Genomic DNA, 262504 nt, shown 5'->3' with positions numbered 1-262504 from the left:
AAATAGCACCCTCTTTTGGCTGGTAGTGAGCACTGCTCCTTTTCCAGGGAGCCAGTTCCCCTTCTTTGCCCCTTGAAGCAGCAGCATCTCCATGCTGGAAGAGTCTCTTCTGGCAACACAGTGCTTTTTGCCATGATGCTTTAATGAGGCATCTAGGCTAAAAAGTAGGAGGCAGGTCAAATGATGCTGTTGGAGCCCCAGGCCCACCACTTCCTACTGCCCTTTGCTCTGAGCTGGGTCCTGTTGCTTTTCTTGTTACCATCTGTGTGGACATGCCCTATGACCTGTCTCCATTTCTATGGAATATGCTAAAAGCTGCCTGTTAATGGCACCCCACTCCAGTACTCTTGCCTGGAAAATCCCATGGACGGAGGAGCCTGGTGGGCTTCAGTCCATGGGGTCGTGAAGAGTCGGACATGACTGAGCGACTTCACTTTCACTTTTCACTTTCCTGCATTGGAGAAGGAAATGGCAACCCACTCCAGTGTTCTTGCCTGGAGAATCCCAGGGATGGGGGAGCCTGGTGGGCTGCCGTCTGTGGGGTCGCACAGAGTCGGACACGACTGAAGTGACTTAGCAGGCAGGCCTGTTAATAGAAAGTTGGCTTTTCCAGCCTCACCATGAAAAGGGACAGTGAAGAAACAGGGCCAAGGGGCAGTGGGAAACAGGACCAAGAGGCTTCTCACAGCTGCTGACTGGTGAGCAGGGAGCTGGCTGCTTCCTTAACTGCAGTTTCTTACTCTTCTTTTAAAGGTTTGGTAGCTTCGTTTTATTTATGTTTTACTTTTTACTTTGAAATAATTTCAAACATGCATGAAAGTTGCAAAAAAAGCCCCCTCGCTTACATATCCTTCATCCAGATTTACCAGCAAACTTTAGCCACAATCACTTTTTCATCATTCGTTTTCTCTAAACATATATTATTTTTTTCTGAAGCTTTTGAGAGTAAGTTTGGGACATTATGACCTTTTACGGTAAACCTAAATCCTGTAGGGTGAATTCCCAAGAATAAGTACATTCTCCTACATAATCACAGGACAATTATAATTATAAAATATTATAGCAATTATAAAACTTGAAAGTTTAGCAATTACATATTATTACCTAATCTACAGACCTTATTGAAATTTTACCAATTATTCTAATAATGTCCTTTACAGCAGGATTTTCTTTCTGATCTGGAAGCCAATCTAAGATTAAGCATTGTTCCTAGCAGGCTTGTCTCCTTGGTCTCTACTGTGTCTTTCATATCCTTGACATTTTTGAAGTGTACAGGCCAGTTATCTTGTTGAAGCTCCCTCAATTTAAGTTTGTCTGAGGTTTCCCCAAGATTGCAATCATCTGATGCATTTTGGGCATGAATACTATGTATGTGTCTCATAGAATTTTGTTTTTATATTTATTTTTATTTATTTATTTTGGCTGCAGCGGGTTTTACTTGCAGCAGGTGGGATCTTCAATCTTTGTTGCAGCATGCAGCATCTTTAGTTGTGGCTTGTGGGATCTGGTTCCCTGACCAGGGATGGAACCCCAGCTCCGTGCATTAGGAGTACGGAGTCTTAGCTACTGGACCACCAGGGAAGTTCCTCTTGGAATGTCTTAAATGAGCTTTTCCTTGTGTTCACAGGGCAGCTATGTGATTCTGAGACACAGGAAGTAGATTGATTTAAAAGCTCTTACTAACAGTTAACATTTATTGAGCACTTGCTGTTTGACACTCCTCTCAGCATTTGTTGATTTGGGGGTTTTTCTCCCCTTGAAACAATATTATATGTGATGCTTATGTTGAATCACAACAATATAAAACAATAATAGCAGTTACAGACCCTGTTAGGGTGTAGAGGGTATTAAGCTCTATTTTAGGCCCCGTATTATACATACTCTTTACATGTGTGTGTGTTGTTGATAAGGTCGTATCCGACTCTTTCATGACCCCATGGACTGTAGCCTGCCAAGGTCCTGTGTCCATGTGATTTCCCAGGCAAAAGTACTGGAGTGGATTGTCATTTCTTTTTCCAAGGGATCTTCCCAACCCAGGGATTGAACCCGGGTCTCCTGCATTGTCAGGCAGATTCTTTCCCACTGAGCCACCAGGGAAGCCCCATCTTTACGTATTCAGTTCAGTTCAGTTCAGTCGCTCAGTAGTGTCTGACTCTTTGTGACCCCATGAACCGCAGCACGCCAGGCCTCCCTGTCCACCAACTCCTGGAGTCCACCCAAACCATGTCCATTGTGTTGGTGATGCCATCCAACCATCTCATCCTCTGTCATCCCCTTCTCCTCCTGCCCTCAATCTTTCCCAGCATCAGGGTCTTTTCCAATGAGTCAGCTCTCCGCATCAGGTAGCCAAAGTATTGGAGTTTCAGCTTCAGCATCAGTCCTTTCAATGAACACCCAGGAGAGATCTCCTTTAAGATGGACTGGTTGGATCTCCTTGCAGTCCAAGGGACTCTCAAGAGTCTTCTCCAGCACCACAGTTCAAAAGTATCAGTTCTTCAGCACTTAGCTTTCTTTATAGTCCAACTCACATCCATACATGACTACTGGAAAAACCATAGCCTTGACTAGATGGACTTTTGTTGGCAAAGTAATGTCTCTGCTTTTTAATATGCTGTCTAGGTTGGTCATAACTTTTCTTCCAAGGAGCAAGTGTCTTTTAATTTCATAGCTGCAGTCACCATCTGCAGTGATTTTGGAGCCCAGAAAAATAAAGGCAGCCACTGTTTCCACTGTTTCCCCATCTATTTGCCATGAAGTGATGGGACTAGATACTAGGTTTTTAAAGCCTCCCTACAACCAAGTATTACTACTATCCTCAATTTGCTGTAAGGAATTAGAGTCCCAGAGAGGGTGATTCACTTGCCACAGATCTCACAGCTAGTAAGGGGCACAGCCAGGACTGTTTGACACCAGAGTCCGAGCACCTGGTCAGTCTCCTGTACCATGTCTTTCCTGGTACATAGCAGTGACATGGCCCCATCAGTACTCCATCTTAGAACACCAAGAGCAATCCACGTCCTCCTCCCCTGACTCCCTGTAAATATGGAGCTTTCCTCCATTTTCTGAGGCCTTCTGCTTACTCCACACAGAAGCCACATGAGAGCTTGGGAGACACCCCAGGCTGTGAGTAGGGGACCTGAGTAGGTGTGTGGTATTCTCTAGGGGCAGATACCCCTTTTGGGTCATCACGCATTAGGCAATTATTTATAAACCATTGAAAACCACATCAATCATAGAGACAGGGTGAGGAGGGTATTTATGAGCAGAAGGTGTCAATCTTTAACCAATTAGTGATTCATGAGTGTCACAAAGCAGAAATCCCATTTAAGACTGGAATTGTCCCCGCACAGGCAGAACCTGCTCCAGAGTCATCCCCAAACTGGATTTAGATGCAGGCCAGTCATTCATAGCACATGGCCTTAAGAAATCAGCCTTCTAAGTGTGCAAGGGGTACAAAGATATATAAGGCAGCTTCCGCCCTTGAGGGACTTAAAAATCGATACTTAATGGGATTCACCTTCGGTTTCAGTGAGTATTCTGTGCCTCTGAGCTATCATTCTATATCCTGTGGCCACAAAACTGTCATGATTTTGAATTACCAATGTAAATCTGGGACCCAAACCTTCTTGAGTCCCATTGGCCACCATTTTATCTGGACTATTGTGATTTCTCTGACCATAGAATCACGGAGGGTGGTCAGCAATTCTGGTTGGCCCGAAACTGAGAGGAGTGGGGTGGTATTCAGTGTAAAGACAGGGAAAGTCCCAAGCAAATCAGGATGAATTGGTCACGCTGATGTTGGGAACAGGCATGGCAGGAGGGGAATGAGTAGGTGGGAGAGGAATTATAGTAGCCGACACACTTATTTTGTTAAGAATTTAGAAACACTGAGAAGAAATATATGAATTAAATACTTTATTACCCCTGTTTCACAGAGGTTTAAACTGGGACCCAGAGAGAGTAACTTGTCAGAAATGCACATTTAGTAAATGGTAGTCAAGCCTTCCAGAGAGCAATCTGTGTTTTCAACCATTACTTTGCACTGCCTCAGAGGTCTCACGTGTAAACATGATGCAGATAAAGTCTCAAAAAATATATTTTAAAAGTTGTCCATTTCTGTGAAGCTCAAGAAAATACAGTGTCTCTGAATGCCTAAATTGCTACTTAAATCACGAATTCCTTTTGGGGAATAAAGAGCATGCAATTTTTTAAAAAGTAAAAAGAAACCATATTGCAAATTAATTCTCAGATTGGAAGCAGACTCTGCTGGAAACAGAAGTGAGCGGAAGTTGCGTTTCCATAGAGACCCAGTCACATCCAACTCGGCAGTGATCACATGACATGTAGCCACAGTGATGTGGAACTGCCATCACTAAAACGAGGCTCAGCAAATGCTTGGTTTGGCTCGATCATCTTCGTAGCCCTGTGAGGTTGATGCCATTATCAGTTCTTCATCATCGTTTCCTGTCTGTACATGAAGAAACTCAGGTTTACAGAGAGAGTTAATAGATGGTACAGTAGGCTTCATGAAACCAGAGCCCACCATCTTCACTAGAAATGTGTTCAAGTGATCAGACACCCAGATCTATTGTTTCCTCATCTGCACCACCATCTGTGGGTTCTTGCTAGCCCAGCAGTCATTAGTCACAATTCAGTACCTACATCCCTGGTGTCCCTGGGGTGTTACATCTCCCCTAATCTAGCCACGTGGCTCAGGCTAGATAGGAAAGGGTTTCTTAAACAAGACATAAAAGGCCACTAAATAGAAAGGATAATTTAACTAAATTAAAATTAATGTTTTTTTAATTCCAAAATACTAAATAAAGAGATGGACTTCCACGATGGCTCCAATGGTAAAAAAAAAAAAAAATAAAAATCCACCTGTAATGTGGGAGACCTGGGTTGGGAAAAATTGCTCAAGCCTGTTAATCTTGGACATGAAGATTAAGATTGCAGTGAGATGCCATCTTTTGCCCACCAGATTGAAAAAGCCTTATTGTGTCAAGTGCTGGAAAGATCCTAAAGATATTCTCTTATATTGTCTTCTAAAAGTTTACAGTTTTGCCTTTTATATTGAAGTCTTAATCTATCTTGAATTACTGTGGGAGAAGTGAGAATCATTAAATTCTGTTTTTTGCAATATGAATAATTAATTGTTTTAGCAAGTTTTACTTAATTGTCTTCCTTTCCCTGGTGATCTGAAATGACAGCTTTGTCATAAACCAAGTTACCCTCTGTACATAAGTATGTTTTTCTGTTTTTTGTTTCATTAGTGTTCTTATATATCCTTACCTGAATACATGGGCTTTCCAGGTGGCTCAAATGGTAAAGAATCCACCTGCCAATGCAGGAAACTCATGTTCAATTCCTGGGTCAGGAAGATCCCCTGGAGAAGGAAAAGGCAACTCACTCCAGTATTCTTGCCTGGGAAATCTCATGGACAGAGGAGCCTGGTGGGCTACAGTCTGTGGGGTTGCAAAGAATTGGGCACAACTAAGCAATAACAGCCTGAATACATACTGTCCTAATAACTGTACAATTTAAATAAGCTTGATAGCTACCTTTTCTTCTTCATTGGGAGTATTCTGGCTTTTCTTGGACCTTTGCTCTTTGAATAAATCTTGCAATCAGCTCATCTTTCTTGAAAAGCCCTGTTGAGATTTTGATTAGAATTACTTCTGATTTTGAAGTAAGTATTCCTAATTTTTCATTATTCAGGCTCATATTTGCTGGAGGTTTTTGGTAGATGCCATTTAACTAGTTAAGGAAGTTCTCCACTTAGTTTACTATGAGTTATTGCCATGGGGGACTGTTGGATTTTATGTTAAAATTTTGCAACTATTTACAAGATCTTATAATTTTCCTTTTTTGTGTTGATGTGGTTAACTACAAGAATGTTTTCCTAACTTGTTATGAAGTATCATCCTTTTACGTGTTGCTGGACTCAGCTTACTAGTATTTTACTTAGGATGTTTACTTCTGTGTGTTTGAGTTATTTATGAGTCATAATTGGTCTGATTGTTTTGGCATCAAATTTAGATTGGCATCATTAAGTGAGTTGGGAATATGTTTTCTCTTTCTATTTTCCAGAGAAACTGATGAAAGAGTAGAATGATCTATCTATCCGTTCAAAGTTTAGATATGCTTCCAAACTTTCTTAATATTTTTGGACTTAATGTTTTCTTTTGATTAAAGATTTCATCCATTTCCTTAGTAATAAATTATATATTTTCTGTAGTTTAGAACTGACATATTTTGTTGTTGAATTGAACTCTTTATCATTATATAGTGATCCTCTCCATTCTTAATAATTTGTTTTGTTAGTCTATATTCAGTTCAGTCGTTCATTTGTGTCCAACTCTTTGTGACCCTGTGGACTGCAGCACACCAGGTCTCCCTGTCCATTGCCAACTCCCAGAGCTTGCTCAAACTCATGTCTGTTGAGTTGGTGATGCAATCCAACCATCTCATCGTTTGTTGTCCCCTTCTCCTGCTTTCAATCTTTCCCAGCATCAGGGTCTTCACCAATGAGTCAGTTCTTTGCATCAGGTGACCAAAGTATTGGAGTTTCAGCTTCAGCATCAGTCCTTCTAATGAATATTCAGGACTGATTTCTTTTAGGATGAACTGGTTGGATCTCCTTGCAGTCCAAGGGACTCTCAAGAGTCTTCTCCAACACCACAGTTCAAAAGCATCAATTCTTCGGCACTCAGCTTTCTTTATAGTCCAACTCTCATATCCACATATGACTACTGGAAAAACCATAGCCTTAACTAAATGGACCTTTGTTGGCAGAGTAATGTCTCTGCTTTTTAATATGCTGTCTAGGTTGGTCATAGCTTTTCTTGCAAGGAGCAAGCGTCTTTTAATTTCATGGCTGCAGTCGCCATCTGCAGTGGTTTTGGAGTGTTAGTCTATGTTATCTAATACTAATTTAGCTACACTACCTTTCTTTTGGATGTTTATCAGGTGTATAACTTTCCGCACTTTTACTTTCAACTTTTCCAAATTCCTATGTTTTAGGAGTACCTCTGGAAACAATGCCTCTTAGACTTTTTTAACATTCAACTTGACAACTTCTGACTTTTAACTGATGTGTTAATTTATGTTTATTGTGATTATTAGTATATCTGGCTTTATTTTTACTATCTTTTTTTTGGGGGGAGTGTCACTTTTTAATATACTTCTTTTGGGTTGATTGACTTTTTGTTGTTGTTGACTTATGTCATTTTCTTCCTTCTATTAGTTCAAAAGATATATATGTATGTACATATGTACATATGTACATATATAGATATATGTCTTACTTTAGTGAATACCACTGACTTTTAAACATACATTTATTAATGAAGGCGAAAATTAATGTACTAATTCACTTTCTACACAGATGCAAAGGCATTAGGATACTTTAACTTCAATCACCTTTTTTCTGATTTATTGTTCCCAGCATTTTAGTTCTGACTTTGTGTTAAACGTACAAATTATATATGATTTTTTATCATTATTGTTTTCTACGGAGAGTTTTGTTTTGATTTGACCATATTTACCTGTGTCTTCTCTCATATTTCTCTTTTCAGTTCGGTTCTTAATTGAGTCCAGCTTCTTCTTTCTGAAATGTATCTTAGAAGTTCAGTTAGTCAGGTCTTCCAGTTGTAAAATCACTTTGCTTTAATCTGTATCTCACTCTCATTCTTAAAATGGTGAGTATCCAATTCTCAGGTCTTTGAAGATATTATTCTACTGTTCTTTAGCTTCCAGTGTTGCCATTGAGATATCTGCTATCTAATTCCTTTTTCTTGTGAGTAATCCTTTTTTTTTCTTTCTTTTTTAAAAATCTAGCTGCTTTTAAGATCTTTTGTTTTTTAGTGTTCGGCAGTTTCACTACTAAGTTTCTTGGTTTGGATTTCTTATTATTTATCCTGCATTATATATAGGCTTCCTACATCTGTGGAGTCACATGTTTTTTATGCTTTGGAAATTCTCAGCTATTACTGCTTCACACTTTGCCTCTCCTTCCTTCTCCCCTTCTTTGATGATTAAATGGAGTTTTAGATCTTCTCAGTCTATCCTGCACATTCCATATCTTTTTTCATATTTTTTATGTCATATCATTCTTAGTTGATATATCTGACTAATTTCTCCAGAGATGTCTTCCTGATCAGTATACTTGGTTAATCATGACCTGTGAGAATACTGGGAGCTCTCTTATAGAGAGCATCCTTATTTGTGCTTGGAGTGAGGAAATGCTGCTCCCCCAAGGCTGCTCTAAGCATTCGAGGGTCCTGAGAAATGTGGGCTCTCAGGTGCCGCTTCTTCAATTTCGAGCTCAAGTATTAGTCTCCCAGTATTGTTTATGGATCTGCTGTACATATTTGGTCTGGGGACAACCATGTGTTTCACTTTTATTTACTGCTCTCTGCCCCCTACTCTTTAGTGTTTTGAGAAAGGTGCCTCAGAATAACTGGTCTACCATATGCTGAGATACCATTTGAATTTTAAAAGCCTAAAGATGGCACTGCAAAATTTCACCATGTTTTTGGCATATTCCTTATTATTGAAACAATTTTGAACCCTGATTTTCTTTCCTTTGATTTAAAATTAATGACAAGATTGGATTTCTATTTATCTAAATTAAAAAAATATATATATATCTAGGATGGAGAATTGGGGAATTTCCATTAGAAAACTGCTTCCAGTATGAAATTGTCAGATTAAAGAAAGTTGGGCCACTGTTGTTTAACCTTCTACGAATCCACTGAGCTGTGATGTTATGCAGCCTTGATTGCTTCATCTTGCCCATAAACAGATGATAAAATGTTTTGTCCAAAGCCTAGCTAAAATGTTTTGTCCAAAGTCTGTAAACAATTCCCACCAGTCTTCAGATCTACTCATGCTAGTAAGTGTTGAAATATCCTTCCTTTGTGATTATATGAGCTCTTAGTAGTTACCTCTTTTGTTTTAGTTTCATAATCAAGCGCAGAACTTTGCTAGAAATCAGCACCAAGCCTCTCGATCTCTAGATTTCTGTATCACTCTTTCTATTTGAAGTAGGACCCCTTACTCTAATTAGAGTCTTCTGGCATGACTTACTGAAGATCACTGAATATGCTTCTGAGATCATATCTAAATATCCTTTTGGTTCCCTGGGCAATAATTTCATGACTGGGACTAATTTTTTAGGTTGTTGGGTGTTCTTCCCATGTCTTTTCTTCCTGTCCTGGGCTTGGTTTCCTTCTTTGTGATGTTCTAACCTGACCAAATGGAAGTATTCTGCTGTGATGAGGATTAAGTAAATAGGAACTGGTAGCTTCGCTTTCCCTTTGCCATCTGTTAGTATTACATGTGCTCAGTTCTTTTTTTAAATTCATCTTCTTGATCTAAATCTGCTTTTAAATGAAACTTTTCTTTGGCATTCCAGTCTCAACTATTTTGAGTATTAGTCTCTCTTGCTTTTTGTTAATCTTTTGGAAAATTTCTATCATTTTCTAACTTATACAGAGGTGCTTGGAAAATTTGGGCCAGAAGCTAGTTGTGTAGTGTTGGGGAGGAAGAAAATTTTCTCTACACTTCTAAGTTCTTCTTGCTGGTCTGATAATTAAATTGACATGAAATACATTAACAGAGTAAAATCAAACAAAGTTTAATAACATGTATATATGGGAGAGACTCAGGAGAACTGAATAACTTGCCAACATGGCCAAAACCCTCACCTTGAATATCATCTTTGGCTAAAGACAACAGAGAATATTTGGAGGTAGTGGTTTGGGACTTCAAAGGGGAGAAGGCAAGTCACATGAAGATGGGAAAGCAAGTGTTCAGTCAATAGGTATTTGTTGGGCCAGGCAGAGACAGTGGACACAGAGTGGAGTCTTAAGATATGTCTTATGATAACTCTATCCTGGGAACAGGCCTGTTACCTGAATTCTTTAGGGAGCTAAGGAGGAGGTAAAAAGAAAAATTTCCTGAGTCTTCTGTCTCTTAAAAGTAATCAACCTAAATTAATCCTCATGCCAAAGAGACATATTTTAGGGTGGCAAATTTTGCTCCCCTACAGCAGTCACACTGTTGTCTCAGAGGCTTCCCTTTCCTTCCCATCCAGGATCCTCTCTGACTTAGGGCTGTTCTCAACTGGCATTTTCAACAGATGAATCAATAGTTTAAGAACTGATAACCTCCTGATTACTGAGTCCTTCTTTCCAGGATCATATGTTACATTCTGACATATGTTGACTTGTCTCATGATATAATTTCCTCAACTCTTTCATTGATGTATAATAACTCATCCTGTAATTTATACCAGAGTCAAAATATATCCCCTACAACTTTGGTCCTGTGCATAAACAGATACTTGACCATTACTTAAGTTACAAATAAATGTATAAGTATTTTGAATTGTTTGTAAAGAAGTTTTTTGTTTTTTTTTTTTTTGCCTAAAAATTTCATAGGTTTCTAGTTATAAGCTCTTTTAAGGTGAGACTTTGCCATATCTTTCATAACCAGTTCCATTACTAGTTATGGCAGTAGGCATCTTAGTGGTTAGAACATGGACTGCATTCAGACATACACAACTTGGTTTGGATTCTGGCAGTATCACTTATTAGCAGAGTAATTGTGGGTAGATTCACCTCTTTGAGCCTCAATTTCCTCAAATGAGGCTAATTTTCCTTTAAAATGAGGCCAATAATAGTACCCACCTCATAGGATTGTTGGGATGGTTCATTGAGATAATATATGTAGCACCTGAGGACAAAGTGAGACACTCAGGAAGAGCTCAACACATGATCGCTAATTATTATTTGCCTACTCTGTGCCAGTCATCATGCTGGCCCCTGGGGAGATGGAGATGGAAAAGTAATTCACAATCAGTGGAGTCAGGAGTCACTGAAATGAGTAAATGCAGCTTCATTTACAATGTGCTGCAGGGATATGCAGAGAAGGCAATGGCACCCCACTCCAATACTCTTGCCTGGCAAATCCCATGGACGGAGGAGACTGGTAGGCTGCAATCCATAGGGTCGCTAAGAGTCGGACACGACTGAGCGACTTCACTTTCACTTTCATGCATTGGAGAAGGAAATGGCAACCCACTCCAGTGTTCTTGCCTGGAGAATCCCAGGGACGGGGGAGCCTGGTGGGCTGCCGTCTATGGGGCCGCACAGAGTCGGACACGACTGAAGCGACTTAGCAGCAGCAGCAGGGATATGGGTGATGAACTAGTTCTTTTTTGCATAGGTAATCTGGGAAAACTGCTTTGAGGTGGTGACATATGAATAGCATATTGTGCAGGGGACTCAATGGTTGGCTTGCAGATGCCATGTGGTAAACTTTTGGAGACTGGATTGTGCACATTGGCCATAGACCCAGGGATACTGTCTAGCTGGTATCCATATACATGTGGTATCATGTATTTCATTTTTATCCTATGTATATTTCCATATGATATAGCATGTAAGTCTCAACCATGTTGCATTTGTACTTGGCCCAAATTTGTACCTGTTGTTCCTCATAATTCCACCATGCTGCTGCTAAGTCTCTTCAGTCGTGTCCAACTCTGTGCGGCCCCATAGACGGCAACCCACCAGGCTCCGCTGTCCCTGGGATTCTCCAGGCAAGAACACTGGAGTGGGCTACTATTTCCTTCTCCAATGCATAAAAGTGAAAGTGAAGTCGTTCAGTCGTGCCCGACTCTTAGCGACCCCATGGACTGCAGCCTACCAGGCTCCTCCATCCATGGGATTTTCCAGGCAAGAGTACTGGAGTGGGGTGCCATTGCCTTCTCGGTAATTCCACCATAGCTTGTGTTTAATCCTTGATCGAACTGTTACTAATATTTCATCTTATTAAAAGACTCTTAAGTCCTTGGGGGCAGGAAGTGTTCACCCAGAGAGTACGCAGCATGTAGTAGGTCCTTGGTAATGTTTGATGAATGAATGAACTTCTTTGACTGCTGACCCCACTGCTGGCTATGGTATCTTGAGTGAGTCTGTTAACCCCTCAGAACTCTATCTGTAAAGTGGGTTGGCATATCTCCCAGGGTGATTGTAAGGACTAAGTGAGGTGATGCCCAGTGCCCGATCAGTAATAAGCGTGCATCAAACAGTGGTGACCATCAGTATCACTCCGTTCTGACTGGCATGCCACTGAGTCCAGGAGCTTTCCATAGACTGCATGGCAGGGTGAAGCCTGGGGCTGTTTGCTGCACCTGCTGGCAGAGGAGAGGTCTCTGAACTCTTTCCTAATGCTGGGATGAGACCTGTCAGGTAATAAGGAGTTTATACTGAACATGACTGAAGGCGCCTTTTGGAACCTGGATGGCCCCTTGGACTGCTCCCTGTCCTCCCACCCACCCTTGATTCCTCTGTGAGTGTTCAGGGGTGTTACTGACGCGGGGAGGGACCACACATGAGTCCCCTCCTCTCCTCCTGCCTCCTGAGTGTCACTGTGAAATGGAGCTATTTAAGGCTTCTCTCCTATCAGTCACCGGGTGGAGAGGAGTCACAGAGAAGGTGACTCCCATCTGGGGCTCAGTGTATCTAAATATAAAACTCTGGGGAAAAAAGCCTCTCTGAATATAGAAACTGCAGACCCTAGGAGGCCTCTGGGGCCACAAACTATGAATTATAAGAAAGATAACTTACCCATTTTTAGGTTTTGGAGAGGAAAAAAAAATAAATTTAAGCTATAAGTGTTTTTACGTGTTCAGACCCGCCAAGTGAAGCTTGTCGGTGGTTTTGTGGGAACTTCCAGGAAGTCATCCGTAAATTTTATTCCCTTATTTATTCATTCACCCCGTCAGCAGCTGTTTGGTGAGTGCTCCCTGAGCCTGAGATTTGCTAAAAAATGGTAAGTGAGGATTAAAGGTCAGTTTTAGTCCTTGCTGCCTCTCTGGACCTGTTCTGAGGGTGTTGAAGGACTGCTAGCTTGGAAAGACTTTGGCAGTGAGGAGAAATAAGGCCAGAAACATGGTCTTTGATGAGTAAATTGTCCCCAGAGCTCTGAGAACAGTTCCATGAAGCCGGTCAGATGTAACTCTTGACGTCTGAGTGATGAGATGTCCAACATGCTCCGGCCCCAGCCAGGGAGATTGCCCCATACTCTGGATGCATTCCAGCAGGCCTGACAGGCAGATTTTACAGGGCTTCCAGTGGCCTTGGAGATTCCTCTTTGCTACATTTCTGGTGCTTCTCATCTGTGTCCCATTCTTAGAACTCAAGACCTGCCCAACTCAGCCAGGTTTTGCCAGGTTGGCAGGCCTGAGGCTGTCTTTGTGGTGGATTTAAACGGCCGAGAAAGTCCTGCTAGGTACTGATCCCACCTAGGTCTGGAGCAAGAAGCAGGCAAGCCAGAGACTCAGTACAGTAGGAAGACACCTCTGCTGCTGCAGCCACCGCTGCCACTGCACGTGCGTGCACGCGCACGCGCGCGCGCACACACACACACACACACACACAGAAGCTCAGCACGTAGTAAGTGTTCGGTAAATATTTGTGAAATGAATGAATAAATACTTTGATGGAAGGAGCCCACAGTATAGTGTGGGTCCAAAGGGAATTTAAGGAAGGCTTCCTGGAGGAAGTAGCATTTAAATTGAGGTATGAAAAAGAGGTCCTGATGGGGGGAAAGACTGAGGGCAGAAGAAGAGGGCGTCAGAGGATAGATAGCTGGATGGCATCACAGATGCAATGGACAGGAACTTGGGCAAACTTTGGAAGTTGGTGAGGGACAGAGAGGCCTGGCATGCTACAGTCCATGGGGTCACAAAGAGTCAGGTACAACTTGGCAACTGAACAACAATATGGAAAAGAGGAAGGCGAAGCCAGGCCAAGTGGGAAAGGATGAGAGTTCTTGGCAAAGGCTGAGGTGGTAGAGTTCAGCCCCAGTGCCCCTGGGGTGCTAACACATGCTGCTGAGGGGGTAAACTGAGGCCAGATGTTCAAAAACCTAGGCTTGGTGGCAGATAAACTAGACAGAAACAGTATTTGAGTTTTAATGGGTGATGACTTTTATACACTCCTTCTTTTTTTTTTTTTTTTTTTTTTGCCTAGTGAGGTTTAATTGTCCTTGAAATGAAGAAATGGCCATAGTGGGGATTTAACCCATGGTGCTTGAAAAATTTATAAGATGGTGATTTTTGCACCCAAGAACTTTGGAGGTAGATGATCTAGGGTTGGGATTCCCAGTTCTGTGCTTTACAGGGCAAGTTCCTTGTCTCAGAAGAGCACAGTGCCCACCTAACAGCACCAAATGAGATGCCCCACATAGGGCAGGGGAACCTGTCTGCCCCTCCAAGCCCTTCCAAGGTAGAGATCTAGCCTGAGTCACTGGCGGGTGTGGTGCCCAACAATGCTAGGCACACAATAGGTGCTCAGATAGCATGTTCAAAGGCAGAGACATTATTTTGCCAACAAAGGTTCGTCTAGTCAAGGCTATGGTTTTTCCTGTGGTCATGTATGGATGTGAGAGTTGGACTGTGAAAAAGGCTGAGCGCCGAAGAATTGATGCTTTTGAACTGTGGTGCTGGAGAAGACTCTTGAGAGTCCCTTAGACTGCAGGGAGATCCAACCAGTCCATTCTGAAGGAGATCAGCCCTGGGATTTCTTTGGAAGGAATGATGCTAAAGCTGAAACTCCAGTACTTTGGCCACCTCATGCGAAGAGTTGACTCATTGGAAAAGACTGATGCTGGGAGGGATTGGGGGCAGTAGGAGAAGGGGACGACAGAGGATGAGAGGGCTGGATGGCATCACTGACTCGATGGACGTGATTCTGAGTGAACTCCGGGATTTGATGATGGACAGGGAGGCCTGGCGTGCTGCGATTCATGAGGTCGCAAAGAGTCGGACATGACTGAGCGACTGAACTGACTGAACTGAAAACGGCTCGGCGGTAAAGAATCAGCCTACAAGGCAGGAGACAGGGGAGATGTAGGTTCGATCCCTGGGTTGGGAAGATCCCCTGGAGAAGGAAATGGCAACCCACTCCAGTATTCTTGCTTGGGAAGTCCCATGAACAAAGAAGCCTGGTGCGCTACAGTCCATAGAGTCGCAAAGAGTTGGACAAAACTGAGCGACTTACGTACGCAAAATAAACAGTGCCGCAAAGGATTTTGTCGTCGTATTGTGGAAGTGTGTGTGGCCCTTTGGGTTCCAGACCTCCCCCAGGCCCCAGTCAAAGCTTTGGGGCCGAGGCGGGGGTGATTGGGTTCTGCCACCCCTTCCCCTTCCCCGGCACCTGGGGCTGCACAGGGAACACGGTAGGCGCTCTAGGATGTCTAAAGACAGGTTGGTGGGATCGGGTTGTGTCAAATACCAACTTTATCCTCCGGGCTTTACCCTACGACCTGGGAATGCCGAAGAGCTAGGAGTTCTCGCCCCTGAGCCTCCAAGACGGAACGCGGCAGCCTGGGAGCAGCTCGAGGGCGGAGCCAGCTTTTCTGTCGGGGGACGTAGGCCCGCGCACCGCGCCTTTAAGACGCCCAGCAGAGGCGGGCCTGGAGCTGAGAGCCAGTGTGCTCCCAGGCTCCGCGCAGCAGCCGGGTCCGAGCTGGGGGCCAGGACCAGGGACGGGCGTCTGGATAGCGCAGGGGTTCCAGACGGCTGAGGTCAGGTGAGGTGAGCGCCGGTCGGGGTGGGAGGCGAGGGGGTTGGTGGTGCGCATTTAGGAGGGAATATTCCCGGGCTCCCCCAGTGGCCCCATGACCTACCCTACACTTCCGAGTCCGGACTGCCTGACCTCTCTCCAGAGGGCACGATGCGAAGAAGGGTTGGGGACCTGTACCTCCCTTTTTCCTCCGTTTCCCCGCCCCAGCACCAGCCCCTGCGCTCTCCCTTCCAGCGCCTGGATAGGTTTGACATTCCTGAATCCCTGGTCCCTACTTCCCTGGGGCCGGGCTGCCTGCTGCCCTAAGCATCCAGACAAGATGAGGACTGGTCGGGGACCTGCACGCTTCTATTCGGCCTCCCCGCTGCTTGCACCAGCCCGTAGGCGCCCCTCCCCAAGGGCCTCAATGGTTTGGAGGCTCCTGCACCCGCGTTCCTTCCAGTTTCTGGGGAAGGGCTACAGCTCAGCTGCCCTGCCAGCTGCTGTCATCTGCCTCCATTCTGCCCCAGACATGTGCACCCCTCAAGACCTTTCCCAACCATAACTTACCTCCAGCAGCCTTTCAGCTCTTTCTCAACCCTGCCTCAGTTCCTTTGCATCCTCTCCTCCGCTCAACCTGCCAGTCAGGTTGCTGGTCCAACCACCCCGACTGCACCGCCCGGCAACCCCGGCATCCCCAGGACTTCCTGGCAGTTGGAAATGCGGATTGTGTAACGCTGGCTGCTCCTGCGGGTTGTGCACCCCTGAACCCGCAGGGGAGTAGAGGAGGCCAGGCTGAAGGAGGGAGGAAGAGGTTGTAGACTGAAAGGCTGTGCCAGCAGGCCACTGTATGAATCCTTTTCTGTGCCCGCGGGCTGAGTGGTAAAGAAAAGATCTCACCTCTCACCTGCTCAGAAATCCCTAATGGCAGACTCCACCTGGCTGGGGTTAAAAATAGCTTCTTATTAATAATAGGTGACATACAGTAAGCAAAAACAGGGTGTCAGGCCCTTTCCTAAGCACCTTTGAAAACCTTACCTGCCGAACTCCTGCCAATACCCCCATATGAGGTAGGTGCCTCCATTGTGCCCATTTCTCAGAGAAGAAATGAGAGGGATTCAGAGATGGGTCCCTCCCAGGACACACTGAGTCACCTCAAAGCCCCCATTCTGAACCACTGGGCTTACTTTATTGTAACTAATAAATTTTTATCAACATTTTTTAATATAGAAAGTTAAAAATTACAGAAGTTAATAACCTGTGTCCCTAGCATAAATTTGTTTTTCTAAAATTAGGTTTTTGGACCAGCAAGGGATCCTTGGTACCCTCTTTAAGAATATTGAGGCCCAGAGAGGAGAAAGGACTTGCATGAGGCCACACAGCCTGAAAGTGCCAGGACTGGGGTGCAAAACAGGTCCTGGGATGGTTAATTGGTACTTGCTAGGTTCTCTGATGGCTGCCTCAGCCCTTCAGTCTGGGATCTTGGAGACCCTGCCCACCTCCCCTTCTGCATCATGATGTCCTTCCTTTTCTGCTTCCTTTGCTCTAACCCAAGCTAGTGAACACACATTCTACCCTCTGCTGCCTTTCTTTAGGTTGTCACCTGCTCTGGGAATGCTCTTCATGGAATCTCTAATGTCTAAATTGTCAAAAGTTCAGAAATAAAACAAGTAAAACCAATAAATTACCAGAGTAGTAGTAATTAGTAAAAATTTATTGTGCACACTCCAAAAAGACAAAACCAGGAGCGTTTAAACCAAAACAGTGGAACGAGGCTCAAGGATAAACTGTTTTAAAGCAGCTTCAGTTCAGTTCAGTCGCTCAGTCGTGTCCGACTCTTTGCGACCCCATGAACTGCAGCACGCCAGGCCTCCCTGTCCATCACCAACTCCTGGAGTTTACCCAAACTCATGTCCATTGAGTCGGTGATGCCATCTAACCATCTTATCCCCTGTCGTCCCCTTTTCCTCCTGCCTTCAATCTTCCCCAACATCAGGGTCTTTTCAAATGAGTCAGCTCTTCGCATCAGGTGGTCAAAGTATTGGAGTTTCAGCTTCAACATCAGTCTTTCCAATGAACACCTAGGACTGATCTCCTTTAGGATGGGCTGGTTGAATCTCCTTGCCATCCAAGGGACCCTCAAGAGTTTTCTCCAGCACCACAGTTCAAAAGCATCAATTCTTTGGCGCTCAGCTTTCTTCATATATCCATACACGACTACCAGAAAAACCATAGCCTTGACTAGACAGACCTTTGTTGACAAAGTAATGTCTCTGCTTTTTAATATGGTGTCTAGATTGGTCATAGCTTTCCTTCCAAGGAGTAAGCATCTTTTAAATTTCATGGCTGCAATCACCATCTGCAGTAAAGCAGCTTATATAGTGAGAAAGAAGTGGTGGCTTATTCTTTACAGTAGATGGTTGTAATATTAGAATTTTCTTAAATAATAGGGAATTAGTCAGTAGTTACCTCATGTCAACCTTGGGAAACAGTTCAGGTTTTGCGTATGATTTCTAGGGACATGAGCGAGAACTGACATAAGGAGTCTTCTAAAATAAGTTAAATTAAGCTTTGTGTGGCTACACTAGTATCATCTGCTCAGGGAATCTTCAAGGCTGGTCTCCATTTGTTTTTGATTTAACAAAACATTACCTACCCCTTAGAGTCTTAACTTGCTGTCCCCTTGAAAACACTCCCCTGATTTCTCCCCTACTCCCACCTAAAATCTCTTTCTTTCTCCCTTGGGATGTGTAGCTGGGATCCTACCACCTTCTACTCCCATAATGGTGTTTGGAAAGTTCTGCAGCACACATCTGCCTTATCCTCTTGGGTGCAGTTGTTCTGTTAGGATTACTAGTGTTCCCCAAGACTCCTCTTCCCACCTGCCTGGTGAAGCCCCAGGACAGAGAGAGAGGCCCATGGGGGATGGGGTGGTTTCTGAAGTAAAGATAAGCTCAGAATTTCTGAAGCCTGCAGCCCCAAACTCCCTTCATTGAGCTGCAGCTGATCACAGGGAGAATGACTCAGTGAGGTACTGAATATTATAACTACATGTTTGTTCATAACGCTGAGGGGTCCCACCAGAAAAATCAGAGAGGCTCAGGTCCAAATCCCACTTCTACCACTGGGTAGCTTTGTGGCTGTGGACCAGTTACCTAACCTCTTTGAGCCTCAGCTTCTGGTAATAATACCTGCTTTAGAAGGCAGTGGTGAGATTTAGATAAAATAAAGCACAGGGCCCAGCACATGATAAGCACTCAGTAAATACCTATTAGTATGAAGAGTGACCACTACTTTGAATTATTGGAGAATTATTAACTCATTACTATATGGCTCATACTAATTTCGCTTAGCGATGGGTCAGGGGAGTTCAAGCCAAGAAGAGGTAAGCATTTTTTGTGCTTGGAAAGGCCTGCCTGTGAGAATGTCTTGAACTGCGACATATCATCCGTTGCCTTTACAATGCGATAAAATTGCCTATTTTTTAAGCTTTAAAAATATATGACCTTCTAGCTCTGTGAGAATCTGTGTTACCTAGAATGAATGCGTCAATGTGGTTTGTGCAGTTGTAAGTGATTATGAAACTTAATGATAGGAGGGAATAAAAAAAAAACCTTAGAGATGACCTTGGTTTGCAGTGTGCGTGGTTGGTTCAGGCCTATCTTGGGAGTAAGAGGTTCGATTCAAAGGTTAAACTGGGTTTGGAGGAAAAGAAAGCAAACGAATGCTTTATCCTAGTAGGCTAGTAAACTGCTGAGACTGTGGAAATCCACTTTCATGTGCCATATACTTTTCCAACTCCTGGTTATTCTGACGACTAGATCAGTCATTACAGCAGTGAGTGTTCAGAAGAGGCCAGGAATGTCACCTTCAAAGCTAGTGTTTGGAATTTGATGGGAAGCTAGTTCTGCAAATTAAAAAAAATTTTTATTTAAAAATTTCTCCTAAGATTCTTTACTGGAATATGTTAGGATCCCATTTGATAATTTAAGGACTGTCGAGTTTAGATGTTATAAGACATAAAGTCAGCACAATATTGTAGAGCCATTATCCCCCCCCCCAAAAAAAAAAGTTTTGTAAGTTTCACAGTTGTATGAAATTTAGCAGCTGTACAGCTTTTCTTTATTTCTATGACCCTGCAGGGATGTAAGCACTTTTCATACTGTCCTTTACAGTCAGACAGTAAAGCGTCTGCCTGCCGTACGGGAGACCTGGGTTCGATCCCTGGGTTGGGAAGATACCCTGGAGAAGGAAATGGCAACCCACTCCAGTACTCTTACCTGGAAAATTCCATGGACTGAGGAGCCTGGTAGGCTACAGTCCATGGGGTCCAAAGAGTCGGACACGACTGAGCGAGTTCACTTTCTTTCTAGCCACATATGGCTATTAAAGTTAAATTAATTCAAATTAAATAAAACGTACAATTCTGTTCTTCAGTCACACTAGCCGCATTTCAAGTGCTCATGTGCCATGTGGCCAGCAGCTACCATATTAGGCAGAGCAAACAGAACATTTCTTTGTTCACAGAAAGTCCTATGGAAGGGACTTCCCTGGTGGTCCAGTGATTAAGACTGCGCTTCCTACGTAGGGGGCCCTAGTTCGATCCCTGATCGGGAAATTAAGATCCCACATGCCTCATGGTGTAGCCAAAAAAAAAAAAAATAGTCCTATAGGAGAGCACTCTTTAGATCTATAAGGCTATGGGAAAGGAGTTAAATTCCCTTCTTTCTTGCAAGTCATCTGCAGGCCAAGTAATTGAGTATGCAGAGAATGTTTTATTGTTAAGAATGAAGGTGTTAACAAATTCCCTTAGCCTCATTTTGGCTGAATGGCTTGCTGGCTTTTAACAAAGCCAGATTCAAAGGATGGGGGAGAAGGGAGAATCAAACGAAATGTCTCTGAGCAGTGCTTCTGGCTGCCTTTTAGAACCTTCTCTGACCTCTGCCCCAGTCAGGCTGAATCTGAATCTCTGAAGGTGGGGCCTAGGAATTCCAGGAATCTGTTTTTGTTTCTTTTCGTAAAGCTCCCTGGGGGTATTGTGCAGCCAGGGTTGAAAGCCTGGCAAGGTATGTATATGGAATCTGGAAAGATGGTATGGATGATCCTATTTGCAGGGCAGCAGAGAAGACACTGACAGAAAGAATAGACTTGTGGTCAGGGAGAGGGTTAGATGACTTGAGAGAATAGTATTGAAACATACAGGGCTTCCATAATGGCTCAGACAGTCAAGAATCCACCTGCAATGCAAGAGACCTGGGTTTGATCCCTGGGTCAGGAAGATCACTGGGTCAGGAAGATCTCCTGGAGAAGGGAATGGCTACCCACTCCAGTGTTCTGGCCTGGAGAATTCCATGGACAGAGGAGCATATACATTCAGTTCAGTTCAGTTCAGTCACTCGGTTGTGTTCGACTCTTTGCGACCCCATGGCAGCACACCAGGCCTCCCTGTCCATCACCAACTCCCGGAGTTCACTCAAACTCACGTCCATCGAGTCGGTGATGCCATCCAGCCATCTCATCCTCTGTCGTCCCCTTCTCCTCCTGCCCCCAATCCCTCCCAGCATCAGAGTCTTTTCCAATGAGTCAACTCTTCTCATGAGGTGGCCAAAGTACTGGAGTTTCAGCTTTAGCAACATTACCATATGTACAATAGATAACCAGTGGGGATTTGCTGTATGATTCAGGGAATGCCTGTCCTCTGTGACAGCCTGGAGGGGTGGGATGGAGAGGGAAGTGGGAGGAAGGTTTACGAGGGAGGGGACATATGTATATCTGTGGCTGGTTCATGTTGATGTATGGAAGAAACCAACTCAATATTATAAAGTAATTATCCTCAAGTTAAAAATAAAATGCAGAAAAAAAAGAACAGCTTCAAGACTGTGCCCTTAAAAAAAAAAAAAAAAAACTCCTGAGCACTGAAAGAAAATGTTTCAAAGTAGATTTGGTGAATGACTAAAAATGTTCCTCACTGATTAACTGGGGTAATAAAGATTGGAGTTGAGTGGGTTCACTTCCTGTAGAAATGGGTCTCCACTGAGGGCAGCTTTACGCCTAGGGAGTATTTGGCACCATCTGGAGACATTTTTGCTTATCAAAACTTGGGGGCCTCTCTCCACTGGTTAGAGGCAGGGGATACTGCTAATTACTCTCACAATGCTTAGGAAGTGGATAGGAAAGCCCCTCACAACAAAGAATTAATCTGGCCCCAAATGTCATTTGTGCTATGATTGAGAAACCCTAATTGAGATATAGGGTCCCCTAGGGGCTTCCCAGATGTCGCTAGTGGTGAAGAATTTGCCTGCCAATGCGGGCACGTGCAAGAGATGCGGGTTGGAAGATCCCCTGGAGCTTTAAAATAGCTCCTCATTCCAGTATTCTTGCCTGGAAAATCTCATGGGCAGAGGAGCCTGGTGGGCTACAGTCCATGGGGTCACAAAGAGTTTATACGACTGAGCACACACCATCTAGAAGTAAGTTTTGCAAACCAAAGTCTTCCTTAACCATGAAGATAGTCCCCGCTTCAAGAAAGATCACGATATTCTCCTACACTAGACCTTCGGAAACCCTCTTGATCATATGTTCAGTCCCAGCAGCCATGTAGCATGTTGTTGCCCGTCGTCGGATGCGTTTCCAGCTGTTCCAAGGAAACTGCTGATTCAGGAAAACAGAACTGCCTGCAGAAGGTGTGAGCAGAGGTGCTTACAGGGCTGCACGTTGAGATCCTCTTCTTGTAAAATGTTCACCCAGAGTGACAGCAGCCTTGCTCAGGTGGTTTTCCAGAAGCTGTGGCTCTTGGCTGCTGGTGTTGGGTATCTGCCTTGTGATGCACCCGAAGAGGATTCAAGCCTGATATGTGATGAAGTTTGGGAACTGAGCTGTGGGCTAGACTCTGGGAATATAAAGATAGCGACAGAGAGCTGCTTACTGATGAAGCGTCTGAGCAGACCTGGCACAGCAGCAGTGCAGGGTGATGGAGGCGTATTCCTGAACACAAGTTCGTGTGGACGATACGCAGTGCGGACAGACACCCCGAAATGGCGGAGTCTGGAGCAGAGTACATGTATTGCGGGGCCAAGCAAAGGGTACAGGTTACTCCCCCAGTGGGTTGAGGGGAGACGTTTTTAAAAGGCAAATTAGGGCTGAGGGCTGCAGGGTTTGTGGCTTTCTTCTGCTTGGTTGGTGGTGAGGTCAAAGCTGTGCTCCAGGAATCTTACACTCAGCCTGAAGTTACCATCCTCAATCTGGGTGGGAGCCTTAGTTCCTACAGAAGAGATCGAAGATAGTGTTCTGTGTGTTCCTTGAGGAGGAACCAGGACCCTGCCCCAAGGCTGAACTTTTCTTTCTCAACTACTCCTCTGTTTCTACAGCCCCTCTCTTCCCTGATTAGCAACTGTTTGAATCTGCCGTGTGGAACTCAGGGAAAGTCAAGGTGGCTGAATGAAACCTATTTCCTACAGATAAGGAGGGAGCACAGAAAGGCTTTTGTGCCCAGGAGGGCCCCATAGGGTCCTGCTTGGTTTCAGTGGCACGGCTGTGTAGCTCTTCCCAGGAGAGCAGGCCAGTGCTTCCCAGCTGTGCAGCGAGTGCTCATCACCGTCCAGTCCCTGCTTTGAGCAGTCTCCATGCATCATTTGATTTTCTCCCCACACTGAGGCTCCAAGAGGTTCTGTGACTTGCCGAGGTCCCAAAGCTGGTAGTGACAGAGCAGAGATGTGAACGTAGGTTATGGAACTGCACAGCTGACCCTCAGAGAACCATTTACAGGTGGGGTGGTCCCAAGTGGCCCAGTGGTAAAGAATCCACCTGCCAAGTAGGAAATGCGAGTTCGATCCCTGGGTTGGGAAGATGCCCTGCAGGAGGAAATGGCAGCTCATGCCAGTATTCTTGCCTGAGAAATCCATGGACTGAGGAGCCCGGTGAGCTGCCGTCCATGGGGTCACAAAAGAGTCAGACACGACTGAGCAACTGAACAACAACACAATGTTTTCCTAGCCGAGACTTGAAGGATGTAACCTCAAGTCCCCCAAGCAGGGCTGTGCTGGGGGTAGGGGAGCCACTGTGCGGAAGCCCTGGGGGTGTGAAGGAGTATGCCATGTCAGGATTGTAGATCTTTCAGGAAAATAGGGGGCAGAATACAAGAGGATGACATGTGAAGGGTGGGCAGGCTCCAACTTGTCCATGGCCTTCCATGTCACGCTGTGGGCCACTGTGAGCCGCCAGTGGAGTGGGGCAGAAGAAGAGAAGAGCTGTGTGCCATTGGGCAGCTTACTTAAGCTCTCTGGGTCTCAGCTGCCCCTCTGGAGTCTCTAAAGCTACTCTGGTGAGGAATGCTCATTTTGTTAGTGACCATAATGAACAGAGTGAAGGAATGGCCCGCAGTGGCGCTGGTGGGGCAGCACTGTGATTCATGGCTTGCCTGTTTGTCATTTGGTGTTATACTAAGTGCCCACCGAGGGAAGGCGTGGTGATGCTAAAGTGCCATGGCACCTACAGAGATGTAGTCAGACTTGTCTTCACGGAGCTTGCAGCCTAGTGCAGGGTGCTGCCAGTGTTTTCATATTACAGCAGAAGACACAGATCACAAATACTTGTTGGCATGCAGAAGGAAGTCAAGGTTACTGACGGCTGGGGGACTGCGGGAAGGTTCACTGAAGGAGATAACGCCTAGTTCTGCCAGAATGATTTGTTAGAAGATGGGGGTAGATAGAGTGTATAGTTCAGATCAACAGAAAATGGGGAAGTGGAGAAAAATACAAAGCTAGTTCAGGTGCCCCCACCAGAAGGTCAGATTATCAGCCTATCTGGTAACGAATTCCCCGGAGTTTCCAGGTTTTAGGGGGAATGTGGCAGTTATAACAGGAATATATCCACTGATGGACTTGCCACTTAAGCACTTGGGTCCCACCCCATCATGCCTCCTCTCTTTTTAACCCTGGTGTCCAGCCAGGCTCCTGGAGCATCCATGTCTTGGTTATCTGTCCCTCCCAAGACATAAGGACATTTTACAAATATGAGACCTACCTTAGAAAGTGAAATTATAAGTCTTGACAGAGACAGAATTTCATGAAATCACAGCAAGGGATGTTGGGGGGCTGGTTGACTGACGTGTGGAGATTGTAATGGGTGGGAGTCTGGCAATGTGAGACCTGTTACCTGATGAAGAGAAGGGAGGGACTTGAAGCTCAAAGGATTGGGAGGCCTTTAGGAAAGCTGTAAGTAAAATATTTTTGCAAAAATGTCCCCTGAATGATAGCATTGTGACAACCAGATGTTAAGTGGAAGGATTTAGCATACTCTTAAGGCAATCCACATGAGATTCATTCTTTGTTCTAAGAATTAGCATAGGCGGCAGTTATTTTGTTCATATTTGCTTTTGATCTTAGAACTGACAGCTTTTGATTTTTACTTATTTGGATAGAGTTCCAAACAAAAGTGTGTTTTATTCTTAATTATGAAGTTTTTTTTCTGATGCTGATTTTCCCGAGTTACAGAGATCTCTGGGGAAGAGCTTCTGGTTAAAGAAGGTAGGGACCAGCTCACAAGGGGCTCTGAATGCTGGACCTCGTGCTGGAAGCCAGAAATCTTACCTTGATCAAAGTACTGGCTGTTTATAAGAGAGCTCCTTTTGGTTTCACACTAGCTAGAAAATACTGTAGACCAACTTCCCTTCTTTAGAAACGTCAGAACCCTCTGTAATCTCCTTGCTTTTCCTCTTTTTAAACAATAGTCTTTTCAGCTTGCTTTTTGATTGGAGGACAGTTGTTTTACAGTGTTGTGTTGGTTTCTGACATACAACAACTCAAATCAGTCATAACTTTAGAGCACAGCTTCCAGAGATGGGAGAGTGTTTTGGGGCTCTGAGGTTCTATTTCAGGCCTCTGCCACTGCATGCCCATACAGAGGGCTATTTTAATTTCTTTTAGTCATGTGAAAGATAGTCACTTCTGTGATGCTCTAGCACTTTACCTTTGAGAACTGACCTCAGCCAATGACAGTGCATACACTGGCACTCATTCGTAGAGAAGTGTTCGAATGAAAGCTTGTTCCAGGCTCCCCAAGAGTCTGAAGACTTGGGTCCTTAGAGGTAAAGGATCAAGTGGCCTTTGGCTTCTCTTTTACCCAGTGGGAGACTGGCTTGTATCCCTGTAGGGTTGCCTGGCTTAAAGCATGGTTTCAGGCAGGTGGTTATTTCAGACTGTCGCCACAGCTGCATCTTGACCCCAGAGGCTGATGCTTTGAAGGTGCTGGGCTAGCTCAGGGCACATGGCGCATGTTTCATTGCCGTCTCTTTGCCAGTACGATTTTTTAGAAGATATACCGCAGGGTATATAAGCTACCTGCCTTCCAGCTGAGCCCCTGATTGATCTGCCAGCCTCTCCTCTGGCTGTGCCCCTTCTCCCGAGGATTGAGTAGCAGGATTTTCCAGTTCTCTGATCCTCTGTCCACAGGCCCTGCCCGGCTCGGTCAAGTTTCCTTGGCCACAGTGCTGCCCTAGGTGGTAGAAGCAGGGGAGGGGGCCATGGGCTTGGATGGTTCTTAAAGCAAAAGCCCCCATGGGGAATCAGGTGCTAGTGATTTGGTATAAAGCAAGACAGAGTGAATCCTCTTATCAGTACCTTTCCCAGAACTATAAAGGAGATAGAATTTCTGTGACTGTTGAACATGTGAAATGTGACTAGTGCAGCTGAAGAACTGATTTTTACATTTTACTCACTTTTGATCAGTTTAAATTTAAACAGCTACCACGTGGCTAATTGCTACTGTATAGGATAGACCATTGCATTTGAGGAGTTTATATTTTTTATTTTATTTTTTAAAAGTTAATTATTCTTGGCTGTGCCGGGTCTTTGTTGCTGTGCGGGCTTTTCTCTAGTTGGAGTGAGCACTACTTTTTAGTTGGGGTGTGCAGGCTTATTGTGGTGGCTTCTCTTGTTGCACACAAGCTCTAGGGGAGCAGGCTTCAGTAGTTGCTGCACATGGAATTAGTAGCTGTGGCTCCCGGGTTCTGGAGCACACTCAGTAGTTTTGGTGCATGGGCTTAGTTGATCCATGGCCTGCAGGGATCTTCCCAGACCAGGGATCAAACCTGAGATTCCTGCAGGGATGTCCTGCATTGGCAGGGGGATTCTTTACCACAGAGCCACCACAGAAGCCCTATGTTGTATTTTTTAATTAAAGAGGGAAAACCTTTTACACACACATGGTAGCAACTCAAGAGGTATGGTTCATGTCAGTGAACAGCCTCACTCATCTCTGCCCCTAGCCTCTCAGCTCCCTTCCCAGCCCGACTCTATGGTTCTCAGCTGCTTCTGCATCCATTCAGAAACATTTTACACATACGTAAGCAATAACATGCATATTTTTCTCTCTTTCTCACAATGCAAGAGATGTTATCCTACCCATTCTCTTCTGTTCTTGCTTTTTAAAGTTAGCAATGTACCTTAGGGGTCATTACCCACAGAGACAAATAGAACAGACAGCTTCCCTGGTGCCTCAGGCAGTAAAGCGCCTGCCTGCAATGCAGGAGACCTGGGTTCAATCCCTGGGTTGGGAAGATCCCCTGGAAAAGGAAATGGCAACCCATTCCAGTATTCTTACCTGGAAAATCCCAAGGATGGAGGAGCCCAGTAGGCTATAGTCCATGGGGTCGCAAAGAGTTGGACACGACTGAGCGACTTCACTTTCACTTTTCACTTCCATGCATTGGAGAAGGAAATGGCAACCCACTCCAGTGTTCTTGCCTGGAGAATCCCAGGGACAGGGGAGCCTGGTGGGCTGCCATCTATGGGGTTGCACAGAGTCGGACACGACTGAAGCGACTTAGCAGCAGCATATATAATTATTTTTTGGAAGTGCTCAGCCTATTTATTTCACTTTATGCCCAACCTATAATACGTAATGGCTTATATTAATTTTATTTGCATTTAATGGCTGTACACTATAACTTGTTTATAAAGTTGTACCATCGCTTACTTAACATGTCCCTTATGAGTGGGCATGCAAGTTCCAGGTTTTTTTTGACATGATAAGTAATACTATAACAAATAACCCTGCACAAACTTATTCTCACATATGTTCAGGTATGAGCATAAATAAATTCCTGGAAATTAGAGACAATTTGATCAAAGGTGTGTGTATTTTACATTGCTGCAGGTTTTGCCAAAATGCCATCTGTAGATTTTGTTAATGGGAATGTAAAATTATGTTGCTGAGGGCAACCCCACAGCCCCAGCTACACTGTCTGTTGTTACACTTTTTGTTGTTCGCCAGTATGGTGAACAGAGATCACCATCACCTTGGAGGTTTAATTTGTGTTTCTCTTGTAAATGAAGTTAAGATTGAGCATCTTTTTAGCTAAGACTCATTTGTATTTCCTTCCTGTTCAATTATCTGTTCAAATCTTTTGCCCATTTTTTTATTGGATTTTGTTGTTTTTATTGATTTGTAGGAACCCTTTGTTAGTCTGTTGCCTGATATATATCAACAGATTTTAATCTTGTTCATGCTATCCCTTTCCGTGTGTCATTTAAAAAGATTTTTATGCAGTCAGCTTATTAATCGTTATGTTATGGCCTCTAGGTTTTATATCTTACTGAGGAAGATTTTTTCCAGAGTTCTCATGTTTTCTTCTAGAACTTTCGTACTTTTCCCCCCCTTATGTTTAACTCTTTGATCCCTCTGGAATAATTCAGGGGTTTTGTGGATTTAACCCATCTGCCCATCTCCTCATTTTTCTGCTGTGGTGTCTTGGCCAGCATCTCTGTACTGTCCAGCCCTGCTTAGGAGCTTTGTAGTCCCCTCTTGTTAGCCACTCTAGTAGAAATATTGTATTCATTTGCCCATTGGTTTGCCAGCTTCCTCTCTTTTCTTTCTGAGTAGAGCTTTTAGGTAACCCTAACCCCAGATAGTTTTCCGACAAAGGTCTGTCTAGTCAAAGCTATGGTTTTTCCAGTAGTCATGTATGGATATGAGAGTTGGACTGTTAAAGACAGCTGAGCGCCGAAGAAATGATGCTTTTTAACTGTGGTGTTGGAGAAGACTCTTGAGAGTCCCTTGGACTGCAAGGAGATCCAACCAGTCCATCCTAAAGGAAATCAGTCCTGAATATTCACTGGAAGGACTGATGCTGAAGCTGACACTTCAATAGTCTGGCCACCTGATGTGAAGAACTGACTCATTTGAAAAGAGCCTGATGCTGGGAAAGATTGAAGGCAGGAGAAGGGGACGACAGAGGATGAGATAGTTGAATGGCATCACCGACTCGATGGACATGAGTTTGAGCAAGCTCCGGGAGTTGGTGATGAACAGGGAAGCCTAGTGTGCTGCAGTCCATGGGGTTGCAAAGAGCTGGACATGACTGAGCAACTGAACTGAACTGAACCCCCAGACAGAGAAGGGAGTTTTAACCTTTATTTGAAGGTCTTAGTTAAGTTTGAAGCCTCCGGAAGCCCCTCTCACCCAAGCATGCCTGTTTCCCTTATTGCCTCTCTCATTTGTGCAGCATAGTAATCACCAGCTCAGTCCTATACTTCGTTTGCATCACAGAATACTTCTTCAGCTTGCATGCCTTCCTAGTCAGGCTTTTTATCTCACATGCCCTACGTGCCCTTTGTGCACGTTGCTTAACTGGGGAAAGTGACCCAAACCAGAGGCAACTTTAAAACTATAGGATGTTTGCACTTTGCCTTTGCAAAGGAGGAAAGGCTCCGCCTCAAGCGAGGCTGGCATTATTGCCGACTGTTAGCACTTAATTCGTATTCTCTGATATGATTTAATGCTTTGTCATTTTCTTGTGATTCCAGAGTCTCCTTTTCAGCTTCTGCCAGAGCCAGTAGCAGTTGGGAAAGAAGGCTGTGCTCTTTGAAGAGTGAGTATGGATTTTTCACATCATAGATTGCAAAAAAAAAAGGAAAGAAACAGCCCTTAATGTGATGGGAGCTACTCTGTAAGCTCCCTGGCAACCTTCTGTAGGCCAGCCTGTTAGCAGGTCGGGTGTTCGCTGGTTGAGTAGGTCTGGTGGGAGTGGACTGGAACCAAAAATTTTTTGTTTCTCTTTTTCTGGCTGAGCTGGGTCTTCATTGCTGTGCACAGGCTTAGTTGCCTCACAGCATGTGAAATCCTCCCAGACCAGGGATTGAATCTGTGTCCTCTGCATTGGCAGGCAGATTCTTATCCACTGTACCCACAAGGAAGTTCCACCCTGAATATTTTTAAAGCTCAAGATATGTATCCAAACCCCACCCCCAACTCCTTTCTCAGATACTGTGCAGGGAGCAGGGCTCTGAGTCTGAAGGAAGTCAGAAGACCTGGGCCTCTGGGCAGTGGGATGCTTTCCTGGGGAGTATAACACTTGAATCAGTCCTGAAGGCAGACAGGAGTTCATCAGGTGGGCGGGACAGGAGAGTGCTTGCCCCACACGAAGTGGGCAGCATGAGAAAGACGAGGCCTGAGGCTCTGTGGGTGCAAACAGAGGTGTGAGGCCAGGAAGTTGAGTTGGGATCATAAAGGTGATCAGCGTTTACACTAGACAAGAGGCCCCAGTCCCTGGTGTGGACTATGAAGATTCTTCTGGCAGCTGGTAACAACTGAATGGGATATGACAGAGCAGCCTTCACAGAAACGGGAGCAAGGAGAGATGACCCAGGCCTGGTCGGGTAGTTGAGGGACCTGGGATCTGACTCATGAACTCTCATATCTGGTGGGAATGTTTCCTCCCTTGAGACATTCCTAGTAAATGTTAAGCCAAAGGAATTGGTTGTAAGGGGCTTTTGGGGCTGTAACCCCCGTAAAACTGTGCTGTGCAACACACTAGCTGTTATTCATACATGACTCTCAAGGATTTAAGGACGTGATGGACGTGACTGAAGGACTGAATTTTGAATTTTATTTACTTAATTTAAATGTAAATAGCCACATATAAACTGCATTTTATCTAGACTCAGATGAGTTGGCTTCAGTGCTGACACCTCCTGGCCATCAAGTGACAGGAGTGATGAGCAAGGAGGAAGAGTGAAAGATACATCAGTCTGGGAGGCCAGACTGGTGGGGACACTGTTGGCAGAAATCAGCAAGTCAGGAGAAGGAGAGGAGATGCCCCTGAGACATTGTAGGACTTCTCCATCGTGGAGATAGTCAAGCAGGCTTTTGGAAAAGTCTGGAAGGAGGTCCTGGCCAGAAGTGTTGACTTTTGCATTTCCTGGTGGTAGTAGAGGGTGTAGAAATGTGAGTTCTTCAAGGAAGACAATGAAGAGTGTATCGTGGGACTATTCAGCACGGAGAGTAAGGAGAGCATCATGGGAATATCCAGGGGAGAGAGGGAGCAGAGAATTTTAGGAACCAGGCCAGGCGTGCTCATAGCCATGGCTTGTTTATACATCAGGGCTGTCAGGGCTGCAGAGTACAGAGGAAGAGTGGGCTTAGCCAGAGTGAAGGGGAGACGAGGCCAGGAGGAGAAAGGTGAGCATCTCATGGCAATAATCCTAGGGTCATGCCACGCTTTCCGTGATGGACCAGACAAGCTTAACTGCTTCCTTGGAATGTTCGGTGTGGTTTTCCTCCATAATGGAAGAGATAGATGTGACAAGGAGTGTGAACTGTTTGTGTCTCTAATTATTTTCTCTCTTCAATCCTGGGACTTCCACACAAGAGAGTCTTAGTGCCTTTGTGTTTTTTTTTTTTAGCTATTGATCATTACTGATAGTTTTGAGAAACTGGTTTATCTTTACAAGAGTCTAGTTTCAGAAATTAGTGTTGGGTAGATGCAATAATGTTTAACAGCTGGGATTTTATACTCAGATTTCAAGAGTATATTCTTTGGAAAGAATTTTCATATTGCAGAATTAAAAAAAATTATAAGCAGCACTGGTTAGTTTTTAAAAGACACCAGCAAGAATAAGGTGATAACTTGTTAACTTGTAAAGTTAGCATGTTACTTGCTCTCAAAATACTTCTGGAGAAGTACAAAGAATGTTGAAGGGGACAGTGAAGTCTGTGCCTTTTGTGTAACTCATGCTCAATAAATATCTGCTTAGTAAGTGCTGAGAGAAGGCAGAGAACCAGACACACCTACAGGACTGGATTGAAATGCAGCCCATGCCGCATACCAGTCAAGTGACCTTGGGGGCACTCGTTAACTTCTTTAGTCTTTATTCCTCCATCTTTAAGGTGGAAGAAGTGCTTCCTACTCCCAGCATTGTGGGGGATAAAATGAGAGGCTGTATATAAACCATCTACGCAGAACCTGGCATGCAAAAGTCACTCAGTACATGGAGGCTGTTGCTCTTCAGTCTTTGGCTACGGTGGTAGTGGCCATGGTCATTATTTTTGCTACTTTGTTGTTGTTCAGTCACTCAGTCATGTTCCAACTCTTTGCGACCCTATGGACTGCCGCACGCCAGGCTTCCGCGTCCATCACCAACTCCCGGAGCTTGCACAAACTCATGTCCAGTGAGTCAGTGATGCCCTCCAACCCTGTCATCCTGTTTCAGGGGACTTCTCTTCCTGCCTTCGATCTTTCCCAGCATCAGGGTCTTTTCCAGTGAGTCAGTGCTTCGCATCTGGTGGCTAAAGTATTTTTGCTATAGTTTTAAAAAAATATTCCTATTTTTGAAGAGACCAGGACGTTAGTGTGTCAAGTCTGATGGACTATGAGTAGATGTCTAGGAGAAGCCAAGATTCCGTGAAAGTGTTTTATATTCTGTTTGGAATTTTGCTTTATATCTTGATTTAACGTGTCAGTCCTCAGAAGGACGGGTTTTAAAGGTCAGAGAGTATGTTAAAAGACAACTGTGACGCATTACACCTAACCTCTCACCCCAGACTAAACTTGGGGACTTGAGTCCACATGTTGATTGGAGCCTGATTAATCTTTGTCCCTGCATTCAGAGATAAAGGCCCAAATGCACAGCTTAGATGATACCCGGGGAAGGCCACGTGGCAGGTCCGGGTCTCTGGGTGAGAGTCTCTGCCATAAAGGCGGGCTCTCCTTCTGACGTCCCTCATTTCAGACTGTGCTGCAGAGCTGCTAAAGTCACTGTCTTTAAGTGTTGGGAGCCTCACCTGATGCACCAGGTATGTAAAACGGGTGCGTTTTTCTTTTTCAATCTATTCAAACATTATCAAACACTCAAACATTACCAAGCACCAAGTATTAATATTTCCCAGATACTGTTTTAGGTCCCAGGGAAAATGTAACAGGCAGGAAGATTCTCCTGCTGGGCAAGCCAGATCCTAGTCTTCAGTTATCTGGCATAATTTCAGAAATGTTTTAAGCCACCAGAGTAGGAAAAGACAGAAAAGGTGTTTTGGATGAATGTTCTCATTACTATGGATAGAATGTTCTCATTATTAGAGGAGGAAACCAAGGTCTCACAGTCAAAGTGTGGAAGGGCCAGCCTGAGCGCCCCACCCCCAACCTGGGGCCTGTCCATCACGCACATCTACCCTGGCAGCCATTCATGTCACCACCAAGATGTTCACCAGATCCATGGATCACCTAGTTAGCATTTTCTTTAAATTAGTTCCTCCTTTTAAATTAATTTGCATCACTACCATAAATGGAAAATATCCATAACAATCAACACAAAGAAACAGTGCTATTAAATACCTAGGTACTGTTCCCTGCAGGAGGCTCAGGGGTTAGATAGCTATTTAATAACCACCCTCAGAGTTTCTCTTTGACCTAAGCAAGGCAGGAAAAGAACTGAAAAAAAAAAGATGACTTTCTCAGGTTGTATGGGAGTGTCACCTGGTGTCAGATAGCCCGAGTGTTCTGCTGCCTGAAGTCATCTTGAAGACGTCTGCTGTGTGGGCCCTGTGCTTAGGGGCGCCCCGTGTTCTACCCCTTAGTTGATGTTCAGTCATTGGTGATTCCAGGCTTATAAGGCTTCAGTTTTTCTGTGCCCAGCTTCCCCCTTGGGCACATAGAGCTTCCTGTGAACAAACCCCAGCAGGGTAGGCAGCTGCCTTTTTTTTGTTAATTTTTTTTCCTAGGCAGCTGCCTTTTTAAAGACAAGTCCTTTGTCAGAAGAAGGATGTCATAGAGGTAGGAATAATGGCCAGACCTGTATAGACACCTCAGAAAACATTAGTGGCTTCACTCAGGGCCTGGCTGTATTTGACCTCATCAGGGAAAGTGCGCAGGAGTCTCTGTAACAAGTCCAAGACTTGCTAAATTGATGCTGCTCTGCAAAATCTCCTTAGCAAAGACTTTATTCTATCATTGAATGCAGAATGGAGCCAGATCGAACCTTCCCCCAAACTGACTGTGACGTCCATAGCAGGCACTGATGAAGCCATGAGGTTTTGTTTTTTTTTTAATGAGGTTTCTTTTTGATGATCATGCCTTCAAGCTGGAGTTCCCATCTCCACTGTCAGAGTCGGTGACATACTATGGCTTTGGGCATAAAATGTTCTAATTCCTAGTCTAAAAGAACATCATGTAATTAACTTCCTGCGGCTCAGGAATCAGAATTCATGGTGACCCTCAGCACTCTTTATGTGATGAAGAAAAGTCCTCTTGAATCTGACAGCCCCCATCTTCATCAACTGTTTTGTGACCCACAGTCTTCAAACAGATCTGTAAAATTCCCTTCACTGTGCCATGAATTTGCTTACCCCTTGACAGTGAGGCCTTTTTAGCATCATAAATTGTACCCAGCATTAAGTAGGTGACTCCTCTTGGGAGTTTTGTAATTATTGAAAGAGAAAATAGTCAACATCATTGGGGATGGCTGTCCCTAAAACAAACAGGATTGAACCCACATTGTAACTTTGACTGTTATTAATTCATTTGTACGTTATTTGTATCCTGTGCTATTCTACTCACTGAGAACACCCATGTAGCATTATTCCTATCCTCAAGGAGCTCTGGTTCTAGGAAGAGAAAGAGGCCAGTGAGTGATATAAGTGGGCTGGAAAAAAGCTGTTTACAGTGGCTGAGAAACGGAGGGAAGAGTTAAGTCAGAAGCACAGACAGTGCTTGTGCCACTGAGAAGGCAGCAGCTTTCATTGCTGTAGACTCAGGGCTGTCCCCAGATAGAGTGTGTATGGAACTGAAAGGACCATCTACAGATGCCTCTGCCTCCCTCTCTGGACGAAGGAGCTTGTTTCACCAAGCCTCTCAAGAGACCAAACATCTAAATGGAGACATCACATCTTCGTGAAGAAATTTGGGGCGATGAATTATTTAACAGCAAAGATGTTATAAAATCTGAGGAAAGGCCATTTGAAAAAAAAAAAAGGTCAGAGGATGTGGAGTTAGGAGCAAAGAGAGTGGGTCCAAGTCAGTAATCTGTTACTCAGCCTCTCTGTGCTTTTGTTGCCTCAGCCTGTTCAGTTCAGTTCAGGTCAGTCACTCAGTCGTGTCCGGCTCTTTGCGACCCCATGAATTGCAGCACGCCAGGCCTCCCTATCCATCACCAACTCCCGGAGTTTACCCAAACTCATGTCCATTGAGTCGGTGATGCCATCCAGCCATCTCATCCTCTGTCGTCCCCTTCTCCTCCTGCCCCCAATCAGAGGGGCATCAGAGTCTTTTCCAATGAGTCAACTCTTCGCATGAGGTGGCCAAAGTATTGGAGTTTCAGCTTCAACATCAGTCCTTCCAATGAACACCCAGGACCAATTTCCCTTAGGATGGACTGGTTGGATCTCCTTGCAGTCCAAGGGACTCTCAAGAGTCTTCTCCAACATCAGAGTTCAAAAGCATCAATTCTTTGGCGTTTAGCTTTCTTCACAGTCCAACTCTCACATCCATGCATGACCACTGGAAAAACCATAGCCTTGACTAGATGGACTTTGGTTGGCAAAGTAATGTCTCTGCTTTTTAATATGCTGTCTAGGTTGGTCATAACTTTCCTTCCAAGGAGTAAGCGTCTTTTAATTTCATGGCTGCAGTCACCATCTGCAGTGATTTTTAATAGTGGATAAAGCTCTTACCATGCCTGTTTGATGAGGTTGGTGTACTGTGTCAAGGGTTAGCAAATTACAACCTGAAGCCTGTTTTTTACAGTAAAGTCTTACTGGGATATGGTCACACCCATTCATTTCATGATGTACAGCTGCTGTCTCACTGCAGAGGCAGCTTGAGTAGTTATGACAGAGACCTATGACCCACAATGCTGAACTATGTATCATCTGCCCTTTGCAGAGGAAGTGGGCTGACCCCCACTCAGTGGTCCTGAGGTCATACTGTGCCATCATGAAATCATTATACAGTTGAAGTACACATCAGTTGATAGAGGTGTATGGGGCAGAGCTCTCTGTTTCACAGGAAATATAAAGAAGACCATGATTTGCTAGATGTGTACTTTTTCTTGAAGAAGAGTCCTTTTTATGTTAGTGAGATGCACACTTAACACAAGTGATGGAGTCCTCAGATGACAAAGGGCCTCACCTGACCAACAGATCCTAGCAGGCGTTGTCTTCTCTACTGGGGAGGATGATGGAACTTGAAATACTTTTTAAATTCTATGGAAAATAAACCATGTTGTTCATGAGACAGAACTGGGTGGGGGCCTCTAATTGACAGGTGACTTCCAGAGCCCTTGGAAATGGGTCAGGCCCCAGTCTGGGTGCTGGGGATACAGTCCCTGCCCTCCTGGGGCTCCCATTCTAGCCTGCACATGTGTCCTCCAAGTCTTTGGGAGGACATCAGAAAGTGCACTGGAACCTCGGATGTTGACGTGTTCCCTCCTAAATTTTTATTGTGTTACTTATTTTTGAATAGCTCATATATGAATAGGGCTTCCCTGGTGGCTCAGACAATAAAAAATCTGCATGCAGTGCAGGAGACCCAGGTTCAATCCCTGGGTTTTAGGAAGATCCCCTGGAGAAAGTATTGGCACCCCACTCCAGTAATCTTGCCTGAAGAATCCCATGGGCAGAGGAGCTTGGCGGGCACAGTCCATGGGGTCACAAAGAGTCGGACGCAACCGAGCAACTAACACTTCATTTCATGCATGTACATGATAAATAACCAAAAGATTTTAAAAGGTAGACTGTGAAAAGCAAGTTTCGCTCTGTCCCTGACTCCCAGCTACCTGATTGCCCACCTCAGATGCAACTGCTCTTACTGGTTTCATGTCTACCTTCCAGTGATATTCTGTATATATATAGGCACTCATATGCACGTGTGTTATTTTTCTTTCTTTCTCTCTTCCTCTGTCTTTCAGGTCTTCTATCCTTCTCTAACTTTTAATTTTTAAAAATTGCAAGCCTAATAGGAAAGTTGAAGGTTACAGTTGGGTTCACCAGTACATTTCACCACCTTTACTTTATTTCTCCCTTCTCTACACACACACATATGCACAAACACATATATACAGACATATGCACAAACACATATATACATTTTTTCTTCCTCAACTTTTAAAAGTGAGTAGCAGATATTACTATATTTTATCCCTTAATATTTACTTCAGCAAATGCTATGAACAAGGATGTTTTCTTACATATAAACATAACCACAACTTCATCACTGCAGTCACTGATCTAATAATATTGTCTAATAACCAGTCCTTACTCAAATTTCCCCAATTGTTCTTAAAATTTCCTTTATAGCTTAAAAAAATATCATCTCAAGGATTCCTCATTACCTACACTTTTTTCTCTTCATTCTGGGTTGTTCACTTCTCACTTCCACTTTGCTTCTTCACCTTGTCTCCTGAGACAGAGTTTCAGTGCTGTCTCTCTTTTCAGCCCCTCTAGGTATAAGCCAGACCTAAAGAGCAGGATGGATCTTGACGTGGTTAACATGTTTGTGATCGCGGGCGGGACGCTGGCCCTTCCGATCCTGGCATTCGTAGCCTCTTTTCTCCTGTGGCCTTCAGCCCTGATAAGAATCTATTACTGGTAAGTTCATTTTACAGTTCAAAATTTTCAAGGGTATCATGATCATACCGCTTTCTTTGCTTTGTGGTTGTGGCTGTTCCACATTTATCATGAAATATTCTGGACGTGGGGGCTTCCCAGGTGGCGCTAGTGGTAAGGACCCTCCCTGCCAATGCAGGAGACATAAGAGACATGGGTTTGACTCCTGGGTTGGAAAGATCCCCTAGAGGAGAAAATGGCAACCTACTCCAGTATTCTTGCCTGGAAAATCCCATAGACAGAGGAGCCTGATGGGCTACAATCTATGGGGTTGCAGAGTTGGAGATGACCGAGTGACTGAGCACTCATTTCAGACTTACAGAAAAGTTGAAAGGTGTCCTTTTTGTCCTTGGGAATGTTGGGAATGTTCCTGAAGAATTGGTACTGGTAGCTTCTCACCAGGTAAATTCTTCCAGGTTTCCAATGGTGTCTTTGCTCAGGAGACCACTCTCTCTCCCAAAGTCACTGATTCTGTGTGCATTCGTAGGAAGGCATTTGGTTTTTCTTGGTCATTGGATTCTGATCCAGTGATGTTTTGACAGGTATGGTGATAATCACTGAAAAATGAGTTAGAAACACCAGAATCATGGACATGGCATGGATACGACAGAATGTTTTTTGATTTGTCTAAAAGTGTTCATTAGTAAAGTGACAGGAAAAAAAGTTTCCAAAACTTCTGTCATTCTTAAATCATTTTCATGCTTCTTTCCTTGTTTGCACACCACCTCTAGTTTTCTTTTGTGTTTTCTTTAGAGTAAATGACTTTAAAACAAAATCTTACATTAATTTCTGAGTGACATAAATATCACTACCTTTAGTGGAAAGCTTGCCATCCTTGCCACAAACAATAAATTAATATAAAAAGTAAAAATGAGCACAATGCTTTACACTCTGTTCATGAATTCTAGCCTAGATACCATTGCCTGCCAAGGATTGACTCCTTTCTCTTTGTTACAAAAGCTGAGAGGTGTGAGAGTTGCAGAGCTTTTCTTCTTTGATGAAAGCAGGTTTATGGTTGAAAAGAGAGAGGATTTCTCATGATGTACTTCAGTAACTTTTCATACCACAGTCCATTTACCAGAGAAAATCACCCCTCACACACCCATGAATTTATCCCATGAAGACGGAAGTACTGAAATCAACCTGGTTCCTCTCTGTGCCATAGGGAAGCGAACTGAGATTTAACCAGGACTTCTGGAACATAGGACTACCTTCTGAGCCCCCCAAGGAAGAATGCAGGGAAACTGTGCTTGTGCCCTTTATCCACCCTCCCTTCTGGCTCCCTTTTGTTTCATTAGAGTGTGGAATTTTCCGCCTGCCAGCCAGGCTCTGATCCTTGAAAAGAAGCTAATTGAACAGAAGGGAGCTTTCATCTTTCACTCTCTTTTGTGGGGAGGTGATGACCCCTTTAGTGGGTCACCCAACACCCACCTCTGTGTTGATGAAGCTAAGACTCTGGCTGCTTAGAGGCCATTGCCTTGCAGCACTCCAGCACAGCAGGAGTGCTGTGGGGCCAAGACGCCTATGGGACTCCTGATGTGGAGAGACCAGAGTGGTGTGCCCCCCTCAGTCCTGCAGAGGCACCGTGGACCTGCACACACAAATTCCATGTTTCTTAAGTCAAAGTGAAACAGAGGGTGCAGCTCCACGATGTGTCCCATAACCGTGGATGTGGCTGCAAACAGAGGTGTGACTGTTCCACCCAAAGGCTGTTTCTACCAACCACACGTGGAAACCAGCCTCTGTGCTGCACAGTCCCCACCCCCAAGTTCCTCGGGCCATCATGGAGAAAGCTTTAGGACTGTTAGAATAATTTTGATGCTTGATTTTTCAAGAGAAGATTAATGTCATTGCAAATAATTGACTTTTTTGAGTTAAAACTAATGTGGTTTGGACTTCACCATTTTAAAGCATACATTTAATTGGTTTTAACATATTCACAGTATTGTGAATTGCCACCATCTAATTGAGAATATTCTCATCTCCCCTCAAAAGAACCCCCATACCTGTTAACAGGTACTCCCTGTTTTCTCTCTTCATCCCCTGGCAACTAGTAATCTGTCTCTTTGGATTTTCCTGTTGGTGACATTTTTGTGTCTGGCTTCTTGCACTTTTCAAGGCTCACCTGTGCTGCAGCATGTATCTGTACTTCATTCATTGTGATGACTGAATAGTGGTCCATGGTATGGTTTATACCATATGTGATTGATCCAAATGGACATTTGTGTTGGTTCCACTTTTTGGCTATTATGAAGAATGCCTCATCACATAGAATTCACTTTTATTAACAAGTGAAGTTCAGTGAAGTGGAAGTCACTCAGTCGTGTCTGACTCTTTGTGACCCCATGGACTATACAGTCCATGGAACTCTCCAGGCCAGAATACTGGAGTGGGTAGCCTTTCCCTTCTCTAGGGGATCTTCCCAACCCAGGGATCAAACCTGGGTTTGATTCTGTTAACAAGTAATACCAGCGAAATTCAGAGAGGCCCCACAGAGAACACTCAGCCCTTTATTTCACCCCACAGACGCATGTGACTGTAAAGCCTGCCCCGTCCTGTCACTCCGCTCAGAGCTGTAGCTGGAGGATGAACACAATGCTCTTTATTTCATGAACTCGGCCACACAGGCCAAGAAGCAACCCCAGTTGGCTGTTGGATGAAAATCCTGGAAATCCTTGCGGATTATGCCGGGTAGTGTTGTGGCATGGGGGCTGTGATTATAGTATTAGAACCCGTAATACCACAGCAGAGAGCTGCCCAAAGTCCTGTGAGCAGCTCCCCCCACCCCACCGAGACGCACAGCCTGTTTCCTTCAAATCACCTCAGCGTGAGTGACGCTGACACAGTGGTTGTCATAGGATGAGCAGCTTTACGTCAGTCCCCATGTCCCTTAACCACAGCTACTCCTCCAAAGGCCTTCAGTCACTCAGCTGCCCGTGACGGCCGCCTGTAGGTTCCCCCTGCAGACTTGGCTTAGTTTAGTTAATTTTCAGGATCGCGACATGAACAGGAACAGCAGGCGGCACGGGTAACTGCTGTTGCCTCTGCTTAGTCACTCAGTCGTGTCCGAGTCTTTGTGACCCCCTGGACTGTAGCCTGCCAGGCTCCTCTGTGTGTGTGATTCTCCAGGCAAGAATACTGCAGTGGGTTGCCATGCCCTCCTCCAGGGGATCTTCCCCACCCATGGATCGAACACACATCTCCTGTGGCTCCTTCATTGCAGGTGGACTCTTTACCGCTGAGCCACCAGAGGAGCCCGCAGAGGTAGCTGGGCATCCCAAAGACGCTGAGCCTCCCTGCCGAGCGAGCACGCAGGTGTGAGGAGGGCCTCTCAGGTTCCCTGTGTCCCCGGACTTCCCTGTGGGTCTCCTGAGCTCCTCAGGGCTCAGCAGCACTGTCCCCAGTGGGCCACAGCCAGTCTTGGCAACAGCTCTCTCTGGGTCTAAGTGTCCCTGGAGCGTGGCCGGCACAGTCCCACAGTGGTGGGGACCGTGGTTGCTCCTGCAGGAGGCACCATGTGCTTGGCCGAGAGAGTCCACAGAGAGCCATGCTGAAGATGTCGTTGCCACTGTGGGTGACATCAGGGGCCACTCTGGTTTTCATTGTATAAGCTGTCAATACTGTTCGCAGGATGAAAACAACTGACATTTTAAAAGATTTTTGTTTTCCCAAAGAAACTCAGTTGTGCAATCAAGAAATCATATAAGTAAGAAAGAAGCAGATAAGAATTAGAAAAAAAGAAATAAACTGATGTTTCAGATGGTTTGATTGTGTACATAGAAAGTCTGAAATAATAATGATATCTGTCGATTATTTATTAGAATTAAAAAGTGAATTTGGCAAGATTGCTAAATACAAGATAAGTTAGTAGGGACTTCCCTGGCAGTCCAGTGGTTAAAACTCTGTGCTTCCACTGCAGAGGACATGGGTTTGTGGTCTGGGAACTAAAATTCCACATGCTACACAGTGGAATTAAAAATAAATAAATTTAAAAATGAATAAATAAATAAAGATAGTTCAGGAATGTTGGCTTGAGATAAAGAAAGTCCGAAACCTTGCATTAGTCAACATGGCAATGTATTAAAAAAAAAAATCAGTTTTATTCTTATTTCATAGCAACAAACAAATAGAACATTTAAAGTCTTTTACTGATACCATTTACCATAAGGAAAGAAATAGTGCTATCTTTTACAACATGAATGATCCTTACAAACATAATATCAAGTGGAAGTAGTCAAATACAAATAAGAACTTACTGTATGATAAAGTCCTATACATGTAAAACCCTCTTGTTTGAAGGGGAGCCAGTGGTCACCTTTAGGAGGTAAAGCATCTGTGATGCTGCTCGTAGTCTAGACCCTGATCTGGGTGGCAGGTGGTGGGCTCATTCACTCTGTGCAGATTCATTGGGCTGTACACTTATAATGTGTGTGCCTTTCTATATTCTTTATACTTCCGTGGAAAGTTACTCTAAAAAACAAAAGTGAAGGATGTAGAGCAATTGGGTCCCTCATATTTTGCTAGTGGGAATGTGAAATGATGCGGGCATTTTGGAATACAATCTGGGAATTCCTCAAAAGGTTAAAAAAGGTTAAAAAAAAAAAAAAAAAAGCTGCTATATGACCCAGAAATTCTACTCTTAGGTGAAATAAGAACACTCAAGAGAATAGAAAACATATATCCACAGGAAAACTGGTATATGTATGTTCATAGTGGCATTATCCCTAAGAGCTGAGAGGTGGAAACAACTCAAATGTCCATCAACAGATAAGTGGATAAACAAATGTGACCTATCCATACAATGGAATATTATTTAGCCTGAGAAAGGAATGAAATACTTTTGATTTCTCCATCAAATACAAATGAGAGTCTTGGTGGGTAGAATATTCGTGGTTGTATGTTCTTCCCTTTGATCACTTTAAATATATCACACGATTCCCTTCTGGCTTGTAGAGTTTCTGTTGAGAAATCAAAAACTTTCCAGAAAAGCAATAGTTAAGAGAATTCAGCGCCACCAAACCAGCTTTATTAAAAATGCTAAAGGAACTTCTCTAGGCAGGAAACATAAGAGAAGGAAAAGACCTACACAAAATAAACCCAGAACAATTAAGAAAATGGTAATAGGATCATATGCATTGATAATTACCTTATCGGTTCAGTTTAGTTCAGTCGTTCAGTCGTGTCTCACTCTTTGCGACTCCATGAACCACAGCATGCCAGGCCTCCCTGTCCATCACCAACTCCTGGAGCCTACCCAAACTCATGTCCTTTGAGTCGGTGATGCCATCCAACCATCTCATCCTCTGTCGTCCCCTTCTCCTCCTGCCCTCAATCTTTCCCGGCATCAGGGTCTTTTCAAATGAATCAGCTCTTTGCATCAGGTGGCCAAAGTATTGGAGTTTCAGCTTCAGCATCAGTCCTTCCAATGAACACACCCAGGACTGATCTCCTATAGGATGGACTGGTTGGATCTCCTTGCAGTCCAAGGGACTCTCAAGAGTATTCTCCAACACCACAGTTCAAAAGCATCAATTTTTTGGTGCTCAGCTTTCTTTATAGTCCAACTCTCACATCTATACATGACTACTGGGAAAACCATGGCCTTGACTAGATGGACCTTTTTTGGCAAAGTAATGTCTCTGCTTTTGAATATGCTGTCTAGGTTGGTCATAACTTTCCTTCCAAGGAGTAAGCTTATATGTAAACACATTAAATGTACCAAGTAAAAGATGTAGACTGGCTGGGCAGGTGAAAACCTGTGTACATATGCACTTCTACTTAACACATCACTCTACTTAACCCCCCCAAATTGTATGTATGTATTTTTTTTTTTTTGTATGTATGTATTTTATATAGTTAGGTTAACCATGTTTCCATTATGGCTTGCAACTGTAATTATCTTTTATTTTTTGTCTGGCTATTGACTGTGAAAACTGAGCATCTTTTACTATTGTGGATATATAACTGTTATTTGCTTAATCCTATTGTATCATGATGGGTCAACTGAAAATGATAGAATTCTGTATCACTTAACTACCATTTAATAGAAAATCCTGTAATCATTTTTTTAAATCCAAAAAAAAAAAAAAAAAGAGGAATGAAGTACTGATACATTCTATAATGAATGAACTTGAAAACATGTTAAGTAAAATATATCAGACACAAAAGGCCACATATTGAATAGACCCACTTATAGAAAATGTGTAGAATCCATAGAGACTTGAAGTGAACTAGTGGATGCCAGGAGGTGCAAGGGGAGGGAGATGGGAAGTGAGTGATAATGGGTATGGATTTCTTTCTCTTTTTTATCAGGTAAAATATACACAATACAAAATTTACCTTTTTAACTGCTTTTTAAGTGGGTAGTTGAGTTTCTTTTTGATGGAAATGTTCCAGGATTAATGGTGATGGTTGTATAACTTTATGAACACTAAAAACTCATCAGTTGTACTATTTAAAAGGGTGAATTTTAGGGTATATAAACTGCATTTCTATAAAAAGAAATGAATATTCAACATCCTTATTATTAGGGAACATGCAAATCAAAACCTCAGTGATATACTATACACACATTAGGATAGGTGTTAGTTTTTAAAAAAATGAAAAATAGCAAGTTTTGGTGAGTATGTAGAGAAGTTGGAACCCTTGCGCTTTGCTGGTAGAAATGTAAAGTGGTATAACTACCATGCAAAAGTTTAGGGGTTCCTCAGAAAGTTTAACACAGAATTACTCTGTGTGCGTGTGTGTGCACGTGTGTGCACTCAGTCATGTCCAATTGTTTGTGACCTCATGGACTGCAGCCCGCCAGGCTCCTCTGTCCTTGGGATTTCCCAGGCAAGAATACTGGACACAGTTGCCATTTCCTCCTCTAGGAGATGATCCCAACCCAGGGATCGAACCTGCATCTCCTGGCTTGCAGGCAGATTCTCCAACACCGCTGAGCCACTGGGGGAGCACCATCAGGATTACTATATGATCCAACTCTTCTACTTCTGGGTATATACATAAAAGTATTGAAAGCAAGGACTCAAACAGATCCTTATTTACCAGTGTACATAGCAGTGTTATTCATAATTGCCAACAGAATGGAAATAATTCAAATGTCCATCAACCCATGAATGATAAACAAAATGTGGTATATACATACAGTGGGATATTATTCAACCTTACAAAGGAAAAAAATTCTGATGTAGTGTAGAAAATGGATGAACTTTGAAAGCATTATGCTAAGTGGAATAATCCGATCACCAAAGAACAGATACTGTATGATTCCACTTATATGGCTGTCATATGTGTTACAAAATTTTCCACGTTTCTCCCTTGAATTTTGGCAAATGATATATTTGAAGGACAGAATCTTTTTTATATAATACTGAAACTGCCATTTATTGGCTACTTCCTGTGTGTTGGGCGTTGAACAAAACTGTAATGGCTCATCTCATTAAAAAAAAATTTTTATTTTTGGATTATCTCTTTTAGTCTTAACTATATCCTCAGTAGAATGCAATAGTTTTCCATATTGTAGATGAGGAAATTGAGTTTCATGATCATATAGCCAAAAAATGAATGCACTGAGATATAAATGAGTGAACAAATTCATGTTACCATGTCATGACTTAGAACTTTGAAATATGCATATTTTGTCATAAATAGAGCTGTTAAGCTAGCCAATTTTATTGTATCTTTAATGTTTTGAAGAGGGAATATATTCATTGAAACAGTACTAGAAAGAACACGATAAGTCTCCCTCTCACCATTGTTCCTTCTCCATCTACCTTCTTCTCAAAAGTATTTCATACCTCCGCTCCAGATACTCATATTAATAGCATCTTGTATATGATCCCATGCTTTTTGTATGCAAGTACAAGTAAATATAAATATTTATCTTCCTCTCCCTCTCCCCTTTTTTTTTATACAAAGGGTTTAAAGTTGATCCACTTAGGCTATTTGCTATTGCATGTCTTGGCTACCTCTTTGGTACAAAGTATACCACAAAGTCAATCTCTGATTGAATTAATTATCTTCCATCTTGGAGGGATTCTTCATGCAGAGTGTTCAATTTGTTTAGATGGTAATTTCATACTGAAATCATTTTCAGGCCAAACTCCAGCACTGAGTCTTATGTAACCAACAGAAGCTGAGCTTTCAACCAACTGCCATATGTTGTAAGGAGTAAAACCAGAGAACAGATGAGATAATTCTTAAGAAACAAGTTCTTACTCCCAAAGTCTGTAGGAAAAATATATTTGGAGTGGAAGGCAGAGGAGGGCATATGACTTATATTGAGCTTATGTACCATAGTGGAAATAATGTCTCTGCAAAATCAAGTGTGTATTACCATAAATTCTGCATCACAATTAAAATCCACACTATTTTGTGGTTTAATTTTTTGTCAATTAAAATCCAATTCTTGAGAACAATCAGCTTCTTTGAAACCACAGTATCACTAAGTATGAGAAAGATTCTGTTTGGCCAGCCCTGGTCTGTAAGTGATTCCCTGGACCCAGGAAAGGGACCAGGTTTCCAGAGCCCTGAAGACAAGGGATAACACCCCAAAATATGGCCTCATTTCCCCTCCACGTTCATTAGCCAGGCAACCATCAAAAGCAAAGGCCACATCTCCCAATTCCTGGCAAACAAATACTGTATCACCTTATAAACTGATTGCTTCTCTGAGGTGCCCTCATCTGTATTTGTGGAGAAACTTGAAGAGCAAGTCGAGGAACAGCTGTCCTTCTATGAGACTGAAAAGGTGCCCTGTAGGAATCTGGATGTTGCGATAGAGATAATTGTTCAGGCAGAGGAAGCAGATGCTGAGACTACTAGGAAGCTGGAGAAACAGGAGAAGAAATGCTTGAAGAAGAAAAAGAAAGGCTGGTTGCAGTTCCCTTCACATCTTTGGAAAACTACAGCAGTGCTCAGGAGGAGTGCCAGGAGACGAGTGCAAAACCGAAAAGAAGAAAGTGGAAGCCTCAGGAGGCCCATCGGGAGGATAGAATGGAAGAGTCATCTGTATCTTTCTCCAAACCCAAGAAAAAGAAATCCTCTTCCAAGGAGGAGCTGGTTAGTAGTGATCTTAAAGAGACAGCTGGCGGTGGAAGTCTTCCCAGAGGAAGAGATCTTTCCCAATAGAGGAACCAGTTAGTGACCGTGAAGAGTCAGGAAACAAGAGTGTCCCCAAGAAAAAGGGGGAGATTCTCCCCCAGGGAGGAACTGTAACCAGTGGACCTGAAGAGGTTGCTGCCAGCAAGAGCATCAGCTCCAAGGGATGAGAAAGTTCCTAAAAGCTGTCCCAGGAAGACTAGAATGGATGTTTCACTGACAGATCAGGCCCATGGAGATGTTTCACAACCCATCCCCTGTGTCCCAGTGAAAACAAATTTCCAAGAATAGATAAATAAATAAGGCTAAGACTCAAATGCAGAGATTTTGTTGGTTGAAACCAGCTTGCTCAGATAGAATCACAAACAGGCAAATGTGTTTCTCACAGAGAGGCAGTCACTGGAATCACTCAAGACGACAGCTGTGAGCTGTGTGGAGTCCTGAGACAACAAGGAATTCAGACATCGCCGGTCAGTCTCCGGTTGTCCTCTCTTCCCATGCAGGGATGTGTGTGTGTGGAGTAACCTCTCCACCAGCAATGGCAGCCTTGATGACAGAGTCTGATTCCTCATCTTCACAAATAAACAGCAAGTTGCAGGTGATAGGAGAGAACACACTTTATCTTTAAGTCTTTTGATGCATTTCCTGCCAGTTAAAGTGCCTCTGTGGTAAGGTCTTCCAGGTCAGCTGCACTGCGCCCTGCGGCACTCAGGCCCGCGAGTCCACGGCTGCTCGACCCAGATTTCAGGCGTCAGTGAACATGGCCCACCAGGAGCTGCCAGCCAGCTCTCCACAAGGGAAGCCACTCTTGTCTTGGCCTCTCCAGAGTCCTTCCCAGCCTTACCACCAGCCGTTTTGAATTCTCCTGAAACTCAACTGAGCAAGGCACATACCCGTGAGGTCCCACAGCCTTCTTTGCCCTGTGATTCAAACTACTAGAAATATGTATTAACAGAGGATTATTGTGTGTCATGCTTCTTTTTTTTTTTTTTTTTTTTTTAGTTCTACCAGTTTATTGCTACCAACCCATCACCCTCTACCCTCATGCACACATGCTCAGTCATGTAACCCCATGGACTGCAGCCCGCCAGGCTCCTCTGTCCATGGACTTTTCCAGGCAAGAATACTGGAGTGGGTTGCCATTTCCTTCTCCATGTGTCATGCTTCTTAAGAAAATGTCCCCTTTTCCCTTCCTGATAGCGTGCTTAGGAACATTTATACCAGAATATTCATGTAAGGTACTTTCTGGAATGGCCTGACTTAGTGGTCCTCGAGGGTGACTGTGTAGAGGACGAGGGCTGGGAGAATTGTTGCTCTTGCTTCGAAGTAAAGCTGTACAGAGTCCGCCTCCCGAAGCTGCTTCTCTGGCGCTCGCTGACTTTGATTTTGCCTGTATTTCCGTCCCCAGGTACTGGCGGAGGACGCTGGGCATGCAGGTCCGCTATGTGCGCCACGAGGACTATCAGTTCTGCTACTCCTTCCGCGGCAGGCCTGGCCACAAACCTTCCATCCTCATGCTCCATGGGTTCTCTGCCCACAAGGACATGTGGCTCAGCATGGTCAAGGTGGGGTGCCAGAGCCTTCCCTCCTCAGAGGGTGTCACTCAGCAAAAAAATAGAAGAGAGGGGGTTCTACTTAAATATGATGTCATCAGCAGTGGTAGAGAGCAGAGGGAACCCGGTATAATGGCTCAAAGCACCCTAAACTAGTGTAGTATATTATTCAGATCCTTTTATCAGACAGAACTTACTGAGCTGAATGTTATTTATAAAATCAGTACCTCACTAATGATTTCACCTTATGACTATTTCTTTGGAAAGTTTCTGATACTCTGCTTCATATTTGGACTGTCATGACTATCAAAGGCCAGGTTTTGAAAAGTCATTTCTGTATATTCCAAGATTCCCCTCTTCTTCCCTTCTCTGCTTCTCCTTCTCTCTCCCCGTCTCCTCCTCCTCTCTTCCTTCCATTTCTGCTTTCTCTTTTCCTTAGCCCTTTGGAGAAGCAGTCTTGATCTGACAGCTTTCTGGGATGGTTTCTCAAATCACTCACTTTCTCTCCTGGTTGATTTGGTTGTGTCAGTTTGCTTTAGTTGGTAAAAGTGAACAGCTGGTGAAGATGGGGGCTGGGAGAGGTCTGGCAGAGAAGGACCCCAGGCTCCCACCTCAAGCAGGACCTGACTAATCCCAAGCATGCTCTACATTAGGACGAAAAGGCTCACACATCCCCTAGTTTCTTATTTCCAAAGTTCAGTATCAGGACAGTCATCGTGCTTTAATGAACCTCTGACTTCCTCTTCATCTTTCATATAACTGGTTAGTTGTTTATTGATAGCTGATCTATCTCAAATTCCTGGTTAAATGTGGCATATATTTAAATGGAAGACGGTGTTTAGGATAAAAATACCTAGGGAATTAGATCGTAATGTAAAAAAAAAAAAAAGAGAGAGTTGAGACCAGAACTAGGGCGATCAGACATGGTTCTTAGGAGAAGTGTTGCTCCTGTGGGCTCTGGAACTGGCTGGGGCTCTGGGAGAACAGAATCACCCTGTATTAATAGTGGCAAGTTGGTGGCTGCGAGACTGGGATAAGCATAGAGGGGATGAGGGAAAGGAGAAGGAGGCAGGGCCTGCCAGCTGGTGTCAGGAAGGAGCAAAGGACGCAAGCTGCTCCCCGACCTCTGCTCTCCCCTTTCCAGTCATCCCGAGGCCTCTCCCATTGTGTATTAGACTGTGGGGGCTTCTGCTCTCTGTAAGGCTCCTGGCAGTGTTTATTCATGTCAGATGTTACTAGGGGAAGACACGGGGTGGTTTAGGTTCCTCCCTCCCCAGCGGGGAGGCTGTCCATGTCACTTGGTAAGTGGGGGGAGCCTCCCCAGAAACATGGGCAGACATGCTCCGCACACCACATTCTGACTCTCTGGTCATGTGTGTCCCCAGTTCCTCCCGAAGAACCTGCACCTGGTCTGCGTGGACATGCCAGGGCATGAGGGCACCACCCGCTCCTCACTGGATGACCTGTCCATAGATGGGCAAGTCAAGAGGATACACCAGGTAAGCAGGGAGGCTCCACCAAAAAACTGCCCAGGTGGGTCTTGGCCACCGTTGCATCCCCAAGTCTGAAGAACAGTCAACGTGGGTTCCGTTTTGACTCATAATTGCAAACAAAATGGCAGCAGCCCAGGGTATCCTCGGTCAGCTGTAGAGGGCCAGGGCTTATTGCTGACTTCTTTCAACCTATTATAACTGTTTCTGGAGAAATACAATCTCATTTTCTCAACTCTTCAAAAAGGGAGTTTAGAATTCCTCAAGACCGTTTATTTTTTTAGAGTGTATTTTTTTGGTTACCAGCTGCTTGGTGACGGTAACAGCATGTCTGCCTAGTTGTGGAGGATGGGGAGGGTGATCTTTTCATTTTGTTCTGATTTAGTATCTTTCTTCAGCCCTGTCTGACTGAGCTTTCAAAGTCATGGGGCTCATGAACCATTTCAAAATTTAATGGTTCATACTCTTCAGGTTGACATTAAATATTTTCTCCATTCAAGGATGTTTATTTAATGTCTGCCCCTCTCCTCTCTTTAAACTGTGTATTATTTGGAAGCAAGGAACCTTGTTTCTTTGACTTTCGCTGTATCCTGAGCAGCTGACCGTGGTTGCTTGTATGTAATAGATATCCAATAAATATTTTTTGGATGAATGGGTAGATGTAGGGGATAGTTGGTTGAATGGTTGGAAAGAGGGAAAGTTGGATGGATGGTTGGATGAATGGTCAAATGGTTGAATAGATGAATGGATAGATAGTTATATGAATGGATGTTTGGATGGTTGAATAGATGGATGGGTGGATAGCTGTATGAATGGATGGGTGAATGGTTGGTTAGACAGGTGGGTAGATAGTTACATTAATGGATGTTTAGATGGAGGAGAAGCGCTGTAAATTATAGCCAGTCAGCAAACTATGGCCTGTGGGCTTCATTTGATGTGCCACTGAGTTTTGTAAGCTGTTTATTGGAAGACAGCCACAGTCACCCGTTTACATGTTGCCTTTGGAAGACCACCACATTCACCCATTTACATGTTGTCTTTAGCTGCTTTTGTGCTACGGCAGGAGAGTTGAATAGTTGCAGCAGAGATAATGGGCACGCAGAGCAGAAAATATTTACTCTTGGGATCTTTATTTTTAAAATTTGCTGGCTCATGAATTTGAGGGATCTTTGTTGATTTTACACTTAACAAACGAATCCTCAATAACCCATGTCAGGTAAAGAAGAGTACATGCATGTAACAGGGCTCATCTGGATAATCTAGTTGATTTCAGATCCCCTTTCATCAATAGCCCTTTTCTGCTTGTCCCCATGGGAAGTACAAAAGTTTTCAACTCTGGAATCCCCATTGTCATTGTCCACAGTTGTATAACCAAGCCCCTTTCTCATTTCCCTTCCTAGTTTGTAGAATGCCTCAAGCTGAACAAAAAGCCCTTCCACCTGGTAGGCACCTCCATGGGCGGCCACGTGGCTGGGGTGTATGCTGCTTACCACCCGTCAGATGTCTGCAGCCTGTCCCTTGTGTGTCCTGCTGGTGAGTTGTAAGACTCACATCACCCTGTGAGTGACGTGGACGCAGCGGGAGCTGAATCTCTGAAGTCAATGGTGGTTTCTGCTGTGACTGTCTTTTTAGAATCATCTTTTTGAAAATATTGTAGAGATACTAAAAAAGTTTGCCTTAGTGGTACAATCAAGCAGTAGTTGCATACCCATAATTGTAACTATATTGAGCTTTAAAATACAGAGCCAGCTTTGTCGCACAAAGAATCGTAGGTGGTTATTTTAAAAGTGTATAAAACTTCACAGCATGTAAATACTTTGAAGTATAATGATAATATTAACATCTAACATTTATTGAATTTCTATGAGCTAAACTCTTTATATGGATTTAATCCTTGCCATAACCTTGTGAGGTGAAAGTACTGTTATGCGTCTTTCTTTTTTGGCTGAAAACTCAGAGATCTTTTGTCATTGCAAGCTTTTTTTTTAAATCAACAAACTTTGGTGTCTGATCTTAAATGTGTTCATGTCTACTTGAGCTATAACATGTCCTCAGAAATTATGATCTGAAGTTGGATTTTTTTTTTTAATTTTTAAAATATGGAACACTTCATGAATTTGCATGTCATTCTTGCACAAGAGCTTTGCTGATCTGAATCTGTATTGTTCCAGTTTTAGCATATATGCTACTGAGACGAACACTAAAATTGGATTTAAAATTTATGTACATATATATGTATATAAATCTTCATACTTGAATTTATAGTATGTTAGTAAGAAAAATGTTTCTCTCTTTTTCCTTCTCTTGCTTCCCTCTTCATCGCTGGTAATTTACTGGAGTATGGTTTACACATAGTAAATTGTCCAGATTTTCAGTACCTATCTCAGTGGCTTTTTACCTATGTAATTATTACCCAGATAAGGATAGTATGCCCATTTTATAGGTGCACATTGTGTTAGTGCTGGAGCCAGGATAGGAACTGGCCCTAAGCTATCTGACTCCAGAACCCATGCTGTGGTTTTTGGAGAAGTCCTTTCGTATTTACTACCTCTTTTATATGACTCATATCCATTACCTTCTTTACCCACTAGAACCCAACCATGAACTGAACTGGTGCACCTTCTACTGAAACATAACTAAATTATCTTTGAAACCTTTCAACTCATTCAGAAAGTTAAGTTTTCAGGTCTAAGGCAATGGCACCCCACTCCAGTACTCTTGCCTGGAAAATCCCATGGACAGAGGAGCCTGGTAGGCTGCAGTCCATGGGGTCGCCGAGAGTCGGACACGACTGAGCGACTTCACTTTAACCTCTCACTTTCATGCATTGGAGAAGGAAATGGCAACCCACTCCAGTGTTCTTGCCTGGAGAATCCCAGGGATGGGGGAGCCTGGTGAGCTGCTGTCTATGGGGTCGCACAGAGTCGGACACGACTGAAGCGACTTAGCAGCAGCAGCAGCAAGCTTGTTGAAATTGAAGGCAAGTTCCCAAAGGGTTTTCCTTTTCCCAAGCACTGTGTCTGAAGTCGTTTGATCTTATAATGATACAGTCTGAGAATTGGAAGGGACTTACCAGGTGGTCCAGTGGTTAAGACTCTGTGCTCCCAGAGCATTGGGCGTGGGTTCAATCCCTGGTTGGGAAACTAAGATCCCGTATGCTGCACGACTCAGGCAAGAAAAAATGAAGAATTGGAGCCCTCTGGAATGTTATTAGATTTTAAATCACTTATGGAAGGTCAGCTCTAACTGACTAACTGACTTTTTTGAGTGTATATTGATTTGCCCAGAGAAGAGTTTTATACCTGAGTTTCCATTAGAAAGTTAGAATTGAATTTGTTTGTATGTAAAAATGAAAAGATACACTTTTTTTTTACTTTGAAATAATTTTAAATTTATAGAAATGTTGCAAAGATAGTACCCTTCACCCAGTTCTCTCCTTTAACAGCTTACATAGCACAGCAAATTTGTCACAACCAGGAAACCAACATGGGTGTATTACTATTAACTAAAATCAGGCTTTATTTAGATTTCATTAGTTTTTCTACAATTGTCCTTTTCTGTTCCAGGATCCAATTCAGGATATACCACATGACATTTAGTTTAAGATTATTTTTAAAGCAAAAAGAAATAGATCATGTAATCTGCCCATGGCATCATGAGAGCTGCATGATACGCATGTTAGATTTAGAGGAGTTGCTGAATATAGGAGATTTATGAAATGTAGATTTCTGTAGCACAGCGTGGCTTCCACTGCCTCTCTTTCTAAGCTCTAGCTCTTCAGCTAAGTTAAACACCTAGAAACTTGTTCAGTGTTTGAAATGAAATTAATTTTACGCCCCTTCATAGACCAGCTTGTGTGAACTCTCGTGTCCTGTGTCAGGTGACAGAAAATAATGGTCAGTCTCAAGGCTCTTCCGGCTCAGGATTGCCTAATGGTCCCCTGGAGGAAGAGGGACTGTGTAGAGGGCGCTCCTGCCCTCCTGCCCCAACGTGTGGGACAGCTCCAAAGGGGACTCACTCTCACTGCATTTTATGTGCTGACCCCAAATAAGAGATTATTAAGTGGGTCCAGGCTGAAGGAAGGAGTACTCAATCAGTCCACTCTAGTCATGCATTTCACCAGGTCTCCTCTCAACCCTTACAGATGTGTGAGAGGGGCTCAGGCAAGCTGTCTTCTAGACTCTCAAACTCTTCTTAATTTCGGTCCTACGGGTGAATCCCCTGGCAACTTAAGTGCAGATTCTGATGTAAGAAACTTAGGGGAGGGGCTGAGGTGCTTATGGGCTCCCAGTTTGCGTAGCCAGCCCTTAAGATGTTCTGAAGAAAAAAAATTTTTTCCTATGTTTCTTAAATTGTGGTTTTGACTTTGAGCAAGGATGCCAGTACCAATTAAAAAGAAATCTACCAGTGGAAAGCACCTAAGATACATTAGGTCTGGGCTGATTTTGGAAGTTCTCTATATACAATGGGGTTTGGTAAGAAGGTAGATATATTGCCAAGCTTTTTTGGTTTGAATCCCCCAGGTCTGCAGTACTCAACTGATAATAAATTTGTTCAACGGCTCAAAGAACTGCAGGAGTCGGCCGCCGTAGAGAAGATTCCCTTGATCCCGACCACCCCGAAGGAGATGAGTGAGATGCTGCAGCTCTGCTCCTACGTGCGCTTCAAGGTGCCCCAGCAGGTACTGTGGCCTCCACAGCAGTGTGCCTGCCTCTGCCCAGTGCTCAGGTGGCCAGGGCCAGCATCCCCCCAACGTTCCCTCCTTGTCCTCAGCTTCCATTCATCCAGCAAGTGCCATATCTGCGATGTATCCAACACTGTGCTTGGGCACCCCGGGGAAGAAATGAGACAGAAGGCCAGGGGGAGAAGCAGTCAATTAACAAGACAGACAATTTCACACTGTAGAAAGTTTTCTAGAGGAAATGAAGGTAGTGCTGTGCTTGAAAACAGAGAGGCAGGAGAAACTTTGATAAGCCTCTGTAAGAAAACAGCCTGAGCAGGGATGCATAAAACAGTCAAGTTCAAGCTGCTGGAAGGAGAGGCCAGGGTGTCTGGAGCCCAGAGTGTGAGGGAAAGAATGGGTTGAGGTGAGGTTGGAATAGTACGCAAGGGTTGAATCAAAGATTCTCATTTAAAAAAAAAAAGTTTCAGGGCCCTTTTAACACCCTTAAGAATTATTGAGAACCCCAAAGAGCTTCTTTTTATGAAAGCTGTAACTATTGATGTGTACCATATTAGAAATTAAACCCCAGGAGAACTTAAAATATAAGAATACACAAGTACTCATTTCATTAGCTATCAGAATGGTGACATTATCCATCATTCTATAGACTCTGAAAATCAGCATGCTTTTGAGAGAATCAAAGTGAAAAAGGCAAGCGACATTTAGTGTTATTATGAAAATAGTGTGATGTCTTATAATCCCAAGAACCGCTTTGAGAACCACTAGGCTGGATCATGTAGAACTTTTAAGAGATTATGGGAAGGAGACTGGAGTTCTTCTAAATACAGTAGGAGAAGCACTCAAGAGTTGTAGGGGAACACAGACAGAAACGGAGAAGCCCGTTAGCGTGCTGTATTACTCCAGGATGAGGGTGTAGACGGCATAGTAGTAGTGGAGAATGAGATCCGAGAAGCTTTGGAAGGAAGGAGGTAGGACTTTCTGGCCAGTGGGAAGTGGAGGATGAGAGAATGTGAGTCACGGGTGACTTCTGATACTTTAGTTGGATAAAGGTAGTGTTTTCTTCCTCTTTTTAAAAATTTTTATTATTTTCCAGCCACGCCACGTGGCACGCGGGATTCTCGTTCCCCAGCTAGGGATCGAACTTGTGTTCTGTGCAGTGGAGACATGGAGTCTTAACCACTGGACTGCTAGGGAAGCCCCAAGGTAGTGTTTTCTGAGTAGGGGAAGGGGAGGGAGGGTGGGATGGGGCATCAGCCAAGAGCTCCATTTTGCATGTGTGAAGTTCAAGTTCCCTGAGACGCCATCCCGTGCAGGTGTCATGCAGACAGTTAGAAATACGAGTGGAGCTGAGGGAAGTCTGGCCTGCGCTGTGAAATGCGAGCCATCAGCCAAGGATGTTATTAAAAGTCATGGGTCTAAATGAGGTTGTGCAGGAGATGGTGTGGGGAACCGAGAGTCCATGAGTGAGACCTCACAACAGCACATTCTCTCACTCTGTCTCAGGAGCTGGATGCTGCCTGGGGTGGGGTGGGTCCTCCTGGGAGTTGAGAGAATGGGCTCTGTGCAGAGGTCGTGAACATGACTCATTAATGGATGTGGCCCATCTCTGAGGAAGCATCACAGAATCAGATTCTGTGGCATGTTCTGTCCATGAAGTTCTCTTTTCAGTCATGACTTTACACTGGTCCTCTCTCAGCACTGATCTCTTTCCAGAATAGAGTAACCAAGTAGGGTTTTAGAAAATTCCATGTTTTGAGTTGTCAGAGAAGTGAAGACACTGGGAAAAAAGTAATGCAGACCCCAAAGTCTTCCCCTTGTAGGCAGGGAGGACCCCCTAGGCACTCAGCCTACCGTGTCACGTGGTGTAATGACTGTGTTGGCTGGTTTGCGTCTTCCGTTCCTACCTCTGTAAGAGCAAGGACTGTGTCTTTGGTTGTTCTGTTCCCAGCCTGCAGCAAAGTGCTTGCATGAAATAGGTCCTAGGTATAGAGTGGATGGATCAGTGGACGGGAGGAAGCCTGAACAATGCAGGGATGGAGAATGGATGTGTGGGGAGATGCAGGGTACAGGGGTGCATGAACGGATGCGTGTGCATACATCACTGATTTAGGGGTGCAGAGAGATGGATGGCTGAGCGCATGGATGGATGGGAGGGTGTCTGGAAATGGCAGAGATGGAGGATGATGGGTTGGTGGATGCAGGACAGATGGATACATGGATAGATGTATGCATATGTGATTCAGAGGTGCTGCGTGGGTGGGTGATGGATAGGTGGATGTCTGCATGAAGCAGGGATGCAGGATGGATGGGTAGCTGCAGGCTAAGTGGACACACGGATGGACATACGCATGTCTGAGTCAAGAGATGCAGGATGGATGGGTAGGCAGGGGTGCGGAGCAGAGGTGGAGGGTGGATGGGTGAGTGCAAGATGGAGAGATGCATGGGTACAGGATGGATAGTAGAACAAAGGAAATACCTGATGCTGAGCACCGTGTGTTGGACAGTTTGCCATTGGTCTCACCTCTGGGCTTCCACTTCCAGAATAGTCAGATGCTCCAGTGGGTGGGTTTCATCCAGAGCAGTTATGACTGGGTCTTCCCACTTCAGTCAGTGCGCAGGACTCCTGAGAGTGTATTGAAGGGGTTCAGTCCATTCCTAGGGAAATGAGAGGAGTGACGGCTGCTAATGTGGCCCCGGGACCCTGCCTCAAGAACCCTGAGGTGGGGAAGAGGTGGGCCGTGTTCCCTGGCCCCAGCACCTCTCCGAGTCGGTCTCCCAGGTCCAGGAGCCCTGGCCGTCGGCATGTGCTGCAGCCCCACAGCCCGCCGTGTCACACAGTGAGCTCAGGACATTGAAAGCCTTCCCAGAACTTCCCCAGTGGTTGATTTCACTGCTTAAGAGGCCCATCATCCCCAATAGTTCATTTTTTTTTAATAGACCTTGTTTTATATTGGGTATCACTGAGTAATTACTTGATATTATTTTCATTCTGATTATGTCTCAGGATAAGCAGAGAATTCCTCATAGGTGAAGCAGCTTACATGCTACCGGGGTCCTTTGGCTTCACAGTTATTCCCAGAGTTCCTTCCTTATGAGAAAGAAAAAGCCCCTTATGAACCTAAGTCCCCATTACATTGCATGGCCATCAAGGGAATTTGGAGACCAGGCCTTACAAACCTTGACAACGCCCTAAACTGCTGGCCTTTGATTTCCCCTCTTTGTCCCAGACCCTTCTGAGGCCTGAGAATACAAATCCTCCCTCACCTTCTGACTTTGGGTTATTTATTCCTAGATCCTGCAGGGCCTTGTCGACGTCCGCATCCCTCACAACACCTTCTACCGAAAGCGTAAGTAGCCCTGTGTTGACCTCTGAGCCTGTGACACATCTTACGGGTGGCCTGCTCGTCTTCCTTACATTTCTGAGACCTTGAGAGTTTTCTGGGACCCCTCAAGAAAGACGCAGTGTCTTAGACTCAAAGACTATATACCCTGTATATATCCTATATATACATACACACTATATATTTCCTGTACTTGGTGGTGTCCACAGCACAGCCCACACTCACTTTATTTTCCTTCCCTACAAAGTGTTTTTGGAAATCGTCAGTGAGAAGTCGAGATACTCCCTCCATCAGAACATGGACAAGATTAAGGTCCCTACGCAGATCATCTGGGGGAAACAAGACCAGGTATGTGGCGTGTCCCTGGGTCTGCCTGTGCCAGTTACACCAGCCTCCAAGGACAAACTCGTGGTCCTTTATGAAGGGAGCCTGGCTGCTCTCTGATACCAGGGAGAGGTGGCGCACACCTGGTGCCAAGTGCCGGTGTTCACAGGGAGTTGAGGGCAGTAACTCTGACCTCTTAAAATGTAAGACAATTTGAAAGCATTTTCGTAAATTATCTTTCTCAAAGCCATGGTCACATGGTACAGAAACCTTAAAAGAGTACAGAAAGATGGATAAGAGTACACTCGGTCTCTTTGACATCCTAGATCCCAGTTCCCATTTCTTCAAGGCAGCACTTAAAGTTCGTGTGTGTTTCTTTTAAATTTTCTAAGGCAGCGGTTGGCACACGCTTTCTCTAAAAGGGCCAGATAGTAAATATTTGCAGCTCTGCGGGTGATAAGTTCCTGTTACATCTATTCAGCTCTTCTGTTGTGATGGTGACATGCAGAGCAAATGGCAGCAGAGCTCCCGGGAGCCCGCAGTCACAAAGCAGGAGGCGCTGTTGTTTGCCTGTTTCTAGTCGAAGCATCTATCAGTGTGCATAAAGAAGTGTTATGTATAAGATTTTCAAACGTGCAGTCTATACAGTTTCGCACCTTAATTGCTTCATATATATGAGAAATATGTACCTTGGAAATCATTTAATATCAGCTTGAAGAGATCTACACAGTCTAGTGCTTTAAATATTTTATTTTGAAATAACCTCAAATTTACAGGATAATTGTAGAGGTAGTACAGAGTACTCCTGTATCTACTTTATCTAGTTTCATCAGTTTTAACTGCTTGTTCAAAAATTCACGTGTTATAAAATTTACCTTGCTGCCCACCCCACTGCGGCCCCTGTGTAGAATGCTTCTGTCATCCTGTAAGTTCTCTCTTGCCCATTTGCAGTTCATCTCCATTCCTGCCCCAGCGCTGTTCAACCACTGACCTGCTTTCTGTTTCTGAAGTCTTGTCTAGGATTTAGTTATCTAAAATTTTCATAAAATGATATTTTACAGTGGTAGTCTTTTGCGTCTGGCTTCTTCCACTCAAGCGTGATGTTTCTGAGGTTCATCCATATCGTCGCCTATGCCAACAGTTTGTTCCTTTCTATTGCTGAGTGTCATTCCATGATATGTATGTGCCACATCTTACTTATTACCAACTTTTTAACATTTACCGCCTCATCTAGGCAGATCTAGAAATACGTGTTTTGGGGCCATTTGGAGTGAGCTGCTTGCGTCATATCCCTTTACCCCCAGTGCTTCAAGGGGTATTTACTGCAACCCAGAATATTATCTCACATGATCGCAGGACATTGTCACACCTGGGACACGTAACATTGATGACATAGCTTTTAACTAACGTACAGTCCATATTTCAAATGGATTCCTTGTTTCAGTGATGTCCTTCATAGAGTGCTCCTCCTCCTGCCCCTGTAGCCAGGATCACATACTGCTTATTGTGTCTTTTTAGTTTCCTTTTATATAAAATGATGCCCTCTTTCTGCCTTATCTTTTGTAACACTGAGATATTTGAAGAGTGTGGGCCAGTTTTTTTTTTTGGTGGGGGGCCAGTTATTTTACAAAATGTTCCTCAGTTTGAGTTGGTTGGCTGTTTCCTCATGATTAAATTCGGGATACATATCCCTGGCCAGAATATCTCATGGGTAGTAAGACTTCACATCCTCAGAAGGAGTATGTCTTTCCTTCAGTGGCGGGAATTTTTTAAACTATTATTTATTTTGGGGGCTGCACCGTATGGCATGAGGGATCTTAGTTCTTCAACCAGGGATTGAAATGGTGCCCTAGGCAGTGGAAGCCTCTTAACCTCTGGCCTGCCTGGGACATCGATGGGAATTTTGATTGATCGTGACATCTGATTTCTTCATTATAGACATTATTTCTCCACTTGCAACTAATAAGCAGTCTGCGGGGAGGCACTTTGAGACCATGTGGGTATCCTGGTCCTCATCAAACATTTCCCTCTAGATTTACCATCCGTGAATGGTTGTTGCCCAAAACAAAATTTTGTGTTCTTTTTGGGAGCTGCATAGTACTCCATTACCTGCTGCATTAGTGCCCTGTTGATGGTCACTTTCAGTTTTTTGCCGTTAAACCACACCTTGATGTGCACCGTTATACATGAGTGTTTGCAGTGTGAGAGCGTATCTGAGGGTCAGTTCTTGGATGTGGAATAGCTTGATCAAAGCTTTGTGCATTTTAAAATGCTGACAGGCTTTTTGACAGGCTTTGTCAGATGGCTCTGTTAGTTTGCTAGGCCTGCTGTAACCAAGTACCACAAATTGGGAGGCTTAAACAACAGAGTTACGCTGGCTGCCAGTTCTGGCATGCAGATACACTGGGGGCTTTCCTGGGGGCTCAGGTGGTATAGAATCTGCCTGTAATGCAGGAGAGCTGGGTTCAACCCCTGGTTCAACCCCTAGATCCCCTGGAGAAGGAAATGGCAACCTGCTCCAGTATTCTTGCCTGGAGAACTCCAGGGACAGAGGAGCCTGGTGGGCTACAGTCCGTGGGGTCGCAAAGAGTTGGACGCGACTGAGCGACTAACACTGTGACACCAGTTCTGGAGACCATGATCCAAGGCCCAGGCCGCAGCAGACTGGCTCCTTGTGGGAGCTGGGAAGCAGAGCCTGTTCCCTGGCTTTGCCTGAGCGCCTGGGGGTTTGCTGGTGAGCTTTGGTGTCCCGTGCCTTGTAGACGCCTCACCCTGGCCTCTGCCTCCATCTTCGCATGATGTCGTCCCGGTGCCTGTGCATCTCTGTGTTGAAACCTCTCATTTTTGTAAGACGCCAGTTATGATAGATTAGGGGTCCACATGCTAGATTAGGAGTTCAGCCTGCTCCAGAATGACGTCATCCTAACTAATTACGTCCACAATGACCCTGTTTCCCAGTAAAGTCACATTTTGTTAGAACTTGAACATATGAATTTGGGGAGGGGGCACAATCCATCCATAATAAACCTGCCAATGAAATACTGACTTATGCTTCGGAAACTCCCTTTTTGTTTGCAGCCGTTCTTTAGAAATCATATCTTCCTGAACGTTCTTGAAAAGTTTAAAACAAGAGGTGGTGGTGGGAAATGGAGCCTTTATAAGGCCTGCGGGCAGACAGAATTACAGCGTCTGTCAAAGGGTATCTGGTTGTCTCACGCTGTTGACCGTCGTGAGAAGGGAAATGGGAGCAAAGCTGTCCCTGTTGAGAGAGTGCCCCTGTGGACGCTGAGGTGAAAGCCACCACTGTGAGCCCTGGGCAGACTGCACATGCCCACCGCGTGTGTGGTGTGAGCACAGGCAGGAAGTCAGGCTGCACCTCAACTGCCCTTGACTGTGGGAGGCCCAGGAGAGGAGACCGGGGAGAAGCCAGGTCTGTGCCCCCGGCGCAGGGGGCAGGAGGGGCGGAGGCGCCGGTGTGCAGCCATCTCAACATCAGCCAGGCGCCCGAGAATGCCCAGCGCGGGAACCAGGGCATCAGGAGCAGGGAGGACTCATGTGCCCCCTTCACAGCAACCAAGGGACTGAAAGCAGCTCTGGACGCCTGAGCGGAGACGCAGGACCCAGGCGGGGCCAGCAGGCAGTCAGTCAGTCAGAAACCAGAGCTGGGACAGTGACGGCCTTGCTTTATCTCAGATCCCCAAGGTGACCTGGGCTCTCAGGGACCAGCAGGGAGAGGCGAGACCGCGTCATGCTCCCCGTCAGCTGTTCCTTCCTGTGTTTTCTCAGCCCGGGGTGCCCTGCGCTCTGCTCACCCTACTTCCTGGTGGGCAGAAAATCTTGGTATTACCAGTCTGGGTTGAGGAGAATAAACCTCAAAAGCAGACAGTGCTCGAATTTGTTGGGATTTTGCTTTCGGCATTAAGGCCAGAGCGGAGGGGCCGCCTTGTCTGGTCTGGGGGTTGGTGAGGTGAAGGTGAATGCGGTGAAGCGAAGGGGGCAAATATAAATCTGACCCTGAAGGAGGAGAAAGTCAGTTAACTGAGTTGGGGTAATAGCAAGGTGTAACCCAGGTGAAAATGAAAGGGAGTTTGAAAACCTGGGAAAGTGGTGGGCTTCACATGGGAAAAACACTGGCTGTTATTCACACACTTCAGGGTCTGAGGTCACACAGCTCGGGGATCCCCTGAGGCCCTTCAGGACCTAGTCCTCTGGCTTGTGATAATTCGTGTCCGCCTCTTGCATCTCTCCTGTGTGGCCTCCTCACAGCTTGGCCTCCCCTGGACCAGCTGCAGGGTGCATTCTCCTGGCCCAGCCTGATCACGTCCCTGTCCTTAATACAGCCCCAAGGCTCCCCACTGCCCTCAGACCGAGACCTGACTCCCAGCACGGCCAGATGTACTCCCCGCTCACACGGCTGTCCCTTGCACGCACCATCCTCCCACCCTTGTGCTGGTCCCTCTTCCACGATCGCCCTCCCTTGTGGCTTCTCAGCTCCCAGGATCCTCCCCCATCAGAGTCTTCACCACCTTGCGCTGCACTTGTCTGCTTTCTGGTCTGGCTTCCCCACCATACCAGGGCATCCTCAGGGCAGGGCCTGTGTTTCCAGCACAGTAACCCTGCAGCAGCATACCTCCTGCCACTGAGCTGCAGAGTAAAACGTGAGGCACGTGGTTACTTCCATCAGAGAGCTACAGGCCCCAACACTGGAGTGACTTGGTTCTAAAAATCACCCCTGCCAGGCCTGGACGGGAGTTCTGTCCACGGAGTGCGTTCGGGCACCTGAATCCTTTCCATGTAGTTTCCTCTCTTGTCCCGCAGGTGCTTGATGTGTCCGGGGCGGACATGTTGGCCAAGTCAATCGCCAACTCCCAGGTGGAGCTCCTGGAAAACTGTGGGCACTCAGTGGTGATGGAGAGGCCCAGGAAGACAGCCAAGCTCCTTGTCGACTTCTTAGCTTCTGTACACAGCACAGACAACAGCAAGAAGCTGGACTGAGGCCCCGGCCACAGCCTGAGCTCCACACCCAGCCTCCACTCCTGTCTCTAGAACCTGATGCGGCCACCACTTCTCAGGGACCCTGCCCTAAATGCAGAGGGAGCACCCCAGTCCCTGAGGAAGCCAGCCCCCGCTCCAGCCCTGGTCTCTATAGATCCACAGAGCCTCGGGCCATGAAGAAATCTCCAAGATGTTTTTTCACAAAATGCAGATTCACATGGAACAACAAAAGAAAACCCATCCATGAAATCTACCCAGAAGTCTTCACGTTCCTGCTGCAGAGCGGCCACATTGGACCACTGAGGACATTTCCTTTAAGATGTTCCTCACAGACTGAGTTTCCAGGTGTTTCTGTTGCTTCCAACATTCTCCCGTGCATAGTCAGTGGCTGTTTTAGGAGCATTAGCCCCCCTTCACCAAGCCCCTTGTTTATGTCTGATTTAAGTTTTGCGTCCCATGTGTGACTGCCACCTGTCAACTGCAGGACCATGGAGGAGCACAGCAGGCTGGAGGAAATACACACGCAGAAGACACGGTCTGCCTCATCCAGCTTGCAGAGCAGCAGGAACACAGGTGGCTGATTTGACCGGCACCCTGTGTCAGGTGATGGCCCCTGTGATCCTGGGTGGTGCAGTACAAAGAACCCTGGCAGGGTGGGTTTTCTGGGAATAATTTATTATTAAAAAAAACAAGACTAATAAAGCAATAATATTCTAGACATCTATCTAAATAATCAGACTCGGGTTCCACTCCAAAGCACCTCTTTTCTATCTTGCTGTGCTACTGAAAAACCTTTGGATGTTTGTTAATGAATTCTGTGAATTCTGTGAACAATAATGTAATTGAAAATAAATCTAAACTGCTGTAAAAGTGACCACAATGACATGAAATAAATGTAATAAGTCTAGATCAGCAACATGCAAGTGGTTTCTGTTGCTAAGCTCTTAATGAAGTGTAGTGTTGGCAGATTTTCTGTAAACTTTAAAATGTGTTTCTTGTTTGCTTTCTTAAAATTATTTATTTATCTATTTTCGAAGTGTTTTTACTTTTTGTTTAGCTGCTTCAGGTCTTAGTTTCAGCACACAGAATCTTTTTGCTTGTGGCATGTGAGCTCCTGGTTGCAGCATGTGGGGCTAGTTCCCTGACCAGGGACAGAACACAGGCCCCCTGCGTTGGAATCCAGGAGGCTTAAGCCACTGGACCACCAGGGGAATCCCCAAAACGAGTTTTTTAAAGTAAGGCTGTTCTACAGGCATTGGAAGACCTTATTTGCATGAGTTACTGGTTTCATTTCCAGAAATCATGCTTGCAGTTTTTTATTCTAATATTTATGTATTTGGCTATGCCAGGTCTCAGTTGTGGCATATCGAATCTTAGTTGCAGCATGCAAACTCTTAGTTGAGGCCTATGGCATCTAGCTCCCTGACCAGGGAGCCAACATGGGCCCCCTACGGTTGGAGCGCGGAGTCTTAGCCACTTGACCACCAGGGAAGTCCCATGTTTGCAGTTTTCATTCAGTTGAAATTATACATCCAAAACAAAAGGTGAGGGTCACCAAACTGTTCTTCTGACTCTTCTGTGGCATTTGGAAACCTAAACTCCTCAGAATATTCACTCTTTCAAATCTTTTTACAGAGTCTGAAACCCAGTAGTTCTGGAAATAGAGTGAGAACTTTCTGTGGTGAACATTGTGGTTTAAATTGAAATTCAGGGCTTGGTCTGATTATTTTAATATATCAAAGAAGAGCAGAATATAGATCTTAAAAATAAGAGATGTGAAAATGTGACATCAAACTTGCAGAATGCAGCTAAGCAGTGCTCACAAGGAAATTTATAGGCTGAAATACAAATACTAGAAAAGAAGAAAGGCTAAACATTAAATAACTTAAGCTTCTATCTTAAGAAGCTAGAAAAAAAGTAAATCAAACCCAGTGGGGAGAAAATAGAAGGAAACAGTACAGTGAGAGCAGAAATCAATGAAGCAGAAAAGAAAGTATATATTTGTCATGTTGCTTGTTCCAGTCTCTCATTCACCAAGAGCTCTGAGCTTAATGAGGTTCCCAGAGGAGTCAGTCACAACAATCACGACAGATATGACTGGGGACAGATGAAGAAGCCCCAGACTTGGCATAAGATTCCCAGATTATTAGCCCTGGGTGAGGACAGATGCTTTCCTCCTGGGATAAGGATCCCAGATTATTAGCCCTATTAGATGGGTTGAACTAAGCATCATGTCCAGAAGCCACTGCACTGCACCCTCAGTAAAGCCATCCAGAAAGGGGCACGTGCTGGCCATCCCCCTGGAAGGAGAGTGGGCAAGATCTTCAGGACAAGGCTCCCGCCTCCTCCTGTCACTGGAAAGCATCACTGGAACCCACTCCCCCTGCAGTAGAAGCGCGGAGTCCTGACTACTGGACTGCCAGTAGTCCCTGGAGAGTTCTTTTGTTTGCTTGTTTATTGAATTATTTTTGGCTGTGCTGGGTCTTCGTTGCTGTGAGCGGGCTTTCTCTAGTTGCGGTGCGTGGGCTTCTTGCGGTGGCTTCTCTTGTTGCAGAGCACAGGCTCTAAAGCACAGGCTCTAAAGCACAGGCTCGGTGGTTGTGGCACATCAGTTTCGGTGCCCCACAGCATGAGGAATCTTCCTGGACCAGGGATTGAACCCATGTCCCCTGCAGTGGCAGGCAGATTCTTAACCACTTGACCACTAGGGAAGTCCCATGAGAGCTGCTTTTGATAGACCTGCAAAGTGGATTTTCAAGCTTCTCTCTTGACCCTGTAATTGTGGTCCTGTGGTGCTAGGAAAACGAAAAGCAGGAAAGCATGTCTCCCTCTTGAGCCCCACTTCCTGCCTTTGTGATTAGAAAGAGCCTGCAGGTTCCTGTGGAGTGTCTTTATTGATGGGTCCGGTGGAGCGTCTTTAATGACAGTCTTAGAAAGAAGGAAGGGGTCACTTATCACAGCCCTGCCTGAAAGACTTCTGGAAGCTTCTGAAATAGCAGTGGAAAGCCCCAGGAATCACACGTGGGCTCTTGCCTCACTGCCTGGAGCTGGGTTGTTAATACTGCTGAGGATGGACCCTCCAGGCAGACGTTGAAGAGGCTGAGGGACCAGCAATGTTTAGAACTCAGTCCGCCATTAGTCTGGGCTCCTTGTTCTGGGAAGAAGCGACACCAGGAGTGACTGGTGCAAGACACTGGATGGGCTGCCTGCCAGTGTCAGTCTTATCTTCTCTTTGAGCCCCTGAGATCCTCCTCCTTCCCAGGGAAGCTTACTTGTTGCTTTGTCCAAAGCAAGTCCCTGGAAATTACTGGGAGATCGTAATGTGTGTCAGGCTAGGCTGAATCTTGTAAATTACACGACTGAATCAGGTGAGCGTGCCAGCTGCTACTCTGTGTTTTCCGTGCATCACCTTGTCAGACTCGCACGTAGCCCTATAAGAGACAAGGGGACACTGTGCCCATTTTACAGCCAAGGAGACCAAGGCTTGGAAGGGTAAAGTGCCTTGCCCAAGGTCACACAGATAACAAGTAAAGGGAAGCCTCTTGGTTTGTGACTGAAGGTGACTTGCAAAAGCAGTGCTTTCACCGGTTCAGACAGGAGTGCTACTGCTTGATTTCCAGGGGAGCCTGGAGCCCTGTTGGCTCACCTGGACCAGGCCATTGTGTGGCTGCTTCAGCTGCAGATCGCTGAGGTCACACCTTGGGGCCCCTGCTGAGGAAGGTGACCTGCCTGTTTATTCAGATAAGTTCGGGATCTGCCATTGCTGAGCCGCCTGTGAGGCTGGAAACCAGCTCACCTGGATTCCAGGATCCTGTTGCTAAAGGGCACATCAAGGTGCCTGCCCTCCTCATTCTAGCCTCTTCATAATTGGAACTTGTGTTATTCGGTTCCTGCAAGGCTCATTTACCTTGCTGGTACCCTCATCCCTCCTCCACACTCTGGAGATAATCGGGGTTGTTTGTCCAAAGCAGGTTTCTGGGGTGGGGGAGGGATGTTTCTGGTTGCCGCAGAGGTCAGTCCGCTGCTCTTGACTGGTGATCATCTGAGGAGCCGAGGGACTAGACCCCACACTGGTTGGAACTGGAAGGCTGGTTACTGGGGTTCCCGAAACATCACCTGTCCCCTCAGCACCACACAATCAGAAAATCACCCACCCTGTAGTCTCCACCCCAAATGTTGCCTTTAAAAACTTCCCTGGGAGCCGTGGGAGAGTTTGGGTTTTCTGAGCATGAGCACCCTCCTCCTTGCTTGGCCTTTCCGTAAACCCTTCTCTGTTCCACACTGGGACCTTTCAGTGGGTGTGGCTTCACTGTGCCTCAGGCACACCAACTAGGGTGGACGACAGTACTAAACCAAGACTTTTATTAAAAGCAGTAGTTTATTGGATCTTCAGAAATGTTTGCTAAAATACTCTTTGGCCAGGTTTGGGACCATTTTTAAAGGATCTCTTGGACTCTGTCTGTTTCCCAAGTTTTTCTGTCTCTCTCTCTTCCCCACCCCTTGTCCCATCTCTTTTTCATTGTTTATCTCTTATCTGTCTGCTCCATCACCCACACAAACACTCTCTTAACAGTTGGAAACCTGACTCTTCTGATTCTTCATCTTTCCAATCTTCCAAGGTCACTCCTTGAACCATACAGACTAGGACTTTCTCATCAGCCACTTTTCCCTCCCCGACTCTCATCCCTCCCAAATTGGATGATGTTCATATAGCCTCTCCATTCCCTGAAAGGAGGTTAAAAAAGAGCAGAGGGGGTGGTCACAGATGGGGCAGTGGGAAAGTCCTCAAATTACCTGCCCTGGTCTGGGCCAGAGGGCAGCCCTGCTGGGGCTGCGGTCCTGGTGTCTCCAGCTTCCTCGGGACCCAGCGTTGCTGCTGTCTGGGCTGGAAATCATCATCAGGTTGTGGGCCTGGGGTTGCCAGTGCCTGTGATAGGCTGAGGGTCTCGTGGGACCTTATGCCGGGGGGTGGGGGGAGGGAAGGATGTCCTTTGAGCAACAGGACAGCCCTGTCTGTTGGCTCCTGGAGGAATCTTCCTTTTCCTTGTTTCTGGATCTTTGGTCTCTAAGCCCTCAAGACAACGAACAGGAACCTCAGGGCACACCTAGATGTCTCCCGAGCTCCAGTAAGGACGAGAGGAGAAGAGATTCTTAGCGGCAGAAAGTGGCAGGAGGGACTTCTCTGGCAGTCCAGTGGTTAAGACTCCACTGCAGGGGGTGAGAGTTTGATCCCTGGTTGGGGGACTAAGACCCCACATGCCAAGTGATGCGGCCAAAAAAGAAAAAAAAAAAGTGGCACAAAGATGACAATCCCAGTGACCCAAGTCAAAACTGACTGGGATTAATTAACTAGCTAGAGGGCAACTCTGAGTGTCAGACTACAGTCCCCCACCACACCTCACAGAACCAGATGTGGCACTGAATACAGAAATTTTCAGATTGTACAGAGGTATTACTGCATGTACACCATACATTGTGCAGCACGCCGGGTGAGGTCCGGGGCTGCCTTCTGTGGTCTAATGCATTCGTATTTCTGCTGTATGCTCTGCATATCTGCAGCAAACGGGACAAAAGCTATAAAAAGCTTCATCTCAGTTCAGATTAAGCATTATGCCAAATGAAGAAAGATTTGGTTTCCAGATTTTTCTTGGATTCCAGGGTGGCAGTTAAGGGACAGTGAACCTGCCTTCCCTGTCCCTTCTCTCCTGCTTTGGGGAGTCGGGTGGGAGGTGACATCTTGAGGAAAATCTGTTCTTCCAAGTTGGAAAGAGGGGCATGCAGATGGCTATGGTCCAAGGCTCCCTCTGGTGACTCTAAGGGGCAAGTCCTGAATTTTATTTAACAGGTTTTAACAGTGTTATAAAAACGATGCCTCCTCAGTTTAAAATAAACAAACTGGATGCTAAAACATTGTGAGCATCTCCTCCACCTTCTACACAGCCCCACCCTTCTTCCATCAGTCCACTTGGAACCCTTCTAGACATCACACTTATGTATATATGTATCCATGTGTACACTAGATGCAGAGGCCAGTAGGAACCCAAGTTTGGCTGCTTGCTGCTCAAAAAGTCAATACTCAGAGATGAGTGTTGGTGAAAAAAAGTTGCTTTATTCAGGCGCTATTGCATGGCGCCTGGCACAAAGTAAGCCCTTGATTAATATTAGCTATGATGGACTATGTCTGAGACCATCTCCTAGTTGTGGGTTAGAGGAAAAAGGTTTTAAAGGGGAGTTTCAGGAGTGCACAAGCAAGGGGCTACATGCAGAACAGCACAGTCAGTTCCAGTAATTATCTCCAGACTGACTGTGCAGCGGTGTGGTCAGCATCATCTTGAAGGTTTTATGTGTAATCAATCAGTAACTCTACTCCAAGGTTGGGCTGTTTGCATCTCCTTAAGGCCAGCCCCTGGAATTCTCAAGTGAGCAAGATGAATTCTCTTCTAGTTACACATGGAAGGACTTCTGTACCCAAGAAGGGCTCACAGGGTCCTGCTTGGTTTCACTCTTCCTTTTTTTTTTTTTGGCTGCTTTTCAATCCTGAGGGGAACAGGGGCAGGACAAGAAAGGGAATAAAGTTTTGGATCGAGAGACTAATCATAAACTTGTCAAGGGAACTCATTTTAGGGGTACTTGGTAGGAGTTGAGAGCTGGGCACCGGATGGCAGTGGTGGAGCCAATACTGACAAGGCCCCAACCTCATGGGCTTTACATTAAAGTTTTGGCAGCCCCAGGCCCTCTCCTATAAATACCCCTGACATATCACGTAAGTGGTGGTAATACGGTGTAGTGTGGAAAGAACTGTCTAGAGTCAGATGTACTTATAACTGTGTGCTCTTGATCTTAGCCTGTTGTGCCTCAGTTTCCGTCTCTGTAAAATGGATCATAATAATAGTGTCCTTAGGATTGTGTGAGAGTTCAATGAGATAATGTAGTTTTTTGCATAGTGCCTGGCCACAAAGTAAGCACTTGATTAATATTAGCTATCATTATTGAATACACATGGTATGTTTCATGAGTACAGGGGCCATATCATCTTGTTCCCAGTACCTATCACATAATAGGGGCTCAGCAAGTACTTATTCAGTTCACGAATAGATGATGCTTGGTTTACATTTGGAAAGAGAACCATCTGGGCTTTTTATGTTAACCCAGACAGAATACCTACTATGCGCTGGGAGCCACAAGAGACACCGAGAAAGGGTCTTGCCCTTGGTGAGTGCTTTACATAGGAGATGCTCACCAGAAGAGATGCCAGATACAAATTTTTTTGAACGAATGAAGGCATGAGTGAGTGAATGACTGCGAAACAAGCTCCTGGGCAGAGTCCCTTACCCTGCGCAGACATCTGCACACACAGCTTTCTGCAGAGTGGGCACTAGAGGGCACTAAGCATGGCGAGTCTCAGATTCAGAGTTATTCCTGGGTCCTTAGGAGAACTCCGCGCGGTGGCGTCACATCCGCTCTCCATGTCACGCATCCGGGGGCGGGGCAGAGGAGCCAAACGTAAACACCCCGGAGTTTCCCCAGGCCGCAAGCTGCGCGGTAGCTCCACGTCTTGGTGGATTTTTGCAGTGAGTAAGAGTCCGGGAGGCGTCAGGCTAGTCCGACGGAGAGCGGGTAGGCGGAAGCCCACAGCGGGGAGACTGTTTTCCGGGAGTGGGCCCAGTTGGCCGCACTGGTGACGTATGGACGTGCGCGCCAGGGGAGCGTGCGTAAGGCGGAGGGACCGCGGGCAGCGAGGAGGGGCCTCGGGTATCTCCCGCTCCGGCCGCGGACGCCACGGGCTAAGGCGAGGCTGGGCCGCGGACCATCCCGGGCTTCTCTGCAACGCGGTCTCAGCCGCACCGGACGGCTGAGAGGACTGAGCGAGACCACGTGTGCAGAACTCATGCGCCTGGCCAGGCGGGCGCGAAATCAGTGGCGGAAGTTAGAAAAAGTTGAAAACGACTTCACCTGCCCAACAGTAGGGAATCGAGAGCTTTTTTTAAAAAAAAATCATTTCGTCTCAAAATTATATATTGAATTCCTGTCGTATGCGATGTATTGCTTTAGGTTTTTGGGAAACAACCGAGAACACAACAGAAAACCCCGTTTCTTTTGGAGCGTATATTCTAGTAGGGCTGGGGAGGGAAATTGAAATAAAGAACAAATGAACTTGACAGTTAATATTGGAAGGTGGTGAATGCCTTGAGGAAAAAGTAGAGCAGGGGCACGGGGCAGTGACATAAGAGAAAAATGCCACTGGAACAGATCGGGGGCTGAAATTGAACAAAGTCATGAAAGAGGCGAGGGAGTGAGCCACGTGGCTATCTGGAGGAAGATTATTTCTAGCATGTGGAAAAGCTAGGAGAGACGTCCAGAGACCGGAGGGGAAAAGCTGGAGCTGGGGAGGCCGGCGTGGTGGAAGGAGCTGAGCAGGGGAGAGTGGTAAGACACGAGGTCAAGGCGTTGGAAGTAGCGGGTATCGATCAGGTTGGACCTTACAGGGCTGTAAAGACTTTGGCTTTACTCTGAAAGGGGAACTTTTACAAGGCTTCGAGAAGAGGAATGATGTGGCCTGATTAGTTTTTAACAGGGTCACGCAGGCTGCTGTAGAGACGAGACTGGGGAGGGAAGCAGGGACACCTGTTACTAATAAGTCAGGTTATGAGTATCCCTGCAGCTACCAAAAAGGCTGACTTGAGAGATGGTGATGACAGCCACCGTGGAAGTGCTCACATTTTCCCGGTGAGGCTGGTGACTGAGCCAGGCTGCAGGGAGAGCTTCCCAGCCGTCGTCTCCTTTACTCTGAGGACAACCTGCAGAGGGCCGTGCTGTTAGTGACGCTGTGGCTCAGGCCTGTCCGAGGCCAGTCCAGAAGTGACTGCTCAATAAACACCTGCTCCTTAAGTGTTTTGTGGGTTGTTTTTTTTTTTTTTTTGTAAAATAAACATAACATAACATGTGCCATTTTAAAATGTACAGTTTGTTGGCATTAAGTACATTTATATTGTTGTACAGCTATCACCATTATCCATTTCCAGAATACTGTGTGCGCCTTTGTTATTGGCATCCTAAGCCCCATCCCCCATCTCACTCATCTGCCTCAGGCAGCCAACTCTTCTAAAGTACTCAGTAACACTTCAAAAACAGCTGTTGTGTGCTGGGCAATAAGTGGAATGACTGAGAGTCCTGTTCTCCTTGCCCTTTTAGTTAGGGGAGACTGTGGTGGTGGGGAAAGAAGCAGTAGGTACAGTCTGAAATCAGAGATACTCTTGAATATACAGGGCTCACACTACTACCAATTGATCCGTTGTGTATTTTAGTAAGTGTTGGTTAAATATTCTGTGCCAGACTCAGTTAATATTGATGATTGTTGAATGGATGGTTGGATGTAGCTGCTTGACCCTGACTTCTTTTCTCTTGCGGTCATCATCTGGGAGTGTTTGGAACTGGGCCCAGAGATGTGTTTGTAAATGCTGGTTTATAGTTATGTGACTTTGAAAAAGTCCCTTTCCGTGGTTGGGCCTCAGTTTCCTGGTCCCTTTAGTTGGGGGAGCAGATATTAAATAAATAGACAATATTGAAAGACTCCATAACAAGATAACTTAAAACAGGGTGTCAGAGGAGACCTCCTTGAAGACATGATATTCCTGGAAGAGGTGAACTTTAAGTTAAAATGTGAAGGCTGAGTAGGAGAGGTCCAGAGTGAGAGTGAGGTGGGAGTGGAGCCAAGGACAGGGATTCTATACAGGGGGACCAGTGTGTTCTGAGTTCTTGAAAGTCCCATATCTGTTAGAAATGGCTTGAGTGTCCATTCCAGACATTCCTCTGCAGACCTTTGCTGTTGAAGCTCAGTCGTTCAGGAGGCTGCCAAATAACCCTGTGCAGGCCTGGCCTCCAGACAGAGAACAGGCAGGTCCAGCGTTGGGGGAGTCCAGCAGAGGTGCCACCCCTCATTCTCCTCTTCATGTTCTTTGTTGACTGAGAGTAAAGAAGAAGAGGTCCCAGATTGTACTCCTGGATGCTTTTATTATTTGCATTAAGAGGCATCATGCCTGGGTGGTCTTGAGGGGACTCAGCAGCAGTTAGAATCTCTTTGTGCCTTTGGGCAGGTAGTAGCCATCTGTGCCAGCGCTCAATGTTCTCATCTCAAAAATGAGGTTACTAATAGCATTTACCTGCTGGGATCATTTTGAAGATGTGACCTAAAGTATGTGAAGTATTTAGCACAGAGCTGGGTACTCAGTAAGGGAAAATGTTTGCTGGGATTTAAATAAGAATACAGTGGTCTGGCATATGTAAAATATAGAAATTTCCTTTGTGTCTGTACAGGTAACACCAGCTTGACCAGAATTAGATGAGGTATTGTACTAGGAGTTCTTTTAAAAAAATCAGATAGCTCAAATTATCTTTAAAAAAAAAAGTGAAAAATAGCTTATATCTTTCTAATTTTTAGCCTTCTTGACTCAAGGTAGATGTGATCAGCACTGGAAAAAGATGCCAGCCCCAGCTACCACATATGAAAGAATTGTTTACAAAAATCCCTCTGAGTACCACTACATGAAAGTCCGCCTGTAAGTTCCGTCCCTTAAGTTTCTTATTTTTTTTTTTTAATTGATTTACTTAAGTTTTATTTTGATTACTTTTTTATGAATCTGAGTAGTATGAAATTTAACACAGTGCATTTAAAATTTTTTTCTTACAGAGAATTTCAAGATGGTGGTGTTGGACTGAATGCTGCGCAGTTCAAACAGCTGCTTATTTCAGCCCTGAAGGACCTGTTTGGTGAGGTATGGAGTCACTTGGTAGTTTGAACACCACTAAGATTTTGTAGGGGTTTCCCAGGTGACGCTAGTGGTAAAGAACCCGCCTGCCAATGCAGGAGACATAAGAGACGCGGGTTTGATCCCTAGGTTGGGAAGATCCCCTGGAGTAGGGTGTGGCAACCCACTCCAGTCTTCTTGCCTGGAGGATCTCATGGACAGAGGAGCCTGGCAGGCTGCAGTCCATAGGGTTGCACAAAATCGGACCTGACTGTAGCGATTTAGCCTGAAGATTTTGTAAGACATACTGGAAGGAAGGACATTTTTCCAAAAATGAGTTTAAAACCACATTTGAAACTGCAGAAGCAGAGTTTTAGAAGTGATGAGTTTTGAGTAGGTTTTTTCTAATATGGCTTTTGGTTGACAAGAAACTTGTGTAGTGCTACTCAAACTATGGTGCAGACTGGCAACCTGCAAACCGTTTGTTTTCTTTTTCTTTTTCTTGCCCACTGTGAGGATTAGTGGCTTGTACCAGAATGTCAGTCAGCACAGCATTTCCTTTACTGAGAGTCTTCAGTGAGAAAATCGGACCTGAGCTAAGCACTATGTCCACTGATACTGTCAATTTCCACTCTTGTGTGGCTCCTTATCACAGACTAGTGCTTGTGAGTAGTACTGTTTTAGCATTCACTTGAAAACAAGTAGAGTTTTGAAGAGAAAACAAAGACAGATGATTCTCAGGAAATTATTTCCTGGTACATATGTTTTATTAAATTAAAATCTGTCAAGCACTCATCAAAATGAAAACCTTTTACTTTGCAACAGCCTTGGTTCAGAGGCTGAAAAAACAAATTACAGACTGAGGGGAATATATTTGCAAACCACATAAGGACTGATATCTGGAATATATAAAGATCTCTTCAAACTCAATAGTAAAAGAAACACAAACAGTCTGATGAGAAAATTGGCAGAAGTGGGCATTTCCTGGAGGCCTAGTGGTTAGGATTGACACTTTGACTGCAGAGGCTAGGATTCGCTCTCTGGGGAACCATCCCACATGCCATGTGGCTTGGTGCAGCCAGAATACAAAAGCCAATCCCCAAAAGTGGCTTGCTATGTTGAGTGATTCCATTTATATAATGTTCCCCAAATACTGTAATTATCATACATAACTATATAGTCTGGAGACAGATGAGTGTTTGCATGTGAGGGCTGAGGACAAGTTGAAAGAGAGCCTTGTGATGGTATAGCTCTTTATCTTGATTATGGTAATGGTTCCCTTAAACAATCTATATGACAGTGTTGCACAGAACTACACATATGCACATGTAAACAAATGAGTGCATGTATCACTGGCAAAGTCAGAATAAGCTCTGATTTATTAACTTTGGTTTTCCGGTGTTGATGTTATACTGTAGTTATGCAAGATGCTGACGGTGCGGGAGGCTGAGTGAAGGGCACATGGAACCTTCCTTTACATTTCTTTGCAATGTAATATGACTTTAGTTTTTCAAAGTAAAAAGTGTGAGGGAAAAAAAAAATCCATGCACCTTCTATATGTCAAGTATGAAACCTTATTCCTGGGGATGTAGCTGTAAACAAACAGACATAGCTTCTGCCTCATGGGCTGTCGGGGTTGGTTATGTTAGTAGGAAACCATGTTGAACAATTAATGGCAAGAATGCTGAGTATTGTGAAAGGAGTGGTGGGTCCTGTATGTGAAAGAGTGTAGCAAGCTACTGTACTTAATCTTGGGCATCAGGGAAGGAACAATGTAAACAAAGACTTGAGAAAAGTAAAGAGGTCTTAGCAACATGGAAAGGTATAGGAAGAATAATCCAGGCAGAGGGAGCTGTAAAAAAGCGGGCCTCGTGCTCCAGCACCATTAAATAAAATGCAGATTTTTTGGAGGAGAAAAGCAATTAGAGTTCAAGAGTAAGGATGATACTCATCTGCTAACGGCATCATTCTCTACTTAGGTCGATGCTGCCTTACCTCTGGACGTTCTGACCTATGAAGAGAAGACCCTGTCAGCTATCCTGAGGATATGCAGCAGGTATGACTGATGGTGGAACCCTTCTAGTGTAACAGAGCAGAGACGGATGATAAAAAACAGCAGAAGTGCTCCCTTCCGAGAATGAGGAGAGTTTTGCCCTTGTGAACTCCAAGCAGCTTTTGAAAGGTTAAATGGGAGAGAATGTGAACACTTACCCACCAGGAACTTACAGTCCAGAGAGCCAGACTTGGGATTTACTTACCGTTGTAGTGTTTCCCAGTTGATAGTCATGGTTGCAGACTCAGAAGTGGGAATTTTACAAACATGCCTGATTGAGGTTCATTCTGTCCTCTGCCTTGACATGGTATGCTTTTATTTGTAAAGTTTTCTTATTTAAATCAGGTTTCTGGTAGAAACTACTTTCTGGACCATCACAGAAAAAAGTATGAGTGAGATGCTGCAGGAATGAATCTTTACTGATGCTTTCTTGATCTTTCCATAGTGGTCTTGTCAAATTGTGGAGCTCTCTGACCCTGTTAGGATCCTATAAAGGCAAGAACTGTGCTTTCAGAGTGATTCAGGTAAAAACACCTTCACATACTCCAGTTGAAGCTGAGTAGTAGACCAAATTGCTTATTAATACGTGTCCCATTTTTGCTTGCATAAACCTAGTGTGGTTAATGCCATCCAGCTGGGAGGGGGAAACCCAGGGTGTCAGTAGTTATGAAAACGTGAGACAGAATGCTTAGGTTTTAGGTGTATGGGAGAGGTTTGGGGATAAAACTTGGAACACCTGTGGAAAAGTCTTATTGCTTAATGCCTCGTGCCTAATGTATTGAAATGTTCTCTCTGAGCTTGTCATGCCCATTTATTTATCTCAGGCTAGCTCTCAAGATGCTCTTTAAAATGCTACTGCATCGATTTGGCTTATCCTATAAAACAGGGCATATTTCTACACTGTCCTGGATTTCCAGGCAATTTTCTCCTGATACTGCCTTAAAATTTTTTTTCCTCTCTTACAGGTTTCTCCATTTCTCCTTGCATTATCTGGCAATAGTAGGGAACTAGTATTGAATTGAGTAGTCTTCAATTTGAGAAAATATTCCTCACTCTCAAAAGTACTTTTTGGTGCCAGCATAATGTTTGGAGACCAAAGCAGCCCAAAAGCTCCTGTCGATGAGATTTGAGAGTGCTGAAGATGTTCCCAGTAATGTCCAGCCATCGCCTTTGGTGGGGTAGGCTTCACAGGAGAATCTGCCTGAGCCAAACAGTGCTGAACAGGCAGCCCTTAGGGCACATGCACCTCAGAGTTGGAGACCGGGCTGAACTCAGGAGGGCCTTCACACAGAGGGATGTGGCCACCTTCTCAGAATTAACAGGGGATGTCAATCCTTTGCACTTAGACGAAGATTTTGCAAAACACACCAGATTTGGAAAGACAATTGTCCATGGAGTTTTGATCAATGGACTTATTTCAGCTCTCCTCGGTACTAAAATGCCAGGGCCAGGCTGTGTGTTTCTTTCCCAGGAAATTAACTTTCCAGCCCCTTTATATGTTGGGGAAGTTGTTTTAGCTTCTGCAGAAGTGAAAAAGCTGAAGCGGTTCATTGCCATTATTGCAGTATCATGTTCTGTACTAGAAAGTAAAAAGACCGTTATGGAAGGCTGGGTTAAAGTTATGGTCCCAGAAGCTCCCAAATCCTGAAATACGTCTTTAGAGGTACAAGTTCAGGCATCATTGTTGTTATTGAAAGCCTCTGGGGAAAACAGGGATTGCTGTTCTTCAGCAAGTGCAGGCTCATAAACCTGTACTGGGGGAAGGGAGCAGGTAGAGAGATGTTCCAGTGTCCACTTAGGCTTCACTCCAGCTTAAGTATATTCATCATCTATCTAGGTTTTCAACACTGAAAAAAATTGGCAATTCCCTGGTGGTCCAGTGGTTAGGACTCTAGGCTTTCACTGCCAGGGGCATGGATCCAATCCCTAGTCAGGAAAGTAGGATGCCACAAGCCGTGTGGCACAGCATGCCCGTGCGCGCACAGACACACACACACACAAGTGAACAGAGGAGATCAGAGGTGATTCTAAGGTTGCATACTGTTAACCAGGCTCCCATAAGGTGCCATTAAAAAAGAAAAAAAAAAGTGTTAGGAAAGTTATCATTTAGCTTAATGTTCTATTTTTAGGATTTCAAACCTAATTAGATTTGTATTCAGATAACACAAACCTACCTATATCTGTGTAGAATAAGAATTTACTTAAGTCACTGCGTTTATAAGTAGCAAGCATTTAATTATTAAAGGCAATGATGGAAGATAGGTTATCTTTGAACACCTATCTTTTAACAGTAAATATTGTTAGATCTTGTTCTTCAGCAGTTTCTGAATCAGAGTTTATTATAATTTGTTACTGTTTACACCAACATGGTGATTAATTGACCCTTCAGTGTCACTTGCCCTTCAGATGGTTTTCCTGTCACTGGGGGAGGGCTTGTGTGCATCTTGGGACTCGGTTCTGTAAGCTCTCTCGGTTTCCTCTATAAAGCAGTGATAACGACTCCATACAGGAGTGCTGGAGATGACAGATGCAAATAGGTGAGCACAAGGCCCAGCCTCTGAACAGCAGCTGCTGCTGTTGTCATTCTCATCTATGAGCAAGGCTACAGGTTTCCTGAGTTTGGAGCTATCTGGCCAAAAATTAAAGAACAGATGAATCTTTCAGGATGTCAGCCAGTCTCCATTGGTTTTCTAAACCTGGAATTGATCTTGAGTGCAGAGTTTCTGTTTTAGCAATCCAGGTGATTTTTCTCTCTCCCTTGAAAATATTTTGGGGGTCCCCACCCATTATATAAATAATACATGCTTTTATTAAAATAATTATAAGATTAAAAAAATTGAAGGAACACTGTGGTGGCCAAGTTCTTAAGCGTTGAGGGGTGTTAGAGAGGAAACGTGCCTAATGTGTTGTTATTGGTCATCCTGTACACAGCCAGCACTTAGGATAAGACTCGATGGTAGAACATACAGGTAGTCCATCTGTGCTCTGTGGCTTTAGATGGTGGCTCAGACCACAGCTGGTTGCTTTGATCAGGAAGATAAGATCAAATTAATTGGTTGCATCCACCCACATTTCCTGGAAAAAAATTTTCCTGCTGCTGGATGGGTTAACTAGATTTTTGTTGTTTACATCAAGGGGATCCTTAAAACAGACTACTAGAAAGAATTGTTCTCATCACTAGAGGGCAGTGTTGTGTATAAATGAGTAGTTTACTATTGTACCATACTCCAGTTTGTGTTGGTAACGTGGAAAATACCAAAATCAGGGTGCAGAGCAAGGATGCTGTTACCGTGAGTCTCAGAAGGGGAAGCTTATACGGCTTCAGGTTCACCTGAAGAAGGTTGTATGTGTAGGTGAAACACTATACATGCAGATAATTGGATGTGACACTGGAAAACAAAACGGAGAACTTGAGTCACAAAATAAACACTTGATGCTGAGACCATCTGTTCCTGCAGAACTCATTCTCTGGGACTTAATGGGAATCTTGAAGGATGGGTTTGCAAGTGGAGTGTGGTGTGATCATTGATACTATAGGTTACCATTCTTTCAATGATAAGCCAGGTTTCTACAGTAATTCTAATCCTTTAAACAGTTTTATGAATTTACTGTTCCATTTTATGGGCTCTATGACTTGCCCAGGGTTGTCAGCTAGTATGCAGTGGAGCTGGGATTCACATGGGCCTGCCTGGCTCCAGAGCATTTCTTTTTTCCATTACCCTGTGGGTCTTAAAATGTTCCCATACTGGAACTCTATCAGTTTCTATAATAGTATCTTATGTTGCATTTGTATTTGGAACTACCATCATACGTAATTTTTTTTCTATTTAGAATATTCTAGATCTTATTTCCTGTTACAGTTTTAATGTTTTCCTCGCTGTTACTTGATGGCTTCTACCAATACCTATCACCTGCACTTTTTCTAAGTTGATGTTCAGTGAGTGTCTTCAGAGCAGAATTACTGAAAGAGTTATTCTAAAGATGAAAGTGCAAGTCAGGCGTGGTGGGGACTTGGGTATATGAGATCTGATGGATAGCTGATTAATAGTGTGTAACTTAAAGTAGCTTCTCAGTAGGAATGTTTCCTTTTTTTTTTAATTCTCCATGGATGTCATGGTCTTTGATCTTTATAAACTGAAAAAAGATGGAACAGAGAAGTAGGCAAGGATTTAGGGAGACTCTGTAAATGATGACTTGTTATTTTTACGCTGAGCCAGGATTCTCAGACCACTTACGCTTTATTGAAGCTGACTATAACACATACTAGCTGGCTGGCTTTTTCATTTTGAGCTCTCTACAAGTTGCCAGAAAGAGTGACTCTTCTAACGAAAGCACGAGTGACTCTCATATAGGAAATCCTCTTCCAAGTAATTGAGAGTGGCCTTGACTGTCCAGGGTCACAAAGAGAAGTGAGTACCCAAGTACCGACTGAAAGAGCAGGGCAGATTGTCCCAGTGCTTGCCATGTAGGGGCAAGACTGCAGTTTATAGGATGTTTGATCACCACAGAAATACACACCCATCGTAAGCAATTTCAGCCTAATGTACTGGAAAATTGCTTAACAGATTTTTGTATTTGGTTAGAAACATTTCCATATTGGTGAAATGCCACTCATTTCTTTTTCTGAGCAGTGAGTCTTAAGTAGCAACAGGGAGAAGGCCTCCCCACAGCCACCATTCATCTTGCGTATTCAGCTAGAAAAAAAGAACTGCTAAAGGCCCACTGGTACCTCTTAGGTAACCACAGGTTTTCATTTTGTGCTGAATTATTAGACATTTTTCTTTTTACATTCTTAGAGCATGATTAAGAGACCAATTTACTCCCAAAGAAAATTGCTACTAAATTACATCTATTAAGTTTTTATATTAAAACATACTCGACCAAAGGTTGACAGTCACTGAGCAGCTGTGCCACTCTGAATGCGTCATGTGCTGGCATAATTTATTAACTGACTCTATGCAAGTGCCGTGAAATTACTCTGGGGCTGCATTTGAGTATCTCCAGGGTCCCAGATGTTTCACTCCCTTTGTCCTTGGATTTTCTTCCTATGGATTACACACAGAGACCAGAATCCTCAACATCTTCAGAGAAATTTTGGTTTGCAGAAAAATCATAAGAAAACCCAAGATGAATGTGGACACTACATAAATAGAAAAGAATTAATAGAAGGCTCCACAAACAGTCGATTTCTAGGCCACAGTGAATTTCTTGGGTGGCTCTTAGGCCACAGTTCACATGACCTTATAAACTGTGAGCAAAATTCCTCTGCGATGTGATGAAAAATTCCAGTATGTAAGGGAAGTAAGAATGATCACAAGTGACTTGAATTTTCTTTTTTTTTTTTTTTTTAATCCAGATCATGAATATTTAAACAAAGAAAATAATTCTGAGTGGGGAGGCGATGCTGCTTAGGAACCACTGAGTTTTTCACTAGGTTCTATGAGGATTTGTAGAACAGTTGCCAGGTCCAGAAGCATCTTCACTAAAAATCATTATTTTCAGTCAGTCTGGCCAAATGTCAAGCTGTTAAACAACCTGTGGACTATCTAAACATTTGGCAGCATACAAGAATATAAATCTTTCTTTATTTTCCCTTGCAGCCCTGAGTAGTTATGTATATGGCAACAGAAGTACTGCATATCTCATTTGCTTTACCCAGTATGAGACTGGAAGCAAAGTAGATTTGATTCACATCAGCTCTGGACTAGGGAGTTTCTTCACATTCACCGTGAGCCACTTCAAAAGCCAAATGGCTTTTCAGACTATCATAGCCTAGTCTCCAGAGGATCCAGGGATCCAGTTAAGTCTAGGCTCTTTAGGGCACTGATTTGGGTAGATGAGATTATAAGGCTGCTATAGTATTTTATTCTCAGAGGCTTCAGGCAAGAAGAACAGGAAAGCCTAGATTGAGAGTTGTTAGTCCCTGGCTTCATTCCATCAAATACCTGATTTCTGACTTTCAGTTTCATTTCCTTAGTAAGGAAGAGGACAGGCTGTCATTTGATGACCTTTGCAACTCAGTTGTATAATATTGTTATGTTTTTTCCTACACGTACAAGTAAAATATTTTTAGAGACATTTTGAAAAGTGCAGAAAAACAAAATAGCATCATGATTCTGTTTACTGAAGACCCTCAGCTAATATTTTGGTGGGCTTCCTTCTGATGTTTTTCCTATGAACATTTTAAAATCTTGAAATCATAAAATGCATATATTGGGTTTTTTTCCTACTTACTGTTGTATCTAGGGCATTCCCCAACATCATTAAATATCCTTTGATCTAATTTTCAATCTTTGTAAAATATTTATGATTGTATCACGATTTGTCCAGTCTTCTGTTGTTAGATATATACCTTTGAGTGCTATGTATTTGCACTGATCTCTGAGTATTTCCTTAGGATAATCTCTTACAGGTAGGATTACTGGGTGAGGACATTTTGATGTGTGTGGTCAAATCCCAGCTGCCAGTGCCAGACCTCTTACATGGTTAAGTACTCAGTAAATAATTGTTGAGTGCATAAATGCCCCAATTTATATTCCCCCAGCAGTATGCAAGAGCCTTGTCTCCGGTCAGCCCACATGATACGAATAATGATTAAAGTCAAATTTTGGTTTCTGTGAATCTGTTAATGAAATAATGCATTTGCCTTAAACAGAAGTAAAAAGTGAACCCTCCCTAAGTGATACATAGTTTTAATAGGCTGCTGCTTTATTATCTCGGTGTTACAGATGGGGAGATGGGACTCAGAGGGGTTGGGTAACTAATTCAAGGTCACACAGCTGTTAATTCCAGCTCTCTCTCTTGTCCTGGGATGCTGCCTTGGGAGACAGCACTGTGGGTGGGTCAGAATCATGGCCTTGGGTTCAGGCAGATTCGGGCAGATTTGGGTCTGAGTTGATCGAAGTTCTCTGGCTCTGGGTTTTGAAGTTGGAGCCAGTACAGTGGGATGGAGCACCCCAGGTCTGAGGTTGAAAGTTTGAAGGCCTTGTGTGCTGAGCTTAGAATTGGGCCAGAGGGTAGAGACTGGGAGTTCTGGACCAATGCCCAGGTTTTAGGGGCTTCAGTTCAAAGAGCTTTGGGTCTGAGTGTACTGGAGTCTTAGGGCTTCAATTCTGAGGGCCCAGCTCTTAGGTTTTTGAGTCTGAAGAGCCAAGTTCGAGAGTTCCTCACAAAATCTGAACCTGATGGGCTTGTAGAAAGTTTGTGGGTCTGCAAGGCACAGCATGAGAGTCCCATCCTGAAGGTCCATTTCTCTGGGTCTTAGGGTTCTTTGGCCTAGGAGGCCTGATGGGAAAGGGTCAGTTGTAAGTCAGGGTGTACAGTTTTGAGGGCCTAATATGAGAAATCCATCAAGGAAATGTTTGGGATTGTTTGGGCCTGAGCGTTCCGGGAGCCTTGAGCCTTGAGCCCAAGACGCCGTCTCTTCGGCTCTGAGGACCTCTGGGGGTGATGGCTTAGGGTGAACTGTCCCGAGATCTGAGGCCGGTGCTGAGGGTACCGAGCTCGCAGTGCGGCTACGTGGAGCTTGGAGGCGCAGATCCAGGACAGCTGTGACTGCGACGGTTTGGCCCTAGGACCCCGCGGGAGGTGGCAGCGCGAAAAGGTTGCCTGTGCCGACAGCCAAGGCGGAGGGGGCGGGTCGGCGCTAGGACCCCGCGGGCTCGGCGGGCGGCGGCGGCGGCGCGTGGGGCGGCGCGTGTTGACAGCGGCGGCGGCAGCAGAGCCCGGCGGGCGGCAGGAGTCGGCGCCCCCGGTTCCTGCCCCTGGTCCCGAGGCGGTGGCGGACCGGAGTCCCGGGATGGCCTTCATGGAGAAGCCGCCGGCCGGCAAGGTGCTGCTGGACGACACGGTGCCGCTGACAGCGGCCATCGAGGCGAGCCAGAGCCTGCAGTCTCACACGGTGCGCGGCCCGCCGGTCGGGGCAGGCGGCGCGGGGCGGCCCCGGGCCTTGAGAGGGCGGCGGGCGGCCGGGCAGGGTCGCCCGGGAGGGGCCCGGGGCAGCGGTCGGCGGTCCGGGCCGAGAGGGCTCGGGCGTGGCGTCGCTTCTGGGCCAGGGTCCCCGGGGCCCAGGCGGCAGCCGAAGTCCTGAGGGGACGAGGGTGGTAACCGCAGCCCCTTGGGCCAAGCGAGTGGGAGGGACTCGGCGGTGCCCTGGGAAGGGACCCCGAGTCGGGGGAGGTGAGAGACCCCCGGGCCCACCTCGGGCCGACTGAGGAAAGGGACCACTCAGGACCCTCTCCATTTCTCCTCTTCGGGGCGGCTGAGTTTCCCTCCTTTCAGCTGGGCATCCGAGTGGTGGGGATGAGGATGTGCCGGGTCAAATGGAAGGATGACTTTATAGAGCCTACTTGTTGGGATGGCAGAGTGGCCGGTGTCTAAAGCTCCCTTTCCAGGTCAGCTGCTTGCCTGAGGCACGGGGAGATGGTGAGGGAGGCAGTTTGGGCTCCTGCTGAGGCAGGTGTTTGAAATTGCTCCTTCCCTCCTCTAACTTGTTCTTCAGCAGGCAGTGGTAGCATTCAATTTAGTTTAAAACCCACTGGAGTAGCATAAAGGAGTAATAGGTCCTCATAGTAAACACAGACAGAGTTCATTTCTGTTACATAGTGTCTTTTATGGGTCTTTAAAACCGTGGTTGTTTTCATGTGCCTGTACCTTTTTTTTCTTCTTGAAAAGCACACTGTGCATTATAATTTACCAGCAATAAACCAGTAAAAAACCCCCCAAAAACCCAGGAGCTGCTAGCCAGTGGGACTTTGTTTGGGAAATAATGAATGAGGAGAGAGAGATTCCTTAGATTGTAATGTTTTGTTGGGTCACCAAATCAGATTCCGGCTCAGAGGCTTGTTTGTTTACCATTGCAGGGTGTTTGGGGTTCATCATCTGGAGCCTAAAGCCCCACAATAGCCTTCTGTTTCTCTTCTTGCTCAAGCTGTTCTGGCGACTTCAAAGACATCTTTTATTCTGTTGTATTAAAGTGGAACTTTTTTGAACCTCAGTTTCCTCTTCCGACAGTCATGCTTTGTAGGGCTTGGATCGTTCAAAGTGTTCACTTCCAGTTTAGGAAAATGATCATGTATTTTTTAAAGTGCATTTTATTTCACCGTGCATGTCTTTAATTCTGTTCTACAGACTTGTGAGAACGCACTGTGTGGGACAGAATTTGTTAACCCCTCTGTAATTTGTGCTAAGGGAATAGGGGTTAGGAGTTGAAATTTAGTGCTGGGAATCAAGAATAAATTCTGCTTTTTTAATTAGATTATTTTTTTAACTTAGCTGTTGACCAGTACATCTTATAACCTTTCAGGGAGTGCGGTTGGGTCTTAGGCTTATTTTGTACTGAAAGTCCAGAGAGAGTTGGTTATAAATGCTCACAGACTACTTCTTCCAGAAAGCATTTCATGATGGATGGCCATTGCCCCACGCCCTGTGCTCACCTCCACCTTAACCTTGATCAGTTTATTCTGTATTTACTACTTTAGTTTTCCACTCTACTGGGCTGTGAGAGGAGCCCAGTTCATTTTTGGGCCCCATTTCCAGGCATCTGATAGGATTTCATGCGTCTGTTGAATGACTAAATGAATGAATTGTAACCGTCCTTCGTCTTTTTTTCTGTTTGTGTTAAAGTGTAGTGATAAAAAATTGGAACAGCATGACATCTGAGGCTCTACATTGAGGGATCAGTGCTTCAGGAAAGTGGTGAAAGATGTCATGGGATTCTGTTTTTGCAGAGGTTTTCTTTAAGAAATAAAATAATTTAGGGTAGAGAATGGGAGTTCCTATAATGATGACTGAACACCAAAGACAGTGACTCACAGGAGACACATAGAGGCAGATGTGGCGGAGTAAAAAAAAAATGCAGCATTGTCTTGTGTAATTTTTGACTGTTCAGTGTTCTTGTCATTTTAGCTGTAAAATATGAGACTGAAAATTATTGCATCAGCCCTGAACTTTATTGAGAAAATCCTATGCTGATGCAAACTTTTTGGACTAGTAGACTCTTAAGGGTAAGTCTCTTTAAAACAGGACTGTTGGAAATTGTTTTGAAAAGCAGTAGTTGTTAAAAGTGGTATACAGAAGAAAAAGGCATTGTTTTCTGTTGGGAAGTTGGAAGATGGTTTTCTGGCTTGTTAACTGAAGGGAGACGGTATCCCCAAAGTCAGAGGATCATCCTCCCTTTCAAATGCCAAATCTCTGTGAAGTTACTCCTTGACTGTATGTAGGACAGAAAGCTATGGAGAGGGTACATGGTAGACATCCTTTGGGTTGGACGAGGCAGGGCCCTAATATGGGTTTGGGGTGACATGTCATGTGATGACATTGGTTGGGCAAGGCACTTAAGCCTCCCCCCCCTCCTCCCCCCGCTTAAGCTTTTTGATGTTTAGTTTTGTCACCTGTAAATGGGGTAATAAAATGCCTGCCCTGCCTGCTTCCCAAGGTTGTTAAGAAGATCAGATGAAAAAGTCTTTACGAAGTATTTGTAAAGTACATTCCTTCCTCCTTCCACTTATTCATTGTATGGCCACATATATGCAAAGGGTTAAATACATTAACATGTTTTGATTGCAAGTAAGCTAATTTCTGTCCATGGTTGCCTTTTTTTTTTAATCAAGGTTTTATAGCAGAAAATGTTTTGTTCCATATGATGTAGAATTTATGGACTTGGGAAGGGAAAATTGTGTGGATTGGAAAATAGAGATGCCAGAAGGATGAAGGGAACACAAGGTCACCACCAGAAAGGCGTGTTGGGATGAAAAACCGGCAGAAGGTGCAGGTTGGTAGGTGGTTCTCTGCCTGAATGTGGTTTGAATGATTTTATTTTCACATTTATGCAGCACGATGAATTTAGCTTCAGGAAATAGAGCAGGCTTCTGCTGCAAGGAAATGAAACTTCCATAAAATCAGAAAGGACAGTATTTAGAGATGCTTTCAGCAAGGGGAGTAGGGGAGTGGAAAGGGAAGAATTTTCCAGACAAAAGAGATTCTGATAAAAGAAGCCACCCAGGTAAATTGTGGGAAACTTTGGGAGCATTATGAATGAGATATGTAAGTTCTCGACTACATGAAAGGGAAAACTTTGGAAGTCAATAGACTGAAGAAAAATGCTTACCCAGCTGAAATAGAAACCAGAGGAGAACCTCCAGTTTTGGAGAAGGTTGTTGTCAAATGTCTGTATCCAATTTTTGCTGGTCACTATGCTGTAGTTTGATGGGTCTTAATCTCCATTTCCTCCCTTTTTAACTGTTCTTCCTTGAGGTCCATCAGAATTAGGGTCCATTGACTCTGCATTTGGTGCATTTTGTTCTTGAGAAACAAAAGATGATTTAGTGGTATTTGAGGCATAACAGTATTTTACAAGTCGGTGGAAAAGATAATATTTCATGTTAAAATCTTTACTGAAAACGAATCTTACCTTGAACTTTGATTTTGGAAAGTGCATTCCTGCACAGCTTGTTTATTCAACAATACACGTTCCCTTAACAGAGATGTGCTGAGCGCCTAGCATGTGCCAGACACCTGCTGGAGGTGAACTTCACAGCTCCTGCTCACATGGAACTTTGTTCTGTCAGATTCTGAGGTCTTCTGTTTTCTAGGGTGTTTGCAAGTCGACCTGAATCTTTACCTGTCATAACAAAGAGTTTTGAAGTTCCTTTTGTGGCTTGGTTTATTGAGCTTCAACCTCTTCTCACCTTTTGTTTTTTAAATAGTCTTTTAAACTCTATTCCCATATCACCAGAATACCTTTTCAAATGTGATGCCAAAACAGGAGACATGGTTGCTTGAAGGCCTTGGCAGTTTAAATAGTCCAGTGCTCAATATCAGAATCCATCTGTCTGGGCTTCCTTTGGAGATGTTATTTGGAAACTTATTTTGATTACCAAGTTATATTGAATATTAAAAAAAATTTTTTCCAGGGTGTTTGCATAGACAAGTGGAAGCAGAATGATCATTACCTTGCAGCACTTGCACACATTATAATAAGATAATAATAGTGATTTTCTGGGAACTGAATCACTCATCTTCTACTTGGTTATATATTTTTCTGTGCTTGTCCTTGAAACCCCTGATGGATGCAGTCAGAAAACTGAGCTGGATGCTTAGAGATGTGTAATTAGTTAATTCATAGATTCAGTCTCTTCTTCACTCTCTTTCTACTAAAGAATCAATTGTTTTGTACCTTGATATAGGGGCTGAGGACTGATAATTCTCATACATCACCTCTTTTGAGGATTATCCCACTAGAAAGCTTTCTTGTTGTAGGAATACAGATAATAACCTGGCTGGAGTTACTGGGAGGAAACAAGGATTCTGGGGCTGAGGTTTATTTTAAGTGAAAAGATACTTACCTGCTTTGCTCCCCTGGGGGAATAATGAAAACAGCCGCCCACATGTACATAGCTTCCATGTATATTGTGATCTTGAGATTGTTCAAAATACAGGTTGTTGATTGAGCACCTCACTGGGTGCGTCTGGGGCAAGTTAAACAAACCCTCTATTCTCCACGGCAAGCAGGTGGTGTGAGCAGTTTCCAGGCAGCTTCCTATGAAATGAAGCTCCTTTCTGTTCCATCCTGAAAATGGGCAAGCTAGACACAGGCATTGTTTCAGAACTCGTAAGTGATTAAGTGTAGGGGGGGTATTGTGGCAGGAAGAGCAGGAGGCTTTTCCTATTGTTTTTCCCCTTGAACTGGCATTTGTCCTTGTCAGTGACTTCTTTCACGGATAACGTGCCCACGGTTTCGGGAAATTAAGACATAGCTCCTCTTCGGAGGTGATGAGGGGGGCCCTGTGTTTTCAGCTTGAAACTTTTAACGAAGAGCTAAGAAACAATTACTTGACCTTGGATAAGTACTTGGACCTGAGTCCCTGCAGGTTGGCCACTTAATCTCCGGCTGACTTTCTGACCACCAAATTTGAGGTAAATCTGGCCATTTCTGGCTCAGGATCACGACATCATGCATTTCCCTCAAAAGAGGACAGTTGAAAGCAAAAAAGAATTCCATTGTCATTATTGTCTTCAAATAATCCAGTAGTTATTTTTTTAGTGGCTAACAGGGTATTCATTAACATAATGTTAGCTTGGGAAACGCAGTGCAGAGTAACAGGCGTCTTCCCCGGAAGCTGTTTGCTGTGTCACAGCTTTATGTAATTCACTACCATACAGTTTACCCATTTAAGGTGTATGCTGCTGCTGCTGCTAAGTCACTTCAGTCGTGTCTGACTCTGTGCGACCCCATAGACGGCAGCCCACCAGGCTCCCCCGTCCCTGGGATTCTCCAGGCAAGAACACTGGGGTGGGTTGCCATTTCCTTCTCCAATGGCACTTTTTATTATCTTGAAAATAAGCCCCTGACCCCTTAGTCCTCACCCTGGAAAGTTTTATGACATTGCCAGATGCTAACCCCAGGATGTATTCTGAGTCTTTTATCTCTTTGGGTCCAGCTCCTTCCAGGTATCTGATTCATCAGAGGGACAGATTCTCTGTAAACACGTGTAAATGTGTAAACGTGTTTATATGACTTCTCAGCACCTCACTGACCTGAAACCTGCTCATGGGCTCTGGATCTTCAGGCTGGAATCACTGGAAGAATTTTGAAAACTGTAAACTTGGGGAGTTACGTATTTAAATTGGTGAGAGATGTGCATTTTTAAAAATGCACTGCACTGTCACATATATTACCACTTAAAGAAAATCCTCTAAAAATGACTTTTGACCAACACAGGGGTTTGGGCACTGGCCCTCCTTACACTGGGAAATCTGCATATGACCTTATAACCTGCCCTTTGTATTGGTGGACTCAACCAATCTCACGTGGTGTAGTACCGCAGTACATATTTATTGGGGAAAAAAAAATTCTCGTGTAAGTGGACCCACACAGTTCAAACCCATGCTGTTCAAGAGACAGCTGTGTTGAAAACAGTAGATGAATTATGTCCTGTGAGTGTGAAGAATTGCTCTGGGTCGCAGCCTGCCTGGTGCATGTAGGTGTGAGTGCCAGGTGACTTAGTGATCAGAGTACACAGGGGAAGGGCAAAGGGCTCTGGGCCAAAAAGCCCTGGCCTCAGACCCGCCTCTTACCACAGCACCTCTGTTTATGATATTCAAACAAGGCTGCCCACATTTCTTTGACATGGCTCATCAGAAAGAAGCCATTTCTCCTCCTTTTTCAGCTGAGGCTTTTTCAGGGGGCCGGGGAGAAGTGGGGCTGTGCTTAGACAGCTCACCTCTTCCCCTTCCCACTCCCTAAATGGAGAGGGCCACATGGGCCACTGTTCAGCCACTGTGGGTGTTTTTCTTTTTTTTTTTTACCTTGAAATCCAGCCTTTCCTGTCTATCTGTGTATTACTATTTTGATTCAAACTAGCACAGTCTCTGCCACAGACAGGAAGCATTCAGTAAGTATTGCTGAACCCATGAGTGTGTTGAATGAATGCATTTATTCAGGGCTCAGCTCAGGAAGCCCTGCCTGTAGACGGCTACCTACTGTCTTACCTACCAAACTACATGTCATTTCCTTCCTCTGTCATTCCCACTCGGTTTTATTTGTGTGAAAGTCGCAAGCATTTTACACACAGATTATTTCTTATTCCCTGTTCTCTGTTTATGGCCTCTCTCTCCAACACAGGGGAAACTGTAAATAGCTGGAGGAGTGGGGCAGTGCCTTAGTGATCTTGCTTAATCTCTCCAGCCTCGGTTTCTTCTTTTAAATTTATTTGGCTGCATTGGGTCTTAGTTGCAGCATGAGAGGTCTTAGTTGCAGCATGGTACAGGGATTCTCTAGTCGTGCTCGTGGGCTCAGTAGTAGGGCCTCAAGGGCTTAGTTACCCCTTGGCATGCGGGATCTTAGTTCCCCAGCCAGGGATTGAATCCATGTCCCCAGCATACAGGGTGGATTCTTAACCACTGGATCACCAGGGAAGTCCCAGCCTCAGTTTCTTCATCTGTGAGGTGGGGTTAGTACGAAGATGCTCGGGCTCTGACGATTAACTGAACTCAGACACATGGGTCATTCTGAACAGAACTCAGCACATGATGTCACTGTCTTGGTTGTAGTTTACCCTCTGTATTTGTTAGCGCCTAGTAACTTTTTAGGTACTTGTACTTTTTTAGGCACTGAATGGAAAAAGGAAAATTATTTCTTTAAAAGTTCGTCTCACTGTCATCTGTGACTGCTAGAAAATAGCAAAAAAGACCAGTGACATTTCAAAGACCCCCCCCAGCCCCACCCCCTTCCCCGACTCCTTGTTTTTCTCTTTTACCCTGGAGGGACACGTTCTGGCAGCCAGGCTCAGAGATAGAGCACAGGGTCTCCTTACCAGGCCAGCCTGGCAGCAGAGCTGGCTGTTGGTGTTCAGAGACGGCAGGGGAAGTGGAAGAGGCAAGTGGGCAGGCCACGGGCTCAGCCACCAGACCAGCAGAGGAGTTCCCGGAGGCCAGGCCCGCAGGGAGGTCCCTGGCCAATGCCCACTTCAGCTCCTCACATCCCAGCTTTTGTTCATCATCAAAGGAATCCCAACATCAGTTCACACACACTTGACCTCTGGTAGCAGGGTGAAAAAATAAAATAGAAAGCCCTCTGCTTTGTTCTTTTTCCTGCTACTTTCCCTGACAAGTGACCATGCTCATCGCCATTCGTAGGGGTGGAGGGGGAACAGGGAGCTGAAAATCTTCTGAATGCTTCCTCCTGAGAAACGCATGAACATTCTGTGGCCTGACCGCCTTCCTTTCCCCTAAGACGAGCACAGTCAGGCTGTGGGCTTGTGTCCCAGGCTTGGACGCAGCCTGCTCGATGAAGCGCACGGTTTCTGCCCTGTCGGAAAGCCTTGAAGATGTTGGGAACATTAGCAAGCACTTAGTTTTCTGTGTGCCAACCACTGTGTTGAGTATTCAGCTAAAAAGATGAATGAAATAGTGAGCTTACAACCCTGGTAGAGGTGGTAGACCCATAAACCAAAGGAGAAGTAGGTATTGAAAGTGCCAGTCTGCCTGGGAGCAGGGAGGGCAGGTGGGTGTGGCCCCACCCAGTTCTCCTGGGGGAACTAGGAAAGGCTTAACAGAGCCTTCCAGAGAGCTTGTTGTAAATCAGCATTCCACAGGCCTTTTTTTCCCCTTGCAGACTCTTTTCATAATAATACTGAACTGTATAAACCACCTCTGGAAGTGATGTTTAAATTTAAACAATATTCTATTCAGATTAGCATGCTTTCAAAAATTATAATATTTTATCTTTGGGATCTGAATTACACTGGCTTCTGAAATCTTACAGTAAGAACTGTGATAAGGTAATACACCTGCTGCTTCAGGCAGTTTTCAGAATAACCATTTTTAGAATGATTCCCATTTCTTGTCTTACTAACTCATATTTTGCCATTGGCTTTTCCTTAAATCTGCCTTTAGTCACAGTCCATTATGGGTGTAAATGAAACCCTATATGACTAAGAAGAAAATAATTTTAAAAGCTACATAATGGTCAAAACCATCTTAAACCAACTGGAACTATGAGCACTTGGAGACCCTTTGTTTTGAGTTAAAGGGAAAAAAATACTTCAATAAATATTGACAGATTTTTTTTTTAAATAGAAATAGAAGCCTTATAAGCTTCAACACATAAATTTTGAAACACTTTCCAGAACCCCTAGTTGTTTATCTTGTTCCAAACTATTACTAACCCACCAAAAGGATCTCAGTTAAAAAAAAAAGAATGAGAGAATGAGCAGCTGTGTTCTCTGAGGTCAGGATGCATTTTCAGGGTGCAGAAGGTCTTTAGTTCATTCATCAGATGCTGCTGAGTATACCCCTGTGTTCCTGGCACCATGCTAGGCACTTGGGATGCGGGTCTAAGCAAGGCAGACTCAGTCCCTGCCTTCATTGGTTCATTCATCGCACAAAGATTTATTGTAGAGGATTCTGGTGTAGATGAAAAGATGGAAAAGGAGACTAGAGCCAATTGTGGGGTCCTTCGGATGCCACACTAAAGGATCTGAATAGCAGGGAGGGGCTCAAAGCACACATGTGGCAGAAGGTGGTATTTTAGGAGCTTCATTTGTTAGCAGTGTGCAAGGCTCAGTAAGAAAGTGGAAGGAAGAGGAGAAGAGTCCAGAGTGATCATGAAGCGGTGAAGTCAGAAAAGCCACATCTCAAGTCGGTGGCAGGAAGGAAACAGGGACACTAGAAATGATTACAAAAAGAGTATAAGGTAAGCAGTGGTTAGCTGGTCTTCCCAGAAGGATGGTGAATCTGAATTTGGTTTTAGACAACACTTGTCATGAGAACAGTTAACATTGTTAAAGCACTTTTTATATGCCCTGTGCTAGTTTGGTAAGTTTTAATCCATGCAATTCATGGGGTCGCAAAGGGTCAGACACGACTGAGCGGCTGAACTGAACTGAACCCACGTAAATGTAACCACTGTGTAACATTTTCATTACTTGAAATACTTTCTTGGTCCTCTTTGCAGTCAGTACCTGGCAACTACTGATGTGCTTTCCGGCTACTGTTTCACATTTTCTGGAATGTCACAGATAAATGGAATTTTGTAGGATATAGTCTTTGGCATCTGGCTTTTTTCACTTAGTTCAGAGCTTTGCGCTTCCTCCATACTGTTGCATGCTTGTTGTTTTTAAGGGGAAGCAGGTTTATTAAGAAAGATACTCCACAGGTATAATGCGGCTCTTCTGTTGCCTGTTTTGTTGTTGTTGCGTGTTTTTCATTACTGAGTAATGTTCCACTGTTTGAAGGTTCCACAACTTGTTATCTGTTGACCAGTTGGTAGACTCTGGGGTTGTTTCCAGGTTGGGGCTAATCACGAATAGAGATGCTGTGAACATACAAGTCTTTGTGTAGATGTGTTTCCATTTCTCCTGGGTAAGTACCTAGGGATGGAATTGCTTAGTCACGTGCTAAGTGAATATTTAACTTTATAAAAAATTGCCAGACTTTTCTAGATTCTCATCTGATCCTCATAACCCCTCTGAATTGTGTCTGTTATCATCACCATTTTTTCAGTTGGAAAAAAGTCAAGTGCAGGAAAGTTGGAGGAAAGTAAAGTACGTAACTTGCTCCAGGCCATAAGGCTGCGGGGCAGCAGAATGAAGGTTTGTCTGATGCCTTTGGGCGATGTTGGGAGCCATTCCCAGCCTGATCTGTTGTTAGGGCCACACCTGTTTGGCGGCTCCCCTACCCCTAGGCCTAGCCAAGGACAAACCAGTGGGCCTTCCCCAATCTACAGAACCAGACACTAGCTTGAGTGACTATTTTCTCAGTTCCTCTATTCGAGCTGCTAGGAGTGGAAGTATAAAGAAACAGGTGAAATTAAATAGTATATTCTGCCTAACCCACTCTCTCTGAAATACTGTCATTGGTTATATGCAATCAATGTAAGGATTGTTAATGTATTTTACATTGTTTGTCATATGAAGCTTTTGAAATCTGGTATGTATTTCCCAGTTACAACATATCTCAGTTAGGACTAGCCTCATTTCAGGTGTTCAACAGCCACACATTTTTTGTGGCTACTGTACAGGACAGCACAAATATAGATATTAAAAATAATATCCAGAGGTACAGTTACTGAAATGGAAAAAAATTCATGTTATATTAAGGGAAAAAAAGCAAGTCGTAACACTGTATTTAGTATGCTTATATTTTTATAAATACATGTTTATATCTGCAAATATGTCATCTATAACCATATTGGCCAGTACTGTAGCCACTGGACTACTTAATTTTTTAAAAAATAATTTTTCTTTATTTTTGGCTGTGCTCCTTCTTCGTTGTTGCTTGGGGTTTTCTCTCATCGTGGTGAGCGGAAGCTGTTCTCAGATGCGATGCACGGGCTTCTCAGTGCGGTGGCTTCCCTTGCTGTGGGGCACAGGCTCTAGGTGCGTGGGCCACAGTAGTTGTGGCCCCGGGCTCTAGAGCACAGGCTCAGAAGTTGTGGTGCGCGGGCTTAGTTGCACGTGGGATCTCGGATCAGGGCTAACACGTGCCTCCTGCATCAGCAGGTGGATTCTTTACCACTGAGCCACCAGGGAAGCCCTGGACTACTTAAATTTAATAAAGTTAAATAAAAGTTAAAATTCTGTCCTTAAGTCAAACGTGGGGCATGTGTGCCGGTGGCCGCCACATTCAGCCTCACATCCTTGGGTCTTACTCTCTCCAGTCTGCCAACCCGACTGAGAAAGACTGAGTGAGACAGTGGGGTCTGCCAGCCCTGCCTCCAGCAGGGCGTGGTGACCTTTGAGATCCAGAGCCTCCACAGGCTTTAACAGTGAAACACAAGAAAGAGGTTCACTTATCCTGCAGCCGCTGTTAGCGTTTAATGGGAGCAGCGTGTGGAAACACGGCAGTCCAATCAAAGACCATGTTCTGCTTTGGTACGACTGCCATTCAGATTGCCGAGTATTCAGAGCATCCACTTCAGGCACGTTCACATAAAAGTGTTCCTTTCTGCTTAAGAACATGCCTAGTATTCATGGTGGGCCTTGTTTAAAATCGTTTTCTTATTTATACACACTTTCTATGCAGTGCCCAGATGACATCCATTCTGGAAGTGCATAGACAAGTTTGTGTACATGTAGCAGGAAGTGGGTTGCAAAGTGCGGGGTATTAGTGTCTGGGGGGTGTTGTGAGAGCTCCACAGCCGCGTTAACTCAGATCCCCCAGGCCCCAGGTACCCTCCTCGCTTGGCCCTCACTCTGTCCCAACCTCTTCCCAACTTGATGGACTGGTTCTGCTCGTTCAGCCAACCTCAGAATGAGAGGTAGATGGTATGAAAGCATTCTGCCCAAGGCCATAGAACCGGGGAACTCCTGTGCCCGTGGGTCAGACAGGCCTGGGGTAGAGGCCGTTCTCAGCACTTACTAGCTGAGTGCCCTTGTTTAGGGCATCTACCCTCTCTGAGCCCCGGGATTGTTGTAAAAGAGTGACATCTGTCTCCAGGCATTGCTGGGAGATGGACTAAGCTGAGGAACAGAAGGCGTAGAGTAAGCGCTCCATGAACAGCAGTTATTACCTTCAGCTCTGAAGACAGAAGTGGCAGCATGGTGTGCATAGTCACATACGTGGTTGGTTTGAATTGAAAGTAGTGTCTCAGGAGAACACAGTGACATTTTTAGGTCAGGTAGAATGAATTTCTGTGTAGTCAGCTCTCTGTTATCCTTAATGATGGTGACCAGTTCTACTGTAAATTATTGAAAGCAGTAGGGACTCCCCTAGCTTGACTTCTACTTTCAAGCTTTTTTTTTTTTTCCTCCCACCAAATGTTTTACCGCCCCTGATACAAGGAGAAGAGTTCATTTGTTTGACTTTCATCTTCTGTTTTTCCAGTCTTCCCAGCATAGTAAAAGTGCTGATGAATTGTAAATTGACCAAAAGTTCCCTTGCCAAAGGAAAAAAGATGCTAGTTTGCTTTTATCATTGATAACATACTATACTCTTAACCAAGCTTGGATAATTTTGATCCTTATCTTACTACTTGAGATTCTTTACAGTACCATATTTTAAATGATATATATGACAAACCAAGGAACTTAAAAAAATGGTTTTTCCTAATTTGAAATGTAATATATACTCATTGAGGATAAAGTGAAAAACAAAAAACAGAAAATAGCTATGAGAATTTTAATCACAGATAATTTCACCTCCGGAGACAACAGATGTTAACGTTTGGTGTAGTTCCCTCTTTCTATGTCATCCCAGAATTTTTTATCCTTTTTTTAATAATTAACATCAGAGCACATACCTTTTCCCAGGTAATGAAAATCATTTCAGTACATCCTTTTAAAGTCTTGCACGTTCTTCCACTATGTACATAAACCATAAATAACTTGCCCATCCTCTTATTGCTGATATCCAGGTTATCCTGGGCTGCCCTTGTGGCTCAGCTGGTAAAGAATCCGCCTGCAATGCCGGAGACCCGGGTTCAATCCCTGGGTTGGGAAGATCCCCTGGAGAAGGGAAAGGCTCCCCACTCCGGTATCCTGGCCTTGAGAATTCCATGGACTGTATGGTCCATGAAGTTGCAAAGAGTCAGACACGACTGAGTGACTTTCACTTTCAGGTTATCTTAGGGAGGAGGCTTTTTAATTAGCCTGCTTTAAAACTGGGTGTAGAAGCAGGGACGATTGAGGCTGGGGGAATGCTATTCCTTGTTAGCAGTCGGAGACTGATAAAAATTGTTTTCCGTGTTCCTAGGGAATGGCTGTTCCTTCTTCCCTCGGTGTTCTTGTTGCTGCTGCTGCCCCCTGTGCTTGCAGGTTAAAGCCGTGACAGATTCCCCCTTGAACGCCTTGCCTTTGCTATTTTTTCTTTTAACATTTATTTTGCGGAGCTTCCCAGGTGGCTCAGTGCTAAACAATCTGCCTACCAAGCAGGAGACTCAGGTTCGATCCCTGGGTTGGGAAGATCCCCTGGAGTAGGAAATGGCAACCCATTCCAATATTCTTGCCTGGAGAATCCCATGGGCAGAGGATCCCAGCCAGCTACAGTCCAGGGGGTCGCCAAGAGTTGGACACGATTGAGGAACTGAGCCTGCACGCACACCGGGTCTTAGTTGTGAGATGTAAACTCTTGGTTGTGTCATGTGGGATCTAGTTGCCTCACTCGGGATTGAACCGGTGCCCCCTGCATCAGGAGCCTCAGCCACTGAGCCACCCAGGCAAGTCCTTCGCTATTTTTTTAGCAGGAAAGAAAACGAAGTTACAAAGCTGGCCTTTGTGCTGGCTGCTTTTAAGTATGTGATGTCACTGAATATTTGCCACAGCCCTTTTGGAAAGGTATGATCTTGCAGATGAGGAAACAGAGGCTCAGAGGAGTTGGGTCACAAAACTGGTAAGTGGCAGAGAGCCGCTGTGCCTTCCCCTGAGGCCCTGTGGTCGTGGCTGATCACCACACAGTGACCAGCTAGAAGGACTTGGGGTGGCCTGGCTTCCAGGCAGTGGCAAACGAGGATAGAGCAAGAAGCAGCCCGAGGGAGATGAGTGCTTCTGCCTTGGTACTTAGGTTGGTAGCAGCTGAGAGTGTGAGGGGTGAGAAGTTGGCCATCTGAGACACCAGAACCCACATAAAATTCACGATCGCCAGCCAGATCAGAATTTGTGTGTTTGTGTTTTCTAGCCAATTAAATATGTTGTGTGTGATTCTGAGTTCATGTTCTCTGCATCTGTTTCTACCCTTTTAGGGCATTGGCCTAAGAGATGTGAGGGCTATTGAACAAGCAAAGGTCATATTTCATTTTTAATTACTATTTAATTGAGTCTCCAGATTTTCTAGGGTTTATTTTCTTTGCTCTGATGTAAGATGGAATTCATGAGTTTCCATCCTAGCAAATTATGTAATGGTTTTGGTATCATTTAGGGGTCTCTGTACTAGAGAGCAGCTACAGGAACTGCTGATTAAAACACCACATCCATCCTGTAGTCGTGTCTGAGGTCAAAAGCATTTTTGAATGCTGCTTTGCAGTATCTCTCCTGGCTGGAACATGGGCTGTCTTTGAAGTCGGTGTGGAGACCAGCTCCCCCGGCAGAGCAGCAGACCATCTGGAAGGGGAGAGCATGGGCTTCAAAAGGCCTAAGAGAATGATGCATGCGCAGTCGTTCTTTTAAGGATGCTGACTCTTAATTCCGGGATCAAAGCATGTTTGTGACGTGGTCCTTGTCCCTTCTGTGACCGCTGAGTGGAAACTGGAGACTTTGTTTTGCATAAAGTTAAAGCACAAGGTTCTATGATTCAGTCAGTTAGGTGTTTTTTTTTTTTTTTTTTTTCCAGTTAGGTTTTAAATGAAATTTATTTCATGTGGTTGAAAAGGAGATACACTTGACTTCACTCAGTTGCCAAAACTTAGGTGAACATAGCAGTGATTCTTCAGATGCCTTTTTTTTTTTTTGGCCTTTATTTATTTTACTATATTTGTTTCTTTAATTGGAGAATAATTGCTTTACAATATTGGGTTGGTTTCTGCCATATCAATATGAATCAGCCACAGGTATACATATGTCCCCCCCATTTTGAACCTCCCTCCCATCTCCCACCCCACCTCACCCCTCTAGGTTGTCTTGAGCACTGGGTTGAGCTCCCTGCCTTATACAGCAAATTCCTACTGGCTCTCTGTTTTACATATGGTAATCTGTGTGTTTCCACGCTGCTCTCTCCTACACTGAGTCCACAAGTCTGTTCACTGCGTCTGCATCTTCACTGCTGCCCTGCAGATGGGTTCATCAGTACTGTCTTTCTGGATTCCATACATATGCACTATTGACAACAGCTAGGACATGGAAGTATCCTACATGCCCATTGACGGATGAAAGGACAAAAAAGCTGTGGTACACAAATACCATGGAATATTAGTCATAAAGAAGAACTCACAGTCAGTCCTAATGAGGTGGGTGAACCTAGAGCCTGTTATACAGAGTGAAGTAAGTCAGAAAGAGAAAAACAAGTATTGTATATTAATGCATGTATATGGAATGTAGGAAGATGGTACTGATGAGCCGATCTGCAGGGCAGCAGTCAGGATGCAGACATAGACAACAGATGCCTTATTAAAACCGTAATGCTTTCATTTGTTTGGGGGCAGGTTTTGTACATTATTGGCTTGCACAGCAGTTAAAGCACAGGCACATTCTAGCTCTGAAATCTGCAAGTGAAACGATGATAATGACTAGTAGAGCAAGGAGTAATCATTTGTTCTCAGTGAAATGTTAAGGATTGTAAACAGCCCGGCAGGTGGCCTGCACGCTGAGCAGAAGTCCTGCAACCGTGAGAGTTTCTACTGGAAGCTTGCTGTCCTGCAGGGTCGTGCCACCCACTGCCCTGCTATCACTGTGTGATGGCACAGGTCTGTGTGTTGATTTCCGTGAAGTCTGGGGGCCTGGGAGATGGTGGGGATTTTCTGGAGAGCGTGTTTAGACTTTACCTGGATGCACACCTCATGTGCACATGAGGGTGGCGATACGCTACCTGTTCCCCGAAGGGGCACGTGATCAGTTAACAGACGCCCTTCACCGAGCACCGCTGGGCTCCTGCCCCTTGGCCTGACCTTGTGTTGAGTGCTGTTTGGAATACAGAGAAATATGTGATTTACAATATTGGGTTGGTTTCTGCCATATCAATATGAATCAATATGTGTGATTTTAGCCTTTGAAGAACTCAGTCCGGTTGGAGAGAGACCCCCTCCCCAAATGTAGACAGACGTGGAACAAAGATAACCCTGATATGGTTAAAATGCTGGACGTCCCAAGTTTTGGCTAGGCAGAACAGCAAAGGGAGAGAAATAAATAATGGATGTTCAGGCTGTGCGGCATCTGATTAGGTAGAGGAGGGATCAAATAAAAAGAAAGGGTTAGGACAGTTTGGGCAGGCGATAGAAGAGCATGGACGCCAGGCTGCGGAGTTTGGGTTTTATCCCGTGGCCAGTGGGAGCCCCTGCAGGCTCCTGCCCAGGGAAGTAGCACAGTGTTGGCTGTCCAGCAGGGTCACTTGTGCTCAGCATTCCCTGGGGGGTCTGGCAGTGAACTGGGAGTGCTGTGGTGCCTGGTCGCTGGAGACCCAGACCTGGCCTCCTACCCCAAATCTCCTGTTTTCTAGTCAAGGTATTGATCATTTCGGAGACTCTGCCCCTGGCTGTAAATGAAGCTTCCTGGTTCTTCCTTGCTCTCCTGAAGGGACACTGGTGAATCCCGTGAGTGGGGCCACCACCGCGGGACTGTGCGGGGAGTGCTAGAGAGCTCAGGTTAGGCACCTCCCATACCCAAGAAGCGGAGAAGGCAATGGCACCCCACTCTAGTACCCTTGCCTGGAAAATCCCATGGACGGAGGAGCCTGGTAGACTGCAGTCCATGGGGTCACTAGGAGTCAGACAAGACTGTGTAACTTTCAAGTAGACAACCTGACTGACTTCACTTTCACTTTTTACTTTCATGCATTAGAGAAGGAAATGGCAAGCCACTCCAGTGTTTTTGCCTGGAGAATCCAAAAGACAGGGGAGCCTGGTGGGCTGCCATCTCTGGGGTCTCACAGAGTTGGACACGACTGAAATGACTTAGCAGCAGCAGCATACCCAAGAAGAAAGGAGAGTCCCTGCGAAGAGGCGGGGAGGGCTGGGGATAGGGGGCAGAGGGCACTGTGGATTGTGGCAGGTGCTTGGTTCACTGGTTCCCTTCCTCTCAGGAGAGGGTTTTTATATTTGTAGCATGAAGCTGCTTCCTATCTACAAGGTTTAGAACAGTGATTCTCGCCTCTGGCAGCACATTGGAATCACTGGGGAACTTTTAAGACCTACTAATGCCTGTGCCTCTGTAATGAAAGGACATCTTTTTTTGGGTGTTAATTCTAGAAGGTCTTGTAGATCTTCATAGAACTGTTCAACTTCAGCTTCTTCAGAGTTACTGGTTGGGGCATAGACTTGGATTACTGTGATATTGAATGGTTTGCCTTGGGAATGAACAGAGATCATTCTGTCATTTTTGAGACTGCATCCAAGTACTGCATTTCGGACTCTTATGTTGACTATGATGGCTACTCCATTTCTTCTAAGGGATTCCTGCCTGCAGTAGTAGATATAATGGTCATCTGAGTTAAATTCACCCATTCCAGTCCATCTTAGTTCACTGATTCCTAGAACGTCAATATTCACTCTTGTCATCTCCTGTTTGACCACTTCCAATTTGCCTTGATTCATGGACCTAACATTCCATGTTCCTATGCAACATTGCTCTTTACAGCATCGAACCCTGCTTCCATCACCAGTCCCATTCACAGCTGGGTGTTGTTTTTGCTTTGGCTCCATCCCTTCATTCTTTCTGGAGTTATTTCTCTGCTGATCTCTAGTAACATATTGGGCACCTACCGACCTGGGGAGTTTATCTTTCAGTGTCCTATCATTTTGCCTTTTCATACTGTTCATGGAGTTCTCAAGGCAAGAATACTGAAGTGGTTTGCCATTCCCTTCTCCAGTAGACCACATTCTGCCAGACCTCTCCACCATGACCCGCCCATCTTGGGTGGCCCCACATGGCATGGCTTAGTTTCATTGAGTTAGACAGGGCTGTGGTCTGTGTGATCATATTGGCTAGTTGTCTGTGATTGTAGTTTCAGTTTGTCTGCCCTCTGATCCCCTCTCTCAGCACCTACCATCTTACTTGGGTTTCTCTTACCTTGGACGTAGGGGTCTCTCTTCAAGGCTGCTCCAGCAAAGCACAGCAGCTGCTCCTTATCTCGGGATGAGCAGGGTAGCTCCTCTTGGCTGCCGCCCCTGCCCTCGTCGCAGCCACCCTGCTCGAGCACCGTTGCAGCCACCCAAGTAGGAAGTTAAGAAACACCTGGAGTAACAGGCAAATTTGGCCATGGAGTATAGAATGAAGCAGGGCAAAGTCTAATAGAGTTCTGCCAAGAGAACGCACTGGTCATAGCAAACGCCCTCTTTCAACGACACAAGAGAAGACTCTACACATGGACATCACCAGATGGTCGACACCAAAATCAGATTGATTATATTCTTTGCAGCCAAAGATGGAGAGGCTCTATACAGTCAGCAAAAACAAGACCAGGAGCTGACTGTGGCTCGGATCATGAACTTCTTATTGCCAAATACAGACTGAAATTGAAGAAAGTGGAGAAAACCACTAGACCATTTGGGTATGACCTAAATCAAATCCCTTAAGACTATACAGTGGAAGTGACAAATAGATTTAAGAGACTACATCTGATAGACAGAGTGCCTGATGAACTATAGATGGAGGTTTGTGACATTGTACAGGAGACAGGAATCAAGACCATCCCCAAGAAAAAGAAATTCAAAAAAGCAAAATGGCTGTCTGGGGAGGCCTTACAAATAGCTGTGAAAAGAAGAGAAGTGAAAAGCAAAGAAGAAAAGGAAAGATATACCCATTTGAATGCAGAGTTCCAAAGAATAGCAAGGAGAGATAAGAAAGCCTTCCTCAGTGATCAATGCAAAGAAACAGAGGAAAACAACAGAATGGGAAAGACTAGAGAGCTCTTCAAGAAAATCAGAGATACCAAGGGAACATTTCATGCAAAGATGGGCTCAATAAAGGACAGAAATGGAATGGACCTAACAGAAGCAGAAGATATTAAGAAGAGGTGGCAAGAATACACAGAAGAACTGTACAAAAAAGATCTTCACGACCAAGATAATCATGATGGTGTGATCACTCATCTAGAGCCAGACATCCTGGAATGTGAAGTCAAGTGGGCCTTAGAAAGCATCACTACGAACAAAGCTAGTGGAGGTGATGGAATTCCAGTTGAACTGCTATTTCAAATCCTGAAAGATGATGCTGTGAAAGTGCTGCACTCAATATGCCAGCAAATGTGGAAAACTCAGCAGTGGCCACAGGACTGGAAAAGGTCAGTTTTCATTCCAATCCCAAAGAAAGGCAATGCCAAACAATGCTCAAACTACCGCACAATTGCACTCATCTCACACGCTAGTAAAGTAATGCTCAAAATTCTCCAAGCCAGGCTTCAGCAATATGTGAACCGTGAACTTCCTGATGTTTAAGCTGGTTTTAGAAAAGGCAGAGGAACCAGAGATCAAATTGCCAACATCTGCTGGATCATGGGAAAAGCAAGAGAGTTCCAGAAAAACATCTATTTCTGCTTTATTGACTATGCCAAAGCCTTTGACTGTGTGGATCACAATAAACTGTGGACAGTTCTTCAAGAGATGGGAATACCAGACCACCTGACCTGCCTCTTGAGAAACCTATATGCAGGTCAGGAAGCAACAGTTGGAACTGGACATGGAACAACAGACTGGTTCCAAATAGGAAAAGGAGTACGTCAAGGCTGTATATTGTCACTCTGCTTATTTAACTTCTATGCAGGGTACATCATGAGAAACGCTGGACTGGAAGAAACACAAGCTGGAATCAAGATTGCCGGGAGAAATAGCAATAATCTCAGATATGCAGATGACACCACCCTTATGGCAGAAAGTGAAGAGGAACTAAAAAGCCTCTTGATGAAAGTGAAAGAGGAGAGTGGAAAAGTTGGCTTAAAGCTCAACATTCAGAAAACTAAGATCATGGCATCCGGTCCCATCAGTTCATGGCAAGTAGATGGGGAAACAGTGGAAACAGTGTCAGACTTTATTTTGGGGGGCTCCAAAATCACTGCAAATGGTGACTGCAGCCATGAAATTAAAAGACGCTTACTCCTTGGAAAGTTAGAACCAACCTAGACAGCATATTAAAAAGCAGAGACATTACTTTGCCAACAAAGGTCCGTCTAGTCAAGGCTATGGTTTTTAGGTGGTCATGTATGGATATGAGAGTTGGACTATAAAGAAAGCTGAGCGCCGAAGAACTGATGCTTTTGAACTGTGGTGTTGGAGAAGACTCTTGAGTCCCTTGGACTGCAAGGAGATCCAACCAGTCCGTCCTAAAGGAGATCAGTCCTGGGTGTTCATTGGAAAGACTGATGTTGAAGCTGAAACTCCAATACTTTGGCTACCTGATGTGAACAGCTGACTCATTTGAAAAGACCCTGATGCTGGGAAAGATTGAGGGCAAGAAGAGAAGGGGACAACAGAGGATGAGATGGTTGGATGGTGTCACTGACTCGATAGACATGGGTTTGGGTGGACTCCGGGAGTTAGTGATGGACAGGGAGGCCTGGCGTGCTGCGGTTCATGGGGTTGCAAAGAATCAGACACAACTGAGCAGCTGAACTGACTGAAGTGAATGCCTGTGCTTTGGCCCAAACAAGTTAAATCAGAATCTCTGGGAGGTAGGGTCAAAGCATGGGTATCTTTTTTTTTTTTAAGTTCTCTGGGTGATTCTAGAATGTAGCAGGGTTGGGACCCTTTGCATAGATGTAGAGAAGTAGGAACACCGACAAGTGAAATACCTTCAAACAGCTGCCCGTTCTCTCTGTGCTCTGAGTCTCAGTGAATGTGATTGTTGTGCCTAAGGGGAAGAGAAGAATGCTGTCGATTCAGTGGATTTGAAATTTGGCTTTAAGTTTTGACTTTAGCTTCTTTTACACACTTCTTTCAAAGTGGTCTGTGTTTGTAGCCTCACTAAAGTAATTTGGGGCCAAAGTAAGTTTTCCTCCCTAGTTTTTCCTGAAATCTCATCACACCGATGCAACTTTGAATAGCAGCTACAGTGCAGTAAAATCTTGAGTATCTTTTTGGAAACTCAGGAAATACAAAATGTCAGTGAGAATGCTTATTGGGGAAATGCCTACACTGAGGGCATTGATCAACTCTTGTGGAAATGACAGCTTCTACCCCTGCCCCCTCAGAATGAGTCCATCTGAGTTCCCCAGACTGGTGAGGACCCCCATCATTCAGAACTGCAAAACAGCCAGGCTCAGGGCATCCCCAGGGCCCTGGGGGTTGTCAGCCATGCCTGGTAGGTTGGAAAGTCCAAGGAATCAATGATGTGGGTTCCAGCTCCCAATCAGCTGCTTCCTGGCTGTGCAACCTTGGACAGCTCACTTAATTTTGCCCATCCTGTTTTATCAGAGCTCCTGCCACAAGATCAGTGCTTATCTGTGGCAATTCTATCTTCTGTCCCCTGGCTTAAGTCAGAAGTCATGTGGTCCCAGTGCCTTTCCAGATTGAAAAACTTCAGCCCCCACCACACTGACTTGCTGCGATGCCCACATGCTAGGGCTCTCTGCAGGGCAGCTGCCCCACCCCCGGCCAAGATAAAGGGATGTGGTGTCCTGAAGAGGAGCAGGAAGGAGGCCCTTTGGGGAAGTGGCCGCAGATGGCAGCCCGGGCAGCCGGCATAGATCTGTGTGATGCAGAGCCGCCCCGCGGGGCCCTTAGCTCTCCCTTCTGTGCCAGTGCTCTGCCATCTCTTATAGAGCCTGCAGGTTCTGTTCCACATCAGAGAGGGCGGCAGAGATGGAGGTGATGCACTGAGAGATTCTGGGCTGCTGACTGCGGCTCTGGAGGTGGAAGCCTGCCTTCGAATGTTGGGTTTCTACTGGTCTCCAGGGCTCTCTTCTCTCGGTTTTCATCAGAGCTTCAGCCTGGTAGCAGTAGTAGAACAGCTGTGTTCTGTTTGCTCTACAAATCAGGGATTTGAGGTGAAGGTATTTCCTTTTAGTAAGGCTTGGTGGTGACATTCAGGCGCTCTGAAAAAAAAAATTTTTTTTTTTTAATATTTAGGGATGAACTTGCTCCTTTCAAGTGGAATGAACATATTTCTGAGCAAAATCACCCTACAATATCCCACTGTCTTTCTATATCTGTAACCACATGGCAGATGGGACCTGAGGGCAACACTGGGGCCTTAAGGTGTCTTCACGTGTCTTTACAGGGGAAGCACAGTGAGGTTTCTGAGGCCACCAGTGATTAAGTGAGCCCTCTGGTGGGTGTGCACGTATCACCCACGGTGTTGGTATGGAGCAGGCTGCAGGAGAGGACAGGTGATGACAGGTGATGACTCTTCCACCCGCTGCGTCCCCAGCCTCCATGGACTGGACTGATCTGTTTCACTTGATGACTCTGGACCTGGGGTTCTCTGTCAGCGCTGTCGACATGTAGGGCCAGGGTGTCTTTTGTTGTGAGGCTGTCCCGTGTGCCTTGTACATGTTTAGCAGCATCTCTGGCCTCTAGCTTTCAGGTTCCCATAGCATTTCTTCATCCTATGACAACCAGACATGTCTCCAGGCATTGCCAGATCTCTGGGGCAGATCCACCTTCTTTGGGAAAAAGCACTGATGTCAACATAAAGAGTGTCTTGGCAGAAACATTAATTAGGATGTCCTTTGGGGACATCCCAGTCTGACTATTTGTGACCCCATGGACTATACGGTCCATGGATTTCTCCAGGCCAGAATCCTGGAGTGAGTAGCCATTCCCCTCTCCAGGGGGTCTTCCCAATCCAGGGATCGAACCCAGGTCTCCTGCATTGCAGGCAGATTCTTTACCAGCTGAGCCACCAGGGAAGCCCAAGAATACTGGAGTGGGTAGCCTATCTCTTCTCTAGGGGATCCTCCTGATCCAGAAATCGAACTGGGGTCTCCTGCATTACAGGTGGATTTTTTTTTTTACCAACTGAGCTACCAGGGAGACCCCTCTGACCTCAGGATCCCAGCCCCATCTTGTAGTTATTGACTTTCCTTTTGCTAAATGCTTCCCTCAACATTATTGCATGCCATTTTATAGCCAAATTACAAAACAAAACTCCCCTAAACTGTGTATCTACAGAGGGAAGATTGGAGTCAAACTGTGGGAGTTATACCCCTAGCATGAACAAAAGTGCAGGAATTGGGACGTGATAACTGTTTAATTGATGTTTTTCATTTGCAGCAACATCTTTGTACAACACAGGTCTAAAGTTTAAACTCAAAGTATATCAAGCAGGACAGCAGTGTTTATTTCGCATCTACCAAGTGCTCAGCATTGAACTGCACTTTATTTATTTACTTTTGACTGTGCTGGGTCTTCGCTGCTGCAGGGCTTTGCTCTAGTTGTGGAGAGTGGGCTGCTCTGCGGTCGCGATGCACGGGCTTGTCATTGCAGAGCATTGCTCTTGTGGCAGAGCATGGGCTCTAGGGCGGGAACCAGTAGTCGTGGCACGTGGGCTCAGCAGTTGCGGCTCCTGGGCTCCAGCACGCAGGCTGAATACTTGTGGTGCATGGGCTTAGTTGCTCTGTAGCATGTGGAATCTTCCCCGATCAGGGATAGAATCTGTGTCTCCTGCATTGGCAGGCGAATTTTTTACCACTGAGCCACCAGGGAAGCCCTTGAACCAGAATTTTGAAAGTTAGTATTATTCCTCTGACAGATCATAGTGAAGCAATGGATGCTTGAAGTGATTTTTGAGAAATAACAGTTCCCCCTGATTTGAACATCAAAACTTGTTTGTGTGTAGTTGTTTGGAAGTACTCAATTATATGTACTGATTTTAGCTTTACTATAAGACTATAAAAGCCCAGACAATCTGCCAGTAAGAGAACCCTGAGAAAAAAGAAAATGTCAGAGCTAACAGACTGATCTCCAAATACAAGAAAGCCAGGTATTTTTAGCATTTTATCTTTATGTATTCAGAAATAATTGCATTGGCATATTGCTTAAGGGATTTGCCATACTACACAAGCCAGTTTTGAAATATTCATATTATAACCTGACATGAAACCGGCTAAGCAGGATGCCAGCCACGTAGTTGATTCACTCATAATTGAGTGGATATTGTTGAATGTACCATTCTTAACATAGTCCAGAGTAGGCAGAAATTTCTGCTTATGTGAACTTTATCAACCTTTGCAAACTAAACAGAGTGGAAATGAATGATAGTGTAATAAGATCTATTTTAAAATTCAGCTGCCAAGTTAACAATGCTTATTTGGCTTTATTTTCTCCATAACCTATTTAATTCAGAATTAATTCAGTAGAAAGGATTTGTTGAATTCTGTGTTGATTAAGCACTTGTTGAGTAGTTACTGTGAGTAATACCTGAATCATACCATCCCAAAATGTTAAAACAATTCTGAGCATTTGAGGAAAAAATCGTTTCTGTTTTTTTTCTGTGCTTCATCCCTGTGTGTGTAAGCAGAAGGCTGAGCAAGGTCTCTTGTTTCCTGCTTATTTGATTACCTGGGGAAGCTATGAAAACTTCTGATTCCTAATTTCTATCTTGTAGATTCTGATTTAGCAAGTCTTGGGAATGGTATTTTTAACTCGCTTGCTTCTCCTCGCTCCCCAGGATCGGGCAGCTTCCAATGATGAGGCAGCTTGGGAGGAGGGGGAGGTGTCACTGAATTTGGTTTCTTTGGAAAATGCTATCACTGCATACCTATTACTACCTTTTTACCTGTTTTCTTAACCATAGCCTTTTCTAACCGAAAAGCTTATATGCAAACTTTGAGCAGGAAAAATCATTGATCTTAGTCCTCTGACTCTATTAAACTAATTTTGAATGCTAAGATTAATTTTTAAATTTGAGATAATTGCAGATTCACATACAGTTGTAAGAAACATTGAAGAGATCCCATATCTCTGTTATCCAGTTTGTGTCATTGGTAGTGTCTTGCTAAACTTGATATGATATCACAACCAAAATATTAACATTGACCAGTCAAGATACAGCACCTTTCCATCGGCCCAGACATGCTCATGTCTTAGTCCATTCAGACTGCTCTAACAAAATACCATAAACTGAGTGGCCTATCCACAATGGATTTGTTTCTCACAGTTCAGGAGGCTGAAAGCCCAAGACTGAGGTGTGAGCATGGTTGCCTTCTGATGCTCCTCTTCCTGGTTCAGAGCTAGCACCTTCTCAAACGAGCCCATGTGGCGGAAGGAGGGAGGGACCCCTCTGGAGCCTCTCTTGTAAGGGTGCTGATCCCATTCTTGAGGGCTTTGCTCTCATGACCTAAGTAACTCCCAAAGGTCCTCCCACTTTCTAATACCATCATTTTGGGGAGTTAGTATTTCAGTATGTGAACCTTGTGGGGACTGAGACATTCAAACCATAGCACATCACCTTGCCCTTCTGTAGTCACACCTGATTCCCTTCCACACACACCCTGCTACCCCAGCCGTAACCGTTGACAACCAACAGACTGTTCTCCATATCTGTGATTCTGTCATTTCATAAATATTGTATAAATGGAGACATGTAGTTTATAATCTTTGGGGATTGTCTTTTTCACTCTGTATAATCCTCCAGAGGGGCTTCCCTGGTGGCTCCAATGGTAAAGAATTTGCCTGCAATGGGGGAGACCTGAGTTTGATCCCTGGGTTGGGAAGATCCCCTGGAGGAGGGCATGGTAACCTACTCCAGTATGCTTGCCTGTATAATCCCCTTGGACAGAAGAGTCTGGTGGGCTACAGTCCATTGGGTCGAAAAGAGTCTGACATGACTGAGTGACTAAGCACTGACACACAGGATCCTCCAGAGATTCATCTAGTTTGTTGCATGTATCAATAGTTTATTCATTTTCGTTGCTGAGTAGCATTCCCTGGTATGGAAGTAGCAAAGTTTAAACATACACCTGTTGAAAGACATTTGGCTTTTCTACTTTGGGGGTATTACCAATAAAATAGCTGTGAACATTCATGTAAAAGTTACTGTATAGACAGAAGTTTTTGTTTCTCTGGAATGAATGTCCAGGAGTGTAGTTTCTGGGTCATAATAATGGCTGCATGTTTTAATTAAAAAAAAAAAAAAGTTGCCAAACCATATTATAGAGTTTCAGTGCCATTTAAAATTCCCACCATTAATTTATGTGATCCAGTTTCCCTATTTGGCTATTTCCCTAGCCAACATTTGGTGTTATCATTATTTTTTTGTTTGAGCTATTCTGATGGAAATACAGTGATATCTCATTGTAGTCTTACTTTGCATTTGATTGATGACTGGTAATGTTGAATATCTTTTTCTGTGCTTATTTGCCTTCTGTATATCCTCTTGAAAGGAATGTGTATTCTGCTGTTGTCGAATGGCGTGTTCTATAAATGCTGATTATATTTGTTGGTTGATGATGATGACATGAAGTTCATATTTTATGACAGGACAAGAAAAAACTGAGATGTAAAATTTTTTTTGCCCATTTGGGCCTCCCAGAGCACTCTCCTGTAGTATGTATTCTGCTTCTGCATTAACTAGACCTGTTTAGGAAACAACATTCCTTCTTCTTCTTGTAAGAAGTCACCATAATCACGACTTGTTTTGTGTGACTTGTTTCTTACCTGCAGATCTGGGTTGTGTAAACAGTTGATATGTCATTTGGTGAATAACTGTCCACAAAACTTGTGGAACTGTGCCTTGACCTCTAATAGGCCCAACAGTCCTCAAGAGCTTTCTGAAAGAATGTCTCCTGGGTTATAGTCCCCAGGTCTTCAATAAAAATTTTCATGGTTTGCTTAGGTCAACTGTTGATTAATTTTTCATCAGCAGTGGTTTTGTTGACTTCTTCTCTACCCTTATGGGTTTCTGTTGTTCTATCAGTTGCTGCGCGAGGGGTGTTGAAATCTCCGACTCTAATGGTGTATTCGTCTATTTCTTCTTGCAGTCCTTGTCAGTTTTTGTTTCACGTGTTTTACAGCTCTGGTGTTTGAATGTGCATACACATTCAAGATTGCTGTGTCTTGGGGACTTCCCTAGTGGTCCAGTGGTTAAGACTCCATGCTTTTAATGCAGGGGGCACGGGTTCATCTCTGGCTGGGGAACTGGGATCCCACATGCCCCAAGACTGCTGTGTCCTGCTATGACATTACCCTTTTATCTTTATGCCCCTGTCTGTCTCTAGTAATCTTTTCTGAAGTTTACTCTATCTGATGCTTTCACATCATATTTTTGATCCCCTGATTTGGGTTTTATAATAGAGACATTTTTGTCCTTCTTTTTTAGGAATATATCATTCGGGTACAAAGAGGAATTTCCGTAGAAAATAGCTGGCAGGTAAGTTGTTTTTTTTTTTTTTTTTTTGGTCATAGGAAAAATATTTAAACAAAATTCTGGCCTGGAATCATCTAAAAATCTGCAAAAACTAAAACACACAAAAATATACATCATATTTCTTTTATAAACTTTAGATCTAAGACATCTCTTACAAAAGGCTTTTCTGTTCTCAGTTGTTTGGTTTAATTCATGTAAGATGTTACCACAGAGAGTAGGAATGTGTTCCCCAGTTGGACACAGAGTAAGCAGAGTAGGCAACTGACTTGTTTTGTTCCTCGTGTTGATTAATTCAGGCCTCCTCCCCTGAAGCCATGGTGTGGGTAGGGCAGGTTAGTAGTCAGTCCACCAGTTTGAAAGATGAGATAGTGCCCTAGTCATTGTGCAGTTCGGATGCTGCATTTCATGGACTCTTAAATCTAGTCATGGGCAGTTTCTAGTTCTAGGTCCCGCACTGACCACAGGTGATGTCTGTTCACAGCTCCAAGGCCTGCTTTCCTGATGGATTGCCTCAGAGAAAGAGAACTTACTATAGATCTAGAGGTCCTTTCCAACCCAGTTGACTTGCAGAGAGTGGCTGAATTCTATACAGGAGCCATTTCTTTCCTGTTGTAGTAATTATAATGACCTTTGTATTCTGTCTTCCAAAAATCTTACCTTGTCCTTCACAGCCCGGCTTGAACCTTACCTCTCATCTTAAGAAGTCTTTGACTTCAAAGGCCCGTACTTAGTCTTGTATTTGCCTGAAAATTCTAACTACTTTTAGCTGGAATAATTATAACATCACAGACTTGATGGACATGAGTTTGAACAAGCTCCTGGAGTTGGTGATGGACAGGGAAGCCTGGTGTGTTGCAGTCCATGGGGTCGCAAAGAGTCAGACATGACTGAGCGACTGAACTGAACTGAGCATTTATTGTTAGGCAGTGGCTCAAGCACATTAATTCACTTAGCCCATTAAAGCCAGTTCTGTGCCATCACATTAGCCTCATTTTGCATTCAAAAGGCAAGTAACTAGTCCAAGATCACACTGAAGTCTGTGACGGAACAAGGTTAGAATTCAAGTATTCTCTGTGCCACCTTTTGCTCCCTTGCACTTATTAGGTATGGCCCCATGTTTAACTTTTTGATATATATGTATGCCAAGCAGGCCCAAGGACAGTGTCCTACGAGAAAAATCAACCTTATATGTAGTCTTGTAAATCCAGTGCTTTAGAGGCCTGGGGAATACTTAATAAAAATGTAGATACTTAACCTCCTGAATTTGTTTCCCTTTGGGTGGGTAGGGTCCTCGATGATCTCCAAGAAATTCTTCTGCACACTAATATTTGAAAATCATCAGTAAACATTAGAAAAGCTATTTGAAAGCCAAATAGCTTCCTTCCCCTCTGACTGAAGAGCTAGTGTAATTTGAGGTGGCATAATCAGTGGCATCAACATAGCTAAGAGAAAACGTGTGGACAGTGGGTGTGGACTGTTAGCCAGGAGGGGAATTGGTGAAGGGTGGTGCCAGCAGGTGCATCCAGTCTCTAAACTGGTGTGGTCTCAAAGAGGGGCAGTTTTATTCAGGGCAAAGATGGAATAGCTTCAAAACTGTCTACATCCATTTACTTTGTTTTCATGTTCAGTTAAACTTTCTTTTTTTTTTTTGGTAAATTATTAACTCATCTTTCTAGTTAACTAGGTGCCTAGGTAATTGAAAAAAAAAAAAAAATTAAAGGGCTATTCACCCTCAAAACATCATCCTTCTCTCTTACCTGTTGGTATCTTGCGAGTTTGGCTGTCATTAACCAGTTTCCCACAGCCCAGCCAACTCAGGGACACTGCTTGGTCTGTTTTCTGGGGCTGCCAAGTGAAACAAGTTAGGCTCCAGGTATAAGCCCTGCTACCCTTAATGCAAGTGCCTTGACTCCCTTGATGCAAGTGCCTTGACTCTAGAATGCCAATAAGTATTAAATAAGGAAATGAAAATTGATGGTTTGTGCTGAATCAAAACACCACTGTTTTCTTTCTTACAGATTGTTAGGAGATACAGTGACTTTGATTTGCTGAACAACAGCTTGCAGGTAATTATTCCAAAACACCAATGACACACATTTATTGCTTGGGGTATCTTAGAAATGGGTTGGAAATGGCAACGTCAGGAACAAGAAGTTATTAGATTTCCCTAGCAAAGGAGATAAGCTCATACTTCAAACAGATGATGTGTGACTCTAAAAATAAACTTGGGGAATAAATGTCATTTATAATAGTCGGCTACCTTTGTGCCAGACTGCGTCCTTAACCGCAATCATGGGATGCTGTGTGTTACCACCTCTTCACAGGTTAGAAATGCCTAGATGGACAATAGAATTGTTCACTGAGAGCGGGGACTCGCAGACTCTCTTAAACTCGGCCACATAGTCAGCAGTACAGATCAGCACTCAGCAGTAACTAGAGACGCAGCCTTTTTTAGCATTAACTTTTTTCCCTTAAATATGTATTTCTAGATCTCTTTGGTTAAACGTTTGTAACTTGGTGGCCATAATGGAAAGAGGGGTGAGCTGGAAACACATCTGGCACTGCTAGTGTCCTAGAGAAGTGTGGCCCCGGGGCAGTGCTGGCGGCCCTACCACACCCTCACCTGGCAGACGGGTCTTCAAGCGCCAGGATTATTGAAGCCCACTGGGGCTTCCCTGGTGGCTAAGGCCATGATTCAAGAAAGATCTGCCTGTAATGCAGGAGACCCGGGTTCCATGCCTGGGTCGGGAAGTTCCCCTGGAGAAGGAAGTGGCAACTCACTCCAGTATTCTTGCCTGGAGAATTCCATCGACAGAGGAGCCTGGTGGGCTACAGTCCATGGGGTCGCAAAGAGTCAGACATGACTGAGGGACTAACAGTTCCACTGTCACTTTCATTGGGCCTTTATTGTATCTCAACTTTGAATGGTGGCATAAACCCTTGAACCGGCGTGCTAGCTCATGACTAGCTCACCCGGGAGGTGCACTGTCTCATCACTGATTCTGAGTGATCTCTGATCCTGTCCACAGAGGGCAGGAGGATGGAGGGCTGGGAGGGAGTGTCATGCTGCCTTTCCATCAAAAGGCCGTTTTTTACTGACCAGCCTTTGGAAAAAGAGCATTTGTAGAGTCCAGACTTTCACATTATTTACAACACTGCTGAATGCCATGGTCTCCATCCAGTAGAACTGGCCTGAGTGTCTGCAGACCTCTATGTCATTGATGTATGGTCTTCTTCACACATGTTGTCTGTCTCCATTTTAATTGTAGTGTGACCAGTTTAAATATTCAGATCAAATATCGGCAGAGATCAGATTCTCAGAGATGGCTTTAATTGGTTTCACTTGTGGATTTTAAGAGCATAGTCTTTCCACTCAGACAAAAACTGGGCATCTGATGACTATTGTAGGTAAGCCACTGACTGACATGCTGTTTATTCCAGCAGTGGATCTTCCCCACAAGGCTCTCCAGACATTTCCATGTGCTCAAAGTGGCATGAACATCTGGGAGCTAATGTTGGGCCTACTATGTGCTTTCATCTTTATGCACAAGTGAACACTTGCCTGGTTTTAAAAGAAACGGTTGTGATTTTGTACAGTGCTATTCAGCCAGGGCTGAGTAAGAATCCTGAGAGAGATCCTTCTGAAATGGAAACTGCCTGGGCCTAGACCTCACGAATATGGGGTGGGAAGGAAAGTCTTATCTCCTGTTTGTTCTTACTTTGGGCATATAAAGTTGAATCTCCATGACTATTCAGTTACAGCCTTATTTAATATAATAGAAATTTATTTTTACATCAGTGTAATTTTCCCTTATAAAATGGGCACTTTCAATGTGCATCTTATTTCAAATGCAAATATTCACATGTATTGATGTTGGCTTGTGTTGGGCAGGATATGGCCAGACAGCACTTCAGTGGGAGGTTTTCCTGGATCCAAGTAAACAGACAGAAGAAAGTACATACAACTTTTTGGCAGCAAAATAATTTCAAAACAACCTCCATAAAACAGACCCAAAAGACTCCAAAACCACAAAATAAAACTGTGACTATGAATTTCAGTTTCTGATTACCCTTCTGACAGATAAATGAGTTCCTGCTGAAGGAAGAGAAATATAATACACATATGCAGGGTTGTTTGAATCCAATAGAAAAAATATCTAAGTGAAATAAAGCACCGTGTAAAAGTATACATGCAATATAATAATTACATGAAATGTTTAGGAAAAATGGTTGGGAGGAAGTATGCCAGAATGTTAACAATGAGGACCTCCAGGTGGCAGGATTATGGGTTCTGTTGTTTTTTTTTTTTCCCCTGGTCCTTTGTACCATTCTGTACTTTCCAGGTTCAGTACAAATAAGCACGGGCAAGTTATATAAGTGGAAAAACAGAAGAAGAGCTGTATTTTCCCAATTTTTTATAGTGAATATATCTTGTGATAACAGTGAAGAGAAACCACTACCTTATTTTAAAGGCGCCATCAAATCAATGACCATACAGGGAGATAGAATGAGACACAGGAAAAGACAGCAGCAGGAGCTACAGTGATGAGAACTGTCAGGCTTGAGACGGGGACCCAGTCTCTGCCTGGGCTCTGGTACTTCCTCTCTGTCCTCACTGTCTCCATATGAAGCTAAGAGGCTGAACCAGATGACTTTTCAGGTCTCTTATAGCACAAATGTTTTGTGATTTGGTTTCACTGCCCATTTTTCACATGGGAGAGACTCTACTGAACACTGGAGGGAAATGGGGACAAATTAGGGTCTGATGAGCACTTAGCACTCCTTGGAATACTTGCTGGAATGGAGTCCAAGGCAATTTGCAGATCATTAACGGAAGTGAGACATTAGCTGATTCAGAGGTAGAAGATTTTTTCCTCCAGACAAAAAAGCTAGTTTTCTTGAAACTGATAGAGTTTGCCATGGAGTTTAGAAGTTTTGGCTAGGCTAGCAAGAGTTAGGTTATGGGCTCGAGACCCCACTTTGCCTGTCAATCCCACTTTGCTTTGTCACTCTGCAGGTGTTGCGAGTAGAGGAACTCTGGGGATGTCTCTGCTGGCTTTACTGTTCTCTTTCCTTTATACAGGGAACTCAAGAATGGAATCCAAAGGGCACTTTAAAAAGGGAACAGTTTTTTAAAAAATGTCATGATGAGGTGACTTTGCTTGAAGCCGTCCCTGTGGAGGTGTCTAGGAAGTCAGTGGCTGAGGGGCTTCATCATATATGTGCTAGTATTCTCTCACCCTCCTTTCTAACAAGTCACAGGAGTTCTAAACTTTATATTCTGTGATGGGTAAGCATTTGAGAAATTCTGGGAGAAGCTGAAAGAGAAAGTTAGCTTCTCTTGAATGCTAGCCTCCTGTCAAAGGCAAGACTTTAAAATCACACTCAGATTGCAAAGTTTCAACACTTGGAGAAAAATTTCTTGTGAGAACCCAAACCAGGGCAGAAAAACACCTGCCATGTGCCTAGCAGACTGACATGGCAGAGACACTCTACTCACAGCTGTTGGCGAAGAAGTCTTTGTTTTACCTGCTGATTTGGAAGAGCTGATGAGGTATCTGGGCAGAGCAGTACATTTCAGTTCAGTTCAGTTCAGTCGCTCAGTCATGTCTGATTCTTTGTGACCCCATGGACTGCAGCATGCCAGGCTTCCCTGTCCATCACCAACTCCTGGAGCTTGCTCAAACTCATGTCCATCGAGTCAGTGTGCCATCCAACTATCTCATCCTCTGTCGTCCCCTTCTCCTCCTGCCTTCAGTCTTTCCCAGCATCAGGGTCTTTTCCAATGAGTCAGTTCTTCACATCAGGTGGCCAGAGTATTGGAGCTTCAGCTTCAGCATCAATCCTTCCAATGAACACCCAGGACTGATCTCCTTTAGGATGGACTGGTTGGATCTCGCAGTTCAAGGGACTCTCAAGAGTCTTCTCCAATACCACAGTTCAAAAGCATCAATTCTTGGGCACTCAGCTTTCTTTATAGTCCAGCTCTCATGTCCATACATGACTACTGGAAAAACCATAGGTTTGACTAGATGGACCTTTGTTGGCAGAGTAATGTCTCTGCTTGTTAATATGCTGTCTAGTTTACCTAAAGAGAAATGATGCTTGACTTAAAAAATAATAATAATTTTTTTTTAAGCTTGTAGGCCACAAAGTTTGAAACAGATAGCTTGTCTAATTCATTCTGACATCCCCACTGTGAGTGAAAAAAATAGCCCTTTTGGGGTTTAAATCTGATCTTGTCAGATGTGACTTTCCATTCTGAGTAACCCGGGCTTCAGCTAGGTCTGCTCTCGAGTGAGTAATGCAGGCAGATGTGCTGATATTGGCTGATGGTACCCACTCTTTAGAGGTAGCTGATCTAAAGCAGGTAGATAAGTCCTTTTAGACATTTTTCGTGTATATGTAACTGTATGCCTGGGCTTACACATAAGTGCACACAGACACGCAAATGAGATTATATCTTGCAACTTATTAAAAGAGTTTTTAAAAGAAATAAATCAATTATATTTTCGGTAACACATTAGCATTGATTCCCTTATATTACGCAGTGCTCCTGAACAAAAATAATAATAAAACAATTGACTTGGATGTGTACCAGAGGAGTGATGTGCTTTCTTCATAACTTTGCTTTTCTATTTAGTTAATAAAGAAACTGCTATTCCATAAAGCGTAATTGTATGAGAGAGGAAAACAGCCTGAAATTGAGTGTCTTATCTGGCAGTGAATTTGGCCATGGTTGAAAATTCACTCTAAGTGTGTTCTGACATATTTTCATAAGTATGTTGTAGAAACAGGCAGTTCAGAATTATCAGCCAACCTTTTCATCTTGCCTAATTCAAGTTCAAGGCCTAATTGAAGTCCAAGATCTTCATTGTTTGAAAAAATGGAGTGAAGCAGGCTCAGTTAGGTTTGCTCACATGGATGATTTAGACGACATGCTTGTCTGAATTCAAGATGCCTTTCTGTTTTAGACCTTTCCCTCGATCCGTACACATGCCACTTGGACCACTCTCAGCACAAGGGTAGACTAGTACCGCTCTTTGAAAGCAGTTTTTTGCTCATTAAATTATGATACCAATCTGATACTTTGTTTTTTACGTTTAAAAAATAGACTTAAAGTTTTAAATGATCTGGAAAATGGTAGTAGATTGCACACCTGCATTTATTTTTCTTTTCTCCCCAAGCCACTCTAAAACAACAGTAAATTTGATCTTGTGTATGTACACACACACACACACCCCTTCAAGGACAAATAGGAGAGGAGAAAATTATAACAAAAACATTAAAAACTAAAAATCCAGTGGATGAGAGCTAACTAATTAAGCAGATATGGGAAGGCAGAATTACGAGATGGCAGTAAGGGTGGATAAACCCACTGGGTCCCAGTTTTCACCACAGAACCTCCAAAAGGTTGACAGCAACAAGTGCTACCTCCAACGTGGGGTGAGGTCAAGCTAAAATCAGGAGTTAAAAGTATGTTTAAACAGTTGGATTCCCAGAGCTCCCCATCTGAGCAACTTATGCCTGCTCTTCTCCAGTGGAGAAACTGGGTTTTTTTCCTCTGCAGAGGGTTGAGCATTCTTTGGACTGGAGAATGCAGGCACAGTTGGAAATATTTACATAATGAAGAGGAGACCTGTCCAAATAAAGACATTTTTTATTAACGTGCAAGGTTTCAAACAATTCTCCCTTTCTAGGAAGCTGACAGAGGGTATCTCCACCAAAAGTGAGGGGATTACCTAAGATAAAGGCAGGCATGGATATGGAAATGGGGTTTAGCAGGAGAAAGGACAGAGGCTTCTCTAGCATGGTGGTGAAGGGAGGTCCTGGGATGCCAGTCTTGCCGCAGGTCTAGGGACCACCTGTCCTGCGTGGAACAGGTTGCTGGGTTCTGGAAAGTGCTCTTCAAGAAGATGACTGATTCATCTTTATATCTCAGTGTGTTGAAGAAAGGCTTAGATGGAGAGTTTGGAGTTGAAGAGAAAACTAGAAAAAAAGAAGTTGACAGAAAGGAGTAGTAAGCATGCTCTTTGGCTCAGTTGTGAGTATCATTTACCTAATGTAAGCGTGCATGCTGCACTTATTTAAATGATAGCATCATGATGGTGGAAGAATTAGGTCTAGAATGTGTGTGGATGAGATCAGGTTGTGAAAGAGAACTTAACCCTCATCTCCTATAATGAGAAACTTGCAGATAATGCCTAAAAGTGAAAAATCGAGGCATAACAATGTAAACCGTCACTTCTTCCAAAAGATCAGCTGAAAGAGTTAGATGTGGCCACCGTTGGGGAGTGGGGAATGGATATGTCACCTTTCGGCTGGGGTGGTAGGGGGCGAGCATCATGGGACTGCCAGCAGTAATAAACAAAAGTATTTGACTCTCAGAAAATATGTTCATGTGTAAATTTCATTTAAAAAATTAAGTCTTAAAGTGCTACACTTAGTATTTTATCAGTTCTAAGATGCACAGGTTTTCACATTTTTACAATACAACTGATTAGGATGTATCCTGAAATGTTTTAGACCTAACGAAACCTATTGGCACAGGGATTCTGCTATTCGGTCTTATTTGGGGATGACGTGAGTATAATACTTTTCTTTTTTCTTTTTAATTAAAGATTGCAGGCCTAAGTCTACCTCTTCCTCCCAAAAAATTGATTGGTAACATGGATCGTGAATTCATAGCTGAGAGGCAGAAAGGTCTTCAGAATTATCTCAACGTTATCACCACAAATCATATCTTGTCTAACTGTGAGCTGGTTAAGAAGTTTCTAGATCCAAACAACTATTCTGCAAACTACACTGGTAAGTAGAAAGATCTATCAGCTACATTCCTGGGACAAAAGAGGCACTTTTCTTTGCCGTAGAAAATATATGTGGGACAAACTCTCCTTCCAGGTGGGGAGATGTGTTCTAGGACATTATTCATCTGCTAATACTTACCTGATTGTAATTTACTGTAGATATCTAAGAAGAACATATTTTTAAACTGGAAGATAATTGCTTTACAATGTTGTGTTAATTTCTGCTGTACCATAAAGTGAATTGGCTGTATGTATACGTATATCCCCTCCCTCCTCAGCTGCTGACCACCACCCCAACCCACCCTCTAAGTCACCACGGAGCGCTGAGCTGAGCCTGCTGGATTTTATTGCAGTTTCCTACTACCTCTCTGTTTTCCTTATGGTAGTGCATATATGTCAGTCCTAATCTCCCAACTCATCTCACCCTCTCCTTCCCCCACTGTGTCCACATATCCATTCTCTTTGTCTGCATCTCTGTTCCTGCCTTGGAAATAGGTTCATCTGTACCATTTTTCTAGACACACTTATATGTGTTAACACACGATATTTATTTTTCTCTTTCTGACTTACTTCACTTGGTATGACACACTCTATGTCCATCCATGTCTCTATAAGACAGAAATTATTCTAAAATGTTTTTAATGCCTGTTTAGAAAAATACAGAAGGGAACTTGTCTGTGTACAAAGTCTTGTCATTATTTTATTCGCTGACAAAACTGAGAGTAAATAGTCCACAATGATCTGTACAGTAATGTCAGTTTGATTTATATTTGCCTGTTTTTGTGTTTACAATATATATTATGCCTGGCTCTTCTGGGAATTACTTTAAACACAATAGTGATTCAGAAGGGGCCTTTCTGTGTCTTCCCAGTTGCTTGCTGAAACCTGCTGTGAGCAAAGCCTAGGGAGCAGGTGGTTCCTTTCCAAACCTTCCCTGGACAGAGCAGCAGCCAGAGGCCTGAGTGGGAAAGGGTGCCAGTCACACACACGGCCAGCAGCAGTTCTGTAAGCCCATTGTCAGCAGAATGAGTGATTAAATGTTTAATACACTCTGGCATGGTCTTGAACAGGCCAATAGAAGCTGTTGTAAAACCAAACCAGTGACTAGAATTCAGCCAATTTGTTAAAGCTAAACCATGCTGAGAGTCTAAGTGGAACACTGGGTATCATTAATAAGCTGATTTCCTTGCTAAGAGAATAGACTGTTTAGAGACTACATTTTGGGTCCTTAGAACACTCCTTTTGAAGTAATTAGAAGGAGACACTTTTATTCTTGTGTCAGTTAGAGGGAAACAGAGGACTGCTTATCAGGCACGAAACTTTTCTTTATCTTATTTTTAATTAATTAATTAATTAATTAATTTTTGGCCATGCTGGGTCTTCGTTGTTCTAGTTGTGATGTGTGGGCTTCTCACTGTGGTAACATCTCTTGTTTCCGGGCATGGGTTCTAGGGCATGAGGGCTTCAGTAGTTGTAGTACGTGGACTCAGTAATTGCAGCTCCCAGGCTCTAGAGCACAGGCTTAATAGTTACGGTGCATGGACTTTGTTGCTCCTAGGCATGTGGAATCTTCCCGGATCAGGGATCGAACCGGTGTCTACTGCAGTCTACCAGGGAAGCCTGAAACTTTTCTGCATAATGGAATCACCTGGGGAGCTTTAAAAAAAATTCCAATGCCCAGACTGCATTCATGCCAGTCAAATCAGAATCTCTGTGGATGGGGTTCATAGTTTGTAAGCCCGCCCTCCCCAGAGATTCTAATATGCAGCTGAGTTTGAACACCACAGTTGGAAATTGCTACTCACATCATGGGTCCTCTGACCAGCCGCACTGGCATCATCGGGAGCTTGTTAGGGATGTAGCATTCATGCCCCACCCCAAACCTAGAATCAGGATGTGGTTTTTAACAAGGTCCCCAGGTTATGTGCATGCATATTAAAGTTTGAGAAGCCTTGCAGGAGAACATGCCTGTCATCTTCTAGGGAAAGTGCCTGCAGGGGTAAGAAAGTGCCTTTATAGAAAGCAACCCACTAAGGGGAAGTTTATTTCAAACTCATATTTGCTGTAAGTTATGAAACTGAACAAGGCTTGCATTTTTACCCCACTTGTTTCTTGGAGCTCATTGGGAAAAAAGCATCACCGGCCTGGGGCTCCCAGGACAACTCGTGTTCTTTCAGAGCAGGTCTCCCTTGGCTTTCATTTCACCTTACTTCACCTCACTTGTTCCAGGACTGTCACACCATGGACTCTGGGTTGACTTTTATCGAGTCCCTTGCAGCTCAGCCCTGTTCACTGGTTTGTTTGTCCACGTCGTTTCCTGACAGTGTCTGCTAGTGTCCTCCTGAGGTCACGCGTCACGGTGTGCTGTACATGTGATGATGCTGTCCATTCCGTACGCTTAACTCTCTGCCCTGCCATCCATGTGCTAGGTGTGGGGCTAGGAGTTGGGGTACAGGTGTGAGGAAAATGTGCTCCTTGTTCTCAGGGAGCTTGTACTAGAAATACCTTGAGTTGCCAGGGGATCAGAGCTAGCAGGGACCTTGCAGCAGATGCATTTAGACTAACCCTCTTGTTTTATTTTTTAATGTAAGTTTTTTGTTGTTCTCCTTCCAGTTTTATTGAGATATAATTAACATACAGCACTGGATATGTTTAGGTGTACAGCATAGTGATTTGACTTACATACATTGTGACATGAGGATCACAGTAAGTTTAGTGACCATCCGTCATCTCATAGAGATGCAGATTAAAGTAGGAGAGAAAAATTGCTTCTGTGTGATAAGAACTCTTAGAATTTACTCTCTTAGTAACTTTCATGCATAAGGTACAACAGAGTTAGTTACATTTATCATGCTGTGTATTGCATTCCTAGTACTTATTTATCTTATAGCTGAAGTTTATACCTTTTGGCCACCTTCATTCAATTCCCCATCCTCCTACCTCCAGCCCCCACCTCTGGTAACCACAAATCTGATCTCTTTTTCTGTGCGTTTTTGAAGAATAATTGACCTGCACTACTGTGCTGGTTCCTGTTACACAACATTATGATTTGATGTTTCTATACCTGTCAAAATAGTCATCATGATGAGTCTACTTACATATGTCACCATAAAAAGATATTACATAGTTATCAGCTGTATCCCTCCATGTTGTTGCAAATGGCAAGCTTTCATTCTTTTTTGTGACTGATTAATATGCCACTGTGATACTTAGGTTGCTTCCACATCTCAGCTTCTGTAAATAATGCCACAGTGAACACGGTGGTGCGTATATTTTTTTCTAGGTAGTGTTTTCCTTTCCTTCTGGTAAATACCGCGGAGTGAAATTGAACAACCGCGTGGTAATTCTGCTTCTAAAGGTTTTGAGGGCTCTCGTATGGTTTGCTGTAGTGGCTGTTTCAAGTCACCTTCTCATCAGTAATGCACAAGGGTTCTTTTTCTCCGCATCTTCACCAAAACTTGTTATTTATTCGTGGTCCTTTTGATGATAGCCATCATGATGGGTGTGAGGTGATACTTCATTGTGCTTTTGATTTGCATTTCCCTGATAAGTACTGATGTTGAGCATCTTTTCATGTACCTGTTGGCGATCTGTCTGTCTTCTTTGGAAAAATGTCTATTCAAGTATTCTGCCCATTTTTTAATACTGTTTTTTGATATTTAGTTGTATGAGTTCTTTGTATATTTTGGATATTAACCACTTGTCAGATACATTGTTTGCAAATCTGTTCTCCGATTCAGTAGCTGGTCTTTTTGTTTTGTTGATGGTTTTCTTTGCTGTGCAAAAGCTTTTAAGTTTGATTAGGTTCCATTGGTTGGTTTTTGCTTCTTGTGTTTCCCAAGGGGACATATCCAAAAAAACATTGGTAAGACCAATGTCAAAGAGTTTGCCACCTGTGTTTTCTTCTAGGAATTTTATGGTTTTAGGTCTTCCATTTATGTCTTTAATCCATTTTTAGTTTATTTTTGTATATGATGTGAGAGAGTAGTCCAGTTTGGTTCTATTGCGTTTAGCTGTCTAATTTTCCGGAATTTATTGAAGAGGTTGTCTTTTCTCCATTGTATATTCTTACCTCCTTTGTCGTATTGATAGATTAATTGCTGATGAAAGTGCGGGCTCATTTCTGGGCGCTCTATTCTGTTTCTTCATGCTCTGTGTGTGTGCTTGTGCACGTCCTAGTACCATGCTGTTTCGATTATTGTACCTTTGTAGTGTGCTTTGAAATCAGAAGCATGATACTTTCAGCTTTTCTTTTTCAAGATTGTTTTGACTATTCAAGATCTTTTCTGTTTCCATAAAAATTTAGAATTATTTGTTCTAGCTCTGTGAAAAAAGCTAGTGATAGGGATTGCACCGAATCCGTAGATTGCCTTGGGCTGTACAGTCATTTTAGCCATATTAATTCTTCCAGTCCATGAACACAGTATATCTTTCCATCTGTTTGTGTCCTCTTCAATTTCTTTCATTAGTGTCTTAGAGTTTTTAGAGTACAGATCTTTTACCTTTTTAGTTGGATTTATTCTTCTTGATATGATTGTAAATGGAATTGTTTTCTTACTTTCATTTCTTTCTGATAGTTTCTTATTAGTATACAGAAATGTAACCAGTTTCTGCATATTAATTTTGTATCCTGCAACTGTGCCAAACTCATTGAGTTCCAGGAGAACCCTCTCATTTTATACATGAGCAGTCTCCCAAGAAGGGCCTTACCTAGGGTTGCACATTTGTATGATTGTACAAGTGTCTAGTGTCTGAATGTTTCCCAATTAAAATGCTGCTCAGCCCCTGGAACATTGTCTGATCCCTATATCTCCTCCTCATGTGCCTCTCTACATGCTGCTCTTGTCCTGATCTTTCCCTGCTCTTGTCCTGATCTTTCCCCTCTCTCCCAGGATGCCAGACAATCAGGAATCCAAAGGAGATGAGCATGGGAGTGTGAGAAAACTGTCAGAGACTCCTGCCAGAACCCAAACACTCAAGTAGCTGCCGCTATTTAGAGGGCACAGTGCTGATGAAACAATAAGGGTTGGGTGCTGTTTTCAGAGAAGTGCTGATTAATTTCCCCCTTTGCATGAAATTTAGAACTTTGTCTTTTCTCTGCGCTGACTCACCAAATGTCTCAGGAAAGGGAAGCCCAGGCCACCTCCTCCACATCAGCTTAACTGAGCTGTTCCCCAAAGAGCAGGGCAGTCTTGTCTAGGTTTCCCAAAACTTACAGTGTGGCCCATGGCCCCCAAGGGCGCCCTGTGCAGCTCCAGCTGCCGGCATTTCCCCTGTAATGTGGATACTGTCTGCACCTCTCCTTAGTTTCTGTGGTCACTGTCCAGCTTCCCTTCAGCAGGATCTGAGTTCTGTGTTCAGGTGTGGCTGAAACCACCGAGGCCACATTTCCTGCCTGTTGCTCTGACTGAGCCTGTGGGTGTTTCGTCAGAGGAGACTCGTTGACGCCACCCATTCCCCAGGGGGTGGGTGACCAGCAGCTCTCAGGACATCAGCAGCTCCCTGCTCTCCTCTCTGGGACCCCAGCCTGGGATTGCTGGTCCTTTTCTTCCTTTCCTTCCGTTTTTGTTGTTGTTCAGTCGTTCAGTTGTGTCCGACTCTTTGTGATCCCATGAACTGCAGTACGCCAGGCTTCCCTGTCCTTCACTATCTCCTGGAGTTTGCTCAGACTCATGTCTATTGAATCCATGATGCCATCCAACCATCTCATCCTCTGTCATCCCCTTCTCCTCCTGCCCTCAGTCTTTCCCAGCATCAGGGTCTTTTCCAGTGAGTCAGCTCTTCTCATCAGGTGGCCAAAGTATTGGAGCTCAAGCTTCAGCATCAGTCCTTCTAATGGATATTCAGGATTGATTTAATTTAGGATTGACTGGATTGATCTCCTTGCTGTCCAAGGCACTCTCAAGAGTCTTCTCCAGCACTACATTTTGAAAGCATCAGTTCTTTGGCTTTCAGCCTTCTTTATGGTCCAACTCTCACATCTGTATGTGACTGCTGGAAAAACCATAGCTTTGACTGTGTGAACCTGTGTGGGCAAAGTGGTACCTGTGCTTTTTAATATGCTGTTTGGGTTTGTCATAGCTTTCTTTCCAAGGCACAATCATCTTTTAACTTCATGGCTGCAGTCACCATCTGCAGTGATTTTGGAGCCCAAGAAAATAAAATCTGTCACTGTTTCCATGTTTTCCCCATGTATTTGTCATGAACTGATGGGTCTGGATGTCATGATCTTCGTTTTTTGAATGTTGAGTTTTCAGCCAGCTTTTTCATTCTCGTCTTTCACCATTATCAAGAGGCTTTTCAGCTCCTCTTCACTTTCTGCCGTTAGGGTGGTATCATCTGCAGTTGGTATATCTGAGGTTGATACTTCTGCCAGCAGTCTTGATTCCACCTTGTGATTCATCCAGCCTGGCATTTCACATGATGTACTCTGCATAGAAGTTTAATAAACAGGGTGACAATCTACAGCCTTGATGTACTCCTTTCCTAATTTTGAACCAGTCTGTTGTTCCATGTCTGGTTCTGACTGTTGCTTCTTGACCTGCGTACAGGTTTCTGAGGAGGCAGATAAGATGATCTGGTATTCTAATCTCTTTTTACTACCAAATATCACTGAAAGGAAATATGGGTCCTTGGTGCTTTGTTGAGGGTTGGTTTGGGGTTGTTCATTTGAATTAAAAAGTCTAATTGAGGGCCAGCTGTTGTACAGGGAAATCAGTTGTCTCCTGGCCAGTCATGCGGGGTTTATGTTGAGAAACACATACACACACATCGCCTTATTCATCTTGTTAGCAAGGTATAGCCATCACTGCACTGTAACCATCTTCCCGCCTTAAACCACTCTGTAAATAAGCTTTTTAATGTCCATGCAGAAGTCACTTGGACCAGAAATCAAGAGGCCTGCATCCTGGCCCCAGCTTTCTTATTAGCAGCAGCATCTCCACTCTGTAGGCCTCAGGGTCCTGACTGATAACATAAGAGATGGAGGTGGGGAGAATGGACCACATAGCATCCAAAGCTCTCTTCTAGCTCTAAAATTCCAAGAGTCCTGTGAACAGGTCAGATAGTAGTGGGCTCCAGGATGGAGTGGAAGAGAGAGGGAGGGTTTGGGTAGGAGGGGAGGGTGGGAGGGAAGGTGAGATTATATTCAGAACAAGAGCAAGGTGCTTCAGAAAGGCTGCAGTTTGCTGTAACATACCAGCTGGTCTGTATTGCCTGCAGTCACTTCACGGGGCTGAGATCTAGGGGGTCAAAGGGTGCACACAGTGGGGGCAGCTGGTACTTTCTGAGCTGAGAAGCCTGAGGTCTGTGGGAAGCATAAGGTAGACTTGAAGGCGTCACTCTGCGTTTCCTGTCTGGGGCTTGTTTGTCAGCGTCTAGAGAGCATGAGCAATAGCACCCCACTCCAGTACTCTTGCCTGGAAAATTCCATGGATGGAGGAGTCTGGTAGGCTGCAGTCCATGGGGTCGCTAAGAGTCAGACATGACTGAGCGACTTCACTTTCACTTTTCACTTTCATGCATTGGAGAAGGCAATGGCAACCCACTCCAGTGTTCTTGCCTGGAGAATCCCAGGGATGGGGGAGCCTGGTGGGCTTCCGTCTATGGGGTCGCACAGAGTCGGACACGACTGAAGTGACTTAGCAGTAGCAGAGAGCATGAGAGTCAGACACGACTGAGTGTCTTCACTTTTACTTTTCACTTTCATGCATTGGAGAAGGAAATGGCAACCCACTCCAGTGTTCTTGCCTGGAGAATCCCAGGGACGGGGGAGCCTGGTGGGCTGCCATCCATGGGGTCGCACAGTCGGACACGAGTAAAGTGACTTAGCAGCAGCAGCAGCACAGAGCATGCAGTTTCCCCCTGGGTCAGTCAGTGCTAATGAAATGGAGGGCAGATGCCTTCCTTTTCATGGATTTCATGTGCTCATGAGTGAGTGTGCACACCCGTTGCGCATGAATTCAACCCTTGCTACTGTGGTGTGGTCGCTTAGTCATGTCTGACTCTTTGCGACCCCATGGACTGTAGCCCGCCAGGCTCCTCTGTCTATGGGATTTCCCAGGCAAGAACACTGGAGTGGGTTGCCATTTCCTTTTCCAGGGGAATCTTCTCAAGCCAGGATCGAACCCACGTCTCCGGGTTGACAGGCAGATTGTTTACTGCTAAGCTACTTGGGAAGCCCATTGAACCCTTGGTTAGTTCTTACTTCATCAGATATTTATTGAGCACCTGCTGTGTGACGGGTACTGTGACTGCGGCACCAAACAGGGCACAGGCTCCTAACCCAGCTCCTGCCCCAGGGCACTTCTGCAGGGAGATCGACGGGTAAAGACTGTGCCAGCTGAAAGATGTGATAGCACCTCGAGGGTGGGGGTCCAGGTGGGGATGACCCAGCTCTGAAGGTGGAGGAAGGCTTCCCAGGAGAGTTGACACCTGCATGGAGCCCTGAGGTGAGTAGAAGTTAGCTAGGCCAAGAGGCAAGGGCCAGTACTCCAGGAGAGAAAGAAGTAAATATTTCTGTATGGCTGTGGGCTCTGCCATGTCTAAGATATTTCCTTCTAAAGCCAATGATCACAGTCTCGTGGAAGACTAGTAGGACAGATTGCCATAGGAGAGGGCCATGTGGAGCACTGGAGAGTACAGAGGAGGGAAGGAGGAAGCCCTGGCTAGGGGAGCAGCAAGTTTGGGTTGAGCCTCAAAGGTTGGATGGGCAGGAATAGAGAATGCTGAGGATTAGGGTAGGCCAGTCTTCAGGGGCCATGGTAGGTACACTCTCAGTGACAAGAGTGTGAGGCTCACACATTATTGGTCGGTGTGGGTAGGGGGGCTAAAGACAGAAGGTGTGAGGTTTAGAAGCTTGGTCCTAATTGGTAAGGACACAGGGCGCCAACAAAGACTTCTAAACAGAAGACGTTTAGGATTGAAATGTGTTACCTGAATCTGGGGAGGGAAGGGATTAATATTGGGAGCATGGTGGTCATGTGGCTTACTTGAGAATAAATCATAGTTCAGAGGAGAGAAAATATCCTGTCTATAATTTCCTGATCCCAAAGATAAAAAAGAAGAAAAAAAAAAAAGCTATTTTCTAATCCTTAATTTGTCAGTAACAAATCTAAACATGTTCCATTTGCTCACAGCTGCTTCCCCCACTTCAAAAACAATGTACAATGCACAGTAGCAGACAGTAAACATGGTGGAATAATGAGATTGTAGGGGATTATGAGTCACTGTTAGTTCTGAAGCAACTGTCCTTTAAAGTCTCTGAGAATGACAGTGTATCGCATTTAGAAGATTATTTTTCATAATCCTTCTCAATGTTGTGATTTTCACGTAAAAGAATATCTTTTGAAGTAGATTACATTCAGGTTATTTTGGAAATTCTGAAAGCCTTTTATATCAGCATTACTTACACAGAAAAAGTTCAGAGCTTCCAGTGTTGGTTATGAAAATTCGTCTGCTGCCACCACACCCAAACTCTCCAAACGGTTGTCACAATGGAGTAGTTAAAGCAAATGTAAATGGAGTCTGTTCTGTATCTGTCATCTCATGTTCAAAATTTAGGTGCAGACAGCACTGACACTTTACATATTGAGTCAATAAGATTGTTTTCTTCCCCAAATCTCTTAATTGATAATGTACTCTAAAATATATCAAAATAATATTGTCTGCCAAGCTCTAGGCATAGTAGTTCCAGACTAGGTCATTTCAACACATGGAAAGCGTTTCTGCTGAATCCCTGGTGCCTGGGATGTAACTGATGCTTTGGCAGCAGGGCAGTTCCACAATGGATTTGCAGGATTGCTGTTTGCTTTCAGGGATCCAGTGTGGCTTTCATTCACTCACTACACTGAGGGGGAAAACAGCAAATTACAGATGTTGCTTTTCGCAGGAAATGTAAAAGCACAGTTATTCTGATGATTTTTTTATACTGTAAACTTTAAAGAACTTCCTCTTTTCATTGTCTTCGTAGAAGGGGGAAACATTCTCATGATAAACACAAAGAGAAGGATGGATTTTTTTTTTTCCAGTAAGCAGATGTACAGTGGTTTCCCACAACAGAACCATGTTGTTGCTGTGCATGGATGTTTTTCTAAAACACTGGCTTTTATTTCCAATATATATATTTAAGGCTAATCGCTTCTTTGTTGGTGAAAGCTATAATTTCATGAGGAATGAAGATGGGATAAATACCACTTGAAGCAATGTTTAATGCTATTCCAGGGTGACCTTAAGGACACATTTTGAGTTTTGTGCTCCAACTGTTGTCTGGTACATATATTGAATTCTTGGCTTAAGACAACTAGTTTGCATATTTTAGATCTTCCAGTTTAATTATTCTGTTACTAATTACTTTCTTTAATAAACTTTTGATTTTAGAATAATTTTAGATATACAGAAAAAATAACAGCAGTGATAGTATAGAATTTCCGTATATGCCCTCACCCAATTTCCCCTAATGTTAACATTTTATATAAGCATGATACATTTATATCAAAACTAAGACATTAGCATTCACACATTACTATTAATTATAGTTTTATTCAGATTTCATTAGATGTTTCATTAATGTTGTTATTCTGTTCCAGGATCCAATCTAGAGTCCCATGTTTTATTTACTCTGTGTTCATTTTTTTATTATTAAATTTTTAAAGAAGGTCATAGACCATAAGAATTTCACTTGCAAGAATAACATCTTAAGCGTATGGCACTTTCCTGATATGTTTGTCTAATAAATACGTTTCCAAAATATCTTTGCAGAGATTGCCTTACAACATGTTTCCATGTTCTTCCGATCAGAGCCAAAGTGGGAGGTGGTAGAACCATTGAAAGACATAGGTGAGAAACTGGTGTGCCCATTGTGTTAAAAAAGGATCACAGACAGAACTGGGTTCTTTGTCATGCTTTCTTATAAGTATCCCAGAAAAGCTTTTATGCAGGTGAAATGCATAAGGAATGCAGGTGATGTCTTTTTTTTTGTCTGTTTCCATACTATTTGAGGATTCAGTCCTTAACTTTTATTAGTGAATGAATCTTTGTTACAGACGCATCTGGGGATTTGGATGGTGGTAACTAAGTTTCAGAACCATCATTCATTCCTCTTATCTTTTCCATTAAATCTAAACTGAAGTGCTGTTTTCCTTTTTCCATGAGTAATTTCTTTTATTTTTTTATTTATTTTAGTGCAGCTTTTACTATTTCAGTATTGCCAAATGGTTGCTTACAGGTTCCTATATACCTATGAATCATATTTCTGAACCTAATTTTTATTAATTATTTGGTCAGTAAAACAGAATCAGTTGGTGTTAGATCATATAGCTATAAACACATCTCCTTTTATGACAGGTTGGAGGATAAGGAAGAAATATTTCTTGATGAAGATTAAAAATCAGCCAAAGGAACGGCTAGTGTTAAGCTGGGTAAGCTCATTTTGTTTTGTTTTGCTTTAGACTAATTTCAGGGACTTCATGTGGGTTTATGAAAAAGCAAGAGAACTGACAAGACAAAATTGTACTGTGCTGCCGAGAGATGTAAAGGGCCCCTTGCTGCTGCTGCTGCTAAGTCGCTTCAGTCGAGTCCAACTCTGTGCGACCCTATAGACGGGCAGCCTACCAGGCTCCTCCGTCCCTGGGATTCTCCAGGCAAGAATACTGGAGTGGCCCCTTAGTCATACATCAAAGAGTAATTTTCAGTCACTTTGTTTATGCATGTGGTAATACCAGTGTGACTACATTTCATCAGCTAGTAAACGTTTGGAAAGAAATACGAACAGCTTAAAATAGTTTTCTTGGACCTCTTTAGGACTGACACTTTTTTTAAATGCTTGAGCATTATTTTTGTTTTATCTATCACTTTGAGAGCTCTAGTGATACACTTGGTTAATAAAATTAGGTAACATTACAGTTAGGTGCTAGTATTTGTATGTTTATGTACTCCAGAAAGGCCATGAGGCAACACAGAGTACTGTGGTTTTCATCTTCGGTTTATAGTCATGTATTTGGACAGATTTTTTTTTAAAAGGAAAGGCTTGTAAGGAATTTTTCTTTTGATGACCAAAACAGCACCCTGATATTTCCTTCCATGTTTGCAGGCTGACCTTGGTCCAGACAAGTATCTCTCAGATAAAGATTTTCAGTGTCTAATCAAACTTCTGCCTTCCTGTTTGGTGAGTACAAGTCCTTCTGTTATTCTTGATGCCGGTGACAGATTCACAATGTTTTCTTGTGGGTGGGTGGAGCTGGAAACACTCTCCAGGCTTGAGAATGGAGAGGTAGAGTGGATTTCTCTTCAGACTGGAAGTGCTCAGGGCTACTCCCACAGACCATTGGCCATTTAAATGACATTCATGACTTCCAGACCACCCACAAAATGTAATTTATTTAATTTTTTTTATTCATTTGGCCACACCAAGTGGTATGCAGGATCCCTACCAGGGATCTAATCCGCACCCCTTGCAGTACAAACATAGAGTCTTAACCACTGGATTGTCAGGGAATCCCAAAATAGTATTTTTGTGTTTTAAGCAAATATCAGAGTAGGAAAGCACCCACTTCTCTGAGCCTCTTGTTCCTGGTGAGGATGTTTATTATCAATGAGTTGAGAGATCTGTTTCCAGCCTGAGAAAGCAGAACTGATGCAGATTTAGATTAACTGGAAAAGGGATTCTAATCCAAGGCTTTCAGTGGTAAGAACCTCATGAATGTCTTTCAAAAGATATGCAGATATTCTTAAGGAAAAGACTAACCTGGCCAGAGAAAATTGAGTTAGTGTTTTTGAAGAGAATGTCTTGTCAAGCTAGCAAGACCAAGTGTTTAATGAGGTGTGATACCTGGCGGAGAAAAACACTGTGGTCTTTGAGTGTGATAGGTTGTGTCACACAGGCTGTGAGCGCTCAATCCTAAATTTCTTTTCTTGGATATGCTTTTTTAAAAAAGAAGATAATGCAAGGCTAGTGGTGCATATTAATTGCAGAAAGTCAGAAAGCACAGATAGGGAAAAATAAAATAAAATTTGCCCATAATTCCAAGTAACCTGAAGTATGGGCCAAAGTGTCATGTTCAATTGTTACTTCTCTAGAATTTTATTTTATTTTTGGCTGTGCCTTGTGTCTTGTGGGCTCTTAGTTCCCCAAACAGGAATTGAATCAAGGCCACAGTAATGAAAGCCCAGAATCCTAATGACTAGGCCCACCAAGGAACTCTCTTACATGATTATTTTTGAAAAAAATCATATAGGTACTGTTCTAAAGCTTGATTTTTGTTGTTGTTAGTGGTATACCCATGAACATCTTTTGTTGTTAATAAATTCAGTATAATATAATACATCATCATTACTGACTGCATAAAATTATCATTGGCCATACCTCATTCACTCAGCTAATCCACTAGACATGTGGATCACTTCTAGTTTTTTGCTCTTATTTTTTTAAAAAACGCCATGGTGAACAATTTTAGCTGAACATTTTTACCCATCCTTAGTTATTTTTATAAGATAATTAGAACTAATTAATAAGCAATTGTAGGGAGGTTTTTTTTTTGAGACTATATAAGTAGCATGCTGCTGCTGCTGCTGCTGCTAAGTCACTTCAGTCGTGTCCAACTCTGTGTGACCCCATAGACGGCAGCCCACCAGGCTCCCCCGTCCCTGGGATTCTCCAGGCAAGAACACTGGAGTGGGTTGCCGTTTGCTTCTCCAATGCATGAAAGTGAAAAGTGAAAGAAGTCGCTCAATCGTGTCCTACTCCTAGTGACCCCATGGACTGCAGCCCACCAGGCTCCTCCATCCATGGGATTTTCCAGGCAAGAGTGCTGGAGTGGGGTGCCGTTGCCTTTTCCGTCTTTATCAAACCCGCTAGCTGTAGCATTCATAGAGATTTTCTTTTATTTTTTTTTTTGAGATTTTCTGACTCCATCATTTCTCTTATATTTACTGGTTGTCATTCTACTATAAGGAAGAGCTTTATGTTCTCTTTTCTTTATCTATTTATATCAGTATGAATTCCAAGGATTTTTATTTTATTCATTGGGTTTTTTTTTGAGGTGATGAAAATGTTCTAAAATTAGACTGTGTGATAGTCACACAGCTCTGAATATATTGAAAACCATTGAGTTGTATACTTTAAACAGGTGAATTATATTGGGATGTGAATTGTATTTCAGTAAAACCATGAAAATATCCACAACAATTGCTTTGTTGTGATGATCAGGAGGAACTTCATGATCAATTTTCTGTATTTCCCTGGGCATCCCCTTCCATCCCATTCCCATCCAATCCTCACACAATCCAGCTCCCAAGGGTTTAAATCTTCCTGGTACTCCTTTGAGCTCAAGGCCATTGTAATACTTGAAGTCAGTTGGTCCATGTATCCACAATTCCAGGTCACATAAGGACTTTTCTTTTAATCATTAAATAATTTGTCTTACTCCCCACCCTGCTTTGTTGACATCCATGTCCGCCTCTCAGGAGGGCAGTGTCACTCATACTGCACACTCCAGCAGGGGGACAGGAAGATGCATGCTCACTGCCCTGGAAAAGGGCCAAGGTGCTGAAAGATGCTGCCATTGCTTGTTTTCTGGCTGTCATGCTCCCTGGCTTATCCCTAGACAGCAGTGTGGAGTGTTAGGCAGCACTGTGAGAGGAGACACATTTGTCCTGGTTCCCACTTGGCTGCTCTAGAATTTGGCTGTTTTTCTTTTTATTTATTTATTTTGTTTACCAATTTACAGAGGGAGAATATTAAAACCACCTTTCCCAAAACTCAGACATTCCCTCTCTTGCACCACACTGTCACCTGAACTGTGAGACCACGTTAAAGCAGATACCTTCCCTTGGAGACCTTAACTTCTAGCCACTTTGCTTAGTCACTGTAGTTTACCTTACTTTTCTCATCTAAAAAATGAGTTAGTAATTGATCATCTGGTAACTTGAAAATATCATGTGTTCAGGGAACATTCTGCGTTTATGTGCAATTAAACTATCAAGCTGGCACTTGATTCTGTATAACCAGATCCTGGATCTAAAAGGAACCTAGATGCTGATGCAGATTAAATGTGAATTTCTTTTTTTGTTGTTTTGGCAGCACCCTTACGTCTATCGTGTTACCTTTGCCACAGCTAACGAATCCTCAGCATTGCTAATTAGAATGTTTAATGAAAAAGGAACCTTGAAGGACCTGATCTACAAGGTACTGCTGGTGCAAGTTCCTGGTCATCAAGAAGTTCTCAGCTCCCCTAAGAGCCTGTTACTGATCCTTGAACCCTAAGCTTCTAGAAGCTAGGCCCCGAGGATTTAATTTTAATTTTATTTGGAATTTATATTTATTTTAGCAAATAAAACTACCCAGTTTGGCTAAAGAGCATTCCTTTACGCACACGAGGAAAGGTTGAGCATTTCATGATTATATTCATTAGATTGTAGGCTGCTCTTAGGTCAGTTTTAAAGTTTAAATTTTTTTTTAAAGGAATAGTGAGAAGCTTTATAAACTCGTAGGAAAAGAGATCAGATTTGTGGTTAATAGAGGTAGGAGAGGATATTTAAGGGAAATTAGATGAAGACAGTTAAAACGGTAAGATGAATAAATACTAGAGGTGTAAAACACAACATAATAAATATCATTAACACTGCATGCTTGCTAAGTCACTTCAGTTGTGTCTGTTTCTGTGCTACCTTGTGGACTGTAGCCCACCAGGCTCTTTTGTGCATGAGATTCTCTAGGCAGGAATACTGGAGTGGGTTGCCATGCCTTCCTCCAGGGGATCTTCCCAACCCAGGGATCAAACCCATGTTTCTTATGTCTCCTGCAATGGCATGCAGGTTCTTTACCACTAGTTCCACCTGGGAAACTCATAATTAACACTGCTATGTGGTTGTTTTTTTTTTTTTTTTTAAAAAGCAATACTGAAGAATTCTAACAGTATACAAGACTTTGGGGTCTGCTACAGTGAAGACCAGGCACATCTTCACTGGACTAGAAAAAGGCTGGAACCCTGGTCAGCCTCTTTCTATTAACTGTGCTACTGCTGCTGCTAAGTCACTTCAGTCGTGTCCAACTCTGTGCGACCCCATAGACAGCAGCCCACCAGGCCCCACCGTCCCTGGGATTCTCCAGGCAAGAACACTGGAGTGGGTTGCCATTTCCTTCTCCAACGCATGAAAGTGAAAAGTGAAAGGGAAGTCGCTCAGTCGTGTCCAACTCTTAGCGACCCAATGGACTGCAGCCTACGAGGCTCCTCCATCCATGGGATTTCCCAGGCAAGAGTACTGGAGTGGGGTGCCATTGCCTTCAGGCTGCTGTATTTAACAGCCCACGTCCTGCCAGCTGGACTCATCTGATGCCCCCAGCCCCTTAGTGTGTCCTGTCTGTTCAAGGAGGCCATGTGCGTGTAGAGTTCAACGTCTATACTGCCTTCTTATGTGCTCTTTGTTCCTTTCCAAAGGCAAAACCGAAAGACCCATTCCTGAAGAAGTACTGCAACCCTAAGAAGGTTCAAGGCCTTGAACTCCAGCAAATAAAAACATATGGGCGGCAAGTATTAGAGGTAAGAGGTATCTGACTTTTGTTTAAGTTGCATTGGAATTTCACCGAGCATCACAGTATTCTTTTGGGAAAGTTTTCAGGCAATATCTAAAATAGTTGAAATTATCTGGTCACATACAAACTGGTGGCATTGTCATATTTTACCCGCAAAAGCAAATATTTGAGACTAAAGCAGTAATCTAGACCAACACAGTTCCAAAAGCTTAGCTATTGGAAATTCCTAAATTAGTGTGTGATTTTTAAGAACTTTATTGTGTGAATACCAAGTTTTGTGTTATTTCTGGTTGATTTATCTTTGTGCCAAGATTCTTGCTTTTGTTATATCCTATACGTAACCATTGGCTCCCTTATAGAAGTAAAGCTAACGTGAAAAAGCCTTTCCCACATCACTCTCTAGAGCAGCATTCACCAAACTTCTTGGATTATGCAACCGTATCAGTGAAAACAATTTAAGCATAAACACTCCCATGTTATATATGTTTAATTTATATACATATATATTATATATATTCTATTAGTAATGTATTTTGTCCAGTATAAGTTAAGAAAGAATGAGATTAAAATCAAAACAGGGGACTTCTTAGGTGGTTCAGTGGTTAAGACTGTACTTCCAACTCAAAGGGTGGCAGGTTCAATCTCTGGTCCGGGAACTAAGATCCCACATGCTACATGGCATGGTCAAAAAGTTAAAAAATAAATAAATGAAAAACAAAAAACAGAAAAGCTGTAATACTTTTCTTCTGGTTCTCAACAGATCGTCCTGGGCACCTGCTTCCGCAGGGCACTGCTGTGGTTCCCAAGTCTTTTGCAGGGCTGCATCCAGGTGTCTCTGTCACTGGCTGAGCCACTGTTTATGAAATGGCAACTGAAAAGTTTGCTTCTTTTTGTGGGAGGCTGTCATGTGTTTCTATTAATAAACAGCCAAATATATTCTGAGGTGAGACAGGACTAGAGATGTTTTCAGCTCAACCCCTCTTCCTGAATAATTGGCAGAAGCCCTGGCAGGATATCTTGATTCATCTGTGCGGGAGGATCTTTGCCCTGAAGAGAGCTGGGATGTGGTGCTTAGGTAGAGAAAGTGCTTACAGTAGAGGCTTTTGGCATCAGAGCTGTTAACCCGAGCAGATACAGGCTGCTTCTCTGTTCTTTGGAAATGAGGGAGCTTGGCTTGGATTGGCTTGGCGTGTCCACAGCTGGAAAGCACTCAGCGTCCGTCTCTTTTCCAGAGAAATGCACAGACATGTACTCTTTCTTTAGGAATCTCCCCGGTGACTGGTTTGGTCTTGTTTCAAAATATATTGACTGAAAAAGGAAAGTTTAAGCTTGTCTTGTGTCGGATGAGTTGGAGGGGAGTGTAACCACTACGTACTTTTCCATAGGTCCTAAAGTTTCTACATGACAAGGGATTTCCTTATGGGCATCTTCATGCTTCCAACGTGATGCTGGATGGGGATACCTGCCGGCTGCTGGACCTGGAGAATTCTTTGTTGGGCCTTCCTTCCTTCTACCGATCGTATTTCTCACAGTTCAGGAAGATCAATGTAAGTTGATGAAAGTGATGAAACAGCAGGCTTATTTTTAGGTGTAAGTTATCCCTGTGGCAGGATGCATGATCTGTCCCTGTAAGAAATGTGTGCTAAGCAGGGTTGAGTATGGCTGGGGCAGGCAGGCCTGTTGGCCCTGTCTCTCCCACGGCACTGCTGTATCTGAGAGGCTGGCTGGGCAGGGCCAAGGAAGGGTAGAACCTCTGAGTGCACCATCGTGAAGGGTAGGACCAAGACTTTTGCTCAAAACGATGCTTTGTGAGCTTTTACAAAAGGCCTCGAGTGGTCACTACCAGTTGTGGGTGGGGTTGCCCCTGGGCCATGTTTCTTAGTGGAAGCCCAGGGCTAGGGATTCACAAAGCCAAAGCCCTCTGCTGTCTTTTCTTCTGCAGACATTGGAGAGTGTGGACGTCCACTGCTTTGGCCACTTACTATATGAAATGACTTACGGACGACCGCCCGACTCAGTGCCTGTAGACTCCTTCCCTCCTGCACCGTCCATGGCTGTGGGTCAGTATGGGGTTTGTAAGGGTCTCTGGGCCCTGGTCATGCTCGGAGCTTCTCATCCCCTTTTCCAGAGTCCAGGGAAGGTCCAGAGGAAGTTACCGTGCTCCATAGCCAGGAAGTCTTACCAGGAAGTAGAAGTTACGGAAGTAACTTCCTTAAATGTATTTCACTGAAAATTCAGATCGCTCATCTGTTTGTCAGGCTGTCTGAAATCTCAGGAGTCCTTCTGTAACATGCATCAGAATTTTGGAAGCAAGAGGATGTGAAGTATGGCTAGTGAGAGGTCGAAGCAGAAGCTAGGAGCAGACAACTTGCATCCAGTCTTGTGGACTCAGGCAGAGTCGGGAGGTATCCCAAGGCTGGAGGGTGACCTGCGAGGACAACCACAGGCTGGACACCCGGCAGAGGACAGCCCGCCAGGCCCAGATTAGGAAAGGTGGGCAGGAAACCCTGGATCCAGGAGTTCTCCCAGCATCACTGAGGGGCTCCTGTAGGAAGGAGGGATGTCAGGGCTGATGCAGAGTCACCCAGGGACCCTTTCCTCCCCCCGACAGCCAGCTCACAATCCCCTGGGGCGGGGGTGGCAGGGGGCAGGGCAGCTCTTGGAACATCACACCTTCCACGCGTTCGGGTCAACCTCCACCAGCGTCTTTTTTGTGTCGTGAGATGGTTCTGAGAACAGGCCCCGAGACTACTTTGGGTTGAGTTTGAACAGCTGAAATGGAACAGTGACCTGCAAGTAAAAAAAAAAAAAAAACTGGCTGTTTTTGTAAATAAAGTATATGGGAGGATGTATATAGTTTGTATGCAAATATTATATACCAATTTGTATAAGAGACTTGAGCATCTGCAGATTTGGGTATATTTAGGGATGGAGAGGTTCCTGAACCAGTGTCCCAGGGAGACTGAGGGATGACTGTATGTAATAAACGATAGTTGTGAAAACTTGCTCCGTATGAAATGTCTTTTTCATTTGTGATAATTTTTTTTTCCTGGTATAACCAAGTATTATATTAAGTTTAGAAGTTTGCCTCAGTTTCCTTGAATGTATCTCTTTACATAAAGTAAGAATTCATTTGGATATGTGAAGAATTAAATGTGCGTATTTGTGTGGGTAAAAAGCATAATGTTAATAATAGTTATTTCTGAGTGGTCAAATTATGAATGGAAAAGAAAATCTGGCTGCTTTTGTTTACACCGTCCAAGGTGTTGAATGGTGAGATACCAACAGTTGGCACTTGGTATGTTGGTTTTGACTAAAAGCAGGCAAGCAGAGACGTGTCTTTCAAGTTCAGAATTTTACTCATGTGTGGTGTTTACTTCTCTTTTAAGAGAGCAAACACATTTATGAATGATATCTTGAGTCCTTCCTCCAATTATCTGTGCAATATACTTAGCTTTCTGTCAGCATGTGGTTCCTAAATCTTTTTTTTTTTGCGTCATCGGGAGTTGTCAGCATTGCCAGCAGCCCCCCTTCCCCCTCCGCCCCCTGCCACCACGTATGCCATCTGTCTGTGCGTGAAGAGTTTTGACACTGTCCTGATGAGCCTGCAGACAGTTGTTGAGAAGTGGTGTCAAACTTTTCATCACCAAGTGGGTTTGCCAGCATGTTCTGTGGAACTAAAACGTGTATCTGTTCATTTTAAGTGGCCGTGTTGGAGTCCACGCTGTCTTGTGAAGCCTGTAAAAATGGCATGCCCACCGTCTCCCGGCTCTTGCAGATGCCGTAAGTCAATCCCACGCCTTGGCTGTAACCTTCCTAACCGTGTCGAGCCCAAGTGTCCAGGCCCAGTAGAGACTCATCTGCGGTTCCCACAGAGTCTGTGTGGCCTGCTTGCCAGTGGTCACTTGCCACATGACATCCTGACCTTCCCTCGTGGCCCCTGCGCACCATAGTCTGACTGCTCTGTCTTTACACCCATGTCATCTTCACATGTGTCTTCATGTGTGTCTCTCCCTGTCCACGCAGGCATTGTGTGCGTGGACACATGGCAGCCCCCACTTGGGAAGTACTGAAGAGGGGCAGCCCTGTTTCCGTTCATCGCGTGGCCCACAGCGGTGGCTGCTTCACTCGGCGCTGGTCGGGCAGGGTCTGGCCTCCAGGAGGAGGGCTGCCTGGCTTCGGCCTCGCCTGCACGTGTTTATTCATTTTTCCACTGGGTAGCGTATGTCTGACATGTGCCAGGCCCTGTGCTGGGGCTTAGAGATGAATGGTCAACTGAGGCGGGTCAGATAGTGCTTTGGGGTCTTTTTTAAGGTGCATGTTCCGCTCCTTCACAGAAAGGCAGCAGGATGGTTCAGAAGCATGTGTCTGAGTTTAGACAGACCTGGGTGTGGGCACAGCTTTAGTGCTTTCCCCGGGTGACCTTGGGCAGGTTTCCTAACCTCTGGAAGCTGAGTTTCCTCATCTATAAATGGGGATAATAATGGTCTCCACCTCAGAATGCTGGTGGGAGGATTTATTGAGATGATTCCTTGTACAGGCCCACTTACTTAAGAAGTGCTTATTAAAGGATAGTTACGCAGAGTCTATTTCGTGCTCTGAGATGTACCCAGTGCTCTGTGAGCAGATGTATTCGGGAAACAATTACATGAGGAAATGAGGCAGGACAAAAAAAAAGTACATACCACCCGAGTTCAGGGGAGGCGGTGATAACTTCAGATTCCTGTGTCCCAGTGGGTCTGTTCCAGTCCGAGGCCCTAGGGAGGATGCGCTGTACAGAGCAGCCCAAGCCCCTGCCCTGGAATGTGACTTTTCAGTGTTTCACTGACACTGGGGCATGCCTCTGTGAACCAGGCAAAATCAGCAATAGTGCAAACGTGGGAAAATTATTCTTGTCATTTTCACCATTCACTTGTAGAACACATGCCTTTGTAGTTAGGAAACGGCCTCTATCCACGTCAGTTTACTTGGGTTTGTATTTGCACCCCCTGCTCCAAAGCGCTTACATTTTCCTCCCAGCCTTCCAGTTCTAAAGTGAATCCAATTTTTTTTTTTTCTTCACTTAAGTCTTTCTACCCTGTGGGCTTCAGCCTGGGATAGCATTTGGCGAGGTGTGAATTCTGCTCAGTTAAAAATGTGTTGTCTGGGAAGTAAGTGGACCCCTTGGCCTTGAAGGGGAGAGTTTTGTTTCTACCTCTAGGCTGCCCAGGGAGTGCTGTGGGGAAACGTTAACCCTGTCTCTTCTACTTGAGATGTAGTTACCCTTTTGCAAAAGTGGGGGCAGTTCAAGGAAAGACTTACACGCCGAACCATTTGGGCAGTGCCCAAACAACCATTTAGTCAGAACTGTTTAGAATTCCTCACACTATTCTTTTTAATAGCATACTTTCAAGGAGAGAATTGATATTCTCCAAAAGCTGCTATTTCTTCTTAAGAGAGCATAAGAAGCACTACTTATTATTTTCTCTTGTTGGATTCCAATCAAAACAATTCCTTTTTACTTACTCACACATTTTTATTATATTGAGCTCTAGAATAAATTTTATCCTCCTCTGGGACCAAAAAAAAAAAAAAGGAAAATCAATCATTCTGTTTAGAAATATCTGCTGCATATATTAATTGCAGTATAATATAAATAATGGGTTCTGTGGTGGGTGGCTCAGGGGTAAAAAATCTGCCTGCAGTCCTGGGGCCCCAGGTTTGGAAGGAAATGGCAACCCACTCCAGTATTTTTGCCTGGGAAATCTCATGGACAGAGGAGCCTGTTGGGCTACAGTCCATGAGGCCACAGAGTTGGGACAAGTCTGAGTGACTAACACTTTGACTTTTCATAACCATAATAAGTAACTTGCAAATTTCTTTTCAAAATGTGAATTAATTTACATGAGAAGACTGTTGCCACTCAGTGGGGAAGTCACCTTCCCTACAAAACTGACCCAGCCCTCCTGCTGAGCTCGGAAATAATGGGGAGTTGGGGTTTCTGGAGGTCACTGTGGGTGGCCTGGAAACTCCTTTGAGTTTGATAAACCTGAGGTGGTAGGTTGGACCGGGGCTGGGGGACAACGTGGGGGTTCAGGGGGACTTGATGGGCTAAAAATGTCTCATTCTGCTGTGGTTCTGTTCTGAAAGTACACCTTGTTTAAGAAAGATATTTCTGTGTCTTTTCTTTACAGATTATTCAGTGATGTTCTGCTTACAACTTCCGAAAAGCCACAGTTTAAGGTAAAACAAATTATATCATTTCTTGGTTTGTGTCATGAATGTTTTCTTAGAAAGTTAGTTTTTTATTCAATAAAGAGAAGATACAATATTTATAATAGATGTAGAGTGGGAAAACACATGCTTAAGAGTGTTTTTATTGATTTTGGGGGACCTAAGTGAGGACAGTAGCTGGGGGACAGCCTCTCTCACAGCTCTAAGGAACGACTGTGAAGAGGCATGGGAGCAGCCAGGATATGTATGAACTTTTTGCTGGAAAAACCACTTGTAGTCAAGCATAAAAAGATTGCTGCTAATCACAAAAGACAAACATCTCCAGTTAATGATTTTAATCGCTTTTTTTTGGTATGAAAGATGCAGGAATCTGGGGTCATTGAAAATTTTCCTTAGGTGTGCATCTTAACTCTCTAGGGTCTGCTTTCCTGTTTTTCTCCACCCTGAGTTCTTATACCCCCAACCCCCAGGGGTGGGCAGTTGCAGTGGGTTGCAGCTTAATCCTTGAGGAAGAGGAATGGCCAGCAACATTTTTCATTTTACATAAAGAAAAATTGAAAATAATCTAAATGTTTTACAATCTTGAAGTAGTTTAATAATTTACAGTTCATGGATTGAGTGTGTTTTATCTAATGAAAGTGAAATTTACGAAGACATTCCAGTAGCATGGAAAGTGATTATTATTTGGGCTAAGGGAGGAAAGCAGAATATAAAATACAGTGTGTAGGGACTTCCCTGACAGTCCATCGGTTATGGGTCTGCACTTCCAATTCAGGGGCACAGGTTCGATCCCTGGCTGGGAAATTAAGATCCCGCATGCTGTGTGGTATGGCCAAAACAAAAATAGTGTGAAAAAATACTTCCGTCTAGAATAAGGGCTGGAAGCAAGTATCCTGGGAAGTAGCCATGCTATGCAGTGTTGTGGAAACAGCAGGAGATTTAGAGCTCCCCAAAACCAAGTTGATGCCTTACTTTGCTTTGGTGATAGCCTCTAATCACCTCCCAAAGGTTCCATGACATTTGACTCTTTGGACCAGGTCGTTTTTTTACTGCTGGGGCTACGCTGTGCATTGTGGGATGTTGAGCAGCACCCTGGCCTGTGACCCCACTAGAGGGGAGTGGTATTCCTTTTCCACCTCCACATTGTGTGGCAATAAAAACTGCCTCCAGACGTTACCAGCTGTCCCCTAGAGAGGGGAGGAGGGCAAGATCACCCCATTTGAAAGCCGCTGATGTATGGGCAAAGACCTGTTCTGTGGGTCTATGTTTACTCGTGTAGAGTTGGTGAGTAAAACCAGACTGCTGTCAGTGGACAACTGAGGTGATCCGGAACACCCAGTACAGGGCTGGGCCCCTCAGCGCTCACTTTTAGCATTGTTTTGGATAGTAGTGTGTTGCGAGTATGCTCAGTCATGTCCGACTCTTTGCAGCCATTTGGACTGGAGCTCTCTAGACCCCTTTGTCCATGGGATTTCCAAGGCAAGAATACTGGAATGGGTTGCCGCTCCCTTCTCCAGGGGATCTTCCTGACCCAGGAATTGAGGCTGCGTCTCCTGCATTTCAGGCAGATTCTTTACCACTGAGCCAAAGGAAAACCTTTGGGTGGTAGAATGAAGGGTAATTCTCTTTCTCCTTTCTACAGTCCCCCCAAACCCATAATCTTACAATGAAATTAAATTTACTGGGAAAAAAGAAAGAAAACACCAAACAAGGTGGTGTCTGAAGATTTTATAGGCAAGGGAGAGGCTTTCTGCTGTCCTGTTTTGCCAGTTAGAAGGGGCTTCCCTGGTGGCTCAGATGGTAAAGAATCCACCTACAGTGCAGGAGACCTGGATTTGATCCCTGAGTTGGGAAGATCCCCTGGAGGAGGGCATGGCTACCCACTCTAGTATTCTTGCCTGAAGAATCCCCATGGACAGAGGAGCCTGGTGGGCTAGTCCATAGGATTGCAGATAGTCAGACATGACTGAGTGACTACGAACAGCACACAGCAGAAAGAATAACTTCTTTGGATCTGAAGTTGGAGCGAAGGAAAAACTTTGGAATTCATGTCTTTTTTACGGAAGCTCTTTAGGAAATGCATTCAGCCTTGTAAATATACTCTCCTCAAGTCTAGTAGTCCAGCCCAGGGGTTATCATTAGCCCTTCTTCTTCCCCCAAGCCAGTGAGTCTGTGGCAAAGATACTGTGATCTTAAAAACCATGTTAATCTCTTGTGTGTCTGTTTTCTTTCTGGAAATATATACAAGAGACTGGTGATGTTGGTTGTCTCCATGGAGGGGGACTAGGTGGGATGCTTTTTTCTGTGGATATACCCTTTTTATGCCTACTGAGTTTTGAACCATATCACTGCATAGTACCTACTCAAAGCTTTTTTAAAGTTAAATTTTTAGAAGAATTTTTTGTTCTTGTTCAGTAGCTAAGTCATGTCTGACTCTTTTGCAACCCCATGGACTGCAGTATGCCAGGTTCCTCTGTCCTTCACTATCTCCTGGAGTTTGCTCAAATTCATGTTCACTGAGTTGGTGGTGCCAACCAACCATCTTATCCTCTGTTGCCCACTTTTCCTCCTGACCTCAATCTTTCCCAGCGTCAGGGTCTTTTCCAGTAAATCACCTCTTTGCATCAGGTGGCCAAAGTATTGGGAGCTTCAGCTTCAACATCAGTCCTTCCAATGAATATTCAGGTTTGACTTCTTTTAGGATTGACTGGTTTGATCTTGCAGTCCAAACGACTCTCAAGGTCTTCAGCACTGCAATTTGAAAGCATCAGTTCTCTGGCACTCAGCCGTCTGTATGGTCCAACTCTCATATCCGTACATGACTACTGGAAAAACCATGGCTTTGACTATATAGACCTTTGTTGGCAAAGTGATGTCTCTGCTTTTTAATATACTGTCTAGGTTTGTCGTAGCTTTCCTTCCAAAGAGCAGGTGTCTTTTAATTTCCTGGCTGCAGTCACCATCCACAGTGCTTTGGAGCCCAAGAAAAAAAATCTGTCACTGCTTTAAACTTTTCCTCTTGTATTTACCATAAAGTGATGGGACAGGATGCCAAGATATTAGTTTTTTGAATGTTGAATTTTAAGCCAGCTTTTTCATTCTCCTTTTTCACTGTCATCAAGAGGCTCTTTAGTTCCTCTTCATTTTTGCCATTGGAGTGGTATCATCCACATATCTGAGATTGTTGATATTTCTTTTGGCAATCTTGATTCCAGCTTGTGTTTCATCCAGCCTGGCATTTCACATGATGTACTCTGCATGTAAGTTAAAATAAGCAGGGTAACACTGTACAGCTTTGTTGTACTCCTTTCCCAATTTTGAACCAGTCCATTGTTTTGTGTCTGGTTCTAACTCTTGCTCCTTGACCCCCATATAGGTTTCTCAGGATTCAGGTAAGATGGACTGGTATTCTCATCTCTTTAAGAATTTTCCACATTTTTTGTGATCCACACAGTCAAAGGCTTTAATGTAGTCAATGAAGCAGAAGCAGATGTTTTTCTGGCATTCCCTTGCTTTTTCTATAATCTAACAAATGTTGGCAATTTGATCTCTGGTTCCCTTGCCTTTTCTAAATGCAGCTTGTACATCTGGAAGTTCTCGGTTCATGTACTGCTAACACCTAGCTTGAAGGATTTGAGAATAACCTTACTGGCATGTGAAATGAGCACAATTGTGCAGTACTTTGAACATTCTTGGGCATTGCCCTCCTTTGGGATTCGAATGAAAACTGACCTTTTCCAGTCCTGTAGCCAACGCTGAGTTTTCCAAATTTGCTTGCATATTGAGTGCAGCACTTTCACAGCACCACCTTCTAGGTTGTCTCTTCGTTCCATAGGTCTGTGTGTCTTTATGCCAGTATCACACTCTTTTCTGTAGCTTTGCAATAGGTTTTTGATATAAATTTATTTATTTGCAATAGATTTTTGAAATCAGGGAGTGTGAGGCCTTAGGTTCTAACCTTCAAGATCGTTTAGGTAATTTGGGATCCCTTGAGAATTGACACACTTGAAATATCCATCATGTTTATATGTTCATTTAGTAATATACTTCTTGCTGAAAAATGCCAATGAGATGAGTGGGTTGGGATAGCAAGAGTGGGCAGGATAGGAGTGAAGTGGACAGCTTGTAAGTGATTTCCTTCCAGGAATCCTCCTTGATGAGCAGCCATTTCTTCGTTCAAACCACGACTCGAGAGAATCTCCGGCCAGTTTCCTCTGTAGATTATGTACTTTCTCTTTTTTCAGATCCCCACAAAGTTAAAAGAGGCATTGAGAATTGCCAAAGAATGTATAGAAAAGAGACTGATTGAAGAACAGAAACAGGTAAACTGCTAATAGTTCCTCTTTGCCTTTTGGTGTTTTAGCATCCCCATCCTCTGCTGTGGTGATCACAGTGATTTACTTTTAACTGATCGTTCATTCCATAAACATGTCTTGCGTACTTGATCTGGACCGGGCTCTGTGTTCAGTGCTGTGAGACAACTGAACACTTCACAGTCCTACCTGCAGAGAGCTCAGCCTATGGCAGAAACAAACGTGTTCACAAAGGATGGTCGCTCTTTATGACAGGGCAGACTGGGTGGTTGGGGGGTCATACATGTTTCATACTCTGATGGTTCTGGGGGCCACACTCATTTTCTCTGAGAGGAAAAGGCATGTAAGGACCTGGGGGTGCAGAGGGAACAGTCTTCATCTGCTGGCATACTCTTCTCCCCGGCATCCAGACCCAGTGTGGAGGCAGACAGGCTGAGCACGGAAAGCATTTTCATCCAGATAATTTGATTTGGCGAAACATGGTAGAAATTTTCATTAGCGTAGGATATGCTTACATTTGTGGTGAACTGTGGTCTCTTAAAGATCCACCAGCATCGAAGACTGACGAGAGCTCAGTGTCACCATGGATCTGAAGAAGAAAGGAAAAGGAGGAAGATTTTAGCTCGAAAGGTAAGCCTGATGTCTGTGTGAATTCTTTCTTGTGAATGCTTGACTCCACGTGAAGAAAGTTCTAGGTCAGTGATGTGCATTTAGTTCATGACAGATCTCTGTGCTATATCTTTCTGAAAGCTTAAACTTTACAGATGGCTGGTTAGCTGCTTCTCAACAAAAACCATATAGTAGTGTCAGCAGAGAAATGGACCATAGAATTTCCTGGCTTGCTGGGCTGATGATGGCCTTACTGTAATTGTGGGGAAGGGTTGGCCTGAGATTGTAAACTCAGCATTCTTGGTTTTTATTTCTCTCTTTAGTTTTGGCTTGTGGCTTCTTCACTGTTATGAGGCCCAATATGACCTTGTGTGTAGCTAGTTTATAACTCTGTGCCTAGAAAATGTTTTTATTCTGGTATGTTCATTCTTTGCTTCCTCCCCCCTTTCTTTTATTTTTTTAAAGAAGTCAAAACGATCTGCTGTTGAAAATAATGAAGAGCATTCAGCAAAATACAGCAACTCCAATAATTCAGGTAACTGATTATAGGTTATAGTGGGGCCTGGGTCCCAAAGATTAGGACCAGGAGTCTAGGTTCTTGGGTTCTTCTTACTGTATATAGCACAGGGAACTGTGCTGAATGCTTTGTAGCAGCCTGGATGAGAGGGGAAATTGGGGGAGAATGGTGTATGTATGGCTGAGTCACTTTGCTGTCCACCTGAAGCTTTTATAACATTGTTAATTTGGCTATACCCCAATATAAAATAAAAAGTAAAAAAAAAATAAAGTTCCTAGGTTCTACTAGGCGGTGTGGTGACAAATGCAGAAAACAAAAGAACTCTGTTCCCAGGGAAGAGTTGCCATAGCATTGAAAGTCTCACAGGACTCATGTACTAGAAGGGACTTCAGAGCTTAACGGACAACGAGCCTCTTCACCAATCACAGGACTCGATCTATCAAAATGAGCATCAGCCCTGGAATAAAACCCCACCCAGTAATGCAGTGCAAGGCCTCCTGCTTATCAGGAGGGGCTACACTAACTGAAATGGCCCTAACCCTGCCCTCCGCTCTTTCCTCACATGGCAGAAGGGCACGCCCTCCTCCATTAAGGAAAGGTCTCCCCAGTGTGCGGGGATCGCAAAAGGAACATTCCAGAAGGGCGAGCAAGGCACAGAGAGCACTGTCCCTGCCCCACCCAGCTGGCTTTGGGCCTTCATGTCCCCATCTCTGGAGATCAGATCAAGGGACCCCCTGGGACCTTGCAGTTCTTCTGCCTTTTGAGTCTGTGAAGTGGAGTTCCACATAGAGAAGGGAAGGTTTCATCCTCATAGGTGCAGCTTTGGCTCAGCCCTGGAGGCCAAAGGAAGGGGATTTTTTTTTGTTTTTTTTTTAGGTTGAGGGATAGTTGCACATACTTCCAGTCAGGATAAGGACCCAGTAGAGACAGAGAACCTGAATATGCAAAAGAGAGAATGATTGTTGAGGGAGGCAAGGTGAGAGGGTGCTGGAAGGCCATGGAGTTAGGATCAAGAGCCCAGCTGTCAGTCTCAGCCTTGGAGAAAACCCATGCATCCTTTCCTGGTGTCAGGAGCAAGTGGAGTAGGTGAAGAGGCAGAGGCATTTGAAGTGGAAGGGAAAGAGGAAATTGAGGGTGTTCACAGACCATGCCTTCTCAGACCTTTTCAGGGAAGTCAGTGAGGAAGACATCTGCCAGGGGCAAGAGAAGAAGTGAGGGGTGTGCTAGACCTAAAGGCTGGGCTGGCCGCCGCCAGAGGATGCAGGCTGTGTAGGTAGAGTTGGAATAGTTGGGGTGGGAGAAGATTCTAGACTCCGGGAGGGTGGAAACTATGCTAGCACCACTGCTTGGAGAGTCAAGCCAGAAAAGGGCTCAGGGGGAGCTAGCAGGGAAGAGAAGGAGCCCCTGGAGGTCTGTGTGAGGACCAGGGCTGGCTCCCTGGGGATGGAGGCTGGGAGAGGAGGAAGGGGCTGGAGGCTATTGTGGCTGGTGCATAATTTCAGAGTTGGAGGTCTGTTTTCTCATGGCTGATGGATTGGACATGGGCCAGTCATTTTCATCATTAGCCTGAGACTTGAGTCTTCAGTCAGCCTGTCACACTGGCAGACACTCTGTCCGATGTCTGCTTCTTTATAAAGTGGAGAAAGCCTGGCTCAGTGTCTCCACCTGCCTGCTTGCAGGGCTCTATGCCAGATGCATAGGGGCTTCCCTCATAGCTCAGTTGGTAAAGAATCCACCTGCAATGCAGGAGACCCCGGTTCGATTCCTGGGTCGGGAAGATCCACTGGAGAAGGGCTAGGCTACCCACTCCGGTATTCTTGGGCTTCCCTTGTGGCTTAGCTGGTAAAGAATCTGCCTGCAATGTGGGAGACCTGGGTTCGATCCCTGGGTTGGGAAGATCCCCTAGAAAAGGGAAAGGCTACCCAGTCCAGTATTCTGGCCTGGGGAATCCCATGGGCTGTATAGTCCTTGGGGTCACAAAGAGTCGGACACGACTGAGTGACTTTCACTTCACTTCACTTATGCCAGATGCAGCCAGGTGGGAGGCTAAGGACTCCAAGACACCACCTCAAGGAGTTTAGGAAAGCCAGGAAGCTGTTGATAGAAATGTATAGATCATCTCCAGACCCCACTGAGTCACAAATGCAAACCTTCTCCCCTTTAAAACCCATGTTAGCACTATAAGCAGTGTCATATCACAGTGGGCTGGATTTTGCCATCTTTTTCAGTAAAACGCCTCCCATGTTTTATAGGAGGTGAGAGAATATTGCAAATAGTGGAAAGGGATTCAGCCGGGGGGAGGGATGGTTTAATTAGGACGTTTCTCCTTGTGCTCAGTGTCTGTGATGTGGATGACGGGAGAGCTGGTGGTAGGAGGCGCCCCCAGGGCAGGTGGTGGCCTCAAAGGGACGCGGTCTCAGTTACCTGCAGGGAGCTCTGGTAGTCCTTCGCTAGGACATCCATGTGAGGGAAGGGGCTTGTGTGGGCTATTCTATTTGTTCACTGGGCTACTTCCAGGTTAAGTCAGAAGGGTGTATTCTGGGGATTTCTGAGCAGTGGAAGTGATGCTGGGGAATTTGGGAATATTTGAAATATAACAATGTTACTAGGTCCAGGAAAAGCATACAACCTATGGGAATATACACCTTATTTTGTAATAAATGCACCTTATTTTGTAAAAAAAATGTATTTGCTGAACTTCAGGTAAGAAAAAGCCTGGGAAATCCACACACTGAGGAGGCTGATCCTATCCAGTTCCGTGTGCCTGCTGGTAAAACGGCACTCCACAGGGAGCATTGCTGGGTGGGTGCGCTGGAGAACTCTCGCTTCCTTTGAAGAGGCCTCCACCAGAGTGCCCTGTGCCCCTCCGTCACCTGTTCTGCTGTGGCTCTCTCATTTGTCGTTCATTACCCCAGGATAGGGGTTGGGTCCACAAGAGAGGCTGTAGCTAATTGCATAAACTGTTGGATGGCACAAAGCTGATTTCAAACCAGGCAGGCTGTGGGGAGCAGTGGGAGGCAGCGAGGCCTGGGGAAGGAGACGTGCCCTGCACTGCGGTGGACGCCTGCAGTCGTGGGTCCAGTCCCTGCACTCTTTCCCGCCTGCCTTTTCCCTCCAGTCCACACGTGAGCCAAGTGCAGAGGCTCAGACAGTGGTGGGTCCCAGCTCAGGCCACATTCCAGATGTCTTTCTTTGGTCCCCATGAGGGTTTTCTCTGTTTTCTCTCTTAGCAGGATCTGGGGCCAGCTCACCTCTCACATCCCCGTCCTCGCCAACTCCACCCTCCACAGCAGGTCAGTGACAAGGCAGAGTGACCTGCCTGCCTCCCTTTCTGCACCAGTGGGGAGAAGAGTGGGGCTCTTGCTCTTCGTGCCTTGGCTCAGACGTTTGAGGTGTTAGAAGGGACCATCCTCCTCCAGAGAAACCAGTGGGGGTGCAGATCAGCAGTGTCACTTGGGAGAAACGAGGGTCTCGATTTCCAAACTCAGATTTCAAGGGAAACGGAATAGTTGGTTTTAGGGCCACTCACCCACCCCCTACCTCCAGCTTGCTCTCTTTGCTGTAAAGCCTCATGCAGGCTCCTTAGATCAGACCCTGTCTTGGTATAGGCTCAGGCTGAACAAAACAACTGCGCTGCTGCCCAGAGGCCCTGTCCTGCCAGGACTCTCTCCTCAGGGAGCCCAGCCACACTGCTGGCTTTGTCACAGAGCGCAACTGGTGAAATGCCCGCCTAGGAGTGAAATACCCACGGAGCTTCTGATTTCCTGATAACCATCTGTGCTCTGTTCTGCTCTGCATTTCATCATCTGACTACTTTTCTGTGGCTAGCCAACCTTTGTTTCACTTTTCTGACTTAAATCAGGTTTCTTGGAGTCTTTTGAAAAAAATTGTAGAGAGTTCCCCCCCCCCCCGCCCCCCCCCCCCCACCCGGGAATAACCTCTAAATGTGTGCAGTGGCCTCATAACGCTATCTTTTTTCTTTTTTTTGGAACTAATATCTCTCTCCTAACCACTTTGCAAGCCCCATAAAAATGCTTTGGGGTACCAGGATCTCCTTTCACTCCTTAACTGAACCAGATGTTCTAGATGTCAGAGGAACTGGTTCTACCACTCAGAGCTTGCCGGCTGTGTTTGGAGGAGTCTCTGCAGCCATTGGAAGGGAGAGTGGGCTGGGGTTGATTTATGAGTTGACAATACCATACTCATTAAGGCTTAAAGTGGTGCCCAGCAGCTACCAAGAGCATTACCCAACCCCTCTCAAATGCTTCTAACAGACCTTCCAAAAAGAAAAAAATAAAAAGATGACCATCAAATGTAAGGGGGCTGGTTTGAAGGGCTTACATCTGGCTGTCAGGTGTCTTGACCATGGAGGCTGGTTACTTGTGGTTTGCTGTGGAGTGTTCTGGGGCCAGGGTTTATTTTAATAAAAGTGCCTGTCTCATGGAGATGTAATATCCTATTTCCTATCTGACTTTGTCAGCAGATTTTACAAGAAGGCCCCCACATATTGATCCATACAGAAAGTAGACTTCTTCTCTGTCTTTTGTAGAGGTGACCTCTATAGGCTGATCAGAAATTTTTGGAGAGCCACTGCCCACGATCATGTTGAGCCATTTTCTAGATGAGAGGATGGATATTGATTTCACACTGCTTAGACATATTAAGGAAATAGGAGAGAACTAATAGTGAGAATCCATGAAGCCTCCTTTGAGAAGTAAGGTGTCTGCTTAGAAGTGCAGACCACCTTGCTGTGTGCATTCGAGGTGGGCAGTTACCTGCCAGTTCTCATTTTTAAATACCTTGGAGAATTCAGTCCGTTTGGATTATTTTCGATGAATCCTCTAATCTGAGTTCTCAGTTCTGATACAGTAGCTGGTTTGCATGAAATGAGGCAACTTTTAGAATGAGAAGAAAAAGAGGAATCTTTTGTAATTAGAATCAATGTTGGAATAAACTTCATCTGAGGTGAGAGGGAACAGTCGGGAATATAGTTCCATGTCCTGAAGGGTAGTCACAAGTATTCAGAGGGAAACACGTGTGAGGCCCCAAGCACAATGCCTGGCAGAGATGAGAGGTGCCCAGCAGGTGTTGGCGCTCTCTTTTCCTCTATGTTCTTTAATGTTTTATTGATGAAATGATTGACTCAGCCCCAGAGACTATACTCTGACCTCTGCTGGGCATTTATCGTTAATGCGACTCATAAAAATAATAACTGGCATTTGCCTATCAACCTAGCATTTAAGGCCCCAAGCAAGCCACCCACAGGGAGTTTATTCATTCAGCTACTTTTGATGCATTTATCCAGAGCCTGAAGTATGCTTGGCACTGTGCTAATAAGTCCTGGGTCACAGAGATGAGCACGCAGACAAGGCCCAACTGAGTGGCCTGGCATTGCCAGCACCTCTCAGGAGCTCCAGAATGATAGATACTGATCAAGCAAATGCTTTCCTCAGGTCCCGCCCACGGTAACTTCCTCCCCCAATAGTTCTTCTTAAATAGAGAATCTCCTCCTGAAAAAAACTACCAACAAAGCAGCATCTCGAACTTCTGTACTGCACAAGGCCGCACAGGTGGTACCGTCATGCTACCGTTCCCAAGGGAAATGCTCCACAAATGCTGGGGAAGATGGAGAAACTATACGCAAAAACAAGACTGGGAGCTGACTGTGGCTCAGATCGTGAACTCCTTACTGCGAAATTCAGACAGATTGAAGAAAGTAGGGAAACTAGACCATTCAGGTATGACCTAAATCAAGTCCTTTACAATTTTACAGTGGAAGTGAGAAATAGATGCAAGGGATTAGATCTGATAGACAGGGTGCCTGAAAAACTATGGACGGAGGTTCGTGACATTATACAGGCGGCAGTGATCAAGACCATCCCCAACAAAAAGAAATGCAAAAAGGCAAAATGGTTGTCTGAGGAGGCCTTACAAATAGCTGAGAAAAGGAGAAAAGCTAAAGGCAAAGGATAAAAAGGAAAGATATATCCATCTGAATGCAGACTTCCAAAGAATAGCAGAAAAAGATAAGAAAGCCTTCCTAAGTGATCAATGCAGAAAATAGAGGAAAACAATAGAATGGGAAAGACTAGAGATCTCTTCAAGAAAATTAGAGATACCAAGGGAACATTTCAGGCAAAGATGGGCTGTATATTGTCACCCTGCTTATTTAACTTATACGCAGAGTACATCATGCGAAATGCTGGGCTGGATGAAACACACTGGGATCAAGATTGCTGGGAGAAATATCAATAACCTCAGATACGCAGATGATACCACCCTTATGGCAGAAAGTGAAGAGGAACTAAAGAGCCTCTTGATGAAAGTGAAAGAGGAGAGTGAAAAAGCTGGGTTAAAACTCAACATTTAAAAAACTAAAATCATGGCATCTGGTCCCATCACTTCATGACAAATAGATGGGGAAACAGTGGAAACAGTGAACAGACTTTATTTTCTTGGGCTCCAAAATCACTGCAGATGGTGATTGCAGCCATGAAATTAAAAGACACTTGCTCCTTGGAAGAAACGCTATGACCAACGTAGACAGCGTATTAAAAAGCAGGCACTTTGTTACTTTGCTGACAAAGATCTGTCTAGTCAAAGCTATGGTTTTTCCAGTAGTCATGTATGGATGTGAGAGTTGGACCATAAAAAAGCTGATCATCGAAGAATTGATGCTTTTGAACTGTGGTGTTGGAGAAGAGTCTTGAGAGTCCTTTGCAAGGAGATTTAACCTGTCCATCCTAAAGGAAATCAGTCCTGAATATTCATTGGAAGGGCTGATGCTGAAGCTGAAGCTCCAATACTTTGGCCACCTGATGTGAAGAACTGACTCATTGGAAAAGACCGTGATGCTGGGCAAGATTGAAGGTGGGAGGAGAAGGGGACAACAGAAGATGAGATGGTTGGATGGCATCACCGACCCGATGGACATGTGTTTGAGCAAGCTCTGGGAGTTGGTGATGGACAGGGAAGCCTGCAGTCCATGGGGTCACAGAGAGTCGGACATGACTGAGCGAGTGAACTGAACTGGACTGGGTGAGGGCAAGGCTTTCAGCCTACTCGCTGCCTGGGCAGCCCTTACTTAGACTGGTCCTTTCCCTTTCAGGACAGGCGGCCAGGCTTCTCACTGGGCTCATCTCTCTTGCCGCCTCTCTGCACTCCACCTGTCTTATTGCTGGAATCACAATTTACTCCAATTTATGTCTTTACTTCTAGGCCACATTTATGCTGTATCTGGGAACTAAGTCAAGCATATCTTCTGGCTTTATAATATGCGATTTTCTCAAGAAATGAAGGAAGAGTCTTCATTTTCAAGGGCTAGCTTTGAAAAGGAATTCCTGCTGAAGGTAGCATCTCAAACACAGCTCCATCTGGGAGCCCTTGAGATCTACATCTTGGCCTGCAGAACGTAAACTTGAGGGTCACCACTCTGTAGTTCTAGATAGAACCTTGGAGAAGACACTTGACCTCCCTGGGCTTCAGATTTCAAAATCAAGTGAGGCCCCACAGGGCTCCTGGGCATGGAGCCCCTGTTGTCCCTTGTTTCTTGTAGGCAGGACACCAGCCTGCATGAGTTTCAAAGGGTAGAGTTGCTAATCAAGGGAGGAGCATCCAGAAACCTGCTGAGACGAGATTAAGCCCTGCACACACCTAAATCTTGTCAGGGACCCCACCCTTAGACTCTTGTTACAAACCCCCTCACCAAATCCCCCTGGGGGTAGAGATAAATAGTTTTTCAAGGCAGGAGCCCTCTGTGTTACCTGTGCCTGGCAAATTAATAAGGCTGTCCTTTTCTGCTTTCACCCAGAGAGGTTTGATTTACTTTGATTTAGCCCGGGCGTACAGAGAGGCAGAGCTTTCACATCAGCTTTCCGTTTGTAAACAAAGATAGCAACAGTGCCTCTCTAGTGGATTTACTCTGAGGATCCAGAGAGTCCCGGGCCTAAGAGGTTAGAACAGCACCTGATACACAGTCCGTCCTCAGGGCACTGTGAGTTACTGGGAGACCTTGAATAAGTCGATTTCTGGGTTTGGGTTGTTGTTGTTTATTTGCTCAGGCACGTCTGACTTTTTTTTGACCCCATGGACTACAGCCCGCCAGGCTTCTCTGTGCGGGGGATTTCTCAGGCAAAAATAATGGAGTTGGTAGCCATTTCCTTCTCCAGGGGATCTTCCCGACCCAGGGATTGAACCCTAGTCTCCTTCTTGACAGGAGGATTCTTTTGAGTTAAAAAGGCAAAAGGGAGAGGGTTAGAGGAGCCCATCTCAGTTCTTTCTAATCAAGTATCCTCTAAACCCACTGTTTGCTGGAAAATAACATCATTTGTACCAGTGGCTCAGCGGGTAAACAATCCTCCTATAATGAGGGAGATACAGGAGACATGGGTTGGATCCCTGGGTCAGGAAGATCCCCTGAAGACGGAAATGGCAACCCACTCCAGTATTCTTGCCTGGGGAATTCCATGCACAGAGGAGCCTGGCAGGCTACAGTCCGTGGGGTCATAAAGACACAGCTGAGCACACACACACCTACATAAACCCACTGTGGACCCACCCCTGGCAGTTTGCTCAGCAATAGATCAGTTGAGGCAAGATCAGTTTGACAGCATTGACTTTCTTCCTGAAATCATCAGTTTTAAAAGCATTTGTGGTAACTAAGGGTGGTTTTAAGCTCAGTTACTTTCAGGACAGGGCAGAAGAGACAGGTGTTTCTAAGCAAAGGAGTCTTACTCTCCTGAGTCCTTTCCAGCATTTGTGTAAGGACTGGGGCCTCTCCTGTTTCTCTCTGAACCTCCCTGCCCAGGGCCTTTTCTTGAAATCCTTACCAGACTGATGGGAGAAAGAGTAGAAAGATTTCCTTAAGTTTGTTGGTAGCTCTATTGGGTAGGGTGGAATTCTCTAAAGCCTTTTTTTTTTTCTCCCCAGTGAGAACATTCCTGCACTTTCTTTTTTCTAAAGGATAGGTTTCCTGCCTCTGGAAGGCCATTCTTTCAAGAACTTTGAGATGCTTTATTCTGGCTGGTTTCTGGGTCAGTGTCACCAGCTAGTGTTTACACTCTGTTCATGGAGCTGAGTGGTTTAGAAGGTCCTGATTTACATGCAGATATTTGCTCCTACTCTCCCTTTGGGAGGAGACAGGCCTGCTGTCTTGCTCTTGTGTGTGTGTGTTTTTAAAAAGATTTGCCAAAAAAACCCAAAAGATTTGCAATAGAGTATAAAGAGTATCTGGGGAAATCTTAAGTAAGCAGGAAACCCAAATTATTATTGTTGTTAATAATCATATTTCACATGTTTTGAGTGCTTATTTTGTCATAGGCATGTTCTAGGAGATTTATAGTTACTGTTTTATTTAATCCTCATGAATACCTTCCTATCCAAGGAGCAGGGATTATACTTAGAGCTCCATTTCACAGACAAAGACATTGAGGCTCTAGTGGACCTTGACTCAAGTCACACAAGTGGGAGATACTGGAGCCAGGATTCAGTCTTGGTTTCTGTCCCTGTTCATCTCCCTGATTTCTCCTGAGCACCTGCTCTCTTGGTGCACTGCAGGGCCTGTGCTGCTAAAAGCTGTGCTTGGCTGGTTTGGTAAGAGCTCTGAAAGTAGCCCCAGGCTTGGGACGTAGCTCCACCACTTGCTGGGTGACCTTGCACAAGTAATTTCCATTCTTTGAAGCTGTCTTTTAAGAGAATTCCTGGTCTTTATGAGGCAGATAATGTACACAGGGCTTGATAAGCAAGAAAGTACTGTGAAGTTAAGCTGTGAATACCTTGCAAGAGAATTTAGCCCTTCTTGCTTGCAGTTTATCATTTTTAAGCAATAATTTTGAAGAGGGAGAGCTGGCAGTTCGTAGAAGGCTGGTCTGTGAGAGTGACTGAAAAGAGGGAAGTTTCATGTGTGCAGGACTGGAGGAGGAGGCAAAGTGGGGCCTTGTGGGCACAGAAAGACTGAGAACTTGAGTAACAGGAAGGAAGGTTTAGGATAAATAAGACACAAGCTATGATGTGTAAAATAAGCTGCCAGGATATACTGTACAACACAGGGCATATAGCCAAAATTTTATAATAACTGTAAGTGGAGTATAGCCTTTAAAAATTCTGAATCACTATATTGTACTCCTGTAACTTATATAATATTGTACATCAACTATACTTCAGTGAAACAAATAAATAAGGTACAAAAAAAGGGAGAAATTCTTTTAGAATGTTGCAGCTCCCAGGATTTATCTAGCCACATCAAAGTCTGAAACCCACTCCAGGCTCAAAATAGACATCTGTGGCCCTAAAAATTGCCTTTTTCTCAAAACCACATAAAGCAGTTTCCATCTGGGGGATGACCAGGTCTGTCTGTGGTGCTTCTCTACACAATGTGTTGGTTCTGCTTTGCTGCCTGCCTGAGCCCTCCTCCCTGCCTCCAAGCCCAGTGTATGAACTCCTTTCCTGGGACCTCAGTTGCTGGAGTGTGGTGGGCAGGCAGTGGCCCCAGCATCCTCCTGAGCTGCCCCAGGTCAGTGGTCAGCCTGCTGCACCCCACATGGGCCTCTGACCGGCCCCTTCTCAGAGGAAGGGATTCTCCTTTAGGCGGAGGAGCAGGTTGGTTCATTCAGAACTCAGGGATTCACTGTCAGGCAAAAGGCTATTTTTCACAATTAACCTGGAATCTAGTCAGTTAAAAGGAGACAGGAAAAAAAATGTGTCCTGTTTTTTTTTTTTTTGGCATGATATTTGGTCCCCTGGCAGTGAAAGTGTCAAGTCTTAATGCCTGGACTGCCAGGGAATTCTTCCCCACCCCCCCTTTATAAAAATAGTTTTCTAGTCTTAAGTAGATGCTGATGCTGAAGCCAAAACTCCGGCCACCTGATGCAAAGAACTGACTTACTGGAAAAGACCCTGATGCTGGGGAAGACTAAGGGCAAGAGGAGAAGGGGGCGGCAGAGGATAAGATGGTTAGATAACGTCACCGACTCAGTGGACATGAATTTGAGCAAACTCAAGAGGATGGTGAAGGACAGGAAAGCCTGGTGTGCTGCAGTCCATGGGGTCACAAAGAGTTGGACATGACTTAGTAACTGAACCACGAGCAAGTCTTAAGTAAGCTACTTCTGCTCACTGCCCTGTTTAGCCTCTGGATCTAAGCACCTTCAGGGAAGGGGCCCCATGTTCCTGCCTAGGTTAGACTTCCCCATGCTTTTGCTCTTTCCAGCTTTAAAAAGACACATCTCTATTTTAGACTGTAGAAGACTTGTGTGGAAAAGTGATCAGTTCTCATTGTTCTCCCTTCTTCATAAACTGGTCTTATTTAGTAATAGAACTAGGTACACTCCCAGGACCCATTCCACTTTTCAGGGGAGATAAAACCATGATGGGTCTTCTGAATAGCACCTAACTGGTTCAGGAGAAAGAAAAAGAATGAAGAGGAAAGTGACTCATCGGTTACTCTGTTAGTATTAATATGTTTGCCATGTTCTTAAGAGGATCACTGTCATATTTACAAACCGTGCTTCTTGTGATTCACTTAAATATACCCTAGTTTGCAATGAGAATAATCAGCATGTGATTCAGACTAATATTTTATTGTCTCTATTTGATTAAATGACACTAAATAATGACACTGAATAATGACTTGTGTCCCCCCCCTCTCTCTCTTTGCTATTTTCAGTAGAGCATGCACCATTTTGAACGTGAATTTTCGGTAAAGTAAGCTATACTGATTTTTCTAACTTTAAAGATGCTCTGTTTCTGTCTGTGAAATGGGACAGTGTGTCTAGATCACTGAAGTGGTGAACAAACAGGAAAGCTGATTGGAGACGATTTCCTTGTCTGGATATTTAAATGAAATACAGCATCTTTAAAAGGCGCCCCAGTGACTTCATTTACATTCATTTCACTTTCATCATGACCTTCAAAATTTTCATTTTCCACTCTGATTTTAGTTTTAAAATACAGCCCTAAAACCTACACATCAACTGCATGGCATTTTGGTATTTTAATTTTGGAAGCCAGCATCTCACAGTCCTGACGAAAGGGAAAGGACGTTGGGCAATTGCATTCCTGGTCACAGGGGAAACCACTTACTGGCTTTATAACTGATATTAGGGAAAACAGTTCTTTTTTAAGCATCCTTAATAATAATTGTGACATGAATACAGCCTCCCCATCTTTCTGAGGCAAAAGCAAAGGCAGTTTCAAACAGCTGGGGGCTGCCTGCCTCGGGGGTCGCTGGCCTCCAATTCCCTCTGAGGGTCGCTGGTAGGTCTGGTGTTGGTCTGAAGGCCAGGTGGTCTCCCCTCCTGAGTGTGGGGACCACGAAGGAACCCAGACCCGCAGGCAGGAGTTGACTGCCCACTGTCAAAGTTGGCCCAGGGAAAGGGACTCTCAGAGCTCCTTTTGACACGGCTGGGGAAGGTGTTTCTACCTGGATCTGACCTATGATCTTGCTGCAACAGTCTGGCCTGTTTCAGGGCCACTGCCGGGCTGCCAGGCTCCCGTTGGGGTACTGGGGAGGGTGGAACAGTTAACTCTCGGGATTTTTGTCTAAGAGAAGGTGAGATTGGACAGATCATGACTGACCTGGTTATCACTGTAGATAAGCTGTTTTTGAGCGTTCCTCCACCTTGAGTGTTGGAGGCCAACATTTTTGAAAGCTAGATCCAGTTGGCAGTCAGTCTACTTTGGAATATGGTGGTGTCCGCTACCTGGGGATGGGGCTTTAGGGGAAGCCTCTGGAGGGGCACTCACTCACATCTGGGGAGTAGGGGAGCTCAGGCATCAGGCAGTTGTCCCAGATTCGTCACAGGCCCAAGAGTCAACTCTGAATTTGGATGCTGGTAACATTCCCCCCCGCTCCCACATTATTAGCCGTGTGTTACAGCTTAAGTTCCAGTGAACCTTTAAAGGAATTTTGTGGACCATAGAAGAGGCAAAAAAAGAAAAACTAAAAAAGGACAAAAAAAATCGATGGGACCTGTAATTAGACTGAGAGTCCCTGTGGTGTGTGTTTTTGCCTCCTCCAAGGTCAAGTGTTGACCTTGACCTTCAGACCTGGATCTCCCTGCCCCCCGCCCCCAACCTTCCTGAGGCTTCTGAGCTGCTCCTGGGCCTGATCCTATGTATAGAGATCTGCCCTGGTTGTTGCAGGCCCAGTGAGGAGAGGCGGACCTCATGGGACATAGAGCCCTTTACGATTGGTCTGGCCCTCTGTGAGAGCACCTCTGGTGACCTTATTTTTTTCCCTTTGGATGAGCAGACTCTCCTTGCACAGCCCCCAGCAGCACAGGTTACCCTGTGGCACTTTGGACAGTGGATTTATTTATGCTACCTACATATTCAAAGCAACTCATTTAGACAGTTTTAGCCTTTACTTGGGAGAAGGCAATGGCAACCCACTCCAGTACTCTTGCCTGGAAAATCCCATGGGCGGAGGAGCCTGGTGGGCTGCAGTCCATGGGGTCGCTAAGAGTCGGACACGACTGAGCGACTTCACTTTCACTTTTCACTTTCATGCACTGGAGAAGGGAATGGCAACCCACCCCAGTATTCTTGCCTGGAGAATCCCAGGGACAAGGGAGCCTGGTGGGCTGCCATCTATGGAGTCGCACAGAGTCAGACACGACTGAAGTGACTTAGCAGCAGCAGCAGCAGCAGCCTTTACTTGGACAATGAGGGTCCGTTTCCTGAGCACCACCCTGTCCCCAAACTGTGGTAGTGAATGTGCACTTCTGAGTGCCAGGTAGTATTGAGGCCACAGTCGAGGGTTGGTTCCGCATGAGGGCCGAGCAGGTTAGTTCTGTGCCAAGATGGCAGCCTGTACCAAGTCTAGTCCCTGAGGCCCATCTCTAGCCTCCCAGAGTCCTGGGCTAGAAGGGTAGCTGGTCTCTGGATAGTCAGTTCCATGCCTTTAGTGGGACCAAGTGCTGTTGCAGCCCTGTCTTCTGGTCTGTAACCCACCCTGACTCTTCTGCCGGGGTCAAAGCCCAGAGCTGGGAGGCAGAAATGCTGGCGCTCATTCCGGTACATGTTGGGCCCTCCAGGTCAAGTCCAATTCCACTGCCCTTTTCTGGCCATTGGCTGAGAGTGCTGGGGAGGGGCACTGGGAGGGTATTGTTGGCATCCACTCAGTCCTCTGGGCTCTGCAGTTGAGTTCCAAGAGGCTTCAGAGGCCATCTCCCCTCCTGGTATTTCAACGGTCACTTTCCAAGAACACCCTTCAGAGGAACGCTTATATGACACACCAGTTTTCCCTGCTCTTCTCATCTCCACAGCCATGTCAGGTTGCAAGTCCTTTTTTATCTCTGTAACCCTGTAACACCAGGCGGGGAGCATCTTCCCATAATCCACCCTGGCATACAACATAATAGAACTTCATTAGTTGTCATTGTCTAGAACCAGTGAAAATGATGTTTTGTTCATCTGTCTGTGTTCACTCTTTATTTGTATTGCCATATTATTATTTGAGAATTTCAAGAACTCCAGAGCATGAGTGTGTGTATCTGTGTGATTCTTTAATTTCAGCTGCCTTTAGGTTTGGGTAAAAGATGTAAAGGAAGGTAAGTGGTTTTCTATGAAATACTTTAACCATGGCCTCTCACAGTTGGTAAACAAAGGTTGCTCTTGCTGCAGTATGTTATTGACGGTCCTGAACACCCATCCATATAAAGTCAAGTTGTGGTGGGTATGTTCTCCTGTTGCCACCACAGCTGGGGAGGCGGTGGGGGAGCCATCCAGCAGACTGTCTTGCTGGGGTGGCCCTAGGATAGGGCCGAGGGTGAGGCTAGGAACAGAGAGGTGCGGCCACAGGGAGCTGCCGGTTCACAGGGAATGGGGCAACTCGCTGTAGCACAGGCAAGTTCTTTGAAGCAAGGCCTTTTCTGATCCAAGTGTTTATTTTGTTCGAAGAGGATGAAATTCATTTGTTGATTTAAAAGTATACAATTCAAGTGCACAATGTCTGTGTGCCTGGAAGGAAGCTAAGAGAAGTTTCAGATACCTGTTCAGTTTCCTTTTCCTTGCCCACCAGGGTAGAGCCCGCCATTCCAGTATCCCCCAACACTTCAGCAAAGATGTAGGGTTAGTGCATTTCTGTCTTGTAGGGTTGGCTCCCAGTGGATACAAGGGTGTTTGAGGAAGATGCCTCCTTGAGAGTGCCATTGTGGGAGAAAGTCCTCTCTCCCTTGCTGAGCATTGCTGACAATTATCAGCATTTTATATTTCTTTCAGGCAACCTAGTATATTCAAGACAGATGGGAAAAAAAAAAAAAAGACCCTGAGGAGCCCATAACCCAGCAGACAGTGGTTCCTTGCTGAGAATCCTCATTTGTCATTTCATGTTAAATCACATCCTTCAAATACTGTGTGTTTTGCAGCAGCTGAAGAACTGTTCATCCCTTTCTAGTAATCGATATTTTAGGTAGCCCAGCTGTGCATACAGATGTCTGTCTTTCATTGCTAGGTCAGGAGTAGGTGGAGCTGCCTGGAACCTGGAAAATGTAGGGAAGGGAACCTTTCTTTTGGGATCCTTTTTAAAATCTGGAAATTCATCTATGCAGAGAATGTTACTGTGTAGTTTTATGTAATCTGTGATATTTGTTTAGTCTTTTCTCACATGAGTGTTAACTTGGGAGAAATGGCAACTTCAAAAAAATCACACAGTACAAAGTATCTCGGCCCCTCCGGGGGAAAATGTTTGCAGTCTTCCCCAAGTCCTTTCTGCCAAGGACTGAGCAGTGGCACGTGTGCAGGGTGCGTGCAGAAATACCGACTGTCCCTTCTCCTCCACAGGGATGTCCGCGTTACCTCCACCTCCTCCACCTCCGCCTCCACCAGCAGCAGCTCCCTCACCTCCTGCGAGCACAGAGGCGCCCTCACAGTTTCCACCCCAGGCTGTGAATGGCGTGAGCCGAGGGGCCTTACTCAGCTCCATCCAGAATTTCCAAAAAGGAACTTTGAGGAAAGCCGAAACCTGTGATCATAGCGCTCCTAAGATTGGCTAAAGCATCGTGTTTACACTCGGAGGGAAAAGTTCTTTTTTTTTTTTTTTCCTTTCACCTCCACCCCCTGAAGTACCCTCCTTCTGGATGAATAATTGCTGAGCCAGTACAGCCACATATGGCTTTGCAGATGCTCACATAAGGGGCTTTTCAAGAGAGAAACACAGTCTTCAAATAGAATGAAGTCAGGCTGGCATTGCTGCCTTAAGAAATATTTTGCTCCTTGGTTACTATTGGAATCTGGTTCACCCTCTTTTGGTGGGCAGCAGCATATCAGAATCAGTTATTTCCACCAACTGAAGGAAATGGACAAAAAACAAAAACGATGACAATATTCAGTCACCAAGGTGAATGGCCTTGGTGTTACAATCCCTCCCATCCCACCAGACAGCTCCTAGAACTGTTCCTCTCATAATTTCTCTATTCTAAAGCATTTTCTGGTTATTTCTTAGATAAAACTGTTTTTTGCTACCTTTAATTACATCTTAGACATTAACACCATAGCCCAAAGCATAGTGATGTCGCTGAGAGTCAGAGAAGCAACCGAGTTCTTCATTTCCCCCTCAAGTAGAAGGTGAAAGTTCGCAACATCCTCTCAAGTTCAATCAGGAACTCCACTGTGGTTACAGAACTCAGGGCTGCTACAGGAACTACTCTAGGCTCTTCATTCCTTTTAGTTAGTACGTGTTGAACAGACAAAAAAATGTTAACATCAGGAAAAGCTCTTGCCAATTCAAGGATCTTCTTAATCCTTAGCATTTAAGTCAAGTTTGGGGTTTGTGGGGGGTCATTATTACAAGTAAATTTGGCATCTATAGAAATCAGTTCTGATTTTTAAAGATTTATCCAAATATACCATCTTTTTAACATTACTCATTTATTAGAAAGATCCTTTATCCTATGATTTGCTTAAACCCTTAAATAAATTGCACTTTAAAGGATTATAAGTAATCCATCTAAAAAAATCAAGTTATACCCATCAGTGTTGGTTACTATGCAGAGAGAATGTCATTGTGTATAGTTTCATGTGATCTGTGATAAATGTTCAGCTGTATTTTTTATTAAAATAAACTGTGTCAAGAAAATGTGTTGTTTTAGCTTGGCTAGATATTTTAATGGGAAGTTTTTGTACCACTTATGTGCTTCTGTAACTAACTTACATCTATCTTTTCCATCTCAACTTCTGAGGAGAGCAGTGTATGGCAGAATATTATGTTTTTTGGCAGTGGGAAAAACACCTGACATGGATCTTGGTTTAACTTTGAAGAGAACCTACTGGAATTAGGCATCTGAAGAGTCGGTGGGCAAGTTCCTGTTGTAAGTAAGTGATGCAGGTTTAGGAGATTAGCATTTAGTTCCCGATGGCACTAATTTCTTAACAGAATTCTAGGACTTCTATGCCACATTTATTATCTCAAGAATATAAAAATACCATTAGTCATAGTTAGGAATTCCTTTATTCCTTATCAAAACAATCTTAACAGTAAATGTAGATTAAATGCTTTTATTTTTTACATATAAGTTATCCTTTTTTGGATATATCTTTCATCAGGACTCTGCCACATTTACACCATGTTCTTCCAGTGAGAGGGTAAAATTGCACATGAATCTTATTCAAAGAACATGGTACTGTAACAGACCAAAAAAATATGGAACTTAGGAGAGTGGAAAGTTTTACCACAAACACATTTAAACTTCTTCCCAGTAAAAAAAATCTGTTGTTGCTTCAGAGATAACTTTATGAATTAAAAGGTCTTATGGGATAATCCAGATGAAGAGTCAGCAAGTATCTTAAGTGAATCCCAATGACCTGAACTTCAAGTCCAAACTAGATATTTAGTGTTTTCTTTATTGCAAATATGATGTCCTTAACCTGAGGTACAGAGTTGTCTTCTAGAATCTTTGCATAAGGCATAGGCACATCGGCACCAGTGACACGAACTGCAGGAGCATCCAGGAAATTGAACGCGGGGCCTAAGAAGGAAGGAGGTGCAAGTCAGAGAGGCAAGGAAAACCAGCTGAGCACCACCACCTCAGCACAGAAGGTATGGCTGCCCCCAGAAGGGAAGTCTGAAATCTATGCTAATTACAAAGAATTGTTTATGGTTTTGCTTTTTTTAATTACCCAAAGGAAAAATAGCAAGCTGACAAGTTGAAAATTTCAAGTCATTTGATCATCCCTAGCTTTTGCTTGTTTTGTCCTGTAATAAACAGTGTTTATTACAGCTTAACTCTTCTGGAATCAGTGTCTCTGAAATACCTTCCATGATCCTGGCACAGATTTCAGCTCCTACTCCGAACTGTGGCCAGCCTCCTTCCACGGTTACAAGGTGATTGGTCTTCATGACACTGGCTTCTATTGTTTCAATGTCCATGGGCCTGATGGTTCGCAAATTTATCACCTAGACAGAAAATACAGTAAATAGCTTTATAGAGCCACTGCCTCACAAATACATTTTATCCCCATAAAGCCACTTCCCTTATGTGTGTGTTCTCAGTTGCACAGTTGTGTCTGAGTCTTGACAACCCCGTGTACTGTAGCCTGCCAGGCTCCTCTGTCTGTGGGATTTCCCAGGCAAGAATACTGGAGTGGGTTGCCATTTGCTACTCCAGAGGATCTTCCTGACCCAGGAATGAAACCTGCATTTCCCGTCAATCTTTGAGTCTAGGGAAATCTTACTATGTCAAAAGGGGAACTAATTAAAACTTTATCTCTACTACAAGCAGCTCTGTTCACTTACAGAACTCACTTGTCCTCCCTTGGCTTTAACTTCCTCCTCATCAAAATAGTAACTAACACGTGACTGCTTACCAAGTACCAGACACTACAACAAGTATAATTCCACAACCACCCTGATGGGACAGTAAATGTATTATCCTCATTTTATGGCTGATGACACTGAGATTTATTAAAGTACATATATAACTTGCTCAAGCATAACCAGCAAGTGGTATCTCCTGGATATCAAAGGGTTAGACTCAATGACTACTAAGTTTTCCATTCTCCCAACCTCCAGCTCTAAGTTTGGATCTTAACTTGATAAAACAGATACCAAAAAGATCCAGACACTAGGGTGGTAAAAAGCTAGGTGTTTAAAAACCAAGTAGGTTCCCACCGTTAAGTTGAGACAGAACTAAATGACAAAGCAAGATTTTATATCTAATTAACCTGTTACAGAATTCAAACTCATCTTTCTGGGTCTCTTTAAATTTAAAGGGATCTTTCTGAGTCTTTAAGAACATGTGCATGTCCACTTACCTCACATTCAATTCCCTCTTTAGACAGCACTGTTGCAGCTTCTAAGCAGTGGCCCACAGGTCTTGAATGAGCAACTATAGTTACGTGTGTTCCTGAAACAAAGTTGTCACAGATCAGAGGTCAGGTTGAAACCAAACACACTGTCCTTCTCTGTAGCCAGCTGTGGTTCTTGTTCATTTGTAAAATCTTAAACTCAACTTCATTCCAGTGAGATGAGGAACGTGACAGCCTTCCTGGAAATGAAGTACAAATCCACTAGGCTCGGATTTAGAAAAGCACAAATATGCAGTGCAGTCAGGGCATAACACAGTTTAAACTCATCCTATAATTTCCTAGTCAAAGTAAAGGCCAGTAACTTCTAGATCGAGTCTGATCAACATAACAGAAGGAGCAGAGTGCTAGTACTGTTCAAGTGTATACTGATTTCACTTACCTTGCCTTTCTATTTTGGCTTTTCCAATAGGGATCAGAAAATCTTTTGACTGAGCTTCTGAAGGAAGTTCAAAAGGTACTCCGTACATCAATTCATTCTCCAGCACCACCACTACAATATATAAATATTTAAACCAGCGTAACCACATGACTAAGAATATCTATAAACACAATCTATTCATTCTGTGAGATGTTTCACTGTGCTGATTAGGAAGCATCATAGTGTCCCGTAGCCTTATGGATGGCTTAGATACAAACATCTATAGTCTGGTCAATCCTGATTTTACCTCTGGGGTTAAATCAGTGTTATAGGTGTGTAGTAAATTTCTCTCATACCTAATTGGCCCCCATATAGTCATAGATAAGAAAAACACTATTTTTTCCCCTATGTTTATGACATCTGAGATCTCTAACATATGTCTATGCCTAACTTTAATGGTCTTTAATGGTTCCTTCCATGCAGATATTTCATTTTAGTACTTTAATGTTCAAAAGAGATGCACGACACACCCCTCTACTGACCTGGGTTGTTATCCCGAATGGCTGATTTAATAAGCCCTTTTGCATCCTCTGAACTCCAGGGGCTGACCACCTTTAAGCCTGGGCAATGCCCATACCAGGCAGCAAAACACTGTGAGTGCTGGGCAGCTACACCTGCTGAGGCGCCATTGGGCCCCCTGAAGACTATGGGCACAGACTGAAGGCCCCCTGACATGTAGTACGTCTTGGCAGCTGAGTTTATGACCTGGTCGATGGCTTGCATAGAGAAATTGAAGGTCATGAATTCACAAATGGGCCGTAACCCAGCCTGTCAAATCAAAAATGTTGAAAAGATGTTGAAAAGACTGGAAAACATCAGTTTAGAGTGGCAAATAACTACTTTGCCCCCCCAACACTCAAGCAATGATTTTAAAAGGTCTTGTTAAAAGAAACTCTTTGGTTGAGATTCACAAAGAAGACTACATACCATAGCGGCACCTACAGCAATTCCAGCAAAGCCCATCTAGAAAGTAAAATGTGAATATAAGTAAAAACCCACAAAAATTAGAGTAGTATCCTTTAACAGACATGCCCCTCCAAGGTCTGCTTCCTGATGGAAAGCTTACCTCAGATATGGGAGTATCTATGATCCTCTTATCTCCATATTTCTTCCACAGGCCTCGACTAACCTATAATTAAGCAATGACCCATTACTTCTAATTGTACTGGGGGCAAATGACCACCTCAATTCTGTATAGTGGTTTTTTTTTTTTTTTTTCTTACTTACCTTATATGCCCCATCGTACTGGGCAACTTCTTCCCCAAGGAGAAATACCTTCTCATCTCTTTCCAGCTCCTCATCCATGCCTTGATTTATGGCCTCACGAACTGTCACCTGTCACAGACATGGGAAAGCAGTCAATAAACTACAGGATTACTTAGGATACTACTGAGATTCTCTCTTGACCTAGGCTGCCCACAGCACACGATACAAAAACCATCAGTAAAACAGGCTTCTCTTTAAAAGTTCAAAGAATTTAAAAAGTAACATTTCTATTGCTCATTGCCAGTCTATGATTAGATGTATGAATGAAAAGTATACTAAACACTTCTGTTTTTAATATTTACTGGCTGCACTGGGTTTTAGTTGCACATACAGGATCTTCCCGTTGTGTCACGCGGGATCTTTCATCGTGGCTTACCGACTCGGCAGTTGCCATACAAGCTCAGTAGTAGTGGTGCACAGGCTCCATTTCCCATGTGGGATTTTGGTTCCCTCAACAGGGATTGAACCCACGTCCCCTGCATTGCAGGGTGGGTTCTTAACCACTGGACCAGCAGGGAAGTCCCCTTTTTCTTAATGACTACCTGATCTTGAGAAATCTGCTTGCTGGCCAGACCAGTTCACAGGTGCTTTCCTAAGTAGAGAGTATACTGGATAATTTTATTTCCACATTTGGTATACTGTGGGGCAGAGAACAGTCAAGGAAGCCTAAGTAATACTACATATGGAGCACTAACTAAGTGCCAGACACTGCCAAACACTTTGCCTTCAGGATCTAGGAATTACTCAACTATAAAGGTTGGTAGAATCCTCCAGTAACAAAAATGAGAAAAGAGGGAAATTCCTCATAAACTTGAACACAGAATTACCATATAATCCAACAATTCCAACTTCTAGATTTTATACCCCAAAGAACTGAAAGCGGGGACTCAGATAATTGCACATCAATGTTCACAGCACCATTATTCAAAATCCAACAGGTGGAAACAACTTAGGTGTCCATCAATGGTGAGTGGGTAAGAAAAGGTGGTATATGCCTACAACGGAATACTATTCAGCCTTAAAAACGAATGAAATTCTGACACATGCTCCGACATGGATGAACCTTGAAAACTTGGTAAGTGAAAGAAGTCAGACCTATAAGGAAAAATATTAAATGATTCCATTTATAGGCCATCCCTGCTGCTGCTGCTGCTAAGTCGCTTCAGATGTGTCCGACCCTGTGCGACCCCACAGACAGCAGCCCATCAGGCTCCTCTGTCCCTGGGATTCTCCAGGCAAGAATACTGGAGTGGGTGGCCATTTCCTTCTCCAATAGGCCATCCCTAGAATACATGAATTCATCATCACAGAAAGTGCCGAGGGGTTAGAGGTCACCAGGGGCTAAGGCAGAGTTACTGTTCAGTAAGTACAGTTTCTGTTTGGGACGATGATAAAGTTCTGGTGGTGAACGGACGACATGCTAAATGCACTTAGCGCCACTGAATATACAGTTTAAAATAGTAAATTTTGTTATATATTTTACCACAAAAAAAATTTTAAGGGGAGGTGAGGGAAGAAGTGTCACGTCTTGTTCCCTCAGATCGGCCACTTGATTCCATTAAGCCTCGCGTGGGTGACATGCGACCCCAGCCTCTGCCCTGGGACCAGGGGCCCCTCCCGGCCCGACTAGCGTCCGGGCCAGTTACCTGCAGTGCAGCCGGCGCGGTCCGGTGGAACCGCCTCCTCAGCAGCCCGGAGACCTGGCAGGGAGAGAGAGAAGACGCTCAGAGGGGAACAGAGTGGGCAGGAGTCGCGCAGGGTCATAGCAAGGGAGCCGTTGCCTACCTGCTCAAGGGGTCTCCGCACCAACACAGCAACCACCGCCATCTTGACCGTGTCCTCTAGCCGCTGCCGAATGACAGCACAGCAGGGCCGCGGACGAGTCGGACCCCGCTCCCCCGCCGGCGCGGGCCAATGGCAGGGCACGACGCCTGCGTGCCCCGCCTCCCGCAGCGCGTCATGGGCCGAGGGGGCGGGCCTATGGGCGTGTGGGTTGTCCCAGTCTGCCGCGGCCGGAAAACAACTAGGGAGCGCAGGCGGTTGCTGGCGCTCGGGGTGCAGCCCCGGAGCGCGTCTCTCAGTGTTGGTATTTTGGACGCGGGGACCGAAAGTCAGACGCTGAGGAGCGTAACTCGAGGCCGTGAAAACTGCAGACACAGAAACGCTTTGGTACGAAGCAGCACTTTATACATAATCTGGTGACTGGGTATTTACAGTCTGACAAGTTACCCTGGAAACACTGTGTTTTGGTTCCTTAGAATGTGAACTGGAGCTAGCTTTCATGTGTGCCAGGCATTATGTTAAGTGCTTTATGGCTCACTTTATTCTCATAGGAACCCTTTCAGGTAATTAGTGTTAGTATTATTAGCTCTATTTCTCAGATGGGTTGAGTGAATGAAGTAGGGGTTGGTTAAAGGAGCCAGAATTTGACTTTACGACTCCTGACTGTAAAAGGTAGTCTTTCCCCACTGCTTCGAAAAGCGGAATTTGGGGTCCCTACCTGGGAGGGAGTTACAATAACCTGCATTTAGAGAGGGCCTATCACCTGAGAAGAGGGCGTCCAAGAATGAGATGGCTGGATGGTGTCACCCATACAATGGACATGAGCTTGGGCAAAGTTTTGGGAGATGGTAAGGGACAGGGAGGCTTGCTGTGCTGCAGTCCGTGGGGTCACAAAGAGTCGGACACGCCTAGTGACAGAACATAACCTGACTAGGGAAGCCTCTGGAAGCTTTATCTCATTGGTCTCATTTCGACTTGGGGATGAGGGGAACGGGTCAGGTAGGACCTCTGGGGACTCCCCCAGTCCTCACTCTTATCCAGGACATTTCAGAAATTTCTGTGAGGTCTGCTAGCTGCCGATGGTCTGCAACCTGAGAATCTGGGTTTACTCTAAGGGCCCCGAGAAGCCAGTGCAGCAGGGAGAGACTAGGTCACAGGAATCTGGTTGCTGAGTGTTGAGTGAGAGGAGAGGGGAGAGGGCAGAAGCATGGAGACCCCAGGGAGTCTTTGGTAGAGAGAACTGGAATAGAGGACAGCTTCAGCATGAAGAGGAAGTGACAGGTTTAAGATCTGTTTGGGACTGGAATCAATAGGGTTGCCATGAGGGAAGGGGAAGAGTTGAGGAAGATTTGGGTTTTCTTTGTTTTTGTTGTTGGATGGGTAGGGGAAGGGAGGTGACTAGATGTAGGTGAGAGGTAAGACTATTCTGAATAAGCTGTATTTAGACAACTGGATCATACTCAGGTTGACTGTTTGGAGCCTGGAGCTAGAGGCTGGGTAGTGCTGCTGCTGCTGCTGCTAAGTTGCTTCAGTCGTGTCCCACTCTGTGCGACCCCATAGACGGCAGCCCACCAGGCTCCCCGTCCCTGGGATTCTCCAGGCAAGAACACTGGAGTGGGTTGTCATTTCCTTCTCCAATGCATGAAAGTGAAAAGTGAAAGTGAAGTTGCTCAGTCGTATCCGACTCCTAGCGACCCCATGGACTGCAGCCTACCAGGCCCCTCCATCCCTGGGATTTTCCAGGCAAGAGTACTGGAGTGGGGTGCCATTGCCTGAGAGAGAAATTTGGACACAGCTGCTTGGGCATGGCTTTTAGTCTCTGGGCTTTTGCTTCATCATCTTTAAAATGGAAAATTTGTCTCTAAGATGTGAAGTCAAGACGTTCTGTCTTCCTCACCTGACACCATTGCTTAGTCCTTTCAGTCTGTGGACTGAAATAAAAACACACAACGTGAGAGCTGTGAGCTTTGTTTTATTTGGGGACTTAATGAGGACTGTACCCCAGGAGACTGCTCTCAGATAGTGCATAGTGATTTGGAGAAGGGTATGCAGGCTGGCACACATCTGGGTAGAAGGTTACTGCTAGTCATGAGTAGATATTTTAGTTAATGATTTTTAGTGCTTTTCCAGGTATGGTGAGATGCAAGAAATTGGGTTCATAAGCTTTTCTCCTGAAATTATCTGAAGGCCTGTTTTACCAGGTTTTCTCAGAGCTTGGAGTGCCTCATTTTCAGTCTTTGTCCTGAATTCTTTTCAGGGTATGTTGATGGTCAGCAGTGGCAGTGGCTAATAACTCAACTGTTGTAGAGCAGAATGGCAAGCAACGGTTTTTACTTGTCAAGTCCTTGACAGGAAACCAGTACTTCTCTGGCAGCCACACAGCATCCTCGGGAATAGCCTCAAATTTGAGATATCACCCCTCACTGGTTCCTGGGTTCTGCTTAGAACAAAAATGTAAGTCAGTTCTCTTGCCTGTCTCACCTCTCCCACCGTCCAGCACTAAAAGATTTCAGAATTAAAATTACAAAGCAAAAGGAGGTATTAAGGTAAGGGAAGAAAGGCCTAAAGAGAAACCAAAAATATGGACTGTGATGTAGACAGAGGACAGTATTCTTGGACTTTATTTACACAGAGATCCTAAAAAGCCAGGAATCCTGAGACTGTGTAGCTAGCCTGGCCACTTGAGTCAGAACGGCAGTAGCAACTCCAGAGGACTCAGCTGGCCTCAGGTGAGAATTTCCTTTAAAATAATGACTGCAAACAGTTCAGACACATTGAATATCTTTATCTGTATATATACATTCCTTTCAAACTCTATAAATGGCCAGTTTGGGAAAACCCAGCACAATTTTATGTTTTGGAGTAAAAAGCACAAAAGTTGGAAGTGCTAAAGTGTAAATCCATAATCTTTTTAAAGAGAATCTACATTCATAGGTTCACTGAATTTTACAGAAAAGGATTGGAAAGTGTAAGTTGGCTAACCACTTCACTCTTGCAATTAAATCTTTCCAAAGTTCCAGGAACATTTGTCCTCCAGTATCTTTGGGTTGTCACTCATCAGAAAGTCCTTCATCCAAAGTTTCAATCTCCACAGGGTTCCACAATTATTATTATTATTTTGGTCATTGCAATCAGGGTTTATTAAAGATTTTTCCCTCCATCTTTTTAGCTATAACTTAAACACATTAAAATGCACATTTCTACCACCTCAGAAAGTTCTCTCATGTCTCCTTCTAAGTAATTCTCCACTCAATTCAACAGGCAACCACTGATGTGATTTCCATCATCATATTTCCATTGGCCTGTTTTAGAACTTGAAACAAATGGAGTTATATTTGTTTATATATATAATTATATTTGTTATATACCTTGTGCTCTTGTGTTTGGCTTCTTTAGCTTAGCAAATGTTACTGAAATTGATTCATTCATGTTAAATCTTAGTGCTTTACTCCTCTTTTTATTCTCATAACTTTTTCTTTTGGGAGATCTTAAGACCCACAAGAAGTAGAAAAATACGAAGAGTGTACAAGAGTTTTCCTGTACCTTCCTTCCAGCTTTGCTCAGTGGTAATATTTTATATTGTTTGTTGTTATTGTTCTGTCACTAATTCATGTCTGACTTTTTTGTGACCCCATGGACTATAGTCCTACCAGGCTCATCGGTCCATGGGATTTCCCAGGCAAGAATACTGGAGTGGGTTGCATTTCCTTCTTCAGGGGATCTTCCTGACCCAGGGATTGAACCTAAATCTCCTGCTTTGCAGGCAGTTTCTTCACTGCTGAGCCACCGAGCAACCAACTCCAGTCTTGCCTGGGAAATGCCATGGACAAAGGAGCCTGACTGGCTACAGTCCATGGGGGTCACAAAAAAACTGGACATGACTTAGCAACTGAACAACAACAAAAATATTTTATGTACTATAGCTTGTTGTTGAAACCCAGAATGAACATTGGTACAATACTAGTTAGCTAGACACAAACTAACATTGGTACAATACTAGTTAGCTAGACACTAACATTGGTATGATACTAGTTAGGTAGACACTCTATTCTGCTTTCACCTGTTTTTATATGCATTCTTATGTGTGTGCGTGTGTGTGAATAGTACTACAAAACTGTATCATCTGTACAAATTTATGTAGCCACCAGCACAATCAAAGTACAGAATCGTTTCATCACTGTAGAGGAACTCCCTCTGCAGACGCACGTAGACACCTTCTCCCACCCCTAACTCCACTGTTCTCTTCTTAACCACTTTAGTTTATTATTTCAGGAAGGTTTTTTACATGTAATCATGCAATATGTAATTCTTTGAGATTGACTATACTTACTCACCCTAATGCCCTGGGGACCCGTGTATCAACATTTCATTCTTTTTTATTGCTGAGTAGCTGTATGGCTTTGTCGGTTTATCCATTCATCCACTGAAGGACTTCTGAGTTGTGATCATTTTTAGTTATTTCCAGTATAGCTGCTGTGAACATTGATTTACAGGTTTTTATGTGAACTTAAATTTTCATTTCTTTGGGTATCCAGAAGTATGATTGCCTGTTAAGTGTATGTTTAACTTTTAAAAAATTGCCAAACTTTTTCCAGAGTGGCTGTACCATTTTAGGTTTCCTCCAGCAATGTATGAGAAATACAGTTGCTCTGGGATCCTTCCCAGCACTTGATATTATCAATAATTTTTATTTAGGCATTCTAATCAATGTGTAATGGTGGCCCTTGTGATTTTAATTTGCATTTCCCTAGTATTTAATGATACCGAACACCTTTTAAAATCCAGCATCTCACATGATATATCCTGCATATAAATTAAATAAGCAGGGTGACAATGTACAGCCTTGACGTACTCCTTTCCTAATTTTGAACCTGTCCATTGTTCCATGTTCAGTTCAAACTGTTGCTTCTTGACCCACATACAAGTTTCTCAAGAGGCAGGAAAGGTAGTCTGGTACTCACATCTCTAAGAATTTTTCAGTTTGTTGTGATCCCCACAGTCAAAGACTTTAGTGTAGTCAGTGAAGCAGAAGTAGATGTTTTTTTGGAACTCCCTTGCTTTTTCTATGATCCAGTGAATGTTGGCAATTTGATCTCTGTTTCCTTTGCCTCTTCAAAACCCAGCTTGTACATCTGGAAGTTCTTCGTTGATGTTCTACTGAAGCCTAGCTTGGAGGATTTTGAGTATTACCTTGCTACCATGTAAAATGAGTGCAGTTGTGCGCTAGTTTGAACATTTTTTGGCATTGCTTTTCTTTGGGATTGGAATGAAAACTGACCTTTTCTGGTCCTGTGGCCATTGATAAGTTTTCCAAATTTGCTGACATATTGAGTGCAGCACTTTAACCGCATCATCTTTTAGGATTTTAAATAGCTCAGTTGGAATTCCATCATCTCCACTAGCTTTGTTCATGCTTCCTAAGGTCCACTTGACTTCACATTCCAGGATGTCTGCGTCTAGGTGAGTGACATCATCATCGTGGTTCAGTCAGTTCAGTTCAGTTCAGTCGCTTAGTCATGTCTGACTCTTTGCGACCCCATGGACTGCAGCACTCCAGGCTTCCCTGTCCATCACCAACTCCTGGAGCTTACTCAAACTCCTGTCCATTGAGTCAGTGATGCCATCCAGCCATCTCATCCTCTCATCCCTCTGTCATCCCCTTCTCCTCCCGTCTTCAGTTTTTCCCAGTATCAGGGTCTTTTCTGGTGAGTCAGTTCTTTGCATCAGGTGGCCAGAGTATTGGAGTTTCAGCATCAGTCCTTCCAATGAATATTCAGGACTGATTTCCTTTAGGATAGACTGGTTGGATCTCCTTGCAGTCCAAGGGACTCTCAAGAGTCTTCTCCAACACCACAGTTCAAAAGCATCAATTCTTTGGCCTTCAGCCTTCTTTATAGTCCAGCTCTCACATCCATACATGACTACTGGAAAAACCACAGCTTTGACTAGACGGACCTTTGTTGGCGAAGTAATGTCTCTGCTTTTTAATATGCTGTCTAGGTTGGTCATAGCTTTTCTTCCAAGGAGCAAGCATCTTTTAATTTCATGGCTGCAGTTACCATCTGCAGTGATTTTGGAACCCAAAAAAATAGTCTCACTGTTTCCATTGTTTCCCCATCTTGGTTATCTAGGTCATTAAGACTTTTTTGTATAGTTCTTCTGTGTATTCTTGCCACCTCTTCTTAATCTCTTTTTCTGCTTCTGTTAGATCCTTACTATTTTTGTCCTTTACTTTACACATCCTTTCATGGAATGTTCCCTTGATATCTCCAATTTTCTTGAAGAGATATCTAGTCTTACCCATTCCGTTGTCTTCTTGTAATTCTTTGCATTGTTCACTTAAGAAGGCTTTCTTATCTCTTCTTGCTAATCTCTGGAACTCTGCATTCAGTTGGATATATTTTTACCTTTCTCCCTTGCTTTTTGTTTCTCTTCTTTCTTCAGCTATTTGTAAAGTCTCCTCAGACAATCACTTTGTTTTCTTGCATTTCTTTTTATTTGGGTTGGTTTTGGCCACTGCCTCGGGTACAATATTACAAACCTCTTTCCATGGTTCTTCAGGCACTCTGTCTACCATATCTAATCTCTTGAATCCATTTGTTACCTCCCCACTATATAATGTTAAAGGATTTGATTTAGGTCATACCTGAATAGCCTAGTGGTTTTCTCTACTTTCTTCAATTTAAGCCTAAATTCTGCAATAAGGAACTCATGATCTGAGCTACAGTCAGCTCTAGGTCTTATTTTTACTGACCTTATAGAGCTTCTTCATCTTTGGCTGCAAAGAATATAATCAGTCTGATTTTAGTATTGACCATCTGGTGATGTCCATGTGTAGAGTCGTCTCTTGTTTTGTTGGAAGAGGGTGTTTGCTATGACCAGCGTGTTCTCTTGACAAAACTCTCTGTTAGCCTTTGTCATGCTTCATTTTGTACTCCAAGGCCAAACTTGCCTGTTACTCCAGGTATCTCTTGACTTTTTACTTTGCATTCCAATCCCCTATAATGAAAAGGACATCTTTCTTTGGTGTTAGTTCTAGAAGGCCTTGTAGATCTTCACAGAACCATTTGACTTCAGCTTCTTTGGCATCAGTGTTTGGGGCATAGACTTTTGTTTACTGTGACATTGAATGGTTTGCCTTGTAAATGAGCTGAGATCATTCTGTCATTTTTGAAATTGCACCCAAATACTGCCTTTCAGACTCTCTTGTTGACTGTGAGGGCTACTCCATTTCTTTAAGGGATTCTTGCCCACGGTAGTAGATTATAATGGTCATCTTGAATTAAATTTAAACATTCTTGTCCATATTAGTTCACTGATTCCTAAGATGTCACTGTTCACTCTTGCCATCTCCTGTTTGACCACATCCAATTTACCTTGATTCATGGACGTAACATTGCAGGGTCCTATGCAATATTGTTCTTTACAGCATCAGATTTTACTTTCACCACCAGAAAGTAGAAGTGTTAGTCGTTTAGTCGTGTCCTTCTCTTTGTGATCCTATGGACTGTAGCCTGCCAGACTCCTCTGTCCATGGTATTCTCCCGGCAAGAATACTGGAGTGGATTGCCTTCTCAGTGGCTCTTCCTGACCTAGGGATTGAACCCGGGTCTCCTGCGTTGCAGGCAGATTCTTCATTGTCTTAGCCACCAGGAAAGCCTGACACATCTACAATTGAGCATCATTTCCACTTTGGCCAAGCTGTTGTATTCTTTCTAGAGCTATTAATATTTGCCTCTGCTCTTCCTCAATAGCATATTGGACACCTTCCGATCTGGGAGGGCTCATCTTCCAATGTCATATCTTTTCCCTTTCATGGGTCACAGCCTTGTCGTAGTGAAGGCCACTGTGCTACTCAGTGAAACTATGAGTTATGCTGTGCAGGGCCACCTAAGATGGACGGGGCATAGTGAAAAGTTGAGAAAAGGTGCTCCACTGGACGAGGAAACGGCAACCCACTCAAGTATTCCTGCCTAGAGAACCCCATGGGCAATATGAAAAGAAATTACAACCAACTAAAAGTAACTGCATGCGTGTGCAGCTGGGGCAAAATATGAACAGTGAGATACAAAAAGACCAAAACACAACCCGTTTCTGTATTCTTAACTGGAAAATCCCATGGCCAGAGGAGCCTGGCGGGCTATTGTGCATGGGGTTGCTAAAGAGTCAGATACAACTTGGCAGCTAAAGACAACTGCCACTTCTGCGGTGCCGGGAACGAAAGCAGGGTACCATGCGTGATCCCTGCACACAGTACCTCCAAGGGTGTGGGCAGAATCCCTTAACCACCCCCCTCTATCTTTGCGCCATTTAAGGAGCCACCTCACAATTCTCCCTTGGGGAGGGGGGACGAGCAAGAGCACCAGTCACTTGTTGTCAGTCCCTTGTGCTGTGGCCCGAGTCCCCATAAAGCTTTACCCAAATTCCTTGTCTGGCCTCTTATCTATTTCTGTTGATTAAAGAGTCCAAGGATCCTGACCGTTGTTTTGAGTGGTGAAGTGGGACTCTTCTGTCCCATTGGTCTCTGTGTTTATCCCCCTTTCAGTCTTACACTGTCTTAGTTACTCCTGCTGTGAGGTAATTTTTAAAATCAAGTAATGTGAGTGTTCCAACATTTCTTTTTCAAAGTTGTTTTTTTAACAATCAGCTTATCTGAAGCTACCAAAAAAAATGTTGATAGAATTTTTATTGGAATAGTGCTGAATCTGTAGAACATTTTAAAAAGAGCTAGTATCCTATTTATTTCAGTCTTTGATTTTTTTTATCAGCCTTTTGTAGTTTTCAGCATGCACATCTTACACATACTTTATTTCTGTCCTTTTTAGGCCATTGTAAATGTTATTTTTAATAATTTTGGTTCCTAGGAACTTTCCTGGTGGCTCAGTGGTTGAGAATCTGCCTGCCAATGCAGGGGATGCGGGTTCAGTCCCCTATCTGGAAAAATGCCGCATGCTTCTGGGTAACTGAGCCCGAGCGCCACAGCTGTGAGCCCAGGCACTGCAACTTCTGAAGGCTGTGCGCCCTGGAGCCCATGCTCTGCACAAGAGAACCCACCACGATGCAGTTCGAGACTAGAGTAGCCCCTGCTTGCCACAACTAGAGAAATCCTGCATGCAGCAATCAAGGCCCAGCACAGCTAAAAATGAACAAATTTTAAAAACTTTATATTTTTAGGTTTTTGGTAGTTTACTCCTAGTATGTAGAAATGCGGTTGATTTTCAGGTGTGGACGTGATATTCTGCAACTTGGCTAAACTCATTTGTTGTTTCCGGAAGAAGCTTGTTTTGTATGTTGCATGGGATTGTCTGCTTAGACAATTACGTTTGTGAAAGAGACAATTTTTTTCTATCTTTCTAAATTTTGCCTTTTGTTTCTTTTTCTTCCCTTTTTTGCTGCCATTCTAGTACCCATGTTGAATAGGAGTGGTGAGAATGGACATCTTCACCTTGTTCCCCATATTAGAGGAAAAGCATTCACTCTTTGACCAGTAAGTGTGACGTTTGTTTAACGTTTTTGTATGGATGCTTATTCAGGCCAAGGAAGTTCCCTCTGTTTCTCAGTTGCTGAGTCCTTTAATCATGAATGGCCATTGCATTTTTGTCAAATATTTTCTCTGCATCAATTTACTAATATATAATCATTTGATTTTTCTTCCTTAGTTTGTTAACATTGTGGATTATGTTGATTACAGCAATGTTGCATTACTGGTATACACCGTACTGGGTCATGGTGAGATATACGTAAAGACACACATGCGCACGCATATATATTGCTGGCTTTTGATTTGCTAGTCTTTTGTGGAATTTTATGTGTATGTTTATGGAAGATTTCTTGTGTTGTCTGATTTTGGTATCAGTGTCATGGTGGCCTGCCTCACATGGAGTTGGGAAGTGTTCCCTCCTCTTCTGCTTTCTGAAGGAGGTTGTATAGAATTGGTTTTATTTCTTCCTTAAATGTTTGGTAGAATTTATATTTGAAACTGTCCAGAGATTTCTTTCTCATGGAGCTTTTGACTACAAAATCTGTTTCTCTAATGATACAGAGTTATTCAGGCTATCTATTTATTCTTGGGTAAATGTTAGATGCTGTTATTTTTCAAGGACCAAGTCCAGTTGATGAAGGTTGCCGAATTTATATATGTTAATGTGTTCACAAAATTCACTTTTATGTTCTGTAGGGTTTGTAGTGATATCCTCCTTTTCATTCCTGAAATTGGTAACCTGTGTCTCTCTTCCTTATTTGTTTGTCAGTCTGGCTAGAGAATATTCATATTTTACATTTTTGCAGGTAATCAGATGATTTGGATTTCCACCTGCCTGCTGTGGGCTGTGGTTCCAAAGTCAGCTCAGTTTTTAAAGTTCCAAATTTTTAAAAACATTTTTATTATTTCCTTCTTTTTGGCTGCACTGGGTCTTTGTTGCTACACGCGGGCTTCTCGTCGCATTGGCTTGTCTTGCTGCAGAGCATGAGTGCAGGCTCAGTGATTGTGGCTCAAGGGCTTACTTCAGTTCAGTTCAGTCGCTCAGTTGTGTCCGACTCTTTGCGACCCCATGAATCGCAGCACGCCAGGCCTCCCTGTCCATCACCAACTCCCGGAGTTCACTCAGACTCACGTCCAGCGAGTCAGTGATGCCATCCAGCCATCTCATCCTCTGTCGTCCCCTTCTCCTCCTGACCCCAATCCCTCCCAGCATCAGAGTCTTTTCCAGTGAGTCAACTCTTCGCATGAGGTGGCCAAAGTACTGGAGTTTCAGCTTTAGCATCATTCCTTCCAAAGAAATCCCAGGGCTGATCTCCTTCAGAATGGACTGGTTGGATCTCCTTGCAGTCCAAGGGACTCTCAAGAGTCTTCTCCAACACCACAGTTCAAAAGCATCAATTCTTTGGCGCTCAGCTTTCTTCACAGTCCAACTCTCACATCCATACATGACCACTGGAAAAACCATAGCCTTGACTAGACGAACCTTTGTTGGCAAAGTAATGTCTCTGCTTTTCAACATGCTATCTGGGTTGTTCATAACTTTTCTTCCAAGGAGTAAGCGTCTTTTAATTTCATGGCTGCAGTCACCATCTGCAGTGATTTTAGAGCCCCCCAAAATAAAGTCTGACACTGTTTCCACTCTTTCCCCATCTATTTGCCATGAAGTGATGGGACCAGATGCCATGATCTTTGTTTTCTGAATGTTGAGCTTTAAGCCAACTTTTTCACTCTCCACTTTCACTTTCATCAAGAGGCTTTTGAGTTCCTCTTCACTTTCTGCCATAAGGGTGGTGTCATCTGCATATCTGAGGTTATTGATATTTCTCCCGGCAATCTTGATTCCAGCTTGTGCTTCTTCCAGCCCAGCGTTTCTCATGATGTACTCTGCATAGAAATTAAATAAGCAGGGTGACAATATACAGCCTTGATGTACTCCTTTTCCTATTTGGAACCAGTCTGTTGTTCCATGTTCAGTTCTAACTTTTGCTTCCTGACCTGCATACAGGTTTCTCAAGAGGCAGGTCAGGTGGTCTGGTATTCCCATCTCTTTCAGAATTTTCCACAGTTTATTGTGATCCACACAGTCAAAGGCTTTGGCATAGTCAATAAAGCGGAAATAGATGATTTTCTGGAACTCTCTTGCTTTTTTTGACGATCGAGTGGATGTTGGCAATTTGATCTCTGGTTCCTCTGCCTTTTCTAAAACCAGCTTGAACATGTGGAAGTTCACAGTTCATGTACTGCTGAAGCCTGGCTTGGAGAATTTTGAGCATTACTTTACTAGCGTGTGAGATGAGTGCAATTGTGCGGTAGTTTGAGCATTCTTTGGCATTGCCTTTCTTTGGGATTGGAATGAAAACTAACCTTTTCCAGTCCTGTGGCCACTGCTGAGTTTTCCACATTTGCTGGCATATTGAGTGCAGCACTTTCACAGCATCATCTTTCAGGATTTGAAAGAGCTCAACTGGAATTCCATCACCTCCACTAGCTTTGTTTGTAGTGATGCTTCCTAAGGCCCACTTGACTTCACATTCCAGGATGTCTGGCTCTAGGTGAGTGATCACACCATCGTGATTATCTGGGTCGTGAAGATCTTTTTTGTATGGTTCTTCTGTGTATTCTTGCCACCTCTTCTTAATATCTTCTGCTTCTGTTAGGTCCATCCCATTTCTGTCCTTTATTGAGCCCATCTTTGCATGAAATGTTCCCTTGGTATCTGTAATTTCTTGAAGAGACCTCTAGTCTTTCCCATTCTGTTGTTTTCCTCTATTTCTTTGCACTGATCACTGAGGAAGGCTTTCTTATCTCTCCTTGCTATTGTTTGGAACTCTGCATTCAGATGTTTATATCTTTCCTTTTCTCCTTTGCTTTTTGCTTCTCTTCTTTTCACAGCTATTTGTAAGGCCTCCCCAGACAGCCATTTTGCTTTTTTGCATTTCTTTTCCATGGGGATGGTTTTGATCCCTGTCTCCTGTACAATGTCACGAACCTCTGTCCATAGTTCATGTTGGATTAGGCCATGAACCATGTTGGATTAGGCCCTCCCCTAATGACTTCATTGTACCTTCATTACCTCTTTAAAGGCCATCTCCAACTGCTGTGACATTCTGTGATACTGAGGGTTATGACTTCAGTATAGGAACTTGATGGGGATACAAGTCCGCCAATAACAGTGCGGCTTTAGTTCGTCTGCTCTGTTGTTCACTGCTTACTGCTGTTTCTGCATCTGGACCAAGGAGGACAGAAGAGAAACAGCAATGGTATTCTCTCCCTGCTCTTGGAATCCCAGCTCCTCTGCTTAGAGACAGATTTCCCGCCCTCCCCCCACCCTTAGAGTGTTAAGCTGGAGAAGGCAATGGCACCCCACTCCAGTACTTTTGCCTAGAAAATCCCATGGACGGAGGAGCCTAGTAGGCTGCAGTCCATGGGGTCGCTAGAGTCAGACGCAACTGAGAGATTTCACTTTCACTTTTCACTTTCATGCATTGGAGAAGGAAATGGCAACCTGCTCCAGTGTTCTTGCCTGGAGAATCCCAGGGACGGGAAGCCTGGTGGGCTGCCGTCTATGGGGTCACACAGGGTCGGACACGACTAAAGTGACGCAGCAGCAGCAGAGTGTTAAGCATCTGACCACCCACTGCTGCCACCAGCACTAAGGTATTGCATGCAGGCTAGGGCAGGAAACAGAGAAAAGAAAACCAAAATTGAATGGAATAGTCTCCCGATGCCCCCACCCCCCCCAGATCAGAAAGAGAGGGCTTCTCTTGGAACTCTTTCTGTCTGCACCTGATGAAAACTTCAGAGTTTTGAGCAAGTGCCTTTGAATTTAGGCCAGGCAATGCTGAAGGGAGAAAACCGAACTCCCCACCATGGACTTTTATGGACTTTTGAATTCTGGTCTTTTTTCTGGTTCACCTGCTACCATTTGCTTTCCACCATCCCTGGGTCATTGCTCTCCACGTTGATAGGGTCTGTAGTTGCAGTTAGTATGATAGCTAGGGCAGAGTGTGTTTATCTTTCCTTGAATCCTCACCATGTACTTTGGCATATGTGTTAAGTTTTCTTAAAAAAAAGATATATGTATATATATTTATTTATTTTATTTACTTACTTGGCTGCACCAGATCTTAGTTGCGGCACATGGGATCCAGTTCCCTGACCAGGAGTTGAACCCAGGCTCCCTGCATTGTGAGCAAGGAGCCTTAGCTACCGGAACTGTGCATTGTAAATTGTGTTCAGTATTGTTGTGTTGATTTCCAGATGTAAATTCCAATAAAGAGTATCTGAAGTGGCTTTTCCCCTACAGCTTTGCTGATACTCATAAGTACACGTTTCTACATTGACATCGGTATTAAAGGTCCACAGGCAGGAGCAGGCATCCCAGCGCTGCCACTCACCTTGAGCTCATTGCTTGTGGCATCTGTACGTCATCTCTCATCTGTAAAATGAGTGTCTTGAGTCTACTTGGGCCACTATAACAAAATATGGTAGACATGGTAACTTATAAAACAACAGAAATTTTTTTTTCAAATTTCTGAAGACTGGCAAGTCCTAGATCAGGGTGTCAGCAGATGTGGTATCTGGTGAGACGCTGCATCCGGGTTCATAGCTGTCCATTTTATCAGTGTCTTCGATAGCAGAAGGCATGAGGCAGCTCTCCAGGGTCTTCTTTTATTTAAAATAAGGGCACTGATCCCATTTATGAGGGCTTTGCTTTGGGAGCTAATCACCTCCCAAAGATTTCATCTCTAAATATATCACATTGGGGATTAGATTTCAATGTATGTATTTTCTTGGGGGGGTGCAATACGTTCAGTTTATTGCAGTGGAGATAGTAGTGCCTACCGTTTAAGACTGAGGGGCAGGCGAGTTCCCCAGTTCTCTCTCTACAGCACTGTAGGACGTCTCTGGGTTCGTGGGCAGCTGGCAGGCCCACGAATATCTGTAGGCCTGAGACCTCAGAGAGATATTGGTCATGTCCAGCAGAGCAAGTAGTGACTCAGCTGGTTTATCTACAGCTTGTTTCCCTTAGTGGGGAAAAGGGTTAGTCTGACCAAATATAGTTCAGTATGTGGTAAAAACCCACATAGTCAGAGATGCTCAGTAGGTCTATAAATTGATCAATCAGTATATAATGTAAATAAAGGAACATAATGTGTCATATATTGCATTTAAGTGTGTAGAGAAAAAGAGAGGCCTAGCTAGCATTGAATCTCTACTTCGTTTTTACCACATACTGAATTGTATTTTCCCTGGAGAATTTCATGCATGGAGGAGGCTGGCGGGTTACAGTTCATGGGGTCTAAAGAGTCAGACACAACTGCCGGGGTCCAGCCCCGGCTGATCCAGGGTATTCGAAGCGGGGACGGCGTCGGCGAGGGTAAGGATACGATAGCTTCAATTAGATATTAATTAAAGATATAAAGAGTAATAGAATGAGGATAGCTCAGTAGGAAAATTCAGTGGAGAAGAGAGGCTGAGTAGCTTGGTTTACGCGGGAGACCAATAAAACTTCAAGACAAGAAGTTTGCACCACTTACGTAGGCCGCAGGCGTCCTTCCGTTCTCCCAAAGGAGAGGAGACACTGAGGCCTCCCCGGTCGGATCTTAGAAGCCCAGGCATAATTAGCAAGCATGGTGGGTTCCGCGCTCCAGATGGAGACTCAGCCAGAATTTGAAAGAGAGAGCGACATGGGGACACCAAGTTTCAGTGAACAAGGCCCGCACTTTATTTTCCAAAGTAGTTTTTATACCTTAAGTTGTGCATAGAGGATAATGGGGGAAGGGGTGGAGTCATGCAAGGACAGCAGTTCCTGGTCCTAATCGAAGCCAGGCTTTCAAACTTATCATATGCAAAAGTTCAGGTGAATTACATCATCTTCTGGCCCGGAGGCCTGTTAACATTTTAAGAAACTTATTTTTCTCTAAAGGTGATTATTCCAAAGTCAGGCACCAGCCTCCAAAAAAGCATTGGACAAAGCTTCATTTTACATTTCTATACACCCATTATATCAATCAATACACTGCCAAGGACACAGTAGGTAAGGAGTATGGAGACTTAGCAGCAAACATTGGCCCAACAAGTGAAAAACCCTTCACCAATACAATTTCTAATCAATCTTTTAACTACTCAAAGGAATCTGTGTTTAGACAGTTTAGAACATCTCCTGCCTCTCACAGTTGGGAGGCTCTGAACAATCACATGTGGCCGGAAAAACCTATTCAGGCAGGCTAGAGGATTTCCAAAGGAGTTTGTAGGTTAAACACTGTCACACCCAGGAATTATTAACTGGAGCTGTAAGCTAACTCTCTTTTCAGAGAGAGGTAGTGGGGGACAGCCCCCAGTAAAGTCAGAGGTACAGGTGAGAGCACAAAGCAGAAAGTAGGCAGACTCTGGTTTTGGGGGTAGATGCTCGAGAATTTCCAGGGGGACTCCTGAGGCTCGATCCCACCTTTGCATATGCCGAGCCTCCTTCCTCATGACCTTTGCCACGGGCGGAGTGCCTCACGCTGGCTCCCAGCAGTGATAGAATTCTAGTTGAGCTATTCCAGATCCTGAAAGATGATACTGTGGAAAGTGCTGCACTCACTATGCAATATGCACTCAATATGCAATATGCCGGCTCCCGGCACACAACTGAGTGACTTTCATTTATGTATATATATTATCTGATAGCCTCTTGATGAAAGTGAAACTGGAGAGTGAAAAAGTTGGCTTAAAGCTCAACATTCAGAAAACGAAGATCATGGCATCCAGTCCCACCACTTCATGGGAAATAGATGGGGAAACAGTGGAAACAGTGTCAGACTTTATTTTTCTGGGCTCCAAAATCACTATAGATGGTGACTGCAGCCATGAAATTAAAAGACGCTTACTCCTTGGAAGGAAAGTTATGACCAACCTAGATAGCATATTCCGGAGAAGGCAATAGCACCCCACTCCAGTACTCTTGCCTGGAAAATCCCATGGATGGAGGAGCCTGGTGGGCCGCAGTCCATGGGGTCGCTAAGAGTCCGACAAGACTCAGCGACTTCACTTTCACTTTTCACTTTCCTGCATTGGCGAAGGCAATGGCAACCCACTCCAGTGTTCTTGCCTGGAGAATCCCAGGGAGGGGGAGCCTGGTGGGCCACTGTCTATGGGGTCGCACAGAGTCGGACACGACTGAAGCGACTTAGCAGCAGCAGCAGCAGAAATCTAGATAGCATGTTTGTTTTTTTTTTACTACATACTGAGTTGTATTTTATATTTACTGCACTTTTTTTGAGATCAGAAAACAGTGAAAACTCATTACAAGATGGTCTGTGGGAAGAGGTGAATATCTATAGTCATGGAGAGATTTTCCCAGAGCAGCCCAGAGGGTCTAGTGTCATGGCCAACCCCTGCCTCCTCCCTGCTCTGCGGCCTGCCTCTAACAGGGTGGTCTGTAGGCTTTGTCACTTTCCTACAAAGTATGATGACCCTTCTGCTCTGCACCTGTCAAGAGCCTTTCAGGAGCTGAGAGTTTGGAAAAGTGGGGAAAAGGCTACACTGGGAAAAGGCCCAGATGCCAGGCCCTTCTGGGGGCTCTTGATGCCTGGACAGGTTGGAGTCACTGAGCTTTTTAGAGCCCTGTCGTTTGCTCCATGACAGCCGTGTCCTGTCTGTGCTGCTCGCTTCGGGCTGAGCAAAGGCGATGAGTTGACTATGGAATCTAAGAGTAACAGAAGGGCAATATAAGAATGATTATGCTGTTGCTGCTGTTTACTCCCTAAGTCATGTCTGACTCTTTGCAACCCCACAAACAGTAGCCTGCCAGGCTCCTCTGTCCATGGGATTTCCCAGGTGAAAATCCTGGAGTTGGTTGCCATTCTCTTCTCCAGGGGATCTTCCCGACACAGGGATTGAGCTCGCGTCTCCTGCTTGGCAGGCAGAGTCTTCACCACTAAGCAACCAGGGAAGCCCAAGAATGACTGTAATTAGCATTTATTTATTGAGTGGGTGCTCTGTGCTTGGCACTATGGCAGGTATTTACATACTGTATATCTTATTTAATGTAGTGTTCCCTCACAACTTCTCTCAAAGGTGGTTGTTATTACTAATATATTTATTTCTATCGATGATATACTCTATACAGAATTCAAAGGGCATAAAGATTTTTGCTGTGAGTCTCTAATTGAATAATTCTGGTAAATTAATAGTAGAGATAAAACAAATACGGTAAATGGTAACAGTTGTGGAATCTAAGTGGTCAGGATGGTCGTTATACTATTATACTATTCTTTCAACTTTTCTGTATGTTTGAAACTTTTTCACCCCAAATGTGGGGATAAGGAAAGTGAATTTCCCCCCATCCCCATCTCTCTTATGACATTTCCCTTGCAGGAGACAAGCACTGCTACTAATTTCCTGCTTCTCCTTGGAGAGATAATGCGAATTTTATGAGTGTGTTCACACACACTTAGATTATGTCTGGTATTGCGTTGATAGACATTAGGTCTTGGAAGCTTATAAGGGTGCTGCCTAGAAAAGGCCATGCAGGTGAATTCCCACAGACCCTTTCCCAGGGGTCGGAGACGGTTTTGTTCCCCAGTTTCACCTGTAGAGGGCACCCTCTCCTCTTGACTGGCAGCAGCAAGCTGCAGCAGGTTCAGAAAGGACCTTCTCAGGGCTGCTGCCACGTGACTCACGAAGAAGGGGTCCTCTAAAAGTATAAATACTTCTGTTCTCGGGCCTTAGCCACATTTGTTGTGGGAAGCAAAGCTCAGACTCTGAGCCCACATTTTGGTTTTGCAGCAGCAAAGGGAAAGGTTGCTCAGAAAGCCTCACCCACATGCTTGCTGTACCATGAACTTTCACAGGATGGATAAAACTCTCCATTTCCAGGCCCAAGAAGCACTTCATAGCATCCTGGACATTTTGATGTCGATTACTTGACTAGAGTTAAAAAATTCTTTTTTGACCAAAGGAAAGCCATTGTGTTTAATACGTTGAAGTGAAGTGAAAGTCGCTCAGTCGTGTCCCACTCTTTGGGACCACATGGACTATACAGTCCGTGGAATTCTCCAGGCCAGAACACTGGGGTGGGTAGCCTTTCCCTTCTCCAGGGGATCTTCATTAGACCTCCTTTATGAAACTCTGGGGTTGGAAGGTGTCTGTGAATTAATACTAGCCTTATTCTATGTCTGGTTGTTATGTAACTTAGGGAGACAAGATTGCATCACATTATCTCCAAATCTGTATAAAAATGAACAGTAGTATAATAGTGAGTACATAGCTTAAAATTTTTATTTATTTATAAAAAATGTTCATTTATTTGGCTGTGCTGGATCTTCGTTGTGGCATGTGGGAACTTTTTACCTGTGGCACGTGGGATCGAGTTCCCTAACCAGGGACCGAACCTGGGCCCCCTGCACTAGGAGCACAGAGTCTTGCCTCTGGACCACCAGGGAAGTCCCAAGAGTTTTGTCAGTTTGAGAATGTTATATAAGTGGAATCATGCAGCATGAAATTTTGTTTTTTTCCCACTTAGCATAAAGCCCTTGAAATCCATCCAAGTTATTGCCTGTATCACTAGCTTGTTCATTTTTATTGTTGAATATAATTCCATGGTCAGGATGTACCACATGTGGTTTGTTTAATCATTCACCTATTGTAGGACATTTTTTGGTTGTTTCCAGTTTGGGACTATTGCAGAGCAAGCTACTCTGAACAATCCTGCACAGGTTTTTGTGTGAACATAAGTTTTCATTTCGTTGGGATAGATGCCCAGGATTGCAATCGCTGGGTTGTAGGATAAGTGTATGCCTAGCTTTTTAGAAGCTGCCAAATTATTTTCCAGAGTGCTGTACCATTTCACATTCCCATCCACAGTTTTCTTTTCATACAAAATGCTATTGACTAGTGTTAGCACAACGGCACGAGGCCAAAGCCACGTGACACTCTGAGATATTTTTAATTTCTAGAGAAAATTAATATACATTAGATGGAGAAGAAAAGAGAGCTCAGGACTAATCTCTTTGTTAGTCCACAAGGCCTCGTGTTTATCATCCTGGGTTTTCAGAATGATTCTTCCCTCACCATCAAGCTAACCTTTGGTTGGAAAGCCACAGCACATTGCACAGGCCACTGGGGTGTGCCCCTGACCTCTGACCCCTGCTTGTATTCTGTCCCAAGGCTCCCTAGGAAGCTTGGTCTCATTGTGGAATCTTCTACCTCCGAGAATAGTCATTCAGACACCTTTCATTTCAGGAGTCATTTCAGAACCACCTCCTCCCAGGGGCTTCTGTACTTAACCTGCTCACCAGGTCCCCAGCACTAAACAGCATGAATGTGTCTGTCCACCCTGACCCCTACCCTCCAGGCTTTAGTTGTTAGGGCCCAGATGTCAGGTCACGCACTTCCTCGTGTCAAGAATGCAGGCTCCAGGTCATGCTGCCCTTCCTGATATCCTTGGACAAGTAGTAACAGCTGAACCTGAATTTGCTCCCCCGTACAGTTGAGGTGATAGATTATAACAGTACCTACTAGCAGGGCCATTTGGTTGTCCTGCAGGTAGTAACAGGGCACCTACCATGGGCTGGCTGAGGACACAGTGGTGAACAAAGATGGGCCCTTGTCCTCAGGGAGCAGAACTAAAAGAGAACAAAACTACAGTGTTCAGCCCAGCCTTTGACATGTAGTTGACAAACGTTAGTTGTTTCATTATTGTAGTTAAACTCAATACTTGTGTATGGATCTGAATGGAATATGAACCCAGTATTACACATCAGGTCTAGTATAGACTCGTTCATTGTAGTCAGCCATTAATTACCATTAATTGTTAGGAGGTATGCTGGTTTCATCCCATTGCTAAAGTCAGATCAATTGCTGACCAAGGTCACTCCATTTTGTGCTTAACACTTAGAATTATTCTGAATTTAATATCTTATGTCAAGTTCAGTAAAAGTCTCTTACTGTAAACATATAGCTTAGAAAAAAGTGTTGTTATTCACACTTGCAAAAAAGTCCCTAACAGTGTGTTCAAAGGTTCATATATTATCAAAAGCCTCCTACAACAGTAAAGAACAGTTTCATTGTTCATAAAAAGCAACACATTCATAAATAATTAATCAGAATACAAAATTTAACAGGGGGAAAAAATCCTTAGAGGAAATTAATTTTTTTAATTTGTAAAGATGTCCAAAAGTTGCCAGGAAAAAAAAAAAAGCAGCAGCAGCAGATGACAGCTGAATGAATACTGACAAGAGTATTTGACTTTGAGGCAAACTGTTCATTATGCACTTGGTTACTGAGCAAGCTGGTCACTAGGACATGTAGCTCTGGCCAGAGTACTCTGTTCCTAGGCCGGAACCAACATAATGGCCATAGGCGGGCTGGCTACTGTTGGTAGGGCTGCATGGAAGTGTCCTCTTGGATGAGTCTTAAGCTACACCTCTGCTTCCAGGAAGTGGGGAGAGGGATAGGGGGCCTCTCTGACTTCCATATGGTAAACTGGGGCCTTGTTCCTGTCTGTGACCCACACAACCACAGATCAGATCAGATCAGATCAGTCACTCAGTCGTGTCCGACTCTTTGCGACCCCATGAATCGCAGCACGCCAGGCCTCCCTGTCCATCACCAACTCCCGGAGTTCACTGAGACTCATGTCCATCGAGTCAGTGATGCCATCCAGCCATCTCATCCTCTGTCGTCCCCTTCTCCTCTTGCCCCCAATCCCTCCCAGCATTAGGGTCTTTTCCAATGAATCAACTCTTGGCATGAGGTGGCCAAAGTACTGGAGTTTCAGCTTTAGCATCATTCCTTCCAAAGAAATCCCAGGGCTGGTCTCCTTCAGAATGGACTGGTTAGATCTCTTTGCAGTCCAAGGGACTCTCAAGAGTCTTCTCCAACACCACAGTTCAAAAGCATCAATTCTTCTGCGCTCAGCCTTCTTCACAGTCCAACTCTCACATCCATACATGACCACTGGAAAAACCATAGTCTTGACTAGACGAACCTTTGTTGGCAAAATAATGTCTCTGCTTTTCAATATGTTATCTAGGTTGGTCATAGCTTTCCTTCCAAGGAGTAAGCGTCTTTTAATTTCATGGCTGCAGTCACCATCTGTAGTGATTTTGGAGCCCAGAAAAATAAAGTCTGACACTGTTTCCACTGTTTCCCCATCTATTTCCCATGAAGTGGTGGGACCGGATGCCATGATCTTCATTTTCTGAATGTTGAGCTTAAGCCAACTTTTTCACTCTCCACTTTCACTTTCATCAAGAGGCTTTTGAATTCCTCTTCACTTTCTGCCATAAGGGTGGTGTCATCTGCATATCTGAGGTTATTGATATTTCTCCCGGCAATCTTGATTCCAGCTTGTGTTTCTTCCAGTCCAGCGTTTCTCATGATGTACTCTGCATAGAAGTTAAATAAACAGGGTGGCAATATACAGCCTTGACGAAATCCTTTTCCTATTTGGAACCAGTCTGTTGTTCCATGTCCAGTTCTAACTGTGGCTTCCTGACCTGCATACAGGTTTCTCAAGAGGCAGGTCAGGTGGTCTGGTATTCCCATCTCTTTCAGAATTTTCCACAGTTTATTGTGATCCACACAGTCAAAGGCTTTGGCATAGTCAATAAAACAGAAATAGATGTTTTTCTGGAACTCTCTTGCTTTTTCCATGATCCAGCGAATGTTGGCAATTTGATCTCTGGTTCCTCTGCCTTTTCTAAAACCAGCTTGAACATCAGGAAGTTCACGGTTCACATATTGCTGAAGCCTGGCTTGGAGAGTTTTGAGCATTACTTTACTAGCGTGTGAGATGAGTGCAATTGTGCGGTAGTTTGAGCATTCTTTGGCATTGCCTTTCTTTGGGATTGGAATGAAAACTGGCTTTTCCAGTCCTGTGGCCACTGCTGAGTTTTCCAAATTTGCTGGTGTATTGAGTACAGCACTTTCACAGCATCATCTTTCAGGATTTGGAATAGCTCAACTGGAATTCCATCACCTCCACTAGCTTTGTTTGTAGTGATGCTTTCTAAGGCCCACTTGACTTCACATTCCAGGATGTCTGGCTCTAGGTGAGTGATCACACCATCGTGATTATCTGGGTCGTGAAGATCTTTTTTGTACGGTTCTTCTGTGTATTCTTGCCATCTCTTCTTAATATCTCCTGCTTCTGTTAGGTCCATACCATTTCTGTCCTTTATTGAGCTCATTTTTGCATGAAATATTCCTTTGGTATCTCTGATTTTCTTGAAGAGATCCCTAGTCTTTCCCATTCTGTTGTTTTCCTCTATTTCTTTGCATTGATCGCTGAAGAAGGCTTTCTTATCTCTTCTTGCTATTGTTTGGAACTCTGCATTCAGATGTTTATATCTTTCCTTTTCTCCTTTGCTTTTTGCTTCTCTTCTTTTCACAGCTATTTGTAAGGCCTCCCCAGACAGCCATTTTGCTTTTTTGCATTTCTTTTCTATGGGAGTGGTCTTGATCCCTGTCTCCTGTACAATGTCACGAACCTCATTCCATAGCTCATCAGGCACTCTATCTATCAGATCTAGGCCCTTAAATCTATTTCTCACTTCCATTGTATAATCACAGAGGCCCCCAAATAGTAACCAAAAGATGTTCATTATGGTAAATGAAGAGACAGAGTAAGGTAACATTGACTCCAGTCACTGTTCCTCAGCCATCCAGCAATGTGACTTTGCAAAAGTATTCTAAGCTCTCCTCAGCCTGAGTTTACTCATGCATAAAATGTCAGTGGACTTAGATGGTCGCTGCCGTCCCTGTAAGCCCAAGATTTCCTGAGATTTCACTGCTGTCAGGACTCCTCCCATGCTCTGACCTTTCCAGAAGGCTGGAGGCTAGAATGGAGATAAGGAGTACCATTTTTTTTTTTTTTTTGAGGCGTGTGAAGACGGGCATGACTTTGCTATAGCAAAGGTTAATGTTCCGTGTCTCTAAGATCCATTTCCCTAGGCTCTCAGAATGTAAATGTTAAAGCGATGAAAACAGCGAAATCTAGCTCTGGTTCATTTGAATCAGGGCTCCTCACCCCTCATGGTGCAGTCCTGGAACAGAAGGCCTCCTCTGTGGCCTGCAGCTTCATAAACTTGGGTTTGGGTTGTCAGCACTGATTTAAACAGATTTGGTAGTTCAGTTTGCTTCTGGGAAAGAACTGACATTCACAGTGGGGTTTGGGGGCTAACAGTGAAACCTGAGCTGGCTTCTTCCCTCCCTGGAGGGGCAGAGTGAGTCAGATGTTTGCACAGAAGGCTGTGGTGTCAAGTCCTCAAATTCACAGGCCTTATGCTTTCTCCACTTCAAACCAGAAAGGTGTTGCAACACGGTTTTAATTGCTAAACCCTAGCTGCAAACCCAAATCTCGGGATTTATTAAGAGTTGGGTGTGAAAGGCTATGAATACTGGCTCTTTTCTGCCCGGTGTGTTTCTTTGTTCCTCCTTCACTCATTTGCTTCTGTGTTTGTGCCTAAAATCCCAGACTAAAGGGCTGCTGTCCTCCAGGCGCTAGGCCTGTAGTGGTGGCTACTTTTTGCCCTCATTTCGCTTCCTTGCTGGAGTCTGTAGACCTTGTATTCATTCACCTCAGTCTGTTGAGAACAAGCAACTCTTGAAATCTTCTTGCCGTAGCTGGTATGCATCTCAGCCTGCAACTCAGGTGGGCAAGAAATAAGGCTTGCTTTCCTAGAACTGCACTCTGAGTGCAGGTCTCTGTCCTGCTAAGCTGGTGTCAAGCCTCTAACGGCAGTCTGTCCTGGTCACATCCACCCTCTCCTCGGCAGTACATACATGCTGAGTGTCTCTCGGTCCTGGGGGTTTAACCAAGGGGGAGAGGGAGAACTCTGGCTCTGGGTCCTTAGTCACATGGTTGTCATTAGTCACAGGACTTGTTGGCTTCACCCATGTTGACTTAAAAATATGAGTAGTCACGATCTGAAAGTTGAGAGTTATGTTTTATCCAGTAGGAATTTTTAGTACTTCAAGCCTGGGAGACAGCATGTCAAATAACCCAGAGGGCACTGGCTGGGAGGGGTGGGGCTGTCGGATTATATAGAAATTTGCAACAAAGGGCAGGTAGTCTAAATATCAAAAATATTTTTGTGAATTAAAGAAAACCAGATACCTCAAATTAAGGAATTTAGTGCTTCTCTGTGTGTGGAAAGATGCAAGTGTCTGGGCTCACTGAAATCATCCCTTTCAGCTGCACCTCAGCTATCTGGGGCCAGTATCCTGTGGTTTTCCTCAGTGTTCACCATAGAGAGTGGCTGCAGCCTGGTGGCTGCTGGATCGCAGGTATCCGTCTTCCTGGTTGCTCTTAGGGCTCAGAAATTCACATTTGGAGGGCCTAAATTGCAGATGACTGTGACATCCTTGTTTATGGATATGACAAGAAATACTCCATTTCTCACCTGTGTGGCCCCTATGGCTCCAGGGTTCTCTGCTGCTTTCCTGACATTGTGGGGCCCCAGGAATATTTGAGGTTGTCCCTCGGGCTGTTTGCACCACCTTTCATAGGCTTGCAGACTCCAGGCAGCATTCCCAGAATCATTTCCCTTTTCAAGTAAGAGGAAGGGAGAAAGGAAAACACAGGAAGAACTGACGGTGTGGATTAACAGTCTTGGCATAATCCAGGCTGGTAGTCAGTTCACCCTTTACTCCAGCTCTGTGTTTCTACATGGGAGATTATAGGCATCTACTTTTTAAAAAGGGATAATTAAATGTTAAAAAGTAGTCTCCTTTTAACATCCATTGAATATATTCTGAACCCTGGCATTATCTAATTTAATTAGCACACCTGCCTTTTGAACTAAGAACTATGGTTATATCCATTTTTTACAGATCTGCACACTGAGGTTCTAGAAGATAAGAAACTTGCCAAAGGTCACACAGTCAGTAGTGAGTGAGTTGGGATTTGAATTTCAGTCATCTGGACTCTAAAATCCAAATCCTTATTTGTAGGCAGTGCTCAGCTGCATCCTAAATGCTCAGCAGTAATGCCAGACCTGTAAGCCTAGGGTAGAGTTTAAAAACTTCTATTTCTATGAAATTTGTAGTATAGTTTAGCCCTTCTCTCAGTGGGCTATAAAACAGCAGCCAGCAGTTACTCCAGCTGCCAGGCCCATGTTATGAGCTCCATAAATGCTTGTTACCCGATTGATTGTGCATCTCACAAGCAATTTTGCACTTGAAATACTTTTGTGACTGGTTCAGAAGTGGCCAAAAAAGTGAGAAGTTGCTGGTGGCATTGTGTTCTCTAAAAAAGTAAGAAATACCCTTCTAGATCTGTTAATTTTTTTTTTTTTTTTCGCCTGTTGAGGTTCCTTCAATTCTTCTTTCATTTGGATTTCCTAGTCCCGCCAGATTCACTCAGAATGGGATGCCCTGCAGGGTTTTGGCAAGACAGTAAGAACTGGCCTTTATATCCTGGCTCAGACACTTGCTGTTTGTGTGATCTGGGCTCATCATACACCTGTCTGAGTCTCCACAAAATTTCTATAAAACGGGCAATAATAATAACCTATGTCAAGGATATTATGAGTGTATATAATAGTTACTCGATTCCTAGTTCTTATCTTTATTAATTAAACCTGTCAATTTAGACATTAAGGTCCCTCTGAAAACTCTTTACAAATGCCATGAGTGAGAAAAAAGAAGAAGAATGTCATGGATGGATAGATTAAGGAATTCACGTTAACCAATACAGCTTAAAGATGACATGCCAAAAGGATGTTTTCAGCTGCAAGGAAGAGAAAATGCCAACCCAGACTGGCATAAATAGTAAGAAAATATGTCATCCAAAGGTGTGGCTGTTGAATCAGTGGCTCACTGGTGTTGGTAAGGACCCAGGTTTCCCTGCTCTCTCTCATCCTTCTCTAGAGTAGGCTGTATCTACTGGTGGTCACAGGTTAACTGGAGCAGCAGGTAAAGGCATCCTACCTGGATACAGCAATATCCAGAGGTAGAGCAGGGGGGCTTTTATTCCAGTTTCTTCTTCTTAGGAGGGCTTCCCTGATAGCTCATTTGGTAAAGAATTTGCCTGCAATGCAGGAGACCCCAGTTGGATCCCTGAGTTGGGAAGATCTGCTGGAGAAGGGATAGGCTACCCACTCCAGTATTCTTGGGCTTCCCTTGTGGCTCAGTTGGTAAAGAATCCGTCTGCAATGGGGGAGACCTGTGTTTGATCCCTGGGTTGGGAGGATACCCTGGAGAAGGGAAAGGCTCCCCACTCCCGTATTCTGGCCTGGAGAATTCCATGGACTGTATGGTCCATGGGTTGCAAACAGTGGACATGACTTTCACTCACTCGCTCACTTTTTAGAAACTGGGAAACCTTTCCCACAATCATCCCATCAAATATACTTTACATTGCAGTTGGCAGAACTGAATTACATGCTAGAGTCTAATGAGACCCCTAAAGTGGGATTAAACCAGTTAGGATTTAACTCGGAGCTAGGGATAAGTCACGTTAGGGAGGATGGCTCCTTGAATGAAACGCAGGTTCCATTAGCAAAGGAAAATGGGGGGGGGGATTGTTTTGATCCCCTCCTCTTCTCCCCATTAGTGAGGAGGTATTCCTACCCTATGGTTGTGGGGATGGCCAGACACACGACACTTGCGCTGGGCAGATGAGACTGACAGCAGTTGTTAGTCCCTGGTTCTCTCAGCCTTGGGAGGAGGACGCCACACACCCACGCAGGACCACATGAGAATACACTTGGGGACCAAGAATGCGTCGTCACAAGAGGCGAGGTGTCGCTTAGCTGCTGCAGGAGGATCTGATTGGCTTTTTGGAATAATTCCATGGGCTGGCAGGAACTGAAGCCCACTTCTCAGGGTTAAGCAGGAACTGTGCCTGATGCCCTCAACAAGAAGGCTAGGGGACCTTATGGGTGCAGAAAAATGGATAAGGAGACTTGTGGTTAGACCATTTAAGGTCCTCCCAATTTTATCAGATGTCAAGGCAGCACATAATACAGAGCTTTAATTTTAGGACTTAACAACACAGGTATGGATGTGGAATATCTTACATGTGGCAGATGACCATCCATCTGAGCAGCCATCCTTTCCTGCCTTTGTCATCCATCCAGCCGTCCAGTATCCATCTGTCCATCCAGCCATCCTGCCGGCCTCTATATCTTCCACAATGGATTGACATTATGACTGCTTCTCTGGTTAGTTTCCATGGCGTCCAGCGCATAGTTGATTGAGAGTAGTCAACATTTGGATCAGCCCTTCTAGTCCTGTTGCTAACTCTTCACCTTTCTCAACTCTGCATTTGCCAGTAGAATCAACTCTTTTGACCCTGGAATATGTTTGTTTTCTGCTCTACTTCTGCTTTTGCTATAACCATCCTCCTTTCTTTTAAACTACTGTCCAAATTTCCCCTCCCTTGAGCCAACTCCCTCATCACTCAAACACACTTTCTCTCCCTTCTCTGTATTCTGGTTCTTTCTCGTGTCAGCCCAGAACTGGCTGGGCAACTGCTTTGTGAGAATGCATAACCACACACTCCTGTTGTCACTGCATTTACCATCAGAGTGAAAGTCAGAGTGTTAGTCACTCAGCTGTGTCCAATTATTTGTGACCCCATGGACTGTAGCCTCCCAGGCTCCTCTGTCCATGGAATTCTCCAGGCATGAATGCTGGAGTGGGTTGCCCATTCCCTTCTCCAGGGGATTTTCCAAACTCAGGAATTGAACCCACGTCTCCTGAACTGCAGACAGATTCTATACTGCCTGAGCCACCAGGAAAGCCCATTTAGCATCAAAGTCCTGTAAAAAATATTTATGATGTAGATACAAAAGTGGTGTGACTAAAATCTCTAAGTGAGCATTTATCTAGCATCTGGCATGTAGAAGGCACTCAATAAAAAAGTGTAGAAATGGTCAATAAAACACCTGAATAGCCCTAAAATTCTAAACATTATTTTTAAAAGCCTGCATATTGATTGATCTGTAGAGAATTTCAGAGCTCAGAGAAATGATTTCTGTCAATCTAGGTCACTATTTGACTGGCTTCAACATTTGCTGCACACACCCTTAGAATTTTCACGTTATCTATGGACTATCTATGTTATTATCAACATGTTTTTTTTTTTAATTGATTCATTTTAAAACCTATTCTAGCTCAAAGCAACAATATCTGTGATACTGAGGGTTTTATGTCCTAGTTATTTTCCGGTATCTTAGAAAAAAACACAATTCAGGTATCAACTAATTGTCTAGGTGACACCTGAACATCTTTCATGTGCCACAGTTAGGAAACTGTAATCTTGCTATATTCATATTTATATCTTTTATGATAAAAAGCCAGTCAGACACAAACATACCATTGGATGTTGGCTTCCGTATGCTTCTCTATGAACATTTTATTAGAGGCAAGAGACAGCGCATCAGTGGTTGCCTGGGGCTTGAGATGGAAGTGAGGTTGACCTTGAACAGGCACCAGAGGACTTTCTGGGGATGATGGAAGTATTCTAACACTGGATGGTGGTGATGTTGTACACTATATACGCTCAGTCATGTCTAACTCTCTGTGATGCCATGGACTGTAGCCCACCAGGCTCCTCTGTCCATGGGACTCTCCAGGCAAGAATACTGGAGTGGGTTGCCATTTCGTCCTCCAGAAGATCTTCCCGACCCAGGGATCGAATCCACGTCTCCTGTGTCTCCTGCGTTGGCAGGCAGATTCTTTACCTAAACTAGCGCCACCTGGGAAGCCCCCCCCCCCACACTGTATGAATTTAGAAGAATTCATCAAACTGTATATTTTAAATGGATACATTGAATGGTTTGTAAATTGTATCTCAAAGAAGAGGAAGGAGGAGGAGAAGTAAGAAAAATGGTGTATGAGGGAATTTCTGGCGTCCTGGTGGTAGCCTGTTTCTTGATCTGGGTGTTGGTTACAAGGTGTATTCACTTTGTGAAAAATTCATCAAACCATTCATTTATGTTTTATGCACATTTGATATATGAATGTTATATCTCAGTAACAAAATTTACTAAAAACAAACAAAATCAGCCAAGGTTGGGGAGGGGGACACAATTCCTCTCCAAATGATAAAAATTTATTACTTCCCTATGTATTATTTTGTATAATCACATTACCCTGCCAATTTAGTCTCGTGACATTACAGGATCAGATTTAGTCTATCTTTATAACAGAAAGGGTTATAAAAAGATAATATTTAGCTTGTTACACAAATGCTATAAGAATGTTAGCGGAAGCCATCATTTCTTAATTATCCACTGCTGTTATCAAGATGGACAATATTCAACTTGCAACCAAAATAAATAGATGTGCTAAGAGACCTTGGTGGAACAATCAAATCACCAAGTCTCAAAAAGTAACCCCCTCTCTTAGCCCAGTTCTCCTGCTGCCTGCCAGAGTTTCGATTCTATATTTATCTTTCCAGATCAGCAGTAGAGCAATTAGTTATTATAATAAGAGCTACCAATTTATTGTGTGCCGACTTTATGCCAGGCTCTGCATTAGCAGAGTTTTTCATACTTTAATTGCCTCACTTCACTGTCATAACAACCCTGCCCCAGAGTTGCTTTATTCGACGTTATGATGGAAGAAACTGTGGCTGAGGGTCCAGACCCATACTGCTGGTGACAGGGCCAAGTGAGTCAGCTGGAGTCCCGCCCTGCATGCTCCACTCTGTCTCGGAACCTGACGTCAGGCACAGGAAATCAGTGACACGTGTAGGATTCTGAATCCTGAAACATGGCACTTTACATGGTTACTATAGTTACTTCTCTACATGATGCTCTCATTTTTTTTTTTTTTTTTGGCCAGGATAACAATGGACCCAGTATTAGCCAGTGAGGTTTGAACCCCCACCATCATCATGAAACCCAAGGACATTTCAGTAGGTTTAAAATAATGTTCCTGCCTTTTAAATAGACCTTATATTTCAGAAGCCCCTGGGACATGAACAGATCCTTTCCTGTGGCAGCTTGACAAATATTGTTATTTGCTCCTTGTGTAAAACATAGGGGCTTTCGAAAGGTAATACAGCTATAGTTCAGGCAGAGTCCAACAGGACTCCTTGATAAAAGCAATGCATTTGGGTGTTGGGGGAGGGGTACACGGGTGTTCCCATAGTACATGGGGTTAGGGGGAGAGCATCCAGGCAGGAGGGCATGTGGAAAGAGAGGCCTTGGATGTGTTAAGAAGAAGAGACTCAGCCTGAGAGGGACTGGACAGAGAGCGGTGTGCTCTGCTAAGTGAATAAGGCTCTTGCTAAACTAGGACACCCATGCCGAGGAAATGGTTTGGATTAGCAACAGGCAGGAGGGCAGCAGAGGCCTGAAATATGTTACTGACAAGCATTTAGAGCACTGAGCTGTCAGGGAGGGTGAGAACTCAGAATCGGGAGTTGTCTTGCCTCCTGCGTGCCAGCTGGCCATGCCATGGTCAGGCAGTTTTCTTCCCTTTTGGCACAGAAGGACTCTCAAGGCCCGTGAACTTCTCACATGTGGCCCACTAAAACACTCGGGGGACTAAAGACAGAAGCTGACCTCCTGATCCCTTTAATTACAGAGTCAGAATGGTGAAGAGGCTGGTGACATCCAAGGACGACCACAGGGCCTCTCTCTCAACACTGGTGAGAACCAGATTCCTTCCTCTGGTTCTGTAGCTCCAAGCTGAGTTTTGGAAGCCGATTAAAGAGAAGATTAGACGTAATAGGTGATTAGAAACCTTATAAAAAGGAAAAACGCTCTTGTCAAATTTACCAAAGCGTCTCCATGGCTGGAAGTGGGGGAGGCGTTGGAAACCTTGCCGGCTGCAAGAGGGTGGCCCAGAGGCTGGGGCAAGCGTGCGGAGGGACTGGAGCCAGGCCCCAGGGTGGAGCCAGGAGACTGTTTAGAAATGGATTTCCCAGTCAGGGCAGCCAGTGGGCAAAAGGCTAAGGAAGCCTTTACCAGTCCCAGGAGAAGCTGAGACAGTGAAACCAGTGGCCCAAGGACTGAGCGGGGAGAAAGGGAGAGACGCACACACAGAAGAGACGAGACCGAGCACCGAGAAAGGCAGAGTGGAGTGGGTTTCTCCACAGGCCATCCCCTCGGCTGTTTAGCAAACCTCAGGAAGGGTGGTTGGGAGGAGTTCAGCCAAATCTTGAAAAGTGAAGCATAAAAGTCGCTCAGTCATGTGACTCCTTGCGACCCCATGGACTGTAGCCCACCAGGCTCCTCCCATCCACAGAATTCTCTAGGCAAGAATACTGGAGTGGGTTGCCATTCCCTTCTTCAGGGGATCTTCCCAACCCAGGGATTGAACCCAGGGCTCCTGCATTGCAGGCAGGTTCTTTACCATCTGAACCACCAGGGAAGCCCTCAGCCAAGTCTTGGGTCCAGATAATTCACACAGCTGCTTTAGGGTCCCTTACCTCCTGGGGTCCCGAAAGACTATCTCCATCCTGGGAGGGGTTGTGGGGGGGTAATTGAATCACCCCAAGTGGCCGAATGTAGGTTTAGCCCCCAGATGACTTGCTTGGACTCTCCAAGCAGTTGGTCAGGATCCCCTAGCTTTTGGGGGGCACCTTCCAACCCAAGGGATTTTCTCAGCCTCTCTCGGATCTTTGAGACATACACTCCCTCTCTGGTTCCCACAGGACCTCCCATTTGAACGCTCCGCAGTCTGTTTGGGGGAACCTCCTGAAGGCGCACAGACTTTCTTTTTGCATATGCCTGGCCCACCCATCCTAGGGCCCCAGGAGGCTGGGGGGACTCTGGTGCCACAGTTGAGGTAAGGTGGCAGGGGTGCTCCCCGCTGTGGTAATCATCCAAGAGACTCATGCTGCTCTGGGGGCCACATTTCATTTGCTGGTTCCATTTCCCATCTTGTTTGAGCTTTTCTCTTTGGTGCTTTTTCATTTCTCCGCTCAGTAAACCTCACCACCCGGGCTTGGGGCTGGGGCTGTCCCAGGTGAAGCCAGACTCCCTGAATGAAGGCTGAGCCACGGCCTGCTCTGTCAGCAGTCACATTCCACTGGGTATCCGACAGTCATAAACAGACTGAGTGTTTATGCTCAGTGGGGGCAAGCAGAGGGGATGGTCTTGAAGCCCAGGAATGGGGAGGGGGTGAGGCCAGGGAGGTCTCCCAAAGGAAGGGGGAGCCGGTGCTCATTCCTGCTAGAGTTCCCAGATAAAATACAGGACCGCTTGTTATTTAGTGCAATATTTGTGACATACTTAAACAATTATTCGTTGTTTATCTGAAATTCAGATTTAACCGAGCATCCTGTGTTTTCCTTTGATGAACCTGGCAGCCCTAGTTCCTGATGAATTATACAGGAGTTAGCTGAGTAAACAGAGCGACCAGAGGGAGGGGCACCGCTGTGGCGGGAACAGCACGTGCAAAGACGCGGTGGTGACTGTGCTCCACTTAAGGAGCTAAGCATCGTCCAGGGCAGAGAGGCATGGGGTTTGGGTTGGGGGGAAGCGAGGGCGTGGAGGGAATGCACTGAACTGTCACATGGGTGTCGAGCAGGTGCTCAGTGCCAGGCACGTGGTGAAGACCTCGGGTGCTGTTGTGAACCAAATGGACAAAACAGCTCCTGCTCTCAGGGAGCTCACGGTTCAGCTGAGAAGCAGTGGTGGACAGGAAAGGACTGACGCTGTGGAAGTTGCTGCTGGGGGATGTCAGCTGGGCTGGGAGGTCAGGGAAGGCCTCTTTGGGGAGATGACAACACGCTGAAGGAGGAGGAGACGGGCTTGCCCCGGGGGTTGGGGGAAGAGTGTTTTAGGTAAGGGAACAGCATGATAGCAGCCCTGAAGTGAAAATGTTTGCTGTGGATTCCCGATACCAGAGGGGTCAGGAAGGTGAAGAGCATGAAGAGGTGCCGAGGGGAGAGGCTGGGCCAGTGGGCAGGGGCCGGATCACATGGGAGGGAGGGGATGGGGACCGGCTCCCCGAGGCAGTGGGAGCCAGGGACAGTGAAGTTGAAAGGAGACAGGGTGACACAGCCAGCCCTGTGTTCTTGAAGGTGACTCACGCTGGAGAGAGGAGGACAGAGGGATAGCGTGAGGGCGGAGAGCACAAGGGAGGCCTGGGTGGGGCTACGGCAGATGCCCAGGACGGACAGTTGGGTGGCTCGGCCCCGCGCAGTGGTAGTGGAGACAGAAAGAAAGGGAAGGCGAGATGGATCCCAGCTGCACTGAGGAGGAAGACTTGGCAGTGCTGGGTGATCTGGTGCTGGGAAGTGAGGGGGTGGGAGAAGCAGGCGTGACTCAAAGCTGCTGGTTTGGACAGATGGGAGGACGGTGGCGCCACTTGCCCAGCTGAGCTGGGGACTTGGGAGGCTTGGGGGTGGTGAGGCGAGAGCATTCAGGTTTGTACATATCGAAGGTGAAAGAGCCAGTGGTGGACTGCGGAAGGGGAGCCAGGCAAAGCGGTGTTCAAACCTCTTTTCTCGGACTTGGCCGTGTGGCCTTGATCACCAACTTGACCTCTCCTTGCCTTCGTTTTCTCATCTGCATTCATGGGATGAGGTGGGTCGTCCTTCTGGTTGTGAGGGTGTAGCGGCCTCCAGGGTTACCTCTAATGATGCTGTCTCCCGGGATTCGCTTCCATGCTGCGATAGTGTTGGTCTGTGAGACCAAGAGACTGTGGGCGTGTCACTTTCAAGGCTAGGCTATGAAAGATGCAGGACTTTCCTGGTGCTCCAGTGGCTAAGACCCTGCGCTCCCAGTGCAGGGAACTGGGTTCCAACCCTGGTCAGGGAACTAGATCCCACATGAAAATTACGTGAGTTAGCTAGAAGCACATGTCTGTGCCCCAGCCAACAGCAGTCCTGCAAGATCTTCTACCTACCTAATCCGCTTTCAAATTCTTGACCTTCAGAAACTGTAAGATAAAAAAGGATTTGTTGGGAATTCCCTGGCAGTCCAGTGGTTAGGACTTGGCACTTTCACTGCCCTGGCCTGGGTTCAGACCCTGGTCTGGAAACTAAGATTCCACAGGCTGAGTGGTGTAACCAAAAAAAAAAAAAAAAAAAAAAAAAAGGAGAGTTTGTTGTTTTAAGGCCCTAAATTAAATTTTGGGACAATTTATCATGCAGCCACCCTGAAAATTCATTGGAAGGAATGAAGCTGAAGCTCCAATACTTTGGCCACCTGATGCGAAGAGCCGACTCATTGGAAAGGACCTTTGCTGGGAAAGATTGAAGGCAAGAGGAGAAGGGGATGACAGAATGAGATAGTTGGATGGCATTGCTGAATCAACAGACATGAGTTTGAGTAGACTCCAGGACATAGTGAAGGACAGGGAAGCCTAGCATGCTGCAGTTCACGGGGTTGCAAAGAGTCAGACACGACTGAGGAACTGAACAGTAAGAAGTAGATAACTGATACAGAGGATAAAAGCATTTTGCATAGGTCCTTGGCATATAGCAGGGGCTTTAGCATACGCAGCATTTGTAGGTCCGGAGTTCAGGAAAGAGGCCTGGGCTGGAGGTATGGATTTGGGAGAGCTTTGGCTTTAGAGACAATAATGGCATTCATGGAGGTGACTGAGTTAGTCCACAGGGAGGGTAGATGGAGAAGAGGGTACAGCCTCGGCCAGAAACCGGAGCATAGGAGTGGGTAAACCAAGAGGACGAGCATCTTCATGAGTCTGAGATGGAGGAGGAAACTAGAACAGGGCTGGGGAAGAGGTTGTCCCCAGGAGAGTGTGGTCAGTGATGTCACTTCAGGGAGATCTGAGGGGCATCTTTCAGATTCAGCAACAAGGAGATTCCTGGTGGCCCCACAAGAGCTCTGCAGGTGGAGAAGTGGGCCCTGAGGTCAGGTTGAATGCTGTGAGTCAGGATACAAGGGTAAACTCTCTACCCCCAGGCCCCAAATCAGGATGACCTATAGGAGAATCCTCTGGAAAACCCAAACAACAGAAAAATCTCAGTCTTACAGAGCCTGTTCTAATGAGTAGACACCCACTCCTTAATTTATTTTATGAGGCTCATGTCACTTTGATAATGAAACCAGACAGAGAGAGAATATGAAAGGAAAAATCGTAGGCATATCTTGTTCATAGCAATGGATAACAAAAACTCCAAGTAAAATATTAGCAAATGAAATCCAGTACTATATGAAGAAGAAAAAAGCACACATCATCAAGGTGTGTTTATTCCAGGAATGCAGGGATGGTTTAATACAGTAAAAGCCATGATTATAATTAACGACATTGGTGGGGAAATCTCACATTTGATAAAATTCACCAGGGCTTCCCTGGTGGCTCAGACGGTAAAGAATCTGCCTACAATACGGGAGACCCAGGTTCAATCCCTAGGTCAGAAAGATACAACACCCATTCATAATAAAGCAGAATAGTACTCCCTTACTCTGATAAAGGGAATCCACCAAAAATCTGCAACAAACACCATATTTAATGGTGCCATATTAGAAACAGTCAAGAACAAGATAGAAATGGCCACTATCATCATTATTCAAATTTGTGCTGGAGGTTTTGGTGCAGTAAAATAAGGAAAAGAAAATAAAGACTGGACAAGAAGATTCCAAATGTTATTACCTGCAGACTCTATAACTGCTTACATAGAAAATTCAAGAGCGCATATAAACTTATTAGAACTCAATTAGAACTAAAAGAGTTGCTGAAAATAAAATTATAGAAAATGAACCACATTTCAGTAACTATCAATATCTTATAAAATATAAATTTGATAAGTTACAATAGCAATAAAACTTTTAGATATGTAGGAATTGTAGTGACACAACCACTGAAAAATTAATTCCTCTGAGTTTTTAGATGAGGAAACAGATGTCCTGAGAGGGGAAATGACTCCTTCAGGGATACCAGTAAGAAAAGGGCAGTTTGGGATTTTCATTGGCACCAAATCCTGGAGGTCTGAGTGTTGGGTAATATCAGAATTATCTTTCTTAAAAAATAAAACTTTTTTTCTAATTATAAATTCAGCATCCACGCACTCTAGAAAAGATAGAAAATTCAGAAGAACATTTGAAAGTAATGTCACTAATATTCCCATCCTACTGCCTAGACTATGATCAATCATTTGATATATTTCCTTCAAAATGTTTGTCTATGGATATTTACATTTTTGAAAATAAAATCAGGATTGTACCATATATACCATTGTGTGCACTGCTTATTTTTACACACATTCCCCTGTATCCTCACCTAGTCTTTTTGAATATAATGGTGCACTCAGGTATATTAATGAAGCGTATGCCATTTATGGAACCTATTCAGCCAGCCAGGCTCCTCTGTCCATGGGATTCTCCAGGCAAGAATACTGGAGTGGGTTGTCATTTCTTTCTCCAGGGGGTCTTCCTGACCCAGGGATGGAACCTGCGTCTCCTGCTTGGCAGTCACATTCTTTACCACTGAGCCACCTGGGAAGCCCACTGAGTTTTTCAGAGAAAACCAAATATCAGATATAACTGCGATGATCGTGCAGATAAACACCAGAGGCAGTCACATACTCGAAATGGTGACGCGCAGGTGAGTTTCCAAGGCAAGTGGTTATACTGGTAAAGTTCAGTACAGTTCAGTTCAGTTGCTCAGTCATGTCCAACTCTTTATGACCCTATGGACTGCAGCACACCAGGCCTCCCTGTCCATCACCAACTCCCCGGAGTCTACCCAAACTCATGTCCATTGAGTCAGTGATGCCATCCAACCATCTCATCCCGTCATCCCCTTCTCCTCCTGCCTTCAATCTTTCCCAGCATCAGGGTCTTTACCAGTGAGATAGTTCTTCACATCAGGTGGCCAGCGTATTGGAGTTTCAGCTTCAACATCAGTACTTCCAATGAACTCTCAGGACTGATCTTTAGGATGCACGGGTTGGATCTTTTAGTCCAAGGGACTCTCAAGAGTTTTCTCCACCACCACAGTTCAAAAGCATCAATTCTTTGGCACTCAGCTTTCCTCATAGTCCAACTCTCACATCCATGCATGACTACTGGAAAAACCATAGCCTTGACTCGACGGACCTTTGTTGGCAAAGTAATGTCTCTGCTTTTTAATACGCTGTCTAGGTTGGTAATAACTTTTCTTCCAAGGAGTAGGCGTCTTTTAATTTCATGGCTGCAGTCACCATCTGCAGTAATTTTGGAGCCCCCCCAAAATAAAGTCTGTCACTGTTTCCACTGTTTCCCTATCTATTTGCCATGAAGTGATGGGATGGGATGCCAGGATCTTAGTTTTCTGAATGTTGAGCTTTAAGCCAACTTTTTCACTCTCCTCTTTCACTTTCATCAACAGTCTCTTTAGTTCTTCACTTTCTGCCAAAGGGTGGTGTCATCTGCATATCTGAGTTTATTGATATTTCTCCCAGCAATCTTGATTCTAGCTTGTGCTTCATCCAGCCCAGCGTTTCTCATGATGTACTCTGCTGCAGCTGCTAGGTCGCTCCAGTTGTGTCCGATTCTGTGCGACCCCATAGATGGCAGCCCACCAGGCTCCTCCGTCCCTGGGATTCTCCAGGCAAGAATACTGGAGTGGGTTGCCATTTCCTTCTCTGGGATGATGTACTCTGCATATAAGTTAAATAAGCAGGGTGACAATATACAGCCTTGCTGTACTCCTTTTCCTATTTGGAACCAGTCTGTTGTTCCATGTACAGTTCTAACTGTTGCTTCCTGACCTGCATACAGATTTCTCAAGAGGCAGGTCAGGTGGTCTGGTATTCCCATCTCTTTCAGAATTTTCCACAGTTTATTGTGATCCACACAGTCAAAGGCTTTGGCATAGTCAATAAAGCAGAAATAGATGTTTCTCTGGAACTCTCTTGCTTATTGTGAAGGAAAAATGGCAAAAACCCTATACCTGATCTCACCTGGAAAGGGATGGGGATTTGGTTAGCCGGAAGTGAGTTCCGTTTGGAAGGAATCTATGTTTGGAAACCAATTAGCTCAGAGACTTGAGGTAATTCCCCACTCTTGCAGCCTTGGCTTCCTTCGTGGTGAAATGAGGACAGTATTGGTGCCAGCTTCCTCTCGGGCTGGCTCCTTCAGTCCTCAGAGCCTTTGCGCTGGTCGTTTTCTCTGCTGCCTTTCTCTCCAGCTGGCTGTCTTTCCCTACTCCGCCCACAAGACTGGAGAGGTGACCTTATCAGTCCCACAGAGGGCAAGGCCAGGAGTCCTGGGACCACAGTCCCAGAGTCCAAATCTTGTATAGTCACCGTATCTGCAGCAGAGGCCCCCTCCGCTTATTCTCCATCGAATTCATGTACCTCCCAACATTTTATAATCATGACTTTTTTTGTGTGGTCATTGTTTTGTCGGCTGTTTACTTGGGTCTTTAATGTTTCTCCTTTCATTAGGAAGCCCCTCCTTCTTGGTGACCGCTTTACTCGCCAGGCCTGGCACTTGGTCGGGGTCCCTTAAGTATTCGTAAAATGACAGGAGAAACTAGGCTTGAGTCCTAGCGAAAAGTGCCGGGGGCTGGGCAGATCCCCCAGTGCGGGCGGAGGCGGGACGTCGGGCGAATTCTGGGCGGAGCACGTGGGTCTTGGGCCCGAGCCTCGGGGGCGGGATCGGGCGTCGGGGCGGGGCTTCAGGACCGCCGCGGAGCCAGGATGAAGGAGCCGCCCAGGCTACGCCTGGTTTGAGTTTCTCCAGCCGCTCGGCCCTTCGGTCACTAGCCCGCGCCGCCGTTAGGGGGCGCCCGCGCCTGTGGCGCCGCGTCTCCGCTGGAAAGGCGCCGCCCGCGCCGGGCGGCAGCAGCCGCAACTCCGGGCGCGGGCTCAGTCGTCCCTTCTGCCGCCGCCGCCGCCGCCGCCGCCGGGCGCGGGCTTGCTCGTCCTCGCGCTCGCGCTCTCCGGCCGCCGGCGTCTCCCGGCCCGGCAGCCACCGCCGCCGCAGCGCAGTGAGTAGGGGCGGGCCCACGGCGTGGAGGCCCGGGGCTCGGGAGGGCCGGGCTCTAGCAGAAGACCGCGCGGAGCGTCCGGGCAGCGGGGTTGAGGGGAACCCGGGCGGTGGCGGGGCCGCGCTCAGGGGACCTCGGGGAGTCCAGGCGGCGCGCTCCGGGGCTGGCACGAGCCCGCCGCGGGCTGCCCGCGACCAGAGGCCGGCCTTGGGCGAAGGATCCGGGGCCTGCCGCGCTGGGACTTGCGGGTTCGGCGGACCCGGGTTCAGGGCTCGGGTGCGCGCCCCATACCCGGGCCCCAAGTGTCTCCCGTCCCACGCCCGGGGCCCGGGTCGGGGTGGGGGACTCTGCCCGTGGGCAGCAGTGAAGCCGGGACAGGAGCACCTCGAGGTTTGCTGGAAAATGATTGATTGTGGGTGGTGCTTATTGGCTACAGTTTACCTTATTTTAAAGCCTCCGGCAGGACTTCTGAACCCTGCCTTAGGGGATTTTTCTGCCCCAAAGAGAGATTGACCGCAGCTGAGTTCTTAATGCCCAGATTTGTGTGTGCCAGGGCATTTTTTAATGCTGGACGTCAGAGGTGATAAATGGCCATGGTAATGAGGAGCCCCTGAAGCACCTGCCGGGCTGTCAGTGGTGGAGGCTGTGTCTGAGGGGTGGGACTCAAGCGAAGCAGAGATCCTTTTTGGATATTGTGCTGAAGTTATCATGTTTCTGCAACTGTACTAGTTCTAGAACAAGTTAGATACTTCCAGTTTTAGGGCTTTGTGATGGAAGAGGTTTGAGTGCCAAGAGACCCGAGGTAACTTGGTTTGACTAAGAGCGTTTGGGGTAGCCTGAGCGTGTCTTACCGTTTCCCCTTGGCATGTTCCTTTTCTTTGCTGTCACAAACGCCCGAGTATATGAACGATTCCAAGATAGGAAAGAAGGGAGGGGACAGCGTTTAGCACAGGGCTGAGCCCAGGACTGAGATGTTTTCAAATAAACAGATGTGTAGCTAGGAAAAGGAAAATCTCTTTTTTAACTTGCATGGTTGGTAGGTTGAGACAACTTGCTCTTTGGTCAGACCATACTAGTACTTCATTTTGCATAACATCATAAATATTAAGAGCTGAGTGGTGAGGACTACCATAGATGCTGTTTCTAAGGTTCATGTCATTTAAATTTTAATTTGTCACAGCTTAAAGCATTACTTCATAAAGAAATTCGAGGGTGAATCTGTGAATCACTGAACGTGTCTTGGATTCTGATATTTGGAGTCTATTTAAAATGGAATCCAAATATTTATTTGGATTTGGCTTTACCTTGGACATAATCCTGAGTCATGTTTTAGAGTTCCTTCCTTCTGTGATGAAGAGTTCAGGCGTCTGGTGGTCTCTGTAAAAGCCAGATGCTCTCTTTACCTGTGGTTCTCCCTTGTGGCGCTCCAGGAAAAGGAGGACTGATGAGGGAGACTGGAAGCACATTAAGTGCGCTCCTCTTCCATTCTTGCCGGGTCTCCATGCCCAGGCTCAGAATCGCTTGTGTTCACTCGCAGGTTTCTCAATTAACCACAGAAACGGTATGTGTGGTACTGCCACTAGCATTTTCACACTTGCCAGTTTACCCGTAACTGTGGCTAAGTGATCTCACTTATTTTTTCTCCAAGCAGCAGCTGGGCAATACAGAGTGATTTACTCTGGGTCTTATAATTAGTAATGAAGCCAAGCTGGCTTAAGGATCCTCACCTGTGGCCTCTTCTCTCTCTCCTGCTCTGGCCTGCCCATGACCTCAGACCCCAAGCCCCCATCTGTCACCCTGTAGGCCAGGTGTTGCCTCTGTGCTGTGCTTAAGTGGTACTGTTCTTTCGGGAATGTGGTATTATTCTGTTTTATCTTACAGAAATTAAGGTAAGAGGAATGGTATGGTTTTATGACTATTTGTGGTAGCTCTTCAGTAGGAAAAGTCACTTTTCAACTTACAGCACCTTTTTTGTAGACCACATGGAGAGAGCAGAGAGAAAAAAGGATTAGTTTTTGGATGAAATGATCTATTTGTGTAGTGGTTATGGTCAAGCATAACCTAACACCATAATCACATTCTCCTTCTGTGCTTGGCTACTTAAACCAGCCTGTATGTGAATGTTAACCCCAAAGACTCCTTTAGATGTTGCTGAACTAGTTACTATAAAAAGTATTTCACTTTCAAAAACTCCCACATTTCAAGAACAGAGAAATTCAGCACAAAGGTGATTTTGAAGGTATGTATAGATGGAATTTGTTGAGTTGTGTCTTCTGAATGCCAGCCACAAAGATGTCAGTAGAAAGTAGAAAGGCATTTTAAAGGGGCTACCTGGAAACTTAGGGAAGGAAATAGTGATGTGTTTATTATTTATTCAAGTTTGGAGGTGTGTATTGCAATGTATAAGTTATTATGTAGGATAGGAGCAGGAGTTTTATTCCAGAGAATTCTTAGTCTGTAGCAGAAATGATAAGCCCTGAATATGTGTGCTAAATTAGTTCATCATAACCACGAAGCCTGTAATTGAGTTCTGCTGTGGTGAGGAAAATGAGTTTCAGGGGTTCTTACGTTATTCTTTAAGTCATTCACTTGTTGAATTGTGTGTTTTTCACATTTGCTAATGTAGAAAATTGTTAACAGTTTTTTTTTAAGGCTTTCATAAATTCTTGAGTTTGTGTTTTCCTTAACATAATTATCTGCTAACACTCCACTGTCAGAATTTATATATTAGTCATAATTAACCTTTGAAGCTGCATCTGGGTGAATTTTCAGAACTGCTTTACTTTGGGAATAGTCTGCTGGTTGTTACCACATGTATTTTATTTGCACCAAGGGTCAGATCTTTTCAGGTGAACTTGATTTTACAGGGTCAGAAGTCTTTGAATTTTTGTGTTTGGTTGCATTCATTGTTTTTTAAAACAAGTTTTAGTAAGGCAAGTCACTATAAAGGAAAGATGTTTTTCATTGGTACCTTCATGATCTCCATTCCTGTCTGTTTTTCTGAAATATTAGGTGTGTGTTCCTCAAATAAGACAGGCACATTTGATGCCCATTTCAAGAGCTTCCTTCTGCTGTCTGTCTTGTGGTCCTTCAATTTCTCATTAAGTCCTCCACTGCTGAATGCCAGAAGGGAGAGAAGATGAAAAGCAAATGAATCATTTCTAATTGTTAACGGCTCTGGAAAATGACTTAGTAGAAGAGATTGAAGCCATTCTGGAAATTCTTTTGCACTGTGTTTTATTTCATTCATCTGCATTGTCTCTAAGATGGTCCTAACAGTCATCAGTTCAGAGGTTGATTATCCAGCTATTGGTTGACCAGGAATGTCCTTGCTTTTTTTGTTTGTGCTGTTATCTGAGCATCTCTACAGAGGATGTTTAGAAGTAAGGCATAGAGAGAAAATGTAAATTAATCATTACTATTTTTCCTGCTCTAGAGCTCTTAAGTGAACATTTTCATTTTGAGGGTACAGTTTAGTAGTTGTTGAAAGTGACTGATAGTAACTTCATCTTATTTTGATGTGTCTTATACAGAAATGAAGGGAGGCTTTTGGGTACTTTTTAAAGAAACATGGACTTATATAGATCTCCATAATTGCTTTCCTGAATTATTAAGCTTTGAGGTTTTATTACATCTTTGTACAGGAATAGAACCTTGCCTTTTGCTGTAGAACAGATTCAGGAGCATCATCTAACTCTGTGTGTGTGTGATTGCCCAAAAAGCTATCTTGTTTTGATTTAGCAGTAAAAAAAGAAAGGATTAATAGTGAACAGTCCTTGCATAACAGCCGTGACTTTGATGATACTTGTTTCTTTATTTGTTTTTTATTGATGATACTTGTTTCTTCGTTTTTTACTTGTCTTTGGTCTCCTTTTTTTCTTTTTTGGCATCTCCGATGTCTCATTCAACTGTTTGGATATTCGCAGAGTGGAGTTGTGTAAGATCGAAGATAGCAGTCTCGAATCACACTGGACAGTAGGTCCTTGCTATTTTGCCTCAAGGGAATTTTACAAATCCATGATAACTGCTCACTTTGGCTGAGTTACTGTTATATTTGTAAATAAACCCTTACTAGGTGGATAGCATTAATAGATGGCTGTTAGGGGTTTTTAAGTTAATCCTTTGGATTTCTTGTTTCTTGGATATTATTCTTTCAGTTTCTGTTGGAGGAAGGGGTTTGTGGAAAGATTTGGACTAAGAATCAGAAAACCCAAACTCCTGTTCAGTTACTTTCTAGCCATGGGCCCTTGAGCAAGTCTCTTAAAGTGCCTTTTCTCTGTTACATCTCCGAAAGTGGAAAGTGAAATTCACTTAGTCGTGTCTGACTCTTTATGATCCCATGGACTATAAGGTCTGTGGAGTTCTCCAGACCAGAACACTGGCGTAGGTAGTCTTTCCCTTCTCCAGAGGATCTTCCCAACCCAGGGATTGAACCCACGTTTCCTGCATTGCAGGCAGATTCTTTACCAGCTGAGCCACAAGAGAACCCCAAGAATACTGGAGTGGGTAGCCTATCCCTTCTCCAGGGCATCTTCCCAGCCCAGGAATCGAACCGGGGTCCCTTGCATCGCAGGCGGATTCTTTATCAGCCGAGCCACCAGGGAAGCATCTCCACTGCTACTGCTAAGTCACTTCAGTCGTGTCCGACTCTGTGCGACCCCATAGACGGCAGCCCACCAGGCTCCCCCGGCCCTGGGATTCTCCAGGCAAGAACACTGGAGTGGGTTGCCATTTCCTTCTCCAATGCTTGAAAGTGAAAAGTGAAAGTGAAATCGCTCAGTCGTGTCCGACCCTCAGCGACCCCTTGGACTGCAGCCTACCAGGCTCCTCCATCCATGGGATTTTCCAGGCAAGAGTCCTGGAGTGGGGTGCCATTGCCTTCTCCGAATTATTCACATTCTGCTTACTATATCAGGGATGTTGTAGAGGAGCCCTCAGCCCTTTACTTAAATTGTTTCTTTATTCTAGAATCCCTTTTCAGGTTGTCCAAACATTCCTGCTGAGTTCCACTGAGACGAGCCCTTCCCCAAAGTCCTCCGTTTTCATGTTTGGCGTTCTCGCTCGCTCCTGCAGCTCTCTGCCAGTCCATCTTTTATATGGGACCTTTGAATTCTGTACTTGAGTTGTTGCGTGTGGCCCTTCTTCATAGACTGAAAGCCCCACCAGGGCAAGGACCATACTTTCCTGTTTCTGTGTATCTGGATTGCACATAGGCCCCCCACCTCCCCTTCTACCCTCCAGTGAATGTTGGTCGACTGAATTATTTTTGAGGCTGCCAGTAATGAACTCTTTGGGTGATGGGAAAAGGCCAGAGGTGGGCATCTTAGCAGAACTTTTGGGTGACTGACCTTTTAAATCGCTTAGTTGTTCCATCTACTGATCTGTCTGTTGCATCAGTAACTGAATTAGGTGCACGTAATACAAATTGGTAAAAACCTGTTTCTTGGTTCTGTTACTTCAAAATCTGTTGTTGAAGTCAGTCAGAGGAAAGAGAGATTGTCATCACAGCCCTGAATTTGACGTTTGTTCCATTTCTCACCTTATAGCATGTGGAGCCCTACCTATTCCCAGCTGCTGAGTGTGGAGAATAAAAACTGACCCCACAGTTGTCTGGTTTACGTTTTAGCTTGTTTGCTTTGAAGAATTTGCAAGGTAGAGAAATGGATGCTTGAGGCTCTGATTTCAGCCCCTGCTGTGCTATGCAAATGTTCTCTACATGCCTGAGTGACCTTTTGAGAAAGAGCCTTTGTGATCTTCTGTAGCCAGGGCCTGTTCTGGGAATTAGTGTGCCAGATTCCTCTAAAAGTGGGAAAAATGAATCCGTTAAAAAAACAAGACCAAACAAACAAACAAACAGTGCTTTTCCTGGTTAAATACCCTTAAGTCCATGTTTCTTATTGTCTCTTGCCAAAGCTTTTGAAATTTGCCCTGGAGTTTGCATTGCCGGGAGGTTTGGGGATTAATGTGTGTGAAGGAGAACGGACTGAAGCAGTTCAGGAGCTGAGAAACTGTTTAAGTGCTTTTAAGTTGTAGATAAAAATAAAATAAAAATGGCATCATGAATATCTGGGTGTTTATCAATGTCTTCAGGCTGTCCCTTCCTAAGTGCCAGCCTAGTGACTCTCATGATAGATTGGTAAGGTTCTTTTCTGCCCCAAATTGTGCTTTAATGGTTCAGCATTTAACTTGTTTTGTATTTGTTTTGATTATTGTAGAAAATGAAATGTAATTAGGTTTTCTGTGTTACAGCAGAGATATGTTTCTGGTGTATTTCTCTTGGAAGGAGATGCTAGTGTCTTGGAGGTTTATGGCTTTTAATGCTTTTACTAAGATGTTTAGTTTATGTAGCTGAAATGCTTATGAAAAAGAGTTTACTGTTTCCCTCTGTTAACCTTTTTGATAAGGATCGTCATAGTTTTGTACCAGATAAGGTTGTAGGGTTAATCATAATGTTCTCCTGCAGGAATTCTAAAAATTGAATTTTCAGAGAAGACAGGTAGAATTTTAATAACTGGTTTACTCCCTAGACTCTCTACCTTCCTCTCAAAGTTTAGGATAATTCTTTCCTCTGTATAAACATTTGCCAGTCTCTTGGGTACCCATTGTGGTAAGGATGTCGGGGGACCCCTAGAAGACCTTTGGGAAATTGTTTCTCCCCTAGATCTTTGCCTTAGAACAAAGATGAGTGTTTCTCTGGTGTTTGGCCTGCTGCTGGGTGAGAAACCTGTCTTCTGTTTTCATAGTGATATGCACTGTCACATGTCTTTTTCTCTTCCCCAAGTTTCCCTGGAACCTGGGCTCCCCGAGACGCAGCACTGGAGCAGATGGATAATGGAGACTGGGGCTATATGGTGAGAGGCTTTTGAGGATGCGTTTTGAAGGCTGGCAAATTATTCCTGTGTGTCTTTTCTCGCTTCATATGTATTCTTAGGTATAATGCATCTCAATGAGAATGGAACTTACGAATGGTACAACCCTTCCCTCCCCCCCCAATTAGTTCCTGTGTATTTTTGGGTGTTTTAACTTTGGTGTTTTTAAGTAAGCGAGCTCAGCGTGGACTCTCCATGTAACTTGTAATAATCACTGTGTTTTTGGTCTTAAAGTATCTTTCTCTTAAGACGCTTGCTTCGTAGAGTACTGACTGGTAAATGAATGTGCGGTGGGTGACAGTCGGCAGGGCGTTTTCCTGTGGTGGGGAGGTTAATGGTTGAGATCCACTTGCCCGCTGGTACTTTTTTTTCTGCATGTGCATGTGTCTTCCTATGTTTTTTTTTCCTTTGGTAAGAAATGTTTTATTTGCATATTACCTGTCTTTACCTGTCTTGCTTTATTTCTTACGTATGGTTTTAAAAGCCAAAGGTATGTATTATTTAGAGAAGCTTGCTTTTCAAAGTTAAAGGTCAGATTGTGACATTAATGTTACAAAAGTGATTATACTATCAGATTATGAAATTTGAAAGCTGCTATTAGCCTTTGGGTATGTGAGAACCCACTCCAGTCTTCTTGCCTTGAAAATCCAATGGACAGGAGCCTGGCGGGCTGCAGTCAGTGGAGTTGCAAGGAGTTGGACATGACTTAGAGACTGAACAACAACAAAATATATGAGATTGTTTTGACCAAACTGTGTATTTTAAGTTAGTATTTGGCACTATTTCTTCCATGAAAAGTTGAGATTAAGTCCACACACATTTTTATTGTTAAAATTTCATCATTTCCCTCCTTGAGGGGGAAAAGACAAAAATACTGAAAGTAGGTATCTTTATGTTATTCAATCATTTATATTGTTTTGTGTTAAATTGAATTAAGAAACAGAAGTTTTTTTTTTTTTAAACTGGGGAGAAAATGAGTATATTTTAAGTTTCTCTTCCTCTTCCCATAATATACTCTAACCTGAAAACCTCTAGACCCTGGGCCTGAAATTAAATGGCTTCGGAAGTCATGCCCTCCTTTTTCAGTGTAAGGCTCTGAAGCGGTGGACATAGCTCTTTTTTCTGTTGAAAGTGAATGTTCGATCCCTTCATCTGGGTGGGTTTCTCACTGAAACTAAAGCTGTTTTGCATCAGTGGCTTGCTGGATGTGCTGTAGCCTGAAACTTTCGCTTTGCTTGTTGCCACTAATTTTCTTAATTGGTCAAAGTTAGGATTTAAGAAAAAAAATTTATTTTCAGATGACTGATCGTGTTTTAAACAATTTCAGATGACTGACCCAGTCACGTTAAATGTAGGTGGACACTTGTACACGACGTCGCTCACCACATTGACGCGTTACCCGGATTCCATGCTTGGAGCCATGTTTGGGGGGGACTTCCCCACAGCTCGAGACCCTCAAGGCAATTACTTCATTGATCGAGATGGACCTCTTTTCCGATATGTCCTCAACTTCTTAAGAACTTCAGAGCTGACCTTACCCCTGGATTTTAAGGAATTTGATCTGCTTCGGAAAGAAGCAGACTTTTATCAGATTGAGCCCTTGATTCAATGTCTCAATGACCCCAAGCCTTTGTATCCCGTGGATACTTTTGAAGAAGTCGTGGAGTTATCTAGTACCCGGAAGCTTTCTAAGTACTCCAATCCGGTAGCTGTCATCATAACCCAGTTAACCATTACCACCAAGGTCCATTCCTTACTAGAAGGCATATCAAACTATTTTACGAAGTGGAACAAGCACATGATGGACACCAGAGATTGCCAGGTGTCCTTTACTTTCGGACCCTGTGATTATCACCAGGAAGTCTCTCTCCGAGTCCACCTGATGGAGTACATTACAAAACAGGGTTTCACGATCCGCAACACCCGAGTGCACCACATGAGTGAGCGGGCCAACGAGAACACGGTGGAGCACAACTGGACTTTCTGCAGGCTGGCCCGGAAGACAGACGACTGACCTCCAGCCCTGGGGGAGGTTCCTGGAAGTGGACTTCCCAGGACATCCAAGAGGCTGACCTTTTTTTTTTTTTTTTAAATCACAGTGTGAGATTTTTTTTTTTTAATATTTGTATTTATTTGAAGGCATTGGGGACCAGAAGGAAGTACTCCTCTATATTTTGTTCCCTTCACCCCAAGTGTGCATGTGCCTGTTCCGAGCCTCCAAATACCGTTTTTTTTTTTTTTTTATACAAAGAAGTCTGAAAATCATTATGGTCTATAATGATTTAACAAAGCTTTTTTTTTTTTTTTTTTTGCAGTGCTAAAATGATTTCTGATTAAATAGCCCCTAAATCAACTAGAAGGCTAAAAATGCAGGAGTGAAAGAATAAACAGAGTACTCATGATGCCTTGGGGAAAAATCAGAACATCATGTAGGGTGACCTACTTTTCAGACCAATAAACAGTATTGTAATATTAAAGGAAAACTATTCCAATCATGTAAAAGTACTTGTTAAGTACTGCTTTTTACAGTTATGACAACTGTTTCTTTCTATGCATATAAATCAAGCAACCAAATATCTGTAGCCATGGAGATGTCTGACTAGAAATATTTATATTGGATTCTGAATACAAAACGTCCCTGTGGTAGAAATCTTAACATCTTATGCCTGGTGCAGTATAATTGTCAAGTGGTACTGTCTACCAGAAAAAAAAAAAAAAAAAACAAAAAAACAATAAAAATTGAAATATGAGAATTAGGTGTGTATTGGTTGATTATTGTTAAGGGGGGAAATCTTAATCCTTGTCTAAAAGGTGCATTGTTTTATGTTATGTCCTAATAAATACTGCCTATAGCACGTTTGTATTTGATTCAGAAGGACCCAGTGGGAGCTTCAGGGTGCAGTTTATGGAATTCTACTGTGCTGTCGAGTCAGGAATTGATGAAATTACTAGTTTTGTTTAAAACAGCGCATAGCTGGACAGCGAACATACAGCTTGACAATTTTTTTTCCAATAGGACTTATTTTGAAGATCATAGATTTTTCTCTGGTTGTCATTGCTCTGTGACCCTTGTTCTAGCTTTGTATTGAGCACAGGGACAAGCCGACTCGAACCATTTTATTCTCACATATTAATGGTGACCCATGAATGCAATTTATTATTAAGATTAACTTTCTGAGGAGAAGGAGACTGGAGTGAACAAAGGATCTAGAACAGTTGGAGATACGGTGTACTTTTATTTATTTCACTGTAGTTTTATTTTGCATAGTTCATTTGATTCTGTTTCTTGGAAGTTGCTCACAGGAAGGATTATGTTAACTATAGTGAAACTTCCTAGTTTACTAGAACACCTTTTAAAAGAAAGTTCAGAAATTTCCCTGTTGTCTAAGGGAGGAGTAGGGTTCTGAGGCTGTGCACCCCAGACTCCCTTTTCTTCTCTGAGAAGATTCTGAAATTCTCTTCTTTAAAAGGAGGATGAGAACACTGTCTTACATCCGTGTTTACCCACTTCGTTCTGAAAATTTAAGGTTTGACAAATGACCAATATCTAGAAACTTGTAATTACCCCCATTTTCACCGTTTTCAAACTAAAATCCCTTAACGTTAACTATTGGTAGGTGGCTGTGGTTTCAGTACAGGTACCAAGTATGAGGTTATCATTGTAGAAAATTGTCTCCTACTTCAAATTGATTAGGGGTTACCTAAAAAAGAAACAACAAGAAAAGGAACAGCTTAGCCAGTCAATGCATTGTTGAGTTAACAAAGGTGAATGAAAGATAAAATTAATTTGGACTGAAAACTGGTATGAAGTGTGACTATTAGTTGTTCCAGGGTTTTAAGAGTTAAACGCTGATGAGGCCTCTCCCTTGTCCAGATTACTGGAGATAAGTTTGCTTTTGGTAAATTTTGTAAGATTTATGTTATTAACGATTAAATGATTATTTAAATGAGTATATTAGGAAAAGTAGCCTGCTGAGGTTTTTTGCAATTTGTTTGATAATATTTAATTTTGAGTGTGTTTTTTTTTTTTAACTTGGGCAGTTGAAAATGATGTGAAAAATGTAGCATGGTTATACTTGGATAATTTGAGACAGTTATGTCTTTTATGAAATTTTAAATGATTTTTATTGTGGAAGAGTTGATTTTTAAACATTTATGTTGTATCCCTAGGGCTCTATTTTTTTCTTTTTCTGTTTTTAAATTGAAGTATAGTTGACATACAATATTGTGTTGATTTCAGGTGTACTGCATGGTGATTGGACATTCATATTCATTATGAATCGATCGCCACGGTAAATCTGGGGACCACGTGTCACCAGTCTCCACAGTGTTGCTGACTGTACTCCCTGTGGTATCCGTTACATCCTGTGACTTATTTTATAACTGAAAGTTTGTGCCTTCTAATCTTTCACCTGTGTCCTACCTCCCCAACAACCACTGCTGTATCTTTGAGTCTCTCTCTGTTTTGTTTGCTCATTTGTCTTTTTTTTTTTTTAGATAGAATTTAATAGAATTGAAATTATATGGCCTTTGTCTGTCTTTTGTCTGATTTATTTTACGTGGCCTAGTACTCTCTAGGTCCGTTCATGCTCCTATAGATGGTACAATCTCATTCTCTTTTATGGCTGAGTAATATCGCTGTTTATATACACCACAATTTCTTTGGCCGTTCATGTGTTGGGCTCTTAGATTGTTGCCATATCTTTGCTGTCGTAAATAATGCTGCAGTGACTGTAGGGTACACATGTATCGTTCAAGTTAGTGTTTTTGTTTTCTTTGGACACGTACTCAGAAGTGGAACTGCTGGGCTGCATCATAGCTCTATTGTTACCTTTTTGAGGAACCTCCATACTGTTTTCCACAGTGGTTGCACCAACTTACACTCCCCTCCAACGGTGCACAAGTGTTTTCCTTTCTCCGTATCCTTGCCAGTACTTGTTATTTATTACCTTAAAAATTTTTTTTTAATTTATTTTGAAAGTATTTATTTATTTGGCTGTGCTGGGTCTTACTTGTGGCATGTGGGATCTAGTTCCCTGACCAGAGATTGAACCCCTGCCCCCTTGCGCTGGAAGCAGTCTTGGCCACTGGACCATGAGGGAAGTCCCTATTTCTTATTCTTTTAGTGACAACCATTCTGATTGGCATGAGGTGATCGACATTTTATTTAGACTATAGCAAGTATATACACTTTTAGAAGAGGATTGTTTATGTGCGTGTGTGTGTGTATTGGAGAAGGCAATGGCACCCCCCTCCAGTACTCTTGCCTGGAAAATCCCATGGATGGAGGAGCCTGGTGGGCTGCAGTCCATGGGGTTTCGAAGAGTCGGACACGACTGAGCGACTTCACTTTCACTTTTTGCTTTCACACAATGGAGAAGGAAATGGCAACCTGCTCCAGTGTTCTTGCCTGGAGAATCCCAGGGACAGGGGAGCCTGGTGGGCTGCCGTCTATGGGGTTGCACAGAGTCGGACACGACTGAAGCGACTTAGCAGCAGTGTGTGTGTGTGTTTTCTTTTAAGCCCTGGGATGAATAAATGTGCGCTGTGACAACACAAGTGATAACTAATAGATCTGTTGGCTTTTGCTAGATCTAAAGCAAAACCCTGGGATTTCACAAAACAGATGCTACAAATGGATAGTGCTTTGTTTTTAATTGTGGGAAATTTCAAACATTCGGAAGTAGAGAGAATAGTGTAAACACCCACGTACCCATTGAACAGCTTTAACAATGATTCACTCCTCCTATTTCTTCCCCTGGATTATTTTGGAATAAATCAGATATTTCACGTGCTTCAGACTCTCTCTGAAGGATAATGATTCTTTTAAACAATACGTGCATGTGTAGTTGTAGATTTTAAAGACACCTGCGCCGTAGCATGACGAGCACACGGTGGTGCCTCTCCAGTGCTGTGGGTCGTCTCAGAGCCTGGCTCTCCGGCCTTGTAATAGTGGTCTTATATATTTCTCATAGGCAGGGTTCCCCTGTGAGTAGAAAGAAGTGCATTGTTAAAACAGACTTTTTCTGCCAGGATTAATGACTTTCACTTTCACATTAAGTTTGTAATTTCAAAACAGTAATGTTACATAAGATTCTTAATTTTTAAATGTATTTTTAAAATCCATTTTGTGATGAACATATGGGGAAACATTTTTTCCCAAAGGGCATCCTTCCTTTTCTCATGCAGATTTCAAATTGTGGATGCAGGTGGCCAATTAAAAAACCACAGCTTATCATTTTGCTTTGGGGATTTAATACAAATAAGAGGCTTCACTCTTTGAAATTGAGCACATTAACCAAAAAACAAGAAACCAGAAGGTGGAATGAAATAAGCAGCGTTCTGTGTCAGAATTGGGTGTTCTTAATATACCTTGTTTGCTCTCTTTAAAAATATTCATTTATTTATTTATTTTTTGGCCCCATCGCACAGCACGTGGGATCTTAGTGCCCGACCAGGGATTGAACCTGTGCTCCCTGCGTTGGGAGTGTGGAGTAGTCTTAACCACTGGACCACAGGGAAGTGCCTACCTTATTCTCTAATGTGATGTCTTCATTTCACTGCTCTACCCTCATCTTTTACGATATCGTTTCACTTTTTTGCCTGTCTGAGCTGAAACTGTAAGCTCCCTGATAACAGGGGTTCTCCACCGTGTCCTCAGCACCTATAGCTTCTGGTATACATCATATGCTCAACAACTATTTGTTAAACGATTGAATGAGCGAATGAATCGGTAGGTGTGTTGAACATCTGGCAACCATTTTAACAAATTTCTACAGTAGAATAATTGGGGGGAGATAGGATTCTTGTTTAGAAATTATCCCCAGTGGTGTCTCTACTGCTTGCATCTATAGGGAACCTCTTAGAGGAGTTCTAGTGGGGAAGGGTTAGGGTCACTGCAGATGGTGACTGCAGCCATGAAATTAAAAGAGGCTTACTCCTTGGAAGGAAAGCTATGACCAACCTAGACAGCATATTAAAAAGCAGAGACATTACTTTGTCCACAAAGGTCTGTCTAGTCAAGGCTATGGTTTTTCCAGTGGTCATGTATGGATGTGAGAGTTGGACTGTAAAGAAAGCTGAGCGCTGAAGAATTGATGCTTTTGAACTGTGATGTTAGAGAAGACTCATGAGAGTCCCTTGGACTGCAAGGAGATCAGTCCTGGGTATTCACTGGAAGGACTGATGTTAAAGCTGAAACTCCAGTATTTTGGCCACCTCATGCGAAGAGCTGACTCACTTGAAAAGACCCTGATGTTGGGAAAGATTGAAGGCAGAAGGAGAAGGGGACGACAGAGGATGAGATGGCTGGATGGCATCACCAATTCAATGGACATGGGTTTGGGTGAACTCCGGGAGTTGGTGATGGACAGGGAGGCCTGGCGTGCTGCAGTTTATGGGGTCACAGAGAGTCGGACATGAATGAGCGACTGCACTGAACTGAGTGGGGAAGGGGAACAGCCTTTTGCAGTTCATTACAAAGAAACGGGCTTGAGATAGCATCCAAATCGGGGGGAAAGACAGGAGACACCGAGGAGAGAGTAAACCATGGGAGTGCATCCTGCTGTCTGGGTTAGAGCTCAACACTTAACCTCCCCGAGACAGAAGAGATGCTTACAGTTCTAACACGTTTCACTCAGCATAGCATTTTCCTTTTGGTAGAAATGTCAGGGAAATAAATTCCTGTTTGTACTTTTGTGTCTGACAAGGCATATTTCAGAGTAGCTTTCATTTTAATTGATTTGAAATACCTGTAGTGTTCCTTTTTCTGCTAGGGCAAACGGGGGCAAATGTTTCTTTCTGCAGTTTCAAAATTACCTACAGCAGATTAGAAAATAACTCTTTAAAAGTGCTATTTTGGTAGTCCGTAGAGGAGCCGGGAATGTAAGATGAGGGGGCTGAATATCGGTAGTCAAACAAGTGTCATTTCAACTAGCTGGAAACAGTCCTTCAAGGTCAGGTGTGAACTCACGTTCCTAAAGTGTGCATGCAAGAGCCACGTTGCTCTCCCTTTCCCTTTTTAGCGAGGTGAGATGCACTGGGATGGCGGGAGTTGGCATTACTGTGTGTGCAGCAGGGTCCTTGTCCCCCTGTGCAGGTCGCAGAACCATGTTCATTTACTCCGTAATGCAAAGCATCTACTCTGGTAGACCCTGGAGTTGGGACGATGAATTCCATCCTTGTTCACAGTCAAGTGGCGGCAGATTGGGGAGGGTGCCTGGGATGTCGAGCATCCACATTCCCTACCCAGTGTGCTGATGCCCTGGGTCAGTGACGCCGCTCATTTAGACAAGCCTGCAGTCATACAGTGTCCAGAGTAAATTCTTTCAAGAAGAAGGGTAGAAACAAGTAAAAGACAGAGAGCCCCCTCTGTTCTTTGGTGAAGATGAGGAACAGGAGAACTGGCATGCTTCCTCGCATTGCTGCTAAAGCAGCTTTGAGCTGGATATGGCAGTGCTCCCTGACAGGTGTTAAGGCAGGGGAGGTTTTTCTCTCGAGCATCAAAGGGCATGTGTGTCTCTTTAGACCACAGGGGCTAATCTAGAGGGATAGGATCGCTGTAGCTCTTTGCCAGGGTTTAAACGTTAGAAAGTAGAGATCTAATCATTAGAAAAGGTAACATAATGTAAGTAGCTTGACTGTGCTAACCAATAAATGTACAGTCTTTAGGTAAGCTCTTGATATTTCCTTGCTGAGTTAGAAGGGTGCCTTCCTGGAGACAGGGAAGGACCGAAACGGATTGGCCTTCTATCTGATAAGCTTCTGGGGGGTAACTGGTTGTGGTGCAACTTAAGATAACCATGTTAAATTAAGCTGTGAGGTATGACAGGATGCAGAACGTTAAGAGCAAGTCTAACACCATGCTAAGTGTGAATGGACGCCTGAGAGGTGCCAATTTGATGAGGTGTTAAGACACTTTTTCTGAAATTTGACAGAAGGTAAAAAAGTAGGCTTCATCATCTGAATAACACATTTGCAGTATAGAATTCAAAATAGCCTGTTGTGTAGCTATAGAGAGCCTTTGTTTTGATCATCTGTATCAAGTCAGCTATTAAATGTTGGTTTCCCAAATTCTAAATGCAGGAGCCATTTCTCTCCTCCAGTTAATGTACCCATTGATATTCGTCAAGTTTCCCTCGAGGCTCACAGCAGAGAGTCTGGGACCCTGGCCCTAGGCTGTTAGGATTTATTGGGTCCTCCCCCTTCTGTTAATGAGTTCTGGTGGTCTCTCTTAGGACAGCTGGGCATCTTTTCACCGTCACCTTTGTACTTGTCATTCACTCGGCTTCCCTGGGATACTGATGCATTGCCGCAGCCCCCTCTGTCCCTGGGGTGTTGTTCCTTAAAGAGGAAGGCGGCATCTCTCCCAGGTGGTGAGATCTGAGAGAGACACCCCCCCCCACCACCCCAAGCTTCCTGTCCTCTCAACACCTGCTGTATCAACACTAAACTGAGAGTTAAAAGGCTGAAAATAAGGTGGTTAAATCAGTGCAGCCGTTTGTCTTCTTATTTCTGTTACTTAAACGCCAGCCTGCCTCTCCGTGTGTATGCCCTTGGGTATGTCAAGCTGTGATTTAGAGCTTGGTCCTTCCTCCTAATTCCCTTCACCAAATTCTGAGCAGTGCATTTTGCTGATTACAGTTCAAACTCAGAGACGCTGCCAGGCCACATCCCTGCTCCTGTTTTTTTTTTTTTTTTGTATTCTTAAAATATTGTAAATAGATATACTATGCCAAGCAATTTCTAACCTAATGGACATCGATTGCCATGGGAAAGCATGGAGGTACAGTTACTGCTTGTTCCCTGCTCTCTTAGGTAATTTATCAAGTGTTCTAGTCAGCTACCTCAGTATTGGTGGGTGACTTCTGAGCCCACTGGAACAGACGTTCATAGGCATGTCCATCATAACAGCCAAGCGCTGAATTTAAACACTGATCCGTGAAGTCAAAAGCATCAGTTAACAAGATAGCATCCTTCCTGAGAGGAAAAAAGAGTTTGTGAGTATATTAGATTGCTTGATTCATCTGGAATGGTGAATAACAACATCTAATTAGAAGTTGCATCATTATCCACTTTTTGAACAGCTCAGTTTTAATTTTTTTTGGAAGTTTTAATTTTTGATCAGTTATATAGGCACAGTAGAAAGAGTCAAATAGGTTTTCAAGGCTTGTTATTTAAACTCAGCGTATCCCTGCTTCTCACCTCCATTTCTTCCCCCCCAGCCCCTAGAGGCAGTCGAAGTTTTACTCTCTTAGCGGGTATTTAGGGAACTGACCTGAATGCCTCTCAGTGTCTTGTTTGTATTACTACTTTCTGTTCAGTGTTGCTAGATATCATCTGTTGTCTGTTACAGAAGATTGGATCTGTTTTAGCACGCCTCTCCTTGCTTGTGCCACCGTGCCCTCCCCACCCCTAGCCTCTGCCTCCTCTCCTTGGTCGTCCTGCCTCCTAGTATAGTTAGTTTCGGCCAGACTAACATTCAGTGCTTACCTTGTAACGGCTGTGTATTCTATCTGTTATTATGACTTTAGATGTTCTCTGTTCACAGCTCGGCCATGTTCCACCAACGCTCTCCTGGCCCTTCTGTTATAATTCTTAGTGATTTCACTGTCTGTGTGGACGTTCCTCTAGAACTTGATGTCTCAGTTCCTTGACTTTCCTGCACTGATCTTCTGCAGCCTCCCTCTGTCTGCCAGGGTCACACACCGGGGCTTGTCATCCATGTCTTCATTTCACCGTAAGCCCAGCCATTTTCTTTTTCACCGTTTCTTGTCTTTCTAGCTTACTCCCTCTACTTCTCTGACTTCTGTAATTCTCATTTTACCTTTCAGGCAGCAAAATTATTTTCTTTTAACCTATGGAATGAAGTTATTTAAAAACTTGTTTACATGCTTCTCTTCCTTTTTTAGCAGAGGATATGAAATAAAATACATGACTGTTTACACTCTTCCCTAACCCTTGTTTCACACGGCATTTGAGGTGCGTGGGATACTGTCCTTACTTTAATCCTGGATGGCCTTTCCTCATCATTATGACATGGTTTTCCTACAGGGCTGTTCATAATTCTTTGACTCTACTCGCACCTGCTGCCTCAAGTCCCTTTTCTGTGTGGGCTCACTTTCTTCATCCATCTGAAATTCCATGGTCTGTTATATTCACTCACTGCAAGATACATTCAACAGGTTTTCTTGCTTGTCATACTTGTTCAGCAAAACACCATCCCTTGTTATATCCCGTTTTCCACCGGCTTTGTCCCGCACCTTTGTAACAATACATGCCTGAAAAAACCAATACTGACTGCCCTGAAGACTCGAGCGGGCCCTGATGGCTGCTTGGCAGTCATTCTTGGCTCGAATTCATTCACTTGTTCATTCTCTTACCTTCTCTCCCACCTGCTCTTTGATCCTCAGATCTGTGGTGCCCACTTCCCCATCTCTCTTAACCTAGGTGACTTTGAGTCCCTTTTCACTGGTGTGAAAATAGGAGTGGTAAGAGGAGTCCACAAGTTCCCAAGTATGCATGTAAACATACGGGGTTTTCTCTCTCTGAACAGCTACACTGTCCTAGTTACCAGCTCAGGCCAGTCCCCCCTTGTCCACTGATACCTTCCCCACTTGCCCAGTAGAGCCATGTTCCAGAAGTCCTCCTGTATTTCCACCGCAATGTCGAAATTCCCGTCTGTACTGGATCATGTCCATCAGTGTACAAACAGGCTGCCATTTCTCCCATCTGTATCAAAACACTCATTTGACTCTGTTTCCCTCCCCATCGTTTCACCTGTACCTTGCCTCCCCTTTGTGACAAAACTCCTTGAAAGTGTCCAGCTTCTTTATGCTTGCTCTTTGCAGTTCTTCTTGTCTGGCTGTTCTCCTCAGCTAGATTCAGGTTTTCTTCCCTCCACTCCGCTTAAGCAGCTTTTGTCAAGGTCGTCTCCTCCTTGTCTTTGAAGGGTCCTGAGACTCAGTGCCTGGGCCTCTCCTCTTCATACACTCACCCCTCGTGATACTGTCCTGGTGGCTTTAAATACCAACCGCACGCCAGTGGCTTCTGCATTTCTCTCTCCAGCCTCACCTGCTTACTAACGGTTTACATGATTTCTAGCGGGCTCTTCAAATTTGAGGTATTCAAAAGCAGCCTCCTGATCTTCGAGAAATTCTGTCCACCCTACCCAAACCTGGCTCTCCTGTAGCCTTCCCCGTTTACAGTAAATGGTGACTCGGTCCTGGCCCCAAACCTGAGCTCCTCTCAGTCTCTTACTTTCCACGTCAGATCTGTTAGCAAATCTTGTTCTGTCTCAAGAATAAACCCAAATTTGGACCGCTTCCCCTCACCTCCAGTGCTGTCACGCTGGTCCAGTCCGCCAGCATCTCTCACCGGGCTTATTGCGGCCTCCTAACTGGTCTCTCTGGAGAAGGCAATGGCACCCCACTCCAGTACTCTTGCCTGGAAAATCCCATGGACGGAGGAGCCTGGTAGGCTGCAGTCCATGGGGTCGCTAAGAGTCGGACACGACTGAGTGACTTCACTTTCACTTTTCACTTTCATGCATTGGAAAAGGAAATGGCAACCCACTCCAGTGTTCTTGCCTGGAGAATCCCAGGGACGCGGGAGCCTGCTGGGCTGCCGTCTAGGGGGTCGCACAGAGTCGGACACGACTGAAGCGACGCAGCAGCAGCAGCAGCAACCACCGGTCTCTCTGCTTTTCACCCCTCCCCAGTCGGTTCCTAACATGGCAACTGGAGTGATCCTTTACATACACACCTCAGATTCCCTCAGATTGCGTGTGTGATGCTCAGAACCACTCACAGCGAAGGGCAGAGTCTTGTCTTGGCCGTGCCCTCCAGCCCCTCCGCTGCCCTTCCCAGCACACCCGCAGCTCGCCGGCTTCTGCTCTCATTCTCCACCTCAGTCATGCGACTCCAGCTGCTGCGGCCTTGTCTCTTTCCCTGGGTGGACGTGCCGAGCGTGCTCTGCCTGCCAGCGTTCGTGCTTCTCCCTTGCGTGGAGTGCGCTTTTCCCAGCCAGCCACACGGCTCCTTCTACCTCCCCACCTTCACATCTTTCTTCAGATCATCACCGTCCCTGGGAGGCCCTCTCTGACCTCCTGAAACTCCGGTCCTCCGTCCCCAGCCGCAGCGTTCCCGATCCCCGGCCCTGCTGTCCTGCCTTTGTAGTGTTTGTGACCGCTGCCTAAATGTTTGGCCTGTTCATGGGTGTGTGTTGCCTCTCCTCTGGCCTTTTCAGCCTGAAACTCGTAGCTTCATTTGAGGAATGTTTTCTTGCACTGTTTTATTAATGATTTGCTCCCTTCGGTATTTTCTGTCTTCTCTTTCTAGTCCTGCTCTTCAGATGGACAGTGAGGATCAGTCCTCTCACTATTTTTTATCTTCTGTCCTTTTTCTGTCGTCTTCGGTTTGCTTGCTTTCTACGAGATTTCTGCAGCTTTGTCCTCCGGTCCTTCAGCTGAGCTTCTCATTTTCGCTGTCATTGATTTCACAGAACTCTTTCTGTTGCTCTTCTCTGAATATTACTTCTTAAGAAATGACGTTCTTTTCTGCTTGCCATATGTCCTGTGAACTCTTTGAGGATGTTACTGATCTTTCAAAAAAGTTTTCACCCAGAAGATTCTCTTGTGTCTTTGGAGTTGCCTTGTTCTTGCTTGGTCTCTGTCTTTTATGACGGGTTTTCCTCGAGTGCTGGCAATCCCTGAGTGTCTGGTCATAGCTAAGAGTAGGACAGTCTAGCTGATGACAAGTCTGGTGTACTTGTCAGTGTGGAATTCCCTGTGGGCTGAACTGGGTGGACCACTGGGGAACCCCGGTGTCAGTATCTTCACATCTCTCTTCTTTGGACTGGTCAGATTCTCCAGAGAAGGACCATGATGTCATTTTCCTACAGGACACTGACCTGGCCGCCTGTTTGCTGGGAACCTGTGGGAAAAGGGAGCTTGCCAGGTGGTGCTAGAGGTCCAGAACTGCCTGTCAGTGCAGGAGACATAAGAGAGGCAGGTTTGATCCCTGGATCGGGAGGATCCCCTGGAGGTGGGCATGGCAACCCACTCAAGTATTCTTGCCTGGAGAATCCCAGGGACAGAGGAACCTGGTGGGCTACAGTCCACGGGGTCACAGAGAGTCGGACACGACTGAAGCGACTTGGCACGCATGCACATGTGGGAAAAGAGGGCTGGGGGAGATGGCTGTCAGCCTTAGCCTATAAACATGTCTTCAGGCCCCTGGTTTCTGTAGGGTGGCCCAGTGGTCCTCACCCTCAACTAAGCCTGAGGTCTTCTAGTCTGCAGACCCTCTGCTCAGCCTTCAGCCAGGGTTCGGTCAGGGAAGGTCTTACACCTGCTCAGAGAGGAGGAGGGAAGCGGGGATCCGGCTCCTTCTGAAGTAGACTCCAGCCCACCTTGTCGGTCCTCCCTTCACCCCCGTTGCCAGAGGGACCTGGTGCTGCAGCTCTTGGGTCCTGTGGTGGCCCTTGATGGCTTCTCAGCTTTTGCTACTTTTGATTTGTGATTCAGTGTAATCAGGTCTGCCGAGTCACTGTTTGTCCATCTCCTCTCCAGAGTTCCTGTTTCCCTCTCCTGCGCTCTCTCTCTGTGGGTTTATGCCTTTTAACATTTTAAAATTAATTTATTGATGTTTTTAGTAGGGTTTTAGGAGGGAACAAAAGTAAATGCACATGTTCAGTCTGCCATCTTTGCCTAAAAGTGTCACCCCTGGGATTTTAGGACTGTTTAAACCACTAAAAACTGTTTTAGTTGCTAATTACCATGACGCAGAGAGCTGGTTCTTAGTGTCACTTAGAATAGTGTGCCATCCTTCATTTGTCATCTCAGAAATCTGAGGGTGATGCTGAATAATCAAAGCGTGGAGTGTGGCACAGGACTGTTAAAAGCCTGGAGTCGCTTAGGCTCCTAATTACCCGGCTGCAGTAGGAAGGCTACTTTAGAAACCGTAATGTGAATAAATCCGTGTGTGGGTTTGATGTGCGCACGTTGTCTTTTTTGTCAGTGCTGTCTGTCTTGTCTGAATTGTAAGTCTCTGGGCCCAAGGGAAGCACTCAGCATGCTGTTGCAAATTTAAAAAAAAATCATGCTTATCGGTGATCTTTTGTGTTTCATTATTACCAACAGTCAGGGCTAGAACGTTATCATCTTCATGTGCTTTAAATGCCAAGCGTTTCAGAAAGTTAGACACACTTGGGCTTGAAGTGTGCAGTACTCAATTATGCTATTAATGGTTCTAACCACTGGATTCTCTCTATTAGGGAAAGTTTAATCCCTGGGACATAATTTTACATCTGATACAGTTTTGATAATTTTTAAGTTTCAATTCACTGAGCATCAACTTGGAGTCACAAGTAACATGTTGGATATTGTTCAAAATGAAAAGAAGTTCGTCTAGCTTTTTTTTTTTTTAAATCTCCTTCATGAATATCTCTTTTTTTTAAAAGTTCAACTCTTTATTGGCTGTGCCTTGCGGGATTTGGGATCTCATTTCCCTGACCAGGAGGGATTGAACCTGTGGCTGCTTCCTGCAGTGGAAGCGTGGAGTCCTAACTGCAGGACCATCAGGGAAGTCCCCTTTTCTTTTGTTCTCCTATTGTTGATGGTGTGAACTACTGGAGGTTTTAGGGGAAGAGTCGTACACTTACGTGTCATGCCCTGCGTGGCTCCCAACAAACACAGCAGGCATCGTCTTTTCTCAGAAAAGCAATGTCTCAGCTTGTCTCCTTTTCCATCTTATGGACAATGGTTACTAATTAGTAATAATTTCTATTTCTTCCAGTATCCTGGTCATTTGGGGCTTTGGTCTTCTTAAAGTGATCATTTTGATTATATATAAAGTGACGGGATGAATGTATTCCATTAGCATGTCATGGCGGTCAACTGCACTGCTTATGTGGTCTGTAAAAACTATATTATTGTTGAGCAAACTCCAGGAGATCGTTAAGAACAGCGAAGCCTAGCATGCTGCAGTCCATGCAGTTGCAAAGAGTCAGACACGACTGAGTGACTGGACAACAACAAATTGTTTTACAAGTCAGGACACGAATTACTAGATTTTAAAAATGTCATCTTGAAGCTGAGGAAGTATTAAAGTGAGTTTAGTCAACTAAGCACAGTCAACAAAAATAAGGATATATTTGAAATAAACAATAGCCCAGCCTTCATTTTCACATGCAATTTAAGAGCACGTACTCTGGAGGTAGATGGGTCCTAGACTGTGCCCTGCCCCTCTTCTGGCTGATTGTGTGACCTTCAACCCTAAGTCCCAGTTTTCTACCCTTTATAAAGTAGGGAAATTAATAGCATCCACTTCGGAAGCCTATCAGGATTAAATGAGATGATGAATATAGAAGCTTTTGGCATACTGTCTGGTAAACATAAGTGTTCCTTAAGTACTGCTGCTGCTGCTAAGTCGCTTCAGTCATGTCCAACTCTGTGCGACCCCATAGACGGCAGCCCACCAGGCTCCCCCGTCCCTGGGATTCTCCAGGCAAGAACACTGGAGTGGGTTGCTATTTCCTTCTCCAATGCATGAAAGTGAAAAGTGAAAGTGAAGTCGCTCAGTCGTGTCCGACTCTTCTCGACCTCATGGACTGCAGCCCACCAGGCTCCTCTGACTGGAGTGGGCTGCCATTTCCTTCTCCAATGCGTGAAAGTGAAGTTGCTCAGTAGTGTCCAACTCTTCGCGACCCCATGGACTGCAGCCTACCAGGCTCCTCTGTCCATGGGATTTTCCAGGCAAGAATACTGGAGTAGGGTGCCATCACCTTCTCCATCCTTAAGTGCAGTGTCAGACTTTATTTTTTTGGGCTCCAAAATCACCGCAGATGGTGACTGCAGCCATGAAATTAAAAGACGCTTACTCCTTGGAAGGAAACTTATGACCAACCTAGGTAGCATATTCAAAAGCAGAGACATTACTTTGCCAACAAAGGTCTGTCTAGTCAAGACTATGGTTTTTCCAGTGGTCATGTATGGATGTGAGAGTTGGACTGTGAAGAAAGCTGAGCGCCAAAGAATTGATGCTTTTGAACTGTGGTGTTGGAGAAGACTCTTGAGAGTCCCTTGGACTGCAAGGAGATCCAACCAGTCCATTCTGAAGGAGATCAGCCCTGGGATTTCTTTGGAGAGAATGATGCTGAAGCTGAAACTCCAGTACTTTGGTCACCTCATGCGAAGAGTTGACTCATTGGAAAAGACTCTGATGCTGGGAGGGATTGGGGGCAGGAGGAGAAGGGGATGACAGAGGATGAGATGGCTGGATAGCATCACTGACTCGATGGATATGAGTCTGAGTGAACTCCAGGAGTTGGTGATGGACTGGGAGGCCTGGTGTGCTGCGATTCATGGGGTCGCAAAGAGTCAGACACGACTGAGCGACTGAACTGAAGACTAATTAAGACTCATTAATACTATTCTTGATACACAGTATTAATATGTAGTATGCTTTATTTTATTCATATTCTATAGATTCTATCATTGCCAGATCATGTTAGAGTTTGAGGTAGCTAGATGATTTACTCTGAAACATTTTGGTTGTGATTTTTTCCCCCTTATTTTTTCCCCTTTCTTAATCCATAGTGTGTCCAGGACTGTTGCTGCTTTTGCCAGACCCCCATTTAGCAAGAATTTTGGAGCTGAAGGTTTGAAATGAACAGAGGGTTGAGGGTGAAGGGCAGCCACTCACCGGATGAAGGGGAGCAGGTCCAGGTAGGCTTTTCTCGCCATGTCTATTTGGGCACCAGACAGGAAGCCATCATGGAGGAAGTCGCCCGCGTTAGTCAGGATGCCATGTAGGGCATAGAGGTCAGAGAGGCGTTTGAGCACCTGCTGAATCGCTGGCTGGCTTTCCAGTTTCTGCAGAGATTCTGTGAAAATCTTCACAGTGACATAGTAGAGGTGCGCCTACAAAGATGCAGAGATGCGTTAACCTCTGATTTCTGCCTCCACAAATCATCCCGGAAGCTTGGCAAGACTGCTGGAAGAAGGTTGCTGTGGCCGTGTGTTTCCCAGCAGTCTGACAAGCAGCCGCCTCTCTCCTAGCTCACTGCATCTGGCTAAGCCTTTTCGATGGTGTGCGTGTGTGTGCTAGCGGCTGGTGGGCTCTGGAACTTGGCCCTTCGCTTCTCATTGTGCTTGGGGCAGTTTCAAGTTGGTTTGAAAGAAGGAATACAGGAGTGTTGGAGGCTGACCTGGGCCGGGGGGACAGCACCGCTTTTCTTGAGAAAATAGGTATTTATTGTCTGCCATGTTCACCGCTTTGCCACCTGTACCTGGGCTGCTGACCCCGTGCCGGGTTTGCAGCATTTGGATGTGGTTAAGGAGCGGATGTGCTCTGCCGCCCTCCTGGGTCAGATGCCTTGGTGCTCAGGCTGCACCCAGTGTGGCAAAGTTAGAGACCCTCACTTTCCCACTTACACCCTGGGTCCCTTTTCTCACCTTAGAGCCGCATCCCTGAATTCTCAGGGCTCTGGATTGAAGAGTGGAGTGATGAAGAGCTGCCCGAGGGTGCCCGCCTCTGCCTTACGGAGCAGGAGGGGGGCCAGAGAGAGGAGGGGCTCCTTGGGGCAAGGCTGAGCTGCACCCCGGGACCGTGCTCTGAACACAGTCAGCCTTAGTTTGTGACTGTATTGGTTTCAAGCTTCTCTCCTGTCCAGGTTGGGATGGGAGTGGGATTTATACTCTGTAGCATTTATACTCTGTGATCGGTCATGTCTGACTCCTTGCCACCATTGGACTATAGCCCACCAGGCTCCTCTGTCCATGGGATTTCCCAGGCAAGAAGACTGGAGTGGGTTGCCACTTCCTCCTTCAGGGCATCTTCCCAACCCAGGGATCGAACCCACGTCTCCTTTGTCACCTGCATCGCAGGGGGATGGATTCTTTACTGCTGAGCCACCTGGGGAGCCCTGTTTATATACTCAGGGTGGCTCTCTAAGTTTTACATCTATTAACTCATATAACCTTCACAATAATCCTAAAGGTAGATCCTATTATTAGCTCCATTTTGTGGAGGAAGCGTGTGAGGCATCTAGAGAGTAAGTTCCTCACCTAGGCACTGGCTAATGAGTGGTAGCCAGGGCAGTCAGTCTCTCGATTAAGAATTTGTAGCATTACTTGCTACCCTGCATTGCCAAAGCCACCAGAGACTGAGGCTGGATGTTACTGGGCCAGGACCAGAACTTGGGCCAGGGTTTGCTCCTGCTTGCCCACCCCTCTGCCCCTTGTGTTGCTCTGCTGCACACATCTGGTTTCCAGATGAGACCCAGTTGGGTCCTTGAGGTTTCTGTAGAGGACAAGGCCTCCCAGGGCCCAGAGCCCAGGAAGTGCGGGTTTCCCTGCCCATTATGACTTTAGAGGGTCGGCATCAGCACCGCCTTCCCAAGAAGCTGCTCATCCTTAAAACTGAGATTACGCTCCTCTCCCCCTCAGGGTCATGAGTAGTAAGTGAGGTAACCCCGGCAGGTCGTGCCTGGTGCCTTTGAAGGCAGGGCATGGGTTTGGAAAGCAGGTGAACAGTGGGCAGGTGCGGTTCCTTTCTAGGTGTCTGGTGAGACTGCAGCCTTTGCTTACCCTCTCCTGTGCTGATGGTGCATTGAACACAGCAGGCAGCACCTCTATGGTGGACAGAGTGGAATGGAGGGTGGCAGAATCACACCCACCCCGCCCATGCGATGGAGGTGGCGGGCCACCAGGTGGCGCTCCTGTCTGCCTGCCGCCGGGAGCTGCTGCAGAACCCTGGTGGGCTCTCCCGTTCTAAGGCGGCTGTTTTCTGGGCCTGCTGCCTGAGGATTGAAGTGACCACCTTGGTTCTCCAGCCCTAGGTAGGCCCAGAGTCCCAGCGGCCTGAGCTAGAGCTCAGGAGCCATTCTTAGCTCCATGCCACTCCACTGCTGTCTGAAGCCTGTCCCTTCCTTCTTCCACACCCTGAATATTTCATCCACCCATAATGCATCCACCCACTTCTCTCCTTGCCCTCTGGCAGGTTGATGGTCTGGGGCACCCTCAGCCCTTTCCAGACTGCTGCCAGCTCTGTACTGGCCTCTAGCCTCCAGTCCTCTCCTCCCCCTGCAGCCTGTATGATCTTTGTAGCATGAAGCTCATCGCTACACTTCCCTGATGGGAACCCTGCAAAGGCTTCCCACTGGAGTGAACACAAAACCCAGACTTCTCACAGTGCTGTCGGAGGGGCCAGGCCATGCCTATCTTTCCTTCTCGCCTCCCTCCTTCCTCTCCAGATTCGTCGTCTTCCTTTAGGTTCTCCTTGGAAGGACGTGCATTTCCTCCCGAACACTGTGCCTTTCCTTGCCTCCACGTCTTGCATCTCCTGACCCCTTTGCTGGAAATCCTTCCTCTCCAAAGCCACAGCCTCCACCCACTGCCTGGCTGATTGCAGCTCGCCCTTGCAGTCTTGGCCTGTATGGTTTTTCTGAGAAGCCTTTCTGACTCCTTGAGGGGGGTGGACTTGGACCTGCTGTGGGACCTTGGGGCAGCCTGTATTTCCCCATGACAGTGCTTTCTTGATCGTAGCCATGCATGGCCTCTCTTGAGCCCCCCAGAACCCAGTCTGACGGCGGGTGTTGGAGTGCTCGAGTATTTGCTGGCAGACAGTGAATTATGCACAAACACAAAATACAGTGGAAACGGAATCAGACATCTATGGATTGTCTGTGGGGCTAAGGGGAGACTTGACCTGCTTTTCTCTCTGGGAGGAAATATTTGAACAACCTGAAGCAAATCCAATAACACCGCCTCATTACGTTTTTTCTCTAAGAGCTGCCAGCAAGACTGCTTAGGAGTTAAGTCCTTTAATTAAAATACCCGGGGCTAAAGGCTTGAAAGTGAAATGAGGGCAGCCACTGAGCAGGGCTGAGGCATGATGGCAGGTTTTCTCGGCCTGGCAGCTTGCTGGGGAAACAGAACGGGGCCCTTTCAGCTCTGGCTGACTGGCAGCTCACCTTGGTGGCCTGGACATGGATGACAGTGGTCTGGTTCCACGCATCGTGCTCATCGGCCCCGGCTTGCCTCAGCGTCTGTAAGTGATGCACTGAGTCCTTTATGAGCCTAAAGGCCAGAGGAAAAAAAGGTTCTGTTTCTTGACTGAGTGGAGAAGGGATTAATGGCATTTGATCCCAGGATGCCTGGGGTCCCACAGAAGTAGAACAGTTCTATTTATTGACTGTTTGTTGGTGTTGGAAGCCTAAACAATGTCCTTGTTGTATATAATCTCCTTAACCCTTTTAAGGGTAAGACATTCCCAGTTTGCAGTGGGAAACATGGAGTCCTAGAGAGGTTAATTAAGTGGGTCACGCAGTGAGGAAGGAGTTCGTAACCCCCTAGCTGCGCCAGGCGCTCTCCCCTCTTTCTGATGCGGTCTCCACCCTGATCCCAGTGTTTTCAGGCCACTCAGTTGACTGGCTTCTGTGCCCAAGCAAGGAGAGTGATTTTCCTCTAAGGCTAGTTGAAGCCTGCCAGTCACCCACTGTGCTCCAAGTTCCACCTAAGGGACTTTAGAAAGGAGGAAAGAAAACCATCCTTTGTTCTCCAGACTACAAAATTGGTCATTTGTTTAGTTAACCTTTATTCTCTTATCTTCTGTTCCCTGCCCATCCGCTCCTGACCCTTGGAATTTGTATGCAAAACAAGCTATTTATTAGGCAATACTTACTTTGCTTTGTCACGGGATAGATAAGCACATGACACATCTGAGTTCTGAGCAAAAAGCAATACACAGCCATCCCTTGCTATCTCTAGGGGGTGGGTGGGGGCAGGGAGAATGGTCCCAGGACCCCCACAGATACCAAAACTGAGATGCTCAAGTCCCTGTATGAAACAGTGTGGTATGGTCACAGGCTCTGCGTCCACGGATATGGAGGCCAACCGGAATGGCATTTTAATTACCCCGAGCAGCCTTCTTTTGCCTACCCCTCCACTCCAGCTGAAATGTTACTTCTGTGAAGCCTGAACTTTGGTTTCTATCAGACTGGTTTACTGATGGATCCTCAGAGCCTGGTGGATTATTAAGTACTTGCTAGATATTTGTGGAGAAAATAGATGAACGTTCCAAGTTGCTTTTGATCTTGAAATAACTATTAACCATCCCTGGGATCACCTGTTGGGATATAAGACCTCTTATTATGTACTGAAGCTGTTTTTTCTGGGTTGTTTTTGGTGTGCTGGTTGGGGAGGGCTCAGAAGGTGTCCCTCCTAGGTAGTTAAGTCTCTTCTCCATGGGACTGTCTGTGTTTGGCCACGCCCAGTCTTTATTCCCAGCCCCTGGCACATGTGGATGTTCCTGGAACACAGTCAGTGTCTGACAGTATTTACTGAATGACAGAGTGGAGGAGTCTTTGGTCTTGTCTATGTGCCCTGAAGCCTACTAGACCCTGGAAATAAACAAAATCTATCCTTTGTTATACTCATATTTTAAGCGTTATTTTTAGATTGTGGGATGTTTTGACCATGTAAGTACCATTATCCCTCTGTATCCAGTTTTCACATCTTCAGATTCAACCAAGGATCAAAAATACTTGGGAAAAACAAACTCCTGAAAGTTAGTTCCAAAAAGCAAAAGTAGAATTTGGTGCACACTGGTAACTATTAACATATCAGTAACGTATTTATTCCTGTTCACATAATATTTACATTTTATTAGGTATTATAAGTAATCTGGAGATGATTTAAAGTATATGGGAGGGTATGCATAGGTTTTATGCAAATACCCATAATATTGCAAATTTGCAAATATTCCATTTTATGGAAGGGATTTGTGTGTGTATCCTGAGAGTTTGATATCTACAGAGGTCCTGGAACCAATCCCGTGCCGATACAGAGGGATGACCGCAATGCTTTATTTATTAGTATTAATATTAGTACTGATAGCAGTACTAGTATTATCAGTATTACATTATATAATTATATATAACTATTGCATATATAATTGTATTACATTGTCATATAATTACATTATTATGCTATAATATTGTCAGCATTAGTACTGATAGTTTTTGGTATTTGCATTGTATGGGTACATTCTCTATTTCAAACCATAATAAGAGCCTAAAGATTTAAAAAATTCCTTGCACTGGTTTGAGAGCTAATGTCTTCCTGTTATCTTGAGCAGGATGGGGAAGTGACAGGTGTGAATTTGCCTTCTCTCTGCCCCTCATGGCAGAAACTGAGAGGAGTGAGGAGGTTGGAAAAGGGGGCTGGTTTTTGGAAGAGTATCCAAGACTGCCCCCCTCCCCCAGCCAACCCCAAAGGCCCTAAGTGTAAAGGAGCCTGCCTCCAGGTGGGATAGTTGGTTTCTCCGCGTGGCTCACCTGACTGCCACGTGTGCCCAGGCCGTGGTGTAGAGCTCGGGGTGGAGGAAGTCGGCTGCCGTTTGGGCTGGACACCTGGCCAGGTCAGGTGCGGTCAGGTATGCGACAGACTGAGGGAGAGACCCCTTCGATGCGGAGCCTGGGGACTTCTGAGTGTTCAGGTAGCTCTTTATCAGAAATCTGGGGGGCAGAGGTACCAAAAGGTGAGAGGGTTGGGGGGCCCCATGGGACAGCCCAGCATCCCTCTCTCCCAGCATCGTGCACCCTTAGGCTCCCCATGGGAGAACCAGGCCCACCCACGCTCTTTCCTGGGTCCCTGCTGGTGGCTGCTCCTCACTCAAAGCCACAGTGCATCTGAGGCTGTAATTTCTTTCACAGTGAAATGGGCCTGGAGCCGCAGACCTCGGCAGACATCTTCAGATCCTGAACGTAAAGCCTTTTGATAATGGAACAGAATCTTCTGTCTTGGCTAGGATCTTGTGATTTGGGGATTTATGACAATTATACTGTGACTGCGGAAATTAAATTTTCTTAGCTGATAAAGGGATAGAGGCAAGATTGCGAACGTGAATGGGAGAATTACAGGTGGCTCTTAGCTGCTGCTTTATGATAATCCAGTGGTTGGAGGCTCTGGGCCAGAGAAGCCTGGATTCCCATGCCACTCCACTGCGACCTCTGTGACCCTGTAGAAGTCACTTCACTTCCCTCAGCCTCCATGCTTCCAGCTCTAGATGATGATGATAGTCGTCTGATAGGGGGTCTGTGAAAACTGGATAAGGTAGTATTTTCTGAGCGCTCGGCACAGTGTGGGGCATAGCGTATCTAATACATGATTTTGTATTCCTTTTGTAATTTGAAAAAAAAAAGTAATGTTGTATAGTTACAAGTTTTTAAATAAATGTTATATAGCAAATTTTCCAGTCCTTTCTCCCTGCCTGGAGAAGTATTTGCCCTGTCTAGTCCCCTGAGATGGAGGCACATGAAAGGCCCCATCAGCCACAGACGCACGAGGGAAGAAACTGCCTGTTGAGGGGATGAGGAATGAGTCATTCCTCCCTGCTTTTCAGGGTGGGGCCTCCGGCGCAGACCGCGCGCTAAACCTGGGCATGCTAAACCTGGGCATGCCGCAGGGAGCTCCCCAGCACAGAGAGAGAGACGCTCAGATCGTGTAACTGCTCCAAGGAAACAGCAGTTGCTGCCCTAGACAGAGTGGTCGGGGGAGCGTCTGGAGGAGATATCATTTTAGCTGAGACCCGAAGGGTGAGGAGGAGCCAGCTGGAGGGGAGTGAGGCCCCGCAGAAGTGAGCAGAGGAGGAGGTGGGGAGAGGATGGAGGGAGGCAGGGCCAGATCGAAAGGTCCTTTTAGGCTGCAGTGTGGGTGGGGTGTGGCCTTTTCCTGGGAGCTGAGGGAAGTGATTGAAGAATTAAAGCCAGGGAAAGAGGTGATCTTCTTTAGGCTTTGAGAAGGTCCCTTGGCTGCCTGTGGAGAAAGGACTGAAGTGAGGCAGGTGGGAAGCCGCAGAGCAATGAGGAGACTGATGCTGTGGTCCAGGGGGCGGGGCTGGCGGCCTGGCTGAGGCTGCAGGGTCTGGGGAGAGGGGATGGATTGGAGACATGGTGTGAGAGCTGGGCAGCCCCCACATGGCTTTCCCAAAGTCTGCTCCCTCCGTGGGCGTGAGATGATGCTTCAACCCAGGCAGCAGCTCGGTGGGGTCCCTGGGGGCCAGGCAGAGGCCTGGGCCTTACCTGGCCGTCTGCAGGTAGAGCACCGTGTTCTCGCCCTCGTAAGTGCAGGAGGCCGTCACTCTGGTGAGCAGGGAGGGCAGGCCGCTCAGCTTCGAGTAGCCGTGTCCACCGCAGGCCCTGCGGCACTGCTCGACCCCCTGGGTGCAGAAGTCCGACAGCATGGCCTTCAGACCTGCGCTCAGCGCGTGAAGCTGCGAGAATAAGAAGGGGGTCAGGTGGCGTCAGGAACGACGTGCCTGCCACTCACAGAGCGCCCACGGGTGCTGAGCACCGCTCTGTGCGGTGAGAACCGTCTCCTCAGCCCATGACTTGATGAATGAGAAGACAAAGGCTCAGGCCACAGAGAGGGGCAGTGTCACTGGAGGGCTGATGAGAACAAAGGGTGAGTGTCCAGGCCAGTGTCTCCGGGGTCTTGGGAAGAGAGTGCTTCCCAGGTCAGTCTCGCCATTATCCAGGAGCTACAGATTGTCCCCACAAGCAGAGATTTTGGACAGCTTGTCTGTGAGCGTGTGGGTCCACTGTCAGCCCACTGTTTTGGGTTGTAGGAGTGGCCGCCAGGCAGTAGACCTGGTTTGAGTTTTTGGTTCTTGGAGGCCCTTAGCCGTCTGTCAGACTTTTCAGGTCCTTGGGAGGAAGGGGCATGTCCCTTAACCTCTCTGTGCTTCACTTTCCTCATCTGTAAAATGGGTATGGTGCCTGCTGTAGCGTGGACAGATTACTGAAGCAATGCTCATAAAACACAGGGCCTGGACGGACAAAATCTTAAGTGTGTGTGTCCACAGTCCTTTATCTGAGAGGGCCTTGGAGCCAGATGTGTTTTTGGAATCACAATATTTTTTGAATTTTAGAAAGGTAAAACAGGGCGTTTAAGGTGGATTAAATATAACACACCTATAGGAGCCAGGGGCATCTTAGTGAGCTGATTGATGTACTGGTATTTCTGCTGCAAAATGTATTCACAGCGAGTGGGATAAATCTGGGCAGTTGTGGTCAAACCGTGCCACCCGGTGAGTTCTACGTGACTTTTGGTTTTCAGAACTTTCTGGGTTTCAGAGAGACACCAGGAATTGTCCTCTGTGTTCTGTACACCGTCTGTGATTACTTCATCTAACATATTTAGAGCTTCCTGGGGGCCAGACCTGGGAGGATTTCTATGTCAGAATACGGTTCACCTGGGGCGGGGGGTGGGCTGGGATGTTGGAAATCTTCTGTGGGCGGGGAGGCAGGAAGAGCCCAGGGCGGGCAGAACTGGGGCTGTGTCCCGGGGGAGGACAGTTTCAGCCACGGTCCCAGCTTCTGCCCCCCAGGAAGCAGGTACCTCAGGCAGGAGTGCGAAGTCTCCGTCCAAAATGAAGCTGTAGGAATGGCGGAAGAACTCCAGGAGGTTGTTGGCCACAAAGTGGAACGCATAGGCCATGGCCAGCGGAGGAAAGAGTTTCTGCTGCTGCGTCTGGTAATCTAGGACCTTTGCCTCTGGGTCGCTGAGGGAAAGGAAAGCAGATATAGAAGGTTGCTACCTGTCCCACCCACCTTCCCCGAGGCCATAAAAGCCTTAAAAATGACAGTTGATAACTCACTGCCAGACTTCACCTAGAGGGACATGGTACCACTAATAACCTTAAAATGCCATCTCACATGAACATCCACACGTTTCACTGTAGAAATGCTGGCATGTTTGCTGATGGGTGCTGCCCCTTGTGGAGGTTTACAAAATTAGAGCATATGTACCTGCGAAAATCTGGCAAGTTCTGAATACCAACATACCTGGTCTCAAGGATTTGAGGTGAGGGCTTGTGGCCCTGAAGCCTGGGGTATTTGACCCTTGACCTTTCACTGTCCAGCTTCATGTGCTGTGTGCTGGGGAACACCGTGAAGCCTAGTCAGTACCTCTTAGGCTGTGAACGTGGGTTTGATGCAGTTCCGAGGTTGGGATTTCTCCTGCCTCGTCCATTACTGTGTCCTCAGCACTTGAGACTCTGGTCAGCATTTGGGGCCTGCAGTAGGTAACTACTTGTGGGTTGAGAAAAAGTGTGACCATGACAGGCCTCCCGTGGGGGATGGGGCGAAACCTGGTGTCTCTTCCTCGGGCCAGCAGCCCTTCACCTGGACATGCACTGTTATAACCATCCTCAGGGCGTTTCTGCAGCCCATAAACCTGGGCCCCAGCAGGACGCCACTGGCGATACCGTCTTCCCAGCTTGCCTGTCACCAGAGACGACTCCTTCAGCCCAGGATTCTGGAGCCAGGCTGGCCAAGGTGCCTTGGGCTTGCCAGCGAAGGACCCTGGACTGAGCGCCTGGCGTGCCTCACCGCCCTGGAAGAGCGTTGTCGTCAGGCCCGTTAGTAGATGGAGAAGCTGAGGGACGGAAGGGCTGGGCGGCTGGTCTGAGGTCCCGCAGCTAGCGAGCATCCGAGTTGAGGGTGGCCCCAGGCCTGCCTGGTTTCGCCCTCAGTCCACTTTGCATTAGTCACCTGTGGATCCTTGAGAGCATGGTGTGAAACTCCACCAGATTCTTAGACCAGATGTTCGCAAGTTCCGGTCCTGGTGGTCTCGCTCTTCCCTTTAGAAGTGAGGAAGTAGGCCCAGAGAGGGCAGAGGACTTGCCCAGGGTCACTTACTGGAGTTGGGGCAAGAACCGCCCTGACCCCCGCCTGTCTCTGCCCCACGAGTTCAGTCAGCTGTGCCGTGTCCAGCCCATCCTCTCTCCCTGAGCTCACACTGCAGCCCCGTAGGCCCAGACTCCAGTTTGCTGCATCCTGGGTGTGTGCCCGTGTGGTTTATTCTAGAAGATTCTTTGTCTACCGAAAATTGAAATGTAACGGGAAGTTCTATATTTTTTTTCTGGTGAATCTGATAACTGCATGTGTGTGTGTGTGCCTGCATGCTTGAGGGAACATGGCTTTGTACACATACACACATTAAAGCAGAAAAACTTGTTTTTCTCCTGTGGATTACCTGCTGCTTTTAAAATGAGAAAAATAAGTGCAAATCATTAAAAAAAAAAAAAGCAGAGGGTGTAGTCAGCCCCTCAGTGCCGTGGAGTAGACAGAGTATTGGCCAGACACAAGCGCAGACAACAGAAGGACCTGGATGTGGACATACCACAGCCAGAAGCTGACAGCCACAACCAGACAGAACTGTCTCCAGCCACATACAGTCAGATGTGACAGCTAGCTTTTCTAGACACAAGCATTCACAGCTGACAGAACAATCTCCGGGGCCATGTTCACCCACAGCGTGGCGCCCAGCCCATCAGATGGCACTCAGCCTGGCACAGCCATACGGGACCCGCGTGGACAGACTGAGTCCACCCTGGCGGTGCGGGGCAGACCCTGACCCGTGTGGACAGACCGAGTCCACTGCAGGGCAGACAATGACCGACAGATACAGGTCGGGCTGGCTGGTCAGCCAGGGTTCCAGGGAGCCAGAGAGACCCCACAGACTGGATGGGCCAGGCCCAGGTGACTGTGTATGCATGAGGGGGCTCACGTGTGCTCCTGGCACCCCACTCTGGCAGAGGGCTGGGATCGGGGCAGACACTGTGGGACCGAGGGGGCCCCGGCTGCCGTGGCTCCTCTGGGCGCCCCTTGCCTGGGCCGGAGGCGGGATTGGCGGCGGATGACGGCGTAGCGGACGGCAATGGTGCAGGCCTTCTGCAGCAGCGGGAGGACCTCGCCCAGCAGAACGTCCACACGCACCACCACCATGCTGAGGTAGTTACTCTTCGGCACTCCGAGCTTGACATAGGTGCCATCTGGTAGGACCTAGTAGACCGGGGCCAGGCAGTGGGTCTGAGCTGGGGCTCCCCAGCCTTCCCGTGCCCAGAACCGTGGACCTCCCTGCACTGTAGACACTGGCGTCCTCCGGCTGCTCACCCGGAGTAGACCCAGCCAGCACCAGCCGTGTGCTGGTATGGTCATTATTAAAACTGACACTCGCCTGTACTTGTGGACACATACCCACTGCCCACACGCCTCAGCTCACAGCTCCTCCCCGGGACACCCCAGACCCCCCACAAGCCACAGCTTCCTTCATATCCATGGTCATGCCTGGAAAAGTGGGACCCCCCCCAGAACTTCCTCCAGCACTCAGCTGATGTCTGTTCGGAGATTGGTTGTGTGCAGGCTGTACTGGAGGTGCATACGCACACCATCCTCAACCTGTTCCTCTTTTCCTCACATGGCCTTGCCACCCTACCCCGTGACTGCTCTGCCACCTAATGCGGTGAGCAGTTACTCTGAGGTTCAGCGAGGCCAAGTGACTTGCCCAAGATCACACAGCTCCAAAACGGGGACCTGACTCAGGTCTGTGGGACACTAGAGCCCCTCTGGGAGGGATGCCCCAAACCCAACTCTCTAGAGAAGGACCCAGGGGCAGCAGCAGCATTCTGTGGGGTGTCTCTGCCCCCTCTCAGGCAGTGCAGGCTTGCAGCCTCCAGAGGACCCACCTGTGCGAAGCGATTCAGCATGTTCTCCCTGGGGATGCGCACGTGGTCCAGTTTGAGGAAGCCATTATCCGTGTGTTCAAAGTCCATCTTGGGCCCAATGTCCCCAATGGTGATCCCTAGGAGGATACGGAGGAGGGGTGGCCGTCAGTTGAGGGGTCGTATGTCAGCACACAGCCACATGCTGGCTCCTCCGAGCCTCACAGCGGCCCATGGCGTTGGGGTTATCACGGCTGTTGCAGGTGAGCAGGCTGAGGTCAGGTGCTGAATCTTCCTCGTATCCACCCAGCCTGTTAGAGCCAGGTCTGTGCAACTGGACCGGTCCCTGCCCAAGGGAGACAGGCCCCAGTTTCCCCCATGGACCTCTGGGGCCCAGGACAGGGAGGCCTGGTGGGGTCTTCTGGCAGGGGTCCTAGAGGAAGGAGCAGGAGCTTACCTGGCAGTGGGCTGTGGTCGTTGAGGCTCCGGATGGGGACAATAAAGGCATGCATGCCCTGCCGGGCTCCAGAGCAAATCAGCTGGGCCTGGACCAGGGCATGGGTGGCTGACCGTCCCACTGCAGGCAGAGAGGGGAGAAACCCAGTGTGACCCCTCATGTTACAGAGGAGCAGGCCAAACCTCCCCATCGGGACCCTGGAGGAGGGCCCAGTCTGTGAGGAGGACCAGTGTGGTGGCTTGGGGGTAGGGGATGCTCTGTGAGGCTGGAGTGGGGCTTTGTTTGGTCTGCCTAGGAGGGTGGGGGTTGGGGAGGCTGGAGGGCAAAGAGTATTTTCCAGGGGAGCCACACAGGCCAGAGTGCAAAGCAGAGGGAGCAGCATGTTCAGAAGCTTGGGGACCAGGTCAGCCTGGTGGGTCCCAGGTCGTGGAGTTGGTGGAGCCAGGGAAGCTGAGGGATGCTTAGTCAGGATACCCCTCAATTGATACAGCCTCCATTTATCCTTGGAAATGACTGGAACCACCCCAAGAACTTTGGTGTGAGTGTCTCGCTCTAGAATGGACGGGGTTGGAGGGATTTATGTTGGTGGCTGGGGCTACAGAGAGTTCCATCTAAATGTTTGGTTTTGTATAGCAGCCACCCTGCGATACACAGGCAGAGTCCCCATGGGCTCGGGAAAGGAGGAAGGCTGATGGAGATCTTAAGAGGGCCCATTGCCCTCCATCCCTTCTGGCTGCTCTTCTAAAGGCAAAGCTTGACAAAGGCTATGGATTTTAATGAAAATGCCCAGAATGGAGCAATCTGGGAAAGCTTGGCATCTTTTAAAACTTGATCCTGCCAGTCTTCTGACTGAAGTACATGCTCTTGATTATTTTCTTTGGAATCAGGGGGACAGGATTTTTACATCATGGCTGCAGGGGAACGTATGTAAGGATCTGTGGTTGGAACACAGGTCCCAAATCACAGGGAGATGTGTGCCTTGCTGCCCCCACCCCAGCAGGTGGGCACCTTTGAGTCCTCAAAGAGTCACTGATTGCAAAGAGAGGGAGCTACCCACAAAGAACCAAACAAATCTAGCAGTGACTTGCAAAAGACACTGTGAAAAAGCAAGCTATTTTTTTTGCCCCCTGTCCTCAAAAACCTATCAATGACCCTCTGTGCCATCAACCTAATAGTAGTGAATACAGATAACCAGCATTTCCAGTCTTTGCGGGCAGGTGTGCCCAAGTCCCATTTTCCAGAAAAGGAAACTGAGGCTGAGAGAATAGAGGGCTGTGCCCAAGGGCACTGACCTAAAGGGGGCAGAGCTTGGACTTGAACCCTGCCTGATCTCAGGGTTCCTTCTTCCCTGCAGTTTTGTCAGTGGTCACTGCTCTCTTATTTCTCTGGCCTCTCTCTCTCCACTGGTCTCTCCTCTCAGTCTTCATCCCTCTCTGCTTGCCTCACCTTTCTCTCTCACCTGCCCCCCCCCCCCGCTTTAGTTGGACTGCTCACATGTGTTATATCTTTTTTTTTCCAAAGACAAGTGAAACTCGCTCAGTTGTGTCCGACTCTTTGCGACCCCGTGGACTATACACTCCATGGAATTCTCCAGGCCAGAATACTGGCATGGGTAACCTTTCCCTTCTAGAGGGGATCTTCCCAACCCAGGGATCGAACCCAGGTCTCCCGCATTGCAGGCAGATTCTCTGTCAACTGAGCTATGAGGGAAGCCTCTTTCCAAAGAAGTATTCTCAAATCAGAGGAAGAGGGCCCTGGTGGAACCCGGCTCCTCGGGATTCGGCAAACCGCCCACACTCTGGGAGGCATCGGGTGGGAGCGCAGCCTCCACCCGCTGCCCGCGGGGGTGATGTGGCGCCAGTGGCCTGATGGACACTGGGGTGTCTGAAGCAGAAGAAGGGAGGCTCGTTTTTCTCACTGGTGTGCGCTGGCTGCTGGCAAGCTTAATCATTAACTTGGAAAAGAAGAAGAATGGTGAGTGCCTGGGGCCAGGCCAAGTGTGTGTAGGGTGGCAGCGTGCACGTGAGAGAGGCCTTGACCTTCATCCCCAAGGTTGGGGTCAGTTTCCTCAACTGTTTCAAAGTGCCTCCGGTGGCTTCTTAGCCACTCAGTGATGAAATTTTTCATATCCCAACTGTTCTACCACATAAGAACCTGGGGCTCTGGGAAGGGACTTGCCCAACGTCATCAGCCTAGAACAGTGCCTCCATCTGAGGTCTGCTGGACATCACCGTCAGCGCTATTCTGCGGTCCAGCTTCGCTGTCCTTGGGGAATGAGGGGGGATACTCACGGTCCCCAGGCCACCATTTGATGGCCGTCATTGTGGGGCTGTGCACCACAAACTCCTGGGTGGCTGCATCGTAGGTGGCTTCGGTCTCCAGGCCCTGAAGATATGTCCCTGGGAATCAAGGCGGGTAGTTAGATGTTGGGCCAGGGCGGGAGTCCACTGGGCCAGCAGCGTCTGGGTGTCCCTGGAGCTCCCAGCCAGTGTGGAGTGGGGGTACACTCCCACTCCAGTGTGTTCACCGGCCTGTCTCTCCCTTCACTGGTGGGCTCTGCGGGGACACATGACCAGCCCACGATAGCGGGCGGCGCCTGACATTTCCAGTAGGAAGGACTTGTGCCACCACCAGTTCATACGATATGTTCGTGTAAATTAGAAAAACATCACCCCCTCCTTAAGACCTTTACACTGCCACCTGCTGTGGCAGCTTGGTAGTGTATCAGCCTGTGACCACTGAGATGGAAATGGGCCCTCCGGAGCTGAGCAGGGCACCGCCTGTACGCTGCACGCAGCAGCCCCTGCTCACCGTGCCCCATTTCCGTCTGGGCATATGTCCCCAGGATCTGGAACTTGCTGCAGAGTGGGTCCCACTTTGCAATCTGCTCCTCTGAGCCCAGGCTCCTGATGGTTTTCTGGAAGATGTAGTGTATCATGAAGCCCAGATCTCCAGAAACACTTCTGTAGGGGAGAGACACAGTGGTTGAACAGCCCAGTGGAGACAAGGGCCCCAGTACCCCTCAGGCTGCCAGGGGGCAGGAGAGAAGGGGCCCCTGGCCCTGGCTTCCCAGGAAGCGGTACCCTTGGCACAGAGCTGACTCACTCCCAGACCCTGATGCTGGCAAAGTGTGAGAGCAGGAGGAGAAAGGGGCGACAGAGGATGAGATGGTCAGTTAGCATCATTGACTCAGTGGACAGGAGTTTGAGCAACTCCGGGAGATGGTGAAGGACAGGGAAGCCTGGCGTGCTGCAGTCCATGGGGTTGCAAAGAGTCAGACACGACTTAGTGACGGAACAACATCAACAACCAGTATCTTTGCTGGGGAACATAGCTCATGGGCTGGGTTTTCTGGGGGCTCCCAGGTGGACTCGTCTCTGTTGGGGGCGCCCTGGGAGTAAGCACCTGGAGGCGTACTGTAATTCATGGCTGCCTTCGGACCAGCCCAGGCGCTCTGCTAGCATGAGGATGTGGAATTTCTTCTTAACGGCGGCTTCGTAACGTTCATTCTGGGTCATGAAGTAATTATCCTTCAGGCTAAGCTCTGGTTCACTGTGGATGATGCTTTCTGTGAGGGACAGAGAACAGAGGGCGTAGCATCCTGGGTGAGGCTCCGGGTGCCTTCACAGCCCCCCATCCACTTGCCTCGTGAGTGTGGAAAGGCAGTCAGATGCCACAGTCAGTGTACAGAGGCAGGCAGAGGTCCTGAGGTGGGGAAGCGGCTCGCCCAAGGCTGCGAAGCTATGCCGTGAAGAATAAGGACCTCAGGGAATACTGACATGTTAAAGCCTCCTTCACAGTCCAAAGGGACAAATCTCTGATAGTGGAATTTTAAGAGCAGAATTTGTTATTTGAAGATGTATACTGTGTGCTAAGTCGCTTCAGAGAGTGTCCAACTCTCAGCGACCCCATGGACTGTATGTAGCCCGCCAGGCTCCTCTGTCCACGGGGATTCCCCAGGCAAGAATCCTGAAGTGGATTGCCATGCCCTCCTCCAGGGGATCTTCCCAACCCAGGGATCGAACCTGCGTCTCCCACGTCTCCCGCACTGGCAGGCGGGTTCTTTACCACTCAGGCCACCTGGGAAGCCCATCTGAAGGTGGGACTGCTATGAAGGGACTCTCCTTCCAAGAAATGCACGTGGGGAGAAAGCTGGGGCTCCGTTCCCCAGCCTGTTCTTACCCACTTTCCTCCGGAGTGCGGTCTTCTGGGCGCCTCCGTCAAGGATGTTGGTGAGTTCCTCCACGTTGAAGGACTGCGAGTGCCTCTCGCTCTCTATGTCAGGATGCATGCTCCTGCTCCAGGCGTCCCCTGCTGACACTCGGTGCACTGGACTGCCCGCCATCGCCCAGCTCTGCCTGGCGTCCGAGAAGAGATACTTCCAGCCCAGGTCCTCTGAGCCTTGGACTGTGCTGAGAACCTTTGTGCAGCACGAACTGCTCAGGGCCGAATGTCAGCTCAGCCTGCTTGGGAGGAAAGCAAGTTCCTTTAAAGGCTCGCGGGCCCTTCCTCCTGCACACGCTCCCCTGGGGCCCTCGGTGGTGTGCTGGGTGCTGTCCAGCGGGCCTGCAGTGACTGCTCAGTGCCCGGTGCCACAGTCAGCTGCGTTCCAGCCGAGGTTTCGACAGAGTCTGAGGACACAGCTAGTGTTCTGCCATTGCAGCTGGTGTTCTAAGCATTGTGGGCAGGGCGGGGGAGTCTCAGAAAACATCAGTGAAGGTCATGTATGAAGAAATTTCACCTTAGGGAGGTGAGGTGTGTGGCTTCTAGCCACAGTGCTGGAGCTGCCCAGGAACTGGGTAGTGTCTGGCCACAGAGCACACAGCCGCACCTGGGGAGGGCAGAGGTCTCACTGGGGGGACCGGTGACCCCATTTACCAGTCCCAGGCTCAGCTGGCCCATTCCTGTGAGCCTGGAGGGGTACTGTGGAGCTGAGGGAGGAAGCTTGCCTTTTGTCTGTGATGTGTTGCCCCCAAACCCAGGTGTCCCCCACAGCCACAGTGGACCCTGCATCCTTCACAGCACCCCCTCGGCCTCCTAGAGCCCCTGTCCCCCCACAGCAGGACAGCCCCCAGGTTGAGTCTCTCAGCCCCCCTTGTCCAGCCACCCGTCCCCTCTGCTAACCGCCTGTGCCACCCTCGCCTTGCGCCCGCTGCCTCGGTGCCCCGCCCGCTCTCCCCGCGGCCAGGGTCAGCTCTGACACTGCAGCCTCTCCTGCTGGCAGTCTGGTTCCGGGTGCTCACTGTTCATGGGCTGGAGTCCGTGCCCTCTGCCATTTCACCACCTCTCACCCACATGCCCCTTGCCCTGTATCCACGCCTCCCCACTCCCCTCCTGCCCTTTGCTCCCTGCTCTTTGCCCCACTTTTCCGAGTGAGCCCCAGCCTCCAGGGCCACCCCTTCGCCTCCCTGATGGCTGGGCCCCCTGGGAGAACCATGCCCCCTTTTGGTTACCGCCCCACCCCGGCTGCTATTAGAGTGAACAATAAGGAAGGATTCCTTATTCATTCAAATGTCCCTCTCCCAGAAAGTGTGAGTGCCTGGGTGGCCAGCGCTGCTTTTCTGGGGTCCCCAGAGCCTAGCTCACAGGACGCCTGCTGTAAAGCTTTCCCGCAGGTGGCCTCTGTTGATTCCCACTCTTCACAACCCTGCAGATGCAATGTTATTATCACTGTTTATTAGAGAGGGCAGGCGCCTTGGGAAGAGAGGAGACTTTGTAAGGTCACACAGCCACCTGTGGCACATGGGATTCATGCACGGACTGAGTGGGGGCGATGGAGTGCCACGGGCTGCAGACAGACGGCCCAAAACCTTCGAAGAACCCTGTCATCTGCCGCCTGGATCCCCGCAAGCCCTCATGGCCTGGCCTTGTCCCCTCTGCCACTTCCTCCCTGCGCTCCAACTGCTGCTCGCTGTGCTCAGATACACTCGGCCTCACCCCCTCCAGAGGCCAGGGCTGTGTCCTCCGCCCAGAACATTCTTTCCCGATGTTCTCACTGCTCCCTGCCTCCCTGTGCAAGTCCTTGGTCTGTGCCACCTTGTCAGTGAGGCCCACCTGACCGCCATCTTTAAAACCCCACACCCCTTCCTCCAGCCTCCCCAGCCCCCTTCACCCTGCTCTGGGTTTCCTCTGCATCCCTTATCGTAACATACAAGATAATTTGCTCATTTACTGTTTTGTCGTTTGTTTATTGCTGTGTCTACCTGAGGGCCAGGATCTCGGTCACATTTGAGCCGTGGCGCTCATACTTGGCTCCCAGGGAGTGTCTAGGAGCAGGCGGCCGGGAAAGGACGGACTCTGAGAGTCCGTAGGGGTGGCGGCAAGTGCGCAGTGAGTCCCACTCCCTCCGTGCCCTGACTCACCTCTGTCCCATGCCTGCACGGTAGGCCTGGCCTGACCTCCGCAGCCGTGGCCCAGGCCTCTCAGCGCGGCTCGGCCGGCCCCTGTCTCCTCCCCGGGAGGGGCTGGACCACAGAAGACAGAAGGCGCTGCCTGGCAGGCTCCCAGCTGTCCGCTGCCTGCCCGGCTCCCTCTGCTGGGTGTGGCCGGGCTCTGCCTGGCTCGGGTCTGCCCTGGGAGGATGGCTCAGAGGATGTGAAGTGGGACAGATAGCTTAGCACCAGGCTGGCCCAGCACCTCAGTGCCAGCCTCCAAGCCTCTGTCTTCCCCTTCCTCTCACTGCCCATCCTGCAGCCTCCCAGAACCTGGTCCTGGTCAGACGCACACGGTTTCACTCTGTGTAAAAAAAAAAAAAAACCACCACAGGTCCCACCTGGAGTCAGAGACCAGGGTTCAAATCCTGGAGGCGTGCCTCTTGGGGGACCATTTGTCTTAACTCCTTTCCCTTAACTGTAACTCACAGGATGAAGGAAAGCGCTTTTTTTTTTTTTCTTTTTTAAAAAATAAATTTAAAAAGCTCTTCATTTTTGGCCGTGCTGGGACTTTGTTGCTTCATGGGCCTTCTCGAGTTGTGGGGAGTGGGGGCCACTCTCCAGCTGTGGCATCTGGGCCTCTCACTGCGGAGGTGTCTCTTGTTTCCGAGAATAGGCTCTAGGGCGCTTGGGCTTCAGTAGTTGTGGCTCGGGGACTCGAGAGCACAATAGTTGCAGCACCCAGGCTTAGGTGCTCTGCGTGTGCCATATTGGGCTTCCCAGGTGGCACTAGTGGTAAGGAACCTGCCTGCCAATGCAGAAGTTGTAAGGACATGGGTTTGATCCCTGGGTCAGGAAGATCCCCTGGAGGAGAGCATGGCAATCCACTCCAATATTCTTGCCTGGAGAATCGCATAGAATGAGGAGCCTGGCAGGCTACAGTTCATGGGGGTCGCAAAGAGTCGAACACGACTGAAGCGACTTAGCACGCGTGCACGTGTGAAGGTTCGGCTTGTGTAGGCTGCGCAGATTCGGTTATTTGTCAGTATTTATTTTTAGAATCCATGATGATCTGAGTGCTGGGCATAGCAGGAAGCCCAAACCAGAAAAACAAAACTATACTAGGGCCCTGCCCTTGGGAATCTTCCAGGCTGGGTCAGGGAGCTGCTGCGGGAACAGAGGATCCCGTTAGGTATGGGCAGGCACGCCTAGCTGGATACTCACAGCCGCTTCTAATGAACTTATAACTTTTTTGAACTTAAGGTCTCCTTGCTCTCTCTTGCTGCAGCTGCTGTTCCCAGGGCGTTCCTGCTTTGCCCGTCTAGTTTTTGTCTTTTCGCTCACCACAGTGTCACACTCTTTGGGAAGTCACGCTAGTCTGGATTAGAAGCTCCGGGACTTGCTTTCTTAGCTCCAAGCTTTGGCTCCTCGTGGTATAATAAAAGTTATAGATTCAGTCTTTGCCCTCGGTTCCTGGCAAAGAGCTCCTAAAAATCCTTGTCATCTCCTGAGTGATAGAATTCTCTTTTGTATCCTGGCTGGGGGCCTGCACACAGCTTCAGGTTGGGGGGGGGGGATGCTGCCAGACAGACCAAGCCTTAATAATGCTAGGGCTGGACTAGCAGTCCTTCCTGCCTCCCCCACCGCTAACCGCCTGACTGGGAGAGTTGCTGGACACTGAACAAGTCACCAGTGGTCCATGATATAACCATTTATACCTGCATTGTGAAGCCTCGGTAAAAATCCCTAAAACAGTGGGCTTTAGGGCGCTTCTGAGCTGGTGAACACATGGAGACACTGGGAGGGTGGCCTCCCAGCCGTATCTTGTCCTACCCGCCGCCTCTTGCTCTGCCCCCCCCCACCCCCACAGTGGCTGTTCCTGAATTGGGTCCCTTATAGTAAACCCGCAAATGCAATTCAAGTGGTTTCTGAATTCTGTGAGTCATTCTGGCAGGTTATTGAACCCCTGGGAGGGGGTCATGGGAACCCCTGAATTTATATGTAGCTGGTAGGTCAGAAGTCCTGGTGCCCCCGGGCGTTTGCAGTTGTTGTTGGAAGCAGGGGCAGTCTCACTGAGCCCCGTTCCCGTAGGGTCTGCACTAACGCCCAGAGGCAATTCGAATGGAAATGTGTGGACGTCCAGTGTTGGGGAATCAGAGATCTGGTTGCTGCTGGGATGGGAAACCTCAGGCTTGGTGTCACAAGTGGAGGTGGAAACAGACACCACACCCTCGGTATGAGTGGTGGCTGTTTTCTTTAATTACTGGTTTTTGTCTGAAGTATCATTGAAAACAAGGACTGTGTCTGCTCTGCTCTTGGTCCTGAATGCAGTCCCAGCTCCACCTCAGCAAGTAGTTCAGTTCAGTAGCTCAGTCGTGTCCGACTCTGTGACCCCGTGGACTGCAGCACGCCAGGCTTCCCTGTCCATCACCAACTCCTGGAGCTTGCTCAGACTCATGTCCATCGAGTCGGCGATGCCATCCAAGCAACTCATCCTCTCTCGTCCCCTTCTCCTCCTGTCTTCAGTCTTTCCCGGCATCAAGGTCTTTTCCAGTGAGTCAGTTCTTCGCATCAGGTGGCCAAAATATTGGAGCTTCAGCTTCAGCATCAGTCCTTCCAATGAATATTTAGTACTGATTTCCTTTAGGATGGACTGGTTGGATCTCCTTGTAGTCCAAGGGGCTCTCAAGAGTCTTCTCCAACACCACAGTTCAAAACCATCAATTCCTCGGTGCTCAGCTTTCTTTATAGTCCAACTCTCACATTCATTCATGACTACTGGAAAAACGATCTTGGACTAGATGGGCTTTTGTTGGCAAAGTAATGTCTCTGCTTTTTAACATGCTGTCTAGGTTAGAAATAGCTTTTTTCCCAAGGAGCAAGCGTCTTTTGATTTCATGGCTGCAATGACTTTGGAGCCCCCAAAAATAAAGTCTGTCACTGTTTCCCCATCTATTTGCGATGAAGTGATAGGACCGGATGCCATCATCTTAGTTTTCTGAATGTTGAGCTTTAAGCCAACTTTTTCACTCCCCTCTTTCACTTTCATCAAGAGGCTCTTTAGTTCCTCTTTGGTTTCTGCCATAAGGGTGGTGTCCTCTGCATATCTGAGGTTATTGATATTTCTCCCGGCAATCTTGATTCCAGCTTGTGTTTCTTCCAGTCCAGCGTTTCTCATGATGTACGCTGCATATAAGTTAAATAAACAGGGTGACAATATACAGCCTTGACGTACTCCTTTTCCTATTTGGAACCAGTCCGTTGTTCCATGTCTGGTTCTAACTGTTGCTTCTTGACCTGCATACAGATTTCTCAGGAGGCAGGTCAGGTGGTCTGGTATTCCCATCTCTTTAAGAATTTTCCACAGTCTGTTGTGATCCACACAGTCAAAGGCTTCGGCCTAGTCAATAAAGCAGAAATAGTTGTTTTTCTGGAACTCTCTTGCTCTTTTGATGATCCAGTGGATGTTGGCAATTTGATCTCTGGTTCCTCTGCCTTTTCTAAAACCAGCTTGAACATCTGGAAGTTCATGGTTCATGTGTTGTTGAAGCCTGGCTTGGAGAATTTTGAGCATTACTTTGCTAGCGTGTGAGATGAGTGCAATTGTGCGGTAGTTTGAACATTCCTTGACATTAGTAAGTACTTGGTGGATGAGTAAATAAACAAAAATTGGCTGGATGCACCAGTGTTCTCTACCCCAAGGGCACGGCCCGTGCTTGAAAGGACTCTGGAGTTTGGACCCTCTTTTTTTTATTTGGTAAAGTTTATTGAGTCTTCTCTGCTTTGTTTTTTTTCCGCCTTGATGTAATGTTTTAATTGAAGTATAGTTGATTTTCAATGTTGTGTTTCAGGTTATAACAAAGTGATTCCGTTTATTTATATATATGTATATCTTTCTCTGTATAGATAGATATAGATATTCTTTTTCAGATTCTTTTCCATTGTTGGTTACTAAAAGATACTGAGTATAGTCCTTTGTGGTATACAGCAAGCCCTTATTGGTTATATATTTCATTCATAATAATGTGTTGATGTTAATCCCATACTCCTAATTTATCCCTCTCCCTCTTTCCTTTTTGGTAACTCTTAAGTCTGTCTTCTATGTCTGAGAGTCTGTTTTCCAAGTAAGTTCATTTGTAACATTTTTTTTGTCTCCCCATATAAGTGATGTCATATGATATTTGTCTTTGATTTACTTAACATGATCATTTCTAGGTCCATCCATGTTGCTGCAAATGACATGACTTCATTCTTTTTCACGGTTGAGTAATATTCCATTGTACATATGTATCCATCCTCTTCATCCATTCATTTGTTAAAGGACATTTAGGTTGCTTATGTGTCTTGGTTATTGTAAATAGTGCTACTGTAGACATTGGGGTACATGTGTCTTTTCAAATTACAGTTTTCTCTGGGTATATGCCCCAAAGTGGGATTTCTGAGTCATATGGTGATTCTGTTTTTAGTATTTAAAGGAATCGCCATACTGTTCTGCATACTGCCTGCGCGAGTTTGCATTACCGCCAACAGTGGAGAAAGATCGCTTTTTCTCTACACCCTCCCCATAGACTCTATACAGTCAACTCCATATACTGTACAGTCCATGGAATTCTCCAGGGCATAATACTGGAGTGGGTTGCCATTTCCTTCTCCAGGGGATCTTCCCAACCCCGGGACCAAACCCAGGTCTCCCACACCATAGGCAAATTCTTTACCAGTTGAGCCACCAGGGAAGCCCACACCCTCTCCAGCATTTCTTATTTTAGAATTTTTGATAATGGCCATTCTGACCAGTGTGAGATGGTACCTCATTGTAGTTTTGATTTGCATTTCTCTAAGTGTGTTAGCCATCTGTATGTCATCTTTCAAAAAAGCATCTATTTAGGTCTTCTGCCCACTTTTTGATGGGGTTGTTTCTTTTTTGGATACTAAGCTGCGTGAGCTGTTTGTACATTTTGGAAATTAAGCCCTTGTCAGTCGCATTGTTTGCAAATATGTTCACCCATTCCATAGACTGTCTTTTAACTTTGTTTATATCAATTTAATTGGATCCCATTTGTTTGTGGAACTTGAAAACAAATGACTTCTTTATGGCTGTGCTAGCTCTTCCTTGCTGCATGTGGACTTCCTCTAGTTGAGGCTGCTTCCTCTAGCAGGGGCTGCTTCTTGTCGCAGTGGGAGGCTTCTCACCGTGGTGGCTTCTCTTGTCGTGGAGCATGGGCTCTAGGCACGTGGGCTTCAGTAGTTGTGGTGTAGGGGCTTAGTTGTTCCTCAGCCTGGGGGATCTCCCTAGACCAGGCATCGAAACTACGTCCCCTGCATTGGTAAGTGGATTCCTATCCACTGCGCCACTGGGGTTGCTGTTGTTGGACATGCTCTCAAATGGTGCCGCAGGAAGAAGACAGACAGTTGAAAACAGCTCAGCAAGGCAGTCTTGACTTCTGTAGAAGGGTGCACTCCAGACAGAAGTCTGGGAAGCAAGCGCACTGAGTGGGGAACCCCCTAGATTTTTATCCCGGAGACGCAGGTTCCCTTCTCTGGCTCCTCATAGGTTGAGGACCACAGGATTACAATCTCTCCCGGACATTGCCTAATTGCCTAATTGTGTTTTTGTTTTTAACAATTGGTCTCCATGAGGGCTTGTAAATTCCTGATTGGAGGATTTATGTTAACTGTTTTCCTCACCCTTTTAGTTCTTTGTGTCTGTCCAGGATAAAGCCTGAGAAATTAGCCTGCCAAAATGTTCTTCTGAGGAAGGAGAATCAGGAAGTGAAAAGAACAAAGGCTTGGAAACTAGCCATCGTTTTAGGCAAAAATCTTATTCAAACATTTTAGGCATCTTAAACCTTTCTGTTCAACTCTTCTAAGAATGAATCGCTTCTTCATTTATGACTTCTGCTTTGATAGAAAAGACCGCACCTTTCTTACAGCGTGTCTGTGCGTGCGCACACATGTGTCCACCCTGTTTATACTTACCCAGTCCTCTAATCTCAAAGCTGATGCCTCTGGGACTAAAAAGGCTGTGTACCGAGCTGTGTCTCCAAAGGGGTCTTGGCCTTTCTGCTGCCTCTCCTGAAGGCTTCTGTCCCCTTCAGGAGCTCAAGTTGTTAATATTCCAGGACCTTAGAAGGCTCCTCTCCCTGTTTCTTCAGTTAAAGAGTCGCTGTGTCATGTGAGCTACCATGGTTCTGCTCTGAAGCTTGTCTTGTCTCGTTTATGCCCAGCATTAGTATTTGCACACTCCCGTCTTTTGTTCCCTGCGCGGATGTTTGTGGAGCATCTGCAGTTGGGCACAGCTTTGAGTAGGACCCAGAGGGGAGCCGGGCCTCAGGGAGTGCGGCGGGCTGTTTATAGGTTCCCTCACTTCCATTGCCCAGCACCCCTGCAGAGTAGGACGCAGCTCCCCATTGCAGGGGAGGAGACAAGCTCGGAGAGCTACGGTCACTTGCCCAGGTTTGCACAGCGAGTAGGTTACAGAGCTGGATTTTGAACCAGGTCTTTTGATGGTAAAGACTTTGTCTTAACCTGTTTGTGCACAGTTGGAAAAGAAGTCAGGAGACCCGGGGTCCTGTCATGGCAGGGCTTCTAAGATATGGGGGCTCTGAGAGGGCACCCTCCCCTTGTGGGTCTCTGCTTTCCCATCTGTGATGTGCAGTGTTTGCTCAGGAAGGGACCTCACTGCTCTCCACATGCCCCCGAGGTAGTGTCCAGCTTGTGTCCTGAGGGGAGCAGGATCCAAACTCTGAGGCATCACCTCCCAGCTGCTGCTGGGACTGGGGGGCCTGGCCCCCTGGGTCTCCTGTTGCCCCTGGCAATTCTGTACACAAGGTGGCGGCCACAGGGAAGGTGGCCTTGACCCTGCTGTTTGCAGGGCAGTTCTGGGGTCCAGCCTGGGCTCTTCCAGGGATCCATACTACTGACTGTGCGATCAGATCAGATCAGATCAGTCGCTCAGTTGTGTCCGACTCTTTGCGACCCCATGAATCGCAGCACGCCAGGCCTCCCTGTCCATCACCAACTCCCGGAGTTCACTGAGACTCACGTCCATCGAGTCAGTGATGCCATCTAGCCATCTCATCCTCTGTCGTCCCCTTCTCCTCCTGCCTTCAATCTTTCCCAGCATCAGGGTCTTTTCAAATGAGTCAGTTCTTCACATCAGGTGGCCAAGGTCTTGGAGTTTCAGCTTTAGCATCATTCCTTCCAAAGAATTCCCAGGGCTGATCTCCTTCAACATAGGTATCTATATATCTCATGAACGTGGAACGTGGGTGCTTTGCAGAACGTTGTCCTTTAGCCTCTATCCGCAGATGCTGTTAATGCCAGAAAGATGTGCAGGCAGTGGGTCCAGGGAGGGTGGGGTGGAGAGTTCATGGCTTGCTCCCTGCTGGTGGTGCGCTTTTGTGCATTAGCTTTGCCTCTAAACCTTGGATTCTCCTGTAAAATGGAGGGAACGACAGTCCTGGGGGATTGAATGAGGAGATTCACAGAGTATTGAGCCCAGTCCCTAGCACAGACGCTAAATGTGCGGTGAGTACAGGTATCTTTGCCTGTGTCACAGCTGTGGAAAATCCGGTTCCATTGAGTTGCCCAGACTTGTGACAGGTAGTGATTGGCAGAGCTTGAGTCCAGAGGTGGGCCCAGAACTAACCCTCTTTACAGGGCAAGCCTGGTACTGACCTTGCAGGGGGAAGTGAGCAGTTTAGTTCAGGCACACACATGGGAGAGCTGGGTGCCCCGGCCCCGGGGGAAGCCCTCCCTTGGAAGGGGAAGCCGGCTAGCTTAACCATTGCCCAGCAGCCAGGGGTTGCCAGGGCCTCTCCCCAAGTGCTTTCTGGGAAATGGATGGGCAGAGTTACTGAGGGGTCCAGTACTGGAAAACAGCCCAGCCCCTCGTCCTCTCTGGGGGAGTGCCAGCCGGTCATCAGCATGGGCTGAGGTGAGGACAGCAACCACAGGGATGAAAGGGTTCTGTTCTCAAGAGACGCAGCAAAAGGGGGCGCTGTACAACAAGGCCCTGCTGGGCACAGGGGGTTTGGGGTTGGTTGATGAGAACATCAAACGGGTTAGGCCACTGCTCAGTCACAGGTCTGGTTCTACAAGGGGACGGGAATCCCGCCCTGATGGTAGACGTTAGCCTGCTGGTCAGTCCCTGAGACTGGCTGGCTGTGGAGCAAGGGTGTGTACCGGGGTTGGGACCATGTCTACACTCTGCGCACATTCTTCACCGCAGGACTCAGGTCGCTGTACGCTGGCCTGCGTCTGTAGGTCAGAGGGGCAAATGGAAGGTGAGTTTGGTTCCTGAATCCTGTGCCGAGACGGATGGCAAAGGGGCCCTCTGTGAGCCCTTTCTAGGAGCACAGCGTGGCTGTAGTGGGAAAGCTGTAGACTTCTCAGAGAGATGGCTGTGAATCTCATCTGCCCCACCAGGGATTGTTTTGTGACTTCTATCAGGTCCAACTCAATGAACGTGAGTTTGAGCAAGCTCCGGGAGATGGTGAAGGACAGGGAAGCCTGGTGTGCTACAGTCCATGGGGCCACAAAGAGTCAGACATGACTGAACAACAACAATCAGGTCTTTCAACTTACCTGAGCCTTGGTTTCTTCATCTGCACCACAGGGAGGATGACACCAAATTGTTACGGGTGGTGACCTCGCTGGCTGTCCTTAAATGCAGTCACAGTATGGATAATGTGTCACATTTATGGATAATCATAAATAATAGCTAGTCACAGCTTTTGTGAACACGTACTGTGTGCAGAGCCCTGGTTGGGACTGCTAAGGGGGAGCAGTCAGATGGGTCCCTGCTCTCCTGAGGCCTGGAATCTGTATAATGTCAAGTGTGGTGAGCTTGGCCTGTAAACCAAGCGGGAAGCATCCCTTCACCTCCTGAGCTCTCCCATCTCTCTCCCAAGGTTGTGTTTTTTTTTTTGTTTGTTTGTTTGTTTTTTAATATTTCTTTGGTTGCTCCGGGTCTTAATTGTGGAGTTCCCTTACAAGGGATTGAACCTGGGCACTCTGCATTGGGAATGTGGAGTCTTAGCCACTGAAGCACCAGATAAGTCCCCCAGGTTTTGTGTTTAGTGCTGTGTGTGTGTGTGCGCGTGCGT

General features: G+C 45.2%; 7 protein-coding genes and 1 non-coding gene across 47 annotated transcripts; 5 read left to right on the top strand and 3 right to left on the bottom strand.

The window, feature by feature from the left end:
* The first annotated feature begins 15454 nt into the window (after nt 1–15454).
* Nucleotides 15455–63844, top strand: ABHD6 (abhydrolase domain containing 6, acylglycerol lipase). 4 transcript variants are annotated; one of them, XM_006041380.4, is made up of 10 exons: nt 15455–15605; nt 29381–29445; nt 37278–37430; nt 47959–48115; nt 49489–49602; nt 50994–51126; nt 54117–54274; nt 57570–57624; nt 57866–57966; nt 62761–63844. In XM_006041380.4, the coding sequence occupies exons 3-10, from the start codon at nt 37312–37314 to the stop codon at nt 62935–62937; spliced, it is 1014 nt and encodes a 337-aa protein (XP_006041442.1). In that variant the 5' UTR covers nt 15455–15605; nt 29381–29445; nt 37278–37311; the 3' UTR covers nt 62938–63844. The 4 variants fall into 4 exon arrangements, with proteins under 4 accessions (XP_006041442.1, XP_044789908.1, XP_025128508.1 ...); XM_044933973.2 differs by having other exon boundaries at nt 58424–62814; XM_025272723.3 differs by having other exon boundaries at nt 15462–15610.
* On the bottom strand, nt 51687–51794 carry LOC112581305. Its single transcript, XR_003105839.1, has one exon. It is a non-coding gene; the product is annotated as a U6 spliceosomal RNA (small nuclear RNA).
* Nucleotides 63845–70392: 6548 nt separating the features above from the next.
* Nucleotides 70393–76832, top strand: RPP14 (ribonuclease P/MRP subunit p14). Of its 7 annotated transcripts, none has more exons than XM_025272717.2 (6): nt 70393–70508; nt 73376–73493; nt 73625–73709; nt 75662–75738; nt 76181–76259; nt 76701–76832. In XM_025272717.2, exons 2-6 carry the CDS (start codon nt 73417–73419, stop codon nt 76755–76757), a joined length of 375 nt encoding a protein of 124 aa, XP_025128502.1. In that variant the 5' UTR covers nt 70393–70508; nt 73376–73416; the 3' UTR covers nt 76758–76832. The 7 variants fall into 7 exon arrangements, with proteins under 7 accessions (XP_025128502.1, XP_025128499.2, XP_006041441.1 ...); XM_025272714.3 differs by having other exon boundaries at nt 70401–70554; XM_006041379.3 differs by having other exon boundaries at nt 70403–70508; nt 73391–73493.
* A 44-nt stretch (nt 76833–76876) lies between these two features.
* Nucleotides 76877–82025, top strand: HTD2 (hydroxyacyl-thioester dehydratase type 2). Its single transcript, XM_025272722.3, has one exon. It carries the CDS (start codon nt 76877–76879, stop codon nt 77381–77383), a length of 507 nt encoding a protein of 168 aa, XP_025128507.1. The 3' UTR covers nt 77384–82025.
* Nucleotides 82026–83402: 1377 nt separating this feature from the next.
* Nucleotides 83403–165177, top strand: PXK (PX domain containing serine/threonine kinase like). 13 transcript variants are annotated; one of them, XM_045163941.1, is made up of 20 exons: nt 83403–83635; nt 111069–111119; nt 113135–113182; nt 119738–119924; nt 130682–130759; nt 131267–131340; nt 132012–132086; nt 135000–135104; nt 136357–136458; nt 137837–137998; nt 138394–138511; nt 140156–140234; nt 142625–142673; nt 146909–146986; nt 147521–147607; nt 148052–148121; nt 151337–151396; nt 156981–156989; nt 162628–162652; nt 163884–164070. In XM_045163941.1, exons 1-20 carry the CDS (start codon nt 83534–83536, stop codon nt 164068–164070), a joined length of 1746 nt encoding a protein of 581 aa, XP_045019876.1. In that variant the 5' UTR covers nt 83403–83533. The 13 variants fall into 13 exon arrangements, with proteins under 13 accessions (XP_045019876.1, XP_045019875.1, XP_025128478.1 ...); XM_045163940.1 differs by having other exon boundaries at nt 83404–83635; nt 151334–151396; XM_025272702.2 differs by lacking the exons at nt 156981–156989; nt 162628–162652 and adding an exon at nt 159769–159803 and having other exon boundaries at nt 83405–83635; nt 163884–164022.
* A 353-nt stretch (nt 165178–165530) lies between these two features.
* Nucleotides 165531–171008, bottom strand: PDHB (pyruvate dehydrogenase E1 subunit beta). Its single transcript, XM_006041357.3, has 10 exons — nt 170875–171008; nt 170736–170789; nt 169051–169158; nt 168890–168952; nt 168751–168786; nt 168306–168591; nt 167785–167895; nt 167352–167443; nt 166353–166494; nt 165531–166066 (listed from the first exon to the last, which is right to left on the bottom strand). Exons 1-10 carry the CDS (start codon nt 170914–170916, stop codon nt 165921–165923), a joined length of 1080 nt encoding a protein of 359 aa, XP_006041419.1. The 5' UTR covers nt 170917–171008; the 3' UTR covers nt 165531–165920.
* An 87-nt stretch (nt 171009–171095) lies between these two features.
* KCTD6 (potassium channel tetramerization domain containing 6) lies at nt 171096–219815 on the top strand. 10 transcript variants are annotated; one of them, XM_006041358.4, is made up of 7 exons: nt 171096–171258; nt 173129–173325; nt 180276–180358; nt 201887–201950; nt 202959–203092; nt 216975–217044; nt 218390–219815. In XM_006041358.4, the coding sequence occupies exons 3-7, from the start codon at nt 180303–180305 to the stop codon at nt 219074–219076; spliced, it is 1011 nt and encodes a 336-aa protein (XP_006041420.1). In that variant the 5' UTR covers nt 171096–171258; nt 173129–173325; nt 180276–180302; the 3' UTR covers nt 219077–219815. The 10 variants fall into 10 exon arrangements, with proteins under 10 accessions (XP_006041420.1, XP_025128491.1, XP_025128493.1 ...); XM_025272706.3 differs by lacking the exon at nt 173129–173325; XM_025272708.3 differs by lacking the exon at nt 180276–180358.
* Nucleotides 219816–222698: 2883 nt separating this feature from the next.
* Nucleotides 222699–253521, bottom strand: ACOX2 (acyl-CoA oxidase 2). Of its 10 annotated transcripts, none has more exons than XM_006041368.4 (16): nt 253389–253428; nt 251768–251857; nt 251209–251489; nt 250432–250594; nt 249838–249989; nt 249318–249425; nt 247027–247146; nt 246594–246709; nt 245636–245910; nt 243464–243626; nt 242146–242336; nt 240400–240579; nt 238036–238141; nt 234765–234982; nt 226908–227040; nt 222699–223048 (listed from the first exon to the last, which is right to left on the bottom strand). In XM_006041368.4, exons 3-16 carry the CDS (start codon nt 251369–251371, stop codon nt 222986–222988), a joined length of 2151 nt encoding a protein of 716 aa, XP_006041430.2. In that variant the 5' UTR covers nt 251372–251489; nt 251768–251857; nt 253389–253428; the 3' UTR covers nt 222699–222985. The 10 variants fall into 10 exon arrangements, 9 of the variants coding, with proteins under 9 accessions (XP_006041430.2, XP_044789903.2, XP_025128475.2 ...); XM_044933968.2 differs by having other exon boundaries at nt 245738–245910; nt 253389–253423; XM_025272690.3 differs by having other exon boundaries at nt 251209–251492; nt 253389–253410.
* Nucleotides 253522–262504: the final 8983 nt, after the last annotated feature.

Source organism: Bubalus bubalis, chromosome 21, assembly GCF_019923935.1.
Source record: "Bubalus bubalis isolate 160015118507 breed Murrah chromosome 21, NDDB_SH_1, whole genome shotgun sequence".
Classification (NCBI taxonomy): Eukaryota; Metazoa; Chordata; class Mammalia; order Artiodactyla; family Bovidae; genus Bubalus; species Bubalus bubalis.
The sequence above is the reverse complement of the archived record's forward strand: the minus strand, read 5'-3'. Positions and strand labels throughout refer to the sequence as shown.

Coding starts and splice junctions, on each gene's coding strand:
- ACOX2 (XM_006041366.4), bottom strand. CDS start 251,371: ATGGCGGGCAGTCCAGTGCACCGAGTGTCAGCAGGGGACGCCTGGAGC. Junction 242,337..243,463: donor ACTTCGCACTCCTGCCTGAG/GTACCTGCTTCC, acceptor TTATTCTCGCAG/CTTCACGCGCTGAGCGCAGG. Junction 234,983..238,035: donor TCCATGTCCAGGCCACCAAG/GTGAGCTGCCAG, acceptor GCATCTTTGTAG/GCGCACCTCTACTATGTCAC.
- RPP14 (XM_025272714.3), top strand. CDS start 70,404: ATGTCACGCATCCGGGGGCGGGGCAGAGGAGCCAAACGTAAACACCCC. Junction 70,555..73,375: donor GCTAGTCCGACGGAGAGCGG/GTAGGCGGAAGC, acceptor TCTAATTTTTAG/CCTTCTTGACTCAAGGTAGA. Junction 73,494..73,624: donor CACTACATGAAAGTCCGCCT/GTAAGTTCCGTC, acceptor TTTTTCTTACAG/AGAATTTCAAGATGGTGGTG.
- HTD2 (XM_025272722.3), top strand. CDS start 76,877: ATGTTCCCAGTAATGTCCAGCCATCGCCTTTGGTGGGGTAGGCTTCAC.
- PDHB (XM_006041357.3), bottom strand. CDS start 170,916: ATGGCGGTGGTTGCTGTGTTGGTGCGGAGACCCCTTGAGCAG. Junction 170,790..170,874: donor TGCGGAGACCCCTTGAGCAG/GTAGGCAACGGC, acceptor TCTCCCTGCCAG/GTCTCCGGGCTGCTGAGGAG. Junction 166,067..166,352: donor CTGTGCCAGGATCATGGAAG/GTATTTCAGAGA, acceptor CTTCCTTCTTAG/GCCCCGCGTTCAATTTCCTG.
- ABHD6 (XM_006041380.4), top strand. CDS start 37,312: ATGGATCTTGACGTGGTTAACATGTTTGTGATCGCGGGCGGGACGCTG. Junction 49,603..50,993: donor AAGTCAAGAGGATACACCAG/GTAAGCAGGGAG, acceptor TTCCCTTCCTAG/TTTGTAGAATGCCTCAAGCT. Junction 57,967..62,760: donor TCTGGGGGAAACAAGACCAG/GTATGTGGCGTG, acceptor CTTGTCCCGCAG/GTGCTTGATGTGTCCGGGGC.
- KCTD6 (XM_025272706.3), top strand. CDS start 180,303: ATGGACATCTTCACCTTGTTCCCCATATTAGAGGAAAAGCATTCACTC. Junction 180,359..201,886: donor AAGCATTCACTCTTTGACCA/GTAAGTGTGACG, acceptor CTTTAATTACAG/AGTCAGAATGGTGAAGAGGC. Junction 203,093..216,974: donor ACTCTGGTGCCACAGTTGAG/GTAAGGTGGCAG, acceptor CTCTTCCCCAAG/TTTCCCTGGAACCTGGGCTC.
- PXK (XM_045163940.1), top strand. CDS start 83,534: ATGGCCTTCATGGAGAAGCCGCCGGCCGGCAAGGTGCTGCTGGACGAC. Junction 113,183..119,737: donor TGCTGAACAACAGCTTGCAG/GTAATTATTCCA, acceptor TTTTAATTAAAG/ATTGCAGGCCTAAGTCTACC. Junction 119,925..130,681: donor CTATTCTGCAAACTACACTG/GTAAGTAGAAAG, acceptor ATATCTTTGCAG/AGATTGCCTTACAACATGTT.